At 40.7% G+C, this 285,506-nt stretch overlaps 12 protein-coding genes and 4 long non-coding RNA genes across 46 annotated transcripts in view; 8 read left to right on the forward strand and 8 right to left on the reverse strand.

Moving 5' to 3' along the window:
* Nucleotides 1-6,947: 6,947 nt before the first annotated feature.
* Nucleotides 6,948-22,962, reverse strand: CTXND2 (cortexin domain containing 2). The gene is made up of 2 exons (XM_072945915.1): nt 22,880-22,962; nt 6,948-7,379 (listed from the first exon to the last, which is right to left on the reverse strand). Exon 2 carries the CDS (start codon nt 7,302-7,304, stop codon nt 7,137-7,139), a length of 168 nt encoding a protein of 55 aa, XP_072802016.1. The 5' UTR covers nt 7,305-7,379; nt 22,880-22,962; the 3' UTR covers nt 6,948-7,136.
* Nucleotides 22,963-23,081: 119 nt separating this feature from the next.
* Nucleotides 23,082-74,003, forward strand: ARNT (aryl hydrocarbon receptor nuclear translocator). Of its 4 annotated transcripts, none has more exons than XM_006216953.4 (22): nt 23,083-23,269; nt 40,324-40,435; nt 43,333-43,377; nt 48,014-48,058; nt 50,535-50,579; nt 52,637-52,850; nt 55,557-55,770; nt 56,948-57,050; nt 58,536-58,601; nt 59,015-59,100; nt 60,751-60,827; nt 61,495-61,629; nt 64,020-64,094; nt 66,466-66,617; nt 67,758-67,868; nt 68,025-68,097; nt 68,223-68,346; nt 68,538-68,640; nt 69,022-69,169; nt 70,444-70,606; nt 71,042-71,208; nt 71,969-74,003. In XM_006216953.4, exons 1-22 carry the CDS (start codon nt 23,245-23,247, stop codon nt 72,056-72,058), a joined length of 2,373 nt encoding a protein of 790 aa, XP_006217015.1. In that variant the 5' UTR covers nt 23,083-23,244; the 3' UTR covers nt 72,059-74,003. The 4 variants fall into 4 exon arrangements, with proteins under 4 accessions (XP_015105607.1, XP_006217015.1, XP_015105605.1 ...); XM_015250119.3 differs by having other exon boundaries at nt 70,447-70,606; XM_015250121.3 differs by lacking the exon at nt 50,535-50,579 and having other exon boundaries at nt 23,082-23,269; nt 70,447-70,606.
* A 153-nt stretch (nt 74,004-74,156) lies between these two features.
* CTSK (cathepsin K) lies at nt 74,157-86,174 on the forward strand. The gene is made up of 8 exons (XM_006216952.4): nt 74,157-75,519; nt 76,995-77,118; nt 77,597-77,719; nt 77,805-77,960; nt 79,439-79,657; nt 82,985-83,150; nt 83,417-83,522; nt 85,415-86,174. The coding sequence occupies exons 2-8, from the start codon at nt 76,996-76,998 to the stop codon at nt 85,512-85,514; spliced, it is 993 nt and encodes a 330-aa protein (XP_006217014.1). The 5' UTR covers nt 74,157-75,519; nt 76,995; the 3' UTR covers nt 85,515-86,174.
* LOC140688116 (uncharacterized) lies at nt 84,642-92,897 on the reverse strand. The gene is made up of 3 exons (XR_012062871.1): nt 92,661-92,897; nt 90,456-90,687; nt 84,642-84,896 (listed from the first exon to the last, which is right to left on the reverse strand). It is a non-coding gene; the product is annotated as an uncharacterized lncRNA (long non-coding RNA).
* CTSS (cathepsin S) lies at nt 92,291-112,089 on the forward strand. Of its 3 annotated transcripts, none has more exons than XM_072946627.1 (9): nt 92,291-92,908; nt 94,860-94,955; nt 95,864-95,990; nt 98,361-98,483; nt 99,315-99,464; nt 101,048-101,275; nt 102,355-102,520; nt 103,370-103,472; nt 111,377-112,089. In XM_072946627.1, coding segments are annotated over exons 2-9 (999 nt in total). In that variant the 5' UTR covers nt 92,291-92,908; nt 94,860-94,953; the 3' UTR covers nt 111,477-112,089. The 3 variants fall into 3 exon arrangements, with proteins under 3 accessions (XP_072802728.1, XP_006217012.1, XP_072802727.1); XM_006216950.4 differs by lacking the exon at nt 92,291-92,908 and adding an exon at nt 94,468-94,486; XM_072946626.1 differs by lacking the exon at nt 92,291-92,908 and having other exon boundaries at nt 94,821-94,955.
* Nucleotides 112,090-118,001: 5,912 nt separating this feature from the next.
* LOC140688115 (uncharacterized) lies at nt 118,002-134,726 on the reverse strand. The gene is made up of 4 exons (XR_012062870.1): nt 134,535-134,726; nt 128,255-128,330; nt 127,266-127,444; nt 118,002-118,608 (listed from the first exon to the last, which is right to left on the reverse strand). It is a non-coding gene; the product is annotated as an uncharacterized lncRNA (long non-coding RNA).
* Nucleotides 118,250-135,559, forward strand: HORMAD1 (HORMA domain containing 1). 4 transcript variants are annotated; one of them, XR_012062869.1, is made up of 16 exons: nt 118,274-118,423; nt 119,198-119,263; nt 119,945-120,089; nt 121,448-121,511; nt 121,949-121,985; nt 123,917-123,937; nt 124,198-124,224; nt 125,749-125,816; nt 126,303-126,454; nt 127,616-127,875; nt 129,251-129,317; nt 129,399-129,475; nt 130,217-130,300; nt 132,081-132,152; nt 133,362-133,517; nt 135,475-135,559. XR_012062869.1 is itself a non-coding variant. In XM_006216948.4 (15 exons), exons 2-15 carry the CDS (start codon nt 119,228-119,230, stop codon nt 133,440-133,442), a joined length of 1,191 nt encoding a protein of 396 aa, XP_006217010.1. In that variant the 5' UTR covers nt 118,250-118,331; nt 119,198-119,227; the 3' UTR covers nt 133,443-134,044. The 4 variants fall into 4 exon arrangements, 3 of the variants coding, with proteins under 3 accessions (XP_006217010.1, XP_072802725.1, XP_072802726.1); XM_006216948.4 differs by lacking the exon at nt 135,475-135,559 and having other exon boundaries at nt 118,250-118,331; nt 133,362-134,044; XM_072946624.1 differs by lacking the exon at nt 135,475-135,559 and having other exon boundaries at nt 118,275-118,423; nt 133,362-134,044.
* GOLPH3L (golgi phosphoprotein 3 like) lies at nt 134,860-158,150 on the forward strand. Of its 3 annotated transcripts, none has more exons than XM_006216946.4 (5): nt 134,860-135,030; nt 136,869-137,063; nt 151,201-151,332; nt 152,512-152,626; nt 155,923-158,150. In XM_006216946.4, the coding sequence occupies exons 2-5, from the start codon at nt 136,881-136,883 to the stop codon at nt 156,348-156,350; spliced, it is 858 nt and encodes a 285-aa protein (XP_006217008.1). In that variant the 5' UTR covers nt 134,860-135,030; nt 136,869-136,880; the 3' UTR covers nt 156,351-158,150. The 3 variants fall into 3 exon arrangements, with proteins under 3 accessions (XP_006217008.1, XP_072802729.1, XP_072802730.1); XM_072946628.1 differs by lacking the exon at nt 134,860-135,030 and adding an exon at nt 135,495-135,611; XM_072946629.1 differs by lacking the exon at nt 134,860-135,030 and adding an exon at nt 136,185-136,316.
* A 3,238-nt stretch (nt 158,151-161,388) lies between these two features.
* Nucleotides 161,389-168,302, forward strand: ENSA (endosulfine alpha). Its single transcript, XM_006216945.4, has 4 exons — nt 161,389-161,586; nt 163,258-163,383; nt 164,652-164,818; nt 167,529-168,302. Exons 1-4 carry the CDS (start codon nt 161,530-161,532, stop codon nt 167,542-167,544), a joined length of 366 nt encoding a protein of 121 aa, XP_006217007.1. The 5' UTR covers nt 161,389-161,529; the 3' UTR covers nt 167,545-168,302.
* Nucleotides 168,303-169,378: 1,076 nt separating this feature from the next.
* On the reverse strand, nt 169,379-186,524 carry LOC140688117 (uncharacterized). Its single transcript, XR_012062872.1, has 2 exons — nt 186,175-186,524; nt 169,379-170,057 (listed from the first exon to the last, which is right to left on the reverse strand). It is a non-coding gene; the product is annotated as an uncharacterized lncRNA (long non-coding RNA).
* Nucleotides 185,994-188,315, forward strand: MCL1 (MCL1 apoptosis regulator, BCL2 family member). 2 transcript variants are annotated; one of them, XM_072946630.1, is made up of 3 exons: nt 186,002-186,890; nt 187,235-187,482; nt 188,004-188,315. In XM_072946630.1, exons 1-3 carry the CDS (start codon nt 186,200-186,202, stop codon nt 188,118-188,120), a joined length of 1,056 nt encoding a protein of 351 aa, XP_072802731.1. In that variant the 5' UTR covers nt 186,002-186,199; the 3' UTR covers nt 188,121-188,315. The 2 variants fall into 2 exon arrangements, with proteins under 2 accessions (XP_072802732.1, XP_072802731.1); XM_072946631.1 differs by lacking the exon at nt 187,235-187,482 and having other exon boundaries at nt 185,994-186,890.
* A 12,035-nt stretch (nt 188,316-200,350) lies between these two features.
* ADAMTSL4 (ADAMTS like 4) lies at nt 200,351-211,128 on the reverse strand. 2 transcript variants are annotated; one of them, XM_072946633.1, is made up of 19 exons: nt 210,981-211,128; nt 209,154-209,277; nt 208,399-208,626; nt 208,123-208,180; nt 207,476-207,819; nt 206,620-207,301; nt 206,283-206,385; nt 205,387-205,523; nt 204,858-205,062; nt 204,473-204,645; nt 204,211-204,322; nt 203,925-204,110; nt 203,605-203,734; nt 203,065-203,269; nt 202,556-202,732; nt 202,021-202,227; nt 201,752-201,931; nt 201,339-201,483; nt 200,351-201,188 (listed from the first exon to the last, which is right to left on the reverse strand). In XM_072946633.1, exons 3-19 carry the CDS (start codon nt 208,416-208,418, stop codon nt 201,052-201,054), a joined length of 3,201 nt encoding a protein of 1,066 aa, XP_072802734.1. In that variant the 5' UTR covers nt 208,419-208,626; nt 209,154-209,277; nt 210,981-211,128; the 3' UTR covers nt 200,351-201,051. The 2 variants fall into 2 exon arrangements, with proteins under 2 accessions (XP_072802734.1, XP_031544787.2); XM_031688927.2 differs by lacking the exon at nt 209,154-209,277.
* LOC140688118 (uncharacterized) lies at nt 210,040-219,825 on the forward strand. The gene is made up of 3 exons (XR_012062873.1): nt 210,040-210,339; nt 219,210-219,583; nt 219,690-219,825. It is a non-coding gene; the product is annotated as an uncharacterized lncRNA (long non-coding RNA).
* A 13,772-nt stretch (nt 219,826-233,597) lies between these two features.
* Nucleotides 233,598-239,315, reverse strand: ECM1 (extracellular matrix protein 1). Of its 10 annotated transcripts, none has more exons than XM_015250112.3 (11): nt 238,804-239,315; nt 237,565-237,627; nt 237,382-237,483; nt 237,187-237,264; nt 237,012-237,092; nt 236,461-236,475; nt 235,986-236,308; nt 235,350-235,724; nt 234,613-234,833; nt 234,356-234,443; nt 233,598-233,922 (listed from the first exon to the last, which is right to left on the reverse strand). In XM_015250112.3, the coding sequence occupies exons 1-11, from the start codon at nt 238,871-238,873 to the stop codon at nt 233,692-233,694; spliced, it is 1,647 nt and encodes a 548-aa protein (XP_015105598.1). In that variant the 5' UTR covers nt 238,874-239,315; the 3' UTR covers nt 233,598-233,691. The 10 variants fall into 10 exon arrangements, with proteins under 10 accessions (XP_015105598.1, XP_072802739.1, XP_072802743.1 ...); XM_072946638.1 differs by having other exon boundaries at nt 237,565-237,675; XM_072946642.1 differs by lacking the exon at nt 237,382-237,483.
* A 139-nt stretch (nt 239,316-239,454) lies between these two features.
* On the reverse strand, nt 239,455-250,699 carry TARS2 (threonyl-tRNA synthetase 2, mitochondrial). 7 transcript variants are annotated; one of them, XR_012062874.1, is made up of 18 exons: nt 250,556-250,675; nt 250,042-250,238; nt 249,609-249,732; nt 248,777-248,901; nt 247,725-247,902; nt 247,542-247,606; nt 247,100-247,178; nt 245,803-245,949; nt 245,514-245,612; nt 245,009-245,226; nt 244,354-244,516; nt 243,999-244,136; nt 243,742-243,819; nt 242,023-242,123; nt 241,709-241,806; nt 241,525-241,597; nt 240,721-240,835; nt 239,455-239,822 (listed from the first exon to the last, which is right to left on the reverse strand). XR_012062874.1 is itself a non-coding variant. In XM_006216938.4 (18 exons), exons 1-18 carry the CDS (start codon nt 250,628-250,630, stop codon nt 239,674-239,676), a joined length of 2,157 nt encoding a protein of 718 aa, XP_006217000.1. In that variant the 5' UTR covers nt 250,631-250,699; the 3' UTR covers nt 239,455-239,673. The 7 variants fall into 7 exon arrangements, 6 of the variants coding, with proteins under 6 accessions (XP_006217000.1, XP_072802736.1, XP_015105594.1 ...); XM_006216938.4 differs by having other exon boundaries at nt 241,709-241,810; nt 247,725-247,842; nt 250,565-250,699; XM_072946635.1 differs by having other exon boundaries at nt 241,709-241,810; nt 250,565-250,699.
* A 5,428-nt stretch (nt 250,700-256,127) lies between these two features.
* The window catches only part of RPRD2 (regulation of nuclear pre-mRNA domain containing 2), a 74,802-nt gene continuing 45,423 nt past the window's right edge, over nt 256,128-285,506 (reverse strand). Inside the window, exons 3-12 of one of the 4 annotated variants that reach the window (XM_072946647.1) lie at nt 282,248-282,348; nt 281,308-281,385; nt 279,985-280,037; nt 279,254-279,380; nt 277,669-277,844; nt 269,265-269,547; nt 267,672-267,932; nt 265,573-265,773; nt 261,129-262,310; nt 260,664-260,988 (exon numbers count right to left, since the gene is read on the reverse strand). In XM_072946647.1, the coding sequence (XP_072802748.1) occupies nt 260,900-260,988; nt 261,129-262,310; nt 265,573-265,773; nt 267,672-267,932; nt 269,265-269,547; nt 277,669-277,844; nt 279,254-279,380; nt 279,985-280,037; nt 281,308-281,385; nt 282,248-282,348 (2,551 nt within the window). In that variant the 3' untranslated portion in view covers nt 260,664-260,899. Of the gene's footprint in view, nt 262,311-265,572; nt 265,774-267,671; nt 267,933-269,264; nt 269,548-277,668; nt 277,845-279,253; nt 279,381-279,984; nt 280,038-281,307; nt 281,386-282,247; nt 282,349-285,506 lie in introns of all 4 variants that reach the window. The other 3 variants (XM_006216937.4, XM_072946648.1, XM_072946646.1) reach the window with 3 other exon arrangements.

The raw sequence follows: 285,506 nt of genomic DNA on the forward strand, positions 1-285,506 counted from the left end.
TTTTCAGTTTTTAGCTCCTGCAAATAATGCAACAATAAGCATTAACATCCTTTTGTAGTTCTACTCTTATTTCTGTAAAGAGGTTCCCCAAAAAGGAAGCTCAGTAAAAATAATGTACTTTTCCTCATTTTTATTAGAATCTGCTGTCAAATTACTTTTCAAAAAGATTGAAACAATTTTTACTTCCACTAGCAAATCTCTAAAAGTATCTTTTCCCCCACACCCTCATTAGGACTAGATGTTAACTGTTTAATTTTTTTAATTGGCATGTGTTAAACTAATACCTGTATCAGGACAGACCAAGTTATGTTACAAAAACAACTCCAAAAGCTTAAAACAGAAAACACGTATTTCTTGCTCACACTGCGTCGTCATCTCTAGAAAGTTGACAGTGGCGCTCTGCTTATAGCTCATAGCTACTCAGAAACCCAGGCTGATGAGTTGTCCTGCCATAAGGAGAGAACACTAGAGGGTCTCACATTGGCAATTAAAGTGACTCAGGACACTAATTTACAACTCATTGGCTTGAATGAGTAATAAGGCTCTACCCAACCACAAGGGGGCCAGGAAGAACAGTCATGTCTCATCTCTGGAAGGAGGGAGAAGCAGCTGTATTTGATGAACCAGCACTATTGACTACCACAGAATCTCATTATTGCTTTAATTTGTTCAGCTAGTTTTACACTAACTGCACCTAATTTTATTTTAAAAGTATAAACCAGAACCTTCTGTGTAAGATTGGAAATAGGGCCCAAGCAGCCAGGATCATCGAAGTTTTTGAAATCCTCTCCAGCTGTCTATACTTGCACTTGTGCTCATTTCACTTGCCCGCCAGTTTCCTGGGACCACTTGAAGTGGCTATTTCCAATTGCTAAGACAGCAGGAATTGGGGTACAGAGAAATAAAGGTCTCCTCTAGATATTTGAAATTCAAAATGTTCCTAACTTATCTCACGATGGCATTATTTTCTAACCTGAGCTAGAAATTTTAGACATACTACTTCTTATAAAACACACACATGCATCATATTTGTTGAGTGTTTACTTCATACCAGGCACTGTTCTAAGCATTTTACAGTTATTAATTTATTTAATCTTTATCATAATCCATTATTATTGTCTCCTTTTTTAAAATTAAAATTAAAAAATTGAGGTATAATTGACATACATTATGTTAGTTTCAGATGTACAAAATGATGATTTGATATTTGTATATATTGCAAAATGATCACTACAATAATTCTAGTTAACATCTGTCACCAGCCATAATTTTTTCTTGTGATGAGAAATTTTAAGTTTTTCTTCCTTAGCAATTTTCAAACATGAAATACAATATTAATTTTTCCCAGTTCTTTCTTTTTTTTGGTATATATACATTTTAACTGAAGTATAGTCAGTTTACAATGTTGTGTCACAATATAGTATCATTAGCTATAGTTGCCATGCTGTACATTACATCCCCATGACTTCTTTATTTTATAAGTAGAAGTTTGTACCTTTCAACAACCTTCACCCATTTCTGACTTATTTCACTGAGCATTATGCCCTTAGATTCATTCTTGTCACAAATGGCAAGATTTCGTTCTTTTTCGTCTGAATAATATTTCATTGTATATATTATTGTCTCTTTTTTATGGATGAGAGAACTGAAGCACAGAATTAAATTTCCCAAACCTACAGAGATAAAAAGTGTCAGAGCATGGCAGTTTGGCCCTACAGCTTGTGGTTTTAAACCATTATGTAAGACAACTTGTTTATCCTAGTTTGTAAATGCTTATTGTATCTTTTCCCTCCTTTCCATTTCCTATTCTACTGCCTTTATTTAGTTCTTATTTCTTGCCAAGACAAAATAGCCTCCTAACTGGTTGGCCTTATGTGGATCAGTCCTATAGTAGGTCCCATCATGTCACTCCCCTGCTTTAAAATTGTATTTTCTTTATGTTCAAACTTCACAATATAAAATTTGAGGCTCTTCATAATTTGGCCCCAACTTACCTCTCTGGCCCGTTTCCCATTTCTCCCTTCACGCTCCTTATGGTATGTTATTTTTCCACCATGTTTGTGCATTTCACTTTTACATCTCCATACTTTTGTTTACTGTGATCTGTCTCCTAGAATGACCCTTCCCTTTCTGTTGGTGAAATATTAATTATCTACAGTCCAATTCAAACATCTTCTCTGTGAAGTTTTTATAGACTAGCAGTTGTCAAAATTTAGCATGTATCAAGCTCCTGGAGGGCTTCTTAAGCCACAGATTGCTGCCCCCCACAACACCCTTGGGGTAGGTCTGGATAGAGTATGAGAATTTTCACGTCTACGATTTTCTGAGGTGATGCCCACGGTACTGGTACTGGGACCAGAGTATAAAAATCACTGTTCTAGACCATCACTCACCCTGCTCTGGAATTGGTTCCTGCCTCTGGGCTTCCATTACCTTAGTTCCTTTCCACTTGGGAGTTATCTATGTATGTGTGTTTGTCTGTTGGTTTGTGATTAACGCAAGGCTGAGGTCCTGTTTTAATCATCAGTGTTTCCCCTACCACCTGACATGCTGCCCTGTGCACGAGGTGCTCTGTAATGTGTGTTGATTAAAGGGAAATCTTTGCTCTGCTCTGATTATTTTTTAAACATTTTTTTATTGAGCTATAGTCATTTTACAATGTTGTGTCAAATTCCAGTGTAGAGCACGATTTTTCAGTTATACATGAACATACATATATTCACTGTCACTTTTTTTTTTCACTGTGAGCTACCACAAGATCTTGTTGCGATTATGTTTTTATTAGTTAGCTTCTTCCAGCTTTCTGATGTGTGTGTGTTGGGTGGGCTGGGGGTAGAAATGAGCAACAGCGAATATTGAAGAGAAACAGGAGCTATTTGGAGCATCATATTTCAGTCTGATTTCTTCATTGCCCTGAGAAGCTGAAGTAATCAGTCTAGTAGATCAGCAGTAGGACTCAGGAAGTGTCTTGTAAGGACTTGCTACTAAACGTGCAATCGGGGAACCCGTTAGAGATCCTAAATCTCTGGCCCCACTCGTGGTGTACTGAATCAGAATCTGAATTTTAATAAGACCCCCCCCCTCCAGGCAATTTGTTTGCTCACTGAAATTTAAGAAGCACTAAACTATATAGGAAAAGCAGGTTTGAGCTGTATAATCCTTTCCAAGGCAGTATTTAGGGAGCCAAGCTCTGGCTTTGTTTTTGTTAAGGGCTGAAGACTAACTCTTGTCAGAGATGGTCACGACCTGATATATATGGCTCACATTATTAAAATTTACAAATTATTGAAGTAGACAGATTATTGGCAGTTTAATAATGTAAAGTAATAAATAACTGATACACCAATTGGAATGCTCATGTTGGTGTCCTCAGCACATTCACTCCTGTAATCCATTGTAATATATTGAAAAATCACAACCACATGCTACTTGGTCATGAGAAATCATAGTATTGGGGCCAAACCCTTGGAATGCCAAATGATCCTTTCCTTGCAGACAGGGGAAATTAGATCATAATTTGAAGGTTATTGTGTGATATCAGAATCAAAACAAAGGAACATAAGGATTAAGAACTTAGAGGGTTTCAGACATCAGGAAAGTAATATAATGAGCAAAATGAGGTCAGTGAGGGCTGTAGTCACCTGGGAAATACATGTCTCCCCTACAGGGAGCAGACAATTTTTGTCCTGTGTGACAGATACAATGCTGCCAGATTGCCAATTTTTCAAGTGAACTTAAAAATCCATATTTTTTTTAAATGAAAGCTTCTGAGTTTTGAATGTTGACAACCCATTCAAAAATTTTGTAAATTCTGCAATACTCTAAATCAGCAAGTAATCCTTTAGGAATATTATATACTTTTGAAAGATAATAAAGTACTAAATTATCTTCTGCAACATTGTTTGGAATAACAGAATATTTAGAAACAAAATAAATTTTCATCAGCAGAGGTTGGTTAAACAAATTATGGTACACCCAAACAAAGGCATACTGTTCAGCTGTTTTTTTTTTTAAAGGCTAAGGAAGATCTTTGTGCATTGATATGGAGTGATCTTTGAGATACATTATTAAATGAGAAAAGCAGATGCAGAACATGGTTTTATACTATGCTATTGTTAAATATTGGCAAAAATGTACATTTTTCTTACCTATACATAAAACATCACTGGATGGGAGGGAGGGTATAGTTCAGTGGTAGGGTGAATGCTTAGCATGCATGAGGTTCTGGGTTCAATCCTCAGTACCTCTCTTAATAAATGAATAAATAAACTTAAATTTCCCCTCACCAATATCACTAGCTAGATACCTAAGAAATTAACACTGGTTGTCTCTGGGAGGGTGTGGGACAAGAGTAGGAGTAAGGGTTTTACATTACACTATTATATACCTTGTGGATTTTGAAACATGAAAATGGTTAGTTTATTCAAAAATATTACTTTCAAAATAAAAACAAAAGAAGAATGTGTGGAAAGATAAACAGATATGCAAAAACAAACTACCATAATAGCTGTTATCTTTAGAAAGAAGGATTGGGAAACAAGGCAGTATCCAGGAACCTGCAGCATTTTTATCCCAACATACCCCTACTCATGCTTTGTAGATTGCACTGGAAGGAGTCTGGCCCAATAAGACTTCTCTGCAGACCAACTGGGTTTCTAAGCTGCGAGTTTAGGTAGATGAAAAGAATGTTTAAGGACACCAGATTAACAAAGATAATGAGGGCAATAAAAACAGGCAGATCCAAGGTCTGTGGGCTGCAACTCCCTGAATCTCCACACCAAAGACTATCTGGCTACTGGAACTGGATATATTCTGCTGTGCAATGGCGAAGTCGCCTGCTCTCCTGAACAGCATTCACGTTGGCTCTGTCTGAGTTTGCCTGGGGTTGCTCCTCTTTTCTCTGCTTCCATAGATGATCCACTTCTTCTGACTGATGCATTTTTTCCCCCTTAGATTACTGGAGAAAGTAAGATAACAGTCAAATCTGTGACTCTCTAGCGACTGTATATTGATGCTGTCATTCATCATATGTTTCTCTTGCATTTATTTTAAGGGTTAGGGAAAGGTTAATTTCTTTTTTTTTCCTCTTTCAGTTTTATTAGGTAGAATTATTACAGTTTGACTGCGCATACACATTATAGGAAAAGATTAATTTCTGAGTTTCTGGAGGGGACACATGTAACCCTCAAGCAGTGACTTCAATCTTAATCTGTTTTTATTTCACCCTGACCTACACTTTACTCTGAATTTCTTTTCATCAAAATTCTCTCTCCAGTTTAACCAATATTGCACCCTTTGTTCTGGTAAAGGCAAAGTCTAGTGGCTCCATTGGAAGGCTTTGTTTCCCTGCCTCCATTTTCAGCAATCCTGAGGACTTACTCAGGCCAAGGAGAGGGGAAGCCTTGCTTCTGGGAGTCAGAAACAGACACAATTATCAAGTCTCTGTCTAACAGTGCATGGCTAAAATTATGTCTCCATACCATTTGGCATTGCTACTAAAACCTGATCCAGTATGGTCTCAAGGATATATGTGTCCTCTGAAGTGACTGCATGTTGGTCCAAGTCCCTGCACAATCCCAAATGATGCCCCACAGCTAGATTCCAAGGTTATGTCTCTCTTAATTTACAGCCCAGGCTAGGTCACTGCTGCCTAGAACATCTGGACCTGAGAGCTCTAATCTCTATTATTTACTGTGCTAGAAGCAGTCCTCTTGAGCCAAACCTGTGTTGAGCCTTGATCAGTGGCCTAGATGCCGCCTTTCCTTCTAGTGAATGCTCTTAGGGACTTTCCTGCATGTTAGCCACAGTTGAGTTTGCCAAACTTTCCTAACTTCAGACTTTGAAAAGTAGGGATTATGATTTCCTTCTCTTTTCTATTAAAAGATCCCTGGGAATTAAAAAACATTTTTTTAATTAAAAAATGTTTTTAAAAAGTCCCTGGGATGATGATTGTGACCATAATCATCATGTGTTATGTGTTAGTTTCCCATGACTGCCATAATAAATTATCACAAACTAGGTGACTTAAAACAACAGTAATTTATTCTCTCAGAGTTCTGGAGGCTAGAATTTCAAAATCAAGGTGTTGGCAGGGCTGCACTCCCTCCAAAGGCTCTGGGGAGAATTCTTTCTTGCCTCTTCCAGCTTCTGGTGGTTCCAGGCAAGGATTCTTTAGCTTGTGGTTGCATAAGTCCAATCTCTGCCTTCATCTTCACATGACCTTTTCCTCTATCTCTCTGTGTCTTCTCCTCTTCTGTCTTTTATAAACACATTTGTCATTGGATTTAGGGCTCACCCCGTTAATCCAGGATGAGTTTATCTTAAGATCCTGAATTACATCTGCAAAGACCCTTTTACCAAATAAGGTCACATTCATAGATTCCAGGGGTAAGGACACGAGCAGGTCATTTGAGGGCCCCTTTTCAACTCATTACATGTTATTTTCTAGAACAGGAAATTCGGGCAGAGAGAGATTAAGGGATTCAACCAAAGAAAATAGTTCCCCTCTGCCACAGAGCTCTGCCCACATGAGAAGGGCAGAAGATTTTATAAAACTTCACACACTAAAAAGGTTCTGTTAGACTCTTATCATAGGACAGCTGGTTCCTGCTGGCCTTATATTTGCATAACTAAAGGGACTTCATAGGACCACTCTAGGAGGGCTTCTAGTTTTACCAAGCATCATGACATTATATTATATTATATCATAAAATTATGGCCAACTGTCTTTTCTTGAGAATATTAGGCACCAAAGGATTGAAACCCATGGCCTTATTTTAGTAAGTTCAACCTGTCTCTGTCCCACTTTGGTAACAGTTTCCCTGAATAGGAATAATTCAGACTGGCTGTGTTTCATCCCTTTTATTATTCTCAACTCACCCTCACGTGCCCGTTGTGGAAGGCAAGAGTAAGAAGGCTAAGAAATAGGGAGGTGAAATAATATAAAGTCTGTGTCATAAATGTCTGCATAGGGGTGGGGGTTATAGCTCAGTGGTAGAGCGCGAGCTTAGCATGCACAGGGTCCTCAGTTCAATCCGCAGTGCCTCGATTAACAACAAGAGCAACAACAAAAACAAAGCCTGTATAAAAGATTTCAAACCTCCTGAGAAGGGAAGTCTACCAGGCTTCTTCACAGTTCAGCTCAGAGATGTTTCTGTGGCTGTGGAGCTGGCCTCATAGGGATTCTTCACCAACTTGGCACAGCGAAAAATCATCACTATTAGGAACAGGAACAGAACAACAACAAAGGCAATGGCAAAGCCTTTGTCTACATCAACACTGCTGGACAGGCTTGACTCATCCATGGGAACACACCCTTCCCTCTACCCTGGTCCAGCTGTAGCTACTTTCTCAGGTATATCTTCAGATCTGTCATATTCCTAGACAAAAGAGGATAAAACAAGTTTATTGGTTTGTATGTGTGTGTATGTTTTCTTAATAATGATATGTGGAAACCAAAGAGAGTTTTCAAAAAAAATTAGCAAGATTTAAGCGGCATTTATGAAACTGATAACATCAGGTGACTTAAAATGTATACACACATGTAAAAGCTGGAGAAATACTCCAAGGCAAAATGTTAGCAAATGTGTATAACTCAGAAATCAACTGTGGCTTTCTTGCTCTCTAAGATCCAGGTAAACTCATCTTGAACTCCCCAATTCTGTTTTATGTCCAAATTGTTCTTTAATATTTTTTCAAATTCTAAGAGTACTTACTGTAACTAATTTATTGTGGAGTCTTAACTTACTAGGTATGAACATAAAATTGTTTTACTTTTTCTAATCACTATGTTTGTGCTGTCAGTCTCATCTCTTACTGAAAAATCAGGTATGTTCCAGAAGTTATCAATTTCAGTTACTAAAACTTAATCCACCAAAACAATACCGAAAAGAACAAAGTCAGCAGACTCCCTCTTCTCAATTTCAAAACTCACCATAAAGCCACAGTAATTAAGACAGTGTGGTATTGGCATGAGGATAAACATATAGATCAATGGAATAGAGTTGAAGGTAAAGAAATAAACTCATTTATCTATTGTCAACTGATTTTTGAGAAGAGTGCCCACACCATTCAACGAGTAAAGGAAACAACTGGATAGTTATAAGCAAAAGAATGAAGTTGGACCCTTACTTCACACCGTATATAAATATTAACTCAAAATAGATCAAAGACCTAAATGTAACAGCTAAAATTATAAAACTCTTAGACGAACACAAAGGAGTAAACCTTCATAACTTTGGCTTTGGCAGAGGATTTTTAGATATGACATCAAAAGCACAGGCAACAAAAGAAAAACTAGATAAATTGGACTTAATCAAAATTTAAAACTTTTTTTTTCGCTTCAAAGGACACTATCAAGAAAGTGAAAAACTCACAGAATGGGAGAAAATGTTCACAAATCTTATATCTGAAAAGGGACTTGTATCTAGAGTACCTAAAGTATTCTTACAATTAAATAATAATTAGACAACCCAATTAAAAACTGGGCAAAGGATCTGAATAGACATGTCTTTAAGGAAGATACACAAATGGCTAGTCAGCACATGAAAATGTGCTCAACGTCGTTAGTCATGCGGAGTTACTAATCAACAGGAATAAAATGTCAGTGAACCCAGGTGATTAAGCTCTAGAGACCTGCTGTATGACCTTGTATGTATAGTCAGTGGTCATGTATTGTACACTTAAAGATTTGTTAAGAAAGTAGATCCCATGTTAAGTGTCCTTACCGTAAGAAAATAAAATTTGAAAGAAAGAAGGAAAGAAAGAAAGGAAGGAAGGAAGGAAGGAAGGAAGGAAAGAGTTTGGATGAAGCAGCCTGTGGCAACAGAGAAGAAGTCAGAGTTGAGACTGAATTGCTCAAGGGGGATTTTTTTTTGAGGACCCAGTATGGACCCCAGATAGGGACAAGACTTCTGTGGGGGGGGGGTCACATAAAAGAGAATCTAGTCCAAGAGGGCTTTCTGCTAGAATGAAGTTACCTTAACAGAAAATGGCTGGAGGTGAACTTGGATTCAGCATTGTAAAGACCAGCCAGAGGAGAAACATTGATCTGGAGGGATCTGCAGTTAGATAACTCTAGTGAGGGAATTTCTGAGGAACCCATGAAAAGCACATCACGAAAGAAAGAACCCTGAACCTGATCCAAGCCTGGAAAGAAAAAAATGCCAATAGATTTGTTTTGAAAAATGGTTCAGTGGGTCTTTTGGTTACACGTAGAGAAAGCTAAAATATTGTTTTATAAAAGATTAGTTGGGATGGCAAGGAGCAAAACTGCTCTGTGAAACAATATCAAGAATTGTGTTCATAATGGGCAGAGTTGTTCCTCGGCAGAGAGATGTAAGGAAGTTGTCCTAAGACTTAGGATGAGATACAAACCAGTCTGGGGTGCTCCCTAATGGCTGGAAAATGTGGAAAGATTAGTGGCTATCTGTACCATCTTTAAGATATAAATCTCATTCACACATGTATCATGTGATTCATGTGCTTTATCCTTTCTACAGTGCTCTTTCAGAGCAGGATCACGAGTATTTTTGTGTTCCACATTTCAGTGGTTTCTCGCTCTCTGTATCTGTTAATATCCCTTGGGGTCTACTTCCAAAATATTTCTCGAATCAGTTCCCTTTTCTTTATCCCTATGGCCACCACTGTGCTCTAGGCCATCAAATGCCAGAGTCCTGGAAATACTCTCTGATTTCCTGAAAACACTCTTATTCTCCTCCAAACCACAAAGCAATCTTTAATAAACGTAGATTGACCAGTCTTCTGATTAAAATCCTTCAGAAGCTTCCCAATGTCGTCAGACTTCTTAATGGGGTTGAAGGCTGTCCATGATTTGTTTCTTGCCACTCTCTCCCTTGTACTATTTGACCTAGCAAGGCTGGACTTCTCACATGGGTTTTGCATGATCCTCCTTTGCCTCCAAGTCTTTTCTATTAACATTCTCTCTGTATTATTCCCCTCCTTCTATATTCAACTTCCAGGCATTTGTTAAATGTTAATTTCCCAGGGAGATAATCTGGTAACTGTCACTACAGTTTATTATAATTATTTTAGTGTCTATCTTCTCTGATAAAATAGTAATCCTACATGAGAGTAAGGACCCTATATAATTTGTTTTTTATCTTAAAAGTCTGGAATATATTAGATGTTCAATAAATATCTGTTCAATGAATGAATGTAGCACTATACTTTGCTAAAGTGTGCATGTAAAATTGTTTGTTGAATGAATGGATGTGGCATTGAATTAAGAAAGGAGAAGACCATTGTTGATCTAAAAGAAAATAGTGTCAGCAGAATGGTAAAGAAGGAAATCCAGACTTTAGTGGATTAAGCAGGGAAAGACAGTGAGGAAATGAAGACACTAGGATTTTAAATCATTTGTGAGTTCAACTAGGAAGGAAAGAAGTAGAATAGCAGCTAAAAGCCTATTGCAGAATCAAGTGAGAGATTCCTTTTCAAAGGCAGAATAGAACGGTATCAGGTAAGATGTGTTTGGTTGCAAGTGACAGAAAAGTCCACTTAAGTGAGATTAAACAATACATGGAATTTATTGACTTATGAGGCTGAAGTCCAGTGTAAGGCTAACTTTAATTATGGTTGGATTTAGAGATTCAAGGCATTATCAGGATTCTGCCTTTATACATCCACCTTTCTTGTATGTTGATTTTTCACCCAAGCTGGCTTTCCTATGGTAGAAAGAATGGCTCCAGCAAATCCAGACCTCACATATTCCCCCTTCATATTATCTCCTCCTCCCCAGCTCCAGAAGAAGAAAGAATACCTTTATGTTAGTCAGGATTCTTGTTTGCAAGCAGTAGAAATGGAGTTTCTTTTACTTAAGCAGAAGGATATTTATTATAAAGACATCAGGTAGCTACCAGAATCAAGCAGAAGGAGAACTAGTCTTATAAAACAAGCAGAAATCCAAAGAGACCAGGCATTGGGAACCACAGCCAAAGTCAGCACTGGAAAAGTCTGGCTGGGCACTGTCAGCACTGGACTGCACCACCACCGGACACTGCTCTTGCAGAACACTACTGCCTCCATCATTGGATACTGCTGCCTCTGCCATGCCTGAATTATAAATCGTGTCGTCTTTGTGTCACTCAATATTCTAGTCCTGGCTGGAGCATCCAGCTGGTCAGAGGGGAGTCACACACCAGCACCTTAGCCACCGTGGGGTGGAAGTGGGGATACTTGGTTTCTCTAGGCTCTGTAGTGAAAATGAGGCTCTGTCTCTCACAGACTCACATAAAGGAAGACTTCCCTCAAATAGAAAGGTTTTTGGGTTGAGGAGACAAAAAGTGACAAACATCTATTTTTTGGTCTTGGCCCCAATCCAGCTATATGCTGTTTATAAGAGACTCACCTAAAATTCAATACTAATATAAAACACTCTTATTAATATTCTTAGCAAAATAAGGATGGAAGGGAACACCTTTAACTGAAAAAGGGTATCAACAAAAAATGTATAGCAAACATCCTACTTAATGGTCAAAAGTTATAAAGATTTTCCTTTTAAAATCCGGAACAAGACAAAGATGTTTACCAGCTTCACTTTCATTCAACATCATTCTGGAGGTTCTAGCCAGTGCAGTAAAATCAGATAAACAAAGAAAAAAAGAAAAAAGGTATAAGGATTTAAAAAGAAGAAACAAAAAGTTTATCATTCACAGATATTGCCTACAGAAGAGTCTACAGAAAATATGAGAAATAAGAAGTTTAGCAAAGTGTCTGGATAAGGTACACAAGTCAATTGCATTTTAAAATTCTAGCATCAAACAATAAGAAAATGTAATTTAAAAAGACATTTATAATAGCATAAAAAATAAATCTAATGAAAGTTGATCAGGACCTGTTTGGAAGAAATTATCAAACTTTACTGAAAGTTAGTAAAGAACACCTAAGTAAATGGAAAGATATGCCATATTTATGAATTGAACATGGTAAAGTTGTTAATTCTCCCCAAATTAACCTTCAGATGCAATGCAACTCCACCAAAATCCCATTAGAGTTTTTTAAGAATACTGACAAATAGATTTTCTTAAGTGTATATGGGAGCTCACAGGCCCAAGAATTAAAAAGACATTCTCAAAAACAACCAAAAAAAAAAAGAATAGAGTGGGGAGAATTCCAATATCAGTTAAGACAGTTTATTACAGAGCTGTAGTGTTTTTGACAGTGGGTATATGTGCAGGCATATATAATAGACCATTTGAGCAGATTAGCAAGCCCAGAAGAAATCACATATTTAGGGACACTTGTATAGCAGAATGGGCATTGTTGATCACAGAAAAAGAATGGACAATTTTTTTTTAGTTCTTATTTTTTATTGAAGTGTAGTCGATTTACAATGTTAGTTTCAGTTGTATGCAAAGTGATTCAGTTACACACACATATATATATATATTTTTTCCAGGTTCTTTTCCATTATAGCTCGTTACAAGAAACTGAATGTAGTTTCCTGTGCTATACAGTTGGTCCCTACTGCTTATCCACTTCACATATAGTAATGTATATCTATTAATCCCAAACTCCTAATTCTTTCTTTCGGAAGCTTATAGTCCAATATGGGAGATAAGACATATCTATACAACTATGACACAGGTATAAAGTGATAAATGCCAACACAGAAGGTAGTGGGCCCATCTGAAATCGTCTGCCCCACCCTTCTCCTTCAGTGCATCTATATGGCTATTGTGGGAGCTACCATGTTCTGACATGGCCCCACCATGCTGGCTGCCACAGTTCAGTGATGTAGGGTAGGCACCTGAGCTGGGCCAATGCTCTTCTCTTGAATTTTTGTAATTGAACGGGAAATATATCCTAGCACATACTAGGTATTCAATATGTATTTGCTGATAACTGAATTGTAATTAGAAAAGCAATTTCATTGCAGTTTTAATACTGTGCCACTGTCTTTTACCCATTTGTATGTACCTTAGATGTCACTTTCTGGATCTGTGGTGCTGAATACAGTGATATGATGCTGAATACAGAATACAAGACCCACGCAAACTCAAGATTATTCATCAAGATATTTCTGGGGGGAGGGTATAGCTCAAGTGGTAGAGTGCATGCTTAGCATGCACAAGGTTGGATCCCCAGTAAGTCCTCTAAAAATAAATAAATAAATAAAATAAATTACACCCCCCCACAAAGAAAAAAAAAAGAACTTTCTTCTATAAATTATCACTAGTAAAGAAAAATAATTTGATCACATAATTTTCAGTAGAGATGTTAAAAAAGCCTGCCAGTATCCTTAGAGCGATTTGCAAGAATGTGGGAGCAATTTAAAAAAAAAAAGATACTATACTTTTATTGCTTGAGATAAGACTATAATGAGCCTTGAAAGTCAAGGTAAAGAATTTGAATTTTATTCTTCCAGGCATAAGGGAACAATGGAAGGATTTTGAGCAGATAAATGCCTTGAAAGCAGGGGCCATATCTTACTGTGTAGCCCACTGACTCTACCTGGGATGTAAGCTCTATGCGTTAGGTCTGTGTCTGTCCCCCTCATGGCATAGCTTCAGTGCCTAGGGCAAGGCTGGCACATGGTAGGTGTCTAGTACACCTACATAAATGAATTTATGTATATAACAGTGCCTGGCACCTTGTGCACATACATTTCATGCTTGTTGAATGAAGGAAGGTAAATAATCAAAGCCATACTTTGGGAAGATAACTAGCAACCGTATGTAAAGGGAATTGGGGACAAGAAATAAAAGACACCCCAGGGTGGAAAAACAATGAGGAGGCGTTGTAGCAGTCTCAACAAGAGGTAACAAAGGTATAAACTGGGATGACAGTGTGAGTAACAAACAGGAAGGAATGGATGTGAGATTGTGAAGGAGGATTTGACATGTTTTAGAAATTAAATAAACATGTGAGAGGAAGTGATAAAGACAACTCTGGGGCTTGAATTTGTTACAAGTAGGAAAACTAGAAGAGATGAGGGAATTTCAGGGAGGGGGGTTTACAAACAGCCTCGTATGCTACAGAGGAATGGAAAACCTTCACTATCTGGAAACTGGAAAACATCAAGTTGTCTTTGATTCTCCTTCTCCTTCTCTAATTAAATTTGAATTCCTGAACTTTGAATCGAAGGTCTCTAATTTACTTATTCAACCTTCTCACTCATAGCTGCTAAATTCCTAAAAGCTAATTCTGCTCCTGTTAGGCTGGTATCTTTTCCTCTTTCTCCGTTAAAAATACATTCTTATCGAAGCGAGAAAAGAGAAAGGATGATGGTATTTTGCTTCTAAGTATGACATGTGTGTTCTTGGCTCTTATTTTCATATGCAAGGATTTGATCCAGCTTTTATAGAGCCGGAAGTTTATACACATTGGAGGCGTCTCTTTAAGAAAAAGAGCACAAGGTTTTCGATACAGAATGGGAAAAAAATCACAACAAGTTATTGGAGATGTGGATATTCAGTTTCCATTCTGAAACCTCTTAGATAAAATAGCTCTTCTTGACAGAAACAATGACAGATAAAATGGTAAATTCAAGATCTGTTTCCCAAAGAAGAGACCTGCCCTAGAATTTTTTTTAGTGGCTCTTAAGATTCCTGTTTTGTTTGAGATCAGTAGTAGCACTGCTTAGGACCAGAGTAGGGAAAAGGAGGTAGGGCATGAATCTATTGGTTTATGTAAAATGTGGTCCTGCTAAAGTAGGAAACAGAACAAGCAGTTATTTACAAATCTGCAGCAATGTCAGTTCCTCTCTTACCGCTTCCCAGAAAGATCAATCCCCTTTTCCTTTCCTTGTGTTCTCTTCCCAAGTCACTTAATTTTCCCACCTGTAGTGCCCTATATTTCCTTACCAAGAAACCCCCCAAACTTAAAAAGACTCAGCTTTTTTCCTGCCGTAAATTTTGTCTGAAGGGAGAAATGATGGTGAAGAAATACAATCATGAAGCTTTCTTACTATAATCCCTAAAATCAAAGACAGCCCTCTAGCTAATAGGACAAACAGAGGTCCCCCAAATTTGCCTCAAAACAAATCTATGCCAAGACATCCCCTTTCAGATAAAAATTTCATTTTTCAAAAAAAAAAGCTCTAAGAAAAAAGCTCTTCACTTCCCTCAGTCATTTCCCTAGTGTTCCCAAAGCTCATAGAAAGGTGTTATTAAACTCAGAATTATTGTTGGAATTATTTCCATAAAAACTTTACCAGGAAGGCAATATGGGTAGTTATTTACCTTCTGAGAGTGATACCCAAGGCTGGCTGTAGGCAGGGCTCCTACTTAAGCACATCTCTCTTGGCAGCCTCTCTTCTTTTCATCAGCCCCTTCTTACAAAAGGAACATGGTTGGTGACTCTCTCCCTTCCCCACTGCCGCACTGAACTCAGAACCTTCATGAATAGTTCAACTAAAACAGGATCAAGTTTCAGACACTCCCATAGTGAGTGAGAAAATGATCCCGCTAGATTAAATTGGAGCCTAGATCAGTAGAAGTATATTTCCACAACTCTGCCAGGGCTGGGGCAGCCAAGGTTAATAGCTCAAGTAATACCTTCTAAGTAGGATCACATGGGTGGTAGGACATGGGTCAGTAGCCAGCTTTTTTTGGTCTGTGCAATGATTCTCTGCACTAGCAGCATCACCCAAGAAATTGTTAGAAATGCAAATTCTGGAACCGTCATTTCAGCCTTAATGAATCAGGAACACTGGAGGTATGGTTTTAACCAGCCTTCTAGAGGACTATGATGCATGCTCGAATTTGAGAACTACTTGTCAACAAGATCAGTGAAGCTTTACAATCTTCCCTTTTCCTTGAGAAGAATTTACTTAGAACATCTGGATCGGAAAAGTCAAAGCTATTTCACTTAGCATTAGTTATTATATACATACATATACCTCAAATGCCAAATTTACTATTTCCTCTAAGGTTTTATTTGATTCATGGAAAAACTTCTATAGGACGTGTGTGTATGTATGTATGTATGCTTATAACTATACAGAATATTTCTGGAGGGACACAGTCCAGGGCTTCAGGGTGAGAATTGGTTGGCTTATATTGTAGCATGTGCATATTAGCAATTCAAAATTTCTTTTTTTTTCCAGTAGATAAAAATTCAAACTATTATCATACCTTAAATAAGGAACTCTCCTGAACAATGTTCTTTATTTCATAAAAATATTTATTGAGAGCCTATTATGTGTCAGTCACTGTACTAGATGCTGGGGACAGGATGGAGAATGAGTTATGGTCCCAGTCCTTGAACTTTTATTTTCCTGAATAATACTAATTATAGCATTTAAAAATATTTTTAGTTTCCAAATTTCTCTTGCCCTTGACCATACCATCTCAAATTATGTGAAAGAGTTGAGGGAAGGTAAGGGTAGTAGCTCTTTCTTTCAAGGGTAGGAAAAACTAAAGTCTGAAACAAAACCAGACTTTGGGGCTCATTGCAATAGCTACCATTTATTCAGTGATGGACCTTAAAACAAAATTGTGACAGCTTTCTATTTTTGTTATAATTGTAAATGTAATATAAAGTCATATCACATACAAACACTACAGATATGCATTACCAAAAGACAGCAATCTCCTATTAATTCCATTCTCCAGAGAGACACTGTTAATAGATTGGTAGATTTCACCAGCTTTAATTTCTATATTTACCATAGTTTATTATTATTTACAAAAGAATACTTATCTTTTTCATTTAACAGTGTATCTTGGATATCTTTCCATTTCAACACATATAGATAAACGTCATTCTTTTTAATGGTTGCTGAAGACTCAGATATTCCATTACATACATATCCCATGGTCCATTTTCTCTATTAGTAGATATTTGGATTGTTTCAAATTTCTTATTATTATACTAACATTGCAATGGATACCCTCGGACATATTTCTCTGGTCACTTGTGGAAATGTTTTGTGGGATAAATTCCTCAAAATACTAGAAATATAAACGCTGGGTTGCAGGATATGAACATTTAGAATTTTAATAGGTATTGCAAATTACACACTAAAAAGGTTATAGCAGCTTATGCCTTATTCCAGTTTTTTAACAGTGTCACCAATACAGGTTACTTTCAATCTCTGAAATACTTATCCTGCTAATAAGCAAAAAATAATATCTTACTTTTTTTTAAAAACTTGCATTTCCCTAAATACTATGGTAGTTGAACTTCTACTGTTTGTGCATCTTTTGTAAATTTCCTACTATACCTGTCCTTTCCCTTCTTTTGATTGGCCTACTCATCTTTAATTATTGATTTGAAGAATATATATGTGCATATATATATTAAAATATATTTTTACTTACAACTGTGATTTGTGTTGTTCCCAATTTCTAGTCTCTGCCACTCCCACTCTCTCACTTTTGATTCTGCTCTTTATCAACATCAGCTTCCAGAATTCAACCTCCTTTTTCAGCCCGATAACCTCTTTCTGGCTTCTCTTATTTCCTTGACCAGTCTCATCCCCTTCTACACACTCTTAAATTGTGCTTCTGCCACTCTAGAATCTTCCATCCCCAAGATACTGATCTAATTTGTCAATCACTTCTCCAGTTCTGGTTAAACTGCTCTGTTTATCTTCTTTCTTCAGGCTTCTGAGTACTGGCAGAGAAAGTACTAACAATGCTCTGTAGTTTGATGAAAATTCATGCCTTCTCACTTTGGGCCCTCAGAGCATTTGACAATATTTGTATTCACACCTTTTTAGTCATAACACTTCCCAACCAATTGCCTACAGTTGTACAGCTACATTCAGCACCATTTCTACCTCTTATTCTCAGTAGAAGTTTCAGCTATTATTTCTCTTTGAGAATTGAAGCCATTGTGCATGAGTTGTCAGCTTCTCTTTCTAGTTCAAAATGTCTGCACGTTGTCAGTAAAAGGCTGTCTTGGTTTTTCTGAGAGTAACACTTCCACACACAGCCCTAATCTATGTCCTTGTCCCTGCTAGCGTCCGTCTTGCTTGTTTCCTTGAGCACATACATTTTATCGCATTTTTAATTTGCCCCTCTCCACAAGTTCAGTCTACTGACAAATTTTTCTATTCCTACCCCTACCCAATCCCTCACCCCAGCTACCACTCAATTACTTTCTCTTCACATTTCTTGAGATAGTGATGTGTGCTATTTACTCACTTTCTATTCATTTCTTACTCATATGAACTGTGGTTTTTACTCTCTCTACTCTCCTTAGATTTGTTCATCTCATCTCTGAACATGTGATGCTGTTGCCCAAACTCTTTTATCTTGAAGCTCTTTTGGCTTCCATTGTCCTGCTCTTTCCAGGCTGCCTCTTCCTTCTTCCATAATCTGAAACAGGTATTTCTTGAGGCATTCTTTGTGTCCTTTTTCTTATCCTTGTTAGTTTTGGTGCTGTTATTCCTCCGACCACAAGTTTCTTGCAGTTGATGTACAATTTTAGGTCTAGGTCCCATCGTTTCTTTTGGGCATATGCCCTGTGGTTCCATATGCTTAATAAGCATTTTCACCCAGCTGTCCCACCAACCAGTCCAACAACTGAACTTCAACTGAGCAAATCTGAACTTTCTGTTAGCATCCGTCTCTGTTACTGATATCATCCAGAAGCCTTCTTTGACATCACAGCTTCCTTTCATTCCATATGCAATTACATGGTAAGCCTTGTTGGTTGTTCTGTCACAACAGTATTCATGGCAATCATATTCTTTCGAGTTTCATTGCTCTCTGTCAAGTCCTTGTAATTTCCCCCCTAGATTTCTGCAGTAGTTGTTTACCTAAGTGGATCTTCTGCTTCTAGTCTCTCCTCCCCAAAATAACCTGGATCAGTGTTCCTTAAAATTTTAACTTCCAAGAGTAGGGCTTCCAGATAAAAAGATGAATAATTTTTTAGTATAAATGTCACACGCAATATTGGGAGAATACTTATACTAAAATATTATTTGTTGTTTATCTGAAATTCAAACAGGACAATTTGCATTTTTGTTTGCTAAATCTGGCAATTCTATCTGGAGAGCCTACATAAGACGGATAAATCTGCAGACCATCATTTTAAGCGATTAAAAAAACTGACTTACCATAATAATTAAGGTAACCAAAAAACCTGTGACAGTTTAAAAATTAATAGTGGTAATGGTAACTGTTTAATATCACCGAAATATAAACTGAAAATATAAGCTGAACAGTTGGATCTAATACAGATCTAGGATCATGGGGCACATCTAATTGGAGACTGCTTTCGGTAGAGTCAGATCCTAAGTAGAAGAGCATATGGCAACCTCGAAAGTTGAATGCTTCAACTTGGGAGAGAGCAGGAGTTGTAGTCAACTGCATGGGTTGCATTTAGCTCTGGAAAGCATTTTTTCCATTCAGCTGCAAGATCTGGATGTGGTTTAAAATATGTTTAGTGATGTGTCATCCATTTTTTTTCTCTGATGAAGAAAGAGAATTATCACGCATTGGGAAATAAATTCTTGGCAGTTAAGTCATTTACGTAACAGTCTGGTTTTTTTTTACAAAATCCTGATACTTTGTTCTTAACATTAAAAATCATGGCATTTAGAATTTGAAGTAAGAAGTTCAAGTTAATAGAAACAATAAAAATATTGCTCAGATAAACCATTTGAACAAGCCTACTCAGAAAGATAAAAATAGTTTTTTATTATTATCTGAATAGTAAAGAAGGGATTTTTACTCCAGCCCTTATTTAGAAACTTGTGAGAGCACCTTCCCGATTACTGGCCTCCATGCTTCATTGTGGAAAAAGCAGTCCGATAACATTTGCCTGTTTCCTCTCAAAGGTTTTGCTTACTGGCTGCTATTTTACTATATTTAGACTTTGCACTAATTTGTTCTATGAATCAGAATCAGGAGAAATTGTTTGACAACTGTTTTCTGAATAAAACAGAAAGTGGATTGTTTGTTTACTGTAGGAACAATACCCTGTACACCCAAAGCTACAAGTCCAACAGTTTTGATCACAGGCTACCTTTTTCAGATTTTCTGATACCTCACAAAATAATGTTTTAAATGAAAAATTTTCTAGATGACAATGTCTTCTGAACTTTTGAACTTTTAATTGTAAGTCATGTAGGAAGCTTTGGGGCCTTTTCCCTTGTGTACTGCATATATTTTGTGAAATGATTTATATTGTGTACATCAGTTGTGTTCACTTGTAAGATGAACATCTGTTAGCAAGTGCAGGGCTGATGTTGTTGTTTCAGGTTGCATACCATGATTCTGTATGATATTTGATTAGGGACTTTTTTAAGTTTTATTTTTTATTGAAGTATAGTTGATTTACAATGTTAGTTTCAGGTGTACAGCAAAATGATTCAGTTATATATATACTTTTTTTCAGATGTTTTCCACTATAGCTTATTATAAGAAATTGAATATAGTTTACTGTGTGATACAGTAGGCCCCTGTTTATCTATTTTATGTATAGTCATGTGTATCTCTTAATCCCAAACTCCTAATTTATCCCTGCCCCCCTCCCTTCCTCTTTGGTAACCATAGTTTGTTTTCTATGTCTATGATTCTATTTCTGGTTTGTAAATAAAATTTGTAGTTTTTTATATTTCACATGTAAGTGATATTGTATGATACTTGTCTTTCTCTGGCTTACTTCACATGATATGATAATCTTTAGGTCCATCCATGTTGCTGCAAACAGCAGTATTTTGTTCTTTTTTATGGCTGGGTAATATTCCATTATATATATATATCTATCTCCCATTATATACACACACACACATCACATCTTCTTTATCCATTCATCTGGCAATGGACATTTTTTTTTTAGGTTAAGAAATTATTTTATTATTGTTCACAATAATGGAAAAGTGGACACAGCCTAAGTGAGTATCAACAGAAGAGTGGATAAATGTATTACAATATATTAATACATAAAAATGTTATTGCACAGGAATGCAATAAAAATGAATAAACTAGAGCCTCCTGTAGCAACATGGACAACATGTTGGGCACAATAAGTAAGTTGAAGAAGAAAACTTGCAGCATACCATTTATATGGTTATAAAACACCCAAGATAATCCACGTGCATACTTCTATTTTTTTTTCCTCTGTGATTTATCATAACATTTTGTGTATATTTCCCTGTGCTATACAGTATAATCTTGTTTATCTATTCTACAATTTTGAAATCCCAGTCTATCCCTTCCCACCCTCTACCCCTCCCCCGGTAACCACAAGTCTGTATTCTCTGTCCATGAGTCTATTTCTGTCCTGTATTTATGCTTTGTTTTTGTTTCTTTGTTTGTTTTTGTTTTTTAGATTCCACATATGAGCGATCTCATATGGTATTTTTCTTTCTCTTTCTGGCTTACTTCACTTAGAATGACATTCTCTAGGAGCATCCATGTTGCTGCAAATGGCATTATGTTGTCGGTTTTTATGGCTGAGTAGTGACATTTTTGGTTAAGGATTTTTGCCTATAGCTTGTTATACTTTCTCCAAGTGAAACATTTGTTATTAACTTTATAGCTAGTTCCAGAAGTATCTCTGAAACAAAGTGACTTTTACCATTTTTTTAAAAAATGAGGAATATAACTTGATCTTTTTTAATCCACAAATTCATGTTTCACTCTAGAAAACATTACTTTACATTTATTCTGGAAAAATACATTTCTTGGGAATGAGGTTATTTTATTTGGGTCAAGATTGACTTGAAAGCTTTGATGGCTTTCCAAGTCACAGACAGAATTTCCTAATAGTGTGTAGTGGTCAAGGGACAAATGGATGCTAGCCCAACAAAATTTAATTTTCAGATATTCATAGTTGTACTTCCTATTTACTAAAATTTTTTTCCCTTTGCTGCTTGGATGAACTTACCACATTTAAAGGCACATAATAACTCATATTCTATATCTGCACTGCTGTCTTGTTTAATAGCTAGCTACCTTTACTACATAATTTTTAATTAAATTACTTGTTACTTTTTCCACCACTGCTTCTTTTGAGGAAATGATTATTCTTTTTGGTGAATAAGAAATACAACACAAGAAAATGGTAACAAAGAAAAATTTGATTTTAACAAATATAAACAATAATACACAAATTATGTTAAAATGCCTTGGTTGAGATGAACTATACTGTTAACTAAATGAGAGAAATGGATCTCTGTAATCTCTGTAGTACACATAAAATCCACAAGAATTAAAGGTGCTCAATAGCATAATGGGATTTCTGTTAAAATTAGAATTAAATTTATATTAGATAATTTGCGAGAGATATGTGAAAAGGTAGTACATTGTAGTGCTAAAACAGGGGTATGAGTGGGACATATTCCCAGAGTCAGACTGTTTCAGTTTGCCTTCTGTACCGTTACTTACTAGAAGGGTGTCCCTCGCTTAACCACTTTGCTTGTTTCCTTATCTGCGAAATGGAAATAATAGAATCTACCTCACAGTGTTGTTGTGAGGATTAAATGAGTAAATACTTACAAAGCAGTTTGGATATTGTTCTCAATGCTTCCTATCGTTAGAAAGTAAATTGTGCAATCCTCATCTTACCACTTCCCTACTAAAAACCCATCACTATGTCCCTATCATTGATCAAAGTAAGTTATTCCACTCTTAATCAAAATACCTTCTTTATATATTAGCTCCTGTTTTGGCTGTCAGTATCTCCCTTACTAGACCATAAGTGCCCAGATCCTCTTACACTAAAGGTCTATAGCTAGCATTCAAAACTTAGTTACTGAACTTTTTCACCAGGGACAAAGGTCCTTAAAAGAGAAAAAAAACAGAAAGGGTTAGAAATCATTAAGTGAAGTTTAAACTTTAGAGCACCTAAAAAAGATTTACAAAACAAATCGTCTGCACAGTGACCAGCAAGGCGAATCCACCACCCAACGGAGCTTTTTAGTAAAATTATTTTTCACTGACGTCACTCAGTCACTGACCTCTAACGCACAAGAGGCGGGATTAGGGAGACAGCTGGACTTCTTCCTCGCCCTCCCTCCTCCACTGGACCCGCCGGCGGCTCTGTGGCCAGCCCTGCCTCTGGTCGATTTGGCGTTTCCATTGGTCAGTTTTCCCGAGGAGGCTGGCCTTGGGGCGACCACGCCTCTCCATGGGCGGGGCCTCTCAGTCGTAGAGGCGGGGGACTGTGGTGTTGCTGCAGCCGCCATCTTGGATTCCGCGGTAGCGGTGGCGGCAGTGGGACGCCGCGTCTGGGGAGTGGCTCTCCCCTCCCCCTCCCCCCGGTTCGGTGGCGGCGGCTCCTCCCACTAGTGGGGGTGGTGCAGCGGCGGTGGCATCTGCGGCCATGGCGGCGACTACTGCTAACCCCGGTGAGGAGACGGAGTACTGGGGTGCCTCTAGAAGAGGAGGGGCCGAAGGGGTTGGCAGCCGGGGAGACCCAGGGCTGAGGGGCCGTAGTTGGGGCCGAGGGCGCTGGGGTGCGTGGGGGTGGCTGGGGGACGGTGGGAACGGTGGGGAAGGAGAGTGACATGGGGGAGGGGCCCGACCCTGGGGAACTGGGGAGACCCGAGGTGAAGGGAGGGAGGGAGCAGGCGGGTGGGATTTGGGGATTCCTTGCCCAGAGTTCTGTTGGAGCGGCTATCCGCGCGGGGCTAGGCTGTCTCCGCTCTTGTGGCGGCGTTCTGGTGTGCGATGGATGTGGTCCTGTTTCAACCCTCTGCCCACTGTGGACCTGCTTGATGCCCAGTAACTGGGCAGAGTGGCTTGTTTTACTTCAAAAGTAGTTTGGACTCCTAAGCACTGGACCACTTTGCTGTTTAGCTTAGATGTTACTTCCAGACGTTTGGATTTTAAATTTTAAAAATCTTTGATTTTACACTGGGTTTCTCTTAAAAAAAAAAAAAAGCTGTACCTTCTCCCTCCCGCCCCCGGGCTGCCTTTGAAACTTGTGTTTATGAATTAAGAGGTGCCTTTAGTGTCTGTAAGCTGCAGACATTTGTGTAATGTTTGATTTTCAGGATGGATCTTGCCGACAGCATGCATCCAGGACTTCAGGTTTAAATCTTATTAGATGTAGGTCGAGACAGTTCCCGTTCTTTGAGTAAAGTTCAGTTGCATGCTGTTTCTCAGTGAACATCTCTTCTAAAGGGAGAGCTTGAACATTTCAAAAAAAATGTAATCAGTAATGTCTAAGAGATGGAGTGGGGTGTAGTGCAGCAGGTCTAGACAGTTCGGGTCTTCAAATTCCTAGTCTTCCTTCCACTATTACACAGTTATTTCTCCCTAGGAAGTATTTAATTTTAGGAATCCTAGTTTACCTTGCTGACCTTGGCCATTTCCCAGAAATACCTATCTTTGATAGCATTAAAAAAGAATTGAGAGGTAAGGGTGAATAACTTGAAAATACAGGAATGGAAGGGATTCACTACTGTTCCCTTGTTGAAATTTAGATTGGATTTTTTTCGTGTCTCTGAAAGGCACTATTATTTTGCAATACCCAGATTTTGGCTGTTACAGTTGAATCACTGTGAAATTTACTGTCTTGCCTACCAGGTTTCTGGGAACAGAGCTATTTAAAGAAGTTAATTTGTCATATGTCAATATAATATTTTAAAATCTCTTTTAACGTTTTTAGAGGAAAAGGAGATAAAATTAATGGCTAAAATTCCATTGCAGGAAGTGCTGAGTGATGGAATAAAATTGGAAAGTTGCTATTATTATGGCAAACCTGACCTTGGAGTAAAATAGCCTATCTGTTAACTAGGGAGTAAATAAACAAGATTTAAAAACTGATAACACATTGCAAAATACTTCTATAACCTTAGTCAAGTTGCTAAGCATTTCTCTTATTAAGAGGTGGCCTGAGTAAACAAACGTAGTGCATATGTCAGAACCTTTTTTCCAGCAGTGTGGGTGGGGTTGCTTTATTTTGTTTTTTAAACAACAGTAACCAGAATGACAATCTCTTAACCACATTTTCATATCAGTATCAGTTTAAATCTGTAAGCAGAAAATAGCATTTATTTGTGCAGAATCCTTGCTAACGATGAAACTGTTATTTTGTTTATCGCCCTTTGGCAGCCTGCTTCCGCAATTTTTAGATTGCTTCTTTGATGTTGAAGAATTCTCCCATTTATTCCAAATTATTGATCTCAAGGCCAACACATAATTAAATTAGTATATGCATTTTCTTCCTTCATTTCTCCTTTTGGCCTTTTATATCAAAAGGAAGAGACCATAGCTGCAGTGTGGACTTTTGGTAACCTGTTGCATTTTGGGAAATGAAGACCATGAATGTAGGGACACAACGTGGAAATGTACTGTGCTAAGTGAAAAGAAAGTTGATGGTTTTCAGGTCAGCATTCTTTATTGCACAGTCAAAACTTTTTCCTTAGAGCCATTTTAGGGACTGGGGACATCATATCTATTTCTTTTTGAGTTTTTTCCTACTTTGTCTTTTTGCTAGTTGTTAAGTTCCCTTGTAGCTCTTGTTTGTTCTGTCGTCACATATGTCTGCAAAGGATTTTGATAATAATTATTTAACTCATCTCAGCTTCATTTAAGTTAATCCCTAGCGTTAATAACAATACTTGATCATTTTAGTCATATTTATAGTATGATTTAGAGACTGTTGGTGGCACTTCAGTGTCTTGCAGGGAACCTGGTTCCGTTGCATTTTTCACTATGTCTTAACATGGTGCTGGATCAAAAGAAGAGTAAAATATGGTTTATACCCCAATCTCTAAGACTTATGTTGAAATAATAGTTCTAATGTGGTAGTGTCTTTTTTTCCACGTAATTGATAATTCTTCATATTCTATTATTTTCCATTACTTCTACTGGAAGTGGGTGGGTTAGGTGGTCCATGAAGTCTTAGGCTATATCTTTCTTGTCTATGGAACATTAACAATTTTGAGGAACACTTTTTAAATTGTACATGTAATTTGTCAATGCATTGGCTAAGGCACTGGTTGGGAACAGATTCTTATTTGATTTACAATTCAGTATTCAAAGCAGAGACGTTAATGAGTTTGTAGGAGTGCAGGTTTTTCTCCCCTTGATTCTGGTGTTCTCTGGACCTCTTTTGTGCTGTTAGGTACCATTTATTGTGGATGGAGAATAGGTAGAAGGCAAAGGAAGGAACAGTTGTTTGGGTTTGTAAGGCTGACATTTAGGAAAACTTTTTCTTTTCACATATTTTTTCCTCCATAAATATAGTTTTTAAAGCATCAATTTACAGGTTTCTTACCCAGTACCTTTACTTACTCTCTTCAGATATGGGAAAATAGGAGTTTATGCAATATAAAATTAAGATGCCAAGATACTTTTGAAATTGTATTCTATTACAAAAACCTTTTTGAAAAGTGTTTAATTATATTTTACTAATTCAGCAATTGAAATACAATTAACATTTTTGAAAAAAAACTTAATCCATATACTTTGTATGCTGTTAGATTTGTGGCATCAGCCTGCATCTTTTCTGTTTTCTTAGAAATTAAGAAGTAGATACTTTGGCATTTTTGGAACTCTGGTTTTCTTGTTTTGAAATAATGGTCTCTCACCTTAGTTTTTTGTGTTCCAGCCCTACTCCTCTACTCAACTGATCCACTAACAGATGAGAATAATATGTTGCTTTATGGATGTTTTGTGAAAGTCTTTTGTGGTTCTCTGCTATGGATGACTTTCTTCTAAGGCAGTAACAATAGAAATTCCCACAGTGCCAAGAGGTGGTTGATCTTCAAAAGCTAAATTGCAACACTCAAGGAAACTAAAACCTTTTTCCTTTATTTTACTTAGGCCATGACATCTGGGGCCTATTTAATTTCAAAACTAGTAAAATTTGAGTCCTTGATTGTGGAAACTGTCTTTGGAACCATCTTTTTTTCTCTTTCAGGCTATTTACAATATTTATTTTAAATGTTAATTCTCTAGCAGTATAGTCCTGTATTGGGGTGCAAGGGTGACATTTCTGTCAAAGCTATCTAGTGTCTCTGTGGTTGTATAGCTGATTTCATTTAGATGTAGCAATAAAATAATTCACTTAAAGTCCTGAAATGCAAGCCTGAGCTCAGTGGAGTCTTTTTGGCCCAGCATCCACAGCCAATTATAGGCCCTGCTTGTAGAGCCATCTGTTTTTAAGAATACTGCCTAATGTGCCATGATGTCTTCAATAAGTAGACATTAATGAACGTTGGTTTTGAAATCAAGATAACCCCTGCCATTTTACACGGAAGGAAACCCAGAGAGAGGAATGGGCACATTTATTAAACGTTTATTAAGTTCCTACTATATGCCAGGTTGCACTTTCCTGTTTTTTTTTTTTTTTGCTATTCTGTGTTAGAAGCCATCTCCCAGTTTCCATAGATTCTCTAAATTTGCATCTCTTTTCATCATTTCTGCATTCTGTGTTTGCCCCTTCACATTTTAACTATAGCTGAGTAGACAAACTAAGTTTATAACTTTAACAACTTAATTATAATTTAAGTTCCATGAGAGCAGGATGCTTTACTTTCCTTGTTCACCACAGCTCCCTATTGCTCACAGTGGTGCCTAGTAGGTAGGACTAAAGTTCAGTAAATGCTGAATAAATGAATGTTGTAAGGCCTGGCATTGGAGGTTCATATCTTTATGCACTAACATGAAAATACCTTTGAAAGCATAACACTAATTAAGCCTGAATTAATTTATAATAGCTAACATTAATAATTATATGCCACATATTGTTCTAAATATATTATCTCACTTAATCCTCATATGTATTATCTCATTTAATCTTTATAAGAATCCTATATGTGTTAATATCTTTGTTTTACAAATGAGACTAAGGCACAGGGTGAATAGTTTGTCTGAAGTCACATAGCTAGTAGGCAGTACAGACAATTTGATTGCTGGCAGTTCATCTGCACAGTCAATATTCTGTGTTTTAGGAGTATTTTTCTTTTTTTTAATTGAGTATAAGTTGTTTTTTTTTGGTAAGTTTCAGGTGTACAACATAGTGATTCACAATTTTTAAAGGTAATATTCCACTTATACTTACTATAAAATATTGCCTACATTCCCTATGTTGTGTACTATAGATCCTTGTAGCTTATTTGTCTTATACAGAGTAGTTTGTGCCTCTTAATCCACTACCCCTGTCTTGCCCCTTTCTTCTTCCCTCTCCCTGTTGGTAACCACGAGTTTGTTCTGTATATCTTTGAGTCTGTTTCTTTTTTGCTACATTTACTAGTTTTATTTTTTAGATACCACATATAAGTGATATCATACAATATTTATCTTTCTGTCTGACTTATTTCACTTAGTATAATACCCTCCAAGTCCGTCCATGTTGTTGCAAATGGCAACATTTCATTTCTTTTTTATGGCTCAGTAGTATTCCATTATATATATTTATTTATCCATTGATCTTTTGATGGACACTTAAGTTGCTTCTGTAACTTGGCAATTGTAAATAATGCTGCTATGAACAATGGGGTGCATGTATCTTTTCAAATTAGTGTTTTTGGGGTTTTTTTGGATAAACACCTGGGAGTGAAATTGCTGGGTCATATGGTAGTTCTGTTTCTATTTTTTTGAGAAACCTCCATACTGTTTTCCATAGTGGCTACACCAGTTTACATTCCCATTAACAAGTGTATAAAGGTTCCCATTTCTCCACATCCTCACCAACATTTATTGTTTGTGGTCTTTACATAGTCATCATTTTTTAGCTGCTAAGTTATAAGACTTTCTCCGTTGTGACTTAAAGTCACTTCCTACAGAAATGTAGTACAGTGGATACTTTTTGAGAAGGAGGAGGGTAGGATATTGTCTTTTTTTGTAGATGAAGAAGGTGAAATACTGTATCAGGCAGTGAGGATGACACGTTTGCTTAGATGGAGAGCTGAGTGCAAGGTGCTAAAAGGGGAGCTAGAAGAGTGCTGCAGTTCCTAAAACCTTTTCTATAACTTCCTATATTCTTTTCTCGTAATAGTTTTTCAACTCTTTAAATAATTTTCAGGGTTGTTACTGGACTCCTTCCCTCACTATTCATAGCTCATAATTGTGCCTTTTTGGTGAGCTGCTTGAATTTGTCTTCAGAGACACTATATTGCTTATTCTTTCTTACTGACTGCTTCTTCTTTGTCCCTTAAGCCTGCTCATTTTCTTTATCTTATTCATTATGCTTCTCCCTTTCTAGTCACACTCCTGGGGCTGGGACTCTTAATTGATTTATTAATTAGTGAGCCAATCAACTTCTGTCATTTCTGTTTGCCTACCTACCTACCTCAATTAAACATTTATTTGGTAACTACTCTATCTCCTTCCCCTCATTTTATATATTGAAGACCCTTCTAAAATTTTCACTCTTGTCTTCTCACATAAGCTTCTTTTCTATATTTTCGTCTACTTAAAAAAAATCTCTATTTGAATAATCTTTAACATGTTATTTATGTATTATGTTCACCAGTATTTCCTTCAAATCTGCTGCCATTCTTCTGTATATCTTGTGACATCATAGTTTTTCCAGTTTCCCAGGCTAAGCAATTAGAAGTGCTTGGATTTTTTTTTTTAATGTATTTATCTGATTTGTTATCACACCTTTTTTTTTAATAAAAAATAAGCATTTTTAAACATATAAAGCATATAAAACATTTTAACTATAAAATATATATTTAAAATAGATTTATTTACACATGTTAAAGGTTATTTTAATCAAAATTATCCATGCATATATTTAAAGACTTAGTTTTACATAATTTGTTACAAAACAGCAGTTGTCTACCCGCTTCTCTCAGCTCCTTCTCCCCAGTATGTCCATTTTTATCTCTTTTAACCAACCTTTTAATTTTCATTTAAATAAAATGTCCCAAAAGTAAAGGACACGAGTTTTCAAATTGAAGGGACCAGTCTAGTGAATGAAATCATGTCCACATCAGGGCACATTATCATGAAATTTCAGCATCAGATAAGCTCCAGAGAGAAAAAAAAAATGGTCAGGTAAATTATTTTTAAGGAATCAAATTTGTTTTGCTTCTCAGTAGTCACACTGGAAGATAGATGACAATGGAGCAATACCTTCGAAATTCTGAGAGAAAATAATCTCCCAACTTAAAATTCTATACCTAAGCAAACTGTCAGTAAATTAGAAGAAGGATATTTTCATGCACCCAAGGTATCCTTTTTATTCTTTCTCAGGAACTTGCTAAAGGATGTACTTTACCAGTAGGAGGGAGTAAACCAAGAAAGAGGAAACATGGAACACAGGAAAGAGGCAGGCGAAAAGTGAATCATCCATTTTGCATACATATTTCTGTTAATTTCCCTGTTTTCAGTGTGGTACCGTCACTTTCAACTTTGCCTGGTGTTCCCCTGACCAGAGGAGCTCTGGTTTAACTCTCTAGAGAATAAATCAGCTTTTGACTGAGTGAAGTATGGGCAGTTTCCATGTTAGAAGGAACAGCGAGAGGATCTGGGAATCCACCTACTGCTTAAAAAGATATTGAACAAATCCTTTTTATTTTAGTTTTCATTTGCCCTGCCCTCTACACCTCCCCACAGAGGTACCTGGGGTCACCAGTTTCTGAGCCTGGGGCATTTGATGTGTAAATAGGGTTAATTTTCTGCTTTTTCCCTTGCTGGCTTAGAATTCAGTTCTTAGGGTCTTTCAAGGGTCCCAGTTGCCAAATATTTTCTTTTTTTCTTCCTCCCATTTTTTCCATTCAGGTGATTTTATATCTTGTATAAAATTGTTTTTCTCCTTTATATTATTTGGGGGAGGGGAGGGCAGAAGAGTAAAAGTAGATGTATATACATTTAGCATACTATCCTTATTCAGAAGTTGCATAGTTTAGAATTTCAGAGGTTTCTTTATCTTTTCATCCTGTTTTCATACTAATTTAGGCCTTTATTTCCTCATTTTTGATTAGTCTAATTTGTTTCCCTGCTTCTATTCAATTTTAAATCTGTCGGATTAATCTTTTAGTTTACATTTTCTTCTTGTCACTCTGACTTAAAGGTATGTTTTGACTTTCAGTTGCTGATTGAATCAGAATTAAGGTTTCATCTTGGCATTTAAAGCCTTCTTTCAATTGAATAGTACTTGACACCTTATATTTTCTCCTGAATGCAGACTCTGCTCTTTCTAGGCCTGTTTCCCTACAGCCCTCACAGCTATTTTCTTACCTCCCTTTAGGATTTGCTCATATTCTTTTGTCCATGTGCATTGCCTTTTTCCTCTCCTTTACTTTTTCTGAGGCCCAGCTTGACCTGCCTTTTTGAAACGTCCTAGCTGGCTGGCTGCCTGCTTTATTTCCTTTAGTTTTTCCTTCCTGTTGAGTACCTTCTGTGTGCTAGGGACTGCTAGGGACCTTAATTTAAACCATCTCAGAATTATCTTTTCTTTCTCTAAATTCGTCTAATTTTTTAGATCTCATGTAAACCTATTACTGAAAGTATGGAATTTATTTTTTATGGGAAAATTTTGTTTTTTCTTAGGAAAGTTATATATACTATTTAAAATTTATATAGGGTAAACAAGAAAAGGTTAATGATTATAACATATGAAATATACTCGGTCTTATTAATAATAGAGAAATCTACCTTAAACCAACAGTAATAATCATTTTATACCTAGAAAATTAGTAAAAATTTGAAGGATTGCCAAGATCCAGTGCTGTTGGAGTTATGGATAATTTGATACCATTGGTGAGGCCTTTTATTTGTATGACCTTCTTGGAGGGTAATGGGCAGTTTTAAATATGCTCCTTTAAATACAGCTAGTCATTTTCAGAAATTTTTTGGTTTTGTGGAAATACTGGCATCTGTGCTCAGAGATATACAAGGATATTCATTGAAACCTTATTTATGATAGTGATAGTTTGGATGTCAAAAATATATACATTTGTGCTATGAAGTACTGTATATTTAAAAAATGAGCTAACTCTGTATTTATTGACATGACACACTTTCTAATATATAGTTACATGGAAAAAAAGTTTCAGAATAAATATAACATGTTCCCTCCCCTTTGCTATCCAAAAATTACTAAAACCTTGTAATACATGGTGTGTAGAAAAAGGACTGAAAGGGTTCATATCAATATTAACATCAGTTTCCTGTGGAGGAGAGAATTGGGGTATATGTATGGAGAATTTTATCTTTGACTGTTTGCTTCTGTGTTGAATATTTTTAGAGTCTTCTACATTTGATTTAATGTATATCCATATTTTAATATATTACTTTTATAATGAAAAAGTTAGTAAAGACAAGATCAGTTACATATTAGTGTTTGATGTATTTTTACAAAGCTGCTGTTTAAGGGGTACTTACAGTGTGTCAGGTGCTATGCTAAGCACTAATTTAATCTTCCCCAAAGGTAGGCCCTGTTTTTAGCTACATTTTATAGACTAACTCAGAGATTAAATAATTTGCCCAAGGTCGTACACATGGTAAATGGTAATCCTAGGACTGGAATCTAGATTTATCTAACTTTAGAGATTAAGCTGTGTTCTCTCAGGTTTTCAGTGCATGCCACACACATAAGCACACACACATAAATGTTCTTTTTAAAAAATTGGGATCATACATCTTCTGATTGTAAAAGTAATACACGTTTAATATAAAAAACAAAACAATATGGGTATGTAGAAAATCAAATATAGAAGTCTCTAAATGCCATTCCAGAGATAACCACTGTTAATAGTTTATTGCATAACATCTGCTCACTCCACTCTAGCCATGATGTCATCCACACTATTTCTAGAACTTAACAGGCATGCTTTCACCTCTGGGTCTTTACACTCTGCCTGGAATGCATTTCCCCTAGAAACCTGCATAGTTTATTCCCTTATCTCCCTCTGACCATTCCTTGAATATTACCTTTTCAGTGAGGCCTTCCTTTATTATCTAAAATTGCTTGAACCTTTATATACGTCTCAGTTGGCTTCCCCTCATTTATTTTTCTCCACATTTATCACTATATAACATACTGTTAGCTCAAACCATATAAAATTTATGTTTATCCATTTTTTTACCTATAAAATCTCAGTTTAATATTGTCAACTCAATTTATATTTTAATTGTTTCTCAATTTTCTCTTTCTGTCCCACTAATGTGAAATTGTTAAGGGTTAAGATTTTTGCCTCTTCTGTTTATCGCTGTATCTGTAGGATCTGCAACATGCAATAAGTGTCAGATGAATTCTTCCAGGCTTTTGTTATGCGTACAGACTTTAAAAAGGATTATATTATTTATACTTTTCTGTACGTTATCTTTTCATAATCATAAATGGTGGATAACTTTCAATTTCAATGATATAGATCCACCAAAAATTTTTTTTGCATATTGAAATTTTTTTATTGTGGCACAATACACATAACATAAAATTTGCCTTTTTAACTATTATTTAGTGTTCAGTTCAGTGACATTAGTATAGTCACATTGTTGTACAGTGATCACCACCATCTACCTCCAGAACTTTTTTCATCTTGTATAACTGAAACTCTGCATCTATTAAACATTTATTCCCCGTCCCCCAACTCCTCCAGCCCCTGGCCACCACCATTCTACATTCTTAATGAATCTGCCTATTCTAGGTACCCCGTATAAGTGGAATCATGTAGTATTTGTCTTTTTGTCACTGGCTTATTTCACTTAGCATAATATTTTCAAGATTCATCCATATCGTAGCATATTGCAGAATTTCCTTCTTTTTTAAGGCTGAGTAGCATTCTATTGGATATATATGCTACATTTAAAAAAATCCATTATCTAGGTGGACACTTGGGTTGCTTCTGCCTCTTGGCTGTTGTGAATAATGCTGCTATGAACGTGGCATGTACAAGTGTCTCTTCAAGAACCTGCTTTCAATTCTTTTGAGCATATACCAAGAAGCAGAATTGCTGGACCATATAGTAGTTTGTTTTTAATTTTTTGAAGCATCTCCATCCTATTTTTCATAGTTGCTGCACCAGTTTACATTCCTACCAACAGTGTACAGGAGTTTCAGTTCTCTCCCATTCTTGCTAACCCCCCCTTTTTTAAAAATTTTTTATGGTAGCCATCCTGATGGGTATGAAGTAATGTCTCATTGTAGTTTTTTCGATTTTCTTTCATTGAAGTATAGTTGGTTTACAATGTTGTGTTAGTTTCTGGTCTATCACAAAGTGATTCAGTTATATATATGTATATTCTTTTTCTTAATAGTTTATTATAGGATATTGAATATAGTTCCCAGTGCTAAACAGTAGGACCTTGTTTATCTATTTTATATACAGTAGTTTGTATCTGCTAATACCAAACTCTTGAATTAGCCCTCCCTACCCCTTTTCCTCTTTCATAACCATAAATTTATTTTGTTTGTGAGTCTGTTTCTGTTTTATAAATAAGTTCATTTGTATCATATTTTAGATTCCACATTTAAGTGATACCATATGATATTTGTCTTTTTCTGACTTACTTCACTTAGTATGATAATCTCTAGGTCCATCTATGTTGCTGCAAATGGCATTTTTATGGCTGAATAATATTCCATCACACACACACATGCACACATGCACACACACACACACACACATCCTCTTTTTCCATGCATCTGTCGACAGACATTTAGGTTGCTTCCATGTCTTGGCTATTGTAAATAGTGCTGCTATGAACAATGAGGTGTATGTATCTTTTCAAATTAGAGTTTTCTCCAGATATATGCCCAGGAGTGGGATTGCTGGATCATATGGCAACTCTATTTTTAGTTTTTAAAGGAGCCTTCATACTGTTTTCCATAGTGGCTGCACGAAATTACATTCCCACCAACAGTGTAGGAGGGTTCCCTTTTCTCCACACCCTCTCCAGCGTTTAGTATTTGTAGACTTTTTAATAACGGCCATTCTGACCAGTGTGAAGTGACACCTCATTGTAGTTTTGTTTTGGATTTCTCTAATCATTAGTGATGCTGAGCATCTTTTCATATGCTTGTAGGCCATTTGTATATTTGGGGAAATGTCTGTTCAAATCCTTCGTCCATGTTTTAATCAAGTTGTGTTTATTGTTGTTGCTTTTGAGTTACGGGAGTTCTTTATGTATTCTGGATATTAATCTCATATCACATATATGATTCACAAATACTTTCTTCTATTCTGTGGGTTGCCTTTTTACTCTGTTGATAGTGTTCTTTGGTACACAAATATTTAATTTTGATGAAGTCCAGTTTATCTTATTTCTTAACTTTTGTTGCTTATGCTTTTGCAGTATCCAAGAAATTGCCAAATCCAGTGTCATGGAGCTTTCCCCTTTGTCTTCTTATAGTTTTATAGTTTTTGGTCTTACATTCAAGTCTTTGGTCCACTTTGAGTTAATTTTTGTGTATGTGATAATGGAAGGAAGGATGCAGCTTCACTTTTTTTTGCATGGGGATATCCAGTTTTCCCAGCACCATTTGTTGAAAAGAATATCTTTACCACTTTGGAAAGGGTCTTGGCACCCTTGTTGAAAATTATTTAATCATGTATGTGAGGATGTATTTCTGTTCTGTCTACTCTATTCCTTTGGTCTATATGTCTGTCTACATGCCAGTGTCACACTATCTTGATTACTGAAGTTTTGTGATGCATTATTATTTTAATGATGGCTGTTTGAGTACTTTCTTTATCCAGTATGAAAGCAGTTATAATGCTTGGGCTTGTAATAAAAGACATACATAAAAGAGGTTTTTTGTTTTGAGGTTAGGTTCAGTTTACTATAAATATAATTTAGAGGTAGATTTTAGGAATAATAAGTAAAACATTAAAAAACATATCCAAAGTGTTTCATATTTTAGACAAGGTAGCAATATGATGAATTATTGTTACCAACATTTCTTTTTGAACATTTTATTATCTATTCAACTTTTAATACTTCCTTTATCATTTCTCTTTTCCTCACTCATATATTTTATATCATTTCTCCTATTTCAGGAAAGGAAGTCACTTAGAAGTAGGTTTTCTATAAATCTGGGAGATTATGTTGACTGATTAAAGTATTTACTATTTTACTGTAATTTCTGTAAATTATGATTTTAATAGAAGGTACTTGTATTCAGTACACTAAGAATACTCCTTAACTCTGCTACTCTTGCATCACACTAAGTTCCTCTTCCATTTAAAAGAAGTAAGTAAGTTAAATCCAGAGTATGTTAAAAGAATCATACATCATTATTGTATTAGTTCCCCAAGCATGCTGTGACAAATTACTACAAATTGGAGGGCTTAAAACAATAGAAATTTAATCTCTCCAACCAAATGACATTCTGGAAAAGGCAAAACTACAGAAACAATAAAAAGATCATAGTTTCCAGGGGTTTAGGGAGCGGGAGGGAGGGAGGAATGAATAGATGGAGCACAAGGGATTTTTAGGGCAATGAAATTATTCTGTATGATAACTGTATTGGTGGCTACATGTCATTATGCATTTGTCAAAACCCATAGAATGTATAACATCAAGAATAAACCCTAATGTAAACTATGGACTTTGGTTGATAATAATGTGTCCATGTTGTTTCATCGATTGTACCAAATATGCCACACTGATGAGAGATGTTGAGGGTAGGAGAGTATATATGTGTGGGTGGGGAGGGCTATGTGCAAACTCTCTATATTTTCTGCTCAATTCTGTTGTGAACCTGAAACTGCTCTGAAAGAATAAAGTCTATTTTTTAAAAAGTTGCAAAGTTTTATATTTTACATATAAAGCCCATGATCCATTTTGATTAATTTTTATAAAATGGGTCAAGGTTTTTTTTTGTTTGTTTGTTTCTTTTTTCTTTTTGTTTCTGGCTGTCTAGTTGCTCTAGCACCATTTGTTGAAAAGGCTATCTTTCCTTCATTAAATTGTTTTTACACTTTTCTCAAATTCATTTTGGCATATTTATGTGAGTCTATTTCTTGGTTCCATTGATCTATGTGTCTGTCCCTTTGCCAGGGCCACACAATCTTAATTTCTGTAGCTATATTAGAAGTCTTGAAATCAGACTGATTCTCTTCTTCCACTTTTTCTTTGTTTTAGGTATTGTAGTTCCTTTACTTTTCCATATAAATTTTAGAATAGTCTTGTTTATACCTACAAAAACATCTTGGTAGAATTTTGATAGGTATTGTGTTAAACCTGCATATCAGTTTGAAGAGAATTGACATCTTGATGTTGAGTATCCCAGTCCATGAACATTGTATATCTCTCTATTTATTTAGATCTTTGATTTCTTTCATCAGCATTCTTTCAGCATGCAAGTCCTGTGCATGTTTATTTGATTTACACTAAATATTTTTTCCTTTTAAAAATTATTATAAATGGTTTTGTATCTTTAAGTTTTGGTGTCTGTATTAATTGCTAGTATATAGAAATACAATTGATTTTTGTATATTTATCTTGTATCCTGCAACTTTGCTGAGTTCACTTTCTTATTCTAGGAGTGTTTTTTGGTTTGTTTTCATAGATTCCTTAGGATTTTCTACATAGACAATCATTTATTCTGCAAATGGGGACAATTTTATTTTTTCCTTTTTGATCTATATGTCTTTTATTTCCCTTTTTGCATTGGCTAGAACTTCCTACACTATGTTTAAGTATGTGATGAAAGTGAAATTTTTTCCTAGTTCCCAAATCTTGGGTAAAAAGCACTGTCTTTCACTAGTAAGTATAATACTAGTGGTAGGTTTTTTTTTTGGTAGATTCTTTTATCATGGTGAGGCTGTTTCATTCTTTTCCTACCTTTCTATATTTTTATCAGGAATAGGTGTTGAATTCTAGCAAATACTTTTTAATGCGTAAGTTGATAAGATCATGTTATTTTTCTTCTTAGCCTATTAGTATGGTGAATAATGCTGACTGATTTTTAAGTATTGAACCAGTTTGCTTCCCTTGAATAAATCACATGTGATCATACTGTATGATTCTTTTGCATATTGCTAAATTCTACTTGCTACTATTTTGTTAAAGATTTTTGCAATTTTATTCATAAGGAATATTGAGCTTTCATTTTTTGTTTGTTTTTTTTTGTACTGTCTTTGTATGGTTTTGGTATCAGGGTAATAGTAGCTTCATAAGATGAACTGGTAAGTGTTCCCTTCCTTTAGCTAGTTTCTGTAGGATATTGTGTATAATTGCTGTTCTTTAAATGTTTGGTAAAATTTTCCAGTGAAATTATCTAGACCTAGAGGATTTTTTTTTGAGAGTTCTTAAATTATTAATTCAATTTCTTAATGGTTATGGGGCCATTCATGTCACCTATTTTGTGTTTGGTCAGTTGTTTTAGTTTGTGTTTTTTAAGGAATTGGTCCATTCAACCTAAGTTGTCAAATTTATGTATATAAGTTATTCTTAGTATTCCCAGTTATTTCTGATTTCTTCTGGGTCTGTAATGATATCCTTGTTTTCATTCCTGATACTGGTAGTTTAGTGTCTTTTTTGTCTGTCTTGCTAGGGGTTTGTCAATTTTATTGATCTATTTAAGGAAGTAACTTATTTTTTATTTGTTTTTCTGTTTTTTAATTCATTACTTCATGTTTTCTATTATTTCATTCCTTTTGCTTGCTTTGGGTTTCTTTGTTTTTTCCCCTAGGTTCTTTTTTTTTAACTTTTCCTAGGTTCTTGAGGTGAAAGTTCAGATGACTTGTTTGACTTTTCCTCTCTTCTGATATAAGCATTTTAGTGCCATAAGATTTCCTCTGACTATATAGCTTTTGCTGTGTCCCATAAATTTTGCAGTATTTAATTTCATTTTCATTTTAGTTCAATGTATTTTTTTTAATGTCCACATACTTTATTAGTAGTGACAGATTTGTTGCAGGACAGTTGTCCCTGCCTTATAATCACACACTTGTGTGCCAGACCCCAAGTCTGAAATCTTGAGGTCTAGAAACAAGTTTATGCATCAGGTCTACACACGTTTCTGTCTTTAAATCACTGTTTTTTTGGGGTTTTTTTCTTAAGATTTTTTAATTGAGTTATAGTCATTTTACAATGTTGTGTCAAATTCCAGTGTAGAGCACAATTTTTCAGTTATACATGAACATGCATATATTCATTGTCACATTTTTTTTTCATTGTGAGCTACCATAAGATCTTGTATATATTTCCCTGTGCTATACAGTATAATCTTGTTTATCTGTTCTACATTTTGAAATCCCCATCTATCCCTTCCCACCCCCCACCCCCTTGGCAACCACAAGTTTGTATTCTATGTCTATGAGTCTGTTTCTGTTTTATATTTATGGTTTTTTGTTTTTTAGATTCCACATATGAGTGATCTCGTATGGTATTTTTCTTTCTCTTTCTGGCTTACTTCACTAATATGACATTCTCCAGGAACATCCATGTTGCTGCAAATGGCATTATGTTGTCAGTTTTTATGGCTGAATAGTATTCCAATAGTTCAGTGTATTTTTTATTCCCTTTGAGACTTCCTCTTTGACTCATTGATATTTAGAAGTGTGTTGTTTAGTGTCCAAGTGAATGGACATGTGAACATTTTTCTGTACCAATGCATATTTGCACTTCTAATAGCTGTACAGTATTGCATTTTCAATATACTGTATACTATAACTTTCTCAACCAATTGCCTACCTTTGATAGTAATATTGCTTCTGATTGTTTGCTATTATGTATAACCGTAACACTATGTTTAAGAGAGAATACTCTAAAGCTAACCTCCCAAGGTTCATATCATAGATCTTCCACTTACTAGCTTTAGAACCTTGGGTAAGGAATGAGGTCTATATGTCTGATTTTGTGTGTGTGTGTGTGTGTGGATATCCTTGATGTATATTTAAATGACAAAAGCAACTTGCAGAGCAGGATTCCATTTTTATTAAGAAAATATGTGCCTATTTTTGATTAGAGAGATGTATATAATCTGAGGGGAAAACTAAAATAAGATGAGCTCATCTGTTACCAATGGCTACTTCTCGGGCATGAGACTGAATTGAAAGGAGAGGGGAAGGATAAAAAAAGGGGTAGGAAAGGAAGGCATAATGAGGGACTTAGAGTTTTACTGTATGTAATTTTTTTTGAGTATTGGAATTTAGATGATTTTTTTATTTTGGGGTTTTACTGTATTTTCTAAATGAAATAAATGAAGAGCTAAGTTATTTGTTGCATGACTGAAATATGTAAACCAACTTGTGTGTGTATTTTTGATAAATGTTACATCACTGTTACAGACTTTTTAAAGTTAAGTATGCAGAATATAGTACTACCTCTTCCAAACTGTACAAAGTTGAGGGAACTGAAGTGTAGGGAAATCTTTTTTTCAGTGTAAGAATTCAAGAAAATAATCTGGATATGAACATTTGGGTTTTCTAGCAAACAACTGAGATTTTATCCAGGCTTGAGCCTTTCTTCTAGCCAGTTTGATGGTGGTGATGATGATAGCAAGGACAGTCTTTTTTAAATGTTTATTTCTATTTTTCCCTGACAGAAATAACATCGGATGTACCATCACTGGGTCCAGCCATTGCCTCTGGAAATCCCGGGTCCGGGATTCAAGGTGGAGGAGCCATTGTCCAGCGGGCTATTAAGCGGAGACCAGGGTGAGTTTTGGTGTAGTATGTCATGAATGTCTCTCCTCGAAACCAGCCTGATTTTGTTAGTTGCTGAACCCTCTTGGCTATTCCTAACCCTCTCACTTCTTTTGACTACTTACTGCACTGCTATCAGATAACGTTCTTTAGACCTTGGAGTTTTCTTTGTGTAGAATTGATAGTGATGTTTTTGTCTAAGTTTCTTGTAAGCAATTTTTTTTAAAACCATAAATCTCTGCAAGGTAAAGGACTACGGCTAAGCTCAGATTTCACTGTTGCTGCGAGAACTTCATTGCTTTCATTAAGCTTTGCACCTGCATTCTCAAAATCTTTTTGATAGGCTTAAAATTTTTTTTTAATTTAAACATCTTTAAGCCATATAATTTTAAGTCGTATAATCACCTGTAATTCTTCGGTAGGCTTTTTTACTTTTCTGATTTTAGAGAATGCTGGACTCTAGAATATTTCTCCTCTAAGTTACTGATACATTGCTTCATTTGGAATCTATAGAGTCCATTCCATTCCAAAGTTATTTATTAAATGCCTAATTAGTGTGAGGCATTGTGCTGATTTCTACTAGGATGCAAAGATAAATAAGGCACAGTTCTAACTTGCTTATGTTCTGAAAGGGCTAATCATTATGCACATAAATATAATTCAAGTTAGACTATGCAGGGGGAAGGGTAAAGCTCAAGTGGTTGAGCTCATGCTCAGCACCCAAGAGATCCTGGGTTCAATCCCCAGTGCCTCCTCCAAGCAGAAATCAATGAAGAAACCTAATTACCTCCCCCTCATTAAACAAACAATACAAGCCACAATAGAATATGCCAGGTTTGCTACAAAAGGAACAGATACAGTGCTGTGTGTTTAGTATATGGCAACCACCACTGTTGGTTGGTGAAGCTTGGGAAAGTCTTCAGAAAAGAGGTTGCTTTAGAAAGGCGTAACGAATGGATAATGTTTTACTCACTTTTTGGTATTAAATTTTCCTTTTTTCTTTCTTTTATTTTTAATAATTATGTAGCTAATGTTATAGCTAGTCTTAAGTTTCCTCCTACTGATGGTAATGAAAGAGTGATCCTTGGGTTAAGGTGTAGTGTGAGTAACATATTGAGACTTGCTATGTCTCCAAGAGTTTTATACATTATAACTCAGTTACTGAGGCATAGGGTGAATAAGTAACTTGCCCAAGGTTCTAAAGCTAGTAAGTGGAAGATCTGTGATATGAACCTTGGCAGGTTAGCTTTAGAGTCTACTTTCTTAAACACAGTGTTACAGTGATACATAATGACAAATAACTAGAAGCAATATTAATATCAAAATTAAGGAATTGGTTGAGAAAGTTATAGTATATATTATATTGAAAATGGAATGCTGTACAGCTATTAGAAATGCAAATATGTATTGGTGCAGAAAAATGTTCACAGTATATTGAGAGGAGGTTACAGTGTATGTAATATACCAACTCTCAGAAAAAAATATGTATAATGTGTGCATAGCAGAAAAAGTGAAAGGATACTTATCAGATGTTTGGGTGGTGGGCTTATGGGAGACTTATTTTTTCTTTTGTTTTTAATTATACTCATGTTTTCTGAAGCGAATATGTATTATTGGTAATCAGGAAAATATAAAGATAATACACATTGTTAAAAAGAAATATTGGAATATATAAAAAGTTAGGAAGAAGAATAAAACCAACAATAACACTACTACCCAAAGTCATTTCCCATTAGTTTTTTAGTGTAATTTCTTCATTCTTTATTCCCTATGTAGATTTCTTAAGTAATTATAATCATATAATTATATAGTTTTATATAGCCTGGCCTTTTCACCTAACTGTATAAAATAACCTTCTTTGACATATTGCATATTCTGTAGAAACATGACTTTAAACAGTTACATAGAGAGATGTACTTAATTGCTATTTAGGGACATTTAACTGTTTTGAATATTTTGCTATTATGTATACTGCTCAATGAATATTTTTGTACGTAAATTATTTTTCTATTTCAAGTTATTTCTTCAGGATAGATTCTTAGAAATGTCGTTATTTGGTAAATGGTAGATTTTGACAGGTAATCCGGGGCTACAGAGAGGAAGAGGATTATGCTACGTAGTCCATAGAGAACCCATGTAGAGGCACATAATAGCAGGTTATCTCACTAGTAGAGATGCCAAGATCACTGGGTTAAGGTAGTAACATGAGTAATGTTTTAGTTTAATAGAGTTTAGGGATTAATAGGAGATTGCCCTATTTTGTTACCTATAATCTTACCTAATGCCTTGAAATGAAAGTCACCTCTGCTTTCACTAAACGTTTAAAGCTTACTGATTGTGCTCCGCATAAGGCACTTCCCCATTCTCACTTGTATATTTGTATTTGTCTAGGCAAAGAATCCCTTGAGTGCAAGTCTCTTGTTTTCACCTCATCTAGCATAGTATCTGGAATATAGCATATATTACATGTTCATTAGGTGAATGAGGAAAGAAAGATTATTGAGCAACCTTTGGAGGTCTTAAAATCACTCATTTATAGAATATCACTGTTTTGAAAGATGGCCAAATAGAAAAATGGGCCTTAATTATTCATATTAATTTTTCCTTGTCCTTTTTGAGTGAGTTCCTGCCCCTTTTGTAGAGGTTGTACTCGGATTTAAAGCTTTGGCAAAGATTGCTACCCTCTGACAAAGAAAGTTATCAGTAGGCCCCCTGTTTTGATTGCCCAGTTACTTTGTGCAGTTTGGTACAACAGGGAAGAGGTAATAACAGTTTTGCATATGACCACTTCCTCTTTTCCTTCTTCCATTTAGGTCGGTGTTCAGATAGCTTGTGGGCTTAGAATTTTAATTGTTTTAATGTTCTGCATTATCAGTAGGCTTATAATATTTATTGTTGGCTTTCCCCAGATTGGATTTTGATGATGATGGAGAAGGGAACAGTAAATTTTTGAGGTAAGATCTTGAAAAACTTTCTCTAGATTTCTGACATTGAAAATTAGTTCATTATCTTTGTATTTCTGACTCATAATATTTTTGTCTTTAGGCCTAAGGAGAGTGTGTCATCCTAAAACTAAAGTTTCCTATCATATTATACTCCATAAAATTTTCAGGCATTTTGGTAATAGCTCCAGAGGGAGGAGCTCAGTGAAGAGAGGCAGAGAATTTACAAGATCCTCTATCAGTTATCTGTTGTTGTGTGGCTTAAAAAGAACAACGATTCATTATTTCTCACGATTCCGTGGATTGGCTGAGTGGTTATTCTGCTCATCTTGTGTAGACTTACTCTTAACACTGTATTCAACTGCCTGGTCAGCTGGGAACTGGACTCAGCTGGTATGGCTGGGTATCTCTTTCTTTGTGGGCTTTATCCTTAAGGAAGCCAGACTGAGTTTCTTTACATGGTGGTGGCTACAGTCCAAAGGGCAAGTCCCAGTCTGAGTGCTTATCAAGCCTCTGATTTGTATTGGCGTTTGTTGTTGTCCCATTGGCTAAGCAAGTCATAGATCCAAATGTGACTCAGTGTGGGAGGAGGCTGTACCAGGTAGTGAATACTGCGAGGGGTCGTTAACGTACCAATTTTTCATGCCCTCCAATACCCACTGACTTGTCCTACAGAGCAGGGATTAGAATTTATATCCTTGAGTAATGAATATTCTGGAACACTGAAAATGGACTTTTCAACATATTGATGAAGGAGTTCTTTCAGAGAAGGGAAGTTTTTATTCTTGCTTAAGGCCAGTTACTTGGCTTTGTTTTTAAGTAAGGAAAGCAATCGAGACAAAGAATGGAAGATAACCTTGACTGCAACATGTCTCTTTTTTTCAGAGTTGAAAATATTACCTAGGTAGTCTCTCCATTGCAAGGTAGCAGATAATTGAGAAATAAATAAATGAGTCCTATTTTAAAAGATTTTTTATTGAAGTATAGTTGATTTAGAAAGTTGTGTTAGTTTTTGGTGTACAGCAGAGTGATTCAATTCAGTTGTACATATATATATTCTTTTTCATATTTTTTCCATTATGGTTTATTATAGGATATTGAATATAGTTCCCTGTGCTGTACAGTAGGACCTTGGTGTTTATCTATTTTGTATATAGTAGTTTGTATCTGCTAAGCCCGAACTCCTAATTTATCCCTCCCCACCCCCTTTTCCCTTTGGTAACCGTAAGTTTGTTTTCTGTGTCTGTGAGTCTGCTTCTGTTTTGTAATAAGTTCACTTGTGTCTTTTTTTTTTAGATTCCACATACAAGTGATACCATATGATATTTGTCTTTCTCTTTCTGACTTATTTCACTTAGTATGATAATCTCTAGGTCAAGAAGCCATATTTAAAAAAATTATTTTAGTATGTGATTGCCCAGATTTCATTATTTGTTTTATTAACCAAGTTCTTGAAAGTAATATAAACATTTTATTGCAAAATTTTTAAACAGTGCAAAGTTAATGTAGTGAAAGTACATCTTCCTTTCATTTCAGACCTTCAAAACTCTTTCCCTTAGACAACTATAGTTTCCAGTTTATTAAGTATCCTTTGAGAGGTATTCAGGGCACGTGTAAGTGTATTCAGTACGTGTATGTGTGCACGTACACACGCTCACAATCTCCTCAGTGTTTGTTTTTACACAGAGGATGCCCATATTGTAAAGTGCCTGCCATTGTTTAGTTTTATAATGCTTATTAGTTGTCAGTGACATCTATCTATTATTTAAACTTAAAGCTTGTGTTTCTGGCTGCTGGCTAGTTGCCAAATACTGCCAGATATTCTTGAAAACAACAACCGTGACTTGGCCACCATAAAGAAATAGTTGCAAAATATTGGAGAAAACAATCTCCAAGAGAGCTCTTGAGACTTAATGAGTGTCAACAAATGTGAAGAGGGGAAGAGATTTCAATTTCTGTGCAAGAATAGACTTTTTCACCAACTTCTATTGAGAATTCCTCCAATTGGGAATCCAGTAAATACTATTAGTGGAACTATGTTGTGTATATGAATAGGATAGAGGTAAACTAGTCTTATTTATTCCTGTTAATTAGCTCTAGCCCTGAGTCATTGCGTCCATTTCCACAAAATTTAGTAGTCATAAACTGTATGCAAATCCAAAAAGATTCATTTGTCTTTTCCCCAACCATAAAGAAAAAGGTTGTCATAATTCATCTTACCAAGTATGTCATTATGTCTGAGAGAGTAATCACCAAATTTCTTAATTTGCCCATCAGTACATTTTTTTTAAATTGGAATTTTCCACTTTGGTCAATGAGTGAAAGTCTTACTTGCATTGTATCTCTAAATCAATATTAAATCTCCTTGGTGGATGCTATTTTTGAAAGTTGTACTCTATGACCTCTTTTTACCACTTTGTTCAAATGTCATTTTGTTACATTTTTCAGACAACATCTATAAAATAATTTTTAACAATATGAAGGCTTTGAAATTCTAGGTACAATATCCGGGTTACTGGTATCTAGAATAAGACTTCTCAAACAAAAGCATATACAGATCTACTGGAAACTCTTGATAAGATGCAGATAATCATTAGGTCTGGGACAGTGCCCAAGATTCTGCATTCTAATAGATTCCTAGGTGCTGCTACTGCTTCTAGTCCACTGACCACACTTTGTAGCAAACATCTAGAAGATTCATTCTTGAGATTCAAAGTTAATATGTAAATTATAGGTGTCTTTTTTTTAGCTTAGGTCACTTTTTTCATTAAGAGTACAGCATGTAATTTATAGTATATTTTGTGTCTTAGAAATAAACCGTTTGTCCTTGAGCTGCAATTCCACCACGTTTGCCCATCATTCTACTTCTGCTCTCTAGTTATTCTCAAAAACTTTGGAAGTTCTTGGGATCAAAGTAGTTGAGAGTTTATAGCCTATAAAGGAGCCAGTAAATTCTGGGTCTAACTTAATAACTTGTTTAACTGTAAATTTTGTGAGCCTTACCTATCTCCCAAAAGCACTTTCTGCTCAAAGTTGATAGATCTTTGTTATATCCTGTGGCGGTGAGAAGAGGAAAATTTAGATCATTCAGAGAATAGTGTTTTTAGAGTTAGGTTTTCCTCTTTCATCACATCCTTCTTTGCAGTTTCTGTAGTAGCAAACAGGATTTATTGGCTTATTAAGTAGAAGTCATTGAGATGAATGGATTGTTTCCTTAATCAAAACAATAAAGTGCATTGTTTAAATCATAAGTGTGTGTGTGTGGTAATAGCTCAGTGGTATAGTGCATGCTTAGCATGCAGAAGTCCTGGGTTTTATCCCCAGTACCTCCATTAAAGAAAAATCCTAATTTAAGACTATGTCTTAGAAACTTTTGTACCTCAGAGGAAACAGTGAAAAGGTAACCTATGGAATGAAAAAAAAATTTGCTAATCATGTATCTGATAAGGGGTTAATATCAAAAGTACATAAAGAACTCCTGCATCTTAGTAACAAAAAAACAACCTGATTAAAAATGGGCAAAGGACTTGAATAGGCATTTCTCCAGAGAAGATATACAGATGGCCAAAAGCATATGAGAAGATACTTAACATCACTAATCATTAGAGAAATGCAAATCAAAACTACAATGAATAGGCAATATATTAGGATGGCTGCTATCAAAAAACCCAGAAGATAACAAGTGTTGGTGAGGATTGGTTGGTGGGAATGTAAAGTGGTGTGGCCACTTTGGAGAACAATATGGAGGTTCCTCACAGCATTAAAAACAGAATTGTCATATGATCCTGCAGTGCCACTTCTGCTTATATATCCAAAAGATTTGAAAGCAGGATCTTGGAGAAATATTTGCACTCATATTCACTGCCCCGTTTTTCACAGTAGCCAAGAGGTTGTGGAAGCACCCCAGATATCCATTGACAAATGAATAGATAAGGGAAATGCAGTATATACATCCAATGGCATATTATTCTGTCTTAAAAAGAAGGTAATACTGTCACATGCTACAACATGATGAACCTTGAGGACATTATACTAAATGAAATAAACCAGTCACAAGAAGACAAATACTGTATGATTTCACTTATATGAGGAATCTAAAGTAGTCAAAATCAGAGAGATAGAAAGTAGAACAGCGGTTGTCAGGAGCTGGGTGGCCGGAGGGGGGCAGGGGAATGGGAAGGTGGTGCTTAGTGGCTAGGGTTTCAGTTTTGCAAGGTGAAAAGTTCTGGAGATCTTTTGTACAACAGTGTGAATATAGTTGGCACTACTGAACTGTACCCTTTGAAATGGTTTAGATGGTAAATTTTATGTGACATGTTTTTTGCCATAATTTAAAAAAAGCAAAGCCCAAACTATCCCTAACCTCAGAGTAATGTTGACAGGGCTGACTAGCTGTGCCCACGTGAGATCATCTTTTTTTTTTGGAATGTCTGATAAGTAATGGTGAAAGAGACATTAGAAACCTGACAAATAATAGTCATGGATTTTTATGTTCTATGGAATATTGTTATCATGTTTGTTGCTTTGTGATAGCTCTCCATTGCTTTTTTTCTGTTGAATATTTTTCACCCCTTTCTAGTTTTCCTTTCAGAGTGAAATAGATACAGCAAGTGTAATGCTTTGGACTAATCCTTTTTTTCTCCTTCAGGTGTGATGACGATCAGATGTCTAATGATAAGGAGCGATTTGCCAGGTAATGTAAGAGAGCATCCTGTTCCATGTTGTGGCACCAGGCAATTCAAGAACACTGAGTTTTAATTTTATCTCAGTGAGAGTTAATTTCTCTATCCAATCTCATTCTATTCTGAAAGCTGGCAAAACTTAGTATTACAATTATTGTTTATGTTTGGGTAACATGGCTTCAAACTAATGATATATTTTACATAGTGTTTTTTATGTACGTGATAGGTATCTGTACAGTGTGCATGCTGGGTATCCACAGGAACACAGACAATATGAATTTCTTGGTTACGTTTATTATTAAATGGGTCTACAGAATCTATACAGGCAGTGGTTTTAGTCTTAAAAATGACAGGAAAGAAACAATTTATGTGAAGACTGGAGTTTTTATTGAAATAATTTTGTTTAAATTATCATTATTTCAAGATGATGAAAAGTGCTTTTCATTAAACAACTCCTCAACTCAAATTTTGGTTTTAATTTTTAGAAAGTTTATTCTGTATGTTATTTATTAAGCAGTAAATTATTTTTTAAAAATTGAGTTTGCAGCCCCCTCAGAAAAATGAATACTCCAAAACCAGTGCTTGACTGAACACTTACTATTTATCCTTTGCTGATGCTGCTGGGCGAGGGCCCATACTTTAAGAGCCATTGATGTCGGGGGCTAAGAAACATCAGAGTAATTTAAAGCTACTCTGAAGCAGCAAGATGCCATCATAAGCTTTGAATAAGATGATAATATATAAAATGCATGTGGGATTTTTCTCTAGTCGCATTATATAGGATTGATTAAACTGAAGCACTATAGTCAGAGAGGTGGATGGGGCTGTTAAAACAATCAGACAGCTGTAAAATCATAAGGGCCTGGGCTAGAGTGTTGGCTGTAGGACAGGAGTGACTTTAAGAGGTTTTTGAAGAATTTGTTTATCAAAGTAGATACTTGTAAACACTTTAGGATGTGAACCATCTCTAAAGTAATAAATTAATAATAGATATTTAGGGATTAGTTTTTCTAAAGCTGCATTAAAAAGTGAAGCCATCAAATAGTAGTGATGATACAGGTTCACAGTCTCTTGACCAAAATTCCAAAAAGCTATGAAAACGGGACGTGAGCTGTTTTAGTTTTCATTTGTCCTGCTTAAGGCATTAGGGAGCAGTAATAGGAATTTTAGATATTTAACTTTTATTTTTTCAAACAGCAGAACTCATTCCTTTAAGATATGATTTGTTAAGCTAGTTTACCTCACATATCCTCCTTCAGAATTCTCTAGAAGTTCTTCAAAAGCTGAAATGAATTTTCCTACCTTTTTGAAAAAATGATTTGTAGTTTGTTAAGGAATGATAATAACCCGAATGAACATGAAACTACACTTAATATCACTCCGTTTTCTTTTCCTTCTTGTCAATATATATAAGTCTTCGTATGGTTCTCATCATTACTATGTTAATTTTTGTCTTTTTTTCTTTTAGATGACCTTTTATAGAAACTTTTCCATATTGATAAAAGTCATTGTACTTGTCACCTTAAACAGCTGAATAGTCTTTCAGCCTATTAATATGTCATACTTTACTTAGAGATTTTATTCTTAGTTTAGTTATTCTCAATCTCTTTATATATACTCAAGATGGAATTGATTACTGATAAACTGACCTGTCAATACCTTGATGTTTCTTCAGCTGCTACCAACCCTTATAGTATTTCAGTTATCTGGAAGAATTTAGTGGTAATCTTTTGCAGCCGCCTCCAGGGAATGGGGAGTTGATACTGGGATCCAGCAATGTTGTAGCTTTATTACAGAGAAATTTATTACAGAGAAATGGGAAAGTGAATGAATAGAAATTTACTACTTCAGGACCAAATCAGTGATAGGGATATACCAGAAACCTAGCTCTTAGTTTTATTTATATAATTTCTCTAGTGGGGGAGAAAAACATAAAAAAAATTTTAAACATAAAATAATTTCTCCAGTGAAACCTGATCGGTTATTTTGTCTGTGAGTGCACATGTGATTGTATTTGTGATCAGTTGTTTGACATTCTTATCATGATTTACTGTTTGATTTTTTTCATTATAGAATAGCATATGTGGATATCATTTTCTTTCCAGTTTGGGAGCAGTGTGTGAGAATGGTATTCCCTTGTTTGGTTCTTGTTCAAACTGTATATACTTTGTCTCTACAGAGTATGATTGTCAGAATGCTTTTCAGATTATGCTAATTTATAATGAATATTGGCCTTGCTTTTTTGTTGACCTTTGTCCTGTAAGTTACTTTTTCTTTATCCTAATAGATGGCTTTGTAGAGTTACAGGCAAGGTTTTTGTTCATATTTCCATTTTCCCCTCTCCTCTGCATTTGTTTTTTTCTTTTCTTTTTTCTTTTCTTTCCCTTACCTTTCTCCCTTCTTACCCTCTTTCCCTCCCTCCCTTTCCTCCTTCCTTCTCTTTCTTTCTATTTTAATTTTAGCTTAGTTCATTAATTCTGTTTTTAGGTCGGATGATGAGCAGAGCTCTGCGGATAAGGAGAGACTTGCCAGGTAGGAGAACAGTACCTTTTAGCATGATGAAGCCGGTGATGCTCCTTTTTCTATCCTTTTTTTATTCTGCTCTTTTCTTCCCCTTTCTCTTTGTGTTTTTCCTTATCTGTGTCAAGAGAGGACAAGATTTTTTAGACGTTTGTGTGTAGCAGGTACTTTGGCTTCCCCCATCAGAAAGTAGGTGAGTTGAGGGAACTTTACTTAGGAATGTAAGAAATTGCTATTAGTTTTATCATATTTATCTTTTCATATTTATCTTAGCACTAGGTTTCACAGAATAAAAAGCTTTTAGAAACAGTACAGCTGTGCCAGTTGGGGCTTTGGCAGGGAATACTCTTTTATCAGAGAACTAATAAATATATCTGTGTTTGCAATTAGTTCCTGGTCTTTAGCCCTTAGCACTTACTCCACACCTCTCCAGAAAGCTTACCCTCATTTTCCTTTGTAGACTCACAGCCTGGATAACTTTGTCACAGCAGGACCGCTGTTGATTTGGTGACTGAAACTTTGTAGTTTCCCAGAAGAGTTTTTAGCAGCCTTGATGCGGCTAGTTAAAAGATAAGCCTTCTAGTTTTCAGTGTCAGAAACCTGACAGATACTAGGAAAATAGGTGCTTTAAGTTTGAGAGTTGAATTTTATGTTTCTCAGGCAAAGTAACTAAATATAGACTCCTGTTCTGAGGCCTTTTTGCTATTTGGAAAGGAACATTTATGGAGTTCTGTTTGGAGACCATTGTTGATAATGTAAAAGTACTGCAAAAGAAATGCTGTCTTCCTGTCTCCTGGTTTCTGTGACTCGGGTCAGCTCAGTACGAGATAGGTTGTTGATACCAATGCCTGTTTTTACTACTCTTGTCTATCATTACCTCTTTCAGCTGGGCACAGGCTCATTTTGCTGCCATTTCAGCTTATGGCTCCTACTGCTCTTTTACTTTTCAGGAGACTGATTGGCATGTATGGTGGGAAGAACACTGCACTCACTGGGAATGAGGGCAGCTCTTGGAAGTCAATTAGCAGCTTGACCTTAGTTTGCTCTTCTCATAAAGAAGAGATTTGTGTTAGATTAGTTGTTTTTTTTTCCTTTTTGTTTTGACAGAGAACTTTTGTTCAAGTAGAATCTTTAAATGGTAATAGAAGTAAATAAAAAAGATAAAGCAAAGCTGCTCAAGTAGAAACAAATGGAGCATATTGTTTGGGTTCTCTCCTTGAAGCATCCCCATGGGAGACACTGGGGCGCTATTACGCTTCAGAAATCCAATTTGAAAACTACTGGATTATTATTTTTAGCAGTGGTATCATTCTGTTTGATTGTGAGGTAGCCAGTATTGGAGATATGTTCTGCTTACCCTGGTGAGATCCAGATTGTCTGTTTTCAGGCCTATAAACATCTTGTCTGCTCCACTCCTGCTCTCCAATTCACTTTGTCCCAAATTGGGCACCTGTAGTGATGTCTTACAGTCTCTTGAGCTTAGTGCGCTGGCACCACACTCAGATAGAGAAGGGGGGGCTTTGTGCGTTAGTGAGACAAATAAAACCTCCAATTCTGCTTTCTAGTATTGAGAGTAAGGGCGATGCTTAGAATAAACAAAATTTTCTAAACCAAGGGAACCTATACTGTTGATTTGTATCAACTGTTAAGTAACATACTTGTGTTGGAAGAAACTGGTCATTTTGTTTTCAGTCTTTAAATAGTTGAATTGGTAAACATAAAGTCAGCCAAGCTGAGGAACTTAAGTGAATAAAATCAACATTTTTAAAAACAATTATTTTAAAACATTTTTGTTCTGAGGGAGTGGTGGTTTACATAAAAGTGAACTTTCTGGGATTTAGAATTGCTGGTATCTACTTGTTCTCTGTCTGCCTTGTTAGTTTCTTTTCCATGCTTGCTCTGCATGAGAAGGTTGTCAAACCTTACTCTAACTTCTGAGACATAAGCACCACTAAATCAATACTGCATTTCTTCAGCAGCTCACTTGGTATCCATATCATTCTCCCTGCTCCCAAATGGCCAGATGTGACCACCTGGATGGGGCTTCTCCTCTCTCTCTCTCCATGCAGGGAAAATCATAGTGAAATTGAACGGCGGCGACGGAACAAGATGACAGCCTACATAACAGAACTGTCAGACATGGTACCCACCTGCAGTGCCCTGGCTCGAAAACCAGACAAGCTAACCATCTTACGCATGGCAGTTTCTCACATGAAGTCCTTGCGAGGAACTGGCAACACGTCCACTGATGGCACCTACAAGCCGTCTTTTCTCACTGATCAGGTCTCTGAGAAGCACAACTGAGAGAGTCTAGAACCTGTTGAAAGTTCTGGTCTTTTGGGGATAGACCATAATTCTAAATAGTGCATTTTATTGGGAGTCAGAGCAGAACTGAGTCTGTAGGTTGTTTAAAGGACAAGAATTCAGCTCTGAAGGAAAAATTTAGACCATGGGAAAGTGAGTTTTGATCCCTGACTGTGGCATATATTAGCTTTAGAACAGTGAGAAGTAGAGAAGAATTGTGATGGCTATTTAGCAAGCTTATAGGTATCTTAGAACTTTACTCCTAAATCCGGCCTACGAGGTAGAGCAGCAGTGGAATCACAGGGAGAAGGGGGACTGAGTCCACGGAACCGGCCCTCTTCCCTGACTTTACGGTTATAGAAGATGGACAAAATCTGTTTCTCATTCTTGAAGCAGCTTCCAGTGTTAGTGATAAAAGGAGTGCAGCAGGTAGTTGTTGCTTAGAGGTGTCGTCTGTTACATTGGATGCACTGTGAGACAAACAGAAGGCAAAAACATTTCCAGCCTTTCAGGAACGCAACCTGAATATGAATACGTGAGTGGCAGGATGCACACATAAGTGGAAAATGATAAGAAAATGCACACAGAGAAGAAACGCCTTAGTAAAACTTACTAATAATTTACATAGGACTAGATAGCTGTGTACTGGAGGGGTGGGTGAAGTGAATAGAATGACCAGGCTTGAGTAAGGGCGCTTGCAAAGACTTCTAAGAGCAAGGAAGCCATGTTCTATTTTGATTATTAGAAAGAACACTTGGTTACTGCAGGAAATTTTGGAAAATACAGGGAGTATAAGGAAGAAAAAAATTGACCTGTAATGCCACCGTTTTATTCAGAGGATTAACAAGAAGGAAGGAATATGGTTTGAAAAAAAGAAACAAGAATTTTCCAAATAGAATGGTCTACAAGAAAGCACATACAGCACAGATTTTATATATGTGTACATTGAATAGTTAACCAGTTTGTTCTCACAGCACACATGCAGGTATTGATTCAGCAGACTCCAGTTATGCATCTTTTGTGAGCTAACCAGGTACTTTGTGCTATGAGAAATGTAAAGAATGGTAAGAGATAGTTACTGGTGGAGACAGACATGTAAATAAATGAATCATAATACCAATACAGGATCAGTTTTATAGTAGAGACGCAGTAATAAGTCCTGTAGAAGGGCAAATATGGAAAACACAGAATAGGGGATTAGTGTTGTAAATACTGGAAATAAATGATCAAAAGCCCGGTGAAAATGATTGGGTTATTCAAGGAAAGTCAGGTAATTTAGCATGCCTTGGGAGATGATAAAAGGAGGTTAGGCTGGGACCTGATGATGGAATATTTAGGTGTTATGTTAAATAATTTAGATTTTAATTTTTAAGCAGTGGGGAGCCCTAAAAAATATGGTAGCATTTTAAGAATGGATTGGAGGTGTGTAATATACCTATCAGAATTCATCAAGTTGTATATTTGAAATATGTGTAGTTTACTGTACAAGAACCATACCACAATAGAGGTATCGGAAAAAAAAGAATGGATTGGAGAAAGTGAGAACAGAGAGACCATTAATCTTGGCATGAGATGACTAGAGCGGTGACATTGTATTTGAAAGTGGAATTAATAAAAACCGAGTTACCACTGGAGTGTGAGAGAGTAGTTAGATTTTTGAGGACTGTTGTCTGAGGCGATGCTGTTAATCAGGAAAGGAAATGCTGGAAGAGCACAAAGGATTATTTTTTGGAGGGGGAAATAATGACAGGTTTTGAGATGTTGAAATTAAATTGCTGGTAAAATATCTATTTGGAGATGCGTAACAGATTTTAGGCAAGACTAGAGGTGTTGACTTGGGTATCATTTCATAGTGGGGGAGTAGATATAATTTCTTAGGGAGAGAATATGGTATATACAGAGAAGAGAACTTCAGATAGAACCTTGGAAATGCATACTCTTAAGACTTGGACAAAGCAGAGAAGGGGCATTTAGGAAGGAAGTAAAAGTTGGAGTGTCCTATCAGAGAAGCTAGGGAGAAATAAATTTTAAAGGCTAGAATGAACAATATTATCAGATTCTTCAGTGAGATTGAGTGAAATGATTCAGACTTAGGAAAAAGGACTTGAATTGGCAGTTAGGAACCTCCTGAAAAAAACATGAGCCTAGTGGTTTAGGTGAAGATTGCTGTGGGATTGAGAAATGAATGAAAGGTTGAGAGTAGAGCCAGTGAGTATAACATTACTCTCAGTTTAAGCTTGGCACTGAAAGAGAGATGAGTTGGGCAAGATTGAGGGGAGATTTATGTAGAATTAGGAATATTTGATCATGTCCATATATCTGAGGGGAAAAAGAGAAAATGGGAATGTTTGTAGAGCAGAAAAGAAACCAGAGAGGGTGAGATCAAGAACTCAATTATTGTTAGTGGTAAGCCTTTTTATTCCCTATCTCGAATTCTGAGATAAAGAGGAGGAGGTGGATAGTGGCATAGAGACACTGAGGAAATATCTATTGGAAAGAACTATCTTGTCAGTGAAGATAATTACAGTTAGGGTGCAAAGCTATGCTTGTGGACCAGATAGGAGCCAACAGTTGCTTATGGGGAGATAGATACCGCCTGAAATGTCTTGCTTCTTTCCATGAATAGTAAGTAATATTTGGTTTTTCAGAGTTCAGTATTTACTTGTATTTCTCTTCCTTGGGCAGGAGCTGAAACATTTGATCTTGGAGGCAGCAGATGGCTTTCTGTTTATTGTCTCATGTGAGACAGGCCGGGTGGTATATGTCTCTGACTCAGTGACCCCTGTTTTGAACCAGCCGCAGTCTGAATGGTTTGGTAGCACCCTGTATGATCAGGTGCACCCAGATGATGTGGACAAACTTCGTGAGCAGCTTTCCACTTCAGAAAACGCCCTGACGGGTATGAGTTATGTGGATGGAAAATGAATGGGAAGTCTTTTTCTTCTTTTTTTCTCAGATCAAACAGGTGTTTTAACTCTTAAATTTTTTCATTGAATCTGGCAAAGTTTCTAGAATTTCCTCTTTTAATACATGTAATCTGTTGTGTTTATCCACGTGCAGGTAATATATTTTGTAGCTCATTCTTAGAAAATGTTTCATCTATGGCAATGCTCATATAAAAGTTTACTTTAATCTTAATACTGGTGTAAATACACAGTAAAAGCCAAACCCACAATAACCTTTTTTCTTCCCCTCATTCTAAAAGAAGGAAATTATCCATGTTTCTGTCTCATTTGTATGGGGAATTTCCTGGTATTTTTTCTACCCAGTTTTGCTTGGTTTGGCTTTGTGCTAGGTTCTATGATAATAGATATTTATTTTAGAGGAAAGTGGTTATCAGTTAGTGCCTAAGGTTTTCTTTCTTTCTTTCTTTTGAATATGTACTATTTTTCTGTCTTGTTTTTGGTCCCTTCTCCCAAACCCCCCATTTAATGTTATTCAGTCCTTTTGCCAGAGTTTGGCTAAAGGAAATAAGTCACATCTGCTCCCAAGCAATCTGGAAAAAATTTTTAAAGTGGAAGCAGATTAAAACTGGTAATTAAAATAAAATCCATTATGTTCATCTGAATGTTGGTTTTTAGCTTTCCCCTCTTTTATGTTTTTATGGATTTCATTTTTCTAGTTCTTATTTTTCCCAAAAGTTCCCATAGATTTCTCTGTAATAAAGAAGGAACAATTTTAGCATGAGACATGGGTATTTCTGTGGCATTTAAAATTACGTCTTTAAACAAACGACATTCACTTTGTGTGTGTGCGCATGCATGTGTATAAAAATAATCACACCTAAGAATATAGCCTTGCCTCTTGCTTGCCAGCCGTACCTATTTCTACTCCTCCCGTCCCTTGCACAAGGGTATTTCCAGTGCTGCTTTTGAGTTGAAGAGTAAGATTCATTGGTGGGAACTGAGGTGTCTTAGGCTTGGAAAAAATCCGTCTCCTACTTGGCCTATTCTGTTATAAGTAAGGAAACTGAAGAGCATGAATAGGCTACTGACTTACCTTTGCTTCCAGTATGTCTGCTCCTCTTCCCCACACATAAGAAGGCACTCCAGACTATCCTTCGCATCTTTCTTCAGGGCGTATCCTTGATCTGAAGACTGGAACAGTGAAGAAGGAAGGTCAGCAGTCTTCAATGAGGATGTGTATGGGCTCAAGGAGATCATTTATTTGCCGTATGAGGTGAGTGTCAGGCTGAGGATTTTGATTTGACATATGAAGAATTAAGAGCTGAAGGTTTGATTTCTGGTCAGAGGAGTTAAACTTTTAAATCCATGCTCCGATTAGATTAAATTTAACTCACATGGGTTGTAACACAGACTAAAGTGATGAGGAAACTAACATCTACTGAACTCCTCCTATGCCAGACATTGTGATAGTTGCTTTATGTTTGTCATCTCATTTCCCACAACAGGGTAGAATTCATGGTTATTATTTGCTAATTTAAAAAAAAAAAGGACTCAGAAATTAACTTCCTAGGATTACATAGATAATGTTTGATATAGGATTTTATTTTAATTGGTAATGGTCAGATGCCAAAACCTATATTTTTTCCCAGTGTATTACCAGACAACATCCATGTAATCAGACCATTTCTGTCCCCTTTTTTGGCGGAAATTTAAGACTTTCTTATGTCTCTTGCTTAGTATTTAATATTTATACATTACATACTATACATTTAAGGATTCTGAAGGATGGTGGTACTTTTCTTCACAAGTAGAGAAGAAATCTCTTAAAGTCATAAAATAAATTCAGATTATATAATGGAAATTGACTGTATTGTACTGGGAAGATGCTCATTAGAAATGATGGATAGGACGTTAAGGATATTTCCTGAGAGGGGTTACAAAATTGAGTATTATGTGGCTTAGTGATTTAGAGTAGCTTCTGCACCCAGACTACTGGATTTATTGCTTATCTTCTGAGATCTTGAGCAGGTTAAATTACTACTTTGTGTTTTGATTTCTTCATCTAATATTGAGAGTTTCATTAATATCAACCTCATAAAGTTGTTATGAGGGTTAGATAAATAAATATATGTAATGATGCTTAGAATAGTGCATGACACATATTAAATTCATTATAAGTTTTATTTATTATTGTTAAGTAAATGAGAGAAGAAAGGTAGAGAGGATGAGAGGGAGTGTCCCAGTAGGTAGACATGGCCGACACAAAGACATAGGTAGGAGCAAGATAAATAATAACGAAATATGGCACATAGATTGTGTTGCAGCATGGCGCTGGAGTCAACAAACCATGGCTCTTTGTAAATAAAACTTTCTTGGAACATAGCCTTGCCCATTTGTTGACATACTGTCTGTGGCTGCTTTCATGCTATAATAGCAGTCAACTAGTTGCAACACAGCAAATGGCCCACAGAGCTGAAAATATTTACTGTCTGATCATTTGCAGAAAAAGAATACTGACCCCTGATGTAGAGAATCTCTGCATTTGAAGAGCATGTAGAACATTTCGACTTAAAACTCTGGGAAGTTTAACAAGTTTTAGAAATACCAAACCTGACTTGTTTATCCTTCCTTGTTAGGAGCATTGTTACCAATTTTCTGTCTAGTTGTATCCAGAGCCTGTTATCTGGCTGTTAACAGATGGAAATCTTTTTGATACTGCCAACTTAATTGCTTTTAATCTCTCTGTTTATTGAAACAGGTGTGGCAATAGCTCTGTGGACCCAGTCTCCATGAATAGACTGAGCTTTGTGAGGAACAGATGCAGGTGAGATCCTAGGTATTAAAAAACCAAAGGGATGGCCAGGTACCTGTAGAGATCATCACATTTTCAGCTGTCTTACTGTAGTATTTTCTTTAGCAGCCCTCAGCCTCATCCCTCACTTCCCAGTTACTTTTTTTCTGGGAATATTTTCCTGGACTTCTAAAGCTGCTTTTGCTCACCCTTTTTAAAGAAATTACATTAACACTTGACCTACTTTCTTCCTGCTTCAGTACCTTTCAGTTACTTTACTTTTGCAAGGATCAAAAAAAATGGTGGTCACTTTTGGGTGGGAAGATCTGAGTATAGTCATCCTCTTTTCTAAACACCCAAGAGCCTAAAGTTAACGGTGCTAAGCCAGCATTGCCTTTTAAATGTTACTGGGTAGGGCTTTCTCCTCACACCTGTAATTCTTCTAGGAATGGACTTGGCTCTGTGAAGGATGGGGAACCTCACTTCGTGGTCGTCCACTGCACAGGCTACATCAAAGCCTGGCCCCCAGCAGGTAGGAAAGTTAGGTAGTGGTTTCTTCCTTGGTGAAGCAGTTTCCTCACAGAGTCCAAGAAAGTTAGTCCAAGAAAGTTAGTTAACATGTATCATGTACCTGGTATATGAAATGTACTTTGGTATTATAAACTGTAAAAAATAATAGGAAAGAAAAAGCAGGCTCCTTCCCTTCCGTTGTGGATCTTGCATTCCAGTTGAGGGGATGGATTACTCAGACTTAAAAACGACTCACTTTTGGCTGGGTCACAGGATGTAGGTTTTAAATGTACAGATAATTGTATTTACTAAATACCTCTGTCCTAAGTATTTGTGTGCGAAGAAACAGTTGGCATTGAATGCAGCTGATTTGGGAAAGTTTTCTAAAGTAAGAACAAGACTTGGGCGGAGAAGGGGTAAATCACTTGATTGTAGTAAATTATAAAGGGCATATTCTCTACAAAGGCTTTAAATCAGAATGTGAGCAGATTAGTTTTACTAGAACTTGAAGTCAAACATCCTTTTCAACGGGCGTGTCAGAATTTCCAAATCTTAGCAACTTCATTACTTCCCTGCTGGGTAGTTATGACTGGGAAGTGGGGATTGTAGGGAGACAGAAACTAAGAGAAGCAAGATGGTATATTTCAGTAAGAGATTAAACTTTGGATTTGGAAAAACCTGGGTTTGATTTTGGCATTGTTGTTTACTAGTGGTATAACTTAGGATAAGTTGCTTGGCTTTTATTTTAAAAAAGCCCTCGGAAATATACACAAAATGTTATGATAAATCACAGAGAAAAAAATGTGACAATGAATGTGTATATGTCCATGAATGACTGAAAAATTGTGCTGAACACTGGAATTTGACACAACATTGTAAAATGATTATAAATCAATAAAAAATGTTAAAAAAAATAAAAAATTAAAAAAATTAAAAAGCCCTCAATTTTCTCATTAGTAATTTGGAGATATTATATCCCTTATAGAGTTACTATGATGAGTAGACTAAATGTAAGAAAAGCACCTAGCCTAGTGCCTGGCATATGGTAGGCGCCCAATAAATGATTTAATTAAGTAAATGTAATTAAGAAAAAGTAATTTTAAGTTGTAATGATTTTTGAACTTTTTAGTTTATATGCTGTATAAACCATGCATTTGAGGTATACATGATTTTTATATTTCTGTGTAACTCTCAAAGAAATCCTATTTTTCTTGGTAAAAAGATAATTATGCAAAGAGTGGAGAGAAAATGCAGCCTTCTTCCTTTCCACATAAAACGTGGAAGCACTTGCTTCTTTTTTCCAGAGGACATAAATAACTATTGGTGTTTGGTTTAATTTCAGTTTTGGTTGTTTGCTTACTTTAAAAGTCACAGGTTGGGCAAGACATCTGTTCTCTGCCTATGATATGGTCACAGAATGGATGATTATCTTCATATGTATTTGGTTTGGCCAGCATGGTCTTTTAGAGTACTTTGGGTGGGACCTGTACTCTGCACTTTATTATGATTAATGTGGGTAAAATATATGAGTTAATATATATAAAAAAATACTTAAAACAGTACCTGATATATATGATAAATTCTTTGGGTTGTTTAATCTTTACATTTTTGACTTTTGAAGTCAATTGAGTTTGAGATCCTTGTTAAACCTTTTAACTTCACCTTCCTGAAGGTGTTTCCCTCCCAGATGATGACCCAGAGGCTGGCCAGGGGAGCAAGTTTTGCCTGGTGGCCATTGGCAGACTGCAGGCAAGTATGGATTTTCCATGTCTATATCACACCTTTTCAATGAGAGGAAATCTCTTTCAGGATGTGTTCATTCTATTTTTTATCTTTTACTCTAAATACAAATGATGAATTCTGTAAAACTACAAATATTTGGAAGAATGTGGCATTCATAGTTAATGTTGCTTCTTTTGGATTTAGCAGAAGCTGAATAGTGTGAGAGAGTGAGAGGGAGGACTTTTCCTCTTTCATATTATTAACTTTGCAATGCTGAATTTTCTGTTTCCAACAAATTTCTTTTGCCCATATACAATAGAAGAGAGATCTTTTTATTTTATCATTACATGACTAACAATATAGAAGTGGAATTATTTTGATCCTCTTTATAAAAATAGATGTTCCTTGGTTAGATGGGACTATAATTTCCTAATCTGTGAATAATGAACACAGCCTACCTACATGAAAGTAGGTGGGTTTTAGGTTGAATGAATTTTTATCTTCCTTTATAAAGTTGGTAAAGGATGCATGTGTGGGAGTGGAGCTAGGCCTCGTGCCCTGTCTGTGATTTATCATTTTTTCATTTCTGGATGAGATGTGAAAGTTTAGAAATTCCTAAAATTGGGAGCCTCATGGGAAATACATCTTTAAAGAATGGTGTCCTTTTATCTCATTTTTATCTCTTTATCTTCAGGTAACTAGTTCTCCCAACTGTACAGACATGAGTAATGTTTGTCAACCAACAGAGTTCATCTCTCGACACAACATTGAAGGAATCTTCACTTTCGTGGATCATCGCTGTGTGGCTACAGTTGGCTACCAGCCGCAGGTGAGGAGCTGGTGCTATTACACCACTGATATTCAGGCCTCTGTTTTCCCTTGTTTATGCTGAGATTATTCAATCATGTAATTCCAGAGGTAGCCAAAATATATCAGTCCCAGCTCAGAAAAAGATACAATCCTATTCTGTCAATGGCTAAATTTATTCTTAACTTTCTATCAAGGTTATTATCTGATCTATCTATAAATATGTGGCTTGTGAAACCAGGTGGGAGCAGCATGTACAAATATGTATTTCTTCTTTGTTTTTGATATTAATACAGATGATGATGCAAAAGTGCTCATCGTAATTCGTTATAATGATATGACTACTTTTGGATAATTCATGTCATCATCTAGATGCATAGTAACCCAGAAAATATGCATATTTAGCATCAGTTAATATGATTTATTTAGATACCTCATTCAGCAGACCAGGTAACTATATCTGAGTTGAGAAATGTCATTATATAAACTTTCAGAATTATGGTGGTCAGGAGAGACTTCTGACTGTGGCTGTGTGAAGAGGCTAAGCTGGTGAAAAACAGATCTTGAAAAAGAACAAAGTTGGAGCATTTATACTGCCTGGTTCAACATGTGTTATAGAGCTGTTGTAATCAAGACGCTGTGGTATTCAAGTAGGGATAGTTATATAGATCAATAGACTAGAATAGAGTCTGTTCTCACATTTATGGTCATTTGATTTTCAACAGAGATGCCAAGACAATTCAAGGGGAAAAGAAACGTTTTCAACAAATGGTGTTGGAACAATTGGATGTTCATGTGTAAAACAAAACAAAAAGAATGTAGACTCTTACCTCACATCATATGCAAAAATCAACTCAAAGATGTAAAGGTGGAAGAGCTAAAGTTATAAAACTTTTAGAAGAAAATAGAAAATCTTTGTGATCTTGAGTTAGGCAGAGATCTTTTATATGACACTAAAAATGTGAGTCACAAAAGAAAAAAGTTGAATTTGATAAGTTGGGTTTCATAAAAGTTGAAATTTGCCCTCTTAGAAGGGCATCAGTTAAGAAAGTGAAAAGACCAGCCACAGACTGGGGGAAAATATTTATAAAGCGTATATCTGAGAAAGAATTTGTGTCCGGAATATATAAAGAACTCTTACAACTCATTAAGACAAACAGCCAGTAAAAAAAAAGGGGGGGGGCACAAGATTTAAATAGACATTTCACCAAAGAAGAAATATGAACAGCACATAAACAGATGCTCATCATCAGTAATCATTAGGAAAGTACAGATTAAAACCACAGTGAGATACCACTGTATGCCCACTAAAATGGCTGTGATCAAAAAGTATTGGCAAGAGTCGGGAGGGATAGTGCAGTGGTAGAGTGTGTGCTTAGTGTACACAGGGTCCTGGGTTCAATCCCTAAAATAAAGAAATAAATCAATCGATCAATCAGTCAATCCCATCCATCCATCCATCCTAATTACTTCTCCACCTGCTCAAAAAACAACTTTAAAAAAAGAAAAAAAAAAGTATTGGCAAGAACATGGCGAAACAGAACCTTCATACACTGTTGGTAGGCAAGTAAAATGGTGTAGCTACTTTGGAAAAACATTTCTGCAATTCCCTAAGAAGTTAAACTTACACTTATCCTACAGCTTAGCAGTTACGCTCCTAGGTATTTACCCAGGAGAAATGAAAACATATGTTCACACAAAGATTTGTACACAGATGTTCATAGCTGTATTATTCATAATAGCCAAAAAGTGGAAATAGTCTAAATATCCATTAATTAGTGAATGGATACACACTGTGGTATATCCATGTTAGACTGCTGCTGAGCCATAAAAGGACTATATTGTTGATACATGGAACAAAATAGATGAACTTCAAAGTATTATGTTTGATGAAAGAAGCCAGATCCAAAAGTCTACCCATTGTATGATTCCATTTATATGAAATTATACAAAAGGCAAAACTAAAGCAGAAAGCAGATCAGTGGTTGGCTAAGGGATTGGGAGCAGGGATTGATTACAAACAAGCACAAAGGAACTTTTGGGAGCAATGAGTATGTTTTCAAACAATGGTGGTAATGGTTGTACAGCTATATAAATTCATTATGATAATCAAATTAGAATTTTTCACTTGAAATGAGTGGGTTTACCTAATTATACCTCAGATCTGTAAAAAATGCAATTAAAATAAATTAAAATAAGTGTATAGTATCCTGAAAAAGAAAAGTGCTCTGGAGGTCAGTTGTTTACCAGATTCCATCTCTTTTTTTGTTTCTGTCTTTTTTTTCCCCTTCCACTTTTATCTGTAATCGTGGGATAAAGACAGGAGAAATAAAATTCAAGTCCCCTGATGATGGGCCAGGAAAGTTAGATGATCGTGAAAGTATCAATCTTACTCTTCTTTTCCTCTCTTAGGAACTCTTAGGAAAGAATATTGTAGAATTCTGTCATCCTGAAGACCAGCAGCTTCTAAGAGACAGCTTCCAACAGGTAACTTTTTTCCTTGGTTTGGGTGTAAATATTTTTATCTAATGTCTATTATCATATTCACTCCACAAATATTTACTGACCACTGATTAATCAAGTACTATGGCACACCCTGCAATTTTACATTCTTTAGTAGTTAACTTGTAGTTTTAAGGGACAGAAAAGGACCAGTATTTTGAAACTATGGATAATCTATGTTCAAGGTATTTTTCTTTGGCTTGACTACTCACTGTCTTATATCCAAGGGCTGTCTTTAAAGTATTTAAAATATTCTACACTTCACTGAACTGTGGATAGTAGTATAAAAATTCATTTCATGGTTCTTTTATAGAAAAGTGAGACTTAGCTCTTAATTGTAAGCTAACTCTCTTTTTTTTTTTAATTTATTATTTTGTTTTGGGGGGTGGTTATTGGGTTCTTATTTATTTACTTATTTTTAATGGAGGTACTGGGGATTGAACCCAGGACCTCATGCTTGCTAGGCACATGCTGTACCACTATGTAAGCTGACTCTTAATGGCAATTTTCAGGCCCTAGATCCTGAAAACATCTGGTAAATTTAATTTCAGGACAGACTTGGTTTTAGGTAGCAATTCTTAACGTTAAATTAGACTGGTTAATTTCCTTCTTTAAGCCTCAGTAGTGGTTTTACTGATACAGTGGGTATATAAGATAAAGCATTTAAAGCACGTGGCCCAACTTCTAGAGGAAATCAATGGCAGTGAAAAGTCTCTCTGGCTTCTGATTCCTCAGCGTCAGCTGTTCTGTCTACTTAGAAGGATCGCGTTTCATGTATGTGTATGTAGTCCTATAAGAATTACTCTGACATCTGTTGAAACCATTTAAAGCTGAGGACATGGTCATTTGGCAGCGTGAGAAGTTATAATTCATAATTCTGACACTTTCGGCCACAGAATATTATCTAATCACTTCTAGAAAATGTTTGTTCCAAAACAACTTTAACGGATCATATAATACACTCGCTAATCTCAAGGTTGTAATTCTGACGTCAGTTGCTGCTGTGGTATTCGAGTGCATAAGCAAAGGTGCTTTTTAGTGTGTGAGCTGTAGCTGCTTACCAGTTGTTGGTTTCCAGATTTTGATATTTCTTAAGTCTGGATAGATTTATATTTCTTTTTGCTTTTTTAACACATAAATTTAGTTATGATTTCTAATGAAGCTTATTTTCCTTTGTTTTTTTTCCTTCCCGTTTTGATTATTGCCATGTTTGTTTCACATTTGTTTTTTAAAAGTTTTGTTTATGTGTTTAAAATGTGCCATTTCATTATTGCTAGGTGAGGTATTTCTCATTATCTGCTATGATTATTTCTTAGTCAGATTGTAATGTCCACAGTTACCACCATACTCCCATCAGCTTAAGCACAAATGTTATCTTAAAAAGCAATTTAAAGTGTAGGTATTTTGAATTACTGGGCTTAATACTTCATTGGCATACATATGTACAGCAATAAACAGGTTTTCAGATCCAGTACTTTGTGTACAAATGTAATGATGTTCATTGTGTACATGTTATTCAGTGAGCACATGTAAGTATTAGAGACCACTTACTATTGTCTAAATGCAAGTGTTTATATCTCATTTCTTTTTTTATAATGTTAAATGTTGATGTTCCTTAAAAAAAAAGAAGGAAAATATATAGCCTACTAGGCTATATCAAGCCTCGTACTTGACATATAGTAACTACAAAATAAATGTTAGCTGTTAATATTATTATTTTGTTGTTGTTAAGGAGGGGGATTCAAAAGATTTTCTATTCTATGAGATTAGAAACTAAAATAATCTAAAATTACTTTGTTTTAAAGAACAAAAGCAAAGCAAAACTAAAGTCAGCTGTTTTATTTATAGAAACCTACATGGGTGCTGTAAACCCAGAAATTCTCAGGCTAGGGGGAAAAAGCTAGGACTGAGGGGCAATGTGTAAGCTGTATTCAGTGTCACTAAACTTAACAAATTTCTAGTAAATTGTCTAGATTGTATCTTTGAGGGACTTTCCAAGAGAAGTGAAGGAAGCATAGTCTTTCCTCTCTTGGAAATAAAATTTTACTTGTGTTTAACATTGACTAGAGTGGTCAGATAACTTGGAACTCTGAGAAGAAACATGATAAATATAGTTCATTATTTAGTCACTTAGTTTTCACTCCTCGTGTTGTTTTGTTATGTGACATTGCGAGAGAATGTCATTTTACAGACAGTGACACAAGAATCTTAGGGTTGTAGATGTGTAAAGAGAAATTCTTAGTGACATTGCGAGAGAATGTCACTTTACAGACAGTGACACAAGAATCTTAGGGTTGTAGATGTGTAAAGAGAAATTCTTATGGGTTTCAACTGATGGCATGCAAACCTTTTCCAGGTGGTGAAGTTAAAAGGCCAGGTGCTATCTGTCATGTTCCGGTTCCGGTCTAAGAACCGAGAATGGCTCTGGATGAGAACCAGCTCCTTTACTTTCCAGAACCCTTACTCAGATGAAATTGAGTACATCATCTGTACCAACACCAATGTGAAGTATGTGCCATAAAGACTTTTTTCCATTGTTGGGATTTCTCATGGGCCCAGTTTGCTTAATCTCATCAAATTACCTCTTTCTCTTCTACTTTTCTAGTAGTAAACACCATTAGTTCCTCATCTTCCACTTTCTTAGAATTTGGGGTAGTTCATCCACGTAGAGTAAAATTTTAACTAATAATAGCTTGGAAACTCAGTTCTGAGATGTGAGTGGTTGGTTTAGTTGACAGCATGAGTTTGAACTGCATGGGTCCACTTACACTCAGATTTTGTTCAGTAGTAAACACTGTAGTACTACATGGTCTCCTGTGGATTGAACCACATATAGGGAGGGCTGAGTATAAGTTACACTCAAATTTTTGGCTACTAGGAGAGACAGTGCCCCTAACCCCTGTGTTGTTCAAGGATCAACTGTATTTCAATTTTATATTTCAACCCTTTCTACACCACTGGTGTTTTATACATCAGTTTATTGCTCTAGTCTGGTAGACTTTTTTCCTAGAGCAGTCATCTGCAAACTGAAAGACTGAATAGTAAGTAATCTTTGCATTGAGGGGCATATGGTCTCTGTTGCAGCTACTCAGTTCTATTGTTTTGGCCTGAAAACAGTTCTAGACAAATGAGATGAACAGAAATGGCTGGGCTCCAGTAAACTTTTATTTACAAGAGTGAGCAATAGACTGGACTTGGCCCCTGGACCATAGTTTGCTTTAGAACATAGCTATATCCGCTCTGTTGTTAGTTTCTTTCTCTATTATTGATTCTTTTCTGTTTGAACTGTCTTTCTCAGCTTTGTAAGAAACAGTTTTATTAACAGATTTCACATACCATACACTTCACCCATTTCAAGTGTTTAATTTTTCAGTGTGTCACAGTTGTACAACTCTTACCACACAGAAAAAACTATTACCCCAAAAGAAGTCCTGTAGTAATTAACAGTCATCCTCCCTAAGCTCTATATGATTGGAAATGTATGTCTCTTATAAATGGAAATGTGTGTTATGTGGTTCCTTTGTGACTGGCCTCTTTCACTTAGTGTAATATTTTAAGGGTCACCCATGTTGTAGCATGTATCTGTATTTTTATGTCAGAGTCAGATTTTTTTTTTTCCTCTGTTCTCTCTACTCGCCATTTTCCCAGGAACTCCAGCCAGGAACCACGGCCTACACTGTCCAATACAATCCAGAGGCCACAGCTAGGTCCTGCAGCTAATTTATCCCTGGAGATGGGCTCAGGGCAGATGGCACCCAGGTGAGAAATAGTGGAAGATCCTTTATTGAGCAGTGACTAGCCTTGGTGGGTGGCAGGCTACAATCCCACTTTGTTTGTTTGTTTGTTTGTTTGTTTGTTTTAAGCCTTTTCCCCAGATTCTTTTTTCCTGTTTCTTTCCTTGTCTTTAACATTTAGGCAGCAGCAACAGCAGACAGAGTTGGATGTGGTACCAGGAAGAGATGGACTAGCCGGCTACAATCATTCCCAGGTTAGTGTGTCTTTGAAGGTGAGCATTTCCTTAAGAAATACCCCCAGAACCAGTTGGAATGTGTATGTGCCTTTATGTGACTTTTAGGGTCACTTCATGGTTATTTTTATCATTATATTCCACAGGTTTCTGTCCAGCCTGTGACAACCACAGGCCCAGAACACAGCAAGCCCCTTGAGAAGTCAGAGGGTCTGTTTGCCCAGGATAGAGATCCAAGATTTTCAGAAATCTACTCCAGCATCAATGCAGGTATGTTTCTTCCTCACTCTTGTTTTAAGTTCTCATTTTAATCACTTGCTGATGGGCCTGTAACTGCCCAGTCAGTAGTCTTCCAGCATATTTCCACTTAATCCTAATACCTCATGAGTAAATAGGAACTTGCTGAACTAATATACTGCAGCCCCTTGACTGGCCCTCCCCCGACTCCTTTTGGTCCACAGATCAGAGTAAAGGCATCTCCTCCAGCACTGTCCCTGCCACCCAACAGCTATTCTCCCAGGGCAGCTCATTCCCTCCTACCCCCCGGCCGGCAGAGAATTTCAGGTGAGCCCCATATGTGTGTGCTGCTTTACAGGGCAACTGAGGGATTCAGTTACTGAATCCAAGTTTATTCTTCCCTAGCTTTCTCTGGCTATTTCAGACAAAGCAGTGGAACCTGTAGGCCTAGGATGAGACAATTTTGCTTTTCTTCCTCCTTTTTCTTTATACCTGTCCTGTTGCCATGTTCTAGGTCCCATCTCTGTGTGGCCTGATCAGTGTGTGACTGTCAGTCCTTCTCATCTTTTCCAGATTCTGTTACGAAGTTTTCCTTTACCCTAGGGAGTCAAGGGAATCTAGGAATAGCACTAGATTATCCTGTGATTCCTAAATTCTATGATAAGCCCATCTTTTTAATCCTTAACCTTGTTATTTGTTCACTCCTAGAAATAGTGGTCTGGCCCCTCCTGTAACCATTGTCCAGCCATCAGCTTCTGCAGGGCAAATGTTGGCCCAGATTTCCCGCCACTCCAATCCTACCCAGGGAGCAGCCCCAGCTTGGACCCCTAGCACCCGCCCAGGCTTCTCTGCCCAGGTAAACCTTCTCATCTGCCTGTTCCTTGTGTATTTTTTTGTTTGGTTAGGCTTTTTGCCATCTGTAAAATTATTGTTGTCTGTCTTAAATACCTTCCCCCCACCCCTGCTCCCCTGCCTTTCAATTTTTATCCTTACTGGGAGCAGCCAGATAATTAAAAACCGTAGATAATCCAAGTATCTCAGAGTCTATGGTTTTCACATTCACCTTAAATCAGAATTTCTCATGAACATCTTGAGCAGGTTTGAGTTTCAGATTTGTTTCAGAGTAAATTCTAAGAAGTTTCCACTTTGATTAGGGCTATAAAATATAGCAACAAAGGAGAAGTTTAATTATTAATTTATACACAGTGATGTCTATTTACCAAAAAAAAATTGTGTTGAAAAATCTTCATACAATGTATATGTGTATATATAATATATAGTAAAGCTAAAGCTAAGGTCTTTTCGTATGTTGATATATACTTATTTTGAGTAAGTAGTATTTTAAATAAAAAACTAAAACCAGAACCAAAGGCTCTAGAATTGTTATATGCAGCATGACCTCACTGTATTAAAAATGCATAGGAAAATAAAAACTGGAAGAAATTATCCAAAAATGTTAACCATTAGCCTTTCGTAGTAGAATTGTGGATGATTATTTCCTTTTTATTTTCCTTTGTTTTGTTTACTATTATTTTTGTGTGTGTGGAGGTAATTAGGTTTGTTTACTTATTTATCTATAGAGGTGGTACTGGGAATTGAACCCAGGGCCTTGTGCATGCTAAGCATACACTCTACCACTTAAGCTATATCCTCCCCCACTCCTTTGTTTTGAAAACACTCCACAGTGCATTATGCATTACTGTAATAGTGAGGAAAATGTTTAGTTACCCCCCCAAAAAAAAATCATTAGGAATAAATGTGGTACAGACTGAGTAATAAAATAATGCAGTGTTTTTTCTCTATATATAAAATGCTGTACTGTTATTAATGCATCTAGTTTTTATATAACTTTACCATTTATAAAGTCCTTTCATTTATGTCATTTTCACTTAATTCTCACAACTCTAAATGTGTACTTTTACTACTCCCATAGTTGTTTGCTTTTTGCACTTTATCACAGGTGCCTAAAAATAATAAGGGAAATTGGGAGTTAATTGGAAGAAATGTACAGTGGAAAATAAGTAATGAGCTTGGCTCAAAAGAATCCAGTGATTGATGGGGATTAACTCTGATAAAAATGGTCTGTGCAATATGTTCATGTTCTCTTTGCTCTCTGTCCCTTTCTTTTAGCAGGTGGCTACCCAGGCTACAGCCAAGACTCGTTCTTCCCAGTTTGGTGTAGGCAGCTTTCAGACTCCATCCTCTTTCAGCCCCATGTCCCTCCCTGGTGCTTCCACTGCATCTCCTGGTGCTGCTGCCTACCCGAGTCTCGCCAGTCGTGGATCCAACTTTAGTGAGTTCTGACTGAAAGGAGGGTAACAGGAAAATCACACCACTAAAGAGAAAGGATTTGATAGTTAAAATGGCTTGTTTGTGTCCTGGATGTACTGACCTAATTATGGAAAAATGCAAGGTGACAGGCCATTTGGAATTTAAAACCTACCCACATGAAAAAGACTTTAGCACATATAACAAAAAGTAAGTAAGGTATTATAAATTTAATGACATGCAAATCTAGTCTAAATGAGCAAAGGACTCTTTGGAAAGGGTACATAGAGAAGAAAAATTAATGTGGGACCAGGGTTTGAAGTAGAAGAGGCCTTGATTGGCAGAAGGAGGGGCAGGAGGTATCTAGATAAAATTAATGACTTGCACATAGTTGTGGAATAGTTTCTCCTTTCCATGGAGTTAGCAGATTGAAGTTGTTTCTTCTTCCTCGTGTTTCTAGCTCCTGAGACTGGACAGACTGCAGGACAGTTCCAGACACGAACAGCAGAGGGTGTGGGTGTCTGGCCACAGTGGCAGGGCCAGCAGCCTCACCACCGTTCGAGTTCTAACGAGCAGCACGTTCAGCAGCCGGCAGCACCGCAGCCGGGCCAGCCTGAGGTTTTCCAGGTGAGTCAGTGAAAGACTTCAGAAGACCCGAGCCTGGGAGAGAAAGAGTCAGGGAGGAGAGACAGTAGGAAGCAGGCGTGGACTGAGGTGTTTGACTGAGGTTAGTAAGTGGGAGAAGACAAGAGTGGGGACATAGAGGAGTAAATGTCATTAATTGGAAAGGCTGTGAACTTAAGCGTGCTGCACGGCCGTTAACCGGACTGTAGTTAGTGCTGGGAAGCGCTATGTGAAGGTGTTCTAGAAAGTAATTCCAGCCCATTCGGAGAGAACCATATCCCCACTTCATAGCCGCTTAAGTGTAAACATACTGATTACAGCTATGAAGGTCCATTTACGTAAGTCCTGAGGGGACCGCGAGAGTCAGTGGTGTAATCTAAGGCCGGACAAAGGAGGAGCTCAGCTCAAAACACAGGCTGAAAGAAGGCAAAACAGGTTTTGGTGGAGAATAAATAGGATAAGAGATACCCCATATATATCCATGGGGGCTATATGAAATGTGGCAAGCAGATTTTTCTCCCTTTGAAAACACTGAGAACTAGAGAAGAGGGAAAGTGGAACTGCAGGAGGCAGACAGGAGGCACTAGGGCAAAGGCTGTCATCTAAAGGAGTCGGCGCTCCTGGGAGTGAGGGAGGCTGAGGGGCCTCGGCACAGCGGAAGCCCTCTGGGGGCAGGGGTGGTGCTTCAGGGCACTGCCGGGAAGGAGCTCGATGAATACAGAGGATCAAGGTGTGTGACCCAAGCTTACTCTTTTTCTCTTAGGAGATGCTGTCCATGCTGGGAGACCAGAGCAACAGTTACAACAATGAAGAATTTCCTGATTTAACTATGTTTCCCTCCTTTTCAGAATAGAGCTATTGGGGTGAGGATAAGGGGTGGGGGAGAAAAAAAATCACCATTTGTTTTAAAAAAGCAAATCTTTCTGTAAACAGAATAAAAGTTCCTCTCCCTTCCCTTCCCTCACCCCTAATGTGTACCCCCTTTCCCTTCTGGCCTTCCCCTTGTCTTCCTGCCTCTCTAAGATAACATTTATAGAAGAAATGGAGTCAGTCCTCAAGGCTTTGGGGACCCTTTGAATAATTAAGGCTGGGTGAGGTTAAGAATGCCTTTCCTTATGTCTCCTGACCAGAAATTTGTGCAGAGATGATTTGTGCTAGGGGCAGGGGACAGGTTAGAGAACCTGACATCACTATTTGCCTTGGATACTATGGCTTATTTTTGGAAAAAAATTCTGAATAAGGTGGGGGATAGGAGAAATGTCCTCATGTTTGAGGACCGTGAAACATGGTAGGTATACATGGGGCTTTAGGAAGTGAGCATAGGCTCTTTCTGCTGCCTGTGAGCAATTCCTCTGGAAAGAAACATGAGTAAGGAGGTGAGAGAGAGAGTGTGTGTGTGTGTGTGTGTGTGTGTGTGTGTGAGCACGAGCACATTTGTTTCTGTGTTTGTTTCTTTCTCCCTATTAGGGAGTTATGCAAAATTTGTCCCAGATTTTATCTTTGTCTTTTTCTGTGTGTTTCGAAGAGTCCTAATCAGTTAAATCTTCCAGGTATTTTTCACTTAGTATTGCAGCCAAAGAAGATTTAAATAAATGTCTTTGCTGCACTTATTTCTATGCCCAGCCAATATGCAACTGTAAGCAAATACATAAAGTCTTCTGTTGATGTGGTTGGTCTCTCATGGAACATGTACAGTGTAAAGTGGGCTATTCCTGCTTTTGGTGCTCTCACCTTATAGGGAAGATCTGCAGACGTTACAGAAATAGGCTGGCAAGGTGAACACTTTCAGAAACCCCATACTTGGCCATAAGGATAATGCTGCATTTTTCTGTCAGAATCACATATGATGTGTGTTCTGTAGAGGTTATTTCTGCATGGAAACTCAACTTCTTGGGTTAGCAGTCCCAGTGAAAATCCTCGCTGCTGGAGTTTAAACCAAATACCAAGCCTTCTTGCAAAGTAGCCTCTTTCATCCCATTCTCAAAGTATCCAGGCTGCAAGAAACAGATTTAGGTCTCTTCTGGGCCTATAGTTCTTTCCTCTTTGTTCCCTCTCTAATTTTGAGATTGGATTTTGCGTTACAGTACAAGTGTAATAAATCGAGGTGATAGATGGGACCTGGACTCCCATCCTGACAGGGTCACTTAATAATGAACTATAGCCATATAAATGCGGATACAGGTTACTACTCTCACTCTTTACCTTTCTCAGGTAACAGTCATGTGTATCAGCCTTTTTGTTTGTTTGTTTGGCTCAGGCCAGTATCTGAAGCGCAAGACTGAATTAATAAGGAGAAGACATATTAAATGTAGCCATAGGGGACTGAGGCGCACAAGTGGCCTTGGAGAGGCTGAGAGAATGTCATTAGGTTTCCCTTCCTTTTGTCTCCAGTCTGGTGCCAGGTAGTGGAGTGGAAAAGGAGACAGTTTATTTTTTTATTCTATGTGCACACATACAGTATACATATATATTTATATCACAATTTAAGAAACCAAAAAGTTGAGTTTCCAATGAAATCCTTGTTTTTTTAAATAATCAACTGTTTTTAAATGTGATCAGGACTATAATATTGTACAGTTATTATAGGGCTTTTGGGGAAGGGGAGGGGAGGGAGAAGATGCTCTGGGGGTTTTGTTTCTGCTTTTCCTTCAGGGTTTTATTTTTGATTGTTTTTTTCTTGTTGGCCATTTCTGTACTGCTGGCATCTGTGCTGAGCCTTACAGTGGCAAAAATAATGACATGTAGCAAAGATTTTAAAACAAAATATTTTTTCCTTTTGTAAACTTTGTGTTGTGTGATCTTGATTGTGGTTTTATTATTCCTTCCCAGCTCATAAACAACAAACACCCACAAACTAGTTGAATCTATAGCTTGAGCTCCAAGTATGCAAGCATAAAGCACAGTATGACTATAATTTCAGGCATCAGAAATCATAGGGCTCTGATCACTCAGCATTCCTTGGTTGCCCTCCTGATCCTGACTCATTCTGAGTAAAATCAGCAGGGACATCTGACCGTGGATGGGGAGGTAGGGGATTGCCCACGTCCTTGGGAGAGGGGTGAATTTGGGACTTGGGACCAGGAGGGCACATCTGGACTTCTTCCAGTGTTCTTCTAGTGTTTCCCCTTCTGGATTTAAAGGAGTTAGTAATGGGGAAATTTAAACCATGCAGGTCTAGACCTGGTTTCCCTCTAGGACCATGTGTTTCATTAGGAAATCTTAAAACCGATAGGTGTAAACCCGTGTTCCTGAGAGTCTGTATGAAATCCAGCTAGAAACTGAATCTACATCCCATGTATTACCCTTTTTGCTCCAAAGACTCTTTTTTTCTCTTCCCTCACATCTGTTTATGGAAGAAAATGGGGATGTGGTTTAGGAACTGAACTAGATTCTTATGATCTGTCACATGCCTCGATGTTGAGGGAAGCATTTGGAGAAGCTCACATGATTTGGACCTGGATCAGGGATTTTAATAATTGAGACAGATAATGTTCATCAGGCATCCCACCAGCTGAGAGTTTTAGCAACAAAGAAAAGTCACATGTGAGTTTATCAGTGCTTATGGCATCGATTCAAGTGCTCTCATAAAAAACCAGGGTTACTGTTTTTGGTTACTTTTAGAACTGATTTCTTCTGAATTTTCTGGGTATATTCTCAGCAAAGCCGTGTTAGGCTGGGAAAGCTATTCCCCAGCCTGGGAGCAATGACAACTTTCAGCCAATAAGCTTATAAAGCACAAGTGTTTTTGGAGCCTGTGGTTTCCCTTCCGTACTCCTTTCTAGCCTTTTGTGTTCGTTTCCTCATCCCTGACGTGAGGGTCAGACATAAATTTCAAAATTGAGGTTTCAGAGTTGGAGAGATGAGTAACAACAAGAAAAGGGCAAGAAAAGATGTAATCCTGCAGTATAATAAATGATATAAAGATGTAGGATGAGGGAGATCAGGACTGTGTCTATTTATCCACCAAAGAGAAGGTAAGCCCCAACTTGGGCGATGTGTTTTGAGGTCTTTTTTTTTTTTTGTCTGCCTTTGAGGCAGCCATGTAAAACTAAATACCTAAGAACTCTCCACCGTGGTACACATGCTCCACATGTACACACAGAAACAATGCAAACCCACTGCCTCCTTCCTTCCTCCCTAACCCCCCTCTCAGCATTTCTGTCTGCACTGCCCTCCCCTATCCAAATTTTCCAGCCAGCAGTTGGAGCTGACTTCCGCAATCCTGGTGGAATAAATCCAGCATCCCTAGTCATCCGTCCACATTATCCACACTTCCCTGCCGAGACGAGCCCAGAGAACAGATCCCGTCAGCAGGTAACATTTTCAGTTTCCTAGATCTTTCAGCTTCTCCTATCTGCCAGTTCTCCATTTTTAGGAGTATTAGGGGTATAGTGATTTGGGGATCAAAATGAACTTTACAGGCTCTGGATGAAAACAGTGATGCTTCTTAGGTCAATTCCTGGCCAAATAAAATCTGCCTGGAAATCTTTAGGATTCCGTCCATAATATGTATATATGTATGTATACAAAGTTGTTAGTGAAAGGAAAGAATATAGGACATCTTATATTCTCAAAGAGTGGCCTCTTGGGTTTTTTTTATTTGGGGCAAAGGTACCAAAAGAGTTAACTTTTCTAGCAGGGAGGAGGAGCAGCGGTGCAGGGAGGTGGTAGCTCAGTAAACACTTATACACTTTTGAGACATGTCAAAGCCCTTAATACTTAAATGTGCTGCTGGCCGTTTTCCAGTTTGCACAGGTAACAAAAAGACTATGTATTCAAAAATTATGCAAGCTGTATTACCTGCTACGGACAAAATTGTTCTTAAAATGGAGGACATGTAATTAGAAAGCCAGTGAAAAAAGTGAATGAAGCTAAAGCAAACTTCTGAGAAACTGTGTGTTCAGTGTTCGCGGAACATTGCTCCTCTGTCTTACATTCTTCTAACAGACTTTGGTCCTGTGGCTTTTTGTCCTGTGAGGCAGTCACAGAGGTTTGGGGGCGTTTTTTGTTAGAAGAAGAAAGGAAAACTTCCCTGCCCACAGCAGCTGGTTGAAATTAGGACAGTTTCCTGCCGGAGGAGGGAGAAGGAAGAGAAAGGAGGAAGAAATGCATATGAAGACTGAGGAGACCGTAAACATCTCATAGTTAGAGAATAGGATATGCTGTCAATTTCTCCCTTGTCCTCTCTGGCGAGCTCAGAAGTATCAAATTTCAGACAAGAAACAAAAGAATGCCTTGAAAAAGTAATCAGGAAGCGAAACTTATTGGAAATCTCTCCTTTGTGTATTCTGGGGACATTGGAGGAGACAGGTCCTGAGCCCATCCCGATTGTCAATTTTCTACCCCATTTCTGGTTGTCTATGCTGTTCTTTCTGTGTGTGTGTGTGTTCGCGCGCTGAATCTCCCAAAGCAAAATACTGAACCAGACGTATCAGCACTGCATCCAAACCCAGACCCCTCCTGAGTATTGTTTGTTTTATCATATGGAAACCACCCTCAATTCTTTGTTTACCAAAGCCTAGTTTTCCTCTGCCTCATGGTCCACAGGAAGGGATTCTTAACTTTGGGTTCATGAACTCCCCAGAATTATTGTATGTGCATTCATTTTTCTGGTGAGAGGGACTACAGTGGGTTGTGAATTTTTGTTAGCTTCTCATGGGAGACTGTGCTTCCCGAAGGTTAAGAACCACATAGCTGGGTAAAAAGGTTCCAGCTATTTCCTCATGCCAAGTAAGGCTAGGAACCCCTTGGCAAATAGAAGAGTCTTCCCTAATTATCCCCTTCCCCAGGATGTGGGGGTTCAAGGTTCTACTATTGCTGCCTGTGGTGAGCTTCGCTCTATACCCTGAGGAGATACTGGACACCCAATGGGAGCTATGGAAGAAGACCTACAGAAAGCAGTATAACAGCAAGGTGCCTGGGGCCCTCGAGGGAGCACGGTGGGAGGGCTGGAACCTGAGGTCTCCAGTCCCGGCTTCCAGACTCCCTTCTTCAATCCCAGTACCTTAACCACTCCAACCAAGCAAACCTGCCCCTGTTCCCTGTTAACATATACTTTTCATTCCTACCCTCAATTCACCTTCCATCAAGTCCTATCCTTCCTTTTCTTTATAACTGTCTTATATTTCTCTTCTGGGAAGACTTCTCAGATAAATGCTATTAATCCGTAAGCATTTTTGCTATATATCTCTTCAGAGCTTTGCATTCTATTCTTCGTATTTTTACATATTTCTTTTTGCTTGCTCTTAATAATCCCATAGTCACTTCCCCAACTAGATTGTAAACCCTCTATGATTGTAAATCGAATCTCTTCTCCTAAAAACCTGCACATTACATATGTAATTTTGTACACAGACACAGTCTGTGCCAATACTGACTATGCTCTGTTTAGGTGGATGAAATCTCTCGGCGTTTAATTTGGGAAAAAAACCTGAAGCATATTTCCATCCATAATCTTGAGGCCTCTCTTGGTGTCCATACATATGAACTGGCCATGAATCATTTGGGGGACATGGTGAGTTGAGCCTCAGCTTCTGGTCTACCTGCCCTGTTTGCCTTGATTCCCCGCTTATGCCTGGCCTCTTTCTTCTTTGTCCCAGACTAGCGAAGAAGTGGTTCAGAAGATGACTGGACTCAAAGTACCCCCGTCTCATTCCCGCAGTAATGACACCCTCTATATCCCAGACTGGGAAGGCAGAGCCCCAGACTCTGTTGATTATCGAAAGAAGGGATATGTTACTCCTGTCAAAAACCAGGTACTCTCCGTTCTCTTAGGTGTGGATATGTAAGCTGGCATGACCTCTCCCTTTTTCTGTTTCTCTGTGTTTAAGGTAGGAGGGCACCAGGAAGAGAGGGCAAGGAAGTAAGGTACCTCTCCCTATGCTAAGAAAATACAGCCTACTCTGCTATTTAACTTACCCCTATTTTTGTACATTTGGGTTGTTTCTGGTTTTTCTTTCTTTCTTTTTTTTTTTTTTACAAATAGTGTTGCTATAAGCACCCATATGCATATATTTTTGTGCACATATACAAGTATTTTTGCAAAATAAATCCTAAAATTGGAATCACTAAGTCACAGAGAATCCTTTCCAGAAAAGGTTTTACAATCTTACATTCTTGCCAGCATGAGAATGTCAGTTTTTCCACGACCTTAATAAATGCTGATTATATCAGGCTGATGAACACCTGATTTAACATTCATTCAACAAATATTATTTTTGGAACCTACTAGATATAGTGCTAGGCAGTAGAGATTCAGGATGACTAAGACATAACCTGTGTCCTCAGGAGATCCTCAATCTTAAAAAATAGAAAGGGCAGGAAACAAAAATGTATAATCCACCTGAGCTAATAATAATAGCTAGTGCTATTTGAGGGATTATTATTGTTACACATAATTCATCTTTTACATGAATTAACTTTTTTAATGCTCATAATCCCATTATGTTATTATTACCCACATTTTACATAAGGAAAGTGAGGTACAGAGAGATTTAGTAATTTACCCAAGGTCACACATCTAGTGGTTTGCAAAGCCAGTACAGTTGGTGCCCGGCTTCTGATGGTTCACCTTTTGATTTTTTGACTTCGTGATGGATGGTGTGAAAGTGATAGGCATTCCATAGAAACTACTTTGAATTTGAATTTTGATCTTTCCCCAAGCTAGCAGTAGACAGTACGATGCATTCTCTTGCTTCTGGGCTGTGGTAGCAAGCTGCTACCACAGTCACATGATCACATGATCACGAGGATAAACAGCCAGTACACTTACAGTCATTCTACTTTTCGCTTTCAGTGCAGTATTCAATAAATTACATGAGATATTCATCACTTTATTATAAAATAGGCTTTGTGTTGGATGATTTTGCCCAATTATAGAATAATATAAGTGTTCTGAGCACATTTAAGGTAGGCTAGGCTAAGCCAGGTTAGGGGTATTAAATGTATTTTTGACTTACTATATTTTCAATTTATGATAAATTTATCAGAGGAAGATGTGTGCTCTGCTCTGCTTTACTGCAGCTAACGGTAACAGTAGTAACAAGTTATCAATAGCAACAATAGCAACAGGACAATGCCACAAAGGTTAAATGAAGGGAAATAGGAAGACTTTGTAGCAAAAGGGACAGGCGCTGGAATTTATAAAATGTATAAAATTTCATTGGGCAGTTAGAAGGAAGAAACAAAAATTGTGAACAGCAATGACTGATAGTTTCTCTGTTGTGCCTCTCAGGGTCAGTGTGGTTCCTGTTGGGCTTTCAGCTCTGTGGGTGCCCTGGAGGGCCAGCTCAAGAAGAAAACTGGCAAACTCTTAAATCTGAGTCCCCAGAACCTGGTGGACTGTGTGTCTGAGAATGACGGCTGCGGAGGGGGCTACATGACCAATGCCTTCCAGTATGTGCAGAAGAACCGGGGCATTGACTCTGAAGATGCCTACCCATATGTGGGACAGGTAAGACTGTCCTGCACAGTCATGCAGTTCTGCAATGGCTCCTTCTTCCCCAGCATGACATTTTGTAATCGAAACAATTGCAGAAGCCATGTTTTCTGTTCCCCTATCTGGCATTCTTGATGGTATAATTTCCCATGGAAAGCCATGAAGATCCACATAGTCTGGGAGAATTTGTGGAGCTTAGGCTACCAAGGTTCCTGGAGAAAAACAGGACAGGTTTATTGTATAGATCTCTGAATAGGTCTCTGTAACTCTCTGCTCAACTCCTACCGCTTCTATCACAAATCTTCAAACCCATCATCCTAATTTCATGAATTACATGGCTTTTTTTATAATATCAGTGTGGGTTTGGGGAACGTTTAAGCAAATTATGTAAGTTAATATGCTAATGTGTATAAAATAAGAAAAAAGTTGCTTCATATTTATTGCAATTTTGGAGATCAACTCATTTCCTCCTATTAGGTCCTTTATTAATAGGAAGATTTTTCTTACTTAAAAGGAAGAAGAGCTGAGGGCTTTTTATATACATAGGGTTGATAGATAATATAATATGGGGCCTTTGCAACAGGAGCCTTTGAAGCAGAGATAGTAAATCTGAGTAATACAGATGATGGCTGTCATGTGCTAAGCCACGTGCTTAGTGCATTTCTCATTTAATCTTCATAACAGCCCTGTAAGGTAGGCTTATCCTCACTTTATAGGTGACGGAATTGACACTTGAGAAGAGAAAATAGTGTATTCAAATTTAAATCACGAGTTACGTAGCAGAGCCAAGATCTGTCAGATCTGCTTACCTGTTGTGAACATTCCCAGGCCTGTCTTCTATGCACATGTGCAAGAATTTCTTCACTAGAATATAATACCTAAGAACAGAATTGTCTGAGTCTTAGGGTACATGCGTCTTCAGCTTTACCAGAGAATGTCAAATTGTTTACCAAAGTATTTGGGAAGATTTATTTTCCCGCCTGTACTTGTATTAGAAATCTCATTAATTCACACCTGCATCAGTATGCTTATCCGGCCATCTGCATATCTTCTTCAGTGAATTGACTGTTTATATCTTTTGCCTGTTTTTAATTAGGTTGTGTTCTCTTTTTTACTGATTTTTAGTCATTTTTAAAAGATATTTGGGTACTAATACTATGTGTGCTGTGGGTCAATTTTTTTCATTCTCTTTGTGATGTCTTTCAACCCAGAAAAGTTCTTAATGTTACTGTAGTAAATTTATTAATTTTTTCTTTGTGATTTTAATTCCTTTTTTGAAATCCAATAGCAAACACATTTTATTTTCATATTTAGTCATATGAAATGATGTCTGTTGCAGTAATATGCTCATTAGTGTAAATGATGGAACAAATCAATTTTGCTGGATACTCAACAACCAACATAGAAACATCACTTCACCACATTCTCATGACATTGACCACATCAAAACAGTACTGTATTTTATCAATATCATACCAGTATTATTCCATATTATGGTTTTTTAGCTGCCAGGGGATACAAGGCAGAGAAATGGAGGTTGTACCTGGAAAATCTTTTAATATGTATACAGTTTTCAGAGCTGTTGGGTCGTAAGTCCATGTTTGAACTCTGGGGCTGCTACTGTAAGATTCAGCATAGTGAAGCTGCTCTAACAGATTAGCCTTTTAATTCTGAATACTTTGGGCTGATGAGTGAGATGACATGGCAAAATAATCTTTTTTTAAATTGTCAAATATCCTTTGACAACTTTTGGTTGTCACTTGATATCAAAAAATTAAATAAATTCCAACAACATATACAAAAAACAAATTCATGTTTACAGTTTTTTCCATATTAATTAATCCAGGCAGCCAACTTAAAGGTTTATCTAATTATATTAAAGAAAAATAAATTAAATACTGTTAGAACTAGTAGTTGATCACTTACCCACTGACAGTTTGCCTCATTTATTCAGTACTATAATAACAAGTTTTTTGAGAGATGGTTTACTAGCTCAGGGACTCTTACTAATTTAAATGAAAATTATATAACATTTGATACCCTATTTTAGAATACAAGGATCAATTGATTTATAACTTCTATTCTCCTGCCCCCTCAAATAATCTCTTCAGCATTTTAGAGCAACATGGAATGATTTTGGTGCCATAATCAATTAAAGTGAAGAATTCGCCATATAAGATATGTGTTCCATTTTTAACATTCTGAATCTTGGACTACTGTTCTCTTTATGTACTTTACCATTTTTAAAAGCAGTTATTTTCCAAAACTGAAAGAATGTCTTCTCATATGAATATGTGAATGAGTGGAAGGAGGTAAAGAAAAACAAAATTTAGAAAAGATCTGATAAGGCAGCAGCCAGATAATACAGTAATTTAATTCTAGCCATAATACAGATTATTTTACTTTAATGTATCATCACATGACATCCTTCTGAGTCCACTCCCTAGATAATTTATCTTACTTGTAGATCTGTGCAGTTTTTGGCACTAGGAGGCATCAAGGGTTTGGATCATATGGCAGAGGACAAATGAATCTTGGGAAATTATTAAGACAGGGGACTACTGTAATCATAGAATATCATCAAATGTTCCCATTATTGTTAATATTTAGATAATGTATTCTTGTAGATGCAATTTTAGGATTTTGAAGGGGTAGTCTGTAGGAAAATGGGTTGCCAAAAAGAATATACCACCTGGACATGGGTTGTCATTAGATTCCATATTTGTGGCTTGGCAATGAAACATATAATCGTTAACTAGACCTGCGAACCATAGTGTTGGAAATTCACAGGCTAAATTGCTAAGTTCTTACTAATTTGTTTTAGTGTCATGTTATGTGCTTTTATCTCTACCTCTCATGAGAGCACAAGGGTCCAGCCAAAACTCTGCCTCATAGCTCCCTGAAGTATGTTCATGGGACCCAGGCCCTCCCTCTAGCTGGACCTTGACCTTGGCCTCCTCCCCACACAGCAGGTGGTGCCTCCCTGCTGCCTATCGAGGCTCACACATACTACATCGCCAGAAGATTACTTGTGTTTCGAAAAAAATCTTATTTCAGAAATATTTCTCTAATCTGAGGTAATAAAAATATTCTCTTTTTAAAGTTTTACAGTGTTTCCTTTCACATTTATGTTTTAAAACCACCTGGGGCTGATTTTTGTGTACAGTATGAGGTATCCACTTTTCACATTCTGTTTTAACAGTTGTCTAAAATGGACAGACTCTCTCCAAAGACTCTAGCTTGCTGCCCCGGACAACACCCAAAACATTGGCACAATTTCTTACTCACCGTTTCATTGCCTGTTGCTTAGCCCTAGTCGTATTTCAACCTTGTTTTTTCCAGGATGAAAGTTGTATGTACAATCCAACAGGCAAGGCAGCTAAGTGCAGAGGGTACAGAGAGATCCCTGAGGGAAACGAAAAAGCCTTAAAGAGGGCAGTGGCCCGAGTGGGACCCATCTCTGTGGCCATTGATGCAAGCCTGACCTCCTTCCAGTTTTACAGTAAAGGTAAGGAGCTGTTCCTACAGAGCACAATCAACTATCTCCTATGATGTGGGCTTGGCAGCTTCTCAAAGTGTATTGAGCATTTGCAGTACTTGTTTCCATATTCAGTCTGAGTCTGCCAGAGAGAAACAGCTGCCACAGCCCAGAGCATCTCTGTTGTAAACCCTCCTGACCGGCATGGGATTCTGCAGAGGGTCTCCTAGAGTGGGAGACCGCACAGGGCAGCCCTTGGATTGAGGAACGCTTCATGTCAATTGTTGGTTTACTAGGTGTGTATTACGATGAAAACTGCAATGGCGCCAATCTGAACCACGCGGTTTTGGCAGTGGGATACGGGATTCAGAAGGGAAACAAGCACTGGATAATTAAAAACAGGTAATGATGGGAACACCACGTTCGTCACTCGATTACCCTCCTAACACTAGACCTCAACTCCAACTTCCCAATATTCCTTTTTTTTCCCCTCTCAAATCAAGAGAAAGTTTTCTCAGACCTTTCAGTTCTACCATCCCAATCAAAGGCTATTAATTCTAGCACTTAATGGCCAGACAGCAGTACTAAAAGTATGTGTTGGGCAGCTGCTCACTGCTCAGGGTGCTTAGTCACAGACACAAACAAATGAGCAGATGTCGGTCTTCGGTCATCTCCCAGCCCCCTTAGAAAGCCAGACCTAGCAAACGAGAACATAAAGTAGCACCAAGAACCAGCAGGAGCTTTGGAATTATATACACATATTTTTCTTTCTTTTTTATATCTTATGTGATCGATTTCTTAGGGAGGTTTCCGTCATCAGTCCATCTATAAGCAGTAGGGAACTGTGTCAACAATGGAAAGGTTGCGTATCCCCTTGTAGAACTTTCTGCTCTTCCAGATCCTTAGGGTGGACGTATATAAGAACTGCTCAAAGATTTTGAAGTCTGTGAAGAGAAATGCTTTTCAGAAAGTAGATATGAACAACAACAAACATCAATGTTTCTTTCCCTATTATTGGGAGCAAATAAAAATGCAGGGCACCTTGGATCCCCATTTCTCTTTAGATCCTGTGACTTTGTCAGGGAGCAGACTTACAGGAATTATTCTTTTCCTTTCCTTCTTGGGCAACACCAGCCTGGCATAGCACTGATTAAATTTTCTGTTCTTGGTGCCCTCCAAGGAGCAGGAATCCTAGACTCTGAGGAGTGCCGAAACCAATGCAGCAGTGTAACCAGGTTGGGCTTGCTGCCTGGAGCACTGGCAGGATAGAACGTGAGGCTGGGAGTTGCCTCCAACCTAAAGCAACTTTTTATATCACCTAAGGGCATCTTTCTAAGAAGGTGTTCCTTCTCCCACAGCTTCTGTCTTGTGATCGCCCTTTCTTGACTCCAGTGCAAGCCCTTACCCTGTCCTTTCTTGATCAAGTGTCAAGGGTGGGGCTGCATCCAGGAGAGCTGGGAATAGTAAGGGACACACCTAGGCAGGGTCCCCTGGAAAAAGGTCCAGGTCCAGGTCTTAAGTAACATGTCTTGGGTAACTGGAGAATTTTTTGGTTGGGGGGAAAAAGGACAAAATTCATGAAAACAATTTAGGAAGATACACAGACCAATCTCCTCCCTCCCTCCCTCTCTCTCTCTGTCTCTGTCTAATCTTCCAGTCTCTCCACTTGTCCCCTTAGCAGTCTTACCTGTTCTCAGAGCTTCATTCTTCTCTTCTGTGGGTTTGCTCCCAAACCAAGGTCACCAGTTTCAGCATCTCTTGCCTCTTTCTTATGCTCTAGAATCACATTTGCAAGATTACTCTTCATGAAACACAAAACTGAATTATTTCACTCTCCCACTCAAAAAACTTCAGTGTCTCCCACACTATGAGGAGCCACAGAGCCAACTCTTTAGCCTGGCAGGAAAGATCATGTGGCCTGACCTCCCACTGTACCCTGCCAGGCACCCTATTTTTCAGCTACGTGATCTTAACGCCTGTCCCATGCTTTCCAGTCTCTGTTAACTCATTTCACCCTCCCCTGCTGGCTTCCCATTTCCACAGGTCTGAATTCTATCTGCCTCTGGGCTCAGCTCCAATGCCACCTCTTTTGTTAAGCCTTTTTTCGTCCTCTTAATCAGAAGCAGTCTGTCCTGTAGCACCATGCCTTCTCTCCATTTCTTGACTTTGACCTCTTTAAAGGTGAAAACTGTCTTATTCATTTTGTAAACCATCAGTACCTAGCACAATACTCTGTAAATGTTTTAATGAATAAAGTAAGGGTGCTAAGTGTTTTCCTTCATTGGTTCCTACAGCTGGGGAGAAAACTGGGGGAACAAAGGCTATATCCTCATGGCTCGGAATAAGAACAACGCTTGTGGCATTGCCAACCTGGCCAGCTTCCCCAAGATGTGACTTCAGTCAGCCAACCCCGTCCTGCTCCTCCGTCCCTTCCGCAATGGGGCAGCACACCGATGTACTTTGGGAGGGAACTGGTATGCCTTTCTTGAAGCAGATGCAGAGATCGTCCGTTCAGTTTCCCTCTGTTTGTGCTTCAAGTGACACTCCTACTACTTTTCTTCTCTTCCCCTAGGTCTTTATTTTTCCATTGTGGCCACAGTAGGAATTTCCCTAACAGGTATGCATTCTTGGGCTAAGATATGTAACCACAGCCTGCCCTGACTGTGTTATCCTGGGGCTGACGCTGCGCAAGTAGGAGCTAGAGAGCTTCAGATAGGCTAGATTCTCACTCAGAGACTAGTTAGCTCTACCAGCTCTAGAGGACTAAGGTGACCTGAGTTCTGGTTCCATATTTACTTCTATCTCTTAAAGGTAGAACTTTCTATTTTTTCCACCCCAATTAATAGATCTATTCACAAATGTTTGGTACGAGTTTACAAGATACAGCAAATGTGTTTTCTGTTTCTTTCTTTGCATTTTCAATGTAAACCATATTTATCTTTCATCTATAATTTAATAAATAGCTATTTAGTAAACATTCATCTTGTGTCGGATACTAGCTAGGTGCTGTAGACAAAAAGATGAATAAAAGATGAATAAAATATATTCCTTATATTTGATGTGCTCACAGTTTGTTTGGAGAGACTGATACATCTTAATTCATTTATTTGCTCATTCCTTCAACCAACAATTATCAAGTGCTTACTACTCGGTATTAAGAATTGTACTAAGTTTCAGGGATTAAATGGATATAAAAAGATTTAAATATTTAATTCTATCTGTATGGAGACCAGATCGAGTGACACGTGATCCTGGGTCCTGAGAAACAGCTGAAGGCCATTTCCAGCGTTCTAGAACCCAAAATTTTGCTGTTACCAAAAGAGGAAATTGAAACTCTTTATAATGATTTCCAAGCAGTATTAATTCTGAAGGAACTTAGCTGGCTAATAGTAAATCAGCACATTTACTAATTTTGTTTCATCTATCCCTCCATTTTTTTTCAGCATTTTAAAGCAAATCCCAGATATCACTTTACTCATAAATATCTCACTATAAATCTCTGAGTGAGGATTTTTTTAGTATAACCATCATACCATTAGCACATCTACAAAATTAATAATTATTTCTTAATATAATTTAATATCTAGTCCATTTAAAAATTTCTCCAATTGTTTAAAGGTGTCTTTTTACTGTCAGTTTACTCAAATTAGTATTGAAACAGTTTTACACATTGAATTTGGTTGTTATTAAGTCTACTGTATTTTTTGACAGTCACCTCCCCAACCTGCACTACCCCCAAACAAACATACTTTTTTTTCCTTGTAATTGATTTCATGGAGAAGCCAGGAGATTCCTCAAAAAACTAAAGATAGACTTATGATATGATCCAGCAATCCCACTTCTGGGCTTATATCTAGAGGGAACTCTAATGCAAAAAGACATGTACCCCAATATTCATAGCAGCACTGTATACAATAGCCAAGACATGGAAACAACCTAAATGTCCATTGACAGATGACTGGATAAAGAAGTTGTGATGTATTTATACAGTGGAATACTACTCAGCCATAAAAAAGAATTTAAAATGCCATTTGCAGCAATACAGATGGACCTACAGATCATCATTCTAAGTGAAGCAAACCAGAAAGAGAAAGAAAAATATCATATGATATCACTCATATGTGGAATCTTAAAAAAAAAAAAGACATGAATGAACTTATTTATAAAACAGAAGTAGACTCACACACATAGAAAACAAACTTATGGTTACCAGGGGGAAAAGAGGATGGGAAGGGATAAATTAGCAGTTCAAGATTTGCAGATACTAACTATTATATAATAAAACAGATAAACAACAAGTTTCTTCTGTATAGCTTAGGGAACTATATTCAATATCTTGCAGTAGCCTATAATGAAAAACAATATGAAAATTAATATATTTATGTTCATGTATGACTGAAGCATTGTTCTGTACACCAGAAATTGACACAACATTGTAAATTGACTATACGTCAATTTTTTAGAGTTTAAAAAAGTATATTCATATTAAAAAAACTTTTCTGCATCAAAATGTCACTCAAGAGAGTGAAAAGACAAGCGACAAAATGGGAGAAAATGTCTGCAAATCATATATTAAGTTAAATATCCAGAAAATATAAAGAACTACAACTCAGCAACAATAGAAAACAAACAACCCAATGCAAAAATAGGCAAAGGACTTGCACAGACATTTCCCCAAAGAAGATACACAAATGGTCAATAAGCACATGAAAGTATGCTTATCACCAGCCTTGGAGAAATACAGATCGAAACCACAGTGAGATACCACTTCACGCCTTTTATGATGGCTATTACAAAAAAGCAGAAAATAGTGTGGGAAGAATGTGGAGAAACAAACTCTGGTACATGCTGATGGGAATGTAAAATGGTGCAATTATTTGTTTGATAGTTCCACATAAAGTTAAACATAGAACTACCATATGATCTAGAATTTCACTCCTAGATATATATCCAGAAGAATTGAAAGCAGGAACTTAAACAGGTACTGGTTCACCAGTGTTCTTAGCACCATTATTCACAACAGCCAAAAGGTAGAAACTACCCAAGTGCTCATCAACAGGTGAATGGGTAAATAAATGTGATATATACAGGAAATGAACTATTATTCAGCTTCAAAAGAGATGAAGTATTGATACATACAATATAGGAGGACAGTGCAAACATGATAAATGAAATAAGCCAAACACAAAAGGACAAATGATTCACTTACATGAAGGATTTAAAATAGACAGATTCACAGAGACAGAAAATAAATAGGCTAGGGCTATTACCAGGGGCTGGGAGGAGGGAGACTGGTGAGTTATTGCTTAGTGGGTACAAATTTTCGGTTTGGAACAAGGAATAATTTCTAAGTGGAGGTTATGAGTGTGTAGGGGCGAGGAGTATTTTGGAATTCTTTGTACTTTCAGCTCAATTCTGCTGTGAACCTAAAACTGCTCTAAAAAGCACAATCTTTTTTTTTAAAATGTCCTGGAAATAGATTGTGGCAATAGTTACACGACATAATGAATGTACTTGATGCCACTCAAGTGTATACTCAAAAATAGTTAAAATGGTGAATTTTATGTTATATATATTTTTTTTTTTTACTGCAATTTAAAACAAGGAATCAAAGAGAGGTCTAGTGACTATTTAAAGCTTTATTATCCAGCCATGTGATTTTGAGTTAAACATTGCTCAATGTTTAATAACAATTACTTTGTTGTTATTCTGGTTTCCTCTGCTTCTCTTACAGTCTATATTAGAAAATTCTGTCCCTCTGTCTTTAAAATATATGAATCTGGCCACTTCTTTACATCAGCCACGACCCAGATCCCCAGTGTAGGTCCCCATCATCTCTCCCCTGGATCCTGCAGCAGCCCTACTGCTCTCCTGTTTCCATGCCGCGCTCTGCTCTGCTGCAACCACACTGTAGTCTGTTCTCTGAATAACAGATCATATCACTTCCCTGTGCAAAGCCCTCCCATTATACTTTCATTTACTTAACCTGCTACACACTGTTCTGGGACACTGACAAAAATCCAAGACCTCATGGAGCTTATATTTTAGTGAATTTAGAATATAATACAAAAATTCTTAAGTGGCCTACAAGCATGATCTGGTCCCAGGCTATCTCTCTGACTTCATTTTAGCCCATGGCCCTCGAGAGAGCAGTTCTCTAGACAAAATTAGAATTCTGTTGGAAAGGAAGTAAGGGGTGAATGGCTGTTGTTAAAGAGTGTTCATACAAATATTAAAAGTGCTTACCAATGTCCCGGCCCCCATGAGACAACCCGGGGCCTAATCTGGTTACTGTGTTCCGTTCTAAGACCAGGACTTCTGGCTGGTGTGTATAGTCTTCCTCATCAAGTTTGGATATGGACCCTTGAGGCCTGACAACCTAAAACTTAAGTTATCTATAATCTAATCTATCTAAAAAATGATGCAGAAGAAGCAAAAGGGTAACTGCAATGAAAGTCTAATCCCGGAAAGCAGCAAATGAATGAAAAATGGTACACAGTTGTCACTGATCCATAACAGACATCATACCCAACCAGGCAGAAATATGGAAGACTCCCTCCCTGGTGGTGGAGTCAGTTTCTTGGCCAGCCAATTGTGAACCCCCAGATTTGTTCCCTGGGAAACTTCCTTATTGTCACCATCACCCGTGGCCTTCCTGCTAAAAGATCTTATTTGTCCTTATTCTCCATGGCTATGCCAGAGGTGGGTACAGTGTAAATGTCTTTCTGGAGACTGACTACTCAACTTTAGTTTGGTACAAGTTGGGAACCTAGAAAGGCAATAGACTGCTAGGCTTGAAGATTCTTTGGCAATACAATTTCTACAACAGCTCAGTAGACTTGGCTTAACTTCTTTTGCTCATTCCCATGGCCAAAGAATTTTCCTAGTCACTGTAGCCAGAAGGATGCAAAGCTATGATGGGCTAGCCTTGGGACCTGTGCCCACCTCTGGAGCTAGGGGAAATGTTGCTTCTCCCTTAACCTCCCGAGTATGTGTTGGGGGGTGGGGGGCCCCATTTAAAAATCAGGATGCTATTGCCACAAGAAGGGGAAAAACAAGTAATGTCCGCTTTGAGACATGCTTGAGCTCAGGTTTTTCTCCACCTCCATTGGGAAGTCAGATGTTCACATTGTGACACGTTACTACACTTGCAAAATAATGTCAGTCTCTGGTAGCTTTCCATAAACTCTTTCCTCTCTCAGGAAGCATATTGGAATGTACATACACCAAAGTGATGTTATTACTGAGATAAGCTGAATCTACTCTAATTAATTTTTAAATATCACTTGCAAATTTTGGTACTTTATTATTACTAACGAATTTCTTGTGACTTACCTTGTAGCCGATTGTAACACATCAAGTGTGTTCCAACAGGTGTTACATATTTGTTGGGGGAATGGTCTCATCTTTGGCACCCCAGGAAGCTTTAGTTATGTCTTACTTTGATCTCAGTAAAATTAACCTTCCTTCTGTGAGCACATTGCCGGGTGGCAGAGAGGCATCCAGGATAATGAGGGATGTCTACTGGGATCCAATAATCCAGCAAATAACGCACCGAGCAGGTAATCTATACAGAAAGTATTAGAAATAATGTATATTTTCAGTGAAAACATTCCTACTTTCCCCAGTGATTCAAGAATGCTATTTTCTTTCTCCTGAGAGTATAAACTGGATAATTTTAATATAAAGTTAATTAATTTTCTCGTCTCCTATACATTATTAAGGGCACTCTTCACCTCACCTTTGTGTACTTCTTGGGCAGAAGGGTCAGTAACAAGTGAGCTATTTTAACTATGGAAATAATGTCTGTTATTAAATTCCCAGCACAAAGGTAATCGCTTGGATAAATTAACAGAGAATAAAACTGGCATCAGTATCATTCGAAAATTCAAAGTCTGTTTCTTTCAGCTCAAACCAGATAGTTCCTCAGAGAAACTTGAAGCAGCTAACTTGCAGGGTGCACAAGGCTAAAAGATGATGGCTTTAAAACCTAGAGAAGGCACTAGGCTTCCTCATTTTGTTTTCATTTCCCTTTTCGACATCATTCAGGACACGTTTCTTCATCTGTGATGGCAGGGAGGCAGCGCTCTGGATGAGATTTACTAATGTACTAGTGCATATTTCCTCTTTTTTTTTTTTAATCTCTACAGTTAAATAAATTTGCAACAGCAAGTACGCCCCCATTTCAAAGGAAACTACTGTGCAAAAATCCGATTTATGGTTTTAGAATGTTGCAGGATGAGTTTTAATTTTATAAAATGCATGAAGTGTACATGAGGACAGACTGTGTAACGACATGTTCCCCTAATGTTTTTAAATACTATCTTTGTTTATAGACTTTTATATACCAGGAGGAGAGCAAAAGAAGCAGAGAAACCTAAGGCTAAAAGCTTCAGACACCACTGCCATGTGAGTGATGAATCTGAAGTGAAGATAAAACATGTAAAAGATTATAATTAGAAAATTAGTCCAATAAATATTTATTAGCTATGACCTCAACACGTATGAAACCACAAACAACACAAAGATAAGTAAAACAGTATCCTGTATTCACAAATCAGCTGATGAGATGAAACCAACTTATGATACAAATAGAAACTAAGTTCACAACTGCTTAGTACAACTTGTTTCTTAAAAGTATGTAGCAATGGAAGATGGTGAGGTAGTCAGAGAAGACTGGGAAAGGCAGTGCTTGAAGTAGATCTCGCAAGGTAGGGAGGCCAAGGGATGGGGATGGCCGTTTCAGAAAGGCCCAAATGACTGTGCAATGTGGGGGCCCGCAAGACCAGCCTGACTACAGAAGAGGGTGAAAGTTTAAAAAAATCTGTTCTAAATTGAGTAAAATGCTTAAGGATGAGCCAGATTATGAGGAAATGCAGCAGGAAACAGAAAGCATTTGTAGAAAATGGCGCAATAAAAATGTGGTCTAAAAGTACAATCTGGCAGTGATGTACAGAATGAGATTGCAAGGTAGACTGGATCGAAGGCTGTTGAAATAATTTAAATCACAGCAGTAGATATTTATTGAATGCTTACTGTATCATTGCCTTCTATACCATGGAGGATACATAGATGAGCAAGATATACATAACTCCTGTACTTAAGGGGCTAACAGGTAGATTTGTATGGGAAAGACGTAAATAATTGTGATGTTAGGTAGAGAATTAAGAGGATGCTTTTTCTGTTCTCAGAATCTATGAGTCTGCCACCAGAGAGTCTCAAAGTGCTGCAGAGGTTCAAAAAGAGACATGAAGTTCAGAATAAAGAAAGGTGTTTTTGGAAGAGATATCTTCCAAGACAGGCCATTGTGAAGAAAAAGCTGTGCTGGGCTAACTCGTAAATCTAAGTTAATAAGTGTTGGTTTGCTGATTCCCTGCTCATGTTTTTTTTGCTAGCCAGCTGGATTTTCAGAGAGACATATCTAGCCTTGAAATGTTGGTTTGCTGCCTCCCTGCCTCTACTTTTGTGATAATGATGCTGCTAAAGCTGTTCCATGTCTGTTGGCTGAATAACCCAAGCTTTTAATTAACCCTGTAAAACCTCATTCAGACATCTTGGAGGTGCTCAGAGCCTCGGAGCAGAAGCCCCTCTGAGCCCGTCGGCGTAATACATCTGAGTACTCCAACCCTCCGAGTGGTGCTTGTTTCTTGGCTGGCCTGTAGTTTCCGTAACACCATGAAGAAGGAATAGGATTTCAAGAGGCAGCAATGCAGGAGGGAATTCCAGACAGCGGGAGGCAAAATGATCCTGTTGGAAAAGTGCTACTTTAAAACTGTGTTCAATACCAGGTCAGCAACCAGTTCTGTTCTCTTGAGGAAGTTATAAAACCTCTCAGAACTTAACTTCTCCTCTGTAAAGTGAGGATAATAATTGTACCTAACTCACAGCATTGTAAAGACTAAACAATGATGCACAGAGAGTATAGCACATTGAGTGGCATGTAATTGGGGCGTCCAGCAAATGTTAGCTAAGACTGTTACATAAAAAGTGAATAAAAACTGCAGAGGATAAGGAGCATGGATGTTCTGGAAACATGAAGAAAACTAGCTATTTTGAGTATAAGATTCATGTGTGAGGATAGTTGTCTTAGTCTGTTTGGACTGCCGTAACACAATACCATAAACCAGGTGGCTTATAAACAACAGAAATTTATTTCTCACAATTCTGGAGGCTGGAAAGTCCAAGATCAAGACGCTGGCAGGTTCAGTGTCCAGTGAGGCCCCCTCCCTGGATCCTAGATGGCTGTCTTCTCGCTGTGTCCTCGTGTAATAGCAGGACCAAGGGAGCTCTCTGGGGCTCTTTCACAAGGGTCCAGGTCTGGGGCAGGAACTGTTTGGCATAAGCCTGCAATGGCTTGTCTTATGAGAAAGAAGAGAAGCTATGAAAGAGCACTAACGTCGCACCAAATACAGGGGCTCAGGGCTCAGGAACAATGTGAATGTTTCCACCGACCAAAGATGGGAAAAGTGAGTATCAATATGGATAAAACTGTGTTGAATTAAAATACCTAAAATATGGTTAAATCTATGAATTCATGGTACAAAAATAACTCAGTGCTTTTGCAACATATGGACCTTAATTTGGAGCTCAATTCGAATGAAAAAATGTATAAGATGGGGAAATGAGAATACTGACATGTTTGATGACATTAAGAAATTATTGTTCATTTATTTGAGATGTAATAATGGTTCTATGGTTTATATTTCAGAGTCTTTATCTTTTAGAGATACACAATGGAACATTTATACATGAAATAACCTGATGTCTAGTATTTACTTCAAAATAATCTGTGTAAATTGGGAGTGTAAATAAAGCAAGATTGGCCACGTATTGATAATTGTTGAAGCGGGATACTGGTTTCATGGGGGCTCATTTACTATTAGCTCTATTTTTATATGTTAAATTTTCTTTCATAATTTTTTTAAAGAGAGCTAGATGGCCACAAACATGAAAATGTCTACTGCAGATAAGATTGTTCAACATTCTAATGATGTTGAGTCTTCACAAATTTATATATGTGTGTGTATAATAAATTTTACTTATAATGTATATAGTAATTCAATATAAGTATATCAATTTAAATAAAAACTCTGACAGAATTTTTCAGGAAACTTGATAAACTGATTTTAAAAACTCATATGGAGAAGTTAACAGGCAGAACATGTTAAGACAACTTTGAAAAAGAAGAACAAACATAGCAGTGGCAGGGGTAACTTACCCTCTTAGACATCAGCATATTCAAAGCTATTTTAATTAAAACTATGCGGTACTGAAGCAGCAACAGATAAGAAGAGCTCAGTGAGCTCAGAAACTGACCCATGGAGACATGGATTACATGACTGAGAATTAGACAACAGTGATCATGGGTGAGTTCTGTTAAAATGAGTAAGGCAGCTTTTCCTGGGAAATCATGGAGGAAGCTGGGATTTCAGAAGCTTAAACCTAATTTTTTCGTAACTGATTTTTCCCATCTGAAAACTGGTGTTTTTAGGTAAAGTGAATAATCAAAATGACGAGGGCTTAAAGGGTAAACGTGTACAGGTGTTGTTTCGCTGAGTTTGTTCTGTTGCTCTCCTCTCCTGGGGGCTCTTTTTGGTTTACTGTACCCACTTCGTCTCAAAAACTGTAGGGAGAGAGCCAGAGGTAGCCAAAGGAGTTAGATTTTAAATGAAACTGAAATGAAAGCTCACTTCCTCATTGCGGATGCCTCATGTGACAAGTTCCAATTTCTTTTTAAAGTCAGTTTCACTGAAGTCTCTTTGCTGCCTGTGAAATCTCTGGAGAGAGTCCACCTTCCAGCTTTCCTGACGTGGGAGCACCTGCTGGTTCCATCATGTATGTACTGTCTGTTCTTCTCCTATTTACTATACTTAGACCCTTTGTTTGTGTTTTTAACTTGCTCTGCCCGCTAGGTTTTACATCGTTTCAGGAAGTAAACTAAAAAATCATTGTCGCTCAATTTGCCTCTCGTTTTTTTGACTAAAAAGAATCTATTTTTGAAAAGCTAAAGTCTACTTGAACATCTACAGCCTTAGGCTGAAACGTAGCTTTCTTCGGAGTATACTTTGAAGAGTTACATTGCTTAAAAATCCAGCTGTTTTGAATTAAAAAGAAATGGAAAAGAAAGAAGAATCCAGTTTGAGGCAGTTAGTCACCAAATTTCTGTTGAAGTCTCTTTGTATTAAATACAGAAATGGTGTTTTCAAAAGTAGTTAACTGCTTCTTTTGAAATAGATATTTTGATTGCTGGGGAAAAAAGTTTAAACGGTACAATGATCCAAGGATGTGAAAGCAACACACAGGAGCTGTCTTTTAACTACCTCTGAATGTTGTACATATTTTAAGTAGAGCAGTTAAGAACAGCTCGTGTATTCAAAAATTATGAAGATAATCTGATTTTTTAAACGTTTGCCTTTTTAAGGATTTTTTTTTTTGAAAGGAGGACAGAGGATTTCCCTTGGTTAGATTTGTTGGCAAATCCTGTAAAGTCCCTGCTTCCCTCATCCCTCCCTGTAAATTTGGGTTCTTAGAGATCAGGAAATTTTTGAAAATCACTTTTTAAAGTGCTACTAAATATTGGAAGTGGTATTTCAGACATAAATATGCTGTTACTCCCTGTGACTATAATTCAGAAAATTGCCTGTATAATTCTGATCTGTAAGATTCTGTCCCTTTGAGAGACTCTGCGCTACACATACATGCAGCGAATCCTTACTCTTCCTATGTTACCTTCCCTGTAACAGGATGAAACGGCTGGTTTGCGTGCTCCTCCTGTGCTCCTCTGCGATGACACAGCTGCGTAAAGACCCCTCTCTGGACCGCCACTGGGATCTCTGGAAGAAAACCTATGGCAAACAGTACAAGGAAAAGGTAGATGGGTTGCCAACTGAGCAATTTGTTTTTACTCAAGTATCCTCTGCTTTCTTCCTCTCAGAATTGTATTCTTACAAGCAGTGTTTTCAATAAATGTTACATACTCATTTCTTGCCAGATTCTGTTACTGGAGATCCATCAGGAAACAAAACAAAGTTTCTGTTTTTATGGAGCTTATATCCTAGAAGGAAAGATAGGAAATAAGTGAATGAATAAGCAGGAATATACCATGTTAGATGGTGATAAGGGCAGTAGAGGAAAATAAAGCAAGACATGGGGGGTCAGAAGGGCCCCAGGTAGTGTCTGTGAGGGGTTGGGAGTGATGGTTCCACGTATGTGACAGGATGGTCAGGGAAGGCCGCACACATAAAGTGACACTGGAGCAGAGAATTGATGGAAGCCAAGGAGCAAGCAGAGTAGATAACTGGAGTGAAAGTTCCAGGTCAAGGGGAGAGGAGTGGATGTTGGAGGGACACAAAGGCCTGATTCAGTCCCCGGCCCCGAGGAGCTCTGCTGGAAGTTATTTCCTGCTCTCACTTCCCACTTTGTACTTTTGTTTTTATTTCAAAACATACTTCTTGACTGATTTTAAGATCTTACCCTTGGCGCCTCAAGTAACTCCTATAACTGTATGATATTTCTGAGTTTATAAGCAGGATTACATAATTACTTCTTTGGTGTATTATTTTTGTATAAAAAATGACACTTTTAGTAGGACGTGCGCCCCGAGTTGTTTTCTTAGTCGTGATGAATTTCACCCTCACCCACTTCTCTTCAGGACCAGGCCTCCAGTTTCAAGGTTAATTCGAGTTAGATGTGCAGTTAGCACCACTATCTGGTTAAATGAATGCTGTCTTGCTTTTTAATGATGTCAGTCCTAATCATTAGGAGGAATGAAAATGACTTTTGATTGGTATCCTGCCATTCAGATGTATCTCAAAGTCCACTTCTTTTTTTCCTTTCTTATACTTCATTAGGTTTATTTTTTCTTTATTCCATTTTCTGCCTCTAGTGGTTTGGAAGTATATCTGTACATGTCCATTACTGTGGTAACAATAAAATCTTGCTTCCAAGTAGAGGGGTTGCATCCAGACTTATTGCCTAGAACCAGGGCCTGGGTTCTGACACTCAATAAAATGAGGCAGAAAAGAGATGTTGCTACCTGCTCATTGGGCTAATGCTTGTTGAAAACTATGGCCTTGGGGGTAAGGCTGAGGGCTGGCAATTCTGGGAGGCACTATGTATATTGTAGCCCATGGAAATGAAGCGTCTGGAGGACAACAAAATCTATATTCAGAATATGAATTCACTCTGGATAAAATTAAAGTAACAGGACCAAAAATGATTTTTAAAAACTATATCTAATGGAATGACATCAACACAAATGAATAAAATATTGTGAAATATATTAGAAATCCAGTTAGAGATCTCAGGAATGAAAAGAATAATTATTGAAATAAGAACTCAGTAAAAGGGATAAACTCCAGACTGGAAAGAACTGAATAGACTCAGCAATCTGGAAGGTGGTACTGAGGCATTCACAGAGAAGGCAGCATAAATTTCTTTTATTTATGAAAATAAAAACGGAAAATTATGAAAATGCAGGTAAAAGATGAGAGAGAGTTTGTGGTTCCAAAATACATCTGATAAGAGTTTCTGAAGAAGAGAATTAGATGGAGTGGTGGGAAAGAAACATTTGAGGAGGTGCTGGTGGAGAATTTTCCAGATATGAAGAAAAAGAAGTCTTGAGTCCTCCAATCAAAAGTGCCCTCCTATCAAAAGTACCCCGGAGAGGAAACTAAAGAAACCCACACCCAGAAACACATAATGAAGCTGCAAAACATCAAAGAGAAAGAGTAAATCACAAAAGTTACCATAGGTAAAAACAGGTACAGCAACTCGACTGACGTCCGACCTCTACTCTGTAATAATAGAGACCAGAAGACAATGGAGAAGTGTCTTCAAATAACTGAAGAAAAAGAGCTGAAATTTATAATCAGCTAAACTATATTTTAAGAGTGAGGGTAAAAAAAGACATTTTAAAAGGGCCTATAATGATTAAGCGATCTTACCACTTACAAAGGATATATTTCAACAAACTGCAATTTCTAAAAAAAAAAAAAGTGCTTTAGCATATTGAGGAAGGCCACTGTATATCTAAAATAATATTAATCACCATCAGAGCAATTAAGAGCAAGAATTAAGATTAATGTATGATTTTACTAGTTGTTGGATAAATTCACTTATTTGCATGCTCCCAGACAGACCCACATTTAGTAGAATGCTTTATAACATGTTTGTTTTCATTGTTGAATAGTTATTTGTGCAGGATTCAGTATAACGATGTTCTTTTTCTTCATATTTTAGAATGAGGAAGCAGCACGGCGTCTCATCTGGGAAAAAAATCTAAAAACCGTGATGCTTCACAATCTGGAGCATTCAATGGGAATGCACTCATACGACCTCGGCATGAACCACCTGGGAGACATGGTAGGTAAACTACAAATAGTCCTCCTTTTATCTCCAGGTAAGCAGGATTTCTATCTCCCCAAAGGCAATTCGAAGGTAAACAACAAAAAGTAGTTTCTGTATGTGTACAAAGTTAGAAAACAGAATTTAAGGACAGAAGAATTTGTATGGATTCCTTATTTAGTCTTATTGTGACTGCTTTCCTTAACGATTCCCTTCTTTAGAGGAATGTTTTGAACTCACGGAGCACTATTACTTTCATTTGTATTAATTCTAGAAAGCATTGCCTAAAGACTACTCACAATCTTGTCAAGTTACCTTACATGTGTATGTCTACGTAGACAGTGTGATGTGTTCCACCTGCTTTCTTAATGGGGGAGTGTGGGTATTTAATATCACAAGTAATCTCCTGTTAGTTACTAGATTCTGTTCTACCCTACGAAACTTTATCACTATGGCCAAAATTAAGAGTCATGGTACCCCTTGGAAGCGAATACCCTAAGTAGAATAAATTCCTAATTAAATGCAGGAATCTCCTTTGTAATTCTTTATCAGAAGGAAAACCAGTTCAGTCCACTTTTTGACAAACTTTTATAAAATTCTGCCTTGCTTTGAACCAAAAATCTGTCTCCTTGTAACTTTTAACTTTTACCATTTGCTTCTCCTTCTGAACACCTAACTGGGATGCTAATGCAAAGTGTAAGACTAAAGCGAGCCAGATAATTCACCTACCAGTTACCTACGTTGGTCACAAATACACTAGTTTTTCTCAGTTATTAAATATATTCACAGTTACAGTTAATTTGGATATTGAAAACAAAGATATAAGTAAAAGGAAATGTGTCTTTGTAGACCAGTGAAGAAGTGATATCTCTGATGAGTTCCCTGAGGGTTCCCAGCCAATGGCCGAGAAATGTCACTTACAAGTTAAACCCTAATCAGAAATTGCCTGATTCTCTGGACTGGAGAGAGAAAGGGTGTGTTACTGAAGTGAAATATCAGGTGAGTAGTATCATCCGAGGCCTCTACCCCAAGTAGAGATCCCTCTTCCTTATATACTTAGTCTCATTACATAATTTGGCAGTGAACCTTATAGTCAGCTATGTTTCTTTCTAACTACTTTTGCTATTCTTGTCTTCCCGACCATCTCATGAGCTCCTTGAGGGCAAGGACCACATAGCATACTTTGTATTCCCCACAATGCTTAGAACACCAATAGTTAGAGCCACATCAGGCAAAAACTGTGAACTAAGCAAATGCGTCTTTAAGACCAACGTGTGGCATTCATGCTATCCATCAGCTACACTTGACCCTTCACCAAGCCAGTTACTTGAGAAATGGTATCGTGTGTGGGGATATCATTCAGGAGGTTTTTCCCTCCATCTCACTTATGAATTTCAAGGTCCAAGGAGAGGAAAGAACTAGAGCTGAGACTGGCCTGTAAATTACCCATCAAGTTCATTCATGACTAGGCTTGGATTGTTAGACTAAGATATAAGGATTTTATAAATTTGTTGCTATGTTTTTGTATTTCCTTTAATTTGCTTGTCCAAAAAAATAGGTCTAAAAATCCTAAATTAGTTTTAGTAAGCTAAGGATAAAGCACATGTATCATCTTGGAAGTCAGGATTGGGGAAAAGAATCAGTGTTCTGAGCAGCTGCCCCCACCAGTGACCAATGAAGAGTGTAAAAATCAAGAAGTGAATGGAACTGCTAATCTCTTGCTCTTTTTCAGATAGATATTTTTCTTTCAGCTAGTTTGGGTTTTTGTTTTTTTTTTTTTTACTGGAGTTCCTCTAAAATAAAAGTTTGGGAAGACCAAATAAACTACATATCTAGGTGTTAACTAGAAATAATTTAATGAGCTCCTTTCCCTGGATGCTTGCATTTTACTGGGTGATTTTTGCTTTAACCAAAATCAATTTGAATTTGCTTCCTTCCAGCAGAGAGCAAAGCAGGATGAGGGGAGGAGAGAAAGAGCAGTTATGATGTGGTTCTGGACTCTCTGCACCTTTTTAAACTAAAGCAGCTTTGTGTTTTTCTGCTTGTTTATACTTCCCTGTAAAATATCTTATGACCAAAAAAATTCTGAAGCTAAAAATGTTTGAAAATGCTAAACTTATGTTTCAGGCCTCATTTGGCAAGAGGAAGGGTATTTTAGGTCAAGAGAATCATCCCAATTCCTCTCAAAATCATGCAGCATTGGTAGTATAGTGGTGAGCAGAGCTGCCTTCCAGTTCCTCTTAAAATCACTTTATGGTTGGCATGTATCTCCCTAATTAAGGGGGAAAATAGCTGAGATTTGGTACAAGCTCAGTAAGTACTCTTTCTTAATACATTTGAATATGGCAGTTACACTCTGTGCTCAGCCATTTGTAAATCTTTATTAAGGTTGAACCTTGCCCAGAGAACAATCCAGTATTCAGTCTTCATTCTCATTGTCTAAGAGAAGAGGAAACTACAGTGGGGCGAGCTTTTCCTGGCACTGCTGACAGTGCTGACATGTTGGGAGTTGCCCAGTCTGTGTAACGGAAGTCATCCTTACTGACTCTATGATGGTCCTTGTGACTTTGTCTCTGTTTTAGGGTTCTTGTGGTGCTTGTTGGGCTTTCAGTGCTGTGGGAGCCCTGGAAGCACAAGTGAAGCTGAAAACCGGAAAGCTGGTGTCTCTGAGTGCACAGAACCTGGTGGATTGCTCAACTGAAAAATATGGGAATAAAGGCTGCAATGGCGGCTTCATGACAGAGGCTTTCCAATATATCATTGATAACAACGGCATCGATTCGGACGCTTCCTACCCCTACAAAGCCATGGTGTGTCACAAGCAAACTTTTTGTGCTGCCCCTTTACCTTATTGCTATCACTAAACTAACTGTACTAAACTTACCACCAAGCCAATTGCTTGAGAAGCAGTGCCATGGTGTGTGTGTGTGTGTGTGTGTGTGTGTGTGTTTCAGAGAGAAAGAGAGAGAGAACAAGAGAAAAAGAAAGAGAACCTTGATCAGAAATTCTTAAATTCTCAAAAGTTCTCTTTCTTATGCAGCAGACTTCTTAATTTATCACTGGCACAATGATTTTAAACAAGCAAGCAGAGTTCATGCTTAAAAATGGATTTTCAGCAAAACTTCCTTACAACCCTTTCTGTGTATCTGCCTGGTGTTTAAATTTTTTTTGCCCTGCAGCCTCCTATGCTGGACCTGATTCTCAGATCATCAAGCACACAATTCTTCTACTAAAGAGCTAAATAATGCTTTCCTCCTCCTCCTCCAGGTTCATCACACGTTCTGTTAAATGATATAACTAACATGTCCATATTACAGAACATTTATAAAAGATTAAAAATATCACTCAAAAACCTCCTCCCTTAGCCACTACTGTTTTGATTCACTTCTTTCAAGTTCTTTTTCCTATCAAGCATTTAGAAAACATAGTTGTATATGCAACAAACATGAATTTGTACCCTCCCCTTTCCCACTGGAAATATGATCTTTATAAACCATTGTTTAAACTGCAAATCATCCTGCAGGCATTACATCATCAAAAAGATTTTTAATGATACCGTCTAGTCTAGAGTTTATGATCTTAGTGTAGTATTCCCCTAACAATCCATCTCGGAGTCTGAGAGACATTATCCTGGTAACTTTTGCACACATGAAGATGTTCACAATAAACAATAGCATAGTTCTGTTTTTCCTCTGTTACTGGTGAAATGCAGAACTATTAGAGTTTGGAAGATTTTATTTTTCTTTCCTTAAAGGGAAGAAGGAGCATTAGACACTTGAAAAGGCTAAATGAGGAAGGAAAACATATTTGAACTGCAGACCAAGGATTCTGGTGATTTATAAAAGAAGTTGAAGTACACTTCGTTATCTGATTTATCTCTTTTTTGCAGGATGGAAAGTGCCAGTATGACTCAAAAAATCGAGCTGCCACGTGTTCGAGGTATACTGAACTTCCCTTCGGCAGTGAAGATGCCTTGAAAGAAGCCGTGGCCAATAAAGGACCTGTGTCTGTTGCTATAGATGCAACCCATTCTTCTTTCTTCTTCTATAAAAGTGGTAAAAACCCAGATACATCCTCCTCATGCTTTGTACTGCCCTTGCCCTGTAAGAAAGAATATTCTTATTCCGTATCACTTGGCCTCTGAACGCTTAGACTAGGTTAAACGGAACGCTCCATTTCATATCATTTCATATACGTATCTTTATACCCAGTTCTAATTAGTAAGGTAATACTTATCAGAGTTCACTAACACTACATGCCAGGTACTATGCTAAATTCTTTCCATGCATTAGCTCGTTTAGTCCTCACAATGTCCCCATTTTACGGATGAAAAAAAAACTAAGTCTTAGACAGGTTGACTTGCCCAAAGTCACACGGTCTGCAGGTGTCAGCCGGGGTTAGAAGCGGTGCCGCGGGACTCCCGCGCCTGCGCCCCTAAGCACGGCCGCGCTGTGGGTGCAGGTGCAGCCCAGCGCTGCTCGGGGAGGGCGCCCAGCAAAGCAGAACCCGGCGGTAGACAAAGGAGGTGATTCTCTCTTTTTTTTCTTTTTTCAACCTCACATCATTTAATCTGATAAAGGATGAATATGCATAGAACAGGCAGTTTAGGAACATATCATGAAATATATTTTAAGAAATACAACTGACTGTATATAAGTTAAAAAATAACTAGAAAAAGGTGGCAGTTCAGCAGAGATTTCTAATTAGATTGATGCTAAACTTGGCCAAAGAAAAACCCCAGCAATATAGCATTGATGGCAAAAACCATAAACTCTAAATCGTTTAAACATTAGCATATATGTTCCTGACATACATCCAAAACAGTCTAATAAAATAGCATTTCCAAATGTCCTTCATTGCCACATACCACTTACTCTTTTTCCCCACCCACGTCTTATTCTCAGGTGTCTACTATGACCCATCCTGTACTCAGACCGTGAACCATGGTGTACTAGCAGTTGGCTATGGTAACCTTGATGGGAAAGACTACTGGCTTGTGAAAAACAGGTAATGTATTCACACTTTGATGTATATTTAATTAAAATCAGGAATTTGAGGGAGCCTCAACAGATGCTTTCTTGTGATTGTGATGATAAGCATCGTGATATTGACAATGATGAACATTTATAGCTTCTTATAAAGTAGCATTCAAAATTACTCAACGCCCCCAATTCTTCACTTCCTATTCTGCCGTCAGCACTTCGCTTTCATGACTTATTTTCTACACTACTTTGTTGATTGCTCCTTATCAGTCTCCTTTATGAATACCCATCTTCGGCTTGGCCCCCCCGTTGCTGGTTTTTCCTCCAGGGCTCCGTCTTCCGCCCCTTGCTCTTCTTATTCTACATTTTCCTTGGATACAATCATTCCAATCTTATGATTTCAGCTATAACATATGCTGATGGTGCTCAAATCTCTAACTCTGGCTCTGACCTCTGCTCTGAACTCAGATTATTCATCTAGACATATCCACTCTCATGTATCTTAGTTTTTCCAAACTCAGTATGTCCAGGGAATTCAGTAGTCTCTCCACCATATTGTTCCTTCTCAGAACTTCCCATCTCACTAAAAGGCAACACCACACAACACGCTCAATTAGTCACCCAATCAGATACTATGGATTAGTCTTAGACCCCTTTAGATGCAGCCTAGCGACAGGTCAACCTGATTTTACCTCGTCTCTGTCCTTAATTCTGCCCCCTCTCCATTTCTTCTGTCATCACTCCGGTTCACACCTCTCTTGCCTGGACTATTCCTGTAGCCTTCTAACTGGTCTCCTTTTCTCTCAAACCTGCCTTTATACTGCTTCCCATCTGGTTTGTCTGGAATGTAAGTCTAGGCTGATTATACCTCATATGCTTAGTGCCATTAAGTGTAAAATGAATGTTCCTTCATTCATTTTAGAATAAATTTAGAAAAGAAAATACAAGTCGTCTATGTTGTGGTCCCTACCTGCCTTGCCAGCCTCAATTCCTGGCACTGTCTCACACTTTGAATTCTAGTTATACTGAACTATACACAGCTATAGTTCCTTTTCTAGCATTTTATCTTTAATGCCTTCATATCTTGGTTATGCTGTTCCCTCTGTCTAGAACAGCCTTTCTCCTCACTTGGTTTACTCATCCTTTTCCTTCAAAACCAGTGCAGACATTATCTATACCAGGAAGTTTTCCCTAAATCCTTGGTCTGGGCAAAATGTCTTTTTTCCTATGCTCCTAAAATGTCCTCTGCAGACTGGAATATTTTACATGTAATATTTAAATTGTGTGTTCACCTATCTATCACTCCAATATTCTGTATGTGCCTTTGGGGCACAGAGTGTGTCTTGTCTTTGTATCCTCAGCACAGTAGGTGGCATCTAACAGCCCCTCCATACATGAATTAGCTGATGTCCATATAAACTGCAAACAAAAGGAATGTAGCTTCTAGAGGGAAAAGAGAGGAAACATGAAGAGTTGAGACCTAAACATGTTTGAATTTTCTCCTTGTGTGAGTTTTCCAAGGCTCCCATAACAAAGTATCACAAACCGAGAGACTTAAATGACAAAATTGATTGTCTCACAGTTCTAGAGGCTGGAAGTCAGAGATCCAGGTGTCGGCAGGGTTGGTTTCTTCCAAGGGCTGTGAGGAAGAAATTTTTCAATGCCTTTACTCTAGCTCCTGAAGGTTTGCTGGCAGTGTTTGGCTGTTCTTGGCTGGTAGAAGCATCGTCCACTCTCTGCCTTCGTTTCCACATGACATTCTTCCTGTGTGCATGTCTGTTTCTGTCTAATTTTCCCTCTTCATGAGACATCAGTCATACGGGATTCGGGTCCAGCCTAATAACTCATCTCAGCTAGTGATATCCTCAGTGCCTCTATTTCCAAATAGGGTCACATTCTGAGGTATTGGGGACTGAGGATTTTGAGGATTTTGACATATGAATTTGGAGGAGACACAATTCGACCCATAATACCCCTCGAATCTTTATTGGAATTACATAGTCTACAAACCATAAATAAACAAACTAAGAGATCCTTTCCTACCTTTTTCACACTGTGGCACACATACCAGACGGTAACATTTATATGGCCCACTAGGAAGGTAGTTGAAGGGACTCATATCTTAGTTCAGTAGTAACCCATTCACACCTTGGGTCTAGACCAGTGATAACTTTTTTAAATGTGGCAATACTTTCACCTCTATCGTGTTTACCACCCAGTAGGTTTTCCTCTTCAAACCGCTCTTCTTGAAGATCATCTATACCTTTTAGGGTTTTAATTCAAAACCTCTTCTCAGCACTTACTCATTCAACAAGAATTTACTAGGCATCTGCAATGTGACAGGCATGATCTAAGCCCTGGAAATACAAAAATCAATCAGAAATCATCTGGTCCTGAAGGGGCTCACAGTCTAATGGGGAATTATATATATTTTTGAACAACAAAACACAACACAGCATGGTATAATATGTCTAAATGACTTTGGGGCCATAGAGGAGGAGTTGCCTCTCTGCCCAAAGCTCCACAGATAAGGCACTACTCACACTCTTTTCAGATAAATGAATTGCTCATATGTTAGAAGAGGAAAACAAGTTGCCCAATGACCCAGAAAGGATATGGAATGGCACAGACATTTGAGAGATTTCTCTGCTTTCTAAACTCTCTCCTCCATTTATTTCTATGACATCTATGACATAGCACTTTCCTGGCTCCTTTTGCTGTATCAGTTTTAACCTCATTTCTTAGATTATTTTCTTCTATCTGTTCCTTACACTCCATCTCTAGGTATACTAATGCAAACTCACTTAATCCTTGAGCTTCATCTATTGCCATTATGTGGATGGTACCCAGTTCAAGATTTCTAGAAATTACCTGTCTACTAAGCAACAGACTTCCATGTCCAACTTCCAATTTGATAGCTCTACTTGAAAAGTACAGATCCCCCACCCACCTACCCTCCAGCGCTGACAATACACACACATTCTCCCCCGCTCTTTTTCTCTCTCCTATTCAACAAGTCTAAAACCAAATTCCCTCTTTCTCTCCATTCCAACTCCCCTTACATCCCACATCCCTGAAAATGATTTTAGAATAAGCTCAAGGGAAAATTATTCCCTATTTTGAGTAATACATCACCAACTTCAGATTATAAAAACCTTGGTATCCTCTTGGTCTCCTCCTTCTCTCCCTAAACCCACACACCCCTGTCCTTTAGGCCTCTTAATCATATTTTACATGTATTTCAGATTTATCTAATTCAGATTCCATTCTCTCCCAGCTATGGAAGTATCTTTTTAAAATACAGATCGTGTAAACCCATGGTCAAAATTCTAAATAGTCTACCATTTTCATCAAAATGAAATCTAAACTCCTGACTAGGCATTTGAGGGTCTTTATTAGGTAGCTTCAAACATAGCTTTCTAGACTTTTCTTTCCCTATATTCTCATGCACCCATATTCACACTCTGGCCACAGGGAACTACTTATACGTCATTCCCTAAGTTTAGAGACACTTAGCTACTTCTATTTCTTTACTTTTGCTGTTACATCTTTCTGAAATGCCTTTAAATCTTATTGATCCCTACGGAAATCCCACCTGTCTGGTGAAATGGGCACTATCATATATTCTAGTGGAAGAGTAAATTTTTACAATCTTCTTGAAAGCAACCTGATAATATGAATCAAGACCTTTTCAAATGTTCACATTCTTTGTCCAGTGATTTCCATTTCTTGGAATCTACATGAAGAAAATAATCCTAAGTATGGGGAAAACTTCATACCTGATTTATGTAAATTATAGCATTCTTCTTCTTTAGTAGTGGAAACTAGTAAGCAACCAAAAATGCCCAACAATAGGGATAGTATTAGATAAACTATGACATAATCAAGTCCATGTATTAGAAATTATATTTATTCAGAGCATTGTTAATAACCTAATAGAATACTTGGAATATATATTTAAATGGAAAATGCAAAATTTATATACAATGTAAGTATTAAGTTAAAAACAGTACATAGGATTTCTCTGATGTATGTTATACTAAAGGATCAAAAGGAATTATAGAAAATGCTAATAATGGTCTGTCTACCTTTATGTATTTTCAAAATTGTCTTTAACAAAGCCACTTACTACTTTTAAAATGAAAAAAAAACTAATTAAAAATCCTATTCATTCTTCAAAACCTACCTCAAATGCTGTCTCCTCCCTACCTCATTCATTTACACAGAATTGTTTCTCTAACCTGTAAGCTTTAGCAATGCTTCATAAGTTTTATTATAGCATTTAACACATTGTGCTTTGTATTATAGCTATTTCTGTAAATCATGCTCCACTCACGAGAATATAAGTTTTGTAAAGCTAGAACAATCTCTTGTTCATTTTCGCATCTTCATTCATACATTGATTCAACAAATATATATTGAGTACCTGCCATGTGTCAAGCACAGTGCTAGGCACTGGGGATTTGAATGAAAAATGCAGTCTTTCTGTCATCCTTCAGGATACTCACAGTCTAATACATACAGGCAAGGAGATAGGTAGGTGCATATACAGACCATCGCAATAGAATGTGGTAACTGCTGAGACAGAGGTAGGCATCGGCTACAGTGCAAGCACAGAGGAGGCGTCAGGGAAGGCCCTTTAGCCAGGTTATCTTAAGGACAAGAAGGAAATAGCGAGACAAAAAGGGCAATCAGAGCAGAGGAAGGTACATGTGCCAAAGCCCAGAAGTGAGAGAAAGTAAATGAGTTAAGGAACTGCATGATTATATTTATTAAGGTTGTAGCATAAGGCGCCTGTTAGAGAGGCGACATAGGAAGGGAGCAAGTTGTGAAAGACCACAGCGATAGCTGGCACTCGAGTCTGACAGGGAGCGATTAGACATGAGCCTGAATTCCGGGCCCCACCGAGACTGACCCAAACAAAATCCTCTCAGATCATCAAACTTGTTCTTAGTGACTTCTTAAAAGACTAAATTATATGTCATTTCCAATGCTACCAAGTTAAGCCTAAGTAAAAGAATGTGGAGTCTCCCTCTATTTGGCCTCTTCTTTTTTATCTTCCTTTGGTTTATATGTAATCTTTCTGACACGTGCATAACATTGATCCATGACCCTCAATTTTTCTCTCCTTTCTGGACGTGGGTACTTAGCTTCTTCGTATAATACAGTATAGCATAGTGAGTAAAAGAATTAACTTTGAAGCCAGGCAGAACTTGCTTAGAATCCTAGCTCCTTTCACTGTCTCTGTGACCTCAGGCAGGTTATTTAAAACATCTTTAACTTTTAATGTTCTCATCTATAAAATGGGAATAATAGCCTCATTACTATTATTATATAATTATGCATATATTATTATAGAGATTATTATAAGGATTAAACAAGACAATGTAAGTCAAACACTTAGCACATAGTGTGTGGCACGTAATGTGTCCAATGAATCATAGTTATTATTTTTATTATTATTCTTCCTTTGAATCTCTATAAAGAGAATACTATCTGACATAGAAGACTATGCCCTCAATAACATCCCAGCTGTAAATGCAGTTATAAGTCTTACAGAATGCTTTCATAATGTCTAGTAATATATAGCTCAATCATTTAATACCAAAGAATAATTGAGTACAAATTATTTTATGGGTGCCAAAATAATTGAAAATACTTGATTATACAATCTTCTGATGGTTAGACATAATCCAGAAGTAAAACTAGAGCATCTCGGTGAGGAATGATGAACTATGTATTCTTCAGGGACATCTCCCTAAATATTAGGCAGTAGAGATTTTGAGGTTAAACTCTCTGAGAAGATCCTTAAGTATTTGGATAGTCTTTGTTGCCAGTTATGGGCAGATCCTATAAATTTAGACAGCTAGCTGAGCTAGAGGTGCAATTACTATGTACTTAGAAAAGTTCAGAAGCCTAACAAGGACGTATACTAGGTCAGAAGGCCACCTCAACCTGACTGCCCACAGGGTGGACCAAGATTGTCTTTGGGAAAAATAAAAGGGAGGAGTTTAATTTAGTGTACAATGAGTAAGGAAGGCCCCACAGTTATTGGGCTAAGACAGTTTGAGCCTGAGGAAAAAATTCAAAATGTTAACTATGTGCCTATTAGAACCTTAAACACACACACGCGTATATACACAGACACATACACCAAAAACTGTGAAAGCACCTGGGACATCTTTAAGCACTATCTGATGAACTCTCTAAGATAAACAGTTGCAAAGCAGATGGGCCTCTAGATAATGCAGTAACTTGATGGAGTTGGTAGGGGTGGAGGGGAGGACAGAAATGGCTCCTCTTCAACCATAAGTGGCATTAAGTTATAAAAATATAAGTTAGAATAAAGAACATATTCCATTTTCCCTCACTGAAAACTGCTGTCTGATCTTTCAAGAGATGCTGATTCTTAAAGAAGAGTTAGGGTACATGTTCTATACTAAACATTATAGGAATCTGTATTAAATTCGTACACACTGCCTCTTCCACATGGAATCAAAAGCTGAAGAAAGATTTTTTAAAAAGTTATAATCTAATGATTTTTCTTAGAGATTTGTCTACAGAGAGATTAACAACGTGCACACTGGTTTACAACTCAAAACAGGTACTTACCATGCGATGCCACTGAAATCACCCTTGTCAGGATCACCACTCACCTCCACTTACCTCAGCAGTCAGTTGTCAAATCTCATCCTTCTTGCCCTCTTAACATTTAATGTGTAATTAATTACTCTCTCCTTTCTGAAACTCTCTATTTGACTTTCAGGGGACCACATTCTCCTGGTTTTCTTCCTACTTTACTTCTCAGTCTCTTATAGGGTTTTGTCATTTTTTCAGCAGTCTGAAAAAGGGAGAAAAAAGAATATTTTGGTGAATCTTTCGTAAATCTGAATTTCTTTAACTCAAAAGGACTGTGCTTCAACTAGAGATTATGTCCTCTTAAGTTTTGTGGTTTTTGGTGTTAAAATGTCCTTTCTTTTACAATATGATGGTGATTACAAAATGATGGTGATAATAAAGTTTTTTTTTTTAATGTCTGCACCTACTAACTTAAAAATTGGTAACTGTATGTCAATCTGCAAAATTTTTTGAAATTCAGAGTCCTTGAAATCAAAAAGCGAGAGAACCGTTGATCTCCTCTAACCCTTATATGACCCACTAACTCCCTCTGCAACATCTCTGACAAGCTGTGTAAACCTCTGATTGAGCACTTTCAGTGCCAGGGAGCTCACCTCCTCCCAATGTAGCATATTCCATTTTTTAACAGCTTTAACTATAAGGAAGTCTTATCTCAGGTTCACTTCCAGGTCAAAAAGCTGTTTGAAAGCTGCACTTTTTATTGCTTATTTTAGAATCCCCTGCCCTATACCTTTTCCATCATGGTCTCTTAAAAATATTTCTTAATTGGTACTCTCTAAAGAAATTGAAGTTTGATAGAAAATCATCACCTATGATCCTATTACGCAAAAACATTTAGAGATGGGGCCTTGGAAAGGATAATAAAACTTCCTGCAGACGTAAAAGGATTAAATTTTGGGATGGATCTTATATTGTTTTCCTTAGGTATTAAATCTATTCATCACTATAACACTAAAACCTTCCAAACTATCCTTTGAAAATTGCCTAAAAGCCCTGGGGAAATTATTACATTATTTTCTTCTAATTTTGTTTTACAGCTTTTCATATATAATCACTTTAGGAGGAAAACAATCTAAGAGATAAAAAGTTGATAATGTAATGTTATTATATTCATTTGTAGTTTTTTTTAAAGTTTTATTTCATTTCATTAATTTTTTCATTGAAGTATAGTCAGTTACAAAGTGTCAGTTTCTGGTGTACAGCATAATGTCCCAGTCATGCATGTATATACATATATTCATGTTCATATTCTTTTTCGTTTGTAATTTTGTGTTATTTCTTTTTCTAAAGCTGGGGCCTCAACTTTGGTGACCGTGGATATATACGGATGGCAAGAAATAGTGGAAATCATTGTGGGATTGCTAATTATGCCTCTTACCCAGTAATCTAGAGGATCTCTTCGTTTTAGAACAATTCAAGAAGGACAAAACACATTCTCTTAACTTAATTTTACCTGCTGTAAGCAGTAGAAATGTGTGACATGATCAACGTATATTTACTGTACTAACAGAAAATATAGTTTGACGTCTACTTTTTAAACTTTGCAGATCTTGTGGGAAAGTTTGCTAAGCAAACTAGTAATGTACTATTGATATAACTTATGAAAATGGGTCAACCTGAAATGATCTGTCATGTTTGTCATTGTCTTATTTTATTTGTCCTTTTAAGTCCTCTGATATCCTTTTGAATCTTGATGGCATATAAATGCTTAATAAGTGTATGTCTTTTCAACTTTGTATCATTACCACATACCATTCTTTCCTTGTTCTCAGGAAACTGTTATAATCTATTGTGAGAATGTTAAATTGTGGTATGCTGGTGATGTGCTATGGCAACTTTCATGGAAAAAACTATTAGGTTATTAATGTCTCAGACTGTATTTTTGCACACGAAAGGATTCAATAATTTTTTTTAAATAAATGATGTCAAAGTAGACTAATGCTTAAAAGATAATCTTATCAAGTACTTTGTTTTTAATAATTAGCAATTAATATACTAATTCACATTATTTTTACCTAGTCATTAGCAATTTGGCCAGGGCCTTTTGGGGGCAAACAATTAGTCAACCTGAAAAAATAACTGAACTGCATTTCTTTAAAAATATTCCATTACTCATAGTTTTATCTAATTCAGATTGATCTTCCTCACAACTGCTCTAGATTAGTAGACAGGCTCTGAAGAGGCAGCAGGAACTTTAAATTTCATAGATTCATGTCTGTGACATGAAAAATATGTGGGGTGATGCCGTTAGTGTTTCTTAAACTGAACTTTAACCATTTTCATGATCTTTGGTTCTCTCTCCACAAATTACATTTTAAAGAAGAATAATTGCTAACTATAAAAACATGGTAATGTTGCAGGAAAATGGGGTGCAAGAGGATGGTTGTGTCCCAGGTCTTGGGTGAGTCCCTGGGACGCTCCCAGCCAAATGAGGGTCCTTGGCTTCGTGCAGGAAAGAATTCAAGAGCAAGCCATAGTAAAGTAAGAGCAGATTTATTCAAGGAGATACACACTCCACAGACAGAGTGTGGGCCATCTCAGAAGGCAAGAGAGGCCCTAGGATATGATGCAGGAAAACAGACGTGGGGCATCAGAAGGGTTGAGCCCCTGGGACATGCTTCACCAAGTGTGGGTCCTTGGCTTCACGCAGGAAAGAATTCAAGAGCGAGCCACAGTTGAGTGAATGTAGATTTATTCAGAGAGATACATTGAAAGGCAAGAGAAAGGCCACGAGGTGTGGGGGTTGGGTGCTCAGATTAAAAGTAGGTATGCACTCCACAGATAGAATGTCTCCGAAGAGGGAGACAGAGGGGCGGCTGCAAGGCACCGTGTTGCTGGTTTTTATGGACTTGGTGGCTTCATGTGCTAATAAGTGGAAGGACCAGTCTAAGGGGAAGGGGCTGGGATTCCCAGGAATTTGGCCGTTTCCCACCCTTTGACCTTTTGTGGCTAGCCTTGGGACTGCCATGGTGCCTGTGGGCGTGTTATTCACCATGTTAATATGTTACAATGGGCTTATAATGAAGCTCAAGATCTACTAGAAGTTAAATCTCTAATCTTCCTAAGCCTCAAGGCCTACTGGGGGTTGAATCTTTTACCATTTTGATGTTAATTGCTGTGGCATTCCTTGAATGGCTGTGCCCTGTCCCCCTGCATCCTGTCTCAGAGACACACATTCCATAGGTAGAATACAGTCCGGCTGGGGTAGAGGGAGCAGCCCCAAGGCACCCCAACCTTTGACTTTCTGATTGAGAACAGTGCTTTTCTGTCATAACACATCAAATTGTAATTATATATGTATTTATATACTTACTTATATAGCATCTCTTTCCTTCATTAGATTGTAAAGTCAAGGAGGGCAGAAATCATGACACTTTGTGCCTAGAACACAGCATACATAGTGCCTGCCTTAAAGTGATCAGTCACTATTTGTTGAGAGAATGAATGAGTGATAAATGAATACAGAAGAATGACCAGCCCATTATAAGTGTTAGAAGTAAAAATAGGTCCTAGTTCCTTCACAATAATGGAAATCTAACACTTTTAGAAACTATTTTAAAACTCCTGTTAAAATTTAAAGGAACCCATTATTCAGAGCTTTCTTTCCCTTCCTCCTTTTCTTTTTCCTATCCCTCCCAGGACTGTACTTTGATCTGGATTTTGTTCCTCTCGCCTTTTGCTTCACCAAGGTAAAGATAATGAACAAGATTGCTGTAATGAAATTGGAAGTTAATTGAGAGAGAGGTTACAGCTCAGTGGTAGAGTGTGTGGTTAGCATTCATGAAGTCCTATGTTCAATCCCCAGTATGTCCATTAAAAAATAAATAAAAATAAAATAAATTAAAAACCTAACTACCTACCCCTCAAAAAATAAAATGAAATAGAAAGTTAACCTTTCTAAGTTCCTGAGAGTCTTTTGTTTTTAATTTAATTTTTAGTAGAGCTAATACATTCATGTGGCTCAAAAATCAAAAAGTATTATGGAGGAAAAAAAAATTTTTCCTGCTATCCTCTTAGTTTCCCCAGCTATAACCCTATAAATTGGATTGATAAAAGGCAGATTCAGAAGAGAAAAGCATACAAATTTACTTGATTTACGTTTATACGACATGGAAACCTTCATAAGGAAATGAAGCCTGGAAGAGACAGTTAAACTTGGACACTTATTTATACTAGGTTCTATGAAGAGTGGAAAGTCCTGGGAAAAGGTGGTGGGACAAAAGGGTACGCGCTAACGGTGATAAACTAGGGGAAACTTAGCAAGGCCTGCTAAGTTCAGAAGTGTTCAGAAACATCCCACTGTCCTTGGAGGTAAAGATACTTCTTTCTTCTAGGTATACGGAGGGCACGGCTCACATGAGAATCTTCTGACCTGCTTCAGAGGAGAAGGGGTAGACCAGAGTCCTTCCAGCACCTGCTTTTTAATTTGAACTGCTTCAGGGGAAAGGGGCAGATAAGAGTCCTTCCTCCTCCTGCCACTTCTAAATCCCTTCAGCTTAAAGTATTCAACATGCCACGGTGCCATATTATGGGGTAGTGTGTCCTGAACCCTGTCAGTATTTAACAATCAGTTCTCATTATTTGCAGTAGTTATGGGCAAATAATACCAGGAACAATGAATTATCAAACACTGAAGCATTGTTTCTAAGCGAAATACAGGGTTAGGTTCCTGTAAGCCTTTGGTCACAACATTTTCATCAACTGATTAATACATAACCTTCTTTTATGTATGTCTCTGTTTAAAGACACTTTATTTAATATATACTGTTGAATCATTAACATTAAACTCACAGCCAACAGAACTGTAACTCATGCCTGAAAAATTATCTAATGCATATATTTTCTATGTAAGGCACATCGCAACTTTCTTACGTTTAGGAACATTAGACAGAACTTCTAGACAGCATTATCCACTTTAGACTTTTTGGGAAGGGGAGGTAATTAGGTTTATTTATTTATGTTTTAATGGAGGTGCTGAGGATTGAACCCAGGACTTCATGCATGCTAAGCATGCACGCTACCACTGAGCTATATCCTCCCCATGCACTACCCATTTTAAACAGCCAAATCATCATCAAAAAAAAAAAAAGATAGAGAAAGAGAGAGAGACACAAAATTGCAACACATGGTACTAAATAGATGACAAAAAAGTACACTTGTTTACAATATGAGAGCTGAAACAAGAAGACACAGCATCAGCTTGTTCAACTTCACTAAAGAGAATTCAGTACAAGTCAGCACCTGGATAAGAAATCACCTACACAGACATTGTCATAAAGCTATCATACAGCCCATCTACTCTCCTAAGAGACCACTTATTTTTCCCAGAAAGTCATTTGTTTTACCATAAGTGACCATCTGCTCCTTCCTATCTCCTATTAAGATGGCATATAAACTTCAAATTCTAACCATATCTTGAGCCACAGTTCTTTGTGAATTCCCATGCAAACATACATAATTAAATGTTATTTTTTTCTTGCCAATATGACTGTTGTCAGTTTAATTTTCAGAGCCCAAGTATTATATCTTAGCAGGCAGAGGAAACATTTTTCCTCCCCAACAATTTCAAATAGCAAATAAATTGTGTAAATAAATTGTATAAAAATTGATCCCTCGTATATAGATTTGTGTATCTTGGCAGTGCTTGTGTAATATAATCAAGAATTTATCTATTCTAGACAGCAAAAATGTTATGTTCCCTACAGTACCTAGCAGCTGTTACTAAACAACTCAGAGGCAAATTCAAAATGACACTATGATTAACACTATGTACCACTGAAGGTTGGTTGTTTTATGGTGAATATATGTAAAAACCAAACATCTCATTCTTTTAACCAATATTTTTTTAAAATCAGTAATAGTTTTAAGTCAATGACAATTCTTTTAGCTGTTTCTTCTAGTGTTTACCTTCAGGTTTCTGATACATTGTATTGCTATTTTTTGACTTCTCAGTTTAAAATGGTATCTGCATACTTACTATTATGGTAGTTGATATTTTAGATCTCTTGCACCAACACCACCAATTTCTCTGCTCTCATCCTCAAAATACAGTCAATGATATAGTTGGTTAAGTCAGTAGTTAGTTATTGCATTGAAGGAGTTCAGAACACACCACCCCAGAATATGCCTCTCTGGCATTATTGACTATTTTGAATTAAAGGCAATTGAAAAACAGCAGCTGCAAGAAAGACATTCTGATCTCCCTTCTTTTTCTTGAAAGCAGATTAAATTCCCATGTGAAAATGTCCTTCTTATACCAGAAGGAAAGAGACATTCTTATCACCAAGGGCATGCAGTCAAGCCTGAGGTAAATTTGTACAAACTGTGTTAAATTAACCCTCATCCTCCTAAGTCACTTCTCAAATCCTTTAACTGCCCCAGCCCAACCCCTTTGGCCTAATCACATTTCACAATTTGCTACTTGTCCAATTCAATATATAAGCATTCAGCTCTGCTTCTTAGGGTCTTCACTTTCCTTGTAAAGACGCCCATGTACTTGTAAAACATATATAATTACAATTTGTATGTTTTCTCCTGTTAGTCTGCTTTCTGTCAGTTTAATTTATGGCCCAGCCAGAGACCCTAAGAGAAATTATTCCTCGCCTACAGCATTATTGTGATTCTATCTATCACAGATGAGCTATTTATTTTTCATATATTGTTTTTTGTATAGTTATTAATAACTCAAAAATTTAATATGAAGCACCATATCATAAACTTTTATGTCATCATTAGGTGGTGTAGTGACTCCCCGGCTGCTGGTGCTGAAATTACTAGTAACCTCATCTCGAGAAACCAATTTTACGTGAATTGTTTTTGTTTTTTTTTTTTTTTTGAGCTGTCTTATTGATTTTACACTTTTTTGAAAATTTTGTGGGTTTTTTGTTTGTTTTTTCAGAGGGGGAAATCATTCGGTTTATTTATTTATTTATTTATTTTAATGGAGGTACTGAGGATTGAACCCAGGACCTTGTGCATGCTAAGCATGTGCTCTGCCACTGAGCTATACCCTTCCCACTGAATCATTTTCTCATCTCTAAAGTAGGGGTAATACGTGTGTCTTCCTCACAAGGTTCTTGGAAAAAGCAAAGCAAGAATAACATAGAATAATGAGATAGTAAATGTGAAAGCTCTTTGTACACTGTTGACCTGAAACAAATGGCTGCTAGATATTTCTCCAGAAAAGCTGGTTTTTTGGGGGATCAACAGAAAACTCCAGTTTGGGGTCTGCAACCATGGCCAGCCATATGCAAGCCCTTGCAGCGCAAGGGAAGGAGAATGCTTTTATATAGAGGAAAAGGAAGTTGAGAGGGCTCTAGTAAACAAAGAGTCTATGGCTTTTCACTGGCTGAGTCCTTGCCAGGAAAGAAGAGGAGTCCTTCTTCCTACTGGGCTCTGCTGTCTCCCACAGCATAAGAATTCCCCATTCTGATCTCCCAACACTAATTGAGGTTGCTGTTCAATTTTTCACAAAACTTTAAGTGTGAGAGAAATATAAAGCAAAGTAATTTTTAGATCAGGGGATTTTCACTATTTTTGACCCTGAAAGCAGGGTTCTAGATTTCATTCCTGTCCTGACTCTGGGAAAATCTTTTTATATCTGGGGTGTCTGTTTTCTAACCGGTAACGCAGACATATCAAAGTTTATGAATAATTGATATATGTCTACACGACTAGCACGATTTATTTGGATATATAACAAACTTCTGTAAACTAAGAAGTCTGTATTACTGGACAATCTCCAACTACCTACCAGCTCTGATTTGATTATTTTGCTTCTACATGAGACATTAGTTACATTCAAGCTGTCACTGTCCCCACAGACAGCACAGCAGAAACACCTAAGAAGGAGCAACTGGTTTCCTGAAGACACTGTAAGGCGGAAATGCATTATATGGTAGATTCAATAACAAAATCAAAACAGTCAGAATTTAATTAAACGGCGGCTGGAAACACTTCGGTCACTGTAGGAAAGCTATGTACATCGGGAAGGCTTTGCACGTGCCATTAACCTTCCCTTTAAGGCATGTAGCTTTTCTAGCTGAGGCGAGGTCTTCGGGCCCTCGAGTTTCCCAGCGCACCTTGCGCTGCTCTTGGCGGGAAAGTTGACCTCCACAGCGGGGTCAAAAGGCTTCTGTCGCGCCACTGCAGGCAACGGTTGAAGGAAGGCGCATGCGCATCGGGCGAAGCGCGTGCCGCAACCTGCCGCTCTCCGGGTCGCCGTCTCAGGACCCTCAGACGCTCCGTAATACAAATTTCTTTTTCGTTTTCCTTCTTTTCGTTTCTTTCTCTCTCTTTTTCTTTTTGATGTATTTTTCTGTTACCTCCCATCTACTTGTAAGTTTCTTAAGGTCTTAATGGTGAAACATTGGCGGGGGGCGGAGGTGGGGAGGAGGAAGGTATACCTACTTTTCACAAGAGGTTCTTTAGGTCTGCTGTGGCTTCTACTACAGGCCTCATCAGGATAAATTTAAACGTTTACCTTAAATAGACTCTTCTGTGAATTCTTCTAGATGAATTGTCTGATTAAGATGAATGAAATTGAGACAAAAAAATGAAACTTACGTCAAAATATCAAAGTTATAATTGAGAAAGTCAGAATCAGCCCCCCCAAAATCTAGAGTGTTTTCTGTTGCTCTTTTATGGTTTTTCCACAGAGTAGAACAATATGTTATATCCAGAGTCGTGCTAAAGTTCGGGGAAGGAAAGTTACCTGATTTGGTCATTTTGAAACTACAAATTTAAAACAAAAATTAAAAGATTATTTTAAAGCGTTTGACGGGCAATTTTTCATTATCTACTACCTACCTGTGCAATGTTGTCAGTGTTTGAATACTGTGAAGTGAAGAAAAACAGATCATGCTTTTTTCTTTAAAGGTCTTTTAACGAGCTTTCTTAATAAACCCATTTCTGTGAGGCTTGCTAGTTAGATGGCTTAAAATTAGGACTTAAAAGAGTTGTATAGCAAAATGAATCTCTGTTTTTGAAGATTCCATTTTAGGTAAAAATAGTTCTATTCATATAAAATTCTTTCTGACTTTACATGTAGTAAACTAGAATATTAGAGATAAAAATAAGATATGAAGTTGAAGCTTGTATTTGTGTCACAAGGTTGATTTAAAGAAAATACTTTATCAGAAGATGGCCACTGCACAATTGCGGAGAACTTCCTCCACGGTATGATTTCTTGTAATATATTTTAATTTAGCTAATTTTATTGTTTCTTGAAGTCTTAACTATTTTTATGTTTGAAAGTTAGAGTCAACTCTTTGAGGGTTTAATGATATCAGGACTCCACATGTTTTAAGAAATGAAAATATGTGTTAAATTAATTTGAATTAATAGAGAATTTTATTGGATGTTTGATGCATTGCATTAAATTGCTGGTTCAAATTCAATTTGCATTAGGTATCAACGAATGCTAGTCTTTTGCTTTGATGAAATTATCATTCACAAAGTCCAATCCTAGACAATGAATTTCTATGCCACACAAGGATAACATTGTCTTCTCTGTGCAGATCTTGCATTACAGTTAACCTGTGTTAAACCTAGTCAGTGACTGAAGAGAAAAATCAATGTTATTTATCCTTGTATAATGCATTTACAGACAGTTAACCAGCAAGGGGATTTCTGACCCGATTTTTTAGCACTTTTTGTATGTTACCTTTAGGCTGCTATCCTGGAAACACCCTCACAACTGAAAAGCCACCTTGATTTTCTGGTGATTACTAACCACTACGGTTAAGAATTCTGGGACGGTACCATGCTTATGCAAAAAAAATTAGATCTACTTTAAGTTCAGGAAAACTGTATTTTAAATAAATCTAAATGAAATGTTTTAATTTCCCTTAAATTTAGAGTGCATTGGTATTTCCCAATAAGATATCAACTGAGCAGCAGTCTTTAGTGTTAGTGAAGAGGCTTCTAGCAGTTTCGGTATCCTGCATCACGTATTTGAGAGGAATATTTCCAGAGTGTGCTTATGGAACAAGATATCTAGATGGTAATATAATGTTTATTTAAAAACTTTCTTTAAACGTGTTGTTTTTATTTTCACTTGATCTGAAATGGTAATTTTTGACTTAGAGATTTTGGTTTTTTAATAACTGCTTTATTGAGATTTAATTCACATACCTAACAATTCACTCATTTAAAATGCACAATTTATTGACTTTTGGTATATTCAAAGAGGTATGCAGCCATCACCACAGTGAGTTTCAGAACATTTCATCACCTCAAAAGGAAACCCCATACCCATTAAATCACTCTCCACTTACCCCACTTCCCAGTCCTAGGCAACCACCAATCTGCTTTCTGTCTCTGGATTTGCCTATTCTAGACATTTCAAATACATGAAATCATGCACTATGTGGTCCTTTGTGACTGGCTTCTTTCATTTGGCATAATGTTTTTGGTTCATCCATACTGTAGTATGGATTACACTACATTCTTTTTATCGCTGAATAATATTCCTTTACATGGAGATACCACATTTTATTTATCCACTCATCATTTGATGAACATTTGAGTTGTTTCCACTTTTTGGCTATTATAAATAATGCCACATTCATGAACAAGTTTCTGTGTGGACAGCTAAGTGATTTTCTAAAGTATATTAGATACCTTGGAAAGCCCTTAATCATAAAAATTTCCCTCAGTTTCTCAAGTATATTATCTCCTGACATTACTCTTATAGTGAAGAAGTAAATAGGTAAAAACATTCTATTATTTATAGCCTTGTACACTGGTAGTATATGTTCTTGTGTTATTTTAAAGTGGTAAAAGTAATATAACCAGTTTATACTACAATAACTTACTGTGCAGCACATAATATATACCTAATATTGTGCATCAACTCTGTTGGCAATATGTTAAGCATTACGTTATGTATGGTATCTTGTTAATTCATATTACAGGCCTATGAGGTAGATATTATCCCAATTTTTCAGATAAGGAACCTGTAACAGCAATATCAGTTCTTCCCACTATATTACTTGTTGCTTCCTTGCAGGGCTGTATCTGATAGCCTGTTGCAAGTATTTTACTGGGAAAAGAGTCCATAGCAAATATTCTAGATTCTTGGGTAACAATTGCATGTGAGCATTATAGGTAACCCTAAGTATTCTATGGCTTTTAAAATGGACATTTTTTTCCCATCAATATACATCCTGATCATTATGATGCCTTTTTATACTAAGGATTAAAAAATTGTTTCCATAAAACCTTTTCTTCCTTTAATTATATTCATTGCCATTAATAATAAACCTGTAATATGCAGCTGAAGAAAATACTCTTCATCTAAATTTCTAGTTGTTTACTTCTTAAGTAGCTCTATGTTTATATCATCACTTTTATATTTAGATCTTTGTGTCAAAATTCTGAGAGAAGACAAAAGTTGTCCAGGATCTTCGCAGTTAGTGAAGTGGTGAGTAAAATACCTAATGAAAGAAAATTATTTTTTTCTAAAATCACATTTTCTTTGTACTTTGGATATCTTTAAGTGTTTAACCCAGTTTTAGTGATTTCCTTCTGTAACACTGGATACCATTTTTTCAGGTCTTTGGATTTTTGCATTAAAATTTTCCTTTATTTCATGCTCCACGTGAGCAGGCTTCATTCTCCTATTGCTGTTCCTCACAAATAGCTGTCAGATACATTCTGTCTTCCTTCCCTCCCATCTCCTATTGACAGTTACGTTTCTGCCACATTATTTGTTTTGTTTTATTGTTTTAAGCTAGTTAAGAAGGGAGCTTTAATAGGAAAATCGTGTTATTTAGTAATGAGATAATATGGAGACTTACTAACAAAACTATTTTCTCGAAGTGCACTCATTCTAAAAACTAATCCTTGGTTATTTTTTAGGATGTTAGGATGCTATGATGCTTTACAGAAAAAATACGTAAGTCAATGTCTCTTTTTTCTTTTTTTCTACAGTTTATATTCTATGAATGTAACAGCAGTTATCATGTAGTAAAAGATTAATTTAAAGTAACTTGGGCATAGACCAGTCCAAAATACTGAAAATCTGAATATTTTAAAGACTGATATTCAACTCATTTAAAGCTAATAGAATTAATACTTAAATTTTGCCAAGCCAGTTTTGGTTAATTGTTAACATTCATTTGTATTAATAACACATATTAACTTACAGAAAAATTAATGAAATTAAAGTCTTTTAAAATAGTTCATTCAAGGGAACTATATTCAATACCTGTAAAGATCTATAATGAAAAAGAATATGAAGAGGTAAATATATATAATATGTATGTATAAATGAATCACTATGCTATACGCCAGAAATTAACACAACATTGTAAACTGACTGTTCTTCAATTAAAAAAAAATCTCTGTAACCCACCAAAAAAAAAGTTCATTCATTAATTTCACATGCCTTCTACAATCTTGTTTATACCAATGATTTAATAAATTGTTTCTTCATGAGAGTTCAAAAATGTAGTCTAGGTTAAATTGTGACAAGCCTTTTTGTATACTTAGCTTATGTTTATATCAACATAAACAAGGAAGTCCGACTCTTAAAAAAAAATATGAAAAAGATAAAACTTTATCCATGGTCACTAACCTAGCTCAATAAGGCATTAAATATTTAATATTCATTAAATATTGAGTGCCTGCTATGTGCTAGGCACATATCCTAGGTAGGAGCTGGGTATGCTAACAGTGGTCAACAAGACAAAGCGGGTCCCTTCTGTAGTGGGAAAACAGCCAATAAAACAAAAAAATCAGATAATATCCAGTGGGATATTTTTAGGAAAAATACGTGGCAAATGGAGAGGTGGAGTAACTTTAGATAGGGCAGTCAAAGGAACTTCTCTTAGGAGGTGACATTTAAGTTGAGGCTTGAAATAGAAGAAACCAGCCAGGCATTGATTTTAGGAGAGAATATTCTTGACAGAGCAGCAAACGCAAAGAATTGGAGGGGAGTTTGGAGAATTCGAAGAACAAATAGAAGGCCCGAATGACTGAAGTGGGATCAGTGCAGGAGAGCTGCAGGAGATGAAGCTGGGAAGAAGCTCAGGGCCAGAGCATCCAGGGCTGTGTAGGTAAAGAGTTTGGATTTTATTTTAGGTGCAAATAAAAGCCATCTGAATGTTTTGAGTAGAAATGTGACATCATTTGATTTATTTTCTAAATTAAAAGAAAAATCACTCTGCTATTTAGAGAATATACTGTGGAAAGAGAATAAGATTGGAATTAAGGAGACTAGCACTTAATCTATTACTGCAGTACTGGTGAAAAATAATGGTGGCTTAGACCAGGATGGCAAAGGAGGAGAAAAATGAAAAGATTCAGGTTATATCTGGCAGTAGGACTGATTGGACTTGTTGATTGATCGGTTTGGGAGTATAAGGAACAGATCCAAATCAAGAATGACTCTGATTTTTCACAGATTACTTGAGTGAATAATTTCCTCTGATGCTCTCCTCCTATGGTCTCCAGAGTCTATTCCCTTTACTAAATGAGCAGGGCTCTGAATTCTACTTTTTCCTCTTTTCAAAATCGGTTGTCATATTGGTAAGGTTTAATGTGTTATTTCACAATATGCATTTTCCTTGTAACTGGCAGCAGTATCCCTGTTTGCTTAAGTCAGTGACATGAATTTCAACCTTCAGTAAGTCAACTAGAAATATATATTTTGGGGAATAGAGAAGGATGTCTAAGGTATTGCTTTATATGCATGATGTGAAGTCTATTTTCTTCAAGATTATTTTTCTTAGCAATGAATGTTGAACTAGGACAAAGAATTCTTATGATCCAGCATGAAAAAATATTGTATAGAATAAAAGATTTTTGTTCTTTGTTATATTTCAGCTAAGGATGGTTGTTCTAGCTGTAAGTATTTTTTAATTATGTTGTTCTTTTTTAAAGACTGTCAAATTTGGCCTTGCTTAATTAAATAACACTAAAACCATGTATTGATTGTGTCATTATATGCAAACAACTGATCTAGCCAGTGGAAAAAAGTAATATTTTGGGGGGTTGTTTTGTATTTTGTTTTCTGAATTCATTTAATAGTTTAGTCTAAACATCCAATTTAGTTCTTCTTGAATATTTAGCTTTATATAACTGAATTGTAAATTATTTTAAAATAGGTATACACCAATCCAGAAGACCCTCAGGTAAGTATGCTTGAGTCAGAGAAATATAATGCCTCTATTATCTAAAAGTAACATAAAAGTATAATATAATAATATCTTATGCTTCTAATTGTGCATTTATCAATGTACTTTTATCAGTGCACTTTCACATATATTTTCACATTTGAACCTCATAAAGACTTTTTTGAGTTAAGATAGGGTTTATATTGTTATCTTTAAATCGATTAATACACTTACTACAAGAGAGATTACATGACTGATCTAGGCCACAAAGCCACAAACCATTAGAAATAACCTAAATCTCCTGACTTCTGGTTCTTTACAATAGTCTTTTTATAGAATTATAAAAGGGTTTGAGTTTGAGAAAAAATAAGATACTCATCCTTAATCTTTGAATAGTCACCCCAATCCAGTCACATCTACCTGTTCATCTGACAATTAAAGGAAAGAAAGGATTATAAAAAATGGAAGGGAAAACCAGAAGGCAAGAAATGAAGGGGAAAGATCTATTGAGTTGTTACTATTCCTGGGCTCTGTTCTTTGGGACTTTATGTGCATTATCTCATTTATTCATCATAAGCATCATGAGGTAATACCATTATCATCTCTACTCTATAGATAAGGAAAACCAGACACAAGGTTTCTTACCTAAGGTCACAGTGGCAGAAACAGAATTTGGACCTAAGAAGGCCAGTTCATGATCTGAGTGCTGAACCATTACACCGCTTTACAGTATGGTGTTTCATTCAGTCATGGAGAAGCAGATTTTTAAAAAAGAGAGAGCTAACCCCATCCCTAAGTGAGAAGTGAAATGTAAAGAAAACAATAAAAGTATTAGGACTTCAAGACGGTTGGGAGTGTCTTTTCTTTGATACGCATACCTGCAAGTAATACTTAATATATGTCCATGGTGACAAAGAAAATCATTTGCTATAAGGCAAAGGCTATCAGTAAGTTACTTGTTCAGAAACTACAGAAAAATGTTCATTTTATTTTCAGATGATTTGTTGTTGCACATTTTTTTTTCACTTAAAAGAGCAACATTGCCGATACACTAACGTTTATTGAATGCTTAGTGTGCCAGTATTTAAGAGCTCTCTATAAATTATCCCATTTGATAAATATTCACAGGCACCAATGAGATAGGTACTATTTTCAACCCCTTTTATTAACTGGGGAAACTGAGACTTAAGGCTTAAATGACTTGCTTGTGTTTACCATATAGAAGGATTTAAGCCCTGTGCTTAGCCATTCTGTTAGAGTAAGAGAGATGCTGCCTGTCTTACCTGCCTGCTGAGGAGTTCCTTCCCTCTGGTATGTAAAACATACATTGCAGTGAGTGGGAAAATAACTCTCCAACACTGAAGCCCCAGAGCCCAAACTGTGGAAATTGACTATTAGGACTTTCAAATTTCAATGGACCAATAGGAATTGGAATGCAGAAAAAAGTATTAAATATATGCTGAGTCATACAAAACCTGTATATGGCTACTTGGCTGCCAGTACTGTATATCAGATACATAACTGCAATATTTTCTACTTAAGACAATTTCAGAGTGTTACCAATTTAAATTCAAGTACACCAGTAATGGACCGATCATGGACTTCATAAGGTATTGTTCTATAGTTTTCTTTTTGTATTACAGATTACTGCTTATCCATATTAATACTATATAGATAAACTTCAGGAATAATTCTGAAACTTCTCAAACATCCTCAGTTAACCATCAAGGATACAAAATATCCTTGGAGTGGCCACAAACCAGAATTCTGTGGCTAGTTATATACTATTTTAATTGTGAAACAGAGCCAAAGAGTAAGAAAGCTATTTTGTGCTTCGGTGATTAGAAATATAATGAAAATCCATAATTTGTTTCCTTTAAACATCTTATATAAAATGCATATTAACTTAATATATGTAAATTAGTTTATAATAATGATATTAACAGTGATATCAGTGACATTAAAACACACTTAATGGTAACTTAACTTAACAACTTAATGCTTTAATAGTAAGAATCTTAAGTAGTAAAACGTGAAGTTATGTTATTAGAAGCCACAGTTTTCATAAAAGGAATTAATGTGTGATTCTCTTCTAGTAGAAACCAAAAGAGTGAATCTAATATGCCATCTGCTGACACCAAGAAAGCAAGTATTCTCCTCATTCGCAAGATTTACGTTCTAATGCAAAATCTGGGACCTTTACCTAATGATGTTTGTTTGACCATGAAACTTTTTTACTATGATGAAGGTACTATTTCCAATTCATTCTGTTTCAGTTGGTACCTGTATATTTTATTATTATTGAAACAGTTGGTTTCCATCCCAAATGTTTTTAAGCACTTAAATTGTTACATATTTTTGGAATTATAAATTTTACATGAAATAAAAGTATTTGAAAAAAGGCTTTAAAATATACACAGCTTCTCCAGTGATATGAACATTTACATGTGAAGTTCAGTATCATTCATAATTAAAAAGTGAAGCAGTGAGATACCATTTTTCACTTACCAGATCTGTAAAACTTGTAAACTCACTATTGACAAGGGTGTGAGGGGAAGCAGGCAGTTTTATACACTCTTGAGGAAATGTATATGGGTGCCATAAACATTTTAAAAGGACAGTTTTGCAGTATCAAAATTTTAAGTGCACATTCTCTTTAATCCAGAAATTCTATAGCTAGAAAAGTATCTTGGGAATATACTTAGACAAATATGCAAGGTTATATGTTTATAAAGATTTTCATTATTGCATTGGTTAAACTAGGAACAAACTGGAAACAACTTGACAGTCTTTCATTGGAGAACTGATAAATAAATTATTGTGCATCTATATAATATAATGCTTGTGCTAGCTGTTTAAAAGAATGTGCTGATAAATTAAGTTATCCAAGAAATATTAAAAACAGATTAAAAAGTGATGTTAAGGACAGCTTGGTACAGAATAGTATGATCTCATTTGTGTTTTAAAATTATATATATATATATTATATATATATATTTTTACATGCATAATGTCTTCTAGAAGAATGTAAAGCAGAGACAATAATAACTTACACTTACTGAATACGTGTTCTGTGCCAGTTCTGTTCTGAGCATTTTACAGACTTGAATACCCACAATGACGCTGTGAGGTCGATACTAGTATTTTCTCCATCTGACAGATGAGGAAACCAAATCCAGGATGATAAGTAGTTTCCTCAAGGCCACACAGCCAATAAAGTGTAGGGGAAAAAGGTTACCTTTAAGGAATAAGATAAGAACTTAGAGATAGTAGGAGAATGGTTTTTACTTTTTATTATATGCCCTTCTATACTATTTGAAATTTCTTCAGTCTGCATATATTTTTTATAATAATTGTTATATTTTCTTCAGTTTCATGAACAGCACAGTATATACTTACTTTTCTGCAGTTACACCCCCAGATTACCAGCCTCCTGGTTTTAAGGATGGTGATTGTGAAGGAGTGATATTTGAAGGGGAGCCTATGTACTTAAATGTGGGAGAAGTCCCAACAGCTTTTCACACCTTCAAAATAAAAGTGACCACTGAGAAAGAACGAATGGAAAATATTGATTCGACTATATTATCACCAAAACAGTTAAAAACACCACTTCAAAAAATTCTCATGGACAAAGATGATCTAGAAGATGAACAGGAGCACTGTACAAGTGTAAGCACATTTAAAGAGCTATGAAGTGCAATTGTAACCAATGTTTGATTCAGTTCTGAGGTCTGTAATAGCCCTCAGCAGTATTTGTATAAATACTTAGTATAATCATAAGCTCCAGTTTGGAAGAGACCTTAAAGAAGGTATAGGCTTGTGGTTTTAAAACTTTTTACCTGGGTGCAAACAACATTATTCTTAGAAATTTAAACGCACAAATATTCTGAATGAAGAAGGGAATGACCCTGGAGGCCCAGCCACTCACCACCTCACCTACCCTCACAGTGGACTCTGAGGAAACCCCCTAGCCTAGAGCATAATTTGAAAATCACTGAACTATTCCAGTCCCCCAGCTAATGCTGGAATCTTTTCTAGAACACCCTACTTAGAGCTCTTGTAAGCCTGTGCTTGAATTTCTTCAGGGCCTGGCAAGTCAGTGTCCGGAAGCAGCCTGGAAGTTCCTGGAAGGGAGGAAAGATGTCTTAATCGTCTTTATAATCCTCCTGTGCCTAGCACTTAGATTTACATAATGCATTCTCAGTATTGGTTGAATGAGTGAATGAGTTGAAGTATTAAATAAAGCTTTTTTTGTTGTAGCCTCACTCCCAAAAAGTCTTTCATCATTTACATGATTGTTCTTTAATCTCATCTTTGTTTTCTCTTGTCTCATTTTATTCTAAATTATGACCATAAATTCTTATGTATAGATACTATTCTGATTTAGGTTCTGTGGCCACATCTTTAAAAATAGAAAATTCAATTTTCAATCAATTCAGTCAAAGAAGAAGAAATCTTTTTTCTAAAACCTAAATCCCAGTCTTGCTTTATAAACAAATATGTCTGGGATTTATGTAGCATTCTTTAAAATATTCAAAACTCTTTGACATATGTTACAAAGGGAATAATATAAAGTAGACAGTAAGCCTTTGCTTTTCTGCCATACATACTCAGCCTATCCTTCCTTAACTCCCTGAAGATGGGTTGAGTCATATTCAAAGTGTGTCCTAACAGCTATACAGAAATTCCAGAGCTGTAGAATTGGTAGCTTGTTGTGTGAACATGTCTTATTCAGTGCCCTTGAACAATAGTAATATCTAAGCATTCTTAGAACCATCATACGTTTTTGATAAAGTTCTATATTTTATCATTTGCCTTAAAGCAATCCTGCAAAGTAAAGAAAAATAGGATTTTCTACTTTGGATAAATAAGTTGCCTTGTTATATTAATTAAAGGACCACATGATTTCTAGCAAGCAATAAGGTCATTGTAGTGTTATGTAATATTTAATGTTTACATAAAACAAATTTGTTCATAAATACTTCTACCCAGTTGTTTCAATTTCTTTTTGAAATGTGTCTTTTTCCTTCATATAATTACGTAGGATGATTTTGACACTGAAACTAAAGTAGGAAAGCAGAAAAAAAACCCTGGATCTTATGAACTTGGAGGTAAGAAGTTAATGAAAATGTAAATTAATTAATTTACTTTGAATTCAGTTTTATACCATTTTAACTTTTTTTTTTTTCTAGAACAAAGTTTAGTTTGTGACGAAGATGAAATTATGAGGTCTAAAGAAAGTCCAGATCTTTCAATTTCTCATTCTCAGGTATAAACTTGAGAGTTCTATCTCACTTTTAACTTGATTTTTTTTCAAAAGACTTTGCTGCTTATATGCTTATTTGTTACCTCTCAGATTTTCTTATATTCTAAGGATTTTTTAAGAAGAAAATTAGGCAGTAAGAATGGTTACTAACAAAATCTGGGAATTATATTTGAAAAGTTTTAAGTATACTACAGGTTGATTTGTTTAGTAATTAACCTAAATACTGTTCACAGACTCAGAATTTCAAAGCTAAGCAGAATCTTAAGCAATTATTAACTCCACCATCCTTTGCATTTACCAATGGAGTATAGAATGTGTTTTTGTTGCTTGAAAAGAACATGTTTAATTTTGTTTTCTATATACAGTAAAATTCTGAAGCAACATTTAGATAAAATCAACATGAAAATAATGGGACTGATGATTGATTGTCTACCTTCCTTTGTACATGCCTTCTCCAGTGGGAGTGGGCTGAAGTTCTTATCTTCTGGAAAAGTGGTACCTAGAGATAATTTGGGACTTTCTCAGTTCAATGAATGGTCAGTTATGTACAGTGTCAGTTTCACTACCTTTACCTTTGTACTTTTTGTAACAGTAAGAACCAATTCAAAATTATTGGTTTTCATTAATTCAACATAGCAAGGCTCTAAATTTTATGTGATTGAATTTTTTAACCCCATTATTGTGTTATAAAAAACTTTTATATTATTATTTTATGTGGTTTTGTGTATTTATCTTCTTTTTTAGGTTGAGCGGTTAGTCAGTAAAACATCTGAACTTGATGTGTCTGAAAGCAAAACAAGAAGTGGAAAAATATTTCAAAATAAAATGGTAAGCATCTCCTTAGATTTGTTTTCCATTCCAACCTTGTAATTTCCCCCCATAATTCTGTTTATTTTGCTTTTAGTACTTCGTTTATTAGACCAACATTTAGTAAGCACCTGTTATGTGTCAGGTACTTTATTAGGTGCTATAGATAAAAACATGAATAATGCTTCCTACTCTTAGCTGAAAGTCTAGTAATTGAAAGTCCACAAGTAGGGCCACGATAGCAATCTGAATAGGCTACATAGAGGCACAAAGGAAGGAATGGTTAATTTTACTGAGGGTACATTAGAGAGGGGAATCCAAGAAAGGCTTTGAGAAGTGACACTATCATCCAGACTCCCTAGGAAATTTCCTAGAATGCCAAAGTTCCCATGATCTATCTTGTAAATGGATTATCTTATTAATAAGACATTAAATATGAATGTCTATATATATACATATATATAGATCTTGCATAAATTGAATCTCAAATTTTTTTTAAAAAATCCACTGCTTCGTTTTAATTTTTGGTATGACTTGTACTAAATAGAAATTTGCATTTTATTTTAGAGTTTTAAGTTATTCTCAAAGTTTCAGAGGTGGAGAAAAAGCTTTTTGTAAAATGTGTAAAATATTATATCTTGGATTATATTCATTAGGAAACAAATAGCACACTCTAACAGTGGTGTGTTGGAGCGTTTCTTTCTAAATGTTCATTCAGTGACATCCAACTTGGACATGATGAAAGTATTCATAGCATGGAAATCAGCAAATGTCTCAACTCAGGATTTGTTTCTCCCAGAGAATGGGTTGTTGAACATTTACCAGCACACCACTGATGACAGTGCCATTTTTAGATGCTCTTTTTTCCTACATTCTCAGTGTGAAGTTGGAACTGGCAGAAGGCAGCTTCGAACTAGTGTGTTGATGAAAATGAGAGATAAAAGAAGTTCAAAAATTACTACCTCCAGCAGCAAAATGCTCTTCCTAGGCAGCTTCTATTTAGATTGAGTATCCTTTAGTATTCTTTATTCCACAAAAATACTCCTGATTTTGAGAACAATGACTGAGTTATGGTTAGAAAAGGACAAGGAATGAAAATGCTGAATAATATTTAATAATAGTAAGGAAGTTACCATTGAAAAGTACACTTCAGGCATCGGAAAATAAGTGTGTCCTTTTAGAGACTAGCAATATGACAGCTAATAATTTGTCATCATCCAATATTCATTTTAAAAACTGCATATATAGCATTATTAACAATAGCCAAAAGGTGGGGAAAACCTAAGTGTTCATAACAGGTGAATAGATAAACAAAATGTAGTATATCAATACAGCAGATCATTATTATTCAGCCATAAAAAGGAATGAAGTACCAATACATGCTACAACTTGGATGAATCTTGAAAACATTATGCTAAGTAAAAGAAGCCAGTCACAAAAGTCCACATATTATATGGTGCTATTTATATGAAAGTCCAGAATAGAGATTTCTATAGAGACAGAAAGTCTTAATGCTGGTGGGAGGATGGGGGAATAGGAGAGTCATAGCTGTAAGGGTATAAGATTTCTTTTTGGAGGATGAAAGTGTTCTAAAATTGACTGTGGTGATGGTTGCACAACTCTGAATATACTTAGAATCATTGAATTGTACACTCTTAATTGGATAAATCTATGGTATCTGAATTATATCTCAGTGGAGTTGGTTATTCTTTTAAAACTGCATATAGTTGTGTATGGTTGAAAAATATGTTGGTTGTTCTTTGAAAAATAACCAGTTAGTAATAATTATATCTTTGTGGAGGCTAATGGAAATCAACAAGTAAAATCTTCTAAGGAAAATCGGAAGAGAAGTCAACTTGAATCTGGGAAAACAGTAAGTCTTATTATAATACATAGGCTGAATATAATGACAAATATCAGAATATCATTACTATAGATTAAACTTAAAATGATAAATGTGATAATATTCCTGGATATACCTCAGAACTCTGATATCCAAATCTTGTTTAAATATATTTGAGTCTAAAAAAGGGGGTGATTTTAAAATTAAATGTGCTATGTTGGTTTATTAATTTTTCCATATAAACATTTACTGTCTTATTCTATGAATGATTTGACTTTATTGGAGGAAATAATAAAATAAAAATCAGTGTCAGGAAAAAATATGAATAGAATGAGAAAATGAGAGTACAAGAATATTCAGGCCATTTTATTCATATAGCATTAAAATTGGACCACAGATTTGATCTGAGCTTTCTAAAGTAGAAACAAGATGGTACCAAATCCACGTGTTCCCTGAAAGTATAGAATCTCTTCCTAGTACCGTAAGAGAAAGAAAATTTTTCCTGACTTAAATCCTGTAACACTTATTTTATATTTGGAAACTTATTTTACCAAATCAGTTAGTGTATTTGTCATTTCTGAGATAAATATTTATATTTGTAACAAGAATTTTTAGTATTATTAGTAGGTTAAAATTACACAACTGAAAACTTAAAGACTATTTTTTCTGCAAAAACATAATCCAATTTGTATCATTAGTGAGTTTTTACCAGAAAAATAAAAGTTCAATAACTTAGAATCTTGTTAGCAATTTTCCTAATTCATCCTCCCATTCATTGAAGTGTGCATTGAATGTCTAATATTATCAGGCACTGCAAGCACCAGCAATACAAAAACAAAATGGGATTTAAATTTTACATGATGCCAAAGTGGAATGTTGCTCTATTTGCAGCTCATTTTTTAATCTTTCTCCCCTCCATCCCCCCAAAATACTTTACTATTTTGAGGACATAATGTTAAATCTATCTTTTTAACTACTCCAACAACCCTAATGAAAACCTTGTATTTTGCAAGGATATGCTTTCAGCAGCCCTTAGGAGATATAAATATGTCAATAATAAAATTTACGCTACTTTTAAAGAACCCAGTTATCCTATCCTAGTAGGAAATAGTATGCTAGGTAAAATTTTTTAAAAGAAAGGAGGAAGGAAGAAAGGAACCTGAAAGACATGAAAAAGATCTAAAATTAGACATTTAAACTGGAAAGTATCTATCCTTAGCAGTTGTTTTCTTTTGACAGGTCCGTCGTCAGTTTGATTCTTCTAGTCAAGAGTCAGTGCCAAAAAGAAGAAAGTTTAGAGCACCAAAGGAACGTATATAAAAAATTTTTTTTTCTGCATGTTTGCAAAGTTCTTCACAACATTTAAACTAAAGGACACTGTATTACTATTTTAAGGTGTGTTTGCCCTACCTCTGAAAACTTATATGTAGTTTTAAGCAGTTAGTACACTAAAATGAGTTCTTAGCTGACTATCATATTGTGATCTTGAACTTTATATGAGACAAATTCAAGAGAACTTTTGAATAAAAACAAAAGTACCAGTGTCATAATTTATTCTTTTAATTATCTACTCAATATTGATCCATCTTCCATTTTGGTGGACATTTCCTTTAAACATATATTAACTTTTAAAGCCCTCTAAAGCAGTTTTTTGAAATAAATCTTTATTTTGGTATTAAATTTTGATAGAAATTCACTTTTTACTTATGTTAAAACTATACAATTTAGCTGTTTGTCATTATGTTGTTATTAAAAGTGTTCTTCAGTACTTTGATATAGTATATTAACATGATAATATATAATGTACAATTAAAAATTGGTGCTATCCCTTTTTTAACTTTTTTACTAAAAGACAAAATGACTGATTTTAAAGTCTGGCATTTTTGGCAGCATAAATAAAATACTGCTCAGCTTCTAGACTCTTTCATGGCTTCTACTTTTTATTTAATTAGCAGAAAATGTTTAGACACTAATTTTGAGATTTTAGCAGATGTCACTTTGCACACTTCCTGGAACTTTTTGAGTGTTACTGTGAAAGATATGCTTTTAATGAGAAACCTGGGATCTGGTTCCAGATTTGACTATTTCCTGTGCTTTAGAAAAGGAAGGATTAAAACTTGGTCTGTTGCAATTTCAGCAGCCAGAGTCTAAAAACAAACATTTTTATGGGCTTGCTAGTAACAAGCACTAACAGAGAATGTTAGTATGAATGCTGTGGTAGAGATGTGCCTATCCTGTTTCATATAAACCAAATAAACATCCACAAACTGACCTAAATCAGATTTTTCTCTAACAGGAAAGTTAGGGATAAGCTACTTGTCGAAAACAACCAATGTTTATGTATTCTTAGCTTCATTGGATATCAACCCATTCCACCTTATTGTCCCAGTGTACTCTGCTACAGTAACACACCTGCTACACTGAGCTTGACCAACGGAAACCTTTGTTGATCGGCAGCTGGTGATAGCTCACTGAACGCTTTGATTGGCCGATTTAGTGGGGATGGGGAGCGTAGCCCTCTTTCCTCTCTCTATGAAGGTTCCTTCATTGGATTGACCAGCTGTCAGGTTGAACCCAAACCTGCCTCCTTTTGGTGGTGTTTGTCTGGATCGCAACAATAGCCGGGGGGAGAGCCTCCCCTCGTAAGCTCCGATTGGCTGAGCTCAGCCTTGGAGGTTTCTGATTGGTCCAATAAAGAAACACCAAGGTAGGTTGCCTAGTGATCCTGAGAGAGCTGATGTGTTATTCCTTCTCTGCAACGAAGATCAGGAAGTTTGTTCTCTCTGCGTGGCTGAGAAGTTTTTCACCTACTAGGACGGGGTGTGGGGTGGGGGTGGGGACAGGTGTCCCCCTGAAATAGAGCGCAAGCTGCAGCCTGCGTCTGGCCGTAACCCAGAAGTAACGTCAGGTAAGCAATTGGGGACATGTATTTCCTAAGGTACAAAAAAAAGACTCCAATTTTTTTATTTTATGGGGAGATGGAGGTTTTTATTTATTTAATTTGGGGGCCATTGGGTGTTTTTTTTTTAAATAGGATTTTTAACTAGTAAATGTCCAGGGGCAATTAGTTCCTCAAAGAAAATTTCCTTTAATTTTTTTGCCCATTTAAAGTTTCTTGGATTGGATTAGGAAATAAGCCCTATTCACAGTGCCAGACAGGGTTAGTGCCCTTAAGCGTTTGTTTCATGGTTCACTTCCTCCTTTACTCTTCTTCCTGCCTCCCACCAAGAATTATTTGAAACATAGCCTTGTACAAAGAATCTTTTGTAAGTCACTTCATTTGTATTTCTATTTTAAATGTTCACATGCGTTTCTGAGTATTCATTTTAATCAGTATATATTTATCGAGCAGTTACAACGTTAAAGACATTGTGCTAGTTGCTATGGAGAATATAAAAACCCAAGAAGACAATATCCCTGCCCTCAAGAAGTTTACAATTGAGAGACAGCCATACCAAAAGAAAGACTATAATAAATTCTGTAAAGGAAGTAAGTATAAATAAAGTTGTGTGAAAGTACAGCTGAGGGAGAGACCTATTCTGGCCATGGGACATGTGGGTAATGGAGAAGCAGATTCAGTTAAGGCTTTACAGTGGGTCTTCAATAGGCCTTTGTAGAATGGGAAGAATTTAGAGAGAAAGGGGAAAAGGAGAGAACTCCAGCATGTACAGAGGAGCAATGGTGGAAGGCATGGGACATGGTTGAGAAATGGTTTGTTAACAGTACATACTTGGGAGTAACGAGAAGTATTGCTAGAAGGTAGAATGGGATTCAGTCACAGAGGCTCTTAAGTGCATTCTTTTGATCTTGAAAAAGCTATTCTTTTAAATAATTGCTGATTTAAGATATTTATTATATTTCATCTTAAAACTGGCATTTAGATTTATTTAAAGCATGCTAACTTTAAACTGTCACAGATGATAGTGCAGTTTCTCTTGATTGTGAATTTTTATAACAACTGAAGTGCATGGTATAAAAGGGCATGCTCTTTGTTTTTTGTTTTTTGGTTTTTTTTTTGTAATTGAGAAGAAGTTTGCTAATCTTTTAACGTTCTCTTGCCAGTACTTTTTGTTGGCAGCTATTTGTGTATTTGCAAGATGACCAGCCTAGGGATAGAGATGAAAGTTTTCTAGCTAAATGGAATTACTACACATGATCTTCTGAGTGTTGTTCTCTAGACTGGTGATCTCCAAAGTGAGTGCATGAGATGAGTCATTAGGGGTTGGGAAGAAAATACTAGAACGTGTATTTCTATTTAGTTTTCCTTAATGTTTTTTTGGACTGCTTTTGTGCATGTTTTATAATGTACCATTGAATGTTTATAGAAATTACATATAAATTATTATATGCTCTTTGGAGCTGGATGCTCATAATTTTTTGCTGTTTGGTATTATTTAACTTGGGGAGAATCCATTTTGTGAAAGAAGAGTCATAATGATGGACAGTCCCTCCTGGGTTATAGGTTATGCACAAGAAATCAACAGGCTTAACAAATGATCATTTATATTGATCTTTAGAATTACTGATTTGATTTCTTGTCATTTCCTTCTGTAGATTCAAGCTGTTGTACTTGGAAAAAAATATTGTGTTATCCACCTAATTTTTTCTGGCCATTACTCCTTCCTTTCTCTCTCTTAAGTTTGTAAATATTTCTTATCTGTATCCATTTTTAGTGTGCATGTGTGAATATCTATATGTTCATTTACATTAGCACACATATAGATATTTTTTCATCACCCCCTCCAGAAAGAGGTGAGAATGACCACTTTAACTCACCGAGCCCGTCGCTCTGAAGTAGGGAAGAACTCTGAAAAGAAGGTGGAAAGTGAGGAAGACACTAATCAAGGGAGAATTCAAGACAATGAGGACCCTGGAGACTCTAAGGATATCCGCCTCACCCTTATGGAAGAAGTATTGCTCCTGGGACTAAAAGATAAAGAGGTAATGCAGTTGGGTTTGCTAGGCTGTCTCAAAGACTCTTAAGTATTGAATATTGAAATGTTTTTAGGAAGTGATCTGATAAAATATTTTCACTATTGCTAAGTTGACCTTAGAATTGTGCTTCAGCCATCTAGGGGATGGTGGAGTTAGGGAGAATGGCTGATACTTAGAGGATAAAATCTAGAAGTATAATTACTTGAAGTATAATTTAATTACAAAATTACTTCAAAATTTTACAGGATATAACACAGTGTAAAGTTTTTGTACTTGGTAGTTTCCCAAGTTATACCGTTGGTGAAATAACCTCTTTTTAAACTAAGAAAGAGTTTCCACACTTTGAAGTCTTCTTGAGCTTTGGGGAGAAAAGTCTTTTGAATGAAAAGAGAAGGAACACGTATGATTAACCATCTTACAAAAATAAACAGTGGGTAGTTCTCTTATGATATAGTAAAATAACTTTTATTCTATTCTCTGTATCTTTAGAAGTTAAATATCAACAATTGATGAGGACTGTTTTAGAAAATGTTTTAAAATTAATTACAGCTTTTCTTTTCTTTCTAATTTTCCCTTATTGATAGAACATTTATTTTATAATAATATTAGTCTTGAGATAGCAAGTCTTGTGAGACAACCAATTATTTTCTTGGCTTTTTTACTAGTTGTATACATTATCCTTCATTTGTAATTTAATTATTTATTTTGCCTTTAATATCATATTTTAAACAATCTACTTCCTGTTCAAGAAGACGTTGGTAAATTTTAGAAGGTATATTTATTATTGGCCTGTTTTGAAAACTTACCAAATTTAGTGTTACTTTCTATTAAAAAAAACTACTAAATTTGGCTTTGATAATTGTCCTGAGATAGAAATGAATTGGCTTCTTTCATCTAGTAACATCTCTTCTTTTCTACTTTGATTCCTTAACTTGAGAATACCCTTGTTTCTTAGACTTTACCTTTTATTTTCTTTATCACTTTTCCCTTCTCTGTTTTTTTATCATGTCAAATTACCAACCTGAACAAAAATTACAAGACTTATTATAGCCTGTGTATTGTTAAAACTAATAGAGGCATACCCATCTGTACTTGGCCAAGACACAAATGTGTCAGAAAATCTTGCCTGGAAGTATATTTTCCTGTTTGCTGAGGAAGTTGGTGATGCTCTGGCTTTGTTTAAGTCAAATAAATGAAAAAGCAAAACTGATTCTCCAAGAGAAGTTCAGAGTAGGCTTAAAGATTAGGTGATGTAAATACTGTTTTGAGATGTTTACACAGTGCCTAAAATATTCACTGACTGAAGAAGAAGAGCATATTAGAACTAAAAAGCTGTTTGGTTTGTTTTAGTTTTGAATAGGAATGATTAATTTCCTGCTGAACCTAGATACTAGAATTTTTGCCTCTGTTCTGTACAAAAACTTCTTTTAAATTTGTCTTTGTGTGTTTCTAAATTTATAATAGTTAATACAGACTTAGGTAAATAGAATGAAAAAAAAAAAAGGAACTTATTTAGAGCTATGACCATTGTGGGTACTCAATATATTGGTGAGATACTGTATGAAGATGGGCAGATAATAGCCACTTTTTGAGTTGTCCTAATTTTATTTTGAGATAGTTGATAAATTAAGCTTTAAGCTTTCAGTTGGCTTAGGAAGAACAAGAAATGATAAATCATTAGTTCTAAATAAATGAGAGGTCAAACCTTCTGATATATTAAAGTAGTAATAGTTACTCCAAAATGCCAGTTACATAAGTATTTCTAAAAATATTATGTTGATTTCTAGTTCAACTTATTTTTCTCTTATCTTGCAAACTACTTATGGATTTATTTAATCAATATTTAATGTGATTGGGAACACCCATTATATGCTTAGCATTATACAAATACTAAGTTAAATATAAAATAGTATAATATATGGCCCCTGTCCTCAAGAAACATGCATTCTAGCTGGGGAAACAAGATATACATCTTTTTAAAAGTTAAGTAACCCAAAGCTCCATCAACAGCAGAATGGATAAAATGAATTGTTTATTTATTTAAATTAGTATGAATATATTTTCTATAGAATGAAAATGGACTTTGTTAAGACATGCATGGTTCTCATATAATGTTCAGTAAAGGAAGCTAGATACCAAAGAATACATATTGTATGATCACATGTATATAAAATTCAGAAAACTAAACTATGGTGTTTGAAGTTGCATATTTAGGTGGTAAAACTATAAGAAAAGCAAGAAAGGGATTACTATATTTGTTAGGATAGTAGTTACCTTTTTGTGAGGGTTAGGGGAGTGTTAATGATTTTTTTTAAAAAGAGCATGAAGGTGCTTTCTGGGTGCTGTTTTCTGTTTCTCTGGGGGAAGTTTCATGGATATTCACTTAGGAATAATTCATTGAGTTTTCCACTTTTGTGCACTCTTCTGTGTGCACATTATATTTTACAATTCAAAAGATTTTTAAAGAAGTAAACAGCAACTAACATAAGTAGAATGGAACACATTCTGGGTGAGTGAGCAGAAGTATCACGAGCTTGATGAATGTGGGAGATAATTGAGTTCCAGTATGACTGAAGTTGGTGGTGTTCTTAGAAAACAATGAGATTCAAAATTGGCAAATTAGACTCAGATCAGAGTAGGAATGATTTTGAGTGCCAGGCAAGACTTTTAGACTCTTTTCTTTAAGTAACAGGATCAAGCCTAAAGAAAACAGCAGCATCCATTTCATTTTTGTGTCCAAATTAAAGACTTAATGATATTTTTTTGCTCTATGTTCTTTTTGAGTATATGTTTTGTTATGTATGTAATTTCTTGTTTTTATATGGTTTGAGATTTGTGACATGTCAAAAAAATTCCTAAATGTTAAATTTTGCATCCCAAAGTCCCCACATTAATTTTTTGCTGAAGATATCCATAAAATTTTCTGTGTAGAACCAATCGTATAATTTTTCAGAAATTATTTGTTTTAAAAAAAATGTAAGAAGAAAATAACACAAAGAGACTAATATTTCAAGAATTGTAGGTATAGAAAAGAATGACATTAGATCACATAGTCAAACTGTGAAATATTACTGTCATCCTTTCTTAAGATTCTTCTGAGGAGTAGCTGCCACGGACTGGTTTAAAAATACTAAGCTTCATTTCTTGTGCAAATATTCAAGAAATTTAAATATATGTTGAAGAGTCTAACCTTTAAAGTACATTTAAAATTAGATGTTACCTCAATTCAATAACACTGACCTCAACTGAGAAAATTAAACTTGAGCACCAGCCTGAACCAAATAAAATAGATTTCCTGTTGAAATCAGGATCCTATTTGTCATTATTGCCTTTGTTAAGAGTTTTGATGTGGATATTATTATTGACTCATTGACAGCTAATGTTTTAATTGCTAGTATATTTAAAACTTCTCCTTTTTGAGACTCTTTGTTATTAAATTAAGTTACTTGTAAGAGGAATGAACCTACTAATGTTTTTGACTTTTGGCTACGATCTTTTAAATTTGTGGAGGGTGTCTTTTAACCTTCTTCCCTTCCTTACAGAGCTTTCTCTTAGTAATGCCATTTATTGAGTACTTACTATGCACTGTGACATAAAAGCTTTAAACCATATCTTTCATGTCACTAGAGCAAAAATTGACAAGAAGTATTATTCATTGGTACTGTGGAAATATATTGTCATTCATTTGTTTAGTCACCAAAAATTTATTGAATGTTTCATATATGCCATGTGCTGGATATTGAAAGAGAACAAAAACAACAGTCCCTGCTTTTGAGATCATTTACAGTCTAGTGGCTTCTCCTAGTGGTGGGAGAGGTTGAGAGGGGGATCAGGAAAGTCAGACCATTGCAGTATATTGTGATATATGCATAACTATGTTCTAGATACCGAAGGAGCAGAGAGGAAAGACACCTGACTCAGATGGGTGGTGGAAAGCAGGATGTTGGAAAGGGAAGGAGAAGAGGTATTGGGAAAGACTTCTGGGTAGTGATAACTCTTAACCTGGATTCTGAAGATGAACAAGAGTTAGACTGTGAAGAGAGACAGTTTCTAGGAAAAAAGAACAACAGCTGGATGTTTGTAATAATTTCAGTGATTTGCAACTGCAGTAACCACAGATATTTGAAATCATCCCATCTCCTTTAAATGAACTCAGATGTTTTGAAACTAAAGTACCAGAGCTGGACATCCAGTTGTGTGTTTTATTTAACTTTTCTAAAATTGTAAAATATAGCATATCCAAAAAAGTGTGTAAAACACATATGTAAAATTTAAGAAGTACTTTTAAAGCAAACACTCTTGTAACCACCATCAATCTAACATTGTCAGCATCCTGGAGGCATCAACTTGTGCCCTTCGCTAATCACATGCAGCCCTACCTCCCTGTAGTTTTAACATGTGTATATCTCGAAATGGTATATTTTAGTTTTGCTTATTTTTAAACTTTATGTTATTGGGTTAATACTGTCATGTATTCTTTTGTTCAGTGTGTTTGAGATTCAGCCATGTTGTTGCATATGATTTAATTCAATTAACTGCAGTGTAGTATTTCATTATATGAATATATGACTGTTCATTCATTCTGCCAGTTAATGGACATTCGGGTGTCCATTATGAATGGTGCTGCTAACAATAGCCTTGTACTTCTCAATTATGTTCTTTAAAACAATGTCACTATTCATATATATATATATAAAAAGATAAATCAGACAATAAAACTTAAATTATAGATATAAAATATATTAATGCTAAGCTTTTTCAAGCTTACTAGTGATCATCAATTATAATTTACTCATTGTAATTTATTAGCAATGGGAGATTGGAAGTGCAAGTTTTTTTTTAAGCTAGTAAAAAAGAATTTCAGCAATCAGTAAGTTAAAAAAATCAGTTACAGTAAGTCAGTACACAACTTGTCAATGAATGGCTATAAATGGAGAAAATTGCTCCTCTTTGAAAGTTGCTCAGTCCTAAAACATTTTATTAAAATCAAAAGATTAAAGTCTAATTTATAATTTAGGTCATAACCTGGACATTTAGTTTCCTGATTGCACAAAATGAACAATAAATTGACAAAATTGTAAGATATTTGAAGTATACAATGTGATGATTTGGTATATGTATACATACATGTTAGGTGATGGGTTAATTAACACGATTGGAGGAATCTTTTCACAATGTATACCTATATCACATATGTATACATCTCTCTCTCACACAAAGAGAGAGAGGACATTTAAGTTCTATTCTCTTAGCAAATTTTAATTATATAATACAGTGTTAGCAACTATTGTAGTCACCATGTTATATATACATTAGATCCTCAAACCTTATTCATCATGTAACTGGAAGTTTATACCCTGCTACCAGCCTCTGTTTTCCCCACAACCTCCAAGGCCCTTGAAACAACTTTTCTACTCTGTTTCTATGAGCTTGGTTTTTTTCAGATTTTACATGTTAATGATATAGTACAGTGTTTATCTTTCTCTCTGGCTTATTTCACCTCCAAGTGAAATAATATCTCCAGGTAAAATATCTCCAGGGCATAATGTCGTCCAGATTCATCCATGTTGTCACAAATGACAGGATTTCTTTCTTTTTTAAGGCTGAGTGATATTTTCCCCTTCACTCATTTATTCATTGATGGGCACTAAGATTGTTTCCATACCTTGGCTGTTGTGAAAAATGCTGCAGTGAGCACAAGAATACATATATCTCTTTGAAATGATTGGATATACACCCAGAAGTGGGATTGCTGGATCAAATGGTAACTCTAGTTTTGACTTCTTGAGGAACCTCCATATTGTTTTCCAGAGTGGCTGGACTAGTTTACATTCCCACCAACAGTGTACAGGAGTTCCCTTTTTTTCACATTTCTCTCTACCATTTCTCTCTTACCTTTTTGATAACGGCCACCCTAGCAGGTATAAGGTGTTATCTCATTGTGGTTTAGATTTGCATTTCCCTGATGATTAGTGATGTTGAGCACCTTTACATGTACCTGTTGGCCATTTGTATGTCTTCTTTGGGAAAACGTCTGTTCAGGTCCTTTGCCCATTTTTTAACTGGGTTTGGATTTTTGCCGTTGAGGTATATGAGTTCCTTGTATATTTTGGATATTAACCACTTATTGAATATGTGGTTTGCCAAGAACAATGTCAAAGACCTCACCCTCTGTTTTCTTCTTGTAATTTAACTGTTTCAGGTGTTAACATTCAAGCCTTTAATCCATTTTGAGTTGATTTTTGTGTGTGGTGTAATGCTTTTATCTCTGTGCTGAGAATCAGCCTAAGGTGTAAAATTAAGGTCTTCTTAAGTCTTTTCTGAGCCTGTGCCTTTCCTTGGGCATTTGTAATGCCCTTCTAATTAACCTGTGTATGTAGTTGCTTTTGAATGTCCTAGTCTTTGGTATCTGTCTCCACAAAGGGGAAAAAGGAAAATGAAGGGGAAGAGAAAGGCATCAGTTCTTTAAATCACCTGGAATTCACTTCAGCCAGAAGGGGAAGGGTTGCAGCAAGCCAGGGGGGTTACAACAGTGTCCTCTATCTGCTCGTCTGTAATCAGAACGCAGATCTCTGATATTGCCCACCCTAGCTCCCAGTTGGGGCATGTAAGCTGCTTTTATGTGTCTCTCAATCTATTTTAAATCATTTAAGGAGTCATAGGGAAATAGATTGAGTGCCTTATGCACATTTTCAGATTTTTACTCCCCCTTCTCAACTATTTCTTTCCTTCATTTCCTTTGCATGATGTGTAGTGATGGAAATTCCATTTTCTCATAAGTAACAGATTGTGGGAAAAGAAAGGCATATAAGTTACTGTTTTTGGTACTACAATCACTTTTAAATTTTTTAGAATTAAAAATTAAGGATACTTTTATTGGCCAGAATGAGATTTAAAACTTATGTAGGAATATTCAAAGATTACCAGTTGCTTTCCTTTATTTTGGACTTCATTTTCACTGACAAGGCATTACCATGTTGTTTTTATTTTTTTTATTTTTTTTATTTTTTGCCCTTTTATTTATTTTTTTTATTTTTTACATTTTTATTGATTCATAATCATTTTACAGTGTTGTGTCAAATTCCAGTGTTCAGCACAATTTTTCAGTCATTCATGGACATATACACACTCATTGTCACATTTTTTTCTCTGTGATTTATCATAACATTTTGTGTATATTTCCCTGTACTATACACCATGTTGTTTTTATTTTCTGAACTTTTAGTAATGGCTTTATTTTTAAAAAATCCTAACTGGTGGCCCTGAGAAAACTGATAAATTGATTATTATCAGCAGCTTTGCATCTTCCCACCCAGTATCCTGAATAAGCCTGAAACGATATAATCTTCATGTAGTTTATTAAGAGATCTTATCCATTTGTCTAGTTTTATAATCCATTCTTCCCAGTCATGCTGAAATCATCTGGTAAACCAAATAACATCCAGGTCATAATTCCTTACTCCCCATTATGATTAAACAGGGTGAGCTTTGAACGCTTAATCTGTTTTCTAAAGTGTTTCTGTTGGCTATGTGGACATAGACTATTAATTGGAGTTAGAATGAATCACATTAATTTATAAAAGAGGAATTTATAACAAATCCTAAAAGGCACTCTTTTAATAAAGCACTTTAAAGAAAACTAGTAAACAAACTTTTTTTTTTCTGTTGAGTTATAGTCAGTTTACAATGTGTCAGTTTCTGGTGTACAGTAAATTAACTCATAAAGTAATTTTTTAGAGGAAAAAATGAATTTGTTTTGCTCATATAACTTTTGTATTCTCATACAATTTTTGATAGCCCCTGGAGATTATCATACAGACTTTGGGGTTTGGAATTGGGCATATAAAAAAGGCTTCAAGAAGACACAATAAAATTCCTTCTCTTATGGAAAGTGAAGCAATTTTAATGCTGAGTGTTTTGATTTGGAGGGTTGGAAGGATTTTTTTTCTGAGTTTTTTCCCTAATAAAATATTTTTCTCAGTGTAGACAATTTGAAAAAATTAGAAAACCACTTTTTAAAGTATTTTATATAATTATGATAATCTTGAGTATACAATTATGTATTTGGTTGGTTTTCATTCAACTTTATCATAAGGACTTTCTAACATCTTTTAAAATTTCTTATAAGGATAGTCTTTAATGATGCTTTAAGTTTCTTTGCTTTCTTTCCTCTTTTTACCCTAAGCAGGTAACTTTAAAATCTCTAACCTTCAGAGTTGTTTGAAGGTGTGTCTTCAAGGAAGTTTGAATAACAAATACTTAACTAGGCGGAAATTCAGCATAACGTATTGACTGTCTGAATTTATTGAAATCTCATTGCCCAACCTTTTATGAGAATAAAATGGCATCAAAAATTTCAATATGTATAATCTTTGACTCAAAAGTTTCTTCTAGCAATTTATTCAACATAAATACACATACAAATGAATATTTCTTTATAGCTTTTTTTTAATAACGGCAAAAAATTGTAGGCAACCCAAACATAACTCAGTAAGGGCTTGGATAGCTAGACTAGAATGGATCTAAAATGCAGTACTATGCAGCTATTACAGTGAATGAGGTAGCTCCATATTTAGTGATGTGGAAAGATACCCAAAATGATGGGTAAGTGGAAAAGTTGCCACTCAGTATGATCCCATTTCTGTATGCAATAGTATATAATGGACTGTGTATATAAAATCTAGAAAAAAACCACTGAACTATTACCTGGAGATAATAAAAATATGAGACTTTTACTTTCTAAGTTATACGTTTCTATAATATAATCTTTTCTCTTTTTTTCTTTTTTCTTTTTTTGACAATTATACATTACTTTTCTAATCAAGAAAAAACAAAGTCTGCTATACATACAGAAAGATCAGAAAGCTCTCATTCTGCCAATCCTCCAGTATTTTCTTTTGGTCATGAGGCAAGATACAATAATGTTTTTTCAGTAGATGCTAAAATTTTTCTCTTTTTCTTTTCCGTTATGTATACAGCCTTTGGTAATTAAATTTAATGACTGAATGGTGAGCTTTAGTATGCATGTGCTAGATCGTCCTGCATACTAAAGCACTGGCCCTTTAACCCAGAATCTTTATTATCCATGGTTTGAGAATTCCCCAAGACAACTAGATATATTTAGAGGAAAATGGACCTGAGAGTTATAATTATTTTTAAAAACTCTACATATGTATTTTTATACTTTTTTCTAATATGGCATGTAATTCAATAAAAAAAGAAGTTAGAAAACTAATTTGAAGAGTTTTACATAAAATGAGGTACTGTGAATGGGAAAGAGTGATATTGAAAAACATACATTTTGTATCCATTGTTTCTTTATTTACAGTTCTTATCCTTTATAGTTTTGTTGACAATCTGACATCATTGTCACTGAAACAGAAGTTATATAGTCAGAAAGAAATGAAAAAACAAAGGAAAAGTTCCTCTAATTGCTTTAGTACTGGCTGAACTGTTTGCACACCTGTTGAGAATCATAAAGTCACCAGGATTATATAAAAGTTATGCCTAAGTAAATTATATTTTCTAAAGTAAAGTTATAGTTTAACCTTAATTAGGCAGCTAACTTGTATGAAATCAATTATTACTTGGGAGAAAAAAAAAGGCTTACTCCTTCCTTAAAGAGGAGGTGCAAATATGACTCTTGAAGGAGTCATGAAGCAGGCAGTGGGGAGAACTAATCCTAGCTTTGAAACTAAGATGTGGACCCTGGGAACCTTGGATATGTCTGAGGATGCTCATGTTTCAGGTTGAGGTTTTGCAGATTCACATATTTACTTTGAATCATAAATTTATGCTTTTAAGTAACATTTATTGAGAAATACTATGTATCAGTCATATACTCTGTCCCTAAGAAATTTATAGTCTACTGACATACAGTTGATTGCAATGCAATAGAATAAATAATAAGGTAGATGAGTGGATAAAGAATATGTGGTATATATATATTCATATGTATGTATGTATGTATGTGTGTATGTGTGTCTATATAATGGAATATTACTCAGACATTAAAAGGAAAGAAATAATGCCATTTGTAGCAACATGGATGGACCTAGAGATTATTATACTAAGTGAAGTCAGACAGAGAAAGACAAATATCATATATCACTTATATGTGAAATCTAAAAAAAAATACAAATGAACTTATTTACAAAACAGAAATAAACTCACAGGCAGAAAACAAACTTATGGTTACCAAAGGGGAAAGGGGGGAGGATGGATAAATTAGGAGTTTGAGATTAATGGATATACACTACTATATATAAAATAGAAAAATGACAAGGAACTACTGTATGGCACAGGGAACTATATTCAATATCTTGTAATAACCTATAATGGAAAAGAATCTGAATGGAATACACACACACACACACACACACGTGTGTGTGTGTGTGTGTGTATAAAATAATCACTTTGCTGTACACCAGAAACTAACACAACTTTGTAAATCAACTATACTTTAATAATAAATAAATAAATAAAATGATATAAACGACAGAGGAGAAATAGACACATATACACACAGGTGAGGAACCTAACCCAGAGGGTGGAGTTGGGGGAAAGATCATGTTAGAGTAGGTTATGTGGAAGATGTGACCCTTGTACTCAATCCTTAAGTACAGGGAGGAGTTGGGGAAAGAAGACTGTTGGTTCTCCTAGACAGAGAGAACTGTGTGTGGAAAGGCCAGCCGGCAGAAATGAGGCATTAAAGAATACTTAAAATAGTTCCAGAAAGCCGGAGTATGCTGTTCTAGGGGAAAGGGGCCAGAGAGAGACCAGTAACAGCCCCCTGGTGTAAGTGCTATGTACTAAAGAATTTGGACTTCACCAGGAGGAGCATTTGAAATATTTTTAAGCAGAGGGGAAGGGAGTTATCTAATTAGATTTGAGCTTAAAGATCATCCTGGCTATGGGAAGAATGGAATTAGAAGATCTCTCCTTCTGGCAGTATAGTGGTCAGAGACTAAGTCTTGAGTAAACATAATTTTTAATGTATTGTTGATCCTTTGGAAAGTAAAGGAAATCTTCAGAGCCCCCAAACACCAAAATTAAAATTCTAGAGGTGAGCAATAAACAATCATGAAAACCAGGTTACTCTGGGGCACATTACCAAATCAGTCCAGAGATTTAGGAATTGTGGGTGGTAATGAATAAACCTTTGGGTTGAAATAAAATGGAGAATCTGGGTTTAAATCTGTTCCCTGTTGTGTGGCAGTCTCCTGGTACCCCCATGCCTTGCTCTCAGCTGAACCAAATGTCCATCTTCCTCTCTAGAGGAAGACATCCTCAATTCATGCCTCCAGAATCTCATGGATTCACTAACTAACTAACTAACTAACTAACTAACTAACTAACTAGGTCTTAATCAAATATCATCAAACATAAAGAGAAAAATACACCCATGAGAAAAAATCAGCAGAAATAACAGGTCATTCAGAGACCTCAGATACTAAAATGATCAGATAATATGAAATATCTATGACATTTTTAAAGAAATAAAAGAATCACAAAATGAACAAGAAAAGGGATCACAAATGATCTGGCAAATATGAAAAATAACTAACTAAAACTTTGAGAAATGAAAAGTAGTTGAAATCAAAATCTCAGGGTTAGTTTAACCTATTAAATATAGGTGGAGAGAGTAAATTGGAAGGCAGATATGAAATAACTCTTGAGAGAGCAATACAGAGACAAAATGGAAAATATGAAAGAGAGGTTAAAAGACGTGGGAGTTAGAATAAAAAAGATTGAAAGAAAGAATAAAGGAGATGGAGGAAACCCAAAATTCTTAGAGGTAAGTTGAGAATTTTTGAGAACTGAAAAATGAACCTACAGTGGGGAGGGTATAGCTCAAGCGGTAGAGCTCATGCTTAGCATACCCAGGGTCCTGGGCTCGGTCCTCAGTCCCTCCTCTAAAACTAAATAAATAAGCAAACCTAACTACCACCCCCCCCAATAACTAAATAAATAACGTCAATGGGATTCCTAGGATACTAAATGAATAAATAAAACTACAGGTACAGGAAGCATATGCCAAACAAAATAAGTAAATTCATTACAGTTATGTTGTGGTCAAACTGCAAAACACCAAGAGAGAAGATCTTAAAGGACCAAAGAAAAAAGACAAATCACCTTCCACAATCAGTGAGGATGATAAATTTCTCGCTGCAACAGTGGAAGCTAGGAAAGGAGGGCATAGTATCTTTAATGTGATAAAACTGTCAACCTAGAATTTTATATCCAGAGAAACTATCTTTTAAGAACAATGGTAAGATAAAGACATTTCAGATAAAGTAGAGTTTGCCTCCAACAGACTTTCACGTAAGGAAATTCTACTTTAGGAAGAAGGAAAATGGTACCAGAAAGGAGGTCTGAGATGCAAGAAGGGATGGTGAGCAAAGAAATTGGTAAGCATCTGGGTAAATCTAAAGAAGTGCTACCCGTATAAAATAATGATGATGCCAATAGCAATGTCTGATTTGTGAGGTAAAGAAAGATAAAATATTGGCCAACTAGGAGAGTGGTTAATACATTGATTTGTTTTAGAAGTAAAGTAGCTCTTGTATTAATTTTAAATTAATTATCATGCATGTTAAAATTTCAATGATAGCTTCCTAAAGAAAAGTGAGTGCATGGCCCCCAAATCAATAAAGAGGAAAAACTGGAATTTTTAAAAAATTCTTTGCCACTATTTAGCTCCATGTTATATAACCTCCATAAGCCTTAGTTTCCTCATCTTTAAAATGTGGATAATAGTACCACCCTATAGGATTGTTGTGAAGATGTAATCAGATAATGCATGCAAATCTTAGCACAAATCTACTATGTTATAAGTGTTCAATTAATGTTAGATATTACTGCTATTAATAGTCATTTAGTCTTGGTGATGCTTTAAAGCCATGGTAGAACCTCCCTGCCAACATCACACCAGTTCTCTCCAGTAAGAGGGAATACTACACCCAAATATAGCTAAAGAATGCCAAACATTTCTGGTAACGTTGATGGGCCTTCCTTGTGTTAATATTAACTCCTTGCTCAGAACCTTCAGAATTCAATATTGCCTTTCAGTTAAAAGTTCAAAGCATCAAAGCTTTCCACAGCCTATCCCTGACCAACTTGATCTCATGATTTCTCATTAAATCCTTCAGTTAGATCTCTTAACATATTTGAGGTCTCCTTCCTTGATAATTTTGTTTAGAATGCCCTTTTGAAGTATAGGTAGGAGTTAGATAATTTCCTTCATCTGAAAAACCCTCCCTCTCTGCTAAATTGAACTGATTCTTCAAACTCCAGCTCAAGTCCCATAAGAGTTCCTGACTACTCTAGCCTAAAAGTGGTTTGTAATTTGAAAAACTATCATCTAAACCAAACTTCCAGTTGTCATTTATGCCTGTCTCTTCTCCCTTTTCAGTTGAGCTTTTATTTAAATTTTATATTATCACAGAGCTTTCCTCAGTTTTGCATGGTCTTTCCAGTTACATTTTCGGCTCCTTAAGACAGTGGCTGTTAATTGTATGTTTTTGTATTCCCTGTAGTTCCTACAGAAAGGAAACTAACATGTAAGTGACTACAATATGCCATGTACTATACTAAGTGCTTTCTTAATATATATCTCACTTACTCCTCACAGTAAACTTACAAAGACAGTTGTTAGTGCCCTGATTTTACAGATGAGGATGTTGCACTTGAGAACGTACCCAAGGTACTTATCTAATCAGTGGCAGAGCTGGGTTTCTACTACACCACCCATCAAAATAGCTTGCAAATAATACATAACTTGGAGACTTTGTAAAAGGCTCAATGGTTTATACAATTTTCTACTTATTTGTATCCCACTCTGAAATTTAGAATGTCATGGAAACAGATTTTAAAGAAGCCAAAATTCTTCCCCAAAATTAAAATTTGGCATGCCAATTATTAAATAACAGCCAAACCATAGGAATTTACAAAGGGCATGAAGTCAGGCAGAAGATCATACTTTAGGGGGTTTAGATTAAGGGATTTGGATATTTTTTCTCTTATTCTGTACTTAGAGTTCATGTAATGTGAAATGAGTCACAAAAAGTGTACCATTCTTCAGGAGCTTGCTGCAAGTCTCCATCCCTTTCAGAATGTTCTTTTCTCTTTTCCCCTTCCCCAGGGTTACACATCTTTCTGGAATGACTGCATATCATCTGGCCTGCGAGGGGGCATCCTGATAGAGCTGGCCATGCGAGGTCGAATCTATCTAGAGCCCCCCACCATGCGTAAGAAGCGACTACTAGACAGAAAGGTAAAGCATCCTCTGTGAACCTCCACTCCTGAAAAGACAGATACCAATGGTCCATTTTGGAGGAAGAGGAAGATTTGAGTAGTGAGACAAAATAAGTATCACTGACTCAGTTGTCCCGTTGTATAGCACGTTTAATTATCCTGTAGCCAAGAGAGAAATCCAAGTATCCATGATCTAAAGAGTTTTAAGAAGTTCATGATTTTGCCTTCCTTTTTTATGCAGAAAAATCACACTTAGGATGCTGTTGATTATTTCTCCATCTCTGTCTGTAGCTACAATATTATGAAATAGAGTATTATATATGAAGAGGCAAACGTGTGAGCAAGCACAGTCTTAACTCTGGTCGTCCTCAGATAACCAGTTTCTCTCCTTCCACATATTCCAAGCCCACCAGCATATGAGCTATACTGCTGTCTCCACTTTCTTACTACTCGTATTTTCCTCTCCCAGCTTCAGGGTCATACTTAGCATTCTACTGAAACTGCGTTCTTAGGCGTCACTATCTAATTTTCAGTCTTCAGTTAATTTTTTTCTTTTAACCTATATGTGGTGTTTGACACTTTTGACCACCACCTCCTACTTGAAACTTTCTCTGTTCTTGACCTTTGTTATACTACATCCTCTTCCTTCTCTGACTGTACCCTATTTCCCTTACTTCTCCAATCCTTAACATCTAAGTCTCAGTCTGTATCACTTTGTATCCTTTTGGAGATACCATTTACTTTTACAGCTTCATTTATTACCTCCATGATATTAACTCCCAGGTTTCTCAGCCTGTCTTCTTTTTCCAGCCCCAGGAACATAGCTAACTATTGGCCAGACAGTTCAACTTGGCTATCCCATATCAGTTAAAACCAAACTTCATCAACTTTTCCCCAAAACTGACTCCTTTTCCTGACTTTCCTACTTTTATTGTGTCACAAGTTGGTTTTCCAGACTCAAAGAGTTTTTGAATCTTTTCTCCATTATCATTTATTTCCACTCTGTCACTAGGGCCCCACTTCAAGTGTTATTTTATCTCCCCACTAGAATTTAAATTTCATGAGGACAGAGATAGTTTGTTATGTTGCTTTACATGTCACTTAACACTTAACCAATAATGTGTATATAACATATTGAAAGATTTTGATTTGAATAAAGTAAATGAGCCAGGGTCCCTTATGTCTTTTTCTCTGAAAGGTACTGCTAAAGTCAGACAGCCCAACAGGTGATGTTTTACTGGATGAAACTCTCAAACACATCAAAGCAACTGAACCCACGGAAACTGTCCAAACATGGATAGAGCTACTCACTGGTAAGATGACTCACAGTGATTTAGAGGGGTAGGCATAGCTCAGTGGTAGAGCGTGTACTTAGTACACATGAGGTCCTGGGTTCAATCCCTAATACCTCCATTAAAAAATAATGATAAAATAAAATAAATAAAGTGAGCAAATGTTTTTTAAAATGCTTTTAAAATCCCACATTTTATAACCTTTATCCTACTCTTAAGGTTGGAAAAAGAAGTATAGAAATTCAGGGTGCTGAGTAAGTTATATAGTCACTGTTTTCCGGGGTTAATGAGGGACAAGAAAGGCATGATTAATCAACATGTAAAATGTTCTGAAGCTTCACCGTACCTCTGCCACCCTATCTCATAAGCTCACAAGGAATTTTTTAATGTCTTTATTGATATATAACTCACATACCATACAGTTGACCCATTTAAAGTATACAATTAAATGAATTTTAGTATATTCACACAATTGTGCAACCATCTTCACAATCTTAGAAAATTTTAATCACTCCCAAAATAAACCCCATACTCGTTAGCAGTTTTCCCCACATTTCCCCACCCCTCCTGCCCAGCTCCAGGCAGCCACTATTCTACGTTATGTCTCTGCAGATTTGCCTTTTCTGGATATTTCATATAAAGAGAGTCACAAAAACTTACGGTTTTTTGTGACCAGCTTCTTAGGATAATGTTTTCAAGGTTCATTCATGTTGTAGTGTATATCAATGCTTCATTTCTTTTTTGTTATTCATATTAAAGTTCATTTTAGAAACTATAATATAAATAACTAAATCTATGACATAAAATTTTAGGTCACTGTTCGACAGGGCACTTTGAGAATACAACCAATGCCACCTTCTGGAACAATTTTTTCAACTGAAGTTTTTATTGACACATTTGTATATTCACATGCAGTTCTAAGAAATAATACAGAGAGATTCCTTATATCTTTTGCCCAGATTCCCCTACTGGTAACATTTCTCAAAACTATAGTTTGATACTCAAATAGTATTTCATTATATGGTTTTACCACTCTTATTCATTTATTTATCAGTTGATGGGCATTTGAGTAATTTCCACTTTGGGGCTATTATAAAGTGCTGCTATGAACATTCATAGATAAGATTTTTTGTGTGGACATGTTTTAATTTCTTGTGGGTATATAGTTAACTTTTGGGGGTTGGGGGGAGAGGTAATGAGGTTTATTTATTCATTTCTAGAGGAGGTACGGGGGATTGAACCCAGGACCTCATGCATGCTAAGCATGCACCTTACCACTTGAGCTATACCCTTCCGCACCTAGTTAACTTTTTACTGTGGTAAAATATTCATATTTATTTTCTTAGTCATTCATAAGTGTAAAATTCAATGACATTAAATACATTCACAGTGTTGTGTAAACATCACTTTTCTCTGTACTCAACGCTTTCTCATTATTCCATACATCCCTCTTCCTCTGTCCCCCCCATTCCCTCGCAACTTCTCTTCTACTTTCTGTCTTTATGAATTTGCCTATACTAAGTAACTCATATAAGCAGAATCATACAATACTTGTCCTTCTATGTCTGGCTTATTTCACTAAGCATAATATTTTCAAGATCCATTCATCTTGTAGCATGTATCAAAATCTCATTCCTTTTTATGACTGAATAATATTCTGTTGTATGTATTTATCACATTCTGTTTATTGATTTTATCTGTTGATGGACACTTGGGTGTTTCCATATTTGGGCTATTCTGGATAATGCTGCCATGAATATTGTTATACAGATATCTGTTCAAGTCCCTGCTTTCCATTCTTTTGGATATATATCTTGGAGTAGAATTGCTGGGTCATGTATGTGATAGTTCTATGTTTTGAGAAACTGCCAAGCTGTTTCCTACAGAGTCTGCACTCTTTTACATTCTTACCAGCCATGCATGAAGGTTCTAGTTTCTGCACGTCCTCATCAGCACTTGTTATTTTCTAATTTTTGTTTTTAATTATAGCCATCCTAGTAGATATGAAGTGATATCTCACTATGGTTTTGATTTCCATTTCCCTAATGATTAATGATGTTGAGCATAACTTTTCATGGGCTTATTGGCCATTTGTATATCTTCTTTGGAGAAATGTCTATTCAAGTCTTTTGCCCATTTTTGAATTGGGTTCTGTTGTTGTTGTTGAATCTTAGAAGCTCTTTATATATTCTAGATATTAATCCCTTATCAGATATGTAATTTGCAAATATTTTCTCTCATTCTTTAAGTTGTCTTTTCACTTTATTGACAGTAACCCTTGATGCATAAAAGTTCTTAATTTTGATAAAGTCCAATTTATCTACTTGTTGCCTGCACTTCTGATGTCATATCTATGAAATTGTTGCCAAATCCAATGTTTTGAAGATCTTCCCCAATGCTTTCTTCTAAGAGTCTTATACTTTTAGTTCTTGAATGTGACTTTTTGATCCATTTTGAGTTAATGTTTGTATTTAAATAAGGTAAAGGTTAAACTTCATTCTTTTGTATGTGGATATGCAGTTTCCCAGAACCATTTGTTAAAAAGACTATTCTGCCCGCCTTGAATGGTCTTGGCAGCCTTGCTGAAAATCACTTGACCATATATGCAAGGGTTTATTTCTGGGCTGTCTGTTCTCTTGCATTCATTTATATGTCTGGCCTTATGCCAGTACCATACTATTTTACTTACTACAGCTTTGTAGGAAGTTTTAAAGTTGGAAAAATATGAGTCCACTGACTTTATTCTCTTTTCTTGAGATTGTTCTGGCTATTCTGGGTCCCTTGCAATTCCATATGAATTTGAAGATCCGCTTTTCCACTTCTGTGGAAAAGGCTGTTGGAATTTTGATAGACATTACTTTGAACCTGTAGATCCCCTCGGGTGGTATTGCCATTCTAACAATGTTACGTCTTCCTTTCCATTAAAACAGGCTGTTTTTCCATTATTTGGGTCTTCTTCAATTTCTTTCTTCATTCAACTCAAAGTTTTCCTTGTGATTTCTTCTTTGACTCACTGGTTATTTAGGAGTATGTTGTTTAATTTCAACACATTTTTTAATTTCCCAAATTTCCTTCCATTATTAATTTCTAATTTAATTCCATTGTGGTTGGATAGCATACTTTGTATGTTTTCAATTGTTTTAAACTTATTAAGTCTTTTTTTATGGCCTAGCATATGCTCTATCCTGGAATATGTTTCATGTGCACCTGAAAAGAATGTGTATTCTACTGTTACAGGGTAGAATATTCTATAGATGTCTTCTTAGGTCTAGTTGGTTTATAGTGTTGTTCATGTCTTCTGTTTATTTTCCCCATAGGTGAAACCTGGAACCCTTTCAAATTACAGTACCAGCTAAGAAATGTAAGAGAGCGAATTGCAAAGAACCTAGTAGAGAAGGGTATTCTAACCACTGAGAAGCAGAATTTCCTCCTATTTGACATGACTACTCACCCAGTGACCAATACAACAGAAAAACAGCGACTAGTGAAAAAACTTCAAGACAGTGTCCTAGAGCGGTGGGTAAATGACCCTCAGCGTATGGACAAGCGAACACTAGCACTGCTGGTGCTGGCCCACTCCTCTGACGTGCTAGAGAATGTCTTCTCCTCTTTGACAGATGACAAGTATGATATGGCAATGAATCGAGCAAAGGACCTAGTAGAATTGGACCCTGAGGTTGAGGGGACAAAGCACAGTGCCACAGAAATGATCTGGGCTGTACTGGCAGCCTTCAATAAATCCTAAAGCCAGCAGATGGGTTTCTCCTTTTCCCTTGCTGGTCAGTGACTGTCAGAGACACCATCACTGAATTTTGTGTGATGAGATGTTTTTCATCATTTTTTTTTCCTTTTCTTGAATCAGACTTGTGATTTGGGGAAAGCATCTTCCGGGCTCCTCCACAGACCTTGACTATTGTAAGCAGACTTTGTTTCTCTCTATACTTCCACTCCAGAGGCGAATAAGTGGGGTGAACCCACACACACCCAATAAACATTTTCTCTCATTTCTTTGTTTACTTTCATCCAGTGTGCTTTTGGATAAGCAGGAATACCTAAGTGAAATTTGGAGCTCTCTAGCCATAGAATGTGAATGAGATGTAGAGCAAACCATTTATCACATTTTTTAAAGTTTGTTTTCTATCTTAAATACATGTTTTCAGTCTGCCTCTCAGGCTCTGCTAAGTAGTGTAGCTTATTGAAATAAGTGTCTCGTTGAATAAGGGACAATAACCACAAAACTGATTTCTGGAGCTGTTGGTCTTTGGGATTGTCCCGCTAATGATTTTCTCTTCTTTTCTCTTCTAACCTAATGAGAATATTCCAAGTTGAATTACTTGGTTCTCATAGTCCTAGAACCAGAAATGCATTCTATACTTTCTTTTAGCATTATCCTACTCCATCATTCATTAGGACAAAAGTCAAAATGAAAAAAATGTATCTCTCAACCACCTCCTTCATGCAGTCAGCATTACAGTTTGTAAGGGAGGGAGGTGCCATCAGAACTTCCAGTCTTTAGCACTAGACTGTCCTGATTCCTCCAGACTCCTTTAAATGTCTCGCTCAGATTGAATTTAGGGAGTTGTAAATTTCAGCTGCTGACTAGCAGTATCCTGAGTCCAGACAGTAACAGTATCTAATCTTTAGATCTTTTTTGTTCCCTATTTGGCTTCCTACGTAAATCGATATATTCTGTCTATATTAAGGGTTCTGGATGTAGTTTTGTCTGTATCTAACCCACCGATACCATGCTAGTCATTAGTCTTAACACAACTGTCTTTCCAACCAATTCTCTAAAACATTTTTCAATTCAGAAGTGAGTGCAAAGAGAAGTTTATTAAGAAAAATCCCATTTATAAGGGCAATTTGATGTTAAAAGTATCCTGATACAAAGTCCAGTATTTGGGCCTATAAAGAGGACAGGCACCAAACTTTGCTAATATCAAGCATTTATTATGCTGATACTTTTAATGGATCTTGGCTCTTGGCCACTACAAAGGCTGTCAAAGGGCTAATACAGATGACTCAGACCTGATACCACTTTTTCCTGATCAGAAGTAATTAAGTGAATGATTTTAACTTTCATCTCCTCCCCTAAACCTGTCTATCCCCACAAAACTCCCCAACACAATTGACTTTTTTTGTTTGTTTTTCACTTCACATATTGCTTAGGTGACTAGAGATACAACTTAAAGTGAAACAAACTTTTATTGCGAAGCTGAGTAGAGCTTCAGTCTGGCTCTCTAAAAGCACAATAACCAGTCCATGTGTTATCTCTACCTTGCCTTAGTTTTTCTTTCCATTTGAACAATTCGGCATGAATTGAAATCAGGTTTTCCTGTGGAAAGTTTCAGCTTGATAGGGGTGGGTAGAAGCTGAGTTCTGTCTAGCAACTCCTGGTCAGTGTTTATTTTTATATTGTATCTTAATAAGATGAGGATGCCTTCAGTTTGAGTCTGCATAATGTTCACTGCAAAACGTCTTTTCATTTAATGCATATGGCCTTCACATTTCTGTATAATAAAGATTATTGGCTCTTTGGTCTCTCTGTACGGTTTTACAACTTCAGTCATTTTTACTGGAAATAAGAACTTTCCACACATGGCTAGTAACACTCCCCATTTACACTAGGATACCAGCCTCTGCTTCATCCTGTGTGGAAAATTAGGGATACACAAATACTATAGTATTATACATATTACATGTATATATGTATAAACCCACAAATACTATAGTATTATATATATAGTAACATATATATTCTAGAAAGCAGGTTACATTAAGGCTAACTGGAAGACCAGCTAATGTCTGAATAATGTCTCCATTTCAATCAAAATAAGTTGCCCAATTATACTATTATTACCATGGAGAGAATAAATATATTCTGTCCTATCAATAACTATTTGCAAATGACACCTGAACTTCAGAGCTGAAAGTCTTAATTTCCAAATGTAGGCAACACACCTAACTATAACAGAGTTAACAACATGTGAAAAGAAAAATAACTGCTTATAATTGGCTTATTGTTTTTCACTTCTTTCCAATGTCTACAGCATAAGGGAAAATAAATGTTATTTACTAGAATTGTTTATACTTCCTGGTTATTTTTATTTCAGACAAAACATTGTTCTCATAAGTCATCCTGTATATAGTGTTCCTTCTTTACCAGTCCTTTGTCCCATCAGACTGTCTGTTTTCTCCATCCCAAGGCAGCCAGGAGTTAAGGCCCAAAGTCACAAGCCATGTTGATTGGGATTACTGTACATTCATTCTTATCTAATCTCAGGCAGATCTTTCTTGCTGTTTTGAATACTTGCTATTTTCTATAGCACTGTTTCTACCACCATTTTTCTTAGATCCTCTATCCCACTCCATCATCCTTTTGATTCTCAAAAGATCAAGCCCAGAAAAGCAAAGGCATTCAATGTGACTTCCCTAAATGTTTAGCCACTTCAAAATCTCTGTACATTTCCCCTCCCACTCTTCCTTTACAGTTGCCAACACCAACCTGTCTGCCTCTCTCCCTCCATCTAATGATCTCCTCTTTAAAGTAGATAATTATATTTCTAGCTTTCCTCTCTCAATTATCCCCTTCCTCTTTTCTGAAAACATGTTGCCAACTCTCCAAAAAAGAAAGTCCTCTGCTGCTTCCTCTTCAGTCAGTGCCCTCATGCCTTTCTTTGCTTTATCATTAAATATTACTACGACCTCTGCACTCTTGAACCACTTGTGAATAGCTTTTGTCCCTTCCAACTTTAACTTCTCTGTGACTTCTTTTTTGGTTCTTCTCCTCGCCACTCCAATCATTTGTCTCTGTGTCCCTTGCCAACTTTTCCCCAGGTTTCTGTCTTGGGACCTCTTTTTTTCTACTTTCTCCTTTGATGATCCCATCTACTTCCATAGCCTTACTTTTATTTATGAGAAGTCCAAATTTTATTCATATTTAGCTTCCACTTGTATCCCAAACTCCAGATCTACATTTCCCAGAACCCTACAATTTCAGATATGGAGCTCTCACGGGTCATTCCCTGGATATCTCCACCAAATGGCTCACTGGCTTTTAAAGTGTTTTCAGAATTGAACACCTCATTTTCTGTGTGCTTCCAATTCCTTTTCCAAATCAATTCCTTTTCTTGAATTTATTGTTTCTACAACAGTCACCTTGAGGCACATGGCCTCCTCATTCCCTATATTCAATCAGCTGCTAATCCAGTAGATTCCACTGCCACAGACTCTCAAATAGGCTGTTTTCAAAAGTACCACATTTCTAGCTTAAATCCTAATTATCTCCCATCTGGAGTACTGCAGTGGACTCTTGCCTAGAGTCCACCTCTAGTAACTTTCTGCTTGGAATTCTGAATGATTTTTATTCATTACCACCAGATTAATCTTCCTAATGTACGGTTCTCATCTGCCACTCGCTGGCCTAAAACTCTTCATTGTCTCTCCTGGATTACTAAATTATTCACTAGTTCCTTATCCTGGCATTCAGAGCCCTCCATGTTCTGGACTCAATTCTATTTTTCTAGCCTTCAGCCTGACTCCATCACCTGGAATACCCTTCCTTCCTTCATCTTCACCTGGCTAACTCCTAAATTCCTTAAAGTTTATTTCAAATAACCACCTTCCATCACAAAGCCTTTTTCATGGGCTTGGGGACAAGGGGGACCCTAAACTGTGTATGAGCCTTCCTTTGAACTCCTATAGCACTTTATTAACACTTTCATTTCAATGCTTACCAGAGTTTGCCTTGTATAACAATAACCTTAGGGTATTCTATGCTTCTTAAACTTTTCCATTAGATGTGCAGCCAATTACACAGAAAAATGAACAGATAACCCCAAGGCTATCTGTCACACACACACACACAAACTGCCTGGAAATATTTGATAAGAATTTTTCAGTGTTATTAGTATTAGGCTGTTTTTAATATTAAAATGCCGTGCTTTTTGCCTAACACTCCAGATGTGTCTATTTAATCTTGAGGATTTAGAGTACACACTGTGAAAACCCTATCCAAACGCCCACTAAACTAAGCTTTCTATGGCAGAATCTGCTATACTACATATAAGTAAAACTAACAGAGCACCCATATTACCCTGTGAAACTAATAAAGGACCATCTACAAACAGATGCTCAAAATAAATTGTTGAGCTATGACTCAAGATAGGTTAGCAAGCGTTAATCGGATTTACTAAATATTTACCATGTACCTAGACCTGTGCTGTTTCAAGGAGCTTAGTCTCCATGGGATGACCCTGAACAAGTAAAATACTGTACCTAAGAATTAAATCATGGGATGTAAAACCATCTGTGTTCTGCACAACTCAGTCTCTCCATTCCACACACCAAAGGACACACTGGAACAGCGTTGAGTACCACTTTAAAGCCCACTCTGACCTCCCATTATTTTCTGGAGACTGAAATTTTTCTGCTAACACTCCGCAAAGCTTAATTTTCCCCATCCGAAAATAAAAGGTTTACATCCTTCTGCTCTCCAGTTTGAAGCTCAGCAAAGCCTCCTGGGCGCGGGGCGGTGGAGCTGAAGGTTGCCTGACCCCACCACCAAAGGTGCAAAAACCCCACAGCTAGCAGTGCCGCCCCCATCATTCCCCACGGACTTCCAACTGGTCCTTGTGGCTCACTCTCTTTCCAGATTGGCGTTCCCGCTTGCCCGTCGCCTCCATAGACCCCACCTTTAGCCAGCAACGATTGGTAGATCGTTACGTCAGTGCTCCATCCACCCCACTTTCATTGGCTGCTATTGGAAGGGGCGGCCGCAACGTCACAGGCAAGGGCCGCCATTTTGACTGAGCAACCCTAGTGACAGGAGCTGAAGAAGCAGCGCAGGTTGTCCCGCGTCCCCTCCCCCTTCCCTTCTCCGGTTACTTCCCGGGCCCCCTACAGTCCGCAGTCCCGGTCCCGCCATGTCCCAGAAACAGGAAGAGGAGAACCCTGCGGAGGAGACCGGCGAGGAGAAGCAGGTGAAATGGAGGGGGTGCGGGCGGTCGACCTGGGGGCTACCGAGATGGGGCGGTCTCCCGCCAGTGCGGATTGGTCGCCATGGTCTCAGGCTCTGCAGGGGTTGGCCGCTTCTTGCGTCATGCAGGGTGAGCTTCTACGCGGCCTGCTGCTTTGGCGCTGGTTAGTTGGGTGGATTGTCAGTCAATACTGTGCCCTTCCTGATTGGCTAGTAGACCTGCTGCTCAGCGCATTGAAGCTGTGCTATAATTGGCCGAGCCTGGACGCGGGGCGGGTGTTCGGAAAGACTAGGGGGAATGAAAGGGGGCTGGCTGGTGGTCCCGGGATGAGATGTGTGTTATTGGTTAGTAGGGTTAAAATGACCCAGCAAATAGACAGGGGCCGCATTCTAAATCATCAGAAAGATATAAATCGAGGTAAAGACGTTTAAAAAGGCCTAATACTGGGGGAAGGGAGAAGAGTAATTATTATGATGGCTTGTTTAAGGCGACAACTTTCTCAAGAGACCTATTTTGACGGTTCGAGGTGGTCTGCTGTCCACCTTCAGTGAGGACCGAACAAGATTGAACTAGAGTTCCAACCAGAATAAAGAGGGTTAAACCTAGAAAAGACGCTGAGAGAGTCATGACAAGAAAAACGCCCCCGTATTCCCCCCAAACTCCCAAGGTGGGGGCGCTTAGTTCACCCACAATTCTGAGATGAATTGGGGGAGTTGTATTTGATTTATAACATTTAGTGCTGAACTCAGGGGTTCATGAAATACACTTGGTGTTATATGTGAGCCGGATTTTCAAGGGAAGGAAATATAATTCCACTGAAAATTCAGAGCCAGATACTGACTTCAAGTCTTTTTTTAAGTCACTGAAGAAAAGTGTAACGGGGCCCACAAAAAGGAAGAAGACAGTAGCAAAACAGTAAGAGCCCCTGCAAGCTAATTGAGCTCTTGGCATGTTCCCCGAACTTCCATCACTTGACCCACTAGGGAAGGTGATTTTTTGGCAAAGCTGATAGGTAAATACTAGTGGGTAAAAACTAGTGAGCCTAGTGTATCTTCATTTTTTTGAGGTTAAAAAGTCATTTTAATCTCTTGTTTACCTGTCATCTTCCTACTACAAGATTTATGGAAATGCTGAAGCAATGCTGTCCCCTTACTAAGGTGGAGATTTCTGGAGAAGGCCACATAGCTAGTCTTCTCCACCGAGAGACTTATCAGATGACTAGTTTAAGAGGGAACATCTCAGCAGAGTTCTCTCCTTTGCTTTCCCATTTGGCCTGTACTGTGTTAGGAACAGCCAGAGAACTTTCCTACTCACCTTGTGTCACCAGAAGCCCTGCTAGCTCTTCTCCTTTGTCTTTCCTAGTTCCTGTTTTGTATTATGTGTAGGCATTAAAGTATTATGTTTAGGTATTACCTTTGACTCAATACTCACAGGTCACCGGGGTGGTTCCCTGGGTGTACTGTGAGAAACAACTTACCTTTTTCTTCTCACGATACAGTCATCTAGAGCTTTAGGGATTTGAACAAAGGTCTAGCTTTATTTAAGAGCAGAGTGGAGACAGCATATTTACAAATAGGTAGATCTCCAGGAAAAGATGATAGTATAAAAGTTATCAGATATTAGAAGAGGTTGCTTCTCAGTGTTTAATTTTATTGGCCCATTTGTTTCCTCCAGGACACACAGGAGAAAGAAGGTATTCTCCCTGAGAGAGCCGAGGAGGCAAAGCTAAAGGCCAAATATCCAAGCCTAGGACAAAAGCCTGGAGGCTCCGACTTCCTCATGAAGAGACTTCAGAAAGGGGTATGGGGCACAGTCTCTTACGCTCTTACTTTAGAGCCAAAGGGGGCCTTAGGGATGAGATCTGTGGAAGTTCTACTGAACTGGAAGTTTTATTGTTGGGCAGTAGTAGACAAGAATTAGAAACTTGTAAAAAGCAAGACAAATATTGTAAATCCCTGATATGGTATCAGTTATCTTTTGATTTCCCACGTAGGAAATTAAGGCTTAATGTAGGGGCATTTGGGTATGGGGTTGGGGAAATAAGAGAAGGATGTTAGAGTCTGGATTGCTGACAGCCTCCAGACCTTTGCCTGTTTGGATGGTGGGAGTTTTAGGACTGCAAATTTAGCATTAGAGCTAAATTTGGGGCTGCATCATTTCAGGAAAAGATCAAACCATCTGTCCCACAGATTTTCTCAACTTGACATGCGTCATAGATTTCTTCAGACCCTTGTGGTCACTCCCTGAAGAGACTTACTTTTCCTGTCCAGAGTGGTCCTTCTCACCAAGGGACAGTCTTACCTTCATAGCCATCCAGCTCCTGATGAGATTTCTCAGTCTCCAGAGGCACCTAAAGCTGACTGAGGGATTGTAAATCATTAACCTGAAGTGCGTTTCTCTGTGTGGATGAAATGGAGAGGGAAACAGATTCCTGGGGAGAATCCTATTTATTGAGTCTTAGTCACAGATGATGATGTGATGCTGATTTGCAGTTTACCTTGCTGTAGGCAAGGCAGGCGTGGGCAGGCTGTCACAGCCACAGAACATGTGTGGGAGTGGTGGAAATCAGAGGAAAGTACATTATCCTCATGAACAAGCTCAGTTTCTATTCATGGTCTGAGAGAATAATTTTTAATTTTGAGGTTGTTAGCTTAAGGTTGATCTCCTGCTGTTAGCTCCAGATTGACCCTTCTATATATCTTACTCATTTCTGTTTCCCCAGCACCAAGCTGGTGCACCAAGAGGCTAATAGGCCCTCAATAAGCCTTTGTGAATAAAGTCAGTAATTTGGTTGAACCATCCTATACTCTTGGAGCTACAAAAGCATGTGGGTACAAAGGATATATACTCTAGCTGGGAAACTGCTTACCTACCTGAAAAAGTCAGAATACATTGGGGAGAAGACATACGGAAGTGTAATTAATGCTCAGCTATGTATGCGTGAGCCTAATCAAAAAAAGACCTGAAAGATCTGAGTTTGAATGAAGGTTTATAATGGATCTGAGTCTCCTTGCTTTTGAGGAAGATCAGAGCTCCTCACTTACCCAAACATCTCTCTTGTCTCTTAGCAAAAGTACTTTGACTCAGGAGACTACAACATGGCCAAAGCCAAGATGAAGAATAAGCAGCTGCCAAGTGCAGGCCCAGACAAGAACTTGGTGACTGGTGACCACATCCCCACCCCCCAGGACCTGCCCCAGAGAAAGTCCTCGCTCGTCACCAGCAAGCTTGCGGGGTAACCTGGGCCCCCCTTGTCCCCCTTCCTCACCCACTGGACGTTTATATGTCTGAGGCCGGGATAGAATGGGCACCTAGTTCTGTCTTCTCAGCTTGCTAGCCAGAAATGACCGTGCTGCTCCTGGGGCTGCTGAGAAGGCGGTGTGGGCTGAAGAGGGGTGCTGAGCCCATTATCTTTGGTTAAATTGAGACTTCCACACCCTCATGGTAACCCAGGTAGGCTCAGAAGTAGGAGACTAGGATTGGATAATGCTGCAAACTCTTTTCCTTTATACGAGAAACTGGGAAGAGAATATCCCAAAATTGGTTAGGCTAAGCCTTGGGAATAACATGGCAGGTTTCATATTCCAAGGCTAATCTGACCTGGTTGGGAAGGGTAGATTGAATGAGATCTGTTTTCTGTGCTTCTAAGTGTTTTGTCCCTTGGGCTGCTATTGCTTCATGTTTCCATTATGGCAAATTTAGAGAATCCTCACAGAGAAAAACTGATTTGCTTGCCTAAAACAACAATGCCCACTTAACCTCCTTTACTCAGTCAGTTTGCCCTGGCTCTTAATGTAAAGATTGGAGGATATTATTCATGTCAAATGGGCGCCTTCTCTCTCTCTTCCCGCATGTCGCTTCTGAAAGTGTCATGGGACAGTGGAAAGAGCACTGGGTTAGGAGTCAGGATGTCTGGGTTCGGGTTCCACTCAGCCTAGGCTGAACTGATGTGCAGCCTTGGTCAAGTCATTCAGCGTCTTTGGATTTCTATTTCCTTGTCTGTGAGGTAGAGTTGAACATAGGTAAGATGGATTCTGATTCTAAGTCCTGGAAACACTCTGTGCCATTCATTGTAAAACCAAAACTGAGGAAGGCCCATGGGTGAGCCTTCAGAGGGGAACCATTGGAGGATGACGGGGGAGAGAAACAGAGATTTGGGGGTTGTAAATTCAGGCGAGGGGGCCTCATAAGTATCATGGTCTTGAGGGTCAAGAAAGAAACTCTGCAAAGCTAGCCATGAAAACTTCTTGCCACTGCCCCATCTGCTTTCCTGGCCTGCAGTCTGGGCCTCTGCTGCTAAAAAGCTGCTCTGGCAGCCAGGCTATGGGCCTGAAGAAACATGCTGAGTCATGCACGTGTGGAGTGCCACTTTTCAGGTGTTACCAGATGCCAGGTGTATTGCTAGGGAGACAGGAAGGAAAGGGATGAACTGAGCGAGCCTCCAGGGCTTGGTGCTGCTGCGGGGCCGGAGCAGCAGGTTCTTGGGAGATGATTTGCCTCGGAGGAAGCTGGGGAGGGTGGTTAGGGAGAAAGAGGAGGAACACTGAAAGCTCGCTGCCTCCTTAGAGCTCTGTAGCCTTGCTCCTGCTCAGTGAGAAGCAGTGATGCTGATCGTGAACCAGGTGGAGGAAGGGGGCTGCAGGTGACCAGCATCCTCAATCTAGTATCTCTAGCTTGGCCTGAATCTCACTGACTGCAGCCAGGCTGGTTATGACAGGGTGGGCCAGGGTAAGAAGTAGCTGTTCACAAGAGGAGGATTCTGTAATCCTCTCTCACCCTCTCCCCTCACAAATTCTGATGTGCCACCCGTCAGGCCCAGTGAGTGACTGCTGAGCTTGCAGGTGCGCACGTCGGGGCACCGGCTTTGTCTGTGCGTCTTTCCTGACCACCGTTCACTTTGCAGGCCATCATTCAGATGGGATAGGAAAAAGGTGGTGAGGAAGGAATGGAGAGAGCAGGATCCCGTGGTCCCCTGGCCCCCAGAGTCCTTGACTGTCACCTGTAATTGTATATAACTTGTGTTTCTTGCTCCATTTTCATGCTGTCTTCCTTAGTCTACAGTCCATGTGGGAAGGGGAAAATGCCGAACATCCTTGTATAGTTTCCTCAACTGTCCCAGACATGTTGTACATAGATATGTCATGTTATTATATATATAAATATATATATAATTTTGTACGTTTTCTTCATCTCCGATCTTCTCGAATTTTTGTACTTTTTTCTTTTCTGTCTGAGCTGCTTTCTCTAAATCGGTCAGTTTGAGTCCTCAAGGCTGAGGTCACAGGGAGTCTGGTTTTTAGGAAAGAATAGAAGAAATAGGGGAATCAGAAAAACTATTGGTCTCTCCACCTGGTCACCTTCGAGGCTATGAAAACAAAGAAGCAAGCTGTGTTCTCTATCTGCCACCTGTTTCCACAGCATGAAGTAGATAGCTTCCATGATGAAGAAGGGTCATTTCAAAATCCAGATCCAAATTGCTTTGATTAAACCTGGATTATTAAGTCCACTCAAAACAACAAGTGTGTTGTCTGGCCCTGACCTCCATACAGTTACTAACTAGCTTATTGCTGTGGGCCCCCAGTCAGTTTCCGCTCCTGCAAGTGGCTCTGGCCATGCCTCTGACACCGAGCCTGCTCTGAGCCAGGCAGCTTACCACCTCTTTAAAACTCCAGTTATTTTGATCTTGTCTAAAGAATTTTTTTTCTTTGTTTTCATGGGGGTCTTCAGAAAGATCAGAGAACACTTTGTTTTGTGGATCAGATAAGACTGAAGTTCTCTTTTCTTTTTTAACAACTCCCTGTGGATAGGATTGAGGTATGCGCCAGGCAGCCCTAATGACTGTAGAGTGTGGAAGCGTGATGGGGTAGAGACTGGGATGGAACTTAGGATTTTATCCCTTATTACTTGACAGTGTTTTCTTTTTCTTCTTCTGTGTTCGTCCACAGTGGCCAAGTTGAATGATGCTGCCCGGGGCTCCGCCAGATCCTGAGACGCTGCCCCCCTGGGTCCTGTGCTGGCTCCTGCCCCTCCCTGCTTTTGCAGCCAGGGGTCAGGAGGTGGCTCGGGCGCGGGCTGGAGAGGCAGAAGCCCCTGCCCGTCGGTGTCCCAGCGCATGGAGCCCCTTGGGCTGAGCACCAAGACCTTGAACCGTTTTTGTTTCTCCTTTTTTTTCCCAAATAATTGTTGGGAGAAATCTCAGTGACATCCTGGGGGTGGGAGTCGGGGTGGGGATGGGGGCTTTGAGGGGGTGGAGTGGGAGATTTGGGGGAATATGAATTAGGGCTTGTAGTTGATAAAAACATTCCTGACTGTCCTCCTTCTGAACCATGTGGCTGGTATGGGGTGGATGTGAGGGGGAGGACATGGAGTAGACTAAAGGTGAGGGGTCAAATTCAGCTCTGTAGAAGAATGCCTTGTTTGCTTGGATGTGGCTGGGGACCTGGTGTCAGATAAAAGAAACTGTCCATCTAAATATGAAAGACGCAAATGGCTCCTTTGGCTCTGCAGAACAAGCTGAGGACTCAGTGTCAATTGTTGATTAAAAAGAAAAAGTGCTGTCCTTGACATAGATTGCTGTGGGAAGGACAGTGAGTGTGGGGAAAGGGGCCATGAGCATGGGGAGCCCCACAGAGCCCAGGGGGCTTTTTCAATATTCGAAATAAAAAAACAACCAAAAAAAGAAGACCCACCAAAAAAAAAAAAAAAACCCAACTCAGAAATACTCTGAAGCAGTTGGTGTGTTTTATTGGGGTTTGGGGAAAGGGAAGAAAACAAGTGAAGAACCACTCAGGGAAGAAGCTAGTGTGGGGCCCTGAGTTTCTAGGAACAAGGCCTCTTCATACGGGGTGCGTCTGGGTTCCCCGTTTCCATCGTTTAGGGAGAGGGAGCATGCAGAACAGGACTCCTCCCGACCCCGATCCATGCCTTTGTTTCTGTAACTAGTGCAGAAGATGCAGCAGCCTGAGGTTCTGACTCACAAAAAGAGGGATCTGAGGTCTTGGATCTGACTGGTTTATTGATACCTAAAGCTTAGTCCAGGCTAAGCAAAACAGGAAACTCAATTTTCCTTCACAAGTTCTCATGTCTTTGAAGGAGAAATGTGACCTCTGATAAGCTGAAAGGAACTCAAACCTTTCTGCTCATGGCCAGCAGGAGGCAGTCACTGCTTTCCTCATGATGTCCTACCCATCACTGGAATCCTGCCACTGAAAGAAGGTTAAAACTGCTAGTGAATGTAATACACAAAAGAAACTTTACCAAAGGGGAAACAGACTCACTTGTCTCCTCTAACACACACCAATCTGCCACATGTGAAGACTGAAACTGCTTTGCCCATTTGCCCAGGTTTGATTAGGAGAGTTTATCGTGGTGTTTTCCCAAATGTGATTGGCTTCTCAAATGAGTGTGCATCAAAAGAGGATAAGCGAGGTCCAGGAGATGCAGGTATTCGAGAGAGACCTCCATCTTGATGAGGGGGAGGAGCACTTCTCAGCAAGAGAAGGAACGTTATTCTCAGTTCTAACTTACTCTCTCTGCTTAATCAGAAACTTCCCATACAAGTTTTCAGCTACTCAGGATGTTACTGATTTGCTCTCTTCTGATTTAGCCAGGAGACTGTGATGACTCCTAACCGTCAGCCTTTCTGAACAGCATGCTAGGCGCTGAGTGGGCCAGGTGGTTTGGAGATGTTGTAAAGAAAGGCATTCCCTACCTTTGTGGGGCTTACTGTCTAACTGGAAGGAAATTTATGAAAAAGTTCATGTACTTCAAAAGGTATAAACTCCAATCTTAAAGCTAGGAGACAGACAGAGACATCTTTATTGTAACACAGTTAGTGAGCCTTCTCATCCTTACTCCCCTTAAACCAGTCCCATGATTTCTTTCTTGAGCATGTCGTCCCAGTTTATGTTTGCCAGGTGGACACATCTGGGGAATGAGGTCCGCGAGGCTCGGTGTGGGGTCATTTAGTTAGTGCGATTTTATTTTAATATACAGGTAAGGTAGTTGACATACAGAAATTAGTTACGTTTAAGGTTGCAATACTGGTTTACTGAAGAACTTGAGTTAGTATCTAGACTTCTACATGATTTTTCTATTATTCTTGGCTTCCTGGTCCTTAATTTTAAGCTGCAGCCTTAGGAATCCTGGGGGTGCCAAGAAATGTTCGTGTCTCTCACTGGTTCAGTTTAAAACTTGCCGTTCCTTTTCCTTCACTCCCATCCTGTAGAGCTGGCCAATCAGGGAAGACTGACGCTGCGGTACTTCAAACAGCTGTCCCTGCCCGTTGTTTTAGCGACGTGCTTTCTGAAATCTTTATTCCGAAGAGTGGAGTCAAGGGTTCTTCCCCACCTCCAGCATGGTCGAGTGATAATTGTGCTGACAAGCCTCTCAGCTGAGCCATCTGATAAGCAGGGTGGCAGGGATGAAGTCACCATTAGTAGTGTTCAGCAGCATTTATTTTAAGCTGATGTGGCCTGGGCATAGAAAACAAAGGCAGAAGAAAAATAGCTTGGAAAATTGCCTTTGAGGATATCTACAGCCAGCCGCCAGCACCCGCACGAGCAGCGCTCGCGTGCTTGGTGCCCTCTGCTGGGCCTTGAGGGGGGTTAATGAGAAAAGGGAAAACCTCTTCCCTTGGGAAGTGGAGACATGATAATGACGTACAAATAAAAGCAAATGAATGTAGTTCTAAGCAGAATTCCACAAGCTAAGGGAAAGAGGGGCAGCAGGTGAGTTGTTAGCTGAATTTTCTTAGAGATGAGTGACTTATTAATAAAAAGATGAGACTGCCCATGAGGAGGGTGTAGCTCAAGTGGCAGAGCACATGCTCAGCATGCAGGAGGCCCTGGATTCAGTCCCCAGTACCTCCATCTAAAAAATAAAATAAAAACCTAATTACCTCCAACCCCCCCAAAAGTAAACTAATTAAAATATTTAAAAATTAAAAATAAATACTTATTAAAAAAATAAAAGATGAGACCTCCCATGCTTGGGCAGCAATATTTTAATTCACAAATAATTACTGAACTCTAACTTTGTGGCTGGAAATATTAGCTGATGTTGGGCAGATAAACAGTATAAGAGATGGTCTCTGCCCTGGGAGGCCTGAAGTGTCATCGAGACAACACTAATACGAATGGTGCAGGACAGCACGTCATTAGTCAGGCAGTGGTAAAAATCCCGAGAAGGGAAAATTTAAACGGTTGGAATCATCAGGTAAATATTAGTGGAGGAAATGGAAATTGAGCTGGGCGTTGAAAGATGCGTACTATTAAATAGTGTAGTTCAATTATTAATGAGTAAGTGCCCACGATATGGCAGGCATTGTGCTAAAATATGAACGATACGGTGCTTCTTCCAAGGAGACTACACTCTGGAGGGGGAACTACACGTGAGTTGAACTTGCAGCAGTAGAAGCCTAGCTACATAGAGGAATAAAGACAAGTGTTTAATAATAATTGGCTGTGCATCAAAGCCCATTGCTAGAGGCTTAACTCACATCCTCTCACTTAGTCCTCACAAGTCAATGGAGGGGGCTGTCTTAGTATGGCCATTATACACGTGAGAAAACTAAAACAGTAGCTTTCCGAAGTCACACCACTCCTGAGAGTGGAGGCAGGATGCACCGCCTGCGGGGGGGTGGGGGTGGGGGAGTGGTCAGAAAAGGTTTCATGGAGTAAATTCTGAAGGATGAACAGGATTTCTCCAGAAAAGTAAGGTGAGAAAGTGCATTTTGGTAGAGAGACCAACATTAGAGATGGGTGAGGCCACGTGGAACCTGGGGTTAGCGCAGTAACCGTGTATCAGGTGAGTCGTGGGGAGTGGCTGGAGGCTAGGCCAGGAAGGAAGACAGGAGGACGTGGCCGGCAGGCAGGCGGAGGAGCCACTGAGGGGTCACAGAGAAGTCTGGTCAGTTCTATGTTTTAGATGGGTCACTGCCAGGTCCCGTGGAGAAGTGATTTAAAGGTGATAGAGTTAGTGATGGACTGGTTTTAGTGTCAAGTTGCCTGGTTTTAAATCCTGGTTTTGATTGATTTTGATAACTCAGGATAAGCTTCTTAAACTCTTCGCTTCAGTTTACTTACTTTGTAAAATAGGAATGATGTAGGACCTACCATAGAGGATTGTTGTGATGATTAACAAGATGAGGCATGTTAAGCCCTTACTTCAGGGACTACGACAGCGTGTAAGACGTGCCTCCTACCCTCAGGGCTTACAGACTATAGAGGGGCTATAGTAAAGATAGGAAGACTGACAGTGAGAATGCAAGGATTCAGTGCTATGATGGGGGGAAGCACAAAATGCTCTGGAAGCACAGAGTAAGGGCAGTCACCTCACTTGGGGAGGTGGGAGAAGGTCAGGAAAATGCTTTCACAGAAAGTAGCCTCTAAGCTGAAACATGATGGAGCAGCAGGATTTAGGTAAAGGGGTTAGATCAGGAAAGGGGGTCTTCCAGGTGGAAGGAACAGTATGTGAAAAGATGCAGAGGTTTTACATTCTGGAAAGTTAAAATAATTGAGAGTAGCTGTAGCATAGCAGCAAGGAATGAGGCCAGAGGTGGGTGGACAGAAGCAAGGGTTAGATCACAAAGGGCCTTTAGACTTGATCCTGGAGGCAGTCCTGGAGAAGCTGCTGTCTAAAGATTTTGAGCAAGGAAATGACATGATTAGATTGGCTCTTTAGAATAATCTTTCTGACTTCACTGTGAGGATGAGATTGGAGAGGGTAAATTGGTATGTCAGAGATGCTATTAATGGGATGGAAAAGTTGAGAAGGGGTGTGGCTGAATGATGAATTCAACATGAGGCATAATAAGTTTGAAGTAACAATGAAACATCTCAGTGGAGAATTCTGTACTCCACTCCACTTAGTAAGTTGTTACCATGGGTTAGTTGTGTTATGGGTAAGACAGACTTACGTTGCTACAGTGCTGTACATTAGATGTGATTTGGTGGCGAGGGTGTAGCTCAATAGTAGAGTCATGCTTAGCATGCATGAGGTCCTGCGTTCAATCTCCAGTACCTCCGTTAAAGTAAGTAAGTGAATAAGCCTAATTACACCCCCACCAAATAGGCTGAAGGGTGTCCTTTTGATTTGCCAATTAGTAACCTTTCTGAGACCAGTTTCAGTGGATTGGTAGAAGTAGAATCTTGCCTGTAGAATTGAATGGTGTGTGAAGGTTTTGTTGTATGTTGTTGTTTTAGGAAGGGAGTGATTTAGGCACATTTATTTATTCAGTGAAAGGAACAAGTAAAAATAGAAGTTCAATGGAGAATGTTTAGAACCAAAAGGCAGGGTTCTGAACAGAGTTCTGAAGAGAAAGGGGGTGAGGTGGAAACAAGAGCTCAGTTGGACTTGGTTAATTAAACAATAGTTCAGCAAACATTAATTGAGCACTTACTATGTGCCAGCCACTGTGGAAGGTGAGGTGCTGGGGTTAGTGTAGTCAGCAAATCAGCTGAGCAAGAACTGACCTCAAGAGGAGGATATATACCTCATACCGCTTGAGACTCAAGGTGAAAGTGTAACAATGGATAAACTCACAGCTGTTTGTGAATGGGAGCAGGTAATCAATGGGCGTCCCTGTCTGACAGCTGCCTTGTTTGTGGAATAGGATGCGAAGTTGCTAGTGGAGAGTAAGGGAGGTGGGAGTTAGGGGGCGTAAGAAGTGTGGCATAGTATAGAAGAGGATGGAAGGCAGGGAGATGAAAGCTGATGAAAAATACTAAGTAAAAGAGTTAGGGAGCAATGCTGAGGCCTAACAGATTAGAAACCATGAATGTGCAATCCTTGGAATGGTATCAACCCACGTATTTCTGCTGTTTTCATTGCTGCTTGGCCTTTTGACTAAGATCAAGTGTGCACATTTCTGCTATTTTCTCTAGCAACACCCAGCTGCCTGGGTGCAAGAGCAGAGAAAACGTTATTGTGTATATCCTGGGTCGTGATTTGTAGACAGATAACGTGGATTGACAAGGGAACAAGGGCATTGAAGGTGTGATGACAGACAGTTCTAGGAGTCCCCCCAATTCAGACTGGGTAAGAAGGTAGGCTCAGGAAGGTATAAAAACTCTGGTCAAGAGAAGTCTTGGTAAGGTCAAAGATGATTTAGAAGTGAAAGCGATTAAGCTGAAAGCTTGGGACACAGTAGTCAGAATGACTTTAGAGTTCAAGATTTCAGAGTTGGAACTCTTCCATGTAATGACAAGGGCAGTAGGAATGGGTGTTCTAAGTGGAGTAAAGGTGAAGGTCATTGGAGTGTTAAAGAATTAAGGGAGTTCCCTCATCCAGCTGCCAAGGGAGGGGGCTCATGTGTTTGTGGTTTTGTTCTGTTATCTCTTATTGAACCCAACTATTATTTTATGAAAAGAAAAAGTGTCTAGCTTAGAAAACAGCAATAACAAAAGAATTATGGGCTTGGATTGTTGGATCAGTAAATCAAGGTGTTTAAATGAATCCAAAATTATGCAAAATTTGGAAGGAGAAGATGAAGCCAAGTGCCTGTCCTGGTGTAGGAATGGGCAAGAACAGCAAAGAATATAAAGGAGAGTTTAGCTTGACAGAGTGAACTCCAAAGCAGGAGTTGCATGCAAATATCTTGGAAAAATAAGGGCCTAAAAATGATACTAGGAAGCTAAGGGTGGAGGGGATAGCTCAAGTGGTAGAGTGCATGCTTAGCATGCATGAGGTCCTGGGTTCAGTCCTCAGTACCTCCTCTAAAAACAAATAAATAAACCTAATTACCTCCCCCTACAAAAAAAAAAGTTTTAAATTATTGTATTATTTAATTATTTTAGTGGGAGAGGGGTAGGTAATTAGGCTTATTTACTTTTTAGAGGAGGTACTGGGGATTGAACCCAGGACCTCATGCATGCTAAGCATGTGCTCTACCACTTGAGCTATCCCATCCCCCAAAAAAAAGCTTTAAAAAAGTGGCACTAGAAAGCTAGGAGTATCTCTGGTTCCCCACCTGCTGGTATAGGAAGGAAAACCCCTCTAGGTCTGCAAATTAAGCAGTGTTTGTGGGGAACCTCGGTGTGATTTGAATGAGTGGGTTGAGGGAAATTCTCTAAAAAGTTTCTACATGAGGCGTCAAAGAAATAAGTGGACCAAGGATGAAAAAAGTACAAATCGGAAAGTTCTGCATTTGGGGCAGGGTCCAAAGATTATAGAGATGGGAACCATTTGTGCAGTGAAGGCCTTAAGGTTTCCAAATTTGGTGCAGAAGTTGTTTGGTACTAGTCTTGACTGAAGGCCCCATAGGGCTTTGAAGTCTGGCCCCCTCAGGCCTGTCTCTCAGGGTACTGAATGGTAGGTTAAGCATTCCATCTCTGAGAAGACATTCTAGGGAAAAAAAATGGAACAGTAGTTTGAACACTGATTACAAAGAGGAACAAGTAAGCTAGACTAAAGCAAACAACTGGAAGACAGCCCTGCATTCACTCACGTAAAGAGGTCAAACTCTAATTTTTTCTGGATACCTATAGATTAGTCTGAACATAAGTTAATGAACCATTTATTCCTTCAACAAGTATTTACTGAGCACATGTTATATGCCAAACATCATTCTTGATGCTGGGGGTGTAGCAATGAACAAGACAGCCCTGAAGAGTTCTAGAAATGCTTGTTAAAACAGTCTCTGAATGGCAGCAGCAGTGGATAAGCAGGGAAATGAAGTCCTCTAATGAAAGAACAATATCCAAAGGGTTACTCCCCACACAAAGCTGAGTCTCTCTTTTGGAAAACTTTTAGATGAGCCACATGACCAAGAAAGAACAGGTAGAGGCCAAGTGCTCAGTATGTCAACCAGGGGTAGCTTTTTCTGTAAAACAATAGCTTATAACAGGAAGAGAGCTCTCAAAACTGATAACCACATTGTGGTAAATTACAGGGCCCCTTCAGGTAGGAGAAAAGTTTTGGTATAAACGGAAGTTTAGTGACAGAGGTGCTTAGCGCTTTTAGATGGACTTTTTTTGAACCTTCTGACATACATTTATCATGGGTAGATACTAGAGATTAATACAAAATGTGAACTTAGTTATTAAATCTTTATTATAATATTTAGATTGAAAAAGATTGAACTGATAGAATTTACATAGTATAAGAACTTCTCTCAAATTGCTCATATTAACTGTTAGAACTACATACCCATCAACAAGCATCATTCTTGATTGTCAGCCGAAACCCAGTTAGTAACATCAAACTGATACCTATGCTAGAATATTTATATTTTATAAATATTCTATAAAGTGAGCTAGATGGTCAATAGAATATTTGTATTTTTAACTGTAGATAAAACTCTCATGGTAGAAATTCAAACGTTAGCAGACCTAAGGGGGATTTTTTTTTTTTTTAATTTGGAGGTGGGTGGTGGGTAGAGGCAACTTAAGCTACCTTCTTATCTGGTCTGAATCAGGTGGATTCCTTGAACTGGCTTTCGGCAGCCCCTTTGGTCACCCCATGTGGATACCACCTACTCACATATACAGAGGAAAGTCCTGGCATCATTCAGTGGTCATGAGTCTTGGTTTCACATTAAAGGCCATGTCTGGGGTGCCTTTTATGATTAGGAAGGTCTGAATCACTCTCAGACTTCCCTCTATTGCATTTCTGAGTCATTTCCTTTTCCATTGACCCAACCTTGGTACAAATACTAACAAGGACTATCCAAAAGTACAGTTTTGGAACTAAAGGGACATTTGAGATCATCAAATTCAATGGAACTGTGGCCAAAAGATTGTGCCTTTTGCCCAGTGACACAGCCTCTGTCAGGCAGCTTTTCCTACGCCCAAGGCCCTCATCTCTAGGAGCTGATTTCACAGCAAATTTGGGACTCTAGCTTAAATTTATTTTTGTTAGAAGTAAACAAATAAAATACTTGAGTTGGAAGTTTGAGAGGAACTCAGGGCCCAAGGAAACAAACTGGCATCCATGGTATACCCTTCAAGTAATCTAACCCATCACTGATGCTCCGGCAATGGACCTAGGAGAGGACTCATGTAGGACCAGCACCTTCTAATTCAGAATTTCTCAACCTTGGGACTATTGACATTTTCGACTAGACATTTTTTGTTATGGGAGCTGTCCTGTGTATTTTAGGATGTTAACAGCATCTCTCTCTCTTCTACCAACTAGATGCTCAGGACAGTCAAAAAAGTCCCCTGGCATTGCCCTGTGTCCCCTGGGGTCCCCTGGTTGGGAACCACCGTGCTGACTAAAGGAAGGGGCTCTTGTAACTCAAGCCTGGGGCCATTCAGTCCTCTCAGCAGAGCCTGTCCTTACTAACCCACCCGTGTGCCTGGTTTCTCTCCCTCGGCTTCCCCTCTGGGGCCGCCGTGCTTGCATCAGGTGGGACCCTCCAACTTCTCTCTACCCTCAGAGGCCCTGAAAGTGGCACCTGGGGTGAAAATGAGAAGCAGAAGTTTCTACCCTCCCCCTCTTGCACCAGGGGATCCCCCTGGCTGGATAGGAATTTACATAATTGGTTAAAATAAGACAAAAAAATATGCAAGACTTAGCTCTTAACTGTGACTACTGTGAATCAGGGAGAGCAGGGCTTTAAGCCCCTTTCCTCCCTTGAGGGTGAGCAGGGAGGGATAGATGAGGGTGCACCAAAGGAATCTGCCCCTTCTGCACAATTTCCCCTTGACTCAGAGGTCCCGCTTCCCCTCCCCAGGCCACACACATTCTCGCCAGTGACCTTATTTAGACACTGCAAGCCTGTGTTGTCATGACATAAACCAAATAGTTGCTATGACGATTTGTTTACACACACACAGACACACAGACACACACACACACACAAGCCTGGCCCAGGCTGAGAGATGGGGGTGAATGGCAGTTCTTGCTGGAACATGCATTTTTCTTTCTCTTAATTTGCTATTGCCCCACCTCTTCTATTCTCCCCACATTTCCATGGCTTTCAGTCCTGCTCCCAGATGCTACTTCCCACTGGCTGGTACTGTTCTTAAACATCTCCTTTGTTTCACAGCTTAAGAATAGAATTATTTAATCTTTTTGAACCCTAGCCCCTTTATCTGTAATACGAGGATAATTATAATACTGTTTATGGCTTTTGTTAGAATTAAATTAGATCTATGTAAAGAATTAGATATATGTATCACGGCTGGCAAAGTCCATGCTCAGTAAATGGAATTTGTTCTTATGCTAAAATAAAATCCTGCTCTGGGGCACCTGGAAACAAACCAACTGGTGCCTTTGGAAGTCTTGGCTTGTGCTTCCTCTCTGATAGTCGGAAAAAGGAATTGTGGGAGTGTGCCTTGTCCTGTGAAATGATGGAAAAGCAGAACTGTGTGGGGAGAGAGGTTTGCTTTACTTTTTGTCTTTGTTGTGCTCAGATGGAAAGCTGTTTTGGGGGGAAGGAGGTAATCTGGATACATGATCTCTCGCTGTCTGCATGTGAAATGAAAGCCACAGGAAAGAAAAGACAAAATCGTCATTGCCCGACTGAAATGGAGGAGTATAAACGAAGCAGAATGTTCTCTGGGCCTTTGGCTCTGGCTCCCCTTCTCCAACAGACCCCAACCAAGAGGAGGCTGGCTGTGTCCATGTAACAGGCTACAGCTTATTCCCACTGTAGATTCTGTGCATGATGTCTGCTGAATTTTTTTGAAAAAAATTTAAAAACTGGAATTTTCTAATACCATAAAGAGGTCAGGTAGTTCCACCACTAGAAATAAGTAAGCTTTCTTCAGTTTGAATTTAGTGTAGAGCTATGTTCCTGCAGGAGGTCTCAGTCCCTTCCAACACACTGAAGAAATACAAGAAAACATTGTGCACTTTGCATTTTCATCTCTGTCCTGTTTCACAGAATAGATATTATTATCTTATTTTTACTGGTTAAAAACAGATTTAATTGAAAAAGGACTAGAAAGATAAATTCTAAACTGAGAAGTGTGGCTATATCTGGAAAGGGTTTAGGGGAGAGGTACTGAAGGTGGTAATCAAAGGAAATTTAGTCTCATCTGTAATGTTTTGCTTTTTTTTTACAAGGAGAATATTTGTGCATTAATTGTGTGATTAAAAATTAAATTTTGAATTAGAAGCTAAGACTGTTTTACAAAATTTTAATGAAGCTCAGGAAAAGTAATTTATCTAAGGTCATTTGGTAATTGACAGACTCCAAAGTCCATTGCTACCCCCCCAAACACAATGTTCTATGTACACCCTCATGGAGAACTAGGTTTAGAACCAAGAGGGAGTCCTGAGCTTTCCTTCTCATGGGTAGTGGGGTCACTGTAGTGGGCCCTAGGCCTTGGCTTGGCTTTTTTATCGCTAAAGGGAGGCATGACCAGACCATGTCAGACCAATTTGATGACTACATTATGACCTGGCCTGTGAAGTGTGACTAAATCACAGAGATTCAAGGTAGGGAATGGGGAAGGATGAACAGAATTGATAGAGAAAATTATGTTTTACACTTAACAAGATTGTAATTGGATGTTTCCACTGGGGTACCAAGTCATAATAGTGTGAAATTCCCAAGGGAGACGCCAGACATAAAGGTTTAAAGGACGTCACCAAGGACCTGCTCCACAATTCTTGAACCCCTCTCACCCATTTCAAGAGTATAAAAAGTGGAGATAAGGTTTACAAATGAGATTTCTTTGGAGAGAGCTACTACCGTGTTGTGAGCCACATCCAGTCCTGAGGAGAGGAGGTGGGGATACTTCCCTCTTCTCAAGCCTAGAAATAAGGGTCTCAAGGGAACACTGAAGCATTTAATATTTGTTCCTGGGTAGGAGGTGATCGTTAGACTGTGTATGACTCATGGTAGAGGAATTTCAAGGCAAAGGTTGGCTAACAACAGAGCCTGAGGTAACAGAGCTGACAGCTATGTGTTGGAATCAACTGTTCTCCCTTCTGACAAAAGGTCAAATATACGTGAAGCCTGGGAACTTGGTTCCCAGGCTTCACGTATATTTAAATCCAAGGGAGTTTAAATCCTGCTCAAGAGATTTTCCTGGAAACATAGTGGGACTCTTCACAAAGGGTTCCGTGTAGAATGAACCTCTGGAAAACAAAAGAATGAGCGGGGAGTGGTGGCCATGGAAGTAAAATGCATCACCTCACTTCAGGGAAGCTGACGTTGCTATTGGGAAGGCCCAGTGGGGAAGCCTCTGATGGATCCACACAAATGCCCATGAAACAGCTTTCAACAGCAGCCAAGCCTAGAGAGCGTGAAGCCACCAAGAACATTCTGCCCTCTGTCTTCTGCTCCATTCCTGAAGGTGTCCATGTCAGCATCTGGGCAACAGGAGAAAGTGGAACAGAGGGACAGGAGACGCCCACTGCCACTCTTCCACAAAGGCAAGCTTGCAGGCTGCGTGGATCCTGGCTGTGGGGCGGAGATGCTCTCACCTGTAATGAAGACTCAGGTGTTTGTTCATCTATTTCTGAATCAAGGGTGTGTTCTGCTACTTAAAATGATTGCAAGACTTACGTAAAGGTGATGAAATGTTAGGGGGATGCTGGAAAACATCCAAGTCAGAGGAAAACATCTCTCACTGAAATACATTTTGCAGAGGCAGGAGGAGACAAAAATTAAACTTGAATTTTTATCACATCCCTTCAGTTGGTACTTAAGCATTCCAATAATAATCTTTGTATCCTCTGAGGCATTTAATTGGCACTCATGGAGTGAGGTTATTCCTTCCAATTTGTATTATGCTAAAGTGCCTTTGAAAGCCTAGCATCCTCTCCACAATAAAACAACTCAAAGGAAAGCCATTTAAGGAATTTGGGGTTTGATAAATTTGGCTGAGAATAAGGGAATATTTTTAACCTTTTTTCAATTGAATTATAGTTGGTTTCAATGTTGTATTAGTTTCTGGTGCACAGCATAATGATTCAGTTTCTCTCCCTCTGTGTGTGTGTGTGTGTGTGTGTGTGTGTGTAGTCTTTTTCATTACAGGTTACTACAAGCCATTGAATACAGTTCCCTGTGCTATGCAGTAGGACCTTGTTGTTTATCTGTTCAGTACATAGTAGTTTGTATCTGCCAGTTACAAACTCCCAATGTATCCCTCTTCCATGGTGCCTGTCATCTGGTGGGTTAGGCTGGTTTGGAGCTTATGCAGGCTTCCTGGTGGGAGAAGCCACTGGTGGAGGAGGCTGGGTCCTGGCCCTTTGGTGCTCAGGGCCGTGTCTTGGGGTGTGCCTTTTGAGACTGTGGTCTCAGGAAATCTTCAGGTAGCCTGTTGACTGATGAGTGAGGCTGTGTTCCCACCCAGTTAGTTGTTTGGCCTGAGGCTTCCCAGCACTTAAGCCTGCAGGCTGTTGGTTGGGGCCAGGTCTTAGTGCTAATGACCCAATCAAAATGCCAGCCTCCAGGAGAGTTTATGCTGATGATCCTCCCCATATGTCCTCCACCAGCTTTTATGTCCCCAGGGTAAGCTACAGCCAGCCCCCACCTCCCCAGAAGACCCTCCAAGAGCAACAGGTTGGTCTGGCCCAGGTTCCTATGAAATCACTGCTGCTGCCATTGGTCCCAGTGTGTATGATATTTTGTGTGCTCTCTGTAAGAGTGAAGTCTCTATTTCCCCCACTCCTGTGGAGCTCCTGCAGTTAAGCCCCACTGGCCTTCAAGGCCAAATGCTCTGGGGGCTCCTCCTCCCAATGCTAGACCCCCAGGATGGGGAGACTGACCTGGGGCTCAGAACTCTTACTCCAGTGGGATAACCTCCGCAATATAATTATTCTCCAGCTTAAGGCTTGCTCACCCCAGGGCATAGGACCCGATTATATCCTGAGTGGGCCCTTCCTACCATCCCGCTGTGGTTCCCTCTTTGTGTGAGACCAAGGGAATTTAAAACAGATTCTTAAAGTTAGTTGAAACCTTGAAGATCATCTAGTTCTAACTAATTCCTCCTGAATTAATATTTTCCAGAGCATCCCTGACAAATGATCATTTAGTTTTTTCTTGAATAACTCCAGTGTATTAAAATTTACTACTATCTTCACCTTCATTAAAACTCTTTAAGTATTTGGGTCACATCTCTCAACATCTCATTTCACTAGTCAAAATATTCTCCCTTCCTTCAGTTCTTGCTTCTTGACATGATATGGACTCCTGGCATCACCCTGACTGCTTTCTGGATGAGCTCAAATGTGTAAGTGTGCCTCTCTAAGTCTGGTCCAGATGTGGCCTGACTGAGCCAAGTAGAACTAAAGCATCCCCTGCTTGGTTGTGGACTTGGACTGTGAGGGAGCCTTAGGTCCCCTTAGATTTTCTTCAGTACTCACCCTATCACACTATTGACTCATTAAAACTGACACTAACTAAAACCTAGGGGTATACTTTAGGAGATGAGGTAATGGGTTTTGATTTATTTCAATTTTGTAAATAATATAGGAATACATCTACTTTATAAAATTTGTAAATAATAGAGATTAAAATCTTCATTCAAGTGTTAGAGCGCATGCTTAGCATGCACAAGGTCCTGGGTTCAATCCCCAGTATCTCCTCTAAATATAAATAAATCTAATTACCTACCACTCATAAAACAAACAAAAATCTTCATTCAATAAAACAATGGCCAAGGCCAAAGTCTTCCTTGACCATTGTCTCAAATCTTGGTCCTTTTGGTTATGTATCCTTCCAGACTTATTTCTATGTATTTACATAGCTATAGAGTTATATGTAGTTATATAGGATTTTAAAAACATAAATGGTATCATGGTTTGTGTTATTCTATGTGTTCTTTTTTCACTTAATATGTTTCAGAGAGCTTTTCATGTCAGTACATTTTTTATAGCTGATATATTATGGATCCCATAGCATGAATGTAGCACAGTTTCTCTAACCATTTTGTTGTTGGACATATAGATTGTTTCTAATTTTTTGCTGTTACAGTGTTTCATTGAAAATTCTTTATGTCTCTTAGTGTTATGTAGGAATATCTCTCTGGGGTAAATATTGAGAGATTCAATTGCTGGATCACAGGGTATGCACATTTAACATTTTAACACATAATTTTAATTTGCCATAAAATTATTTCTTTTCCCACTAGACTTGTGAGAGTATCCTAGCCATTTCCCCATACCTTTACTAATACTTGGTATTAGCAGTCTTTTAAATTCTTGCTGATATGAAAAGTGAGCAAAAGTTATCTCATGTGTTATCTATATGTGTGTGTATATATAGGCATAAGTGTTGGATCTTCTAAGTAATTTTCAAAACATATTATGCCATATCTCCCATATCATATATATATGACATCTATAAAGCACAAAGGTTAAAATAAGTGTGTATGTACATTTTTAACCTTTGTGCTAGACTTTACATTTAACCCATTTAAACTGAATCTTGTGAGATTTGATCTAGCCTGCCAAGATCTCTCTGCATTCTGATTCTATTCTCCAACATATTCATGGTCCCTATCATATTCTTGATATCTACAAATCTGGTATCTGTTATCAATGTTCTTAACTAAACAAATTGGTACAAATGTTGAATGGGACTGAACTCAGGTCAGAACCTGATGGTATATACTAGAGATCAATAATCTATTATTAGTTAAGGATTTTGGATATTGCTCACATTGCCTTTTCGGCCAACAGCAAAGGAACCTGGTTCACCTGGAACCTGCTGCTGCAGGCTCCACTGTCAGACTTCACAGAAGAGAAGTCTGAGTGCCATTCCCAGGCCAAAAGGAGAACATTTGAAATTGAGTAGTAAACCAAGTTTACTACCCCCTGCATGGGTAGTCTCCTCAGTGTTGTTGGGTTTTTTTGTTTGTTTTTTTTTTTCACTTTCAAGACTGTCTTACCTAGTCTTGGCCCTTTGGTTTTCCATGTAAGTTTTTTGTTGTTTTTTGGGGGGTTTTTTGATAGGAGGAGGTAATTTGATTGATTGATTGAATGGAGGTACTGGGGATTGAACCCAGGACCTCGTGTATGCTAGGCATGTACTCTACCACTGAGCTATACCATTCCCCTCTTCCATGCAAGTTTTAAAATCAACTTATCCATTTCCTTATTTGGAACTGCATTCAATCTATACATCAGTTTGAAGGAGAATTGACATTTTTATAATTATGAGTCTTCCTATCTGTGGACATTGTTTATGTCTCTCTTGGGCTTTGTTTAATGTATTTCAATAGAATTTTATAATTTTCTCCATATAGTTTTACACATAGTGGTAGAGACTGCTGGTTATGCTTCCTTTCTTCTATAGTAACAGAATCTCCAGTTTTTAGCTGGGCACACAGACACTCTGAATAAAGATTGTATTCTTAGAATAAAGACTCCCTTGCAGCTAGAAGATCATGTAACTAATTTCTAGCTAACAGGATATTAACAAAAATGGTATGCAACTTCTGGGAAGTATCATTAAAGGAAGCTAAGCTCCCTTCTCTTCCCTTTTCTGCTTCGTGCTGGTTGGACTGCAGATAACGTGGATGAGGCCAGCCATCTCAGACCATGAGGTAGAAAAGTATGTATGAGGATAGCAGAACAACAGAAGGAACATGAATTCCTGACCATTATGGAACCACCATGCCAACTCTGGCTTTGTCAGAAAGGAAAAAGGATGAATATTGAATAAGGCAACTAGGAACGTCTGCCACACCTTCTAAAAGGCTACTGAACCCTAATTATATGCTAGTGTTACCTGTGGAGACTAGGGCCTGAAATTATGATCTTGTAAGCAAAAATGACATTACAGTGTTATGACAGGAAAGTAGAAAGATACTGATGCTGGAGGCACAGTATGAAAGAGATGGTATGCAACAGAAGTGTAGAAAATGGCCAACTAAGCAAGAAGTTCAATTAATGATTTTGACATAAAAACATGAGATCAATGTTTTTAGTGTGTGATCAAGAATAATCTTTGGAGATTATGGTCACAGGGGGTATTATTTAGGGAAAATTATGCACACAGAAATAAGGCAAAAAGATGACCACATGATCATTTAATATAATGCTAGAGCTTTTTCAAGTAACTCTTTCTAGGGTCACTAGATTATCTTGGGGAATGTAATTTTGTTTGATTAGCACCCAGAAGTTTTACCTCCCTCAAAAATTAGAGGGTCACATGACTGAGGATGGTATGAAGAGGCCTTGGAAATAATTTAAAAGTAAATGATTAGCCTCAACTTGGAGAAAGAGAACAAGGTGCTTTGGTAGTTCTGGAAATTTTTATCAGCTGAGTGGAGAGTCTCCCAAAACCTGAATTTCATATAGGGCCTAAAAACAAAACAAAACAAAAACCCTCTGCTTTACCAGACTGAGGAATAAAAGGGTTGAATAATTAAGAGAGACAGTAAGGATAAGAGCAAGAGTTTTTTAATTAGAGAAGCGGGAAGGCAACATGAGATATTAAGTACACCCAATTTCAGGCACCGAAGACTAGATAACAAGGCTATCAGAGCACATCTTAGTTCCCATACCAGGACCTTTTTTTTTTTTAATGAATTCTCTGAAACATAGGCATATTTTGAGGAGGACATGTGCTCACAGTCTGGGGAAATTTCAAAGGATTCAATACATGCCTACAAGAAAGACTGGCATATTCGGGATGTCAACAATGCTTTTCTTTTGAGGTTAGGACTGTGGCCTGTATAGTTATCCTAAGAACAAGAGCCATTCTTAATATGGAGTGTGCACTACTCCAGAAGTTCCTCTGACTCTGAATAATACCAGCGAACTAAAAGTCCCCGAGGACAGGACCTCCCAGACCTCCTGGAGACATGCTGACTCCTTACCTCTAAGCTGCATAGACCCTTCAGTTAATGTTAACTCACATATATGCTATATAACAGGATCCTTGTCCTCAAGGGGTTTAGCCTTAGATTCAAATGTTTCTTATTATTAACATAAATGAATGGTGTCAAGAGCCTCAGAAGAGAAAGGCTTGTATATAAATAACACCAGAGAACAGAGATGGGCCATGGTAGAAAGAAGATACGAATAAAATTTAGCTGAGGCAGAACAATTTCATTTTGTCAATTTACAGAAAAATGATTCTATAGGACACTCCATGGAGCGTCCCCATTTCCAAACAATGTTGGAATGAGAGAAGAGAGCTGAGGATGTGCAGAATAACTACAGGTTCCCAACAGTGCCTTTTATTTATCCCTATTATCTAAGACTGTTGTTCCCCATCCGTGGCGGAATTTACTCATCTTCCTTCCTCAGCCTCTGAGTGACTCCACGGTTAAGGCTTTGGTGTGGGGAAAAACCCTCTGGCACAAAAGCAACAGCCGGAGCTCGCAAATCAGGGCTCAGGAAACACCGAGACGGCCATTATTAGCCGCCAGGGTCCGCGTAGGGAAGGAGGGCGAGCCCACCGGCCCAGGCGCCGGGGCCGCCGTTACGTAACCGTCCGCGAGAGCCGGAAGGCCCCGCCCAGCCCGAGGCCCCGCCCCTGCCCTGCCCCGCCGGTTAGGTGCCGTGCGCAGTCGCCGGAAGCTTCCGCCCCTTCCCCCTTTTATGGAGATCCAATTTTTTTAAAAGTGCTGACGCCACCGCGTAGGACGGGCCCTAAAACCGTGATCTAGGAGCGCCTCTCTCACTTCTGACTTCCGCTTCCTTCAAGTAAGGAGTCGGGGTCTCCCCCGTTTTTCTCACCAGGTGGCGACGGCGGCGGTTTGCGATGTTTGGCCTCCAGAGAAACGCAGTAATTGGACTCAACCTCTACTGTGGCGGGGCCGGGTTGGGGGCTGGCAGTGGCAGCGGCGCCTCCGCTCCCGGAGGGCGGCTTTTGGCCGCCGGGAAGGAGGCCACGGCCCGGCGAGAGGTAGGGGGAGGGGAAGCCGGCCCGGTGATGGGCGGAAGCGCCGGCGGGAGCCCCCCGGCCACTGTTGCGCCGGACGCCCGGAGAGTCGCGCGGCCCTCGCCCATTGGTGCCGAGGGCCCCGACGTCACCGCGACCCCCACCAGGCTGCTATTCTTCGCGCCCTCCCGCCGCGCGTCGCCGCCTGAAGAGATGGAATCCCCGGCCTCCGACGCCATAATGTCGCCCGAAGAGGAGCTGGACGGCTACGAGCCGGAGCCTCTCTCGAAGCGGCCGGCCGTCCTGCCCTTGCTGGAGCTGGTCGGGGAGGCCAGTAGTGGCCCCTGCACGGACGGCTCACTTCCCTCGACGCCTCCCCCCGCAGAGGAGGAGGAGGACGAGTTGTACCGGCAGTCACTGGAGATTATCTCTCGGTACCTTCGGGAGCAGGCCACCGGCGCCAAGGACGCGAAGGCAGTGGGCGGGTCTGGGAGCGCCATCCGGAAGGCGTTAGAGACCCTACGACGGGTCGGGGACGGTGTGCAGCGCAACCACGAGACGGCCTTCCAAGGTAAGCGGGTTAGTGGCGAAGGTCGCACTTGGTTTTCTCGGCTCTCTGGACTCACCCACCTTCTATGGGTGGAAACCGAAACGAGTCAGTTGAAATGACTCTCATCGTATTTCTGAAACCAGAATATTCTGGCCGTGAGTCATTGTTTCCGCCCACTTGAGTCTTTTGGAAATGGCAGTTCTGTTCAAAGCCCGGAAAGGGTGGGATGTCAATTTTTAAGCGGGATCGGCCTTAGTTCTATAGAGCCCAAATGGCGATTTCCCCCGCCGTGAGTGGGCAGGAGAATCGTGCCCTGGTTTAGACAAAGGAAGCCGTGAGAACCTGCATGCTTTTCTTCCTCTCAGGCATGCTTCGGAAACTGGACATCAAAAACGAAGATGATGTCAAATCTTTGTCTCGAGTGATGGTTCATGTTTTCAGTGACGGAGTAACAAACTGGGGCAGGATTGTGACTCTTATTTCTTTTGGTGCCTTTGTGGCCAAACACTTGAAGAGTATAAACCAAGAAAGCTGCATCGAACCATTGGCAGAAAGCATCACAGATGTTCTCGTAAGGACAAAACGAGACTGGCTAGTCAAACAAAGAGGCTGGGTAAGTTCTAAGGTTGAAGAGGGGCCTTGGAGTGGAAGTGGAATGGAGAAAGCCCAGATATCTAAAGGTTTTTAAGATGCATAATTCAGTTTTCAGGCTCTAACTTATGGACATCTGGTTGCTTGATGTTGATATTAAGTAGTGGGTATGGAGAGTATGGTATGATTGTCTTGAACTGTTGCATCAAAAATCCTGTTTTTCTGTAGGCTCTTTTACTCATTGAGCCTTTTGCTTTGGGCATTTTATTGTAATTCAGCTGGATACTCCTCACACCAGTGGATTCAAATTTTGAAGAAATAAGAATCACCTGGGGATGAGAGTAAATTACATTCATTCTTGAGGCCCCCTCCCTTTTAATTGCATAATGTGTGTCTCTTTTGCAGTCTGGGAGTAAATAATAATTGATTCCATGTTGCATTTTGGGGAGAACCTTAAATACTTTTATCTTTTCTTTGTAAGTAGTGTTTTTAAGCCAGTGGAAGCCCATACTTGAAAATGTGCTTTTCTTTTTTGTTTTCTAGGATGGGTTTGTGGAGTTCTTCCATGTAGAGGACCTAGAAGGTGGCATCAGAAATGTGCTGCTGGCTTTTGCAGGTGTTGCTGGAGTAGGAGCTGGTTTGGCATATCTAATAAGATAGCCTTTTAAGTGCAATAATTGGCTCGACCAACTTCAGCCACCAAAACCATATGCATCTGCTGTGAAATCAAATGTATTTATGAATTGGACTTCAAGCTGTCCAAGCTGTAACCTCCACAAGTTCTTCTCTAGCAAGGGAGAAAAACAAGTGGCAGGAGGATTGTGGCTAAAAGAAATAAATACATGGGAAAAGTAATCCCCTCTCTCACTGTCTGAAGGAAGCCGAGCTTGTTTTCGGCAACAGGCAAACTTAAGGAGGCCATGGAAGAGGACTTTTAGTTTTAGTGACGATGATAAAAGTGGAGAGACTATCTTGCCTAGAACAGGAAAGTGGCCAGTAGCCGGGGTAGTCACAGAGTTCATTAAATATGCCCATTGAATTCATTAACTTTTTATAGAGTTAAAAGAGAAGCACTAACAACGCCAGTGGTGTGTGCACAATGGATTTAAGCTACAAGTGATGGAACTATGACTAGAAGCCTCAGTACTGTACAACAGTCAGGGGAAGCTGTTTCCTCTGTTTGCTTTCCCAGGTGTACTTCCTGAAGAATAGAAAGTCCAAGTGCTCAGGACGTTTATACCTGTTCAGATTTGACTTGTTTTGCGTGGTTCTTGGTCTGTTAGCCTAGTGTGATGGCCAGGAACTTGATAAGGCTCAATTACAGTTATGAATTAGGATTATCCTCAGTTTTTAAGACAAAAACTTGTAAATGTATTTGTCTGTAAAAATTGTATATTTTACAGAAAATTATTTGAAATGTAAAGAGGGGAAAGTGGAATTTAGTTTTTTCATACCCTTGGAAATTTACAACTTCTGTAGTTAGGAACCTATTTCTTACAGCTTTTCTATTGTAAACTTTGTTCTAGTCCTAGATTGTATACAAAACCAACTGATGTAATTGTATGCAACCTGGTTGTAGTGGAACAATTCTGATTTATAACTATGCAGGATTTAATTTTTCCTATCTCATTTTGGTAAGTATTCCTTAGATAGGTTTTGGGGCAGAGCGGGGTTTTGGTTTCGATTTTTTTTTTTTAACCTGAGACTGAGAAATTGAGGAATAGAAATTAATCCTTCATTATATGTGGATTGTCAAAAATTGAGTCAAGGCAGAGTTGTATTTGGGGAGTGGGGCACACAGGCTGATGACTTAAAAATAATGGGCTCTGATTGGGCAACTACTCATTTGAGTTCCTTTCATTTGACCTCGTTTAATTGGTGAAATTTAAACTGAGCTCATGAGCTAATCTTCAAAGCTTTTGCTAAAGGATTTTCAGCTGTTCCAAGTGGGACTTATTAGCAGTATATATAAAAAGATCATATCAGGTGGATGAGAGACATTTGATCCCTTATTTGCTTAATAAATTGTAAAATGATGGCTTGGAAAAGCAGGCCATAGTCTAATAACCATGGTGCTATTATTAGGCTTGCTTGTTAAGCACGGGTCTAAGCCTAGTATATTAATAAAACAAGTACTTCATTTCTGTTAATGATTTTTAAGCTTTGTCTCAAATTTTTGTATTACATTGGCATCTCTTGTGGATTTAAGACTTGATGTTTTATCATACTTACCGTTTGCTTCCTATCCTTCCTTGAAATTTCTTGCTGCTTGTTCTGCTTCCTCTGCAGTTACTCATATATATTGGTTTCTACAGATTTACCAAGCCATCCATGAACTCTTACTAGCCCTTTTAGTTTTGGCACTAGGAACCTAAGTGGCGACCCTAGAGTTCAGACTTCCATCCTTCTTGAATTTTGTCCTCAGGAGGTGGTTGTACGATGGGTGCTGACAGTAACAGTCATGACGTAAGAAGAGTCCCTTTTCCTTGACTGATACCTTTTTGGTTGTTGCTTTATCCTGTCTTGGGGAGAAAATTTCAAAAGTCCTGTTAGGGATTTTCAGAATAGAGAACAACGTCTTAACCTCTCAAGTTCCTTTGCATTTAAATGTGCTCACTGAAAGTTGTAAAAATTGGTGGGCTCTAGTAGACCTCAGTTACATAAAAGCTACTGGTAAGCTGAAGAAAGCTTCCATAGAGGAACTAGGGTCATTTGAAAGCTTCAGCCTCCGAGTGTGACCTTTAGTATGTGGACGCCAGACACAAATAGGCGTGAATAAAATGACTAAGAATGTAATAGGGAAGAATTGCCCTGCCCGCCCATCTCCGAGCCATAAGGTCATCTAGCTAGAGCTATTTTTACCTGTGTATTTATCGTTCTTGATCATAGACCACTTATTTATATCATGTCTGTCTCTAAGGACCTAAAAGCACTTTATGTAGTTAATAAATCTTAAGATCTGGTTACGTGACTAAAAGGCCTGTCTCCCCATAGCCAGTTGTGGAATTAAGTGCAGAGATGTAGATTGGTGGAGTTTAGGGGCCCCATTTCCCAGTTTACTAGGTATGACTGCTGAAATGTAGATGAGGATCTTAGGTGATATTTTGGGTCAGGGGCTGTGAGGGCTTAGGGAGCCCAAGTGCTCTAGGGGGGAGAGTGGGTGGTTCTGTAGGGAGAGGAGGCATGTGTTCTTAAGTGCTGACTAGCTGCATAGTTCAGGCAAATCCTCCAACATGGAAAGGGAGGAGGGGCTGCTTGGAAAGATGGCTTGCTCAGCAACTTCTTTCTGATGCTTCTCTCAGGGAGAAACCTGCAGTCCTCTAGTGTCGTCCGTGCACATTCTATTGGGGGTAAACACCTTGGTTCTGGTTAAACAGCTAACGCTGTTGACAGCTGTGCCAGGAAGGGTTAGGACCAACTACAAATTACTGTGGGCTGTAAATGTGTGTTTCCCTAACTTCCTGTTTTTCCTGAGAAGAAAATAAATCTTTTATTCAAATACAAGGTGTGGTACGGTTGTTTTCTAATCCATTCCTGTTTTCCTTCCCCCTCTTAGGCAATTAATCTGAGGCATGTCAGCTGAGCAAATAGGTGAATTAAACAGCAAAAGCCCCATAAAATGATTTGCCTTAGAGCAGAAGTTTCCTTCAGAAAAACCCCTTCTTTCATTCAAATTAGAGGTGTTGGCTTTTTAATTAAATGTATTACTGCTGTAGTTTGGAATAGTTCCTGTACATCTTAATACAGAAATCAAATTCCCTGTCTTGATATCTTCTAGTGTTGGTATAACTTGGGTTAAGAGGGTTCGTTACAGGGGTTATTGAATCTCCCCATCTCATTAAACCTTTTGAGATGAGTGAAAGAGCTAGAAGAATTAAGACTTTTGATAAGGTTCTTCGTACTCACGCTTCAGTACTTTCCCCTTTTCCCTGAGAAAGGTGAGAATAAGGAAGTCAGTATCAGAAGCCCTGTCCTGCCTCTTATTTACAGCTACCTTGAAAGGGAGCCAGTCACCATGGAAACGTGCAAATAGGAGATTTGCATATTGGTTTTTAAGCCCGGACACCAAATGCTACTAGTCATGCGAACAGGATTCTGGGCTTTCCCCCTATCAGGTTTTGTGCATTTCTGTTGGGCAGCCCCTCTCTTGCTGGAGCTTGACTACCAAAAGGGGGCAACTTTTTATCATTACAAAGAAAACTGTTTTGTACAGTGAACTCCCAAGCTGAGCAGTGGAGGGTGGATAGCACAGGACTTGAGGCCCAAATCTTGATCCGAGTTACATTCTGCACGGCACTACTGCACCCGTTGCTGTGTTGTGATGTGAAGAAGCTCTTTCTATGGCAATATTCCTTAGTTTAACACGTTAAAACCTTGAGTCAAATGGTAACCAGCAGCATGAGTCACTGAGGGTGTCAACATAATCAGCGCTTCCCCTCATCTGACACAACTGGGCTTTTTATTTAGTTCCGTTTTTCAACTTTAGTGCCAGCTCTTGCTTATCTGTTTCAGAACATTTTTCTTTAAAGCAGTTGTGACAGCTGGAGGGTTTTACAAAAGTTGAAGTGAAATAATTTGTCCAACTGGTGTGTAGCATGGCTCCAGCCAGATGCCCAGAGTACAAGCCCTTAATTCCTGGGGTTGGAGCTGATCGGCTGTGTCTGTCTGAATTTATCCTAGTTCCTTTTGGCTCCACTTGTTCAGTGATTGTAGAACTTTGTCTTCCTGAACCCTCCCACACTGTTCAAGGCTTCTGGTTTCAAGATTGGAAATTTTAACTCTGTCCCTGTTTAGTTTCCAAGTGGTTACAATGTTATCTTAGTTATGTGAAGCATGTGGGAAGATGGGGGTTGGGACTCTGCCTCTAGGCAGATGGAACAGATCTCTCAGAATTCAGAGTTCTTTACTAATGATTCTCATGAGGTAAAAAGAATACTTATGGCAGGCTTTTGTTCCCATGCTATCTATGCTGATTTCATTTTTGCAGTTACTTTCTTAACCTGCATAGTACTACCTGATGCGGGAAGTGTGTTTGGGCCAAGAATACTACTCTGAATTTTACCCCCTCCAAGTATCTGTTTCCATGGCTTGTTTCTGTATTCTTACCCATTTTGCCTTCTCTCCTCAAACCCTATTCAGGGATTACCTTAGTTCATTAAGAATGTTTGACACTGCAGTGAGCTAAGACATTTAGCAAGCTCAAGGCAGTCAGATGTCTGTTGCATCTTCATTTATTATTACCTGTCAGGGGACTGCTTACTGTGCACCATGCACTGTTGGATGCTGGAATTATAGAGACATTCTTCCCCTCAAGGAAGTCAGTCAGAAAAGACTAGGGATGGGGAGGGTATAGCTCAAGTGGTAGACCATTTGCTTAGCATGTGCAAGGTCCTGGGTTCAATCCCCAGTACCTCTAAAAATAAACCTAATCACTCCCCTGCCAAAAAATTAATAAAATAATGCAATACTAAAATATTTTTAAAATAAAACTCATTTAAAAAAAAGTGTAAGAGGACACTGAGAAGTTCACATTTATAGTAGGAGATTTCAGTGCCCCTCCCTCAATAACTGATAGAACAAACAGGCATAAAATCAATTAAATAGAAATCTTGACAAGCACGACAGCCAACCAGGCCAAACTGACATTTACAGACTGCTCCACCCAACAATGGCAGAATACATTCTTTTACGTGCACACGTAACATTTACTAATACTGACCATGTACTGGGCCACAAAGTAAATCTTAACTTTAAAATGATTTGTCCACCACAGTGGAATTAGCTCAATGACAAAAACAAAAACAAAACTAGGGAGCAGTCAAAAGAAACATGACAACTAAATGATCTTTGCATCCTGGAGGAAAAAAAGCTGTAAGGGAGATGACAGTTGGGGGAAGTTTAATGTGGGCAATGTGTGAGATAGTCCCGTATCAGTGTTCAGTTTCTTGAGTGTATTATGTCGTGGTTATGTAAAAGATTATCCTTGTTCTTGGGACATACATCTGAAGAATGTGTGCATAACAAACCCACAGAAAGCAAGCAGTTGTAGCACAGCGTTAAAGCTCACAGTCTAGCAGGAATGATGCCACAGACAAAAATAATCAGAATACAGTGTACAAAGTGCTATAATAAAGGTATATAGGACAAGGGGTGGGACAAAGCAGGGTGACAACTTCTGGAAGTAGGAGGTGGTCAAGAAGGCTTCAGAGTAAACATTTTGAGGTTGGACCTTAAAGTGAGTAGGAAACACGCACAAAAGCATGGAGTTGAGAACCTCGGCTGGGGGTAGGAGAGGGGGAGATTCATAGGTAATTTTTTTCTTCTCCTCTCCCCTCCCTGCCTTCCCCTTCACCATAATGGCCAATGAATGCTGTATCTCTCCAGTTTCTTCCATTTGGGGCCTTATATAAAAGTACTGCAAAACATTGGTAGGAAAAAAAAATCTCTCTTTTGGTCTCAGAAGTCTGAATTTGGCCCCACACCGCCAGGTGGGTTGAGTTTATTTGGGAAGTAAAGAAGACAGACACTGTTGTTTCCTCTGTCTTGTTAACGAGTTGGCCCTGAACACACACACCCTAAGGATCTGACCCATCACTGGCCCCTGGTGTAGGAATTGGCACCGGCAGAGCTGCTGTGAACAAAGTCATCTTAAGAGCACCTAGGATAGCTCACTCAGACATCCCACCAGCCATCTCATCCTTTACCCACCCAAGTTCACAAAAGCAGGGAAAGGAACCAGGTTTTTAAACAGACCTGCTAAGCTCTCTGCAGAACAGAATTTACTAATAAAGAACAGCCCCTCAAAAGTTACTCAGCTGGACCCTAAGATACTGAATGGTGGCTCCACTCGCCCTAATCCTGTTCCCGTGGGAGACTTGATCACAGCTATTCCCATCCTGGTTCAAAAAACCAGTTTGCTCTGACTGCCCAGACTTCCCCACAGGCTGCATTCTTGCCCATGAGCTCATTGTTTTGGCTTCTCTGCCTGTTTAAATCCTCAGCCAGTGCCAGAAGTCTCAGTCCAAGCCCCCTAACTAGCTGGGGCTGCATTCCATTCAGAATTTCACCACCCCCACTTGGTTTTCTTCCCGCCCTCCGTGGTCACATGTGTGTTTACTCAAGTTGTCCTGGAACAAGGTGTGCTGGGAAACAGCCAGGGAAGCAGACAAGGAAAAAAGTGTTTAACTGTTGGGTTGCTACCTGAATTTGATGAGTTTTCTACTTTATTTTGATTAAGAAATGGCTTTAATTCTGTGCCCCTAAAAACAGCTCATTTTCTTGTCTAGTAGGAGGAGCTGGTTTCACAAATTGTGCTACACATTTCAGCCTCCCCTACAGGGCTGGTACGACTCAGGTGTTCAGATCTGGGGGGAGGGAAGGGGCTTCCCTAGGAAACATCTCCTTCATGAACATTTTATTCCTGAATCTCAATGCCCAGATCTTTCATGCATCCCATCCTCAGCGCACACCGCCATTCCTGAGGCTGCCTGGAGCGGCTCCCACCCACCTCCTGTCCTTGGTGGGAATGAGGCGGGGGGAGGGGACGGGGACAGCTGGGCTGCTGCAGGGAGCAGCTGTTGGGTTTCACTGCTCTGTTGCTGACATCTCCTGAGAGGACAGCTTGTGTATTTCTTCAGACCCTGAAAGCCCAGATCTGAGACAAGGTGGGGCCCACCTCAGCTGAAGGGCTGTGGGAAGGGCATTTCTCTTAATCTGTGAAGTTTTAGGTCAATACTGTATGCCCAGGCAGCATACTCCTTTCTCTAACTCTTCTCTCCATCATTAAAACAAAACTGCAGACTGAAACTGTGGGAGGTGACGTTTTTTTCGTTTCTCAGAAATCCTCCGTGAGGCAAAGCAGAGAAACAGAAAGAGGGAAATAACTGTGTTGAAATGAGGTTTTGTCTGTGTGCGTGTGTTTTGAAATGAGGTGGCTTGTTTTCGGCTTTAAGGAACAACACCTCTGCAGAGGAGCTTGGTAATGGTGGAGGAGTGGCTGGTTACCTGCTTCCTGGCCCCTCTCCCCCCACCTCAAAGCATGGTAGCTGGGGTCAGGTCTGAAACAGAGGTTCTGCAGGTTCCTTTCCCCACTGTGAACCGTCACAGTGCCACTGAGTGAAAGGAAACTTCTAATACAAAATAAGGATTTGGTAAGCAATCCCAGATATAGATTATTTTGAAAAGAAATGCAGCTGCATTGCTTCTAAGTACAGAACATATCAACACACAATTTTGAGTGGTAAAAATCTGTCCTAAGGAAGAAACCTGTGACTCAATTATTAATACATAATCCTATGTTTGCATGACAGTGTACCTTACGCAAAGACGGTATCCATATTTAATTATTTCCTGGGGCCTAAATGCTGAATGTATTTGAAAGGATTTTTAATTCCTTGAAACTGTGAGTTGAAAAATAAAATTTAGGCAGGATTTTCCGAAAATGCTGAAAAGTCATGAAAGACATTTGAAAACAACAGAAACACTTGAATCCATTCTGGATCACTGTGGCCCAAATAATTGAGTATTTTGATAAAGGGGTGCCCTATGGGAGTAAGACTGAATAACAGAACAAAGGAATTAGGTAGAACTTTATAAGTGAAAAGCGGAGGTTAGCTGTAATTTTCTCCCCTGTAAACTGGGCTGAGCTGTCTTCCCTACCTTATTATGGGGAAGATTTAAAGACAGAATATATTCAAGTGCTTTATCTTAAAGCACTATACAAACATAAGGAATTTGGGGAAATATCCCTTGAGGGTTTATTAGCCCCTGTTAGCTGTGTCCAAATCACTGAATTCCCTGGGAGAATCCACTAAGAAGTCAGTAGATAGGACATTGAATTAAAAGGTTCTACAGCCGTATTTTGAAGCAAAGACCACACAAACAGGACTTTCTATGGCTGAGCAGAGCAAGGGTTCCACCAGATGGAAGAAATCCCATGGGTAGGTAAACTCCCTGCCTGCTAAATCCGCCTATTGCCTGTTTCTGTATGGCTTGAAAGCTGAGAATGGCTTTTGCATCTTTAAATGGTGGAAAAAAAGAATATCTGGTGACACATAAAAATTATTTAAAATCAAAATTTCAATGTCATCAAGTCTGACCGGAGCACAGCCGTGCCCATTGGTTTACATGCTGTCGACAGCTGCTTTTGTGCTGCAACTGCACAGTCAAGTAGTTGCAGCCAAGAGTCTATGGCCTGAAGAGCTGAAATATTTCCTCTCCAGTCTTGTAGAGAAAAAGGTTGTCCACTCCTCTACTAGAGCTAAAAAGGGGTCTTATGATGTCATGAAAGAGGGAGGCAACCAAGAATTATCAGGAGTGAAGGGAGGAAGAGATGAAGGGAGGAAGAGATGAAGGGCGGGCCTGGGTCTAGGGCAGATCAACTCTGCCCCATCAAGGGCGGGGCCTTTGCCACCTGGCCTTTTAGCCTAGGGACCCCAGGGGCACACACAGTTTTCTCCCTTTTATGAGTAATCCTCCCTCCCACCCCCAGTTTCTTCTCCTCCTCACTTGAAGTTTTGTAGAGCTATCTCTTAAAGAGATTCAGGCAAGCTCAGAAGCATGCAACACACACACACACACACCCTCACCCCAACCTGAGACCTTCCTGAAACAGAACGCATACCTCCTCTAACACGGAGGTTCTTTCCTAAGACATGCAAACACTGCTTTCTGGTGCTGGCTGATAAAATGCTCCGCCTGTCTGGTTCCTGGTCAGCGCCGCACCTGCCCCGCAGCTGGTGTGGCCGATCGGAGCCCGAGGCGCTGGCGGCCATGGCCCAGGCGTACCTTGCTTTGGACTAGTTTCGCACATTCCTCCCCCCAATACTTTCTACCCTCTGACTGCAGCCCTGAGACACGCTCTAGAGTTTTCCCCAGTCTACAGGGCCAGGGAGCCCAGAGTCAGCTTGAAGATTTGTGCTGTCTCGTTTGAGGTTAACCCAAACTGTTTCTCCTGTTGACAGACTTAGACTTAGGTACTTTCCTGAGGCTTTCTACTTCCTGTAGAAGGTGGCTCCCACCCTTTAAAGTTGACATCTCTCCATCACCTGCCAGTGACAAATAAGCCCCTCAGCTCTGACTTCCCCACCCAGCTGCCTCCCAGAGCCAGGGGTGGCGGATTTGAGGGATTCTGGTAGCAGAGAGGGAGGGAACGTAGGAACCCCTCACTCCACCCCAAAACTATAATCTCTGGTCTGGCATGATTCTCCATGCTTCAGGGAGAGGAGGGATCACCCTGAGTCAGTTTGCTCAGGTTGGGGGTGGTGGTGTTAAGTTCAAAATGGGGAGAAGGGGAAAGCAAGAAATGAAAGAGGATCTGGTCGGAGAGAATCTGGAGGGAACTTCTCCTTGCATTTTGTTCCCACCCTAATCCCCCTGCCCTCCTAGTTCTCCAGGTCCTTCCCCAAAGGGCTCCTGAGAGACGGTGTCTTAAGGTTGAGACACTCATGCTGTGCGCCAGCAACTGGGGCCCTCGCCTCTGCTTCACCGCCAGTTGCCTGAGAGGCTGAATCTGGATGAGTGAAGAGTCCAGATCGCCTCAGACCCACCCCTGCAGCTGTGAGCACCTGCTTGTAGGGAGGCCCCCAGGTGGGGGAAGTCTAGAAGTCTAGGAGCTAAATTTAGTCTGAAGGCAGTAGCTTAGCTGGGTGGGTAATTACCCTGGGGAAGCTGGGAGGGGGAGGGGAGAGGAATTCTGACCCAGCTGAACTGAGACCTCACAAGTTCACCCCTCAGTCCACTGACATAGAACCACAGCCCCCTCCCCTCCCCTCCCCCTCCCCCAGCAAACACTCAGAAATGAGAAGCCCTAGCAATCTGCTGGCTTTCTGCACGCTTGATCTCTCTTGTGCACATCAAGTGTCACCACCCCACCCCCACCTCAATTCTCAGGGGTCCAGTTCCTCTGAGGTCCTTCCCTAAATTCCCCTCAGGGCACCAAACCTAAGGGCCCCTCCACCACATCTCCCTGACCTTGGGTTACAGCTTCCTCTCTCCCAAGCCCCTCCAGAAGGCTTCAGAGGTCAGCAAAGAGGTATCCGGCCACACTACTCTCCTCAAAGGGGACAGGAAAAGGGGTGATTGGGGTCAGGTTCCCCTTCCTGAAAACTTTCACACTGATCCGCATACTGGCCTCAGTGACCAGAGGAATGAATCCTTAGAGGATGCACTGAATGCAAGCTCTAAAATGAGGAGGGGAGGGGGGACCCCTCAGATGAAGGCCCACAGCCTGAGAAGTCAGAGGCTGGAGACTGTAGCAGAGCTGGGGGCTAGCAGAAAGAGAAGGGAGGTGCTGACGCTGGGGGAGCCCTAAGAAGGGCTGTGGCTGCGTTCGCCACCTGCGATTGGTTCTCAGGCTCAGGCCAAACTCCAAACCTGCCCGGCAACAGCCCTAAGAGGCCCTAAGAGGGAGGAGGAACTTCGGGGAAGTCAGCTGAGCAGGGGCTACCGCCCAGCCTTCAGCTTCCAGGAATCGCTGGGAGGGCCCCAGCTACTCAGCACCACCCTCCTGAGGTCTCGGGACTCCGCCTTCAGCCCTCAGTATCTAAAGGGCTGGCTCAGGTCCCACTTCCCTGGTCCCCCCACATCTTGATCCCCTTAGAGGTTCACCAGAGAGAACACCTGCGACACTCTCTCTTTAGACTGAGTGGAGACACCGAGACTGGGCTTCCCTTGTACCCCCTTCCTCACTCCCCACCCTGGACTCGTTTTCATTTTCCTCTCCCTTCGTTCTCTTTTGCCGCCTTCCTCACCCACTCTCCTCCCAAGATGTTGTCCAGAGTCTTCCTTCTCAGCCGCTTCTGACCCAGAGACAGCCTAAGCTCCAAAGCAGCAGTATGACGTGCAGGAGGAGTCCCGTCTCCTCGGGGAGCTCTGGGGGCCTTCCCAGCGCCTGGGGGGGTGTGTGCGCTCAGGAAACAGCAGTCACTGAGTTCAGCTGTTTCTGTAGGCCCTTACTCACGGTCTTGCTCGGCCAGACTGGTGGTGGTGCAGGGATGGGGAAGGGAGTTTGGTTCTGTTGCACTGCCCCCGCTTCCTAGGCACCGGGACCCCTGGGAAGTCTGGTTCCCACAAGTGGAGACCTGGACTGAGACCTTAGACTTGCAGGGGTCAGGGAGAGGATCTGTGTTACGCAGAAGGCTGCCTGCTCTCACGCCACCTCTAGCAAGCTATTTACCTTGAAAGTTGACATGGGCGGGGAGGGAGGAGGGAAATTAGGGTGAGACATCGAAGAGGAATGTCTTTGGCAGGACATCCAGTACTGCCTTGGCTCCACCCTTGGCTCCACCCCTGGGTCCCCTAGAGCCAGGCCAGGCTCCCCCTTCCAGCCATTCCTGCTGAGGGAAGGGGTAGGGGTGGGGGAAACCATTTCCTTTCCTCCCACCCTATGAAAAGCAATAAACCAAGAGCTTAATAGGGAAGTGGGTAATAGAAGAAAAGGTGGGGAAGGCAGAAAGGCAGGGCCACAGAAAGGGAACAGGAAAAAGGACCCCTGAAAAGCCAGCTCAGCCCCAAATGGAAATAAGTGCTACTAGATTCCAAGAAAATTTACAGAAAGACTCACCCTACCAAGAAATCCACCAGAGGCCATGCAGTGTTTTCCTCCACTCCAGACCCAAGTGCTCAACTCCATACTTAAACTGGGAGAAGTGGTGACCTCTAGTGGTCGATGACCAACCTGCAGGGCCTGCAATCAGCCAGGATCCTCTCCTGACCAAGGCTCCTGATCTCAGGTGACTGGCTCTCACTCATTAGCCTTTCTGGGCCCAGACTCTCTCCACCTGGGTTCTAAGTGCTGTTTCCCTTCCCACCCTTCATTCTGACCTCACAGTGCTTGCTCAGGTGGCCCGGATGGCTGAGTTCCCATGAAGACAATAAAGAGCCTGTTTCTCATTTGTCATAATCATCTTTAATAAAAAATAAATTAGTTGGGAACCATTTTAGGAGGTGGGGAGTGGGAGCAGGGGCTAGGCTTTCTTATTCTAACCTTTCCGTTTTCCAGCCTCTGCCCAGCGGGTCCCTGCTCCGGAGGGATAGTCTCTTCCTGGGGAAAGGCAGGCTTGGCCACGGCTGACCCCCATCCCTAGCTAACTATGAGAGGGAGGGATAGAGAGACTAGGCAAGGGGAGAAGGGCTCAGAGACAAAAGGGTGCTTTAGAAGATGGGAGGCCTGAACAGGAAAAACGAGGTTTAGGACACAAAGTTGGGACTGATGGAGAGGCCAGACTCTGAGTAGCTTGGATTCCCCAAAGGCTACAAACCTGCTTTCCTCTCAGCCTAGAAGTCTCAGGGAAACAGGCATCGTCCCCTCTCCATTTCTTCTCTGTCTGTTTAACTTCTTTTGGGGAAGTGATACAGATGTCCGAGCGCAGACACATCCACACAGGCCCAGATACACATTTGGAGGCAGGTGCACACACCATCACACCACCACACAATCACTGTCAGTCATCTCGCCACCCTCGACCACACTGGGGGACGTCCCTAGTGAGACCAGGACAGGCTGGAGAGCTAGAGGGTACAAGTTAGGCTGATTGATGGTGACTGATGGTGGCATGAGAAATCCTTGAGGAGAGGGTCTCCCGGACCCATTTCAGGCGGGCTCCGGCGGAGACCGCTCCAGGACGTGGGCGCAAGAGCGGCAACAGGTGGCTGTGTAGTAGGGGTAGACGCAGAGCCGGGCCTGCACCACCAGGGGGCAGTGTGGAGAGCTGTCCTTGCATTGATCATCTGGGGACAGAGGAGGCCAGTGGGCACGCGACAGCACCAAGATCTATCCCGCTGGAGGTGTGCTGCCCACTCCCACTCATCCTTCCTAATCTCCACCCACACTTCAGCAAACTCCAGTCTACTGGAGGTTGGGGAGATGGAGCTCTTTACCAGGGCGCTGGCTGCAGGGTTGGCTGTTACAGGATCGTTTCCTGGAGGGCCGCAGGTGAAGAGGGCATCGTATGCTGAGGGTCTGGTTGGCGGTCAGGCATTGGACCTCCCTCGTCTGCACGCCTCCCTGGCAGGAGCGAGAACACTGGGGAGACCCCAGTTATCAAATCAGCTCTTTGCTGTGGCCGGGATCCTCCTGAACCTAGGCCTTCTCCTCTGAAAGGAGGTGGGGGGGCTCTCCCAGAGCATTATGAAGCCCCACAGGGAGAGGGCCCACCTGTCCTCCAAGTGAGGAGGCAGGGCAAGTTCAACTGCAGCTGGCCTTAGCCTGGGGCCCAGGGGGAGGAACGAGGAGAGAAGCCCTCCCTCCCCGGGAGTCCGCGCTGAGCCGGGCAAGGGGGCCAGGGACTCACCGGGCTCCAGGGTGTAGAAAACCACCGGTCCTGGCAGTCCTGCCCCTGACAGGGCTGCAGGGCAGGGGGCCTGGGCAGGTGGGAACAGTTGCTAGGAGAAGTCACATTGAACTCAGCCCCCAGTTTGGACACACAGATGATGTCTCTGCGCCGAGTGCCAGAGCCACATTCGGAGGAGCACTGACGCGGAGGGAGGGGAGAACAGAGATTACTCCCACCTCCCCACAAGGAATCCCACCGGCAGGCCCCCTCCCAGGCCCTCAGCTCACCTCGGCCCAGGGCCCCGTGTACCAGCACCACGTCATCTCACAGGGCCCCAGACTGCAGGCCCGCATGTCAGGGGGACGGCTTCCGGGGGCACAGGTCTGCTCACCGGTTCCGACTCCTGATTCCTCTGGGCCCACCCCACGGGCCTCCCCACTCCCCAGGCAGACAACAGAACGTCGCTGGATCCCCGTCCCACACTCAGCTGAGCACTGTCGAGAAGCAGAGAGGGCTGGGTGAAGGGAGGCTGCTGGTGACAAGTAGGGGAAGAGGAGGGAGCTGAGGACAGACACTCCCTGGACCTGGGCATTAGGGAGTGCCCCTGGGGTACCAGCCAGATACCGGGAAGCTTTGCCAGGCAGGGGTCCAGGACTTTAATGGAAGTTTTTCTCACTTATCTCCCAGTTCCCAGCTGTCTCGCATACAGCAGGTACGGGCTCAATGAATGTTTATTGAACTGGGTCAGAAAGGCTCCGAGAGGTTGTCCTGGGTCAGGGGCACCAGGGGTGTGGGATTTGGCTAAGCGGGTGTGGGACCCACCTTGGAGCTCCAGTCACTGTGGAACCAGGCCGTGGTGCAGGGCCCCATGTCACAGGCCTCTCGACTGGGGGGCCGCGGGGGGCCTGAGGCGCACTCCTGCTCGCTCACTTCATCACCGTTGTTGCCGACACAGCGGACCTGGCGGCTCCTCTGGCCACGGCCGCACCGCACAGAACACTGAGGGAACGAGGGGCATCGGGGTCTGGGCCTCCCAGGCTTCCCCCAGCATCCAGCCCTGTGGCTTTGGAACCAGGATCTGCCTTTGATCTCTGGCTCAGCTGTTACAGGGCTTTGTGGGCTGAGGAGCAGGCTGAGTATGGTGCTCTGAGCCCCTAATCCCTGGTTCAGTCCCTTATCTGACTTACAGATGGAGGTTCTATATGAGATCTCATTTGTAAAAAGTTCCTGCTGATTAAAACAGAGTTGGAAAAACCCCTGCTCTAGATCACTGGTGTCCTCTCCTCTAGGACCCTCCCCATCCGAGCACCTCCTTGCTCAGTTCCACTCACCTGGCTCCAGGGGGAACGAACCTCCCAGTGGCCACAGAGGCGCAGCTGGCAGGGCTGGGTGATGTTGGGCCGGGGGAGGTGTCCACAGCGCTCGGGAGGCACTGAGGAGCCGCCACCCCCAAACTCCTGGCGGCAGCGTAGCTGACGGTGCTGGGTGCCAGGGCCACAGGAGCGGCTGCAGGATGTCCACTCGCCGGCCTCCCAGCTGTGGGAGTGGGCAGGGCAGGGAAGAGACAGATGGCCAAACAGAGCAGATGTAGGGGGCTGCCATGTTGGGGGAGAGGGAGGGCAGCCTGGGGGTGAGGGCCCCTCAGAGGAGAGTGGGCATATTTAGCATTTGGAGTCTGGGATCCTTTGTGGGGCTCAGGTTGGCAGGATTTTCTCCTGTTTATGGAATGTCAGCCTTTCTAATAGAATAACATCTCTCTGTAGCCGGGAGATCTTGTACTGAGTGCAGAGTCCAGGTGAGATCCTAAGGGCGCGAGGATGCACTTCCCCGGTGTTCCCAGGACCCTCACCCTCCCCGTGGGTCACACTCACTATGGTGGGCACGGGGGGCCGTGGCAGGGTTCCTGGGAGGCTGGGGGCCTGGTGCCCACAGCACAGCTGCGTTCATCCAGTTCCTCTCCTGACTCACGAGAAATGCAGAGGAAGATGGGGCGCCAAACACCTGAAGGGGATGAAAGGGAAGCCAGGAGAGGCGGGATGGCTCGAAGTCCAATGTCAGTGGGGTCCTGGGCACTGAAGTCTGATCTGGCAGAGTCAAGGTGTGGACCCACGATCCAGAGTATGGGACTGGTGGCAAGCTGGGAATTTGGGCTACGAGTGCTAGGAATACAGGTTGCTGTGCGAAGTCTCACCTTTTCCACAGGATGCCGAGCATTCAGAGTGTCCCACCCGTTTCCAATATCCGACCGGAGACCCCAGGGGTGTCCTGAGAGGAGGTGGGGCAGGCATCTGGGGGATCCGCACCTGACGCTGGAGGGTGCCTGGGGTCCGGGCAGGGCGGGCTGCTGAAGCAGGTGGGGGCTCCACCCTCAAAATCTCTGTGCAGGGAGTTGAGCAGACAAATCAGATGCATCCCTACTGCCTTGCGCTCCCCCCTCAGCCTGCCCCTCCTTCTAGATCTGAGGATCAGAGTCTTACCAGGCTGGAGTTGGGGGGTCTGGGGCTCTGGGGTGGGGTTCTCAAGGTTTGGAGGAGGTGAAGAGATGACATACTGATAAAAAACACCTGGGTTTTCCTCCTGAAAGATCATCTGGGGAGAAAATGAGAAGGTAATGAATGTTTGGAGGTGGCCAGGGGGCATCCACTAGCCTTCTACCCATCTTGAGACCCACAGCTTTCCCCGCAGAGGAAAGGCCTCCCCTGAGCAGGGCAGCTTCCCCAGGCCAGGCCCCAGGCTCACGTAGACATCCACAGGCTGGGTCGTGGGGCCTTCGGCGGACAGGCTCTCCCCTGTGCCCTCCTCTCGAGGAGGACGGTTATACCGGAAGACGGTCCCGCCGGCCGTGTAGGACCCAGGGGGATCCACAGCCCAGTTTCCGTTGATGATGGACCGGCCCCCAGGGCCTCGAAGTGCTGGAGGCGGCAGATCAGGACATGCGAGCTTAGTCATACCGTCCCCATCTCCCACCACTTCCCACTTCCCTAACCGCACAGAGCCCCAGATACCCCTCGCTCTCCCAGCTTCCTTCTGACTTCACCCCTGGTGGCCTGTCTGCTGTGCTTAATAGGGGTGTGAAGGGCAGAACCAACAGACCAGGAATCGAATGGAAAACCTGGGGATTTACCAAGGTAGTTGGAGCTGGGCCGGAGCTGGGCAATCTGGAGCCGTGAGGCTCCAGCAGGAATCAGCAGGATCTTCTGATAGCCCAGAGGGCCGCCCCGGTCAGTGAGGTTCCCTGAGACGAGGCGACAGGTAGAATCATCACCCCCACAGACTCCACAGCCATCTGGACGCCTGCCAGAGCCGAGGATCCCATCGCAGCCAGGGCTCTGGGGGAAAGTGGAGTGAGGCAGGGGCTGCCAGAGCCAGGCACCACCTCACAGCCCCGCCTGGTCCTCCTAGGAGACTTCAGCTCTTGACCTCTGCACTAAAAGTGACACTGGTTCTTCATTAGCCCCCCCCCCCCCAGCCAGCCTCAGGAAGCTTGGATGGGCCTGAGGGGCTCCTTCTTGCAGTTCACTGCTTGGCAGGTAAGAACTTTCCTTTTGCAGCCTCCATCTGGTATTTTGTCGTCGTGATCATGAGCAAGGAGACTCTGTGTGTGTGTGTGTGTGTGTGTGTGTGTGTGTGCGCGCGCACCCCTCCCCCCTCACCAGACAGCGTCCAGCCACGCAGAGGTCTAGGGCTCCAGGCTGACACAGGGTCCCGTCCTGGACCTTTTCGGTGTGACGGACATAGAAGCGGAAGCCACGGGGACGACAGTTCAGCTCACAGAGTTGGGAACCCTGAACTAAGAGGCAGGGTAAAAGGGTGGTTAGCTGGGGTCCCTGGTGGAAGGGTAACTGGGAAAGACCCCAGGGCTCTGAGAGGAGCTTGGCTTATATCAGCAGTGGGGCATCCTGGGTGGCCTAGATCACTGTGGTTGGAGGGAAAATAGAAATTCTGTCCTTTGAAAAGTTAGTTTGAAGGTCACACAGAAGTTGGGTGGTGTCAAAGAGGTGACTGAGATCATAAAAGAAGGTGGGAACTCTGAGAAAGGAGAGATACTTGAAACCATGATCATGTGAGTTCAGAGCCCACGAGGGGTTGTCTTGGTATCTAGATGACACGGGGCTAAAATCAAATGGTAGTAACCTGGGAGAAAGTGACACACCACCACCCAGGATCCATGGCGCACCCCCACCCGGCTGTCATCGAGGGACAGGATCTCTCTGACGGCGCCCCTCTCCTGTCTTGTCTATCTCAATTGCTACAACAGACTTCTTCCCAGAGGAAGTCAGCCCAGGGCACCTCTGGATACATCCCTCTCCCAGCCTGGCCCCTCTGCTGATCATCCACTACCACCTGACAGCTGGGACCCTGCCTGAAACCCCCTCCCCTTTCTGGGCCTGTTCTGTCTCTTTACCCCAGTCCTGGGAAATAAGAAAGAAAATATGACTCAGGAGAAGTACAAGGGCCTACAGAGGAGACAAAGAGGGGCTGGATGTCTCCCTCCCCATCACCCCCCAACCCTAGCCCCCTTGTCTGGGGAACAGGCTAGAAACCTCACCTTCTGTGAAGGGCTCCCATTGGTACAGCTGGCCCATGAACTCCTGGGAGTCAAAGGCTGCACACTGCAGGGCCCGGGGGTCTGGCTGCTCAGGGGGGCAGGGCTGAGGTGGGGGATACAGAGGAGTCAAAGCTGGGGAGGAAAATGGGGGTGTGGGTCAGGGCTGGATTTGGGGGGAAGGGAGGAAGGGCAGGTCTGCAGAAGAGCGTCTGAGGAGGTGGGGTGCCAAGGCCCTTCTCCCTCGGGTCCAGATCTGACAGACTGAGGACCCATACTCAGGGTCAGGGAAGCATTGTTGGAAGTCCGGAGAGGGGGCAGTGTCCAAGAAAGAACTCACCGCTTGGATGCAGGCTCTCAGCTGCTCACTCTCCCCGGAACATCTTGGGACAGGGCTACTGGGAGCGAAGAGGCTCCAGAGGGAGCTGGAGTGGGGGCCAGCCCTCAGCAGAGGCAACCAGCCATCTGGGTGGGGAGGGGCGGGCTCCATCAGGGACCCGTGAAGACTCCCCCCAGGTCTCCAGTGCTCCCGGCTCTGCTGCCCTCGGCTCCGAGGGGCAGAAAGGAAGGGATCAGGGGGTCTCTCTGCCAGCCGGGGGCTGGCCCAGCCCTGGGAACTCGGTCTTCGTGGCTGAGAGGACACGTGAAGGGAGCCGCCTTCTCCTGGGGCTGGGGGGGACCCGGAGGGCTCGGTGCCAGAGGCCTGGGCGCTGGGGTGCGGCCGTGTAGGGGCAGCCCTGGTTCTAGGCGGCACCTCTGCCTGAGCAGCTTCGGGACTTGAGGGCTCTGCTGAAGGGGACAGGGTGTGGGCAGACGCTTCCATAGGAGGAAGCTCAGTCGGTGGGGTGTGGTTTGCGGAGAAAGGCTCTGCTCTTGGAGTCAGGGGTGGAAGATCTGAGGTCTTCGAGGGCTCGGATCTGGGTGGTCTCCGGGGATGTCTGCGGTTCCTATGGAGCGGCAAAGCAAAGGGCACTCTCCCATAACCAAACATTCCTGGCTTGATGGGGTCTCGAACCCGGGACCTGTGGAAGTGTTGCAGACAAGGGGTCACAGCGCTGGCCACCTCTGACCCTGCCTCCCCTGTCTACTTCCAGCACCAAAGATAAGCCTTTCTAAGCCCTGGATCCTTGACTCCCCTTTCCTTCATCCCAAGCCCCGCCCCTTGCCCAAGGCCCCGCCCCTACCCCACCCCTCACCTCCTGGTTCCTTGAATCTCCTGGGCCTCCTCTCTCCCTAACTGGGAAGCGGGACCTCGAAGGGGGCCACCCCTTCCCCGAGGCGGTGGCTTGTACAGGGGAAGGGTTTCCCGGGAGGTCTGGGGTCTGAGGCCCTGACCCCGATGGATCCGGGCTTCTGGATGTCGTGGGGGCCGGGGTGGGAGGGGCAGTTGAATTGTAGGGAGCTGACAGGTCCGGCTCCTGCGCTGCACCCCGACCCCGCAGGGCTGGGAGCAAGAAGCCCACTGGTCCCAAGGACCCCAGACACCCTCAGGTGCCTGGCTCTCCTCGGGGGATGCCTGAAGAGTGTGTCCAGACAACACCTAAGTAGACAAAAAGTTCAGGCAAAATTAGAATGATTTTCGAGGGAACTGTGCAGTATCTAGTCCAAAGCTTGAGGCTTGGGGCAGCTGTTACTGGGCCAAGGTTACATTCAGTAGCAGAGGTGGGACTTGAAGGTATTTGGCAAGGAGGTAGGGTGTTGGGGAGGCTGGAAGGGCCACGTGTGAGAGAAAGGGCACCCGGCTTATCAGAGGCTGAAGAAAATGCAGTCATGGTCTGGAGATCGGGGCCGGGGGTGGGGTGTGGGGAGATGAAGGGATCAGAGCCTGTAGTTCCTGGCTCACCTCCTGATCCAGGCAGAGCTCGGGGAGGGACAGAAGCATCACCAGACACAACCAGAGCCTGCAAACCAAAGGCGGGAGTGAAGGTGTCAGGAGCCAGAGGAAGTGCTACGCGTTCCGAAACAACCCTCACCCCCAGCAGGCTCCCCACGTCCTGATGCCAGCTTCTCAGAAAGCAGAAATTACTCACCACTTCCCCCAGCCCCACCCAGAGATCTTTCCCTCACTTCCAGAGATGGAGACAGAGCCATCGCTCACCCAGGCCGCCCCGTCGCTTACCTGCCTGCCCAGTTCTCCATCGCTCCTCCCTTGATTGCTCCGGGGTGAGGGAGGAGGGGACCGGAAGTAAACACTCTACTCAGGCATCTGGGCTTGGAAGTGGGTGCGCTCTGCAGGGCAGAAGTCTGGTCCAGTCTCCAGAAAGCTGAGGGTTGGGATGACGCCTCAGAAGGACATCTCAGAGTGAGGATGGAGGGGTGGGGAAGGCTGGCCCACCCCTTTAAGATCCTAAGGGTGAGAGGGAGAAGGAAAACAGCTCTGTCCATCCGCCCAGGCTGGAGGGTGGGGGGTCTGACCTCAGCCTCCAGACTCAGGCTCAGACCCCTCCCCTCAGTGGTAGGAACCTCTCAGCTCTTCCAAGTCCTCACTTCAGACTGTGTCTAGGCCACTCAGGCACACACATCTTTCTTAAGATGGTTTTCATCTGGCTCCCCCTCCAGCCCTCCCAGAGGTCCTGGAAAGCTGAAGAGGGAGACTCAGTGAGGACTTGCCAGACACTCCCCCCAAACCCGTCTGAGGAGCTGACAGGAAGCCCCCTAGGCTTTCTGTTTCCTACCTGCCTCCCAGCTGTTTCTTCCCTTCTTAGAGAACCTCCTTCTGGAACACACAGGCACATCCTTGCCTCAAACTTTTCAGCCAAGGGATAAACTAAAATGGCTGATGATTTAATCTCTAGAGAAGCAGGTGATTTTTCCCACTGAGATTTAACCTCCCCCTAGGGGCCAGCGTCCAGCATTGGATCATTGAGAGCTTACTTCAGGCGAGACTCCGATGGGCTGGGGAACCGGAAAGGGGAGATGCAGCTAGAGATGCCGTTGCTCCCCAGTCACGCATGGGTCTATCTTCTCAAGAGCTGGGAAGTCCATCCTGAAGTCTAGCCTTCATCATCAGGGAAGCAGAGCTTGGAACCCTCTCCTGGTCTCAGTCTGACTCTCCCACCGCTCCCCGTTGCCCCCCAGCTCCTTCCTGCTCACGATGAGCCCTTTCCACCCCTAGTCCTCATGCTGCTCTTAGTTCTGCTTTCCAGGAAAAAAAAAATGTTTCTGTTGGATCTGAAAGGCACCCGGGAGAGGAATCCAAGGAGCTAATGCCGAGGTGGGCCAGCTCAGAGGCAGGAAAATGACAGAGGGAAGGGCAGGAATGTGCTTGGGGGTGGCAACTCTCAGCCCCACTCCCCTCCCTGGGACCTCAGGACTTGGGATGCTGAAGGAGGGATCACGGTGGTTGAGCCTGAGCCTCAGCGTCTCCTCAGCTCCTTGGGGTTGGGAAGGGGTTGCTGATGGCTGCTCCTCTCCTGGCTGGGCTGTCCACTGAGGTCAGCCACTCCACCCTGATAGGGGGACGGGTAGGGGCTCCAGAGAAGGGCCATTGTTCCACCCAAACCTTCAGCCCTCTGCCTGACTCTGTTATTGGAGTTTGAAAGGAAAGAGAGGATGATGGTCACTGTCTGCCCAAAGGCAGACAAGAAGTTGCCACTGGGTCCCCTCTCCACTCCCTCTCTGCCTCTGCTTCTCTCTGCTACCCCTGGTCTGTATCTTGCTGTCTCTCTCCATGGGTCTACCCAGTACACATAATCCTGTCCTGAGCTGGGTTTGGCTTTGGCAGTTCCCTGGAGAAGTGGTGGGTGGGGGGTGGGGTGACGTGAGCTCCTGGGGCCAGGGCCAGGCCTGGCTCCCTCTCTGGAAAAGTCCCACCCCACCCCCTGCACAGCTGGGCAGGGGGCCGACACCCTCCCCACTGTGGAAACAGGCACACATTTGTGCTTTTCACCCCTTTTCATGTTCCTCATCTGGTGTGTCTCACTGCCCAGGGTGAGGAAAGGAGAGGTCAGAAGTGGTCACTCTTGGGCCAGGCTGACACTCGCCTGGACAAACCTGGGCTCCTCCTGGCCACACCTCCACACTGGCCAGTGAAGATCGAGGAGGAGAGACTTGGGCAGAGGTAACCCCTTGACCCCTAGAGGGACCCACTTTTGGGGAATGAGTGGTGCAGGAGGCAGGGAGCTGGACCGCAAGTTTCAGGGCTGGCGGGAGAATCCCTATCCTGGGTGAAAACTCCTTGGTCCTCCTGGTGCCCTCCTGCGTCCTGGAGGCCCATCCCAACAGGTGTCCTTCCTTTAGAGTCGGCAGGCTGAGCAGGATCAAGGGCACCCAACTGCATGCCTCCCAGAATCACTGTCCCCCAACTCCAGGACCGAGGAGGGTGACGGGGGCGGGGGGGTGGAGAACACTTCCTCCAGGAGCACCCTGCTAGAAGAGGGAGAGGGCAGGAGGCGCCGGGCGCGTGCCGGGAGGTCCTGGGTATGTTTTCCAACTTTACTATGTGACTTAGTAGGAATTTTGGCTGATTCTCCGCCTGGGTGATGGGGCCAGAGTTCCAAGGGATCAGAACCCCCTCCCCAGGAATTCGACCCCAGGGACTGGAAGATCTTCTAAGGCTGTAAGAGCTGGGGCCGGGGTCGTGGCTGGGGCAAGACCGCAGGGCGCAGGGAACCGGGGCGGCGCGGATGCGCAGGGCGGGTGGTCTAACGGGACCTGGGAGAGAGGGCGGCCGGGGCCGGGGATCCCAGGGAGGGTCTGTACCTGCTCTGCGCGGCCCCGGCGGCCCGTTAACCCCTCTGCACCCGGGCGCTCTCTCGAGACAGCCTCTCTCCGCGGCGGCCACTGCGGCCCGTGAGCCGCGCTCCGGACACTGCCGCCTCCGGCCGGGGCTCCGCCCCCGCCCCGCCCCGGCTCCGCCCGCCCGCCCGCCCGCCACGCGCCCAGCCCGCGCCCCTCGGCGGCCCCCGGGTCGGGGCAGCCCACCCCGAACCCCGGCTCTCCAGGGCCACCGCCGCCCGGCGCCCGCCGACGGCTCGGGGGTGGGGTGGCGGGCGAAGCCGAGGGGGTCCCGGCCGGGTTCGGAGGCGGCCGCCGCTCCCGGGCACTGTCCCCTGGCCCGGCTGGGCTCGCGACTCCAGGACCCCGGCCTCCCGACCGGCTCCGAGTGGGCGGTGCAAGCGCTGCGCTGCCCAGGCGGGGCGGCCGCGAGGGGCGCCACGGGGCTGGGTGGCTCCTGAACCCGAGCGGCGTGGGCGAGCGCCGGGCCCCACATCTGGGCGTTGCTGGGCGGAGACGGTCCCGCCCGACCCCAGATCCGCATCGTCGAGGCCTTCTCCTCCAGGCAGCCTCTCCTGCGAGCCCAGCCATCTCTGCCTCTCCCAAGTTAGGCTGTGAACATGTGGTTCTGACAGCTCAGGGACCTCTATGAGCCTCGGTTTCTTCATCCATAAAATTTTACACACGGGGCAGAGCGGAAGGAATGCGCTGACATAGGAGTCAGACGATCTGGATTTGAATCTCAGCTTAGTATTTGTCAGCAATGTGGTCCTGGATGAATACTTAAACCTTTCTGTGATGCAGTTTCCTCATCTGTAAAGTGGGGTTAATCTGATATATATATGAATAGGTTTAGAGATATGTCTGTCCATTCATTTCTGGAAGAATACACGCCAAACTCGGAATTGGAGGCGACACCTGGGGAGGAGTTGCGGGGTTGGGTGAGGAAAAAAAAAAACAACAGGCTTTTGGTTTTTACTCTATGTTTATACGTTGTTTCACTTTTTAACCACAAGTATGTATGCTAAAAAATAAATTATGTGTGTGTGTGTGTGTGTGTGTAGGGCTGACCTAGACTAGATAATAATTGGTCATTACTATTTTTTGAGTTTTGTTTGCCATTTATTCACAAACCACGGTCGTGTATTGTTAGGTCTAATCTATTTTAAAGCTTTTTTTTTTTCAGTGACCCGTCAATATTTTTAAAAGAGGATATTTTATAATTTCTCTTGAAAAACAAAAACTTAAAAATAGCTGTCCTGCATCGAATGCATAAAAATGTGTCCTACACAACCTTGTCCTGCATCCCCACCCAATAACAGGGTCTCTGATGTGCCCACCCAACATTTCTTGAGCACTTTCTGCGCTGGTGCCTAGGACACAGAAACAGTCTCCTGCCTCAGGGAGCTGGGTCTAGTTGGAGACAGACAGTCTGGGGAGGTAAGTACTGGACTCACGGAAGCAAATGTTATCTGGAAGAGATGAGGGAAAGGAAAATATAAAATGCCTTTCTTTCTTTCTTTCTTTCTCTTTCTTTCTTTCTTTTTTTAACATTTTTATTGATTTATAATCATTTTACAATGTTGTGTCAAATTCCAGTGTTCAGCACAATTTTTCAGTCATTCATGGACATATACACACTCATTGTCACATTTTTTTCTCTGTGAGCTACCATAACGTTTTGTGTATATTTCCCTGTGCTATACAGTTTAATCTTGTTTATCTATTCTACAATTTTGAAATCCCAGTCTATCCCTTCCCACCCTCCACCCCCCTGGCAACCACAAGTCTGTATTCTCTGTCTATGAGTCTATTTCTGTCCTGTATTTACGCTTTGTTTTTGTTTGTTTGTTTGTTTTTGTTTTTCAGATTCCACATATGAGCGATCTCATATGGTATTTTTCTTTCTCTTTCTGGCTTACTTCACTTAGAATGACATTCTCCAGGAGTATCCATTGCTGCAAATGGCATTATGTTGTCGGTTTTTATGGCTGAGTAGTATTCCATTGTATAAATATACCACATCTTCTTTATCAAGTCACCTGTTGATGGACATTTAGGCTGTTTCCATGTCTTGGCTATTGTAAATAGTGCTGCTATGAACATTGGGGTGCAGGTGTCATCCTGAAGTAGGGTTCCTTTTGGGTACAAGCCCAGGAGTGGGATTCCTGGGTCATACGGTAAGGCTATCCCTAGTCTTTTGAGGAATCTCCACACTGTTTTCCATAGTGGCTGCACCAAACTGCATTCCCACCAGCAGTGTAGGAGGGTTCCTCTTTCTCCACAGCCTCTCCAGCATTTGTCATTTGTGGATTTTTGAATGACAGCCATTCTGACTGGTGTGAGGTGATACCTCATTGTAGTTTTGACTTGCATTTCTCTGATAATTAGTGATATTGAGCATTTTTCTTTATTTATTGAATATCTTATTTTTTTACTTTGGGGGGAGGCAATTAGTTTTTTTTAATTTTTGTTTTTTTGGGAGGAGGTAATTAGGTTTTATTTATCTTTAATGGGGGTTCTGGGGATTGAACCCAGGACCTTATTTATGTCAGTCATGCACTCCACCACTGAGCTATGCCCTCCCCGCCAATGAAAGCACATGTTTTGCTTGTATTGTTTGTTTTTTGTGAGGGGGAGGTAATTAGGTTTATTTCTTGATTTCTGCAGGGAGGAGGTACCGGGGATTGAACCCAGGACCTCTTGGGTGCTGAGCATACACTCTACCAATTGAGCTATACCCTTCCCCCTGTTTATTACTTAATGGAGGTACTGGGGATTGAACCCAGGACCTTGTGCATGCTAAGCACACACTCTACCACTGAGCTACACCCTCCCCCTAAAATGCTTTTAACATGTGAGAATTATATCCTTATTTGAAGTTTAACATCCATAGTTTGTTTTCTCAATAAATCCCTAAGTACTTTCGAGACAAGGACTACTTAAGGCTACTTTGTGTCATCTGTATTTTTTCATATTTTGTATTTGTGTTTTGTTTTTTGTATTTGTAGAGTTAACAGAAATATCTGAAATGGAATGTTATAGAACAGACAAATGAGTCCCAGGTGCCCAGCTTGCTTTCCAACTTTTTCACCGAAGCTCAGAGGCCCATGGGGTGGTGGGTAAGCTGCTGGGAACACCTGAGACTCCTGTTATTTTGTGAGGATGCGGGACAATGTTGCTAGAGCTTCTATTTTTAAGTTTTTATTTTTCAAGAGACATTATAAAGTAACCTTGATTTAAAACATGGACCAGTCACCAGAACAACTTGAAGACACCAAGTATGTCCCACAAAACATGGCTGTTGCTCAGATCTGTCTGCAGGCCTCAAGTGTGTGCCTCCTTAAACAGCCTCAGTCCTGGTCTCATGTTCCTAAAGAGCTTGGGAAGATAATGGGTTAATGCCCCCTCCGGATGGGGCGGTTTATCTTGGGACTGTTGGTGACAAGCAGTTCTAACCAGAGGCATATTTATAGTCATGGATTTGGAGGGGAAGCCCCTTTGCTCAGACTTCAGAATACAATGCTGATGACGAGAGAGGCCCAGCCCACAGGGGCAGAGGAAGATATTTTAGGTCAGAGACCTTCCAGTGCCCCTAGTCACTCCCCATTAGCATTCACTTACTAACCAAGAGGCCAGCTGCAGGACCAAAAGGTGTGACCAAAGACAGCAGATTGGGAAGGGAGCCTGGGAGGAGGGAAAGGTCTGCCTTTGACATTTGTAAAGCCGCGAACTGAAGGTCAGAAATAGTCCTTTCCATTAAGATGTGGCTGCAGACCAAAGATCCCACGAGATTTACTACAGCTGTCACCTCCCATGATTTGTTGGTCTGAAAATACTGTCTAAAGAAAGGAATTTCCTATGCCTCAGCAATGTGCAAAGTGCCAGATAAAATTTGTGGACACCATCTTGAGAGGAGAAAGAAATTTCTTAAAAGATTATGCAATAAGTAGATGTTCACCCAGAAGTATCTCCAGGGACAGGAAAAACGAAGGACAGAGAGGGGATAGGCCGAGTATTCCCCTGACCTTGAGCTTGACCCAGGGCTGTAATCGTCAGAATGGCTGACATGTATATAGCACTTCCTGAGTGCAGTCCTCGTCGTTAACAGCTTTGGAAACAAGGCACAAAGAGAAATTCAGTAATCTGCCCCAAACCTGACAGTGAGAAGCTATTACCTATGTATGTCGCTGTGCAAGCAAAATTTTTGAGAAATTTAGCTGAGTTCACATAATAATTTTTTTCCCGGTACTAAATTAAAAAGTTTTATTTGTGTTGAATTAACATTTTAAACTGATGTTTCCTGTGAGACGCTGTCCCCCTCCAAGATAATGCCGATGCTGACTCCAGTGTGCACGGGGTGGGGGGGGCCCGGAAACGAATGTGAAACTGTCTTTTGATCTGTGGCCATAGCACCCATGTTCAGAAAGCCTGGTGTTTGCCTTTCTGCCTCTGGGAATCATGGTTTGCTCAGCTCCTTTGTTCTAGAAGAGCCGCTCTAGTCCCAGTCGCTACACACCAGGCTGGTCTCCAGTGTTGATTCCCAGTGTCCTGTCACGTTGTCCTGCACTGTTTTCTTTCACTGATGCCATTCTTCTGACCACTGACCTGCTTAGCTCACTCCCCACAACACTTACGAGGATGGCCGATGGTGACCCATTCCCGTCAAGGAACCTAGAGGGTGGGGACCCCTGGCCATGTTTGCCTTTGCATCCACCACCTCGCCTTGCACAGAGTAGGCACTTAATAAATGCTTGTGGGATGAGCCGTGAATGAGAAGCGGTCAGTTCTGGCCACGTTCCAGGACTTTCTGGTTGTTGACTCGCCCCATTTTGGCGGAGCTGGCTCTCGGATGACGAAATGGTGAAGAAACAGGATGTGACCCATTTGGAAAGATGAGGACCAAGACGTGGATGGGGCATCCTGGTCTCCCAGTTACTGCTCTGGAGACTTCAGATTCAGTCAGAAACTCCCAAAGCCAGGATTCCTCTTGATTTGATTTCCATATTTCAATCTTCCAAGGCCTCTCCAGAAGGTCCTGGGATCCTTGGTGACAGACTTTGCCTCAGTACCACCTGAGCCCTATGTCTGTCTGTCCATCGGCATTCCAGAGAAACAGGAGGTGCTCAGTAAATGTTTATAGAATTGAATGCACTGATCAGATATAACCTTGGCAGCCATTAAGTTTACAAAATCATCAGTACTGTGACAACTATGTTAAGTGGTTTGAACTCATGTACATGTCTTACATATATATTTGGGAAACATGGCCATGAACTAGACCTTCTGGATTAGGCCTCCAGAATGTTTGAGAATATTATTTGCCAAATTGGGAAGATTTTCAGATGCTATTCTTCCTCTGTGATAGTCTCAACCAATTTATAGATTTTTTAAAAAATTGTACCCATCACCAGGGATAGGGGCCAATTAGCCAGGACCCCTCCCTCTGAAACAAGCCTCCACTCAGCCCTGCTCTTAGGCTCTTGGAGAACATTCCCAGGAAGCCACAGCTCCATCTCAGCTCCTAGGGCCTGGGGAGCCCCCAGAGTCCTGTCCTCGCTGCCACTGGGTCCTAAAGAGATTAAGTGTGGGAGACCATCACTGATCCAGGTTCCGTCCCAACTCTGCCATTCCGGAGCTGTGTGACCTTGGACATGCTAAGCTTCAGGCTTCTTATTTCTAAAATTTGAGTAACAACAGTACCCAGTTTATCTACTTCACAGGTTATCCTAAAAGCCAAAATAAAAATGATAGCGTGTGTGTGAAGCTGTCAAGTCATGTAGAAAAGCCAGTCAGTGTTATGATTAATGAAGAGGTTTACATTTTAGTTGACATGCCGCGTAGATCAAGACTCAAGGCTGAAGCCTGAGACCTGTCTCCTCACAAGGCCCAGCGCTCTGCTGAGGACGTCCCCTCAGAGCCCAGCAAGACGCAGCAAGGTCTTGCCGGCGACAGCACGTATTGCATGTGTTCTCGTAGGAAGCTGACATGGTGGCCCAGCCTCTGCGCCAGGGACTGGGGGGATAAATTATGTTGCTGTCTAAGCAGAACCTATCTTCCTCACTAAGAAATCTGGCAGCAGATATACCACCAGGACTGAGTTCTGTGATGTCTTCCCAGCCTGGCAGGCTCCTTGTGCCTTGATGTCTCTGGACCAGAAGGTGAGGTGCTCTGGGCGGGCACAGGTTCAGCAGCTGCTGAGGGCAAGATGCACTGGGAAGACTTCTTCCCAGAGCCACAGAAAGAGGGGCCGGCACTGCCTGGGGGGAGTGGGGTGAGGCTTAAGGACGCCAAGCATTTTGAGAAAACAGAGCAACCTATTGTTTTGTTCTTGAGTCTGGAATTGCACTTAATGTACTGGCCACACATGGTACTGTGACCAATTCCAAGATCAACTGCAGATGTGAATTAAGAGCAGGAAGTAGTGCATTTTGTCCCAAGTAAGAAAGGTGGCAGAAACCCATCTCCCCCCACAAAGAGGCTCCTACAGAGAATAAAGGTCCATGAGATAATTGGGCCCAATTTCTAACCCCTCACCTAATTCCAGAAGTAAATTAAGAATTTCTCCAAGCAGAGCGGAGGTGTGCAGAGAGGCATGCGCTGGAGGTGATGCAGACCCCACTTGTGGTCTGAAGAAGGCATCCCTTTCAGAGCAGAACAGGAAACCAGGAGGCGAGCCGGGTTCCACAGGCCGGAATCTCAGCAAGTTATTTCTACCACCTGAGCCTCAAGAAATGGCTTCTTTCTTTAGTGGAAGAAGCTGGGGACAGAGGACCATAACCCCAGGACTAGACAAAGGAAGGGGCCATGGTAATTCTCCCACATGAATCTTGCTCTTGTGCCTAGAAGTCTCCCTGACTTTCTAGAGAAAGCCAGCTTGGTGTCAAATTAATCTTGACAGATTATGCTGAAGGCCTAAAAAAGGCAGACATAAAAGGGTAGAAATCAGGGTACAAAACTCAAAACTGCGGCCAGAGAGGCGGGCAGGGCAGCCAAAGGAGAGGCAAGAATTTCATACATACCAAGGACTTGAAGTCAGAAATGGAAGAGTCAGGACACGCTGCGAAGGAAACATGAGTTGGTGCAGGAGGCGGTGCGGGCTTGCCCCTCTGACCAGAGGCCCAGGCTCATCTCAGAGACCTTGAGGGCCCCACGTGGGAAAACAGGGGACCATATCTTCTCCCAGTGCTGGAAATGGTCTTCCTTGCTCACAGCCTTCCCAGCTCCTGGCAGCTCTTAGCTAGGCAATCAAAGCCTTGCCCTCTGGCAGCCGCCACCCTCCAGCTTCACCACCCAAACAGGCCCAGCCCCTGGCTGGGGCCTGTGTGCCTCCTGGCCTGAAATGCCCTTGTCCATCCCTCTCCTCTGAGTTTGAAATCCTCCACGCCCCAGTTTAGTCTCTCTCCGAGTGAGCCCCTGGCCTCCCAGGACCTCCTCTGCCCACCTCTCCCCCTGGCCCAAATCCCTGGCCCTGGCAGCTCTCTCGGCCCGGGAGTCCCTCACTGGGTTGTGTCTGACAATTGCCCGAGGGGATATTAAAATACAGGTGCCTGTTCCCCAGTCTGGGTGCTCTTGTTCCTGAGCTTCAGCGGGGGTTCTATGCACACTCATAGGTGAGGGCCACTCCTCGGAAGCGTGCCTGTGAACCAGGTACTCATTTGGGTCCCCCCCGACCCAGATATGCAGGAACCACACTCATTTCTCACTAACAACCTCATTTCTGTTTCAAATGCCCCTTCCCCTGGGGCAGTGGAAACTTAATTATCAATTTAGGGGTTTCCTGCCCTCACCTGCCAGCACTTGGCAGCCACACGCTTCCTAGAGAGACTGTGCTGGTGATGGAGAAGGTGTTTGAATATTCACTGAGGGCGAAGCTGACAGATCTCTTGCAGCAGAGGCCGGTTCCTCTTCCTTGCTCTGGCCTTGACGGAGCAGAGTCTCTCTCTCCCAGGGGAGGGAAGCAGTGGATGCCCCTGAAAGACTAGGAACAGATCAGCCCGTGGCAGCTCCGACCAGACCCAGTCAAAGGAAGGGCATGAAAGGGTCCACTTGATTTACTTAAAACTGAAGTCCTCTCCCCAGACCTGCCTTCCCTCCTGACTTCTCACCTCCTGTTGCTGGGACTGTTCTTCAGAGTCCTACGATCACCCTTACTCCCTCCCTCTCATCCCAGAGCAGACTTCAGAGGCCTTTTCGCCTCCTTTTGTTTTACAGGTGAAGAGACTGTGGCAGTTTCTGGCAAGCCCAGACTTAGATCACAGATCGTGTCATGGACGTGACGTCCAGTCCACTTAGCTCAAAGACTTCCCGTTCCTCGCATAGTTGTGTCCTCGTCCATTCTAAGAGCCCCACCTGACTAAGCTCTTCACCCCGCCTGCATGGATCCCAGTGACAGTGACCAAGGCAAACGAGTGACACTTTGCTCCTGGCATCCGTGGAATGCCATCTCTCCTTCTTCCCATCCCTGACGTCCCACTCATCCTTCAAGGTCGGTTGAAATGCCACCTCCGCCACAAACGGACGCTGGTCCTGCACGACCTCTCCCGCTCCAGCTGCACCTGGCACCGCATCCCAGCGGCTCCTGGCAGGTGGGCTGTCGGCAGACTGCACCTTTACGCTATTCAGTTTTCAACAATTAGATTATAAATTCCCAAGAGCAGGCGCTTGCCTTACACTTCTTGGTTTCCCCTGCAGGCACTGGCATTGAGGACGACATGGTAAAATTTCAGTCACTGCTCGTGCGGCGGAAGCTGAGCGGGAAATTAACAAAATGCTTAGAAATGTCCACTAAGCTGGTGGCCCCAGTGAACTGGGAACACACACTGAAAAGGAAATGTTTAATTTCTGGGGTAAGCAAGCTCCAAGAGCGGCTGAAGGTGAGAGAAAGAACTGGTACCTCAGTCCAGCAGGCATCTTGTTCCAGGACAAGAGGAAAGACTGTACATACCAAGGCCCTGACGTCAGAAGCGAGAGGGCGGAGGCTCACTGCCGGGAAAGCGCGGGCTGGGCAGGAGGTCACCATCTCCCGGCTCTGACCGCAGCCCCAGGGTCACCCACCCCTAGATGCACAGATGTGCCTGGACTCTGGCTGTGGTCACTGGCCCCGGTGAGATTTCTGGGGCTCTAAGGGGCCTACTGCTCTTCCTGGAGCCGCAAAGCACGTTGGTCCCTGATCAGTGGCCTCATGTTCAGTCGGGGACTGCGCCTGGCTCCCCAGCCGCCTGGTCTGGCTTGAGCTGCTGCTCCAACTTGATTCTTTTCACTCCATGTTCCCAGACAGGCCCACACAGTCTCTTGGCTCTGCTCCTCTGTCAGTGCACAGGGAACTCCTCGACTCGCCAGCAGGGCATCCACCTTGCCCTTGAGAGCTCAAATGCCTTGCATTTGAAAGCTCAGTCTTCCAGTGTGTGGTACACAGTAGGTGCTCAATTACATCCTTTAAAGAGTGCACAGCCATTTGGGGGTCGCTCCCCGAGCGTCTCCTCTGAAGCGCTGCCTGCCAGCCCAGGACCAGCATCAGAAGGAAAACCATTTCTGAGCAGCCTGTGTTTTCTGGCCCCACCTCAGCTCCCCGAAGGCAGTTCAGTCTGCTGTCTGGCTTTCCTCCCACCACAGGGAGGGGCCTGCTGCCACAGGAGGGGCGCCCGCAGAGAGGGCGACTGTTTAGGAGGCATGAGGAGGGGTTCAGGCCCCATCCTCATCTCAGAAAGGGAAACACCAGGCCACAGAGGGTAAGAGGAACGCCTCGGCCCCAGTTCCTCACCGTGCACAGAGCTTCCACGTCTCCAAGGGCTTTTCAGATTCAACATTTCATCTGATCTTTCCCCACAAACCTTGTAAAGTAGGGGTAGAATGGCAGACATTACTTCCATTTACCAGATGAGCAAAATGAGGCAGGAGATGATACCAAGTGCTTGACTTTGGAAGCAGAACTGGAATCAGAACCCAGGTCCCCCGACCGCCGGCCCAGTACCTTCCTGGCTCCTTTATGAGCCACTGGGGCAGGGAAGAGCACTGGTACGCCCCACGTCGGTTTTCACAGCCAGCACCCCAGCAGGAGGAGCTCATGCTTTTCTCAGAAGTAACACGCAGCTGAGGGCGCGAGGAAGGAGCCCAGGTTGCAGTGAGCTGCCTGGCCAGGAGTGAGACGGGGCTATGACCCTGCCACCATCTTGGGGCTCTGGGGGGGTTTGAGATGACACACATGGTCTTTAAACGAACAGTGCCTGGCCCAAAGTAAATAAGTAAATACTGACTGGTATTATGATTTAATCTGGGGTTAGAAGATTGAGCAGCGAAGTTCTATTTGGCTACACAAGTCTGAGTGCCTGTGCTGACATCTCAAAGCGGGCCCCAGGAGGAAGCTATTGAATGGTCTGAATTTTCCCCCAGCAGGAGAGCGCCTCTGTGGCTTAATCGGCCTGCACAAAGCACCCTGGTACCTTCCCCAAGTGTGGACCAGGAGGCCCTGGCCTGCTCAGCACCCTGCCAGGGACCTGTCATCAGCAGCTGATTCCACTTCTTGACTCATGACCTGGGATTACTGGGGATCTGAGCACCCCAGGGAGGCAGGTCACTGCCCACTGGCTGATCGCTGAGAACGGGTGGGTCCTGGAGGCCGGGCCAGACCTATCTGTGTGGAGGCAAAGCAAATCTAAGCCAAGATTCTGGACAGAATTAGAGAAAACATCCCCATCTCAGCCTCCATCTGCCTGGCTAGGGCTGGGCATGAATGCCAGGCAGAGCAAGGGAAATTTTACTCAAAGCTAAATGACCAAGATGCTGGGGATGGACCCTTCCTAAGAGCAGCTGAGAGATACATTCAGATCTGAGCCCAGAGCTCCTGGCGGAGTCAGCAGTGTGCCAAGCTCCAGGGGCCCCGGCCTCTCTCCGTGAAGGTGTAGGTCTCAGAGGAGAGGACAGTGGCTTCCTGAGCAAGGCCACCGCCACGGAATCTGTTCTGGTCACTCTCCCAAAGCAGTGCAGTCAGTTCTCACTAAGCAGCGGCGCCCTCCTGCCGGGGACCCGCTGCCTCTCTGGGACAAGCTCTTCAGAGCCGAGGGCTGTGAGCACAGGTTAGGGGCGGGGTAAGTCAAGTTAGGACCAGTGGGTGTGTCACTGCCCCGCCCTGGCCACACTGAGACTTTTGTTCCCTATCCCTTCTTATCCAGCTTCAGTCCTTTACACTGAAGTAGATTTTTAAAAATAGGAAAAGCTGTGGTGATCATTTTGTAATGTATAAAGACACTGAATCACCATGTTGTACACCTGAAACTAATGTAATAATATTGCAAGTCAGTTATACTTCAACTGAAAAAAAATAGCGAGGAAGGTATAGCTCAGTGGTAGAGTGCATGCTTAGCACTCAAGAGGCTCTGGGTTCAATCCCCAGTACATCCATTAAAAATAAATAAATAAATAAATAAAAGCCTAATTACCTCCCCCAACAAGAAACAAAAAAATAACAATAAGTAAGTAAGTAAGTAAGTAAATAAATAAATAGGTAAAGCACATAGTACACAGTGAAAAGCACCTCCTGCCTCTCCCTACCGGGTCCTCCCCAACCTTCGGCCAGATGCTGTGAACTTACTAAGATGGTGCACACATGCGCAAGCGTACCTGTCTGTAGGCTCCTTTTCTATCTCCTTTCAGTTACAGAGACTCCTCTGAGAATCTGATAAAGCCTGGGTTCTTCCCAAGAATACAGCACACACACACACGCACAGAATTAGTGTACAACTGCAGGGGTTTACACACACTCTGGGGTCCACTTTGTCCTCCTCAAAGGGAGATTCTGGCCGTGACTTACAGCAAGTGGGTCTGAGCCACGTTCTATCTCAACGCCGTCAACCCCACATACATCCCCTAAGTGCCGAGATCGCGACAAGATCTCAACAAGGGAGCCCTTCTAAGGCTTTGACAAAGAGGCTGAGGCAGGCAAGCCATTCAGTGCCTTCTTTCAATAGCTTCCTATTATATTTAGAATAAAATAAAATCAAAACTTTTAACATGGCCCCCAAAGCTCTTCGTGCATGGTCTGACCTGAGCTTCCCTCCTGGTCTATCCCACCACTATTACCCCTCACCCCCATCCCCTCACGCTGCTGTAGCCACACCAACCTTTTTCTCTGTTCCACCTTCTTCCTATTGAACAGGTCAAGCCCAGCCCCACCTCAGGACCTTTGCTTAAGCTGTCCCCTCTGCCTGGAAAATGACTTCCCCTGATAGTAGTATTGCTGGTTCCTTCTGGGGTAGCTCCAACGTCATTCCTTGGAGAAGCCTTCCCCAACGACCTTTCCAAATGCTATGCCCCCGGCACCTCTTCTCTCCAACATCCTATTTTATTTTCCTCAGGGCATTTGCCACTTCTGAAATTATATATATATATATATATAGTCAATTATTGTCTGTCTTTCCCCAGCAGGGTGAGCTCCAAGAAGCCAGTGGCCTTGCCAGTAACATATACAGCACCTAGAACAGTGCCTGGCACACACTATGTACTCGGTAAACATCTGTGCATTGGACAGAGAATTTTGGAGGAGGTTCGGTAAGAATCTTGACTCAAATCTCCATCCACCAAGACAGCCGCAGGCAATCCCTGTTCCAGTTCTAGGCAAAATTCCTGCCTTTCCCTCATTTCTCTATTCCCAGCTCTCCTACGCTTTACCCAGATCTCTAGAGCCCCTCCCTCCCAATCAGCATCTAACAAGAACTCTTTTGTGATTTTCTGCCTGGGAGATTTAATCTGAGTCAATCTGGCCTCCGTTGCTCTCACTTGGTTGAGTCCAAAGGTCTGCTCAGCATTTCCAGTGGATCAGCCAGCAACTCTGCTGTTTGAGGGCTCAGAGCTCCACCCCAGGGGGAACTGGAGAACTGACAGAGGTCTAGGCCTCAGCTCCCTGTGCCTTCCTTCCAGGGTCTTGTGGAAACAATGAAGACCAACCAAACAAGAGGCAGGCTATTTATTTATTCTGTCCTTGCTATAGCAAGGAAGCCAGCCATGGTCACTTGCATTTTGGCAGAGACTCAAAGGCACGCAGAGAAGTGGGAAAGCTTTATACTGGAAAAAAGGGAAGGCTTTGGGTGTGCCCCGACTGTGGCTGTGGGCATGAGGACGCCTGTAGCCCAGAGCACCCTGTGTGATTGGTTAGGGGTGCATAGTTGGCTTCCTGTAGTTGGTCCCACGTTGGAGGCGGGGCCACAGGTAGGGAAGCCACCAGCTACTAATCCAGTGCTGGTGTTTTGAGCCAGTTGTTGTAGAAGCTATTGTTCAGCATCCTGGGCTGTTACTAGAGACAGTCTGGCTTCCTGCAAATCCGATGCATAGAGTACCTGGGGGGCTTACTGAATGAAGACAAGGGGTTGGTTTCCTGGGCAGGTTTCAGAGGGTTGGGGGTCAGAGTTCTATTTTCCATATGACTTGGCCGCTGTCTGTCTGTGCGCTCAGTCTCAGTCTGCAAGGCAGACTTGGGTCTCAGCTGATCTTGCTGAGCCGCTATGAGGCAGACACATTATGTGTGAGGTGCTCTGTGAGTTGTGAAGGTTTCAGTGTGAGGGAGGGCTGTGGGAGGCAGCTGCAAAGAGCCTTTCTCATCAAAATGAGGAGCCTGAATATACCTAGGCAGTAATAATAATAATAATGCCAGCGTTTAGTGAACTGGTATCACTGCTCTGAGCCCACACAGAACCCCTACAACAATCCTATGAAGTAGTTACTATTATTATCTCCATATAATAGATAAAAACATTGAGGCACAAAGTGGTTAAGGAACTTGCCCCGGATCACACAGTATCAGAGAGAAAAGAACGCTTAGATTGGCACAAGATTGGCAGCAACTATGCTCCCCCATATGCTGCCTCCTGATTCAACCTCTTGTCCTTGAATGTGGGTCCTGATGCATCACTAGCCATTGGGTATAAAAACCACCTCTTACTAAGTGCCAGCATGGTATTAAGCATGTACACGTACTAAGACATTTAATCTTTGCAACAGCCTTGGAGATAAGGAACTGTGACTATCATTCCTGTTTGATAGAAAACTGCAGAGCCTAGTGGCACGGCCCAGGCCTCTGAGCCTGGAGTCTGCACATCTACCACTGAGCCACACTGATGAGTCAAGCCCTGATTGACATAGTGGCTCCATGCAGTGGCTCCATGGCTAAAAGCCAAATCCAAGTCAGTGGTTCTTGCCTTTCTGGATCACAAACCCCTGTGAGAATCTGGTGGAAGCTATAGACACTCACCCCAGAAAAATGTACAAGTACACACACACACACACGCTTCAGGAAATTCACAGGTCCCCCTCACAAGCCTTTCCCCGGTAGGTGGATGACAGGGGCAGACCTCTGCGGTGAGTGATTCAGCTAAGGGATATTCTCCAGTCTGGAACTAAAGGGCAAGCCTTGAATTCCGAAAGGTTTAATCTATTGAGAGTGGAAATGAAATTCCGTATCTACTTTTATTTACTTTACCAGAGAACAGAACAGAAAATTAATGGAATAGAATATAGGTCAGAAGAAAATATCCAGAATGATGCATAGGAGAGTAAAAAGATGGGAAATGGAGAGGAGTGAGACAAGGAAGTCACAGCGAAAAGGTCTAGCGTCCCCTGAGAAAAGGAAAGAATGGACATAGGCAATGCTCAAATTTTTGAAGAACTGATGAAACCCACCAAATCATACATTTAAGAATGGAACAAATCCTAATCTGGATAAATAAAAAAGAAACTCACCACCTTAGACATTACAGTGAAATTGCAGAAAACCAAAGACAAAGAGAAAATAGTGAAAGTAGTCAGAGTAAAACACACAGATTATGTTCAAAAGCCATAATATCTGGAGGACTCACACTTCCCAATTTCAAAGCTTACCACAAAGTTACAGTAATTAAGATAGTGTGGTGTTTGGCACAGGGGTAAACAAATAGGTCAACTGAATAGAATTCAGAGTCCAGAGTAAATCCTCACATTTACAGTCAGTTGAATTTCAACATGGGTGCCAAAAATTCAATGGGGAAAGAATGGTCTTTCCAATAATGGTTCTGGGACAACTGTATATCCACATATAGATGATTGAAATTAGACCCCTACCTCATGTCACACACAAAAATTAACTCGAAATGGGGCAAAGACCTAAGTACAAGAGATAAAACTAAGAAATTCTTAGAAAATGACAAAGATAGAACTAAATCTTAATGGCCTTGGGTTAGGCAATAATTTTCTACATATGACATTAAAAGCATAAGCAACTAAAGACAAAACAGATTTACTGAGCTTTATGAAAATTAAAAGCTTTTGTATTTCAAAGGAAAAAGTGGAAAGTGAATATATATCTGACAAGGGACTTTTGTCTAGCCTATATAAAGAACTATTGCAACTCAATAGTAAACAGACAAATACCAATTAAATAATGGACAAAAGATTTGAACCGACACTTCTCCAAAGATATACAGATGATACATGGAAAGATGTTCAACATCATTAACCAGTAGGGAAATGCAAATCAAAGCCACCAGGAAATACCACTTCACACCCAGCAGGGTGCTAAAATAAAAGCGATAATAAGTGTTGCTGAGGATGTGGGGAATCTGGAACCCTCATACATGGTGGCTGGGATTGTAAAATACTGCAGCTACTCTGGGAAACAACCTGGCAGCTCCTCAAAAGGTTAAACATAGGATTACCATGTCACCCAACAACTTTACACCTAGGTATACACCTGAGAAAAATGAAAACATTCGTTCACACAAAAACTTGTACATGAATAGTCATAGCAGAATTGTTAGTAATAGCCCCCAAATGGAAAAAAACCCAAATTGTTCATCTGCTGAAGAATGGATAAATAAAATGGGCTATATCCATACAGTGGAATATTAGTCAGCCACACAACATGGATGAAGCTTGAAAATACTATGTTAATTAAAAGAAGGCAGACTTAAAAAGCTACATATTGAATGATTCCCTTTACATGAAATGTATAGATTAGGCAAAAATCTATAGTGACAGGAAGTAGGTTAGGGGCTGCCTAGGGCTGGTGTCGGCGGGGGTGTTGACAGGGGAATGAGGATGACTGGTGAAGGCTAAGGGTCTCTTTCTGGGGTGATAAAAGTGTTCTAAAATCCATTGTGGCGATGGTTGCATAACTTTGATGAATATACTAAAAACCATTGAACTGCACACTTTAAATGAGTAAGTTATATGGTAAGTGAATTATATTTCAGTGAAGCTGTTACCAAAAAAAAAAAAGAAGATAGAACAGGTGGGACAAACTGAAACTAACAGATATAAATGCAAAAATATCACTGTCAGTGGACCAAATGCTCCCGTTAAAAGACTAACAGTTGTCTGACTAGATTTTTTTTAAAAAATCCAACTATAGGCCTTTGGAGACAAAACAGAAAAAAAAAAAGAAGAAGAGAAGGCACAAATGAACCCTCTCAGGAATGAGAAACAGGGCATTACCATAGTCCCTGCAGACCTTAAAAAGAAACAAAGAGGATATTATAAACTTTATGCTAAAGCACTGAAAAGTTTTTACAAAATGTATAAATTCCCAAGGGGGAAGAAGACAACTTACAAAAATTTAACCAGGAAGAAATAGGAATTTGGAACAGACTAATAACTTAAAAGTACTGAAACACTAGTTAAAATTTTTCCCACAAAGCACGTTCCAGGCCCGCAGGGCTTCACCAGTGGCGTCCACCAAACACTTGCAGAAGGAATGAGGTCAATTTTACAGACTCTTTCGGGGAATAGAAGCTATTCCATTTGCCAGCTCATTTTGAGGCTAATACAATATATTGTAAGTATACTATATTAACAGTTTTTCTAGATATTATGATGTTTTGACATGCTAAAAAAAACACTTTCTGGCTGGGGAGAAACAATTCTTAGAGATGGTGAAGGGTCCAGCTGGGAGCGTAACCCAGGACCACACCTCCTCTCTCCCGCCCTTTCACTCCAGGAGGCAATATTCCTCTGTTTCACTTAACCAGGGCCATGTGCCAGGCAACTAGGGACCACACATATAGCCTAAAGTTGGCCGAAATTATTCAAGCTAGCTCACTCTGCCCTGCCCTACATTCCCATAGAAACCCCAGTAAAGGCTGTGTTCTAAGCCTTCCCCCACCACACTGTCTTCTGCCTCCTGACCACCCTGGTGTCTTTGCCATGTGTCCCTGTGTGGTGGGACATGCCTCTTGTTTCTGGGACCTCTGAGTATAACAAACTTTGTTTTTTCCTGAGCCTCTCTTCTGTTTCCTCTGAGACTATCCATCTCATAAAAACCACAAGACACATAATCTTCATATCAAAGTCTTATAAAAACATTGTGAGGAATAAAAATTATAGGTAAATTTCATTCATAAACAATGACACAAAAATTCTAAACCAAATATTAGGAAGTTGAATCCAGCAATATATAAAATCCCACTCCTGGGTATTTATATGAAAAAACAAAAACACAAATTCAAAAAGATGCATGCTCCCCAATGTTCATAGCAGCAGTATTTACAGTCGCTAAGTCATGCAAGCAACCTGTGTCCATCAACAGATGAATGGATAAAGATGTGATGTGGTATATATATACAATGGAATACTACTCAACCATAAAAAAGAGTTAAAATTTGCCATTTGAAACAGTATGGATGGACTTGGAGAGCATTATGCTAAGTGAAATAAGTCAGAGAGATACAAATAATTACACATGGAATCAAAAAATAAACAAGTAAAACCAACTGGTGAATATAACAAACAAAGACTCACAGATATAGAGAACAACCAAGTGGTTACCAGTAGGGAGAAGAAGTAAGAGGAGAGGGGCAAGAAAGGAGTATGGGATTAAGAGGTACAAACTACTATGTATAAAATAAATCAGGTACAAGGATCTATATGTAGTGCAACACAGGGAACATAGCCAATATTTTATAACTATAAATGGAATATAACCTTTAAAAATTGTGATTCACAATGTTGTACATTTGAAACTTGTTTAATATTGTACATCAACTATACCTAAATTTAAAAAAGAATGACACATCATGTCCAAGTTATGTTTATTATTATTTTAGTAATGCAAGCTAAGTTATCTTTTAAAAAAGTCAATTAATTTGCCACATTAATAAACCAAACAAGAAAAATCATAGATCATCTCAATAGCTGCAGGAAAAATACTTAATAAAATTCAACAGACACTTATGATATAAACTCTTAGCAAACTAGGAATAAGAGATGACTTCTTAATATGACAAAAGATACCCACAAAGCACCAACGGCAAACTTGTCAGTGGTGAAGTGTTGAGAGCCTTTGCTTTGAGATCAGCGATTTACTGCTGTGTAGAAAATTACCTCAACACTTAGTGGATTAAAACAACAAACATGTATTGTCTCACACATTGTGCACTAGGAATTTGAACGTGGCTTACCTGGGTGGGTCTGGCTCAGAGTCTCTCATGAGGTTGCAGTCCAGAAGTCACTCGGGGCTGCTTCTGAAGGCTCGACAGGGGCGAAAGGATCCTTCCAAGTCACCCACTTGGCTGTTAGCAGGAGGCCTCAACAACAAGCCTACTGGTTGGCTCGATTCCTCAATTTCTCCAAAAGACAGAATCAACCCAAGTGCCCATGAACAGGTGAATGGATAAATAAAATGTGGTATATCCATACAATGAAATATTAGCCTTAAACAGGAACAGAGTTCTGATGCATGCTACAACATGGACAAACCTGGAAAATATTATACTAAATGAAATAAGCAAGACACAGACGTATCTACAAATACTGTAGGTACTTACGTGAGGTTCCTAGAACAGGCAAATTCAGAGGCAGGAAGCGGGTTAGAAGTTACGAGGGGCTAGGGAGAGGTGGGAATGGGGAGTTACTGCTTAACAATTATAGTTTCTGTTCAGGGGTGACGAAAAAGTTTTGGAAGTATATAGTCGTGATGTTTGCACAACATTACAAATGTAACTAGTGGCACTGAATTGTATACTTAAAAATGGTTAAAACGGCAAATTTTGTTATATACGTTTTACCACAATCTTAAGAAAGTAAAATGTAATATATTGAAAACCATGGTATTGTGCACTTTAAATGAGTGAACTGTATGAATTATATCTCAGTAAAGTTTTTTAAAAAACCCAAGTAATTGTTTTTAGGATTCATATTTAGGTAGTAAAACAATAAAGAAAAAGCAAGTAAATGATTATGCGTATCAGGACAGTAGCATAGTGGTTACTTTATGGGGGCTGGAGGAGTCTGTGACCAGAAGGCCGTATTATAGAGGGCTTCCCGGGTGCTGGCAATGACCTTTTTCTTGACCCAGGTGGTTGTTGCTGGGAGGTTTCATTTTATAATAATCCACTGAACTATATACATTTATGTTTACTGCATTTTTTAAATGTGTACTACTTTTCACAATGCTTTTTTTAATTTAAAATTCAGCAAGAACAAAGTATTGGGGGGTTGGAGGAGGGCGGCTTTTTGAGTAGACAAGAAGTGTCTGCCATAAGGAAACAGAGCTCACCCATTTCAGCAGAGGCGGGAAGAGAGTCCTATGCGGACAGAGCAGCCTGTGAAAGTCCCTAAAGCACAAAAGGATGTGTGAACCTGAGGAAGTAAAAGGTGACCAGCCCAGTTCTGACCAGGCTGAGAGAGCAAGAGAGATGTGTCTGTGAGATGAAGTCCGCAGTCATCTCCTGCAGCACATAGGTTCTGTCAATGCTATCGCCTAAATGTCTTTAAAAGATGTCCCCTCTGTATTCATCCTCTGCACCATTAACAAAGTTCTGCTCTCGGAACTTCTCGGTTTTATTGATATTGAAGAGTTACGACTAATTTCAACCCCCGAACTGGTTCCAGTCTCTACCCTCTCTCTAGCTCATCCATTCCTGTTCACTTGTCTGTCCATCTAATTTATCTTTTTTTAAAAAAAATTCGTTCACATCACTTTTCTTTTACAATTCTTACAGGTGCTTATCCCCAGGTTGGCATGACTTCTGTAGTGCTTCAAGATCTTCCGGGGGGGAGGGCATAGCTCAAATGGTAGAGTGCATGCTTAGCATGCACAAGGTCTTGGCTTCAATTCCCAGTACTTCCTCTAAACATGAATAATTAACCTAATTACCCCCCCAAGTAAATAAATAAAATTAAAAAAAAACTTACAGAAAGCATGACTAAACCTAAATTTCCAGCCTCATGCCTAGCCTCTCCATACTACTTCTACTACCTACTGGCTCTTCAAATATTCTAACCACACCTTCTGCTTTGTTGCCTCCTCCAAGAAGACCTCCCTGAAAGCCAGGCTAGGTGGCTCCCACAGAATCCTGAGAATATGTCTCTCATTATATTCTAGTCTCCACAGAGCTAAAAGTCCTTGAGGACGGTGTTTTAATATTCTTTATAGCCAGAATACTTAGCACTCTAACACAAAACAGACACTCTGAACTTTTCATACACTCAGTGTTTTATACATCCTCTTTCCTTCCAGCAAAACCCTACCCAAGCTTGCATTCCTCTATGAAAGTTTCCCAGGCCCCTCCAAGTAGTTAGGGTCTCGGACTTCTTTACCTGAACTTAGTACATTTTATTAATTTTTCCCGGTTTTATTGAGATATAATTGACATTCAGCACTGTATTGAATTTAACATATTTTAACAGTTTATGTGTACAACGAAATGTCCTAATGTTAACAGGTCACTAACGGCAATCTTATCCATGCTTCAGTGTTCTACCCAAAGCCACCTCTTCCATTTAATAGTTCGCCAATCCCTAAACAGAATTATTTCCGTTAACTCTCGGCTCATGATGTTTATATCTATTGACCACTTGATATTCTTTCATTATAGCTGCTTACTACTGCTTTCCCGGTCTCCCCCCCGGTAGACTATAAACTCCTCGGGGCTGTCGTCCAACCTGTCCCTCTCCTCTCCAGACTCCACGCTACGCTTTGCCAATACAGTCTTTAAAGCACCCCCGGGAAGCTCCTGGAGGGACAGAGCCCTTTAAAGATGCCTCTGCCGGCAGAGCCGCCCGCCCGTCCCTCCACAGGCCGGGGCTCCTCCCCGCGAGCTGGTTCGGACCCGGACCCGGAGGGCTGACGAGCTGATGGGGTGGTGGAAAGAACCCACCCCGCTCTCTTCCCGCCCAGTCCTGCCTTCCAGCGGCTGTCGGCAAGGCTTCGGATATCCGCGCAGGCGCGCTGACGCTCTCCGAGAGCGAGACCCGAGCGTGTGGCCCTTGCTGCGCAGGCCCGAGCGGGTGGGCGGGCTTGCCGGCCTAGGGGCGGAGCCCGGGAGGCTCGCGCCCGCTCATTGGCTCCCGTGCTGACGGACAGGTGAAGAAGATGCTGAGACGCTGCTGGGTTAGAAACAGCAATGCGAGCAAAATGTAAATAAGTAAATAGATGGAGGAGTCGGGGACGGAATGGCGGGTGTCGGTTTGAGAGCTGCTGGGGCTCAGCTAGTCCCCGGCTGGGGCAGGACGGCAGTCCCTGTTTCACTCTCTTCCGCCATAGCCTGGGCCAGAGAGGATCTGCTTTCTGGAAAGTTGTCCAGGCAGCAGAGTCACAGAGGACTCGTCCCTGCCGGACCTGAGTCTTCATTACTATTCTTGCAGCATCAGCCTGGAGGCTGCGGTTTCTGGAGAGCAGCCTTCAAGGGCCGCAGGGTCCCGCTACAGTGTGGTCTAGCTCGGGTCTGGGAGCTACCGCTCAGGCATTGGCAAGGCACGGCACTGTCCGTACAGGCTTCCCAGGTTGCTGCCTGACTGCCGACTGACTATTCATTGTAAAAGGCAAATCTGAGCACATCCTCTGCTCCAAATCGCCGGCGCCCTCGCGGCAGAGGCGCCCAGATCCACTTTAAACTTTGCGGATGAGTCATTCGTGATACGTTTCTGCTGATCTTTCTAGTCACATCTGGGAGGAACAACCACCAGTCAGGTCCTTTCAACCTTTGTGTTTCTGCATGTGCTGCCCCTTCCCCTCAGCCATACCTACCCCTTGCATTCTCTACAGCTCTCCTGGAGACGCTCCGACCTCAGCCCCGCAGAGGCCTTCCTTGGTGTCCACGCACTGCCCCCAGCCCTCCTCCCAGCTCTGGCCGGGTTATTGCCTGCTCCAAGCATCCTGGCGCTCTGGCAGCCCTGTGCCACAACACTAATCCCACTTGCTAGGTTCCTGGAATGTGAGCAACCTGATGGAAGAAACTGTGTGTTTTTGGGATGTGTGATCTAGCCTAGTACACATCACTAAGAGTTCAATATATGAATGAGTAAACACATGGACTCCAAGGATCAAAAGTGAAGACTGAAAAACGTCAGGCAGGGCTGTGGCATTTTGGGGGGCTCACCAAAGACATGAGCCATGTCCTTTTCACTTCTGAATCCTGATAGCCAGTTAACAAAGTGACATTCCTTTAAAGTATGTGAATAAATTCAAGATGACAAATAGTGAAGCTTAGCCGTTTAGTTATGGTCCCAACACAGTCCGTGTAAGGACTTCTGCTCAGCTAGTGGGGGTGGGGCACTAGGCCTCAGGGGCCAGTCACTGAAGAAAATCTGGACAGGCTTAGGAGGGCGTGTTTGTGTGAGACATTACAGACAACAATGAGGCCAAATCCAAGAGGTGTTTACTGTAAGGAGTATTCCAGGAGGGTGGGGTGGGGCGGGGTTCCCCCAATCTGATCCTCCAAGGCTGTGGGGTGACTCACTCTTCCTTGGGCTCATGGGTGGGGCTGAAATTTGTTCCCTGAGTTGGGTCCTGCTCCCCCTGGCCCTTGGCATCCCCAGTGTCTCCAGCCACTAGAGCCACATTCCTCAGATAATTAGTGTTGAAGCAGTTGATCTGTTCATCCCCAGGACTCAGTTTACAGCAGAGGGCAGAGTCTCGCCAGAAGTTACGTCGGGGGCCACACAGGTCATCGATGAAGGCTGATTTCTGATGAAGGAGTAAAACAGAGATGGCGGGGTCAGAGGGTTCTCAGAGGTCAGGTAAGGCTATTTGGGTGCCCAAAGCCCCTCTTCCCTCAGCTTCTACTGCTCTCTCAGTGCACCCCTTCCTGGGGCTGAAAGAGTACTAGGCTGCCTTCCACAGCTAGGCTCCTTGTGACCTTGTGACAGACAGATGTGAACACCTAGAAATGTCAGAAGCTAGAGGCCCGGAGAAGGCATAATAGGAACTTGGAAGTGGAGAGCAGATCGGGTCAAGAATGAAGACTTCTGGAACTAAGAAAAAAGATCTTCCCACTAGTCTTCATTATTTCTGTGGGCTGGGTTGAGGCACTAAAAGAAGGGGTAGCCAGCAGTCCAGCTCCCTCACTCCCCACCCCTGCATTCCTTTGAAGACTGTGACCTCCTGCCCTCACACTCACTTCCTCCTCGGCACAGCAGGCCTGCTCTGGAAATGGCAGTTCACAGCAGCGGGCAGTCATGTTCCGGATCAGCCCAGGAATCTGCTTACTATGTTGGGGGGAAAAGGGCAGAGGTCAAAGTCTCTGGGTATCCCCAGACATCAAAATGGTGCTTGCAGACCATGATTTTGCTTTTCCCAAGAATGTCCCAGAGGGTGCCCCAGAAGGGAGGTTTTGGGGAAGGGAAGAGAGCTGGAGGAGAACTGGACAAGACTTACTGCTTGGTGAGAACCCTTTGATTTCCACAGAGATGGCTCATGAGGTTGGGGGTGACTCGGCTGAGGTCAAGGGTCAAGATGTCCCGGTCATAGTTGGGATAAGGAGCCCGACGGGCAAAGCACTCATCGCGGGCAGGGCTAGGAGGGTAGCGGCAACACGAGTGGTGGTGGGTCTTTATAGCCTGTTCCCAATCACAGTATCCATCAAGGGTATCCTCCCACTGTGGGCCAGAGAGAGGGAAGTCAGAAGCTAGGACCCTTGGCCCCTTCTCTCCTGAACTTCTGCTTCCCTTACTGCCCCATGTTATGAGATGAGGGATGCCCAGCCCCGGTGCCAAAAAGGAAGGGCGAAGAACCAGAGGGCAAGGAGGCAGCTGTGGTTGTATGGGGTTGGGAAGGTGGAAAGACAGAAGCACAGATGAGGTTCCGAGCTGGCCACAGGAGATGAGCTGGAACGGGAGACGGAGAGGGTCAGGTGAGGCCAGAGCTGGACGGATGGTTGGCAGACAGGTGCATGTGTGGGATCTTGGGTGGACGAGACCAGGAGTGCAGGATGAAGATGCATGACGAACAGACTCAGACGAGGAACACAGTGGATGGGCGGACACTCTCAAGCAGACAAACGGGCAGACGTGCTCACAGTGGGTAGGTACATGGATGAATGGGCCGGTGGGATCAGAGGTCGGAGATGGGTGGGCAGGCAGAGAGGCTCTCGGGATGCTGGGATGCCCACTTACAGCCTTCCATGTACAGGTGTGGTTGTTCCCCTGCCGGCAGCAGCGCTGGAACTCCCCCTCCAGGCGGGTCAGAGCCTGCAGCTGCCTTTGGATGGGGTCAGTAGCTGGGAGGTTGCGCGGCACAGAGCGGAAGCGTCTTAGGTGGCAGATGTTCTTGATATTGTCCAGTGTGGGAAGCCCCGGGGGAAAAGGCAGCTCGGGGCCCGAGGAAATACCAGGCTGGCGGCTGGGGCAGGCCCGGAGCTGGTAGTGTGGCCGGGGAGCTTCCTCCTGGAAGCAGGAGAATCGAGCCTCCCCCTGCTGTTTGCAGCACCAGTGGGCTCGGGTCTTGACCGAGAACTCGGCCTCACAGAACCGGGTCATTGCGTCCTCCCACTAGAGCGAGAGGGGTGGATCAGCCCAGCAGCCCACTGTCCACATTCCTGTCTTCCTCCAGAGAAGGACCCCGGGCAGGCAGACAGGGAAGAGGCAGAGGCCGTGCTCTGCTCCTCTAGCACACCGAGGAGGCTCACGGTCAGGCCAGTCAAAGGGACCTGAGGTTCCTACACCCCAGGCTTAGGCCTCTAGTCCTTGAAACACACGTATACTGTCTAGAGGGTTAAAGAACACCTGCAAAGTCAAGAGCCCAACCCTTACCACGAGTTTTGCACAGTCCAAGCGGTTTGTGTGGCTGTGACAGCGGCAGCAGCGGGAATATCCAGTCTCCAGGAGATTGAGGGTCTCACCCTGGCGACTAAGGTGGGAGAAGCCAGTCTGGGGCAGGTTCCAAGGGCCGTACACCACATGCTGACGATTAGGAAGGCAGATCTGGTCCAGGTTGTCTGGAGAAGGCCTTCCGGGGGGAAAGCCATCCAGCCGGTGGCCCCAGCCCCCGCGGGATCGGCCCTGTTGGCAGTGCAGGGCTGGATTCCAGGACTCAGGCTCTGGGGGCTTGTGATTCATGAAGGCGGCTGACTTGTCTAGAAAGTGGAAAACAGAGTGGAAGGGGAAACATGTGGAGGAATAGAGAAAGGCTGGATTGAGTCAGAAGGTTTGAGAGAACTTGGGGTTGAGGAGAAAGAGTTGGGGGGATACAGGGGAAAAGAGGAAGAAATGAATTTGTGGCTCTTACCTTCAGAATGACTGACTGAAAGGCAAAGAGAACTAAGTCATAAAAGGTGTCACCCTTACAGCGCCCCCCAGCCCCTAGTCCGGCCTGCTCCCTGTGCTGCTGCCCCAGGCTCAGGACCCCTGCTTCCCCCAGCGCCCTCCAGCAGCTGAGCACTAAAGCAGGAGGATGGACAGACCGACGCTGTCACTCGCTCGCTCTCTGCTTAGACTGGAAGGTCACGTCTTCTTGATATAGGAAAGGTGGGTGCATGAACAGAAAGCATGTTGGGAGGGGCCTCTCTAGAAGACGGGGACCTGGCCAGTTCCCATTCATAAGAAGGAACTCAGTAGAGAAGCAAGCGAAAATAAATGCTACTTTTATGTCATTTAACCTCATAAGTTTATAAAATAGGTATTATTTCCCCAATCTTACAATGAAGACACTAAGGCTTGGAGAGGTAGCTCACCCCAGGCAACGACACAGCTAGTAAGTGGCAGAGCCCCAAAGGCCGTGCTTGTCAGGCCGTCAGCCAAGGGCAGGCAGGAGGGTAAACAGGGGAAGGAGGCTCTTACCTTCCTTCTGCTCCGTAGGGAGCTGGGGAGGGGGCAGCTCTTCTTGGAGGGGGATGGCTTCCTGAGGAAGAGGGGGATCCCCTGCAGGATAGGGTGAGGGCACAAAGAAGCAAGGATTAGACTGACGTCAGCAAGATGTCGTGGGCTGGAGGCAAGGAAACAGGCAAGCACTCACCTTTCTTTCCCACAGGGAGTGGAGGGGGCCGCTCCTCCTCCTGGATAGGGATGGCTTCCTGAGAGCGAGAGGGCTGCACTACAGAAAGGGGAGTGTGTGAGTCGCCCCCCCTTCCTCCCCTTCCCACCACAGATCAGGAAGTAAGCCAGCCAGAAGACCGGACGTGCAGCTGAGACACGTGCATGGTGCACTTACCTTCACTCTGCCCCTCAAAGTGAGGGCTATGCTGAGAGGTGTCAGGGTGATCCTGGGGGAGGGCTTGGGACAGGGGTGGGGAAGGGGGTGCAGCATAGCCAACTAGAGGCAAGAAGGGAGATGGTCAGAGCCTTCATTTCCTCCTGGACCCCCAGTCCCATGCCACTGTCCCGAACTCTTTACCTTCTTGGAGGTGGTGGGTGAGGTGCTCTGGCCCCAGCTCCTTCTGCCCTGGAGCCTTAAAGCCTGGAATAGGGTGAGTCAGGGGGCATTTTGAGGGGCCCTTTCCTGGCCCTGAGAATGGGAGGGGGAGGAGGTGGAGGTCAAGAGCTTAAAAAGATGACCAAGACACTAGAAGCTTCTCTGTATTGTTCCTGCCCCACTTCCCCTAAGCCACCGGCAACACACCTAGTCGTGACTGAGCAGGTTCTGAGAAACCCTGTGATAATCCTACAGCCTCACCTTTACCAGGCACGAAGCCTTGGGTCTCCCAAGTCCAGGCCTAAAGGGAATGTGACACATGGGGCTGGGGAGGAAGGCCTTAATCTCCTATCAGCATCTTTCCCTCAGGGCTTCTGGGCTCTCCCCCGAGTCTGGACCTTGAATTGGCTGGAGTTTCACCTGCCCATCTCTTCCACCCTCCCACCTACTCCAGGTCCTTTACACATCTTTGGACTTTCTGATAAGGAGCCCACCCAGAAGCTGAAGTGCTTCCCCTCCAGCTAGTCTCAATTTAGGACCTGGGGAACCCGGATGGTTCAAGACTCCTGAAGCAAATAACCCCACAGCCACAGGGAAAGGAATGGCTTGTTGCTGATCTGTAGTCACAAAAGACTACGACCTGGGAGGAACGAGATGGGGCCTTGCAGAGATAGACTAGATCTATGACGCTCTCTCAGGTTTCCCTCAGTAACGTCCTGTTTGGTATCCAAACAGGTAACGTGTGTGCGAGCGAGAGTGGCCATGCCGGGCCCCCTGTGGATGGCTGAGACCCTCCCATCTCCTCTCCTAACCAGCCAGGGGGCCGGTCAGGGCTCCCTGGGTCAGCAGACTGGTTTTGAGCAGCCTGGCAGCCCCTTCTTCCTCTCTCCTCTGCCAAACAGGCCCCACATATATATCCTCCTCAGACAGAAGCCCACTCTGTAAATCCACCCATCTCCTCAGGAGTTGTCCATTTGACTCCAATTATGTGCTTCTAGGCAGCGAACTCTAGGAGCCCCTTTCTTTCTGTGCCCCTGCTCCCCCGCCCTGGTTAAAGGCCCCAGTGCCCAGGCCTACTGAGGGCCTGCTCAGAAATGGGCAGCCAAGCGGGTATCTTCCTGCTGGTGAGGAGCCAGCCAGGATGGCTAGCCCCCGGCCCCCGGCCCCCGGCCCATGCTGGCCAGGACCCCTTCCCCAGTGCTGGCTCCAACCCCAGCTCACCTTCCTCAGAGGCTACAGAAGCAACAGCCAAACAGGCCAAGACCAAGGCTGCTCTGGACCTGGTCCCCATCCTGGGGCAAGGACTGGTTGGCGGCCACCCAGGTAGGTCCTCAAAGGCAGATCTGATTTGAAGGGCTGGGCAGCTGGGAGCCTGCTTCTCCAGTCGCTGTGACTGCTGTTGTGAGCTTCAGGGCCGGTTCCCTCTCCTTTTTATATGGCTGTCTGGGGATGGCTCCCGCCCTCCTCAGCTTCCTGCCGTGACTCAGGCCCAGCTGCTCCTCCTTCCAGACACTCCTTCCAAACTCACCCTGAAGCCTCCTGAGAGGATTGAGAAGAATGGAGGTGAACCTAACCCCAAGAGAAACTGATTCTGAGAGTCATGGAGCGAGAGGAGTCTGAGGCCTTATTTTAGGCCTCAGTGCCTGCATTTGCATGCCGCTTCTGTGGAGAACGGATCTGACACCCTGCTGGACTGGGACTGGGGAGACCGGGCGCTGGGGAGAGGGACAGGGCAGCTACCCCGGGAGCTCCCCTACCAGTGAGAAGCCTGGGTGTCCTCTTTCAATTCCTCCAACCCCCTAGGACAAAAGAGAGGGAGAGACTCAAATTCCTTTTCATGTCCCCATCAGGAGTCAGAGATGAAGACACACATCCAGTCGCTTCAAGTTTATTATTTTTAGTTTCACTCTCCTCACATCCAAACAGCGACCGCTCCCCTAGACCAAACCTCTTTTCTGGAGAGCAGATTCATGTCCACATGAGTTCTGAGGGGCCCGGGGGACTCCAGACTCTGTCAGTTAGGTTGGGCTCTCCGGCGTTAAGCAGGGCTGGTGGCTCCTGCAGGTCTGAGCCACATCTACATACGGAAGCTCAGAACATTTCTTCGGCATTTGGGGCCCTGCTGTTCTGCAGCTCCAGGAGCCGCTGCGCAGCCTCCGCCAGGTCCCGTTCCCCAAGTTGACGGTTATCTCGAGTCCGAATGTTCACTGTTCTCTTAGTCTGCTCTTTCTGGCCAACCACTGCAGGAAGAGGGGAGGTTTGGGAATCTCAGGGCAAATTTATCCAGAGGATATCTCCTTCTGCCATGCAGAAATGTCAGAGACCTAAACCTTGAGCAGGGGTGGGAGCTCGGACGTGGTTCCGGGAAAGGATATATTTAGCTGTCTCTTGCTCGAGTTAGTTCTCTGCTCATCCTGAGGAGATAATGGAATGTTCCGGACATTCTATAACGTGTCTTATCACTTCCACTCAGGAGCGCAGGAGTCAGAGATAGGAGGGTCAGCCAAAGAGAGACAAACAGATAAAGAAGCAGACACAAGAAACTGTGTGTGTACGTGTGTGGACGTTAGAGAAAGGGGAGGGCAGTGGAGTGGAGCACACACGTGCAGGTCCCCAGGATCACGGGGCGGCCTGCTCCCGGTGCCGGCTGTGCACAGCTAGAGTCAGGTAATCCGGCTGAGAGGTTTCTGCTCCCCGCCTTCAGGACAGAGCTTTGAACCTTGGAAAATGGAAAAGAGGAGCAAGGTAGGCCTAGACTTTTTTCCTTAAGGCCTTTCTCATCTCATAGGGCTGGGTTGACTCCATCTAGGTCTAGAATAAACAAAGCTAATTAATGCCTTATTAACTCTTCCTGTCCCTTTCTCTCTGATGCTCCCTCGGTTAATTAACCTAAGAGACACCAAGAGCTAGGGCGGAGGTCAGAAGAAAACTGTCCTGAGGGTCAGAGGTGGCGGTCAGGGGAAACCCAGGGCCCAGATGTCTCAGGCACTCTGAACCCTGGCTCCTGCCCAGCTCAGGTAATGAGCCCCAGTTAACCGAAATATGCAGACGACCCAACTCAATAGATAGGAAAGAAGAACACAGAGGCCGGGTGGAGGAGTGTAGGGCTCTGGGGGTCTGTGCTGCCAGGTCACTTACCAAACAGAAAATTGTAGTGGGCGAGCTGAGCCCGGCGGACTCTCCGGCCGAGGGTCAGCCCGGGGTCAGCATCCAGGTCGGCGGCCAGTCCCATGGCTCGCAGGCTCTGCTGGGCCTGGGGCAGAGGATCAGTGACAGCGACTTGATTTAATGGAGGGCTGAGGAGCTGGAACAGCCTGACGCTAATTTTCCTCACGCTCCCCCATTGGCTCCTTCTTCCTCTGCCTCAAGGCTCTCCAGTCCGCAGGGACGAACCCTCCTGACTCCCGGCCCCCGCAGCTTCCCTGTCTGCCTCCTGCTGGAGCTGCACCTCCGAAACAGCCCAACAGACAGCCACCTCTTGTCTTTCCACCTCTGACAATTATTCCTATTATGGCTCTTCAGTTTCCTGGTTCCTTAACTCCTCTGTTTTCTTCCCACTGCCAAGGCTTCCCTGGGCTCTGCCTGTTTCTAGGCTCCACTCTACCCAACCAGCTACTCGGTTCTGGTACCATTCATATCTTTCTCTCTAGAAAGGAAAAATAAAACCAACATTTTGTCAAAGCCTGCTTTAGTACCAAGGGCTCTGTTGTCAGCATTTAACATTTATTGTTTAATTTTCACACATCTCCACAAGGCAAGAATTAGCCCATTTTTTGGATGTGGAATTCCCAGCATACAGGCCAGCAGCCGTTCAAGCCCAGCCTTGTGACTCCAAGTGCTGTGCCCCTTTCTCCACCCAACGTGGCCTCTACCACCCACTGCTCGGCCCCACGCTCCCTATTAGTCCTGCTCCGGCCTCCGTCCTTGCCCCCAACTCCTCACCTCCCTGGCATATTCCTCTTGCTCAGCCCCCACAGGAATGACCACCACCTGGAACGGGGACAACCACAGCGGCCTGATTGAGAGAACAGAGGAGGGCAAGTTACTTACCCCGGCTCTGACCACACCTGTGGCCACAGGGAACACATCCTAGAAGGAAACAGAAATCTGGGGTCAGGGGTCTCACCATTTTCCCCCACAGCTTTCTGCCAGCACTCCCAACATCCTTTCCACAGAACCAAGCACTGCTCGATGAATGAGGACTGGACGCTCCAGGGCCCCCGCCTGCCTTGGAGGGAAAGAGGAAGGGGGATGGAATGGAGCAGTGTCACAAAACCTGTACCCAAGATCACTTTCCAGTTTCCAAGAACGGTTCAGCCCTGGCAAGGGAGGGTGGGAAGGGTTTCGTTTAGTTTTTAGGGTCACAGGTAGAAAGGGGAGTTGTTCTCCACTTATTCTATGAGCAGCCAAGGGAAAAGGGGACAGGGCGAGGTTCTGTACCCCCTGTACTGGAGGTCAAATCTCAGGGGCAGCTGGAAGTCAAGCTGGATTGTTCCACACTGATGGGGTCGACCCAGGGCGTCATGGAGGTGCACATCAATCTGGAGGAGACAGAAGGGAGGACATGAGAGGAACCAGCATCAGTACCCTCCATTATGCACGCCAGCCCTTCTACCCACCCACGTCCCAGGCTGTGCGGAGAGACGGGTCAGCCAGCTGCTTCATACTCAACTCTCTTGCTGGCAGCAGCTCTTTCCACTTAATACTGGTGTAACATTAGGGACACCGATACTTACATGAATGGCACATCCACGGCTTGGCCTCTCAATTCCTTGAGTTCCCCACCTCAGAGACCTTCGCCTGCACCCGCGCTATAGCTATATCCTTCATCCTGTCATCACCCAGAACAGCTGCACCTCCGAAACAGCCCAACAGACAGCCACCTCTTGTCTTTCCACCTCTGACAATTATTCCTATTATGGCTCTTCAGTTTCCTGGTTCCTTAACTCCTCTGTTTTCTTCCCACTGACAGACCTCTCGGCTTCTCCCACCTTTGCTTCTTTCCCCATGCAGCTGTAACCACTCTCCCTGGTTCCCCAGTGTTATTGATCTTCTGTCGCATCCACAGGACAAAACCCCTCCCTGCTGGCACCCTTGCCTCCCACCTCCTTGGTCCTGTAACAGAAATGCCCGGTGCCGCCAACATGTCACATCCCACACAGACGCAAAAACAGGAACAGACGCAGATCAACTCAAGAAACCCTTGCTCTGCTAGCAATCCTCTGGCGGCCCGAATCAGCTCCGCATCCTTTCCTCGAGGATTTAAGCTCTCTCCTCTCTTCCTACCTTCAGCCCCCTCACTGACCACAACCCTCTCCCTACTCCCATCTCAGCAAATGATCCTGTCTCCTATCTCATGATGAATTCTGGTATCATGAGACGAGAAAACGTCTCAGCTTCTAGCACCACACCTATAGTTTCCTTCCTGCTGCCCTCCCAACAACGGCGAAGGCGGTCCTCTCTGCGGAGAGCTCGCGGTCCTACCCTCACACCGCCCCAGAACTTCCTTCTGCTGAAAGCCCTTCCACAACCCCAACTTCTCCCTGACCCAGACGGGCTCCCTCTCATCACCGCACTTAAACATTCGCAAGTCTCTCTTTTCATCAACATCCCTGTTGATCTGTCAGCTACTCTCCTCTGCCTTCATAAGAGCCAAAGTTCTTGAAAGAGTTTGTTCATTCACTTCTGACTTCACCCTAGCCCCCAATTTACCAAAAAATGGTCGCTCAAAACCTTACAGCCTTTTCACTAAATCCAGCAGACACTTCTCAGTAGTCTCCCCATGACTTTTCACTGTTCCCACCTTGCCACGTGAGTTTTCATCCTTCACCACATTTTCTCCTACGATGTTCCCCCCGAAACACCTCTTTACTTGGCCAACAATACCTTTCAGATTGGAAAGCGATTCCTGCAGGAAGCCTTTCCTGACCCTCCTGATAACACACTCCTGTAGCGCCTACGCAGTGCGGATCCCATGCTGCTGAGCTGCCCTGCGTACCTCCCACAGCCCTCACCAGACCTAAGTTCCATGGGGCCAGGAAGTGTATTGCTCTTCTTTAAATCCTACATGAGTTTAAAAATATCCCTTCATATCTATTAAGTATTTAATAAAACAAACAAAAAAAATTCAAATAAGACTCTAACCAGGGTCCCCATTACCTTAGGCCCATAGAAGGCACCATCTCCAGGGTTAAGGTCCCAGGGTTCGCCAAATTCTTCCAGGGCCTGTTGAAGGACCTTCAGAGGAAAGGAGACAAGAGAAGAATATGTCACCTTTGACTTTATGAGCAACATATCCCGCTAGTCCCCCGTAAACGACCGTCTCAGCATCTGCTTCTACGGAGACCCTGATTCCCACCTGCCATCCCCCTCCATCGGCTGGTTTATCTGCCTCTGCTTCCCTACCACCTGCTCACCTGCTCAGCCTGGTCCCAAAGGCAAGGCTCTCCCAGGAAGCCAGATGGCCGGGTAGACAGTGCCAGGCGGAAGGAGAAGCCAAGGACAGCGTAGACAGAGCGGAGGAAATCAAGGCAGCTTCGGATCTCTGCTTCCAGCTTGAAGCAGGAAATAAGGGCAGGTGAGCTGCTAGCTAGAGCTCTGGGGTGATGGCAATTTTGTGAGAGAGGGCAAAAACATAGAGGGAAACTGGGGATAGAATATAGTTGAATTGCAGTATATAAAGAGGGCAACTGGGGGTCAGGAATGCTGGTGGTTCGCAAGGAGAATGAACGGTGGCTCAGAAATGCTTTGGTGGAGCTGGGGAAGGGCCACCTGAGCCGGGGCACAGAAGATGTGAGCGTCATCCTGCTGGAAGCGCCGCAGCCGGGTCAGTCCCCCTAGGCTGCCAGAGGCCTCGGCCCGGTGCAGGGCCCCGAAGTCTGCCAGTCGCAGGGGCAGCTCTCGCCAGGATCTGGGTCGGTGGGCGAACATCAAGCTGAAGTTGGAGTAGGGGGAGGTCAGGACCACAGTGAAAACGAGCCCCTGAAGACTGCTCTTCTACCCAGGCTGCCTGCTTCCCTTCCCCGCACCATCAGCTAACACCCTCTCTGGCCTCGGCATGCCTCTCACTGAGTCCTGTCAGCCCCACTCATCACAGTCTGGGCCCTGCCTGGTTCAGAAGTGAATTTCTCAGTAACAGTAATAACAGACATCATTCACTGTTGTCCCTCTGTGTGATAGGCACTGAAGTGAGAGAGGAACCTTAGGCAGCAACTCCAAGCCCCAGATGTTACACATAAGGAGACTGAGGCTTAGGGAGGTACAATGAGCCTCCCAAATTCATGTGTCAGCTGGAGCGCAGATTCGAGACTCAAATCAGGTGTCCCAATACTATCCCAAGGTGCCTTCTTAATATTACTTAATGTTCAGCAACCCAGCTGCCTAGCCCCAGCCCCGGGAGGACCAAGGCCTCAGGATCCCAGCTCACCAGTGCGCAGGGCAGTTCATGGGCTTGAGGGCGAGGGTGTCTGTGGGATGACTGGTGTGGTGGTCACTCTGGGAGCAGGTGGGCCTGTCGGAACCTGGGGTCTGCAGGGCAAACATGTCTTCCCGATAATGCTCCCAGTGCCCGGACTGTTCCCAGAGTTTTGTAGAAAACAGCGTAGGGGTTTTCACTTCTGAGAAACCACGGCGGGTGTACTCAGCCTGGAGAGGAAGGTACAGACACAGAAGGCCAGAGGAGGCAGAGTGGCAGCTGTGGGATTCTTCTGGGCCCTCAGGTTGTGCAGATCACAGCTACAACCCAGTCAGCGTCACGGTCCCTCCCTGTGTTCCTCTTCCGCAGAGCACACATTTCTAGTATCTTGAGAAACGTCACCAGCACTTTACAACATTTATGTTTATGCTTCTAATCCCCCTCTTTAACACCTGGCTTCTTCAAGGCTTTTAGTCCCTCCCCAGCCCTCCTTCCCCTGGTCTAGGGTTCTCCTTACCCTGATGAAAGCCACCAGTGCATTATACACCCTTGTCCCTCGAGGAAGGAAGAAGCAGCTCCCAGGACTCAGTTCATGGAAGAAAAAGAGCTCTTGTTCCTGGGGTCAGGAATGGCAATGGTCACTTAAAGGGGGATGTGAGGGCTTGGGAACCCAGGAGAGATAACTGACAAAGCAGCTCGCCTGGGGGATTCTGAATCTGCTCCCAATTTCACAACCAGGTTCCTTCGTCTCTCTCCAACCCTTATCATCACCCCCTGCCCCACTGCCCCTTTCCCCGTCTCGGTACCTTCCCAATGCGCCGGTGGTCCCGTAACTCTGCTTCCTCCCTCCATTCTTCCCAGGCCCTCAACTCCTCTGCTGTGGGGAAGGAAATCCCTGACACTCTCTGCAGTGTCTCTGGGGCACCTGAAAACCTCCATGAGGATGATGAGTTCTGTGGGAAGACACAGAGTCCAAGGGAAGAAGGGGAGGACTGAAGCCACCCAATCTCTTTCAGTCCTCATATGATACTCTCGCTGTAAGCAGCACAAGTGTGCCACCGGACAGCAGTCCCATCTCATCTCTCTCTACCTCCCCCACCATCACCACCAGCAGGATGGCCACCACTATCTTTCAGACACCGCTTGTCATGTTTACAGCTTTGGAGGTGCCTGAGCCTTGATTTCCACGTATGTCCTGCCCAATTCTAACCTTACCCTGCCACATCTTTTTCTCCCCATTCTCACCACCACTGCCCTCCAAGCATACCTGTACTTCATCCCTTCCCGTTCTAATCACTGACTGCTCAGAAGTAACCCTAAGCTCTGGTCAAATATCAGTCTATCTGTCCCCTCATCAATTTCCCAGATGGCTGCGAGGACACTCAGCATCCCACACTGGGTCCTATTCCTGGCTACCTGACATGCAAATGTCTCTACCTGCTCTTTATTTAAACAACAGTACTAATAAGAAACAGCCTGCATTTTACAGCACTTGTAACTTTTCCCCAAACACTTCCTCTCGTGTTAGTTGGTGTGTATGATGCGGATCTGCTCGTAGGACAGGAATATCAGCCTCATTTGATTGATGGGGAAATGGATAAGGAGATTTACCCAAGGTCACACACTTCATCAGTGGCAGAGACAGGACTAGCACAGTGCTTTTTGATCTACGTATCTGCCTCTCTCCCTGCTCCCTGCTCCCATTCCAACTAATAACTCACCTTGCCCAGGAGCAGTATTTGCATAAAGGGCCTGCCCTTGACTTAGAGTACCCTCTCTGTGCCTGTCAAACTGTGTTCCACACCCGCTCTCTCCACAGGAGCCTTCCCTACGTGACCTTGTCCAGCCTGTTCATGCCCTTCCTCTCCATCTCCCTTAGTACTGATGTCTGACTGTGGGGTTGGAACTGGCTTCTGGGCCCTGGAGGGTGTCCAGTAACTGTCATCAGACTGGGAGTTTCTAGAAGCGAGGGACTAAGCATCTTTCTTCTTCTGGACCCCCTCTTAGCTGTCAGAGAAGGGCCGATAGAGGGACCTCTTCCCATTCCTCAGCTCATGCCAGTGAAAACAAGAATCTCAGCCTAACCTGGCCCTCACAACTGACCGTTAGCAGCTTCAGGCCTCCAATCTGTCCGGTATGCCGAAGGTGCGGGCCCCGGCAAAGATCAACCAACAGGCCACACCTGGGAGGAAGAAGGGACCAGTTAGTGATTTCCAAATTCTTTTTTTAATTTAATTTTATTTTTAATGGAGGCACTGGGGATTGAACCCAGGACCTCGTGCATGCTAAGCATGCGCTCTACCACTGAGCTTTACCCTCCCCCCAATTTCCAAATTCTTCAGCTTCTAGCTTCCTCCCTCTCAGGGCCTTCAGCTGACAGAAAGAGGAAGTGAAGATCTTTTCCACAGAGAAAGCAAAGGGAGATAAAACTCAGTTCCCATTTCTTTTTGGGGACTACCTTCTATCTTCTCTCCCTTATTCCTTTCTGGCCTTCTCCAGTGCATCCCCATCTCTTCCTGTTTCCCTCACTCTTGACAACCCTCACCCGTATACTGTTGCCGTTGGACCTGTCACTTTCTCCTCGATCAGGCGAAGCTTAAAGGGGTTATCCTGGAAGAAGGGAAGAATGCAGACAAGTCTTTATTCCCAGAGGACATCCTGGGAGAGAGCCAGCCCCTTCCCTCATGCCTCTAGATCATCCTTCTAACCCTGTGTGCCTCCACCCCACCTTGAAGAGCTGGCGCAGCTGGTCCTGGGAAGCCTCTAGTCTCCGGAAGGGCTGCGCAGCAGCGGCAAGCTCCCTGCAAACCCGCTCCAGAGCAGGCAGCTCCGAGCCCCGGACTGTCCTGGAATGATGAGAGCTGGCTGGTTTCCATCCCCTAAGGAGCATCACCTGGGTGACACATCTGTTGGCCACGGGGGTGAAATCCAGAAATAACTAGAACTGTTGGCAAAGACAGACAAACTAGGGGGAAACACAAATAGCAAATCAGGTACAGCATTGAGAGCTGGAATGGAGAATTATATTCAATATCTTGTAATAACCTATAATGGAAAAGAATCTGAAAAAGATATATCTAAATCTCTCTGCTGTATACCTGAAAGTAACACAATATTGTAATTCAAGTGTCGTTCAATTTTTAAAAAGTTTAAAATAATAAAAAAATTTACAGTTAGAGCAAAAGGTCTATGTACGAAATTAAATGTTGAATGCAGACAAGCTAAATAAACAAAACTAGAGCAATAGTAAAGTAAAAGCTGAAGAATTCATAAAGGCTAGAGAAGGTAAGTTTTAAGCAGAATTAGAAAATGAAGGACATGGACTAGTGGAGAAGGTGGTGCCAGGTCACAGCTGAGGCAGGAAGGGACCCTCTTCCCAACTTTCTTTCTCCTCCAAATTGAACATGCCCAAGGCCCCAGAAACCACCCCAGTAAATGGGTACAAACTTTAAGTTATAAGATGAACAAGGCCTGAGGAATTAATGTATAGCATGGTGGCTACAGTTGATAAATTCTGTATTGCATAATTGAAATTTTCTAAAAGTAGATCTTAGGCATTCTCATACACACAAAAAAGCATGTGATAATTAATTTGATCACGGCAATCCTTTCACAATGTATAAGTATGTCAAATCACCACGTGTACACTTTAAATATATAATTTTATATGTCAATTACACCAAAAAAAAAAAAACCCCTGAAAAATGAAATAAAATACGGTGCAATCTCTAAAAAAGAAACCACCCCAGAACCATTCCCTTCCTTCTCTGCATTGCTCACCGTTCCTTCCCCAGGAAGAAATCATGGTAGAAGCCACATTCTGTGCTCGGACCTTGGCAGAGGACAGCACCTAGGAGTTGTTCAGCTGCTGCCCCCAGGACATGGGTGCTGGAGTGCCAGAACACCTAGGTTCACAAGAAAGGAGTTCATGAGCTTGTAACCTTCTCCTTTAGCCCCTAGCTTTCTGATCCTCTCCTCGGAGAAGCTGGTGTGAAAACCAGCAGGGTCTCCTAGGAATAACTACCACAGAATGGGGAACCTGACCTGTGGGGTGACTGCTAAACAGTAAAAGCAAAAACAAACAAAAAACCCCACAAAAACTGAATATAAAAGAAGGAAGAAGGCCAGCAGAAATAGTGCAGAGAAGAGAGTGAGCCCACTCCTCAGTGCTTCTCGGTCCTGGAGTACAGAAGTAGGAGGCCAGTCAGTTTTCATGCCACCCAAGCTGACAAGAAGAAAAGTGGAGAGCAGGCCAGGTTGTGTGCTCAGTTGTGGGAGCCACATTACAATTAAATATACCACACAGATGACTTATAATGTGTGTCTCAAGAGCTAGGGTTGGGGGGACAAACTGGCGTATTATCCTTTTATTTTCAACTTAGTATCTCTCCCTTTCACTAGCACAAGTGATCACTGCTTAACAGACCTAGGCTGAGGAAAACTTTTCATTCTACGTTCTTCCAGCTTAGGCAGGAACAAAGACAAGCAATCTGTGGCCTCCCATGCAACTGCAAACAGAGAAACTAGAGCAAAAGAAATAAATGCTAGAAACACCCACTTAAACACCTCTTAGTTTAGTAGCCACTGTACCCCCAATAAGGAAGAAACTTACTGCTTTCCCCTCTGGGGAATCGAATGTCAGAAATCTGAGATCAGAATCTGTCTCCAATGGCCGCTCCAGATCGTAAGGTTCTCCATTCACTTGAGCAGCCACTGCAGTATCTGCCAGTTTTGAACTTCAGCAGTGACAGATGCAGATAAAGAAAAAGACAAGGTTACAATCACAAAGGATGAGAGGGACTAATCTCTTAGCAACTCCAAACTGGCAAAGGAAATGTGTTACCAGAGCAATAGAATCCATTGTTTCCCCCCATGCATAGCAGAGGAAGGGCAGAAACTATGAAAGTAATGCATGTAAAAAGGGATCCTCAAGAAAGGCTATCTTAATGGGGATGGAATAAACAAGCAGAATTATTTCCCTGTTCAGGTGGAGAAAGTTTGGAGGTAGAAAGATTATCCTAGTAGGCATAGGATGAGCCTGGTACCTGATCTGCTGGGCTAGTTGGTAAGGGGTTGTCTTCCATGCCACAGCGTCCACTTTCTGACCTCCAGGAAGTGATATCTTGATAGCCCGGTGTTCCTTCTGTGCCATGCTTGCTAACCTCTTTACCTGGGCAGTCCATAGCTCCTCAAAAAGGCCACGCCGCTCTACCAACCAGTTTGGAGGGGTCGGCACAGCTGCCTGGAGAGAAAGATGTTAGGAGGTAACACAAGTCCCATCATTCCTTCTCGGGATTCTAGATAGTGGGAAATGAGGTCATTTAAATGGCCGTGGTCCTAATTCCTAGTCTTTAAAAGGACTAGGTGATACAGGGCCCTAGGCTGGGAGCCCTACGCTCCCCCGGCTGCTGACCCTAGTAAAAAGATGGGGCATCTACAGGCTAGGGTCGCCGGGTCCAATGACGCAGGGCGGGAGTAGAGGGTGTCAGGCTGGGTTGAGAGCCTACACTTTGCGCTTCCGCTGGGCTGGGTTCGATAGGGTTCGGAACTTTTGGGTACCTCACGCACCGTGTGCAGCCCGCAGGCTTGAAACCCTGGGAGCCGGAGCAGCCGCCACCTCTGACACAGCCCCATGTTCCTTCCGACCCCAGCTATATCCTCAAATAAACGATCGCTGCTTCTCCCTCACCAGATTCCTCATTGGCTCCTGGCCCAACAATATCCATGCTTATTGGTTATTACAGCTGCCACTCCATTCTAGGACCACCTCCGGGAACTGCGAGGAGGTACACCCCACACAGCACGAGCAGCGGTGTGGGTGGTTCCGGCGGACCGGAAGACCTAAACTGTTACACAAACTGGCAATTCCCGAGATCTGCAGAGTTTCAGCCTAAAGTGGCAATAAGATACCCTGCGGCTTTGAGGAAGGGGCAAGAAAAGTCTCCAGAGAAAGAGTGGGAGAAAAACGGACGAGTAGTCATTGCCTTTCAACCATTAAGTTTTCTTTCACATAGTTTTCACTGGCAGGTAGGAAACACGTAAGACTTTGGAACGAGACAGACCTAGTGTCCTGGATCACTATGTAAAATTTTTGGTAAATTTCTTAACTTTTTCTAAGCTTCAATTTTCTCACCTATAAAATGGGAATAATAATAGTATAATTATGAATTGTTGAGGTTAATTTTATGTAAATTATCTAATATACTGCGCAGTACACGGTAATAGGCAACAATAGCGACAAGCTATGAGAATAAACGAATATATAACAACTTTGAGGCTGGAGCAAAGAATCTGAAGAGGGTGCATCTTGGAGTCCTTTCATACTCATGGTGCTTAAAGAGGGCTCTTAGAGACCTCTTAATCTTACAAATGAGGAATTTAAGGGAAGAGAAGGTAAATGATTTAAGATCAAACAGTAAGCGCTGATGCTGGTTTCTGAATGCAAGTCTTGTATTCTTATACCACACTAGATTTTGTCTGGTAATAGAGTTTACTCCCAATATAATTTGCCCATCACTTCAGAAAGAAGTGCCTGACCCTAGAATATTAGCTCTCTGTTTCCTACACAAGACCTTTGCCTCTCATTCCCATCCTAGCTCTCAACTTCCTTTATCCCTTCTCTTCCCTGTTATATCCAGAACACAGGACTAGATACAATTTGTTTTACACAGTAAAAATTTAAACATGGCCAGGTTTGTAGTAAAAAATGAGAAATGAACTTGAGGGCAGCTGTGAGGTCTTCAGTAAAGCCCATTAGTTCCTTCACCTGGGGGTGGGGATGGTTGGAGTTTGTTCTCAAGTTTCCAGTGGTGATGAAATCAAAGATTGTGGAGGAAGAGCTGTCAGAGAAAGATGTTTAATCTAGGTTTCCAGAGGCCAGAGGTTCTGTCTGGGAGAGGGAGCAGTTGATCTGTGTCATAGGCACCACCACTTTGGATCTTGGCTCCATCTTCTGATATGTTAGACACCCTGAAATACAAAAAGAAACAAGACTGTGGAAGAGGAAGATTACTTGTGACTGAGTGTGTGTGTGTGTGTGTGTGTGTTTGTGGTTGGTAGAAGGTACTGAGAATTTTAAAATGGCATTCAGAAAAAGTGTGACAACAGGTAGAACTTTTCCCATGGCTCTGACCAAAAGGAACAGGGGAATATTACATTGCAGGCAACAGAATGGTAGGCACTCAATAAATATTGAGTTAAGAACGTACCAATTGCTGTATTGACTTGAAACTCCATAGGATACATATACTGACACATACCTTCTTTAATCATTCTACTTTGTAAGGATAGCAGAGGGATGATGGAATAAGTAAATTACACTGTTATGGTAGCTCCCCACACTCATCCCTCAAACACTTACTGACTGCTTACTGTGTGCAATGCACTGAGCTGGGTGCTCAGGGGATGCCAATCAATCAATCAACTACTACATCGTTGCCTGTGTAACCTGTGTTGCAGTGGAGGGAGGAAGACAGGAATGTCAAGAGTTAGTCCGTTCCTCCCTGTGTAGCAAGCAAGCCAGCCAGCAAGCAGGCAAGAGCAAGCTAGCTGAGGCCAACTCATTAACTGCTAGTTCTTCTACAGCTTCTGATTTGTGACCAGCATGTCTTAGCCTCGGAATTTTAACCCCTTAGCCTTCCTGGGAAATATCTATTCCTGAAACTGCTCTTATTTCCACCAGAATATCACAGAACAACTATGTGCCAAGCACCATGCCTTCACTATCTCATTTATCTCCTAGAAGCCCAACAAGTAGTAGGTCTTCTTATACTCCCTTTAAAACATTAAAAATGACACTCAGAGCAGTCAAGCCCCAGTCCATCTGAATCCAAGGCCTGTTTATGCCATGCTATTCTGCCTCTCTGGGACCAGGGTAATCATGATGCATCACATTTAGTACATCTGCCTTTTTCTTTCCAGGGTACACTTCTTGGAACTTTGGGGCCTATGAGGCCTTAATATGGGGTAGAGAGAAGGGTCAAAAAATAAGTCAAGAAAAGAGGCATCTTACCAAATTTTCTCTACCAGACTAGGGTTAAGGAAAAAGAAGAATTTAGGAAGTAATGCCAGATTTCACAGACGTTTAGGGAAAGGGAATCCTCAGTAAAGGGCATCCTCGACCCTGTCAATTCTGGGAACTCCTCAGCCTGACTCCACTCTCAGAATAGACATCCTGTTAGCTAAACCTTTGGTTGAGGAGGTATTATTTTTATAATCATAAACTGTGTGTAAGAATTCTCTCACTGAAGGTGAAGTACGTTTCTCACTTGTCATCAGGATCAGTATATGACTCCAAATCTTAGTTTGTAGAAGCAAAATTTTCTTGCACCAAAGAGGTAGAAAAGATACTGGAAGTAAAAAAGAGAAATGTAAGAAGGTAAAGAAGGTTTGTACCATTGCCACCAAATGCTTTCGAGGCCTAAAGATCTAGCCAAGTGGCTAACGCTACAGTAGTAGGTGGTGTGGGGAGGTAATTCCACCCCCGGCCCTGTACTAATGAAGATCGAGGATAGGGTCTAGCTTTTACTTTAACTTTGCTCTAAAGACGCCATAAAGGGAGAGAAAGTCCAGCCAAATTTGCTGAGTAAATCAAGGAGGGGAAGCATCCTACCAGGGGGATGGGGACACTGTGAACTTTGCTTTGAAAACAAAGCCTTAGGCTCCCCTAAAATCTCTACTAAGATTTCCCTTTCCCAAGGCGTCTGAGTCTGTAGAAGAGAAACAAGGAAACAGCCACCTCCACCTCTGCCTTTTAAATGACCCTGGTTTGTCAGGTGAAGACCAAAGGAAAAATATGAAGTCTCCCAAACACAGGAGTCAGTGCAGGTACGCGGTAACTGGTTTGATGCTGAAGTAAAAACAGCCAAAAAACAAACAAGCAAACAAAAACAAAGAAAGAGCAAGGTTCTCTGAAAGAAGGTCCTAGATACATCTAGAGAAATATACAACCGTGGTCCACTACCCAATAACCAAGATTTCAAATTAATACTTTACTAATCCCTGTTGGTCTCAACAATGATTGGCTACTTAGAAAATATGGGACCTTAAGTATTGTCTCACGTAGGTGCAAGGGATTCCTAGCCAGGGATGGGAAAACAAGGAACTCGATGCTGCCCACCTCCTTTCTACCCATTCCGACTGAAATACCCCAAGAAAAACGGAGGAAATTTCAAGTCGTCCTGTCTCCTCCTTTCCACAAATTATGCAGCAAAGAACTTAATTCTCAAAAAGGGGGTACAATGGGAAGGGAAAGGAAGTAATGTTGTTGGAACATCTAACTTGCTAGGAACCCCAACAGATCTGGGGTGTAATGGTTTAAGCCAACACCCTTTTGAGTCAAACACAAAAAACCTAGTCTATATTTGTTCTCTGTTGGTGCTGCTCACTAGCCCCTCCACCTGTATCTGGGTTTTCAACTTATGACACGTTATAGTGAGAACAAGGAGAAAGGATAGGAAAAAAATTGAAATAATGGAACCATAACTGTAACATCACGAAATGTAATTCTAAATAGATCTCAGCCTTCTTATCCCGTTCCCCTCAAAGTTGTAACTAAGCATTAAAGGCTTCTCCTGTCCTTCCCCGGCAGCTAGTCAGAAATGATTCGATATATAACTTTACACTGCTCTTGGTCCTTTAAAACACATGTGCTTTTCTTTATCCCTACATGGGGGAAGGGAGAACAGGATGTTTACCTAAGGGCCGATATCTCACTGACAGGTGTCCCTCTTGCGGCTTTGTCTCTGTAGCCTCAATGAGTTATTACTCAGCAGTCGTGCAGGGCAGCTGACCAGACATGTCCAGTTACTCATAAACAAGTATGAGAAACACCTCAGTACCCCAAAACCCATTCTGTGTCACCGTCTACATACATGAGCTGGTAACTCATCCCTCGCATTCCAGATTGGCTTAAAGAAAACAATTTCAGTGAAGTTAATATATTTTCAACATGTCCACAAAGGCCAATGAGGAATTCTAAGAGCTGTTGCTTCCCTGGGGTGAAGACAGGAATCAGGAGGGCAAGTCAAGGTCCCAAGAGGGGGCCCGGAAGAGGGCGAGCCGGATTCCAGGAGCAGCCCGCACAGAGTTACACCCTACCTGCTGGGTGTGCTCCTCACCCGCTGCTATTTCCAAAGTGTCTGGTGACACGAGTTTCACATATTCAAGGCTGCTGTCTGGGGCCTTCTACCCTGCCAGTGACCCAGGCTGGGTCTCGATGCAGTGACTCTTCATCCCTTCACCCAACATTCCATTTATTAGGCCTCACTGGGTTATGAAAAAAGGGATGGTGCAAAGTTTGTGTGGCTTCTGTATGACAGACTGCCAATAGGCAAGAAGGGCAGACGTGTGCAAAAAACTGGCCAGGATCCCTACCAACACCACCCCAATCTATGCTTGCTTTTAAAATGCTCACAACTGTACAACTTTTGAAGACATACACAAATCATCATGCATACGGTCTACCCACTTCATTATCAACCACTCCCTGAACATCCTGATCTCACCCCACTCATCATCCCTTTCCAAAAGTGAATTACATCAAGGATCAAACAGAAAACCCACAAGGTCATGAAGATCTCAGAGGCTCAGACTGTCTTCAGTGACACTGAGTGCAGAAGTCAAAGGGGACAGCTGGACAAGATCAGTGTGAGAGGGGAAAAGTCAACCACACAACAAAGGAAACCATACTTTATTAAACAGGAAAACAAAAACATAATATTGGGGACAAAGAGATTTAAAAAAAGAAAAGGAATGGCTGGAAGTGAGGAAAAGTGCAAGTCGTCACGAGGAAGGGACGAGACGGGTGGTCTGTGGCATCTGTGTTTGCCTCAGAACCATGTGGGCACACACACCACCCCTCTACCCGCTACGCACTCTTAGACCAAAAGCCAATACAACCGTATCTTCGCGATATATCCAGGCTTTTCTTCCTGCATTCTGTAGCTGGTTTCACCTTCAGCCCTGGACAGTGAAGCAGGGTCTTTGCAGAAAATTGAGGTTTATCCAACCACAGGCCTGCTCCTCAAAGCAGCAGTCTGAGCTCCTGGAGAAGTTCCTTCCTATTTGCACTCACCAGAGAAGCAAGGGGCCCTTGGTCAAAGCCCCAGATCTCAAAGAAAAATATCAAACCTTTAGAACTAGTTATTTTATTAAATGATATTAATACACATTTCAAAAGGATTTCATTGTTGTTGCCTCTAAAGCATGTATTTGTTGTTTTCCACACGAACACGTGAGATTATCAACCCAACATATCTAATTTTAATCTTAACAGGCACCCCAGCCAATTAAAGAAAAAAAGGGGGGGGGGAAGCAGTAATTTACAGCGGCTTCAAAACAATAATGGCCGAAGCTTAATTATGCATGAACTAGTAACTTCAGGATTGATAGTGGATGTTCTGCAATTAGGAGGTTTAGCATATTCACATTATCTAGACAGGTTTGCTGTACCACATATATATATATATATATATCACAAACATTGTATTCCTGGGACCGGAAAGAATAAAAGGCCTACTCTCTGATCATCTTACCCTCCCTGGAAACAAATCAAATTCTACTTACTGTCAACTTTTGGGAGGGTGGAGGGGAGCAGGGAGAGGTCTCATCTAAGCCGACTGAAGATTAAACTCTTACAAAATTCGTAAGGACTCAACTTCTGATACTGTTATCACTGAGTTCTAAGTGGTACCAGTGTACTCACGACTCCCGTCCGCCAATTCTGTGATTTTACAGCGAGCACCAAGGACCTTACTAACAGCTTCGCATATTCTTTCAGATCAATCATGTCCTTGCCAAGACACACTATGCTATGCTTTCTTTAAAAAAATCTTGTTTATTTTTTTAAACTCAGGTTGAAATACAAAAGTCAGAGCATGGGAATGGAGTTTTAAATCACAGACACAGAAAGAATAAAACCCCTTTGTTTCATGTTACGAATACCAGAGTTGTCTTGTTCCACTATATCACATATATACATTATCATCTTCATTCACTGCTGCAGACCGATTTCCTTAAAGTTAACAACAGCTGACAGTCACATAAAAATCCTCACTTCCATCCTGAAACAAATGCATTAAGGATTTTGTGGCTTAAAAAACAGAACACTCCACACAAAAAAACCAACCCTAAAATATCCATCTTTTAAACTGTACAAGGTCCTCCTTTCATGTATTAGCCGTCAAGCTTCTGAGGACAATTACCCTGCCCCAACACTCAGGAAGCCAATTTCTTCACAACCCCACATTTTCTGATAAAATCAAATGGTCAGAGAGCCTTTTCAAATAAACACTACTTTTAGCTTAAATGAGAGCAGCAGAAAGAATTCACATTCTTTTATTCTAGAATGAAAAACATCTCACTTAATTTTCTGCCAAAAAAACCCCTATTTCAGTTTTGAGTCAAATAGAACTCCCCTTTCCCTCCCCTCCGCCCCCACCCACACCCTCTTTTATACTTTTCTCTAAACAAATGTCTTAGGACTCAATATAACTATGCTGTTTCTTCGCTTTGCTACACTATATACCCCATCCCGTTTACAAGGTCATGGTATCATGCATTTTTTGTGGGGAAAGCTACAGGGCAGAGAGGCTTGAGAAGATCAAAGGAAGAAAGAACAGTTGGCTTAAGACCGGAAGTGCGTTAGGAAGATGAGTGACTTGCATCGTCCTAACCACAGAACACATGATGAGACTGAATAAGTAACATGGAGTAAGTTACACAAAAACTCTCAAACTATGATGACGCACACCTGGTTTAAGCTGCTCTTTACCTGAAAAGCAAGTTTATTCTGAGATAAAGAATCATCTTTCACTACACTGTCTGCTCTCTTGTCTTTAATATTTTACTGGAGGAATCCAAAGCAATCCCCATACTTGTAAGTTACTTCTATACTAACTTAGAAGAAGATATGAAACTTGCTAGGATTTCCTTTTCTTTTACTCATCTAGCTGGAGATTACCAGGGTGTACCTTGGGGTAAGACACTAAATAATAAAAAATCGTAGTAAAGGAACATTTGCTCTTCAGTGTCCTTGGATATAAAGATATAAACACTCAAAGTGTAATGATTGTCTTTGTCCCCAGTACTAGTTGTAGAAATACAAATAAACCTTTCAGTTTAGGGAAAAGAAAAGCACTTCTTTCTCATGTAAAACGACTAAGGGCAGAAACATTTTTTATTTTCTAGAGTGGGAGGTGAGGATACGGCTTGAGCTTTGAAATGTGACAGGCTGCTATCTACAGAGTGGGGTAAATTTGGATTTATCAGGCCCTCCTGTTTCCCTGTAAAGATACATATAGTAACACCCACTTGTCACTAAGACAGATCTGAAGAGGTAAAATCTAAAGATGCTACTCAACTTCCTCCTTTGAAAAATCAATAGGGGTGAATACAGGATGACGTCAAAGGGAAAAGAAAGGTAAAAGACAGTCATTTTTTTTTTTCCTTTCCCTTGCAGTTAATCTTTGCTGAAATCCACCAACAAATACCACTTATACTTGGGAGGCACTACAGTAAAAATGTCTACTTCTTATTAAAAAATACAGGGATAATATTTCAGTTGCACTTTTGTCTCAGTTGTCAACCGTAGTGATTTTCTTTCTGGCTATTAAGTGAAAACTGAGGGAGAAAAAGTCAAGAAAGCAAGCAGGAAGCAAGAGCTTGATGCAAGATGTGTGAAACTCCTCCAGAAATGACTCCTTGTTTATGACAGGTGGGCAGGTCACATCACACCATTAACGGTTCCTTTCTTTAGCCCTCTATATTGTAGTTACTCCTTACTTTAACCTTGACATTACATCCAGCCCCCTTTCTTTTATTCCAAGGATAAAGAAGGAAAAATTTTACTAGGATAAAATGAGGTTTCATTTCAAAGTTACTGCCTGACAGTACTTTAGTAGAGGCTGACTTAAAAAAAAATTTAGATTTTAGGAGAAAGGTAAAGCACTCAACTTCAACATGCCTTTAAAAACAAAACAAAACAAAATACTCGACAGGTCCAAGGTCTCTCACATTCTCTCCCTGGCAACAGCTCTTGGCCGTCAGAGAGCACACAGGGAAGGGAGCCTGCTGCTTACAGCAGTTACTCAGCTGGAGAGGGAAGGGGATGGGAAGCCTTCTACTGACTATTCAATAAGCCACGCCCAAAATAACACCCCAACATTGCACATGTTGTTATCTGTACTGGTGGAAGTTTTATTTCAAAATGTAGTAAAATTCTTCAATAGATAGGGCAAGGTAGGCTCTGCTTCCCCCCCACCCCTCAAGCCCCCAGCCAAATGAAGTGGTTTTGGTTGTTTCTGTGCCCCCACCCCCTGCAAGACAAACCACTCGGAGAAGGTAGGTGTAAGTGCGATGGGAGGGAGGACGGGATGGAGTAGTGAAATGTAAGCATACGTGACTTTTTAATTTGGAAGGGAAGCCCTCTGTGATAATAAAAAAGAAAAAAAGAAATCAAAGGAGGGAAAACAAAACAACAATAAACCAAACTCCTACTTCCAACGCTTTCTAGACTGTTCAAAATGCCTCTCCCTTAGTCCCCATCAGTACCTGGGTGGGAAGAATGGGCGTTTTGGTGCAAAGAACGGAGGGCCCCTAGCGAAAGGTGGCCTGGGTCTCTTTAAAGTGTGGAAAGGGTCTCTGCTGAGAAAAGGTTCCCTAGGCCGAAAGTCTGGCCGGGGACTCCGCAAGATCATACCACTCCGGCTGATGGCGTCTCTGTGTGAGGGACCCAAGGGGGGGCCACTGCCGCCGTTGCTGCCCCCCCCACCTCCTCCTCCATGGGCTGGGCCCAAGTGCTCCAGAGAATGGGAGGGCAGGCTCAGGCTCTCGCGTACACGGCTAAGGCCAGGGCCGTTGAGGTCCCGTTGGGTAGGGCCCCCATGGTCCCTGGGTCCTGGGAGCACCCCAAAATGATCAGCCAGTGTCCCTTGAAGGAGGGAACTATGGTCCTTGGGAAATACTGCCACAGCCCCTGCCACTCCATGCTCTGCCAGTGGTGGGGCTGGGAAGGGTACAACCCCAGAGTGGTCAACAGGAGGTGGAGGAGGAGGTGGAGTAGAGAAGGGGACACCACTCCCACCACTGCTGCTATGTTCCCCAGGGGTTGGAGGAGGGGGTGGGGTCGGGAAAGGAACTCCGCTGTGCTCTCCAGGAGGAGGTGGGGCAGCATGGGCCAGGGCTGCCTCCTTTGTGAAGGGGTTCGAAAGATCCACAGAGGGTAGATGAGTGGGTGCATCTCGAGAGAAGATACCACCATGATCCTTAGGAGGAGCAGGTGGGGCAGATGATGGCCCCACTGGCTCTCTCTGGAAGGGTGTCCCATGTTCCAAGGGGGACGGGGGGAGATGATGCTCAAATGTTGAGTTGAAACTGTTGGAACGAAAGCTGCCGACACTTTCCTGAAATTGGGGTGCCCGTTCCTTGTACGGTGCTGTTTTAAAGCCAGTGAGGCCTCCGCTGCCCCCACCCCCAAGGGATGCCAACTCAGAGGCACTTGAGGGGCCATTGTCAAAAGAGCTGCCTGAGGTGCTCAGATCAAACCAACCCACCCTCGAGGCCTCACGCCCATGTCCTCTACTGCCCTTCCCAGGGACTCGGATGGACTCGACAGTCTGTATCGGCTCCCCGGACATCCTCCTGTTGGACGCGCTGTGATAGCCCAAGGTTTCTATGGGGGCGCCCTTCTCTTCGGTGCTGTCGGGCACGTCTAAGCAGGAGGAGGAGACGCGGGTTTCTATGCGGTAGTGCTCTTCTTGCTGCTGCTGCTCAGCGGCCGTCAGGCTGGGCTGGCCGAGGTTTGAGAGACTGACACCATCACTTGAAGTGCCCTTGCCGGGGGCCTGGCCAAAATGCTTATCATCTGAGGGCTTCCGCGAGGCATTTTTAAGCATATTCTTAAACTCAATCGTCGATGTGGTGGAAATGGTGGAGGCCAGGACTTTCTCCACACCCGACGTGGGTGGGTGGCCCGTGGGAGCGGCAAGGGTATTCTGCGGAGAGAAAAGGGAACGGTGTGGGACCGGGTGAGGAGAGTCTGGGTACTGCTTCTGTGGCAAACTGAGATGCCCACTGGTAGACTGAGACAAGCTACTGTGGTTGGAGTCGGGGGTGAAAAATGAATCATTCTTACTCGGTGATGGTGACCGGTCAGACCCAGGTTCATTCCCTCTTATGCTGAAGGCACCAAATAGCCCAGGGGAAGACGAAAGACGGTCACAGTTCTCACTAGAGTCCAGGAGAGCCCTCACAGATGGCGGGAAGGCAGGCTTTACCCCAAATTCTTGGGCTCGGTGGCTGTAACTGGACAGGATTGGCTGGTACTCGGTGGCATCAGAAAGCTTGCTTGATTTCAGGATAGATTTGGCTGGTTTCTTCTCCAGGTTCATCATGGCAGAGGGTGGAGGCCCTGAATATTCAAAATCTCGGTAATCCTCATCTTCCTGGAAAGAAGTATCTGGATAGAACTTCTCCTGTGAAGAGTCCATCAAGGAAGACGGCCTCTCCATTCCATCAGGAGGCTGCTTATAGGGTGACTCGCTGCCCAGGCCGAAGGGCCGGTACGCAGACACCGAACTGGACAGCTCCCGGGCGTAGCTTTCTTCTCTCCCAGGAGGTGGTGACCTTGTGCTGCTGGGCGTTGAGGAACCAGGGCTAATGATCTTAGAAAGCAGGGACATGGTGTCCACACTGCTGGACGTGGGCTTGTCCATCATCTCATCCTGGGTGGGCGTCCCACTTCGTTCATCTCGCACCGGGGTTCCATCAATGTTGTCGATCGATGTGCTCGTCGGGCCACGCTGGAAGTCTGAGGAGTGGCTTTCTGCGGGGGCGCTGGACCCCAGACTGCTCAGGATTGGGATGTTCAAGTTCAAGCCGCTGAAACCAGGGTTACCTTTTAAGAAGTTGTGGATCTTCATTTCCAGGCTTGGGGAAGTGGACTCGGACTCCAGTTTTGGCTTGGAGATTTCTGAAGACTGGCACATGGCAACTTCAGTAGGTGGGGCAGCAGGGCTAGTATTGTGGGTACCTGTAAACCCCAAAGTGTTGGATGGTAGCTTGAAAGTAGTGCTTGGGAGCGCTGGGCTTTGCCCAATTGAGGCTTTGCTGGCTGAAGTTGAAGAGACTTCAGAAGTTGATGAGTTAGGAGAATAGCTGAAGTTTTTGGGAATAAAGGATTGGGTATTGGAGGGCAGACTTCTTCCTTTTATGCTAGAGACTGTGGTGTTGGCAGGGGAAGCTGAAGTGCTCTGGGATGCAGCTTCACTGGATGCAACGGGGTTCCCAGTGACGCTCTGAAGTAAAGATGACAGGCCTGTAGAAACAAAGAATTAGCGGAGTTAAAAAGAACAACTCCCCACCTTACAATGAAAACAATGCAGACTAATCGGATATTCTCACTCATTCCAGTGGGAACCAGATAGACATTAAAATATGAGATCAAAGGGAATCCGGACCAAACAAGCAATGGCTAAACGTCACAGAGAACACCGGACCTATTTATCAATATAAAGAGAGCAAATTACTGAAATGTTTCTAGTACAGTCATGAGACGAGTCCAACATGGCACAATAAAAGGCGACAGGAAGGGGGAGATTTTAGTGTCAGAATCATTCATGGTTTAAACAAGACAAAGCAGAAAAAGAAAGGGGGCAAAATTATTTTTAAAATAACACTTTAAGCCAGTATTTCTTAATGTTTGGCCTGTGGAACTGTTTCTCTAAATGCAAATAGATATTCTGCCCTCTGCCCTACCCTTCCTTTCCAACCTCCACATTGTCCCTAACAAGCTAAGGTGCACTGTCAACCTCAGGAGCAAGACGGCACGTGCAAACTGCAGGATTTTATGTGAATAGCGATGCTCTTCTCAAGGAGCATCTCTAGCTAGACTGGTGTTACCTCTGGGAAGACAAAGCTTTGGCTGTTAAATTTTTAGTTGCAAAATGTAACAATAATAAATATACAAACACACACCATAACGACTTACAAAGCTAGACCACTGGAGCACTGATCCTTACACAAGAAAACATACAATCCCCATTTTACAGCTTGGAAAAATTCAAGGATTATTGGTCTACTTAAGTTGACACTGAAGAGATTCAACCCTACTTACTGACAAATAAAACCTCAGAAGCACTGAGAAAGAATTCTTTGGGGCAAAGGCTGAAATCCAGCAAAGCAAACTGCTCCTGTAGAAAATTCCTTAGAAAAATACTTGACAAAGAGATAACAGAAAGTCCTTAAAATTCAACCATGTTTTGAAAAATTTGCTCAATTTCTGATTATAAATGAAAAGTTTTTATGTACACTTCACCTGCGTTTATAGCTTTTAGTCATATACTAAAATCGTTCCTTCATAATCATATGTGAAAGAAAATAATCATTCATATGATACATCAATTAATGTTTCTTCAAAATTTAAATTTTTATCCACATTTGCTAAGAGACATAAGGTCTTAAGAATTTTAAGGCCACTCGTAACGTTCTCAAATGCCATCAACTTCTAAATGAGGAAGCATGGTTTTTACTATTATCCAATATTCAATAATATTCAAATAATTGAAATATTGTTTATTTTACTTATTATTGTCCTAAAAAAAAATCCATGTTTTATTTCCAAAAAGTTCCCTGGCTGTGTAATTTTCCTCCTCCTAATAGTTTGACTTAATTCTTAGTAGTCACTGCTCTTACCAAAATCAAGACATCCTCAAGCACTAGAAAGTAATAAGTGATAATATCATACAATTTTACACAGCTATTTTCAGTGTATCTTTCAGATATTGTGAAATAAATTCTTCAAAAGACCATCCTGTTAACACAGATACTATGCAGATTTCCGGTAACTGGTGAAACAGTCTCTTACCAATAAATGTTACTTTTCTTCACTCTTAAGCCATACTCTATGGCCTTCAACCCACTGAAGTCATTCTTTTGTGTTGAAAATCTGTCGATAAGGGCTGTGGGTGACAATTCAGAGCAACGTTCTAAGAAATTTCCTTTATGGTCTTTGAAGAAATGTATCTATTTTAAGTTGCCAGGCACAGTTCTTTTAAAAGTCAAGAATTCCACTTTCCACAGGAAAATGAAAAGTGATCAATTGCCCTGTTACCCACAAAGCTTGTTTCCTGAGACTCCCACTTCTCACTTTGTCACAACACGTCTAGATCCGTTCAACTCTGCCTGAGAGAAAGTCCACATGATACTGTTGTAACAATTTGCTGAAGGAAAAGCCTCTCCTTTCATACGCTGTATCTATAGAAGAAGCTAGGATACAGGTGAGTTCAAAAGTTTTACTGTGACTATAGGACAGTGACAGAAGAAGGACTAGCACATGCCAATCTCTCAAAATAATTCTTCCTGAAATCAGCAGTATAAGATGTACTGTAGTGTTATCATTACTCCTTTATTGCTGGTGCCAATATGTAGGGGTGTGGATTAATTATTATTTAATAGTACTTAGTTTTGTGTAGCAAAACTCTCATATTGTAAGACAAAGCTCACTAATAATACAGCGCTTGGCAGATCCACTTACAGAACAGTTCAGAAAATTGAGAAAAAAAATAGATACCTGTACGGCTGCTCTCTATTCATATAAAGCAGGGTTTCTCAACCTCAGCACCACTGACATTTTGGGCTGGATACTTTGCTGTTGTTGGAGCCGCCCTGTGCATTGTAGGATTAATTAAGCAACATCCCTGGCTCCTACCCTCTAGATGTAGTAGCACCTCCACCCCGACCCCAGTTGTGACAAACAAAAATGTCCTCAGACACTGCCATATATCCCCTGGAGGCTGCTGGTTGAGAACTACTGATAGAGAGTAAATCACTATATTGAAACAGTTCAAAATTCATTGTATAATTATACTGAGGTGCTTACAAGAGATTGTTGGTATCTGGAGGGTCTGAGAACAGAGAGGAAGGTAAGCTTTATGAAAAAAATGTTAGAAGCAGACAGTTTTAGGCACAAAACAGATGATCAGCAAAGCTGAATGAGAGGGTCAGATAGGTAGAGATAATAGGCAGGCAAAAAGCCGAAAAAGGTACAACATCTCCAGAGGCCTCCGTAAACCACTGGGACACAAAAAGGAGATAATCATGCCTCGTGAGAGTTCTGACAGCAGACTGATCTTTCCTACTACCTTTAGCTTCTGTTAACGTTAGAATATGTAAACCTCAACATATACTAACCCGACTAAAGAGCTGGAATAAAAGCAGCCCTGACGGGTGTCTTGGGGTAGGTGAAAGAATACTGGACTCCAGTCAAGAAATCGGGCTTTTGGTCTCAGCTCATCGTTGAAGAGACAGATGTGTAACCTGCAGCAGGTCACATCACCTCACTGAGCCTTAATTTCCTCCCCTGAAAAGGAAGGGATCAGACTACATGATATGTGAAGTCTCTCTCAGCTTTGACATTTCGTAATTCTATAAATGCCAGCTCGTAGGTGATAAATATAAAGAGAATAATGAATTAACTGTATTACACATTTCATGGCTTTGGGTTCCTCAGAAATGGAATCCAGGATTAAGCCGGAGACAAACATTCACAATTCAGATCCCGCTGGCACATGTCAGTTTACCTTGCAGTGCAGGGGCTGACTGTGTCTGGGTTTTGGAAAGAGCAGACAGAATGCTCTCTGGGGTGATCTCCACCTTCGAGAGGATATTTGCCAGAGGGTTGTGAGATGTTGTCGTGGCCGGTGCAGGTGTCTTCAGGCCACTGGTGAGGTTGCTGGGACTTGTAGGAGTTCCTGGAGAAGGTCTTGATGCAGGACTGACCCCTGGTGGCAGAAAGATTAACTCAAGAAAATGCAATTCAAAATGACCTTTAAATTCACAGTATTTTCCAGTTTGGTATATTTAAGAGGAATTCTGTGACTGATCCACGAATGGTCCATCTTGTACAAAGAAAAAAACCTGAAAATTAGATGAAGATTTGCTTCTGTCTTCTTGGAACACTTAAATTAAACAAGTATTAAGGTTTTTTTCCCATACGTATGCATTAGTTTTCAGAGCCCCAATAGAAACAGACTAAAGAATCCATTTCTCTTTTCTCTACCAAGTGGAACTTACACATCAGAGTACTGTAGGCGCTCAATCAATACTGCTCGCTAATTATGATCACAGCCATTGTAATTGTGTAACCTTGCGATTGCATACTTCTATGTGATAAATTATTTCCTTTTGAAATTAACTTTAAAATGAGATTATTTAACCAACTTCTACATTTTTAAATTTTAAAACACTGGGTTGATTTTTAACATAGGACAAAATATATATAAAAACAAAAGAAAATAATTTTTGATTTTTTAATGATCAAAAAATGAAGATATTTCACAAAGAAAAATAAACGATAAGCAAATGAAAAATTTTAATCATATCTTTTATCAAAGGAATGAAAATTAGAACAAATAAATTTTTAAGACCGAATTTGACAAAGATTAAAACAAAAAAATATAATGGAGAGGTTGAGGAACAATGGGACTTTTCATGTACTTGGAACAAAACAGTACATTTTCAAAGATCATTTTAGTCATAACACGAAAAGACTTAACCTACACGCTGATTTGTTTTTGAGTCTTTACCTTTTAGAAGTACATATTTAATTATTTATGAAGAAATTAAGTACTTGGGATTTTCTTCCAAATAATCAGGATTGGGTAGGGCACAGCAGAAACAAGACTGGCCACGTGCTTATACTGCTGAAGATGAGTGATGAGCACATAGAGGGGCTCTACTTTTGCATATTTTCATTAAAATTTTCATTTAAAGAAAGCCCTACATACTTGTCAACTCTCTTAAGAAGGGTTGTGCATAAAACTTTAGCATCAAGGTTGTTCATTACAGTACTCTTTATAACAGTGAAAAATTGGAAACATACTAGATGTTCTCATAATAAAGGTTTAAATAAATTATTGAATGCTATGTAGCTATTAAATGACATAGATGATATTCAATGACTTACAAAAACGATCATGATATGTAGTTAAACTTTCAGTAGGTTTCAAAACAGTAGCTGTCTCTCAGTACCCCTGGGGATTGGTTACAGGACCTCCACATATACAAAATCTGCCGATGATCAAGTCCCTTATAAAATGGCATAGTATTTGCATATAACCTATGCACATCCTTCCATATACTTTAAACCACCTTTAGATTACTTATAATACCTAATACAATGTAAACAGTTGTAAATACAACGTAAATACTATGTAAATAGTTGCTGGGGCGTGGCAAATCCCAGTTTTGCTTTTTGGAACTTTCTGAAAAATTTCCCCCTCAAATATTCTTGATCCATAGATGCAGAACCTGCAGATGCAGAACCCATGAATATAGAGGACTGACGGTATATGTGATGTGCTTCAATTATTGAAAGAAACATTATTACAAATATTTAATCTCCCAACACACACACACACACATACACACACACACATTATACATACTTGTAAGGTTAAAAACAAGTGGTTTCCTTTGGGGTGGCAGAAGTATGGATATTTATTTTATTCTTTTTACTTATTCTTATTTTTCTATAATGACCACATATTGGTTTTAATTTTTAATTTAAAACATTACTTTGAATTAAAAAACACTTGCTTAAACAAAAGCCAAACCCAGACTGACGGCTCAATTAGTAAGATGGAAATAAGTTTTTACCTTCCTTACTGGGCTTACTTACCAGTATTTTTCATGACTGATGTCAGGCTGCTAAGGATGGAACTGATCTTTGCCAGATCCACATTAGCCAGGTTTGGCAAAGCCAATGCTGGAGAAGGGGAGAGAAGAGACGTATTCACAGGCTTTGGAAGAGGTGGGGTTGCTGTCACGGTCACAGGCACTGAAGTACATGAAGAGGCTTTTGAGATACTTTCTGTCGGCTTTGCAGGTGCAGAAGTGGATACAGCTGACTTCTCCACCGGTTTTTCCTTCCTGTCCTCTACTGTTTAAACAAAGAGACGATACTGAATCCTACGACTTTCCAGACTCTGCTTCCAATACAAAATAGTCTGTCCTAATATTTCCTAATTTGGAGGTAAAAAGCACTATGCTTTACAGAAAAATCATTCACTTCATGACTTTTTAAAAAAAACATACTCTTTATAATTTATGATCCTTCTCAACTTTAACACTGCTTAAATGAATTTTTCAAATGTATCTTTTATCTTGCTTTTTTAAATGATTTCTTAGTATCTTCTTAGTACCTGTGTATTAAATTTGTACATTTCTAGAATCATGTTATTATTATTTGGTACACATCAGTGTTGTGTTTTTCAGTAATGATACTTATGCCATAAATTGTCCTGCTTTGTCTTTGCAATTAACCCGAGAGCTTTCTAAGAGACAGAAACTCTGTTCATATGTTAATGTATTTCCTTTCGCTTCTTGAAATTGGTCCACTGGGGGGTGCAATTAGGCACTAATGCAATGTTTTAGCTCTTGATGCCTTTGCAGTATACCCCTCTTAATACTTTAAAGGCTATGCACTATATGGATAGTGCGTTAAATTCAACACAAGCCAAACTGCCTAATAAGAATACTTATAAAAGCTGGGGATGTCAGAGAACAGTTCTCCAATCCAGGTTAATTTTGAAAGTGTGGTTAACAAACTGTGGCTTTGGAATCTTGAAGGCCAAGAGTGACAGAGAATAAGGAATTCCAGCATAAGCGGCCCTCCCTCTAGAGTAGTGCTGTTTAACAGAAATGTAATTCAAGCCACATACTAATCATAGTAAAAAAGAAAACAGGTAAAATTAATTTTAGTAATATATTTTATCTCAATATCCCAAATGTTTTCATTTTAATGTTACAAATATAAAAAAATTATTCATGAGATATTTTCACTCTTTTTTAAGGTACTAAGTTTCTAGAATCTAGCATGTATTTCTTTTTTTCAGCATGTATTTTATAAATAGAACACACCTCAAGTTGGACAAGCCACATGTCAAATGCTTAGTCACATGGAGTCAGTGGCTACCACAGGGAACAGCACAGATTGTGAGCAGTGATTCTTTTTTTTTGGCAGGGGGAGGGAGGTAATTAGGTTTGTTTGTTTGTTTGTTTGTTTGTTTGTTTTTGGAGGATGTGAGCAGTGATTCTTAACCCACACGGCATACCAAATTCTGAACCACTGCTCTGGAGACAATAATGCTACATTGGTGTTCTAATCTTTTAAGGATTAAACTACCTTTTAATACCTGCCTGTGGCAGATTCACTGGTGGGAAAACAAAACAGGTGAGGCACAAGGTGCCTACTAATCACAGAAGCACATACCAATGATTTTTGACCCATCATCCTCCACATCTGAGAGTTCCATATCTTCCACGTCACGATTATCTGTTGCAGGCTCAGGTGTGGCCGATTTCTCACTCTCCATGGCTGGTGACTGGGATTCCTCACCTCCCATTCCTTGAAAAGGAGATTCAGAACCAGTTGGGGAGGGAGCGTCCACACTTGGGGAAGGGACTGGTGATTCCTCAGGATCAGGAAGGGTTGACTTCAATTGATCCAGCTTTTTCTTTAAATTGTTCACTCGATTAGCGAAGGTTTTGTATGCCTATTGGAGAAAAAGAAGAGTTTACTCCTCTGAGAAATAACCAAGAAGCTACCATTTTGACTTTGATCAGATTTCCCCATTATTATTAACTGTATCACTAGCATAAAATAAGAAACTATCAGCTGTCAGGCACAGAGTAGTTTCCAACCTCTGCCTTCTGTATTCCTTAAATGAATATTACCATCCACAAAGTTGCTCAAGTTAGGAAGTAAGAGGTCATCTGTAATTCATCCTCTCTTACTCTCGCCCTCCCCCCCAACCAACCAGTATTTATTGAGAGCCTAAATGCGCTGGGCACTCTTCTAGGTACTGGAGATACAGCAATGACCAAGAAGACAAAAATCAAATCCATAAACAAAGTACAGCCTGAGAGGTCAAACACTATTGCTTTTTTAAAAAACCAACCTTTTATTTTAAAACAACTTTAGGTGTACAAAACTGCTGTGAAAAATAGAGTTCCCCTCTATTCCATACCCAATTTCCCCCTATTCTTAACATCTAACATTAATATGACACACTTGTCACAATTAATGAACCAGTCCTGATAACTTATTAACTGAAGTCCATACTTTGTTCAGATTTCCTCAGTTTTTATCTGATGTCCTTTTTCTATTCCAGGATCCCATAATTTACTAGTCATGTCTTCTTAGGCTCCTCTTGTTTGTGATAGTTTGTTAAACTTTCCTTGTTTTTGATGAACTTGTCAGTTTTGAAGATTACTGGTCAGGTATTTTGTAGATTGTCCTTCAACTGAGGTTTGTCTGATGATTTTCTCATGATTAGACTGCGGTTATGGGTCTTGGGGAGGAAGACCATGGAAGTAAAATGCTACTGTCATCACATCATATCAAGGTTACATACAATCAATATGATGTACCACTGTTGATAACCTTGATCACCTGGCTTAAATCTATTCATCTGATTATCTTAATTGCCACTGCCTTGAAGCTGTGGGTCTTTCTCTTTTTCTTTTTTTGTTAAGAGTCTTGGACTATTAGATTGTGGAATCATTTTGATTAGTCGAAGAAGCAGTATTAATTTTAAAAATGGGGTGGAACAGAAAAGAATATACTAGAACTGAGCTTTTGCTTCTGGATATAATTGAGTAGCTTGCAGTAGAGCAATGCTCCCATCAAGAACAACTAGAAAAGCCAGATGTGTACACATGCCTGTTTATACACACGCGCACACACACAGACACACGTCTGAATGTACTGCAGAGTGCGCAGGCGACCAACGCCCACGTGGCAAATTCTATAGTAGGAGGAGACCAAGAGGAGAGCTAAGCGGGCTTTTCTGCAGCTGCTTTTTCTCTCAGGGTCCTGCTGATTTGGGGGAGCCAGGCAAAAATTTTGAGAATTCAGGCAAAAGGAAAAGGCAGAGGGCTACTACTAAACAGTATAAAGAAAAAGGCAGAACTTTCAAGGCTTGTTGGTCTGTACCAGTAAGTCAGAAAAAATCAGCAAGGCCAAGATTCTGATGAAAGAGGAAGGCTCTTTCTATCCTATTCCATTGATCTACACGTCTGTTTTTGTGCCAGTACCATATACTGTTTTTTAAATTAAAAAAAATTTTTTTAAATTTTTGAGTGGAGGTAATTAGGTTTATTTATTTATTACTACTTTTAAACGGAGGCACTGGGGACTGAACCCAGGGCCTCGTGCACGCTAAGCACGCGCTCTACCACTTCCCCTTCGATTCTGCTTTGTAGTATAGTCTGAAGTCAGAAAGCCTGATTCCCCCGGCTCCATTCTTCTTTCTCAGGATTGTTTTGGCTATCCTGGGTCTTTTGTTCCCATACAGATTTTAATATTTTTTGTTCCATTTCTGTAAAAAATGTCATTGGTAATTTGATTGGGATTTCACTGAATCTGCATCTTGCCTTGGGCAGTGTAGCCATCTGAAAAATACTGATTCTTCCAATCCAAGACCACAGTGTATCTTTCCATTTGTTTGAGTCGTCTTCAGTTTCTTTCATCAGTGTCTCATATTTTCAGAGCACAGTCCTTTGCCTCCTTAGGTAGGTTTATTCCTGTGTATTTTATGCTTTTTGATGTGATGGTAAATGGGGTTGTTTCCTTAATTTCTTTTTCTGATATTTCATTTTAGTGTGTAGAAATGCAACTGATTTCTGTATATTAATTTTGTAACCTGCAACTTTACCGAATTCATTGATGAGCTCTAGTAGTTTTCTGGCGGCACCGTTAGGATTTCCTCTATATAGTGTCATGTCATCTGCAACCAGTGACCGTTTTACTTCTTCATTTCCAATTTGGACTCCTTTTATTTTTTTCTTTTCTGATGGCTGTGGCTAAAACTTCCAAAACTACGCTGAATAAAAGTGGCATCCTTGTCTTGCTCCTGCTCTTACAGGAAATGCTTTCAGCTTTTCACCACTGAGTATGTCAGCTGTGGGTCTGTCATATGTGACCTTTATTATGCTGAGGTATGTTCCCTCTGTGCCCACTTTCTAGAGAGTTTTTATCATAAATGGATGTTGAATTTTATCCAAAGCTTTTTCTGCATCTATTGAGATGATCATATGCTTTATTCTAATTTGTTAATGTGGTGTATGACATTGATTGATTTGTGCATACTGAAAAATTCTTGCATCCTTGGGATAAATCCCATTTGACCATGGTGTATGATCTTTTCAATGTGTTATTGGAGTCAATTTGCTAGTATTTTGTTGAGGATTTCTGCATCTATCTTCATCACTGATACTGGCCTGTAATTTCCTTTTTTTGTGGTATCTTTGGTTTTGGTATCAGGGTGATGGTGGCCTCACAGAATGAGTTTGGAAGTGTTCCTTCCTCTGCAATTTTTTGGAATAGTTTCAGAACGATAGGCATTAACTCTTGTCTAACATTTTGGTAGAATTCCCCTGCAAAGCCATCTAATCCTGGACTTTTGTTTGTTGGGAATTTTAAAATTACTGATTCAATTTCACTGCTGGTAAATGGTCTGTTCATATTTTCTATTTCCTCCTGGCTCAGTCTTGGCAAATTGTACCTTTCTAAAAAATTGTCCATTTTGTTGGCGTATAGTTGCTCATAGTAGCCTCTTATGATCCTTTGTATATCTTAGGTGTCAGCTGTAACTTCTCCTTTTTCCTTTTTGATTTTATTAATTTGGGCCCTCTCCCTTTTTTTCTTGATGAGAAGGAGAAAACATTAATAGCAGCCAATTGCAGCACAATAAAAATAAGTCTAATACTTATTTTTACTCAACACTTAACACTGACTATATAAAATGACTACAGATTATGTGTGTGTGTATAATTAAAATACGTAACAATAAAAAAAATATAAATTTAGATGGTGGATATAGCTCCTGTGATGATATCTCCAAGGAACCAGAAAGCAGCAGCAGCTAAGAAGCTAAAGATCTGAGGAGAAATTTCAGCAGCTGCACAATGCCAGACAGAAAGTTTACAGAGTTTATGCACTGTCAAGTTAGAGGCCTAGTAAACACCTCCATTTTCTATTAAAACCCCACAAAGGCCATGGGTTAGGAGTAAAGACCATGTCCCAGGACTAAGGGTTGTCTAAACAAACCCAACTTAACAAAGCCTAAAAACAAGCCTTTGTATCATAGTGATCCACTGATAACTTAAAATTGCCAGAAAAACAAAAACAAAAACAAAACTCAGTATGTTTTAAAGGAAAATGACAGAATTCACAGCCTCCATAAGTATCATCCAGTATGCTTCCTACAAAATAAATTCTTAGACATGCAAAGGGATCTAACAGATATGACTAAAGTACACCAAAAATAGCACAGCAAAACCAGTCAGAGTACATACCTAGATGACCGAGATACTGGAATTAACATACAAAGTCTTTAAGACAGTGATTACAAATTTGTCAAAGAATTTTCAAGAAAAGATGAAGAATGGATGAATAAATAGGAAATCTCAACAGAGAAAAGGAGCTCTAAGAAACAACCAAATGAAAATTCTAGAACTGAAAAATACAGCAGACTGGGCTCAGTGAAACAAAGAGTACCTGAATTTGAAGACAGGTAAATATAAAGTGGCCAAAAATTGGTCCAGATATAAAAAATGAACAAAATGGAACAGAAATATAAGAACAGATGGGACATGCAACTGGAGTCCTAGAAGGAAGACAGAGAATGAAAGAAAAGAATTATGTTCAAAGACAGTAATCAAATAGGTTTCAATACTGATGAACAATTATCAAACCACATATCCAAAAAGCTCAGTGAACCCCAAGCAGGAAAACTACGAAGAAGAAACCTAGGTACAGCTGACTTCTCATCACAGCGCGGAAGGACATATGGGAGTAACGTTTTTTAGTAATGAAAGAAAAAAAATGTCAATTTAGAATTCTTTACCCAGTGAAAATATTTCTCAAAAATGAAGGTGAAATAAAGATATTTTAAGACAAACAAAAACTGAGAAATTTATCACCAACAGTGCTGTGCTACAAGAAATGTTAAATGCTTCAGGCTGAAAGGAAATGACCCCAGGTGGAAATGTGGATCTGCAAAAAGGAATGAAGAACTCCAGAAGGGGTAAACACAAAAGACCACCTTCCCCCCTGAATTTCTTTAAAGGTCTATTGACTGAAACAAAGGACACACAGGACAAACAGAAAACAAGTATCAAGGTGACTGACTTAAACTCCAGCAAATCAAGAAATGGAATAAACACTCCAATCAAAAGGTAAAGACTGTCAGTCAGATTAAAAACCAACACTAATAAAACAAAAACAAGACCCAAGTATATGCTGTTTGTAAAAGACACACTTAAGTAGAAAAACCTACAGGATGGAGCTTAGACTAGGGAAATTTACTGTATTAAATACACAGTTTGAAAAGCTGAGAATCAATTAACTAAATATTCATCTCAAGAAAAAAGTGCAGGAAATGAAATAACACAGAAGAAAGCAGACCTCCCAGTGTATAATAAGAGTTAAGTTTTGGTTTGTGAAACTTTTGCTGTGTGCATGTGCTCGTGTGCATGTGCATGTGGTTCTCAGTTTTCATACAAAATCTTTCTTTCTCTCATTTTGGACTGTGGTCAAAATCTTTTTGAAAATATTGCTTAAAGGTTTAAGTATTTCCACATAGGTCAACCTGAATTATTTCAATAACCTCCTAACTTGTCTCTCTGCCTCTAATACTCTCCTATTTCTGCATTCTGCTATCTTGATTCTAAAATGCAAACTTAATCACATCACCAGCAAAATTAAAATCCTACAACTGCTTCCCACTGCTTTCAGTGCAAAATTCAAAGACTTCACAATCAACAGGCTGTTCGGGACCGTGTTCCTGACTCCCTCTCTAGTTTTATTTATCACTTCCTCATACATATCCAGTTATAAGAAATTACTTTCGGGTCTACCAGTTTTGCCACGCTCTCTTATGTTCCCATGCTTTTGAAAAAGCTCTTCAGAGAATATGGGTTCTTGTTTAGCTAACGACCACAAATTCAGAGTTTCTACAATGAGGAAAGATTTCCGTATCTTCTACCCGATTCCCAAATTAGGTAAAGCACCTATTCAGTCTGTTCTCACAGCACCCTAGTTACCTTTATTATAGCATTTATCACGCAGAACTGCAATTACATGTGCTCAGTAAATGCTTGCTGAACAAAACTCTCCCAGTCATTTTCTGAGGCTCCTTCAACACAGACCAAATGACTTTATACAATTTCATAAATAAGTGATGATGGCTCACCCCTCAAAAATTATAAAATGGGTCAAAACGGTTAACTGACCACTCCTGTTCAGTGACTCTTCCTCCTGGGATTCCTATAAAGTGAACAGTAAAGGAACACAAAGGTGCAAACCAGTAACAAGAAGCATATCTGAGAAAAAGGTTTCCATAAATTTTTAGAAGACAGAAAGTGGACGTAAGAGTAAGAAATGATGAGTCAGCGTGGGAAAAAAAGAGGTCAGGAGTATACAGAAAGGAGTTGTATCAGGGAAAGGAGCTGATCTGTCTGTAGAATCCCTCAGAAGCTTTGATTCTGGAAATGATGAGTATAAAAAAGTGGAGTGAGTAGTGAGGTTGATACCAGAAATTACAAGTGAGAATACCACATACTCAGTACTACCTCCTCTGTAATCTTCACACTTGGCAGCCAAGGCACTATGTCCCAGGTAAAAAAACAAGACTTCTTCTCCAAAGAGTTAAAATAACCTGGCAGAAGGATCCAGTCTTCTGACATTTAGGGCTCTTCTTGTCCCAACTAACAACCAGCTCCTTACCTGCACAGACTATTATCATCACTGTTATGCTTCTTGAATTAAACTCAAGAGTAGATAATCTCTGTCTATGTAGAGCCCCCAATTTTTTCAAATCTTATTCTTAAACTTGAATGGACAAAAAAATATTATCTGATTTTTGAAGAAAGCCAGAATCACAAAAAAAAAGACCGAGGTAACAAGAGGGAAGGAAAAAAAGACTCTACATCTTTCAGAAAGGAAAACAAAAAGATCAAGGCTGAGAAAACACAGGACACACAGAGGATCAATCTAGGAGGTCTAACTTGTGATTATCAATGTCCAGTAAAGAGAAAATGCAAAGAAGTTATCCCAGAATTAAAGAATACCAATCTGTAAAAGCTTCCAAACAGAAAAAAAGCCACCTGCAAAGATCTCGTGAAGACTCCACAGCAGCAACACTAACGACAATGGAATAATGCCTCCTAAGCTGTGCGGGGACATGGTTTTCAAACAGCCAAGTCTATCAAAGCAAATGTGAACACAGAATAAAGGCATTTTTAAGTATAAGAACTAAAAAATTTATTTCCCACAAACTCTTTTTTTTGGGGGGAAATTAATTGAGGACGTGCTCCAGCAAAATAGGAGAGAAAACCAAGAAAAGAAGATATGAAAATTAGAAAACAGAAGCCTCAGCTCAGAACAGTAGTCAAGAATAGTCCTAAGATGAGACCCAGAAACCTAAAGCTGGAGCACGAAAATAGAAGCTCAGGTAAGGAGGTCTCCGGGGTGAAATGTGGTTTCAGAATATCTGATGTGATGGAGAATTTATTATAAAGAGAGGAAAAAAGAGGCTAGAAGGCAATCAATGCAAGAAAAAATAGAAATTCTAGGAAAAACCAAAAAATCTCTAATATAAACAGAGTTACCACAAGACCTTACAGTGAACAGTGTTCACATAATTTTAATGTAAGTCTTATTAATTTTCAACCTTTAGATCAAGAAAGACAATTAAAATTACAGAATGGAAGGTAAACATTATCAACCCTGACAATGTAGAAGTAAATATAGTTAACTCATGTTGGGAAACTGAAGGGATAGATGAAAACTAATGGGGAAGGACAGGGATGGTAATACCCTCATTTAACCAAAGTGGGGCATCTAGAGAAGTGGTCAAAAATGGTAAACTTGGTGCTTCAATTTACAAAGGGAATCAACACATTGTAAACAGTTAGATAATGATATTAGCAGATGAGGGAAGGCAGGTGAGTATAAGCTAAACTCCCATTTGTCACACCAAGAGGTTAACAGATACTTTTTAAATAAGATAAATCAAGAAACGATAATATGAGTATATTATTCAGAAATATGAAGGCAAATGCCAGGGAAAAAATAGCTAAACGAGTTGGAGAAATTGCTTCTAGGAAGTGGCACTGGTAAAATCTGAAAAAGCATATACCATATATAGTGATCAAAACTAAAAAAATAAAGACAAAGTATGAAACAGTTTCTTTCAGAGGCCATTAGACAAATGTCCAATTAATCAACCTTCCTTCCAGTGGAGGTGGGAAGAAAGAAGGCCCCGAGGTTAAAAAAAAAAAGCATACATAGTTCTGCCCAGTTTGATATCCTGTAGCAGTAACTTGGCACACCCCCTTCGAAATGCTAAGAGTCAAGGCTCCAGCAAAGCTTAATGGTCACGGCACTCACGAGCGTCCGCATCTGGAAGCCCTAGGCCTCAGTTTCGATGCCTCCACTTGCTGGCTACATTATTACCTTGTACAAGGTTACTAACCCTGTTTAAAAGTAACTTCTTCATCTGTGAACTGGAAGTAATGATGCTTATCCTCACAGAGTTGGACAACACATATAAACAACTATTGATACATCGTAAATAATCAACGTTCAGACAGCTTCCATCACTACTTACATTGGCCACCACTTTTACTTCTTTGTACTGTGCTTCATAGAAAATTCCAGCATTTTCCAGTGCTTCTGTTAGTGAGGGCCCATTTTTCACTTGCTTATCTAGTCCATTCACAAATTCCTCCAGCTTGGCACTTGCCTCTTCAAATTCTTTGGAGAATTTCTTCCCACCTGTCTTATCTGAAACAACAGAGGAAATATTCACCTCAGGATAAAAAGGAAAAATTTTAAAAATCAAGCTTTTGAAGAAAACTCTTCTCTAGATAACCTGTGAACCTGTTCTTGCTGCCTTAGTGTGTGCTACTCTTGGTCTCACAGTTTCACCTTAAAGAAGCTTCTCCAAATCACAAAAATCACAAAACAGATTATTTAAATGTTTCATGTGATCCTGTTAGAATGAAACAAGAGTGCATCAGGAAGGCACCTGTACTTAAGGTAAAGAAAAGAAAGTTCAACTAAATGAAAGTTTGTTAATTGCTTTTATTCACAAATTTGATGCCATACTGCTACTTAGGAATAAAGGAAGAAAGCTCAATTCTGTACACTTATACCATTTACCTTTACACTACAGAATGTAATAAGGTACATTTCTTAGATGAAAAAATAGAGGTTCAGATAAGTAAAGTGACCTCTGTGTATATTACACTAAAAATTCTTTCCTATTTGAAGAAGATTCCTGGTAATTTGGTATTAGAAGAGCACCATAAATTATTGTTTTTTGACCATGACATTACAAACTATTATCTACTCTCCTAGGTACTTTTTCCCCAATGATGCTGGAATATGGCCTTAGATGTGGACACAAATTTGGGCTCTGCCTTTTTTCAGCTGTGAAACTTCGGCAAATTTCTTATCTCCTTAGGAGGCTTCAGATTTCTCATGTATAAAATGAAGATTTTTAATATGCTTCTATTCTATGGGTTGTTGTGAGGATTAAATTAGGTAAAATGTTAAATTTAAAGCACGGTATAACAACCAAATAGGTGCCAAAATGACTAAGCTGGTAGCCACTTACTGATTATTTCAATAATAGTTATCAAATGCCTATTATGTACCACATATTGCTCTAGGCACTAGGATACAGCAACGAACAAGTAAGGATAATTTCTACCTTCATCAGATTTATGTTCTAATAAATTATCATTTATAATTTACAATGTAAGAAAAGACACCAAGTAACTAGATTTTATGAAGCATTTCAGTGATCTTATTAGAGTATACCCAAACCGGTTAATCACACATGTGAAATACCTATCTATATGTAATATATGTAATCCAATACATCAAGAAAAGACTACAAGTAGGGAAAATGACAGAATTTACTTATTTAAAAATTTATTTATTTATTTTTTTCTTCAGCTTTATTGAGCTATAACTGACATATAACATTAAGTTTAGGGTGTACAATGTGAAGGAACAGGAATTTACTTAAGAAATTGACATGCATGAAATCACTACCTGGGAAACAGTGCCACAGCTTCTCTCTACAACATTAGGACTTGACTTTACAGAAGAAGTCGGTCTAATCACATGAAAATGATATATCTGGAAAGAAAATCTGAGTTATTCTGTTCAAAAGGATGTATTACCTTTTAAGCATTTGAGCGTTTCTGTGCTGCACACGTCCACCCTCATAGTCGACAGCTGTTTTTCTTTCAATTCTATCTGATCTTCTGAGCGCTTGTACAGCAACAGCTCCTCAATGAGGGCCTGAGACTGGACACAGACAGGGTCATATTTCATTTACGAGATCATTCACTTATTCCATCTTTCCCCGTTAAAGTAAAATATGACTAAAAAAAAACTAACAAAACCACAAAAGGGAAAAACCCCTTCATATTTCCTCATAATGAGGGATATCGATACCAATTCTCATGCCAAAACCATATTTTCAGTTATATACTTTAAAAGTATGTAACTTTTCCTTAGTTATTCAAAGCTTATTTATGGATACAGGGTTAAGACTGAAACCGACAAAAGCCCACTTACACCTTCTTCAAATTTTAATTGATAACAATCTTATTATGCTAACAGCAAATTTTAATTTAGTAGAGCTTCACAGGAAGATGCATCCCTTGTTATGGGGGTTCAATATAGAACTTAGGCGATAATAGATATTTTAGAAGAAGGCTATTTCTTCCATTAGGGGAACAGATAAAATGCTTAAGTAATCTGATTCCAATCTGGATTCATTCAAACATGCTGAAAATATAACTAATATGCAACTGAATAAAAATAAAACTTACTGGACCATACTGAAAACTGTAACACAATAGGAGTGAATAATACTTTGGCATGTTAAACACACTCTGTAACTTACTCGAAATTCAGCAACTATCTTAGACTTGAGAGCAGCTTTTGGATTCGTGGATGCTGTTGGAATTAAACAAAAGGTCATTTAAGAATATAGATGCAAAATGTTGACTAATATTCAGGAAAATTTCCAGCTTTATAGTTAAGGGTGTACTCTTTAAATATATGTCAAACATGCACAATTATATCACAGTGAAAAAAAGAATAAATCATAATTATTGGAATAAATAGTGGAATATGAAATTAACACTGCCAAGCATGGTCAATATAAAAATATACTATTTAGATAGGTCTAACCTACTTACCTCCAACATACTCTTAAAAACTGGAGTCCTAGAATTATTGATTTGGAGATAACTGAGATAACATTAAGTACATTTCTACCTAGTCTGACTGAGTATAAGAGGACCTCAGCTTACGAGTGTTCAGGAGCAGGACATCCAGTTAATCCTGAGCACTGACGGAAGAAAATCACTTACAAACATCAACTCTATTATTTAGCTCTGGATTTTTTTTCTGCTGACTCAATTCACAGCAAAAATAGGCAGGGAAAGTTCTAAGTACAGTATCACTCTGGTTGAACTTTGGCTGAAATGATGACTCGTGTTCCTAGGCATGCAACTTATGACCAATAGGATGTGAGAGGACTCTCTTAATCATGATGAATATCACATGCTTGCTGGAACAAAACCATCCCAAGTGTTTTTTCACCTCCCAGTTCTCACTGTCTTTCACCTTGTTCCCTCCACACTTTCAAGTCTTTCTCAATATTCCTCAGTTTGGCCCACAGCAGCCTATCACATGCAGTATTCCACTCCCTTGATCTCATGCTGGGTAAACGTGATAAAGATAGCAGGAGCTCCTGTTAGAGAATGAGCTTCTGGCCAGGATTTGAGGCCCATGTCTAATCTGGTAGAATGTATCCCCAAATCTGAAGGAATTCATGGCTCCCACAGAAATGCTTCTGAATGCCTAGTCTCCTCTTCAGCTCTGTTGTTTAATGCCAGCTGCCTCTAACTTCACACATCTTTGAACCTGAGAGTTAGCCTGGGAACTACCAAGTATTTTTTTCTTCTTTCAATCCCCCAACTACTCTTGAATCTTCACTGATTTAACCCCTTTTTTGCATTTCCTTTGTTTAAAAGTAGTTTCATTTTTATTTTTTAAGAAGTAACTCCATGATGGTTTGTTAAGTCACTGGGAGCCTCCCAGGCCTGGAAAACACAGGCTTGCCCATGGTTTATGCCAGGTACGATGTCAAATGGTCTACATTTTCTTCTGCTCCAAAAAGAGGAGGTAATTTTATATTAGTTGAGATTTTGTTCCTTACTTTGTGATTTCTTCCACTGCTTATTCGGTTGTTTGTTCAGATTTTCTTTCAGCTGCTTCTGAGTTTTGAAAGTGGTACCTGGAAAACATTTCAGTTTTTGCAATCTGGCGTTATGGGAAGCTGTTCTGTCTGTCCACTTCAGTGTCAAAGTTGTAGCATGAAAAAAGGCAATCCGAGACCGTGTGTCGTTTCTTTCTTTCCTTTTCTTTCATTTTTTTAAAAAGATAAAGACACCCAGCAGATCTAAGAAGCTGTCAAGTAAACATTTCTACATCAGTGAAATTACTAATTTTGAGAATAGGGCAGGAAGCTGAAAAATACCAAGTAAAACATTCAAAGGAAGAATTTAACAGCTTCTTAGATGATGCTATTTTTAAAGCAAATTTCTAGTCCAATTATGGTCATGGTATCAGATACCACCAGCTTCTATTCAATGACTTAATTACATGCATCGTATAGATAGGAACTAAGTAACTTAAAAAAAAAAAAAACCAGGTACACAGCTTACTGCAAATCTAAACCAAAACAGAGACTGAAGAATGCTAATATATGCTTAATATCAAATAGCTTAGTGAAACCTGAAACCCTGTCCAAAAATTCTCCAAAAGAGGATAGGGAAATAATCATGGAACACAAAAGATGAACAGTTTAAAGTGCTCAATTAAGGTAAAGCAAATGCAGGAACATACTTAGATGGCCGTCATCACTTAATACGTTTGACTTTCTTTAGTCAGTAAAAATAAATTTCAACCCTCCCCAAACCAATTCTACCTAACTTTTAATTCAGACTTTTATTAAGTATTTAATTTTAAACAAATAGGGCCAAATCCAAAACTTTATTTTTCATTATTAAGCAAAAGAACTAGCTCTATAAAATACACATAATTTTAAAGACTGGAAAATGACTCAATTTTTCTTTCAGGAGAGAAAAGACACTTACTCAAAGCTTCTCTTAATGCCATAATCATTTCTTCTGGGTATACATTTCTATCTTCCCAGATTTTAAAGATTCGTTCTATAGACTTAGAAACAGATGGATCCCTGAGAAGAAAAAGTGAGGCTACAGTTAACTTACATCTCCAACGAGAAAACTAGAAATCGGAAAATAAAGTTGCCAGCAAAATTATTTCCAAATGTCTTCCGATATTAATTTTAAAACATTTTTTTCTAGTGTCTAGGACTAAAATCTTAAAAACTCGTATTCAGTACTTTTTACCAATGACATAGATGAGGCTATAGATGACATATAACATTATGTAAGTTTCATGAGTACAACATTACATTTCTACTTCTGTATACACTACAGCACGTTCATGACCAAAAGTTTAAGTTCCCATCCGTCTCTATATAATTCACTCCCTTTACCCATTTCACCCTCCCTGAAACCCCCTCCCACTCTGGTAACCACTATTCTGGTCTCTGTATCTATGTGTGTGTTTGGTTTGTTCATTTATTTTTGTTTTTAATTTTTAAAACTTATTCCCCATATGAGTAAATCATACAGTATTTGTCTTTGTCTGACTACTTCACTTAGGTAATGCCCTCAAGGTCCATCCATGTTGTTGCAAACGGCAAGATTTTATCTTTTTTAATGGCTGAGTAAGTATTCTATTATATTCATATACTGTATCTTCCTTATTCTTTGATAGGCATTTAGGTTGTTTCCATATCTTGGCTGTTGTAAATAATATTGTTGATAAACATACGGGTACATTTATCTTTCTGAACCAGTGTTTTCATATTCTTTGGATAAATAGTCAGAGGTGGGACAGCTGGATTATATGGCAGTTCTATTCTTAGGTTTTTGAGGAACCTCTATACTGTTTTCCATTGTGGCTGCACCAATTTACGTTCCCACCAGCAGTGTATGAGGGTTCCCCTTTTTCCACATCCTCTCCAACACTTATTACTTGCCTTTTTGATAACAGCCATTCTAACAGGTGTAAGATGATACTTCACTGTGCTTTTGATTTGCATTTCCCTAATAATTAGTGATGTTCAACATCTTCTCATGCACCTGTTGGCCATCTGCATGTCTTCTCTGGAAACATGTCTATTTAGCTCCTCTGCCCATTTTTTAAAATCAGGTTGTTGGGTTTTTTTGTTGTTGAGTTATATGAGTTAGTTATATATTTTGCATATTAACTAACCCCTTATTAGATATATGGCTTGCAAATATCTTCCCCCACTTGTTAGGCTATCTTTTCTTTTTTTTTTTTTGGTGGGGGGAGGTAATTATGTTTGTTTGTTTGTTTATTTATTTATTATTAGAGGAAGTACTGGAGATTGAACCCAGGACCTTACGCATGCTAAGCATGCACTTTACCACTTGAGCTACACCTTCCCCCTACCCACTGTCCTTTTGTTTTATTGATGGTTTCCTTTGCTGTACATAAGCTTTTTAGTTTGGTATGGTCCCATTTGTTTATTTTTCCTTCTGTTTCCCTTGCCTGAGGAGACATAGCCAGAAAGACACTAGGATGGATGACAACAAATGTACTGCCTGTGTTTTCTTCTAGGAGTCTTACGGTTTTAAGTCTTATATCAAGTCTTTAATCCATTTTGAGTTAATTTTGTGTATGGTATGTGACAGTGGTCTAGTTTCATTTTTTTTTTCGTTATGTGGCTGTTTAGTTTTTCCATTTATTGAAGAGACTATCCCTTCTCCATTGTATGTTCTTTGCTCTTTTATTGTAAATTAGCTGTCCATAAATGTGTGGGTTTATTTCTGGGCTTCTGAGTCTTGACCATTGATTTATGTCTGTTTCTCTACCAATACCATGCTGTTTTGATTACTATGGCTTTGTAATATCATTTGAAATCAGGGAGTGTGATACCTACAGTTTTGTTCTTTTTTCTCAGGATTACGCTGGATATTCAGTGTCTTTTGTGGTTCCATATAAATTTCAGCATTTTTATTCTATTTCTATGGAAAATGCCCTTCAGATTTAGATAGAGACTGCACTGAATCTGTAGACTGCTGTATCCAATATGGACATTTTGACAATGTGAATTTTTTCAATCCATGAGCATGGACAATCTCCATTTATTTGTGTCTTCTTCAGTTCCTTTCAACAATGTCACAGTTTTCAGTGTGCAGATGTTTCACCTCCTTGGTTAAATTTATTCTGATGTATTTCATTCTTTTTGTTGCAATTGTAAATGGAATTGTTTTCTTAATTTCTCATTCTGCTAGCTCATTGTTAGCATATAGAAATGCAACCAATTTTGTATATTGATTTTGTATCCTTAAAATTTACAGTACTTATTGTTTCTAACAGTTTTTGGTGGAGTCATTGGGGTTTTCTATACCTAAAATCATGTCATCTGCAAATGGGACAGTTTTACTTCTTCCTTTCTAATGCCTTTTATTTCTTTTTCCTGCCTAATTGCTCTGGCTAGGGCTTCCAATACTACACTGAACAAGAGTGGCAAGAGTGGCTCATCACTGTCTTGTTCCAAATCTTAGAAGAATAGCTTTAAATTTTTCACCATTGAGTATGATGTTAGTCATGAGTTTGTCACATATTGCCTTTATTATTATGTTGAGGTATGTTCCTTCTGTACCCATTTTATTGAGAGTTTTTCTTTATCATAACTGGGTATTGAATCTTGTCAAATACCTTTTTTTTTTTTGCATCTATTGAGATAACCATATGGGGTTTTTTTGCGGTAGAGGGATTAGGTTTTTATTTATTTATTTTTAGTGGAGTTCCTGGGGGTTGAACCCAGGACCTCATGCATGTCAGACATGCACTCCACCATGGAGGTATAGCCTCCCCCGATCACATAGTTTTTAATCCTTCTTTTTGTTAATATGATGTATCATGTTGACTGATTTGAAGATGTTGAACAATCCTTACATCTCTGGAATAAATCTCATTGGATCATGGTGTATGATCCTTTTATGATTTGGTTTAGTAATATTTTATTGAGAACTTTCGCATCTATGTTCACCAGAGATATTGGCCTGTAATTTTCAATTTTCTTTTTTTGTGTTGTCTTTCATCTGGTTTTAGTATCAGGGTGATGCTGGCTTCATAAAACGAGTTAGGGAGCATTTCCTCCTCCTCAGTTTTTTGAAATAGTCTGAAATGGACAGGTATTTTTTTTTGAATGTTTGTCTACTGCCACTTTTTAAGTGTAGAAAGTCTTCCTACCAGAAATTTAAAGTATTATAACTCATTTTCTTTTATCTC

The sequence above is a fragment of the Vicugna pacos genome, chromosome 21, assembly GCF_048564905.1.
Source record: "Vicugna pacos chromosome 21, VicPac4, whole genome shotgun sequence".
Lineage (NCBI taxonomy): Eukaryota > Metazoa > Chordata > Mammalia > Artiodactyla > Camelidae > Vicugna > Vicugna pacos.

Coding starts and splice junctions, on each gene's coding strand:
- ENSA (XM_006216945.4), top strand. CDS start 161,530: ATGTCCCAGAAACAGGAAGAGGAGAACCCTGCGGAGGAGACCGGCGAG. Junction 161,587..163,257: donor AGACCGGCGAGGAGAAGCAG/GTGAAATGGAGG, acceptor TGTTTCCTCCAG/GACACACAGGAGAAAGAAGG. Junction 163,384..164,651: donor TGAAGAGACTTCAGAAAGGG/GTATGGGGCACA, acceptor CTTGTCTCTTAG/CAAAAGTACTTTGACTCAGG.
- CTSK (XM_006216952.4), top strand. CDS start 76,996: ATGTGGGGGTTCAAGGTTCTACTATTGCTGCCTGTGGTGAGCTTCGCT. Junction 77,119..77,596: donor GAAAGCAGTATAACAGCAAG/GTGCCTGGGGCC, acceptor TGCTCTGTTTAG/GTGGATGAAATCTCTCGGCG. Junction 77,720..77,804: donor TGAATCATTTGGGGGACATG/GTGAGTTGAGCC, acceptor TCTTTGTCCCAG/ACTAGCGAAGAAGTGGTTCA.
- ARNT (XM_006216953.4), top strand. CDS start 23,245: ATGGCGGCGACTACTGCTAACCCCG. Junction 43,378..48,013: donor GGGAACAGTAAATTTTTGAG/GTAAGATCTTGA, acceptor TTTCTCCTTCAG/GTGTGATGACGATCAGATGT. Junction 48,059..50,534: donor GATAAGGAGCGATTTGCCAG/GTAATGTAAGAG, acceptor TTCTGTTTTTAG/GTCGGATGATGAGCAGAGCT.
- MCL1 (XM_072946630.1), top strand. CDS start 186,200: ATGTTTGGCCTCCAGAGAAACGCAGTAATTGGACTCAACCTCTACTGT. Junction 186,891..187,234: donor CCACGAGACGGCCTTCCAAG/GTAAGCGGGTTA, acceptor TCTTCCTCTCAG/GCATGCTTCGGAAACTGGAC. Junction 187,483..188,003: donor TAGTCAAACAAAGAGGCTGG/GTAAGTTCTAAG, acceptor TTTGTTTTCTAG/GATGGGTTTGTGGAGTTCTT.
- CTXND2 (XM_072945915.1), bottom strand. CDS start 7,304: ATGGATGAGTCAAGCCTGTCCAGCAGTGTTGATGTAGACAAAGGCTTT.
- GOLPH3L (XM_006216946.4), top strand. CDS start 136,881: ATGACCACTTTAACTCACCGAGCCCGTCGCTCTGAAGTAGGGAAGAAC. Junction 151,333..152,511: donor AGCGACTACTAGACAGAAAG/GTAAAGCATCCT, acceptor TTTCTCTGAAAG/GTACTGCTAAAGTCAGACAG. Junction 152,627..155,922: donor ATGGATAGAGCTACTCACTG/GTAAGATGACTC, acceptor TTTTCCCCATAG/GTGAAACCTGGAACCCTTTC.
- ADAMTSL4 (XM_031688927.2), bottom strand. CDS start 208,418: ATGGAGAACTGGGCAGGCAG. Junction 206,386..206,619: donor TGAGAGCCTGCATCCAAGCG/GTGAGTTCTTTC, acceptor CCCCCACCTCAG/CCCTGCCCCCCTGAGCAGCC. Junction 205,524..206,282: donor ATGGGAGCCCTTCACAGAAG/GTGAGGTTTCTA, acceptor CCTGCCTCTTAG/TTCAGGGTTCCCAACTCTGT.
- ECM1 (XM_072946638.1), bottom strand. CDS start 238,873: ATGGGGACCAGGTCCAGAGCAGCCTTGGTCTTGGCCTGTTTGGCTGTT. Junction 237,484..237,564: donor CACCCACCACCTCCAAGAAG/GTAAAGAGTTCG, acceptor TCTTGCCTCTAG/TTGGCTATGCTGCACCCCCT. Junction 234,834..235,349: donor ACACCTGTACATGGAAGGCT/GTAAGTGGGCAT, acceptor TCTGGCCCACAG/TGGGAGGATACCCTTGATGG.
- TARS2 (XM_072946634.1), bottom strand. CDS start 250,630: ATGGGGCTGTGTCAGAGGTGGCGGCTGCTCCGGCTCCCAGGGTTTCAA. Junction 245,613..245,802: donor ACCACCGGCGCATTGGGAAG/GTACCGAGACGG, acceptor TCCTGACCCCAG/GAACAAGAGCTCTTTTTCTT. Junction 240,836..241,524: donor AAGAGGAATATGCCAGGGAG/GTGAGGAGTTGG, acceptor CCTCTGCCCCAG/GCCCAGCAGAGCCTGCGAGC.
- HORMAD1 (XM_072946624.1), top strand. CDS start 118,394: ATGTATTTTTCTGTTACCTCCCATCTACTT. Junction 126,455..127,615: donor ACTTTTTTACTATGATGAAG/GTACTATTTCCA, acceptor ACTTTTCTGCAG/TTACACCCCCAGATTACCAG. Junction 132,153..133,361: donor AACTTGAATCTGGGAAAACA/GTAAGTCTTATT, acceptor TTCTTTTGACAG/GTCCGTCGTCAGTTTGATTC.
- CTSS (XM_072946627.1), top strand. Junction 98,484..99,314: donor TGAACCACCTGGGAGACATG/GTAGGTAAACTA, acceptor GTGTCTTTGTAG/ACCAGTGAAGAAGTGATATC. Junction 102,521..103,369: donor TTTCTTCTTCTATAAAAGTG/GTAAAAACCCAG, acceptor TCTTATTCTCAG/GTGTCTACTATGACCCATCC.